This window comes from Vipera berus (genome assembly GCF_964194415.1).
Source record: "Vipera berus genome assembly, chromosome: 1".
Taxonomy (NCBI): Eukaryota; Metazoa; Chordata; class Lepidosauria; order Squamata; family Viperidae; genus Vipera; species Vipera berus.
The window spans coordinates 306,987,968-307,276,325 of NC_138202.1; the positions used below are offsets into that span (position 1 = coordinate 306,987,968).

The 288,358-nt window shown below is 39.4% G+C and overlaps 3 protein-coding genes across 5 annotated transcripts; 1 reads left to right on the forward strand and 2 right to left on the reverse strand.

Annotated features, from left to right (window-relative positions):
* Window positions 1–10,331: 10,331 nt before the first annotated feature.
* On the reverse strand, window positions 10,332–46,855 carry FBXO28 (F-box protein 28). Its single transcript, XM_081332915.1, has 5 exons — window positions 46,617–46,855; window positions 28,845–28,954; window positions 20,676–20,814; window positions 20,014–20,209; window positions 10,332–12,506 (listed from the first exon to the last, which is right to left on the reverse strand). The coding sequence occupies exons 1-5, from the start codon at window positions 46,833–46,835 to the stop codon at window positions 12,112–12,114; spliced, it is 1,059 nt and encodes a 352-aa protein (XP_081189041.1). The 5' UTR covers window positions 46,836–46,855; the 3' UTR covers window positions 10,332–12,111.
* An 18,412-nt stretch (window positions 46,856–65,267) lies between these two features.
* TP53BP2 (tumor protein p53 binding protein 2) lies at window positions 65,268–118,130 on the forward strand. 3 transcript variants are annotated; one of them, XM_081312700.1, is made up of 19 exons: window positions 65,268–65,553; window positions 84,546–84,614; window positions 88,844–88,991; window positions 92,611–92,724; window positions 93,765–93,844; window positions 95,189–95,290; window positions 96,561–96,735; window positions 100,157–100,338; window positions 100,644–100,808; window positions 101,108–101,345; window positions 102,754–102,882; window positions 104,567–104,721; window positions 106,849–107,332; window positions 109,056–109,834; window positions 112,601–112,738; window positions 112,947–113,080; window positions 113,909–114,075; window positions 115,620–115,819; window positions 116,840–118,130. In XM_081312700.1, the coding sequence occupies exons 3-19, from the start codon at window positions 88,844–88,846 to the stop codon at window positions 116,879–116,881; spliced, it is 3,432 nt and encodes a 1,143-aa protein (XP_081168826.1). In that variant the 5' UTR covers window positions 65,268–65,553; window positions 84,546–84,614; the 3' UTR covers window positions 116,882–118,130. The 3 variants fall into 3 exon arrangements, 2 of the variants coding, with proteins under 2 accessions (XP_081168826.1, XP_081168825.1); XM_081312699.1 differs by lacking the exon at window positions 84,546–84,614; XR_014024491.1 differs by lacking the exons at window positions 84,546–84,614; window positions 115,620–115,819; window positions 116,840–118,130 and adding an exon at window positions 114,531–114,699 and having other exon boundaries at window positions 113,909–114,171.
* A 961-nt stretch (window positions 118,131–119,091) lies between these two features.
* CAPN2 (calpain 2) lies at window positions 119,092–166,744 on the reverse strand. The gene is made up of 21 exons (XM_081332925.1): window positions 166,448–166,744; window positions 159,732–159,801; window positions 144,573–144,691; window positions 143,659–143,792; window positions 141,055–141,223; window positions 138,592–138,675; window positions 137,503–137,588; window positions 134,875–134,949; window positions 134,152–134,312; window positions 133,004–133,173; window positions 132,180–132,191; window positions 131,272–131,483; window positions 129,326–129,362; window positions 128,194–128,259; window positions 127,967–128,024; window positions 124,692–124,756; window positions 122,679–122,747; window positions 122,133–122,211; window positions 121,571–121,687; window positions 121,109–121,167; window positions 119,092–119,717 (listed from the first exon to the last, which is right to left on the reverse strand). The coding sequence occupies exons 1-21, from the start codon at window positions 166,682–166,684 to the stop codon at window positions 119,694–119,696; spliced, it is 2,103 nt and encodes a 700-aa protein (XP_081189051.1). The 5' UTR covers window positions 166,685–166,744; the 3' UTR covers window positions 119,092–119,693.
* Between the last annotated feature and the right edge of the window lie 121,614 nt (window positions 166,745–288,358).

Consider the following 288,358-nt stretch of genomic DNA (forward strand, 5'->3'; position numbering starts at 1 on the left):
GTTGGGAGCCGCCCAGACTTCGAATTCAAGATGTAAATGTTTTAAATGTTTCCAGGAGCCTTCGAGAGTCTAACTCGGAGCCAAACTACCGTACAGAACTGCAGTGCTCGCCTTTCCTCTTCGCTTCGGCGCGGCGAGCCTCGTTCTCCGCTGAGGCAGCCGTATTTGGGCTGCCTCAGCGTAACTGACTGCAGAGAACCCGCAACCCGAGGCTCTGTTCGGGCCTTCTGCCGGACATGCCCCCCCTTTCCCCCCCCCCCCAGGAACAGCAGCATTTTGGCAACAGGAGCCTGGCCTAAGCGGCGGTTTAACCTTGCCCGCAACCCATGCGGTCCACTTCTAGGATGTTAATACTGACATCGACCCCACTGATATCAACTGGACTCAAAGGATACGCAGGACTCGAAGACGAGGCGTGGATGCTAACTTTACAGATCCTAGATTGTGAACTGGGGAAGTGGGCGGGGAGGAAGGAATGACGAATGTGTGGACGGATATCAAATTCCAACTTCGTGTCTACCTGGAAGCCACTTTTGGACTTCTTGCTAGAAACCGAAGGAAATGTTACATTGAATTTTGAGGTTGGACGATTAGAAATGTTTATGATTAAGTATTAGGTTTTATAAAATTTCTGATCAAAAGGTTAATGTATTTTATATTTATAACTATCGAAGAAAGTTGGAAACTATTTTTCAGTATTCTTTATTCCTTTACACCTTCCCTTGATCTTTTTCCTACATGATTTTTGTTTTCTATATCTTATTTTTTGTAAAAAAACCAAACAAACACATTTGTACAGAGAGCAAAAGGAGATTAGCAACACATCTTTTAACCTTTTTTCCCCCTGCAGGCTTCAGAAATAGCTGCCACAGAGAGGAACAGTATTTTCAGTAACAAATCAAGGGTACTAGTGAATATCTTTCTGCCTGTTAGTAACAAGTAAACATAAAGGAGGGAGAAGAAACAACTAAACAAATTACAGTATAGGAAAGGGGGGGAAGAATAAAATATAAAACAACTGACATAACCAAAACCTTTATTACTTTGTTTTATATAACAAGTGGAAGATGAGGGGGGAAAATGAGATACAGAATATGGTTGTTTGTTAAAAACCTATGACAATCAATGCATATTACAAATATATATTTTAGAAAATAAAATTGCTCTTTCACCTAAGGGTTTGTATGCAGTAGAGCCAGGGAAAAAAAATAACATTGAGCCAAGTCGATCAAAGGAGGAGGATCCATACTAAGTTCAAAAGTGATTATTCCTGGAAGAAATATAGTTATAATCATAGTAGCCTTACATCGTTATTTACTTTCTCTAAAGTAGTCTTAATACTGAATTTGATCAGCATTTTAAAAAAATACCTTGTCAGCCCCCATCAGTAGATTTGTCTGCAGATGCACAAATAACAGGCAATCTGTTTCTTAATAAGTTGACAAAAGCTACATTGAGGAGATGTTAGTAGGCAAAGGAGAATTGGTGATCCCAAGGACCAAGCTACTTCTAGGTTGTAAAAACTAATCATGATGCTTTTTAAAATAAAAAGTAAGAATACATGACAGTAACAAGTTTATTTGAATAAAAAGAATGTTTGCATGTTTCAAAAATTATTTGGAAGAAATGATAATACAAACAAGCATAACTGCTAGCTAAGCAGGATGAATACTGGACAGACTACTAGAAAACCCAAAGATGTAAGGCTTAAATTGTAAGCCGCCCTGAGTCTTCGGAGAAGGGTGGGATATAAATGGGATTAAAAAAACAAAACAAAAAAACTGAAGCCAAAAAAATATCCTGGAAGAGGGCAACAGCAAGATATAGATGGACTGTATGAGTATGGAGGCTTAAAGTTGGGCAGCGTACAAGTTTCATAAATAACGTGTGTGAATATTACAGTATTGCAATGCTATATTATACTATCATATTATGGCATAATCCTGCATAATATAATTGCATAATTTAGAATACAATACAAGAGAGCCAATTTGGTCTAGTACAGCAGCTCCCAACCTTTTCTATACTCTGCACCCCTAGAATGCTTCTGATAAGATTCTCGCACCCCTCACTAAAGTTTGAAATAATGGCAATGAATTATGCATATACACTATAATTTTGAAAACCCACATTTTTGCACCCCCTGGAATATCGTCTCGCACCCCTAGGGGGTGTGAGCACTCCCGGTTGGGAACCCCTGGTCTAGTAGTTAAGGCACCAGGCTAGAAAGCGGAAGCCCATGATTTCAAGTCCCACCTTAGCCATGAAAACCAGCTGAACCAGTCAGTCACAGCCCAGTCCACAGGCTTGTAGTGAGGAAAATAGGAGGAAGGGTATGTTCACTGCCTTGAGTTATTTAATAAATAATAAAGGGATATGAATTAAAATATCGTCACACAGCCAAATTTTCAAACTGGATTATATTTATTTTTGTTACTACAGTACTATTCCTGTATGCCCCTAACGTCACTTGGTGTTGAGCTCTAATAACTTTTATATACTGTAAATAGTATAATTTTATTGCTAGCACAAATGACCCTTTAGGCCAGACATGTCAAACACAAGGCCCGGGGGCCGGATCCGGCCCGTGAAGTGGTTTCGTGTGGCCCGCGAAGCCATCCTGGAAACAGTGAGGGAACGGCCCCCACTGCCTTGGCTCTGGCCCAGAGACCCTCCTTCTGCCAGAGACCCTCAGATCTGTCCCACTCCTGCCCAGGCCCCCATAGGCACCCTTCATGCGAACGATGTAGAGCTGGCCACGCCCACCCAGTAGGCCATACGCACTCTAGCCACGCCCACCCAGTAGGCCACACCCACCCTGGCCATACCCACTAGGCCCGCTGAGGCCAACCGCAATGCTGATGCGGCCCTCAATGAAATTGAGTTTGACACCCCTGCTTTAGGCCATCCTCTCTGATTGGCCAGGGAACTACTAACTTCTTTCTTATTGTCTTAATCCAGTGGTACACGACCTCTAGCCAAGTGTAGCGGGGGAGGGAACGAACTAAAGCACCGCCGCACAGATCAGCTGGACTACAGGGCTTCACAGTAGCCCAGGATCTTTGCGCGCAGCTACATGCTGATTGGTGCTTCCAAGCAAAGGGTGAGTAAGAGAGAGAGCAAGAGGTTTTTGAGAACAAAGGATGAGAGAGAGAGAGAGAGAGAGAGAGAGAGAGAGCGGCCTTTGCGAGCAAAGGGTGAGTGAGTGAAAGAGCGAACGAGAGGCTTTTGTGAGCAAAGCGTGAGCGAGTGAAAGAGCAAGCAAGGGCCTTTTGCAAGTGGAGTGAGCGTGAGTGAGGGGCTTTTGCGAGCAAAGGGTGAGAGAAAAAGGGAAAAGTGAGGGGAAGAAGGGAAAAAGAAAAGTCATTGACTTCTGACTTCCGCTGTTGCAGTAGAAGGAAGCGTTAACATTGATCCTCAACTTTTTACTTTTCCATAATATAAACTAGCCATTTCTATAACCACAAATGAATCTAAATAATAAAATCCCAAATCCCCCCCCTTTTTTTTAGTCATCAAGTTTTTGACACTTTGCTAAGCATTGGTGGTACTCGAATATTGTCATGTCCTAAAAGTGGTACAATCTGTGAAAAGGTTGAAAAGCCCTGTCTTAATCTATGGAGAAAAAATGCAACTTTTTTTCTACACAAGTACAAGCCAATTATCGACACAGGAAAAAACGGTTTGTTATCAGTGCTGCAATTCAAATTAAATCACACTGAAAGTATTGTGAACATATGGAACTCTGTTGACAGAGCTCATGATCAGTAAGAAAAGGCAAACAGAGAACAAAGCAACAAATGACTAGGCAGCACTCATGAAGGGAAGCAAAATCAGATCACCCTTGATTCTTATCTCTCTGCACAACTGGGCCTAGGAGTGAATGATTAAACATACAGAGGCAGGGGTAGATGTCTCATGCTAGTCTAAGTACGGTGAAAACAACTGTCAAAACAAACCAATTTAACATGTCAAAATTTATGCTGAGTTCTTAGAGCAGGAATGCCAAACTGCCGGCCTGTGGGCTGGATGCGTCTTGCCAAAACTCTGCCCACTCCATTGCTGGCAATGGGGAAAAAGTTGCAATACGTTGCACAATCTCACATGATGTCGCGCGTTTGACATGCCTGTCTTAGAGTGTATATTTGATAATGTTCTAAAATAGAAACTCATTGGATTATAAGATTCTAAGGTTATTCTAAGTTACTTCCTAGTTTCCATTTAATTTCTGATTTAAGATAATCCGTGAGACAGCATCTGCAAATGTTTAAGCAAGCTAGTAAGTAGGCTCACTTGAGTTCAGGAGCCTTGCAAGTTTGGAGGTTTTGGTTCAAGAATTTGTTTTACTCCTTCAATATCAGGGACCCAAAGATGGAGAAAAGATTTTCAATGTTTCATGTTTCATGCAGTGATAACTATTCAGTCAAGAAAAATACATTGCACGTAATACCGAAATACTTTTTGTACTACTTTGTAAGCTTTCTGCAGGGAGGTTGCTTTTGACTTTGATTTGACAGTCAATATGGTAGCAGGACTCATACAACTGGAGCCTTCCCCCCCCCTTTTCCCCCCACACAATGCATTAAAGAAATGGGCAAGCTGATAGGTTGATGATAGCTTAAGAATATAAATTGACGAATATAAAATAATTGAATCCTTCAAACAAGGAATGTCCCTTTTAAAACCTAGAGGGAGCAAAAATGGTAACTTCTATAGGAAAGGAATCCCATTCATAAGAAAAGGTCACAAATATTTTTTTTTCAACACCAAGTCAGCCAGGAGTTGATCAGGTTATGTAGAAACAAGCTACCCAAAGTTAAAAGTGATTAAATTACCCATGGGGCTTCCCTTCTCTTTTTACAGCTTCCTTGTGAAACTGACAAAGTACAGACATGCGGCAGGAAACTCCTTACAATGATAGGATTAGGAAGATACTGCTGTTTTGTACTAAAGTAACTTTGTAACAAAAAGGACAAATGTAATAAACCAAATGTAAACACTTATGAAAGAAACCATATAGATTGGCATGCTGTAAACAAAGAAAAGTTTTGTATAAAGGTCCGAGTTAACACTTAATTAGGGGCATTTGATTTGGATCTCTGTCCCAAGCCTGAGGTTCTGTCTTTCTGCAGAAAGAAACAAGAGTTCCAGCGTGACTTATTGGCTGCTCCCACGAGGAAAACAGCACCCAGCTGATGCTCAGGCCAACAAGGCTTTCAGAGCATGGTCACAATCACCATCCATGACTTTTTTCTTCTTCCCACCAGTGCCTCTGACTGCCTATTAACACAGTAACTACCAGACATCTAACTTTTCTCCAAGCTAAGGGGGGAAATTTCTTGAGGCTATACCCGAGCGATATTAGAGGGAGCAAATCCTGATGCAATATTGGTATATCTACTAATTATTTAGGGCCAACTCGTCTTGAGATGGAAATGACATAGACAATATTCTATAGACAAGGAACAAAATTAGTCTTGCCAGGAAATCATTGTGCTGTGACTAGGGGAAGCTGTCAATATATTCTTTCCAGTCTGAAATGTTCTTTATCTGAAAAACTATACTGCATGAAATTGACATTTCTATAGGAAACGTGTACAACTTGTCCTTTGGAACCACGTACAGCTCATACCAATAGCAAACCAACCTGTTTCTTTTTTTTCCTTGGGACAACAGGATAAAATACTCTGCGGAAATAAGTAGACAATTAAGCTTTGCAGAGTGGGATTCATTTAATAAGAATTAGACAGGAATAATATTTAGTTAGGAATAATGTAAAAGAATTTGTAATAAAAGGGGAGAACTTAACATTAGCCTACACCACAAAGCTCTCAAGAGACTCCCTAGCCATATCTTTCTTTCCTGTTTTTCCCTTCTTTTTCTCAGAAGGCTGAATTTTGTTATCAGTTACCAAATTTTGGGTGTAATTCTGTAATCACCAGCCAAACATCAGTTAATCAGTTTAGAAATGTTTTAATTAGTTTTACAATTGGCTATTATAGAGAAATAGCATGGGCTGTAAATTCCCTGATTCTTAACTACACCGTATACTCAAAAAACTGAAACAGATGTAACTTGAAAATGTATGGCAAGGCCACACTTGAAAAAGTAGAATGTGTGACTAAGTATAAGAATTTAGAAAATGTACTGTTATAATAGAGGAAATGGGGAACACGTGCATATCACTGCATTTCCCCACCCCGTTTGCTCAACAAGCAAAATCCTCGGTAGTAAGCCTGGCCAATTGCAATTTGTTGTTTGGCTGAAATAGAGAGGTGCTGTTGTCTTCCTGTGCTTTACTGGCATCCCCCAAGATATGGCACCCGTGTGCAGTGTATACCTGCACAACCTGAACACATCGGATTCTCAGAGACTGCCTGGGTAAGTGGCTGCAGTTTTCTTGGCAAAGTTTTTCAAAAGTGGTTTGCCATTGCTTCCTTTCTAGGACCAAGGTCACTCATCTGGCTTTGTGCCCAAGACAGGACCAGAACACACAGGTTCCTGGCCTGATCCCTTAACCACTATACCAGATTGCCTCTCTTCTTAAAATGTATATAAAATATAAAATGCTAAACTGGTAGATATATCTTTGGGCCAGATTGAGTAGAAATCCCTCTGAAGAGTAGGGCATTAGGGGTTCAATACATTGTCAGCAGTTTGGCTAAGCGTTGGCCTAAACAACATAGTTTTAATATAAAAGAAGATTTTAAGGTCATAAGTGGGCTGATAGTCCTATTATGAACCCACAAAGTACTGTATGATTACAGATCACAGACCACAAATTGGACACAATGTCATTCCCTTTTTCTACTTTTCCCAAAAACTCCGAGAGGGAAGTTGGGCTGAATAATTTGCACAAAATCACTGAGTAAGCATCCTGGTTGAGGATGGACTTTAGCCAGAGTCCAGCATTTTAACTACTACATTATACTAGTTCTGTCACCAATTCTTACTTGTTTGATGGACCATAGAATGCTATGGATATAGTGTACTTAAATCTCAGGAAAATATTTGATGGCTAGGATGGATAAATGTGAGTTGTATTTAGGTATCTAGTGGATTGGCAGTTGGCTGAAAAACTGCATCTAAAGGGCATTCATAAACATTTCTGCCTCATCTTGTAATATAAGTGGCGTTGCTCAGAAATCAACTCTCTCCCCAATACCGTTCAACCTATTTCTAAATGATATAGGGGATGGAACGGAAGGAGGGCTATCACACAGTACCAAGTTGGAGAAATTAAATAGAAAGTAAAATCACAATTCAAAATTACCTTGACAAACTGGAATGTTAGCTCAAATCCAACAGTGTGATGTTCAGTTATAACAACTCAAGCTCCTGTATCTGGGCAGGAAAAATCAAATAGTACAGATAGTCCTTGAGTTACGACCACAATTGAGCCCAACATTTATGTTGCTGAGTTAAACATTTAAGTGAATTTGCCCCATTTTATGACTTTTCTTACCACAGTTAAGTGAATCATTGCATTTGTTAAGTTAGAAACATGGTTGTTAAGTGAATCTGGCTTCCCCATTGACTTTGCTTGTCAGACGTTTGCAAAAGCTGATCGCATGACCCCAGGACACTGCAACCATCATAAATGTGAACCACTTGCCAAGTACCTGAATTTTGATCGTGTGATCATGGGGATCCTGCAATGGTCATGTGAAAAATGGTAATAAGTCAATTTTTTCAGTACCACTGTAACTTTGAATGGTCACTAAGTGAACTGTTGTAAGTCGAGGACTACTTGTACTATCCCAGGTCTTGGAAAAGACTCAATAGGTGGATAAAAACACCAAATCCAGTCTAAACACTTAACTGTGTGATGCATCATAACAATAATAATTTAAGAACAAATGCATACAAAATCAGAATTGAGAAGATAGCAATTGATAGCAAGTGCCACCTCTGCAAAGAAGAAACAGTGGATCACCTAGTTTGTTGCTGCAAGAAGATCACACAAACTAACCAAAAATAATGACAAAAATAGCAACAATGGTTCTTTGGAAGATCTGCAAGAAATACCATTTGGCTGCAAGCAAGAAGTGGTGGGACCATAAAATAGAGAAAGTAATAGAAAATGAAGAAGCTAAAGTGCTCTGGGACTTCAAAATTAAAACAGACTGGCACCTGCCACATAACACCCCAGACCTAACAATTGTCAATAAGAAAAACAAAAAAAGTCTGGATACTGGCAGTACCTGGAGGAGAAGGTAACAAAATACAAAGATCTGCAAGTAGCAAAAGAAAGCAAAGGTGGTACCAATAGTACCAATAGTAATGGTACCAATAGTAATAGGTCCTTTGGGTGCAATGGTACCAATAGTAATAGGTGCTTTGGGTGCAATCCCAGAACAACTAGTGCACCACTTGAATGCCATTGGCATCGACAAATTCACCATGAGTCAATTGCAAAAGGCAGCTTTACTTGGAACAGCTTACATTCTGTAATGATACCTCTATCACCATCAAACATCTGCACTGGTCTATCCAAGTCCTTGGAAAGGATTCAATAAGTGGATAAAAATGCCAAATCCAGTGTGAACTTCTGGCTGTGCAACAAACTATAATAATTAGTTATGTTTTGTGATTATCATATTGGGAGGAAAATTGGATAATAAATACATGTTTTCCTGACCTCAAATATTAATGCAACTTGATCCACTCTAAGGTCTTCTCCATAACCAATAAATAAATGTCTGGTATCTTTTTTACAATATGTGAGAGCACATAATGTTTCAATGGCCACATTGTGATAACACTAAGGTTTGCTCAAAGGCAGAAGGAAATGCCCCTCCTAGGAAACAGGAGGAGGAAAATTCACTCTCTGGACAGCTTATTCATGAACAGAAACCTCTTAAATTCTTGACAAATTGCACTGCTACAAATATATTTCACAATATATAGTGCTAAAGCAAAAGAATCCCAACACTACAGGAAATGATAATATAACTTCCAATCATTGTTTATTTTAGAAAGAGTCAGCATAGTCATAGTCCACTCTGTATCAAGGCTGCAGCCATGGAGGTGGTCAATAGTATTAAGTACCTGGAGGTGCAGATAACTAACAATCTGACTTGGTCTATTCATATGTTATCTTTAGTGAAGCGTGCAAACCAGCACTTGCATTTCTTGCGTCGGATGAGGAGAGCACATTTTTCTCCTGTTCTGGCCACTTTTTACAGAGGTATGATTGAGAGCATTTTAACGAACTGCATCGCTGTTCGGTTTGGTTTGGTGGTAGCAGTGCCTCAGATAGAAGGTCCATACAGTGATAAGGACAGCTGAGAAGATAATAGGAAGCTTGTTTCCTGTTATTCAGTATACTGCTTATAAGAGCTATGTGCTTAGAATGTGAAGCATTGTTAGAGACTCCACACACCCACTTCACGGTCTGTTTCTGTTGCTCCTCTCTGGGAAGAGGTTTCAAAGTATTTATAGCAGAACTATTAGATTCTGTAAATAACTTTGTTCCTTATGCCATCCTTCTTGTAAATTTGCAGGATTCTTTTTTTGTCATGCATATATATACATTCGAACTAAACTGTGATGTTTCTGTGTCATTTATGTGCGTGTATGGGGTATATAAAGGGACGCGGTGGCTCAGTGGGTTAGGACGCTGAGCTTGTCGATCAGAAGGTCGGCAGTTTGGCGGGTCGAATCCCGAGTGCCGCGTAACAGAGTGAGCGCCTGTTACTCGTCCCAGTTTCTGCCAACCTAGCAGTTCTAAAGCACGTAAAAATGCAAGTAGAAAAATAGGGACCACTACGGTGGGAAGGTAACAGCGTTCCATGCGCCTTTGGCGTCTAGTCATGCCGGCCACATGACCACGGAGACGTCCTTGGACAAGCGCTGGCTCTTTGGCTTTGAAATGGAGATGAGCACCGGCCCCTAGAGTCAGAAACGACTAGCACGCATGTGCGGGGGAACCTTTACCTTTACGGGGTATATGCATAATGGTATTTTTTTGAGAGCTGAATGCAATGAAATTCCATTTTAATGTATGCTGATTAGTGTGCATTTAAAGTGACAGTATCCTATCCTATCCTATCCTATTCTTTAATCATTATACTAAATTTATTACTGATGACTCCCTCCTCAATGAATATGACTCTTAAAATATCCAGTTTGAAGGCCATCACTGTATCTTGTGAGATGTAATTAGATTGTGAAACAAAAATAAATAGCAAAACGCACAAACAGTTGATCTATAGAGCAACATTGAAAAATACTGTATCCATATTGTTTTTTATAAATTAAATTAAAAATTAAATATACCAATGCTGATTTGAGATATACTGAGATATATTAATTAAGAAATGCTCAAGTGAATGTTTCAAAATTATTATATTATCTGAAATAATTCAGTGTATGCTCACTGGTAAGATACATAGCCTGCTCCCATTAAAATTAAACAAATACACATTGTTAAAAGGCCTTAAGGTAGCAAAACAATATAATTTTTTTAAAAAATTAAACACTCCAAACTCTTGACATCAATTTGCAGTACTTTGTTTTAGGGAATACATATTCCAAATTAAGAATTAACAGATTTTTTTAAAAGAAAAAGCCAAGAAAAATCCTTGGCAAAGCTTTTTTCATCAAACTGACAAAAATGAGTAATCCATCTGTTTTAAACCCAGGTACTTTAAGAATATTATCGTGTAAGAAGAGCTTTTTGAATAACCAATCAGACCCATTTTTCCATTCCCATTTCAAATTTCAACATTACCAAAAAGCTGAATTAATCATAGCAGGTTGAGGGAAAAATGTAACAGTCAAGCAATAGAATTACATTACTTAGTAATATCAAATTAAAACATGGATAACAATATTTGTTGCAGGATTAGAAAGAAACATAATTGGGAAACACTGTACTTTATAACTTGAAAGCTGTTAAAGGTGACAAATCCAGAGACTGTACAGTGCAAAACATGCTTTTCCAGTTCAATTTCAAAACAGAAGGGGTGCAAAAACATCTGAACAATGTATTTCTTAGGTTAATGACAGCTAGAACACAGGATTAGAGAGAGTTTTTTCCACACAACAGTAAGATCTTTTTTTCAACATACATAAAACTTGGATGATAACTGAGCAAGCCTGTGTACTCTATCAACAAATAAATTCTGACCAGTTGAATGGTCTTTCAATCACTGAATCAGGATCAGTAGTGTATAATCAGAAACCTACAAGCAAAAGGAGCCAAACCGTGCAATCTGCTTAAAGTCAACAAGCAAGCAGAAGCAGCAAAACAGCTTGGCTTATATATTCCCTTGTAGCATTTAGGCAAACTAGCTCCAAAGATAAGAAAAGCTGTGCTCAAAAGATGTGCAGAATCATGGGTGAGAAACCAACAGATGTTCTTTCAAAAGATGGGAGAGGCCAACTACTCAACAGTGATTCAAGGCAAATGCTTCTACCAAGCTGACTAAGCAATGCATGCATCTGTCTGTCCATGCAAGATAAAAAATATGGCTCCTAATGCTTAGAAGTAGAGTGTGCATTTGTGGAAATCAGACCGAGTAACCCTTGGATTATTAAATTTACAAAAATATATATAGCCAATACTGTAAGCTTACTTGTTATGTACTCTCAGACATATAAACTACTTTTCAGATGTTCTAAACAAGGTCACTTGCAACAAAAAGTCAGCCTCCCCCACCCCCATACACATTTTTTTTTAAAGTGGATATTTTCAAGACAGCAGGACATCTGTTGTTTAACCATTTCTAACTTTTTCAATGACTAAGCCTGAATTTATTTTGAAATACTAACTGATGGAAAAACTTAAGGTTCATTTGAATACTCATTTTCTGCATAGAAAATGAAAGCAAACTTTTTAGGACATGATATACTAGGTCTAGTGGGTACAAATTTGTGACAAATTATAATTGTCCTGTGCAACAGACCCACTCAAACCGAAATGGGGTTGTTGGGATGGGTTGTGAAGTAATGTCTCAGCAATGAGAGAAAGTTGTTCAAGGCTATGATATTCTGAAGAACCAGCAGCCTAGATGATACATGCTGTACTCTGCAGCATCCAGACCAGACAACCCGCTTCAGCTATTAAAGCAGTGTGTTCTCCTGGAAGTGCCGTTTATCCCAAAGTTATTTATTATTTCGAAGGCGTTTTGACTTTCTAGGTGAACCTATTGATTCAGTAGCCTTCTTCCGTTTCCTAGGGGCCTCCTCAGTTGGTGTTGACCCGGAGGAATTTCCTACTGCACTTTCCATAACTTCTCGCAATTTGCGTTCAAGCTCTGCCAGTCGGGCATTCTGCTCACCTATGATTTGGGTTTGCTCAAGAAGTTTCTGATCTTGGTCTTGGAGTTGTTTCTGCTGCTCTTGCACTTTGGTGCGAAGCTCTGAAATTTCACGTCGTAATACAGTCACACCTGCACTATTAGTTTTAATTTGTTGTTGAAGTTTGGTGACCTCTTGCCTTGATGGGTTTTGCTTGGAGAAGAGCTGCATTGTAGTTAAAGCTGCAGAAGGACCTGGAACTAAGGAAAAGAGAGAATGTTTTCTGTCTAATATCTGTTTTCAATCCCATAAGTCAAAAACTGTACATCAAATTTACAAAGTGAATACATCATCACCATCAACATCACATTCTGGTGACAGAGAAGTTCCCTGAAGATGGGCTTCTCTGCTCCTCGTGACTGACCCAGATTGGATCCTGCAACATTATTTGGCTTTATTCATGAATACATAATCCTATAGGGTTTCATAAACATTTATGTGCTGGTGATGACCTATAAAGCCCTAAATGGCTTGGGTCCGGGATATTTGAGGGAACACCTTCTGCCAGCATCAAGTTCCCTTCGTCCAGTGCGCTCACACAGGGAGGGTCTTCTCAGGGTGCCGCCGGTAAAAGACTGCCGGCAGATAACACCCAGGGGGAGGGCCTTCTCTGTGGGTGCGCCTGCCCTCTGGAACCAGCTGCCCTTGGAGCTTAGGACTGCCCCTGACCTTCGTTCATTCCGCCGGGACCTGAAGACCTGGCTCTTTGAGCTCTCCGGCCCAGGCTAAGAATTTTTAACTGGGGTTTTTATTTTAAGGGATAATTTAATCTTTTTAAATTGTTTTTTAACTTTTGTATTTTGTATTGTTGATTTTAAATTCCCTGTAAACCGCCCTGAGTCCTTCGGGAAAGGGCGGTATATAAATCTAATAAAATAAAATAAAATTTATGGTGGCCAAATAAGTGAGGTTATATCTCTCTTCTACAAAAATAAGTACAACCCTATATTGCTGATGAAATCCTGATTTTCGTAGCATTAGTACTAATCAATCAACATCCCTAGAGTTCTGTGCTTAAATGTTATTCCAACTGCAGAGAAACTATTTGGAGTAACAAGGAGGTAATGAAGTGCAAAAGTGTACAGTATTAATGTTCTGCTACTGGAAATGTGTTTGGAATTGTGATAACTGGAAGCTTTTTATTTAGCTCACATTCCTTTCTCTTTGATTGGTTTCCTTCTACTGTAAACATACTAAACATTTAATCTCTCAATGTCCACAACTCCAAACTTTTCTGTTGCTACCCCACATCATATCAACCAGTGGAGATCTAGAGTGTGTCTATCTTGAATCAAAAGTAATAGTGCTGCATTAATTGGAGTCACATATTCACTGAGTTGCAAACACTTTCCTAATTTATCAAACTTTCTGTGGCATTAATATATCTTAAAATTTTCTATTAGAACTAATATATTAGCTATGCTGAATTCTGATTTTATAATATTTAATAACTGATTGCTGTGTATTTTGAAAAGATTACTCAGAAGTTCATTAAATTGTTTTTGATTTGTCATGGAAACAGGCAAAAGGAGACAAGTAAGAATACTTAATTCATTAGAGTTCCCACCCTCAATAAAAATAGATAGCAGACATATTAGAGTGGGATATATTAAATGATATATTGCCAGCTGAAAATACCATCTTTCTGGGTCAAAATTGGAACAATTTACCCACTGTACCCTTTGTCTGGAAAATAATCGGACTCCATTCACAACAACTTTTTCAACTCTTTGGACTTCTCTTCATGGACTGAAACTAATCTGCGTTTCACCTAATCCCTGAAATTCTTTTCACAGAACTTTTCAGAAAAACAAAAAGGAGTAAGAAATTTTAGGTAAAGGTAAAGGTTCCCCCGCACATGCGTGCTAGTAGTTTCCGACTCTAGGGGCCAGTGCTCATCTCCGTTTCAAAGCCGAAGAGCCAGCGCTTGTCCGAGGACGTCTCCATGGTCATGTGGCCGGCATGACTAGACGCCAAAGGCGCACGGAATGCTGTTACCTTCCCACCGTAGTGGTCCCTTATTTTTTACTTGCATTTTTACATGCTTTCGAACTACTAGGTTGGCAGAAGCTGGGACGAGTAACAGGGGCTCACTCTGTTACGCGGCACTCGGGATTCAACCCGCCAAACTGCCGACCTTCTGATCGACAAGCTCAGCGTCCTAACCCACTGAGCCACAGCGTCCCTTGTAAGAAATTTTACCTGGAGAAAATACAACTATAAAGAGCCCTTGTCCCAGAAAAGCAGGAACTATGATCACAAGGAAACATTTTCAGGTGACTGAGTCAGATATAGTATTTATGTAGTCTAAATGCACTTTGTGGACTAGCCAAGCTAATGCACCTCTTGCTTAAGGCAAACAGGAAATAAAAAGTAAGAGAGCAGAACCTGCCAAATATTATGAGGAAAGTTTCCCAATACATAAGATTCTAAAGTCTTGTCTTGGCCATTAAAGAGACAATGGGCACAGTGTATTTTTGCTATGGCTGATGTGACATTGCTCCCTTGGTTTCAAAAATCACTTTTTATTGCTCATATATGTCATTGTAGGGCTCTACCTTTTCTTAACCCTACATTTTAATAGCTCTAAAGAGAAGATGGAGTCTCTATATTTTTCAGGAGGATTTTTATCTCATTTTATCTTATTTTCATCTCTAATACTTTTCTTAAGGCATGTGCTTTGGCATTTTTATTGTGTTTGATTTTGAATAAAGTGAAATCAGCCATGGAATGCAGCCTTATCCTGGCCAAATATTAATTTCATTTTTAAAAATAATTTGTACCATGCATATACAGATGGGAAAAAAAGATTAAAAAGAGAGACTACGGGAAAGAAAAGAAAAAGGAGAAAAGTGAAGAAAGAAAAAAGAAATATATAAAGAATAACTTCTTCCTTAATCACAAGTGTAAACAATTTAAACAACTTATTACCTTCTCTTAAAAGACAACAAATTCTTCATTCTATACATCATCTTTTATCTATAAGCAAATTTAAAATCTTTTTTTTTCCCAAGATGGCGGCGACCACGGGCGGCGTTTTGTGAGCTCCGTGACGAGCTTTCGCAATGGAAGGCCAGGAGCTCACTTGAGACCCTACCAAGGCTGCATCTGGTTGGGGGTGAACATCGGGCGAGCGTCGCTTCGGCGGCATGGAGCCTTTCCCCCTGGAGCCTCTCCCCCTTGGAGAATAGCAGCGGCAGCGGCAATTTCCTCCTGGAGAGTAGCGGCAGCGGCAGCGGCAATCAAGCGGCTGCTGATCTTCTCGGCGCCCGAGATCAGCTGCCGGGCGCTGTTTCTGACTGCTCTGCAGGGCAGCGGGAAGACAGTTTTTCTCAAGGCAGCGGCGGCTTGGGCGGCCCCCAAGCCGGCTGCGGACCATCTGGCGCCCGTTTTCATCTGGTGGGTGCCTTTCCCAGCTGCCTGGACTGTTTTCTGCATGCTGTTGGCGTTTTGGCCTGTAAAATGGCCACGGATTATCTGGCGCCGGAATCATCTGGTGGGCGCCATTTCCAACATGCTGGCTTTGCGGAGGCTTCTTACTCTGAACATGGCAGAGACCTGGCGGCCTGGAAACCGGCTGCGGAATTTCTGAGGATTAACTGGGTTAGTCTCTGGCAGCATGTTTGTAGCCTTTTATCTTACTTAATTGCTGCTGCTGCTTATGGGGTTGGCAGCTTGAAGATCAGCCATGCCTGTGATTATGATTGCATTAGGACTACATCGGATGATGGCTTGAGACCGATGCAGGGTTTGGATGGATTGAGACTTTCTTCTCTTGTGACTTCCTTTGATGGTCTGGAACAAACCCGGGATTGGACCGCGGTGAGAGGGCGGCCCCGAACTGGTCATCAACCTCCCCGCTGGTGTGAGAGGCCAGTGGGGGAGGTTCCACCCGGCAATGACGTTTACCTAATCCAGACTGAATCTCACAGCCTTGGTGAGAGGTCAGCTGTGAGTTCATCATCTGGACCGGCTCAGGTGAGAGCAGAGCCGGATTGGTGGACGAAGACATGTTCCGGTTTTAACATATTAACATCTTTAATATCCTATAACATCTGATAACATCTGACTTCCATTGTGAATGATGGCTCACACGGATTTTTGCTCTGTATGGTCCGATTACAATACTCTGGGCCGGACTTGTACGCCCTCAGGGGGGCTCCTCCCTCCTGGTCACGACCAGCCCGTTCGCTTACCATCTCCCTTGATGACGGGCCTAATTGTTGGGATCCCGAGAGGTGGTTGGGTTTACCTAGGGGCCTCTGGGGAAGACGCATCAAGAGGCCCCTGATGCGTTTTCTAGCCGGTTATTTTAAAGGGTTAGGGAGGGTGAGGAACAGTGGGGAGGGGAGGGAATTACTAACCGGCACTCAGTCTGGGCCTGTTATGGCCTCTGGCGGGATGGGGTTGGGGGTGGAGGCTGCTGGCTCCGTGTGTGCTGGGGTGGGGTGTCAAATCCCCACGACGATAGGGAATGGCAGCAGGTGGTTGCACGGAGGGCCACATCAATATCCGGGATCACGCCCTCGCTATCTTCGAGGGGTGGCGCGCTCCGACCCTCCAGTTAGCACCCTTTTGCCTGGGGATGAGGGTGATCAGGTCCCTGAGCTTAGGCTGGTGTATTTCAATGCCAGATCCGTTGTTAACAAGGATCTGATCGTGATCTGATCGAGGAGGAACGCGCGGATCTGGCATGCATTACCGAAACCTGGTTGGGCTCGAAGGGAGGGGTCCCTCTGACTGAGCTATGCCCCCCAGGTTTCTGTGTGCTACACCAGCCACGGGCTCAGGGTAGGGGCGGTGGGGTGGCGGTGGTGATTCGGGAGACTTTATGTCCGCGGGAGGCCACCATTGTCCAGATAGGCGGGAGTGAGTCCCTCCTCCTGAGATTCGGTCCTCGGGTCCAGATGGGCTTGTTGCTCACATACCTTGCACCCAGCTGTGTGGCAACAGCCCTGCCTGGGCTGCTTGACACCCTCTCAGGGTTGGCGGTGGAGTTTCCCAGGCTCATAGTGCTGGGTGACTTCAACCTGCCTTCCCTGGGAGGGTTGTCAGAGGTAGCTCGGGAGTTCATGGCTTCCATGACGGCCATGGACCTGACTCAAGTAATTCAGGGCCCGACTCATGTGGGGGGTCACACTCTCGACCTGGTGTTTTTATCTGGGCAATGGCTGGATGATCTGGGAGGGGGTTTGCCAGACATCTTCCCCCTGTCATGGTCCGATCATTATCTCCTGCGGCTAGTCTTCCGCTATGCCACCCCCCGCCGCTGGGCTGCGGAACCGACCAGGTGTTCCGCCCCAGGCGCCTAATGGACCCAGAACGGTTCCAGACGGCGCTTGGGTCTATACCTATTGCCCTCATTCACAGCCCGGCCGATGCCTTGGTGGATGCCTGGGAAAGGGCGGCCACTGAGGCACTCGACCGGGTTGTACCCTTGCGACCCCTGACCCGGCGCAGATCCCGTTGGGCTCCATGGTTTTCTGCGGAGCTCCGGGAGATGAAGCGTCGGTGACGGGGTCTGGAGAGCGGTTGGAGATCCAGCCATTCCGAATCTGACCGATTGCAGTTAAGAACTTTTATTAGGTCTTATCTTGCGGCGATGAGGACAGCGAAGGCTAATTATTTCGCTGCCCTCATCGCATCCGCAGATAATCGCCCGGCCGCCCTGTTTAGGGTGACTCGCTCCCTTCTTAACCAGGAGGTGAGGGAGGATCCCTTGCAGGGTCGGGCCGAGGAGTTTAGTCATCATCTGACGGATAAAATCGCTCAGATCCGGGCCGGTTTGGACTCTGACTGGGCAGAGTCTGATGTGGAGGAATCGGACTGTCTTGAGCATGTTATCTGGACTGAGTTTGATCCTGTTTCCCCTGATGATGTGGACAGGATTATGGGGAGGCTGAGCTCCACCACCTGTTTATTGGACCCGTGCCCCTCCTGGCTGGTTTTTGCGGCCCGGGAGGAGACACGAGGATGGTTCCAGGCAGTAATAACTGCTTCCTTGAAGGAGGGTGTCTTCCCTGCCGCCTTGAAGGAGGCGGTGGTGAGACCCCTCCTCAAGAAGCCTGCTCTGGACCCGGCTGTCTTAAACAACTATCGTCCGGTCTCCAACCTTCGCTTTCTGGCGAAGGTTGTTAAGAGTGTGGTGGCGCATCAGCTTCCTCTGTTCCTGGAGGAAACTGATTATCTGGACCCGTACCAATCGTGTTTCAGGCCCGGTCACAGCACGGAGACGGCATTGGTCGCGCTGGTGAATGATCTCTGGCGGGCTCGGGACAGGGGTTGTTCCTCTGTCCTAGTCCTATTAGATCTCTCAGCGGCTTTTGATACCATCGACCATGGTATCCTACTGCGGCATCTCAGGGGGTTGGGAGTGGGAGGCACCGTTTTACGGTGGTTCTCCTCCTATCTCCTGGGCCGCTCGCAGTCGGTGTTGACAGGAGGGCAGAGATCTGCCCCGAGGCCTCTCGCTTGTGGAGTTCCTCAGGGGTCGGTTCTCTCGCCCCTCCTGTTCAACATCTATATGAAGCCGCTGGGCGAGATCATTCGTGGTTTTGGGGTGGGGTATCATCAGTACGCTGATGATACCCAACTTTTTTTCTCCACCCCGAACCAACCCAGTGATGCCCTCACCGTGATGTCCCGTTGCCTGGAGGCGGTCCGGGTTTGGATGGGGAGAAACAGGCTTCGTCTCAATCCTGCCAAGACTGAGTGGCTGTGCATACCGGCATCTCGGGTTGACCAAGTTATTCCATCGTTAACAATGGGGGGTGAGGTGTTAGTGCTTCTACAGTATGATCCCTTCAATTTTATTTGGTCATAAGGATACATAATAGTATAGCTATCTGGATTTTCTCTCAGCAGTGCTCAGAACAAGGTCATAACTATTTTACATATTTGCAAAAGTCTATATAAATTAAACTCTACTAATCATCCACTCTCCTATTCTCCCTCCCTGTCACTGCAAATATAATTTAGCTTCTTTTCAACTGAAACACTTCTAGCAGCAGGAAATTATCTTTTATGGAATTTCCCAAAATCTCTTTTCTCAAACTACTTCCCAGAATGGATTCTTCACTCTACTCCAATTTACAAATATACTGAGTTTCCAATTTGACTAAAGCAGCATTTTTGAAACCTGGCAATTTTAGATGTATTTCAGTTCCCAGAATTCTGGGAATCTAAACCCCATCTGTGTTACTAATTCTAAGTGGAAGCCTAGTCAGGTTAAATTAATTAAAAGCCCTGAACAATTCTTAATCCAAGCAAACCCCTTTAAATCAAGACAAGCCATATTTCTAAAGCTCTTTTTGGATACTTGCATTTATTCTTCAGCCTCGTTTAATGAACTCTCTGTATGGAGAACTTATTTTCGCATATGAACTCACTAATTAATTAAAATTGGATATATTTTTGTTTCCCCCCCTCCCAAAAAAAAAATTATTAGATTATTTTTGTATGCTGGACAGATTCTTATTAAAGTAATTGGAAAATACTAGTATAGGCATATTCTCCATAAATTCATTAAAAAGTGCTTCTGTCATTTTTAAAGAACACTTGAGTATACGCAAGAAGAAACCATCTTAAGAACATTTGAAAATATATTTCATTCTTACCATAAATTCTCTGCAGTAAGCCAAATCATACAACAGTGAAACTAATATACTTTCCTACTGGCTGAACAGAATAAGACACTCAAAGCAGTACCTGGAGCTGCTGCCATAAGACGTCCTGATACATCTGAACCAGGCAATTTTCTTTTTAGAATTGGAACAATCTTCTCATCAAAATATTCCATTGCCATAGATGAAATGTCCCTTAACTCCTGAAGGACTTCATGGGCTCTTTGGGGAGCTTTAGTGGAGTTTACATACCTTAACACACGATAAATTTCATCTATTACCTAGTAATAAATGGAAAAATAGAGACTTGGCTACAGCAAGATCAAATGAACATATTTTCCAACTAGGATATAGTTTTCTATAATAACTTTTTAGTTATTTAAAAACAAATTAAAAAGTACTAGAAATAGTCTGTAAAACAATTTAAGGGTCTGCATGTTTAATCTGACTTACAGGCATAGTAAATCTGAGGACAGTAAATCATAGTAAACCTAGAAAACAAACCAATTGTAATCAATATTTTATATATGTCTTTATTTTATACACCATATGATTGAAGACTTTTCAGCCAGGTAAGCCAATTTGTTATAGGAAAGGAAAAACCAGTCTTATACAAGAATAGATAATAAATAACAAAAGCCGCAACATTTGTACAGGAGATCCTTACTGATGTCCTCAAAATAATTTAGTGCTAACATATATATTAAGCATTTCCTTAACTTTAATATAGCCCTTTTTAAACATTACCTTTCCAGGTATGAAGCAGCAGAGGTTGGAATCCACATATTTCATAAATGTCATGTTTAGCAGTGATAACCTTGTTTCTACTGCAGCAAGAATATCTGCATGGCGAGCTAGTGAATGATTTCTCCTTTCTGATTCCCGTCTAAAAAAGAAATTCAGGTCTGTCATTAAGTGACACTGCAAGTAATAGCTATGAACAAAAAATTACAGAATTAGAAGATGTGAAAGAAAATGTGACATCAGAATTCATATATTATTAGACCTGTCCAAAATTCCTAATTCTATTTAGTTTATTTTGTTAAAAATTGAAAGTTGAATTAAAAGCAGCTTCCATTTTGATCAAACTGTTTCTTTTTTGAAATATGTTTTGGGAACAGATAAAAATTTATACGCATATCAACTGGTTAGAATTATTATTTACAGACATCATATTCCTATAGACCAAGGGTCAGCAACCTGAAACAGTGAAAGAGCCACTCAGAACCGGTTCCCTCACAAAAGGAAAAACTGGGAGCCGCAAAAAAATGTGTGCACATGCACATACATGCGCACATGCGCAGAACAGGGTTTGACTGAAGAGTGGAGCCAAGGTGAGATATGCACCCACCCTGCATATTTGAATTGATTGGTTGAACCTTTTTAGTCCCTTTTTTTTTTTTTTGGACTGCACATGGCAGAGGACTGGGAGCCGCAGGAGACGGCTGAAAGAGCCGCATGCGGCTCCGGAGCCGCGGGTTGCAGACCTGTGCTATAGACCATATCAGCAATCAAATTCTTATATTCTTGTCCGTTCCCATATTCCATCTAGGGAAGATTTTAGGGTTTATTGTTTAATGCCTCCAGTAAGGTACAAAAATACGCTTTAGGTCCATAAAAGTACTCCTTCTCCTTTTAAAAAGATGAGAAAGGGCAGGCGCATTACTAAAAATTAGTGAATTAATTAATTAATTAATTAATTAATTAATTAATTATAATTTAATTTATATACCGCCCTTCTCCCGTAGGACTCAGGGCGGTTCACAAGGTATTTTAAAAAACAGATACAATTACAAAAATCTTAAAATCAATTAAAAAAATTATATAAACCTTGCAATAAAACCCCAGTTAAAAACAGTTAAAATCCCAATTAATATGCTCAGACCAGGCCAGAGAGCTCAAAGAGCCAGGTCTTCAGGTCCCGGCGGAATGAACGAAGGTCAGGGGCAGTCCTAAGCTCTACAGGCAGCTGATTCCAAAGGGCAGGTGCACCCACAGAGAAGGCCCTCCCCCTGGGTATTGTCCACCGGCAATCTTTTACCGGCAGTACCCTGAAAAGACCCTCCCTGTGGGAGCGCACAGGACGAAGGGAGCTTGATGCCGGCAGCAGGTGTTCCCTCAGATATCCCTGACCCAAGCCATTTAGGGCTTTATAGGTCATCACCAGCACCTTGAATCTCACCCGGAGGGCAACCGGAAGCTAATGCAGTTCGCAGAGCAGAGGTGTTACATGGGAGTATCAGGAAACCCCCATCACAACCCGCGTGGCTGCATTCTGCACCAGCTGAAGCCTCCGGGTGGTCCCCAAGGGCAGCCCCATGTAGAGAGCATTGCAGTAGTCCAATCGGGAGGTCACGAGCACATGAATTATTGTTGTTTCTGAATGCATGTACTAATTTTCTTCTTAACCTAGCATAATTTATTACTATTTTGTAGTTCTGAAATTAATAAGAGGATGCAATAATGAAAACCAATTCACATATTTTCACTGGGGAAAACTGTCTCTTAATACAGGGGTCCCCAAGCCCCATCCGTGGGATGCAGGTAGCACACAAAACCATGCCCCTCTGGTCCATGGAAAAACCTCTCTCCATGGAACTGATCCCTGGTGTCCAAAAGGTTGGGGACCTCTGCCTTAATACACAGGACAGATTATACTTCAAAATCTAACAATCTTCACATTGAATTCCAATGTGTTTTTAAAATTAACCCCTTTTCATATGTCCTGCATATGTCAAAGTACAGCAAAGAATAACAGGTTAACTCTTTTATTTCTTTTAAAAAGTATTTGCATTGTGTTTTACTGAACACAATGCTCCAATTAGTAGAAGTTTCAAGTTTTGTCCAAATATATATCACAAACTAGTCATTGTTAGCTAATCAAAATTATCAAACTAAATCAAGTATTTGGAAACCAGCAATTATATTTACAAATCATATTGTGAGCTCCAAATTTTATTTAACTATACACAAATGAGAAGAGAAATGATAGGGGAACATGTAATTCAAGGCTAGGATGACACATACCATGCTACTTCCACAATAGCATAGCATGCTATATGAACCCTGAGTAAGATCAATACTTTTTGTTCTAATTTTCAAACAATAAATGTCAACTCAGAAAAATAATTCTTATATGAAAAAGATAACATATTACTGCACCAATTATTTTTCCCCAAATAGGATTTACTTCATTATGCATTTGCATATAAAGAATCAGTTGAGATTCATGATCAACTAATTCTTTCTTGAAGCCCCTAAATATTAACTATGATCAATAGCACTTCATAAATAATGAAACATACTGCTAAATATAATGCATTAAAAGTTATATATAGTTAATACAATAAATAATTTAAATGTGCCAACCCGAAAGCTCTTAAAAATAAGAAGACATTACTTACTTAATATAATGAATGCTTAGAAATACTGAACATCTCTTTTTTATGTGTGGACCTTAACTTTAAATTTCAGATGCTGCTGATTAGGTTTATGTAAATAATTCAGGGTGCTTTTCTCATGAAGGAACTGTTCAGTACTTTTGCTCCTGAGTACAACGAAGCAATAAAACTCCCCCAAGATTTGGTACAGTTGCTTCCATAAATGGGTCCAGAGAAGAGATTTAAGCAAAGTGCTTTGTTGAATTACTGACACAATTTAAAATTTCCTAATTTTCTGTTACAAATATTACAAATTGTTTTATTTCTTGCTAAACACATAGCTAAAACCTAGAGAATGATAGTTTATAACAAATTATAAATTCTGGATCTAAATACAGACACCGAGAATTCTAGAGCAGATTTAGGTGGCGTAAACGTGAAAGAAAAATTGGTAACCACTATGCGTGCACTTTTTGTACGTATGAAGTTTGTTTATTTAAGTTTTCTTTTTCCAAGAACTCAATGCAGTTAATATCTAAAACTGTTTTTTATAATTATAATGCATATATTGCACAGTTACAGAAAATATTGCTTGCTCCTAAAATCCACACATTAATTCTGCCCTGTATTGCTAAAACTTACATTCTGTCCCTCAATACCTGACTATCACATATCAATAAGCCTCTATTAACGTGCCTAGCATTCTTTTCATTATATATACACATATACACATGTTCATATGAAAAATGTTCTAAATATTTTAAGATGCAACCCTGATGCTTTTTTAGGTGCCATGTACAGGTAGTCTTTGACTTACAATCGAAGAGTAGACCCATGCTTGGGTAGGAAACCCTATACCATTTCAGACAAATGATTCAGACAAATCATTTGTTTAGTTGCAGGATCCAATCTGGCTCAGACACCGGAGCCCAGAGATTTCAGTCTTGTGCTGGAGCCCATCTTCAGGGAACTTCTCTTTAGCAGAGTGTGTGCTGTTCTGTGTGTGGTATTTATTGTGCCTTTTGTAAGTAGCTTTTTAGATGTTGATTGGGGTGTGTTGATGGCTGGCTTTTAAGTCATTAACTGTCGTTTGCTTCTGCTGCCCAGCCCTCACCTTCTAAATACTTGATAGGCTGGTGGTAAATCAGCTCTCCTGTTGACTGATGAGGGGCCTATTTCTCAGACTTCAATCACTTCCCTGGCTGTTTTTATGCCTGCTCGTGATCTTAGTTGCTGCAAAGTTGAATGTGTGTCCTTGTTCGTTGCATTGTGAAGCTACCAATGACTTTGGGTCTCCTCGTCTGATTGCTCGCTTGTGTTTTTACAGTCTGGTGGTTAGCTTCCTCCCCTTCTGTCCTACATAAACACAGGGGAAAATCCATGCAGGGCATTCTGTAGATTACATTGGAAATATCTCCCACTTCCAAGCAATCTTTATAATGCATAATTTGTCCTCGTATGGTAGCCTCTGGGTGGTGTGTGATGCCCACCTGCAGATCTCGGAAGCTGCGTTTCCAAAATGTTTTTGGTATATGGCAGGGTGTGCCATGTGGTTGGTCTTGTACCTTGTTTCTTCCTTTCTCTTCCCACTGTGTTGCGCAGACATCTTGTAACTAATAATTGTGGATACCCATTCTGCTTGAATTCTTCACCTAGTACCTGCTCTCCAGCTGTTTGGTTTGCTGAGTACTACAGTGGATTCTCACCCTGCCATAGTGTTCTGATGCAACTCTTTTTGTGTAACAATGGATGGTTGCTGTTGAAATTCTGAATGCGTGTGGTGTTGGTGGCTTTGTGATAAAACTGTGGTTTCTAGGCTTCCATCCTCTTGTCTGTTAACAAGTACCTCTAAAAATGGTAATTGCTGGCTGTTTCTTCCTCCATTGTGAACTGTATGTCAGGAAAAATGGAGATCAGTATGGTATGGAAGTCTTTAAGTATGTTTCTCTTGATGATGATAAATGTGTCATCCACGTAGTGGCATCCGAATTTAGCTGTGTAGTTTCGAAATGCATGGTGTTCTAGTTCACACAGGACAGTTTCTGCAATCATTCCCATAGGTGTCCCTTTTACTTGTTCATACATTTTGCTTTTGAGTGTGAAGAAGGTGCATTGTCAGTATTAAAGTAGCTTCATGATTTGTGTCTTGGTTAGGTTGTCCTGATCTGTGTTGTACTCTTCTTCTAGTTTTCCATCTATTAACAGATAGATGTAAATAGGGATACTACATCAAAGGAGACCATGATTTCATCAGGGAGCCACATTTAAGTCTTGTAATTTTGTCAGAAATTGTATGTTCGAGGGTTGGGTCAGGAAGCTTAAGTGCTGTGACAGCCATTTAGCCAGGTTATTTGTAAGGGTGTCTCGTAACATTACAGTAGGTCTGAGAGGGACTCGTATTTTGTGTATCTTGGGGAGTCCATAGAATCTTGTTGGGGCTGCATCTGTTCCTCTCATTTTCCATTATTCCTTCTCTGTTATACAGTTGTTTTGTTTGAGTTGGCTGAGCATTCAATTGGGTGACCATTGTTCTCATCTCTGATGTCTTGGCTGGTCTGTATGCTGAGGAATCATTGAGCAAGGCTAATGCCTTTGTTTCATAATCTGTGTGGTTCATCAAAACCGTTGAGCAGCCTTTGTCTGCCGGTAAAATTCGTTTAATGATCGTTCAAAGTTACAGTGGCACTGAAAAAAGTGATTTAGGCTGAGTTTTCACATTTACAACTGTTGCAACATCCCCATGGTATCTGATCAAAATTTGGGTGTTTCGCAACTGGCATGTATTTATGGCAGTTGCAACTGAGCTGGGATCTTGTGATCACCATTTGTAATTTTCACAACCAGCTTTCAACAAGCAAAGTCAATGGAGGAAGCCAGATTTGCTTAACAACATGATTCACTTAACAACTGCAATGATTTGCATAATAACTGTGGCAAAAAAAGTCGTAAAATGAGGCTCAACTCATTTAACTGCCTTGCTTAACAACCAAAAATGTTGGGCTCAATTGTGGTGGTAAGTCAAAAATTATCTGCATTTCTAGAGTTAGGCTATATTAATGATGCTATTTAAAATTCATTTTAAATTTGTCACATCATACATTGCTTTGTGGAAACTCTGAGTAGAATATGGATAATTACATGCAAATGAACAAGACAGACATTGGAAGAGCTTTGACAGATCCTGGCAACAATAAACCAAGAGCAGAAAACTGAAAAAGCAAACAGGAGACTGGGAACTAGACACCCAAGCAAAACATTGCAACATCAGGCCTCTAAAAACAAATTAATCAGCACATTCCAAAAGGAAATACTGTGGCATAGCGGAAGTTTCTTATACTGAAAGGAAGCTATTATTATATAAAGTTGTTTAATCTAACTGTACTTCAGGATCAGATTCCCACTAGTAAGTAGTTATAAACTATCAGCTATAGAGCCCTATGGGCACAGGCCTGGTCACTTGAGTGCCTGTCGCCCATAGCAACTGCCAGCCTGGTTTGATCCTGCAGGGTTGGCACACTTTGGATGCTTTTGAGGAAACATCATCCATCGGGACAATAGAAGTATGCCTTTTCTGTAGCAGACCTTGTCCTCTGGAACAAGGTTCCTCCCAAGATGTGGATGTGGTTTAGAAGAGCCATAAAGATCTGGCTGTTCACCCAAGTGTTTGGAGAGAGCGAGACCCCTTGCTTCATTCAAGGCTCCCATTTGCCTTCTTTAATGATTTTATTATAATTTCTTGTTTGTTTGTTGTGAGCCACCCAAAGTCATTGTGAGTCAGGTGGCATACAAGTTTTCAAATTCTAAGTAGGAATACAAACAACTGATTTATAAATATGCATCAGCCACCACAGAATCAAAGGGCTGGAAAAGATCTTGCAGGTCTTCCAGTCCAGCCTCCTGACCAGGGCAAGAATGTTCAGGCCACTTTGAGAAATATTTATCCAGTGCTCATGAACACTCACACCTTCAGGAAGCAAGCGATTCTATTGCCTAATTACTTTCAGAGTAAAAAAATTCTTCCTTGCTTTGAAGTTAGATCTCTATCAGTAAGGTTACTCCTATTCTTAGGCAACACAGGTTAAACATCAATAATATTAAATTAATAACAACTTTAGGTAAAGGTAAAGGTTCCCTCGCACATGCGTGCTAGTCGTTTCCGACTCTAGGGGCCGGTGCTCATCTCCGTTTCAAAGCCAAAGAGCCAGCGCTTGTCCAAGGACGTCTCCGTGGTCATGTGGCTAGACACCAAAGGCTCACGGAACGCTGTTACCTTCCCACCGTGGTGATCCCTATTTTTCTACTTGCATTTTTACATGCTTTCGAACTGCTAGGTTGGCAGAAGCTGGGACGAGTAACAGGGGCTCAATCTGTTACGCGGCACTCGGGATTCGACCCGCCAAACTGCCGACCTTCTGATCGACAAGCTCAGCGTCCTAACCCACTGAGCCACCGCATCCCTGATAATAACAACTTTAGTTCCCTTTAATTGATGTAATTGATGACTTGTGCTGATGCCTAAGCATAGTAATGGAGAGAATGAGCACATTATCATAGTTAAAACCTGATCAAGGCAAAATCGAAATAGTTTGCCTGAACTAATGATCCTCAATCTGCTCGGGGGAGGGGGGATTGCCCTTTGTTTTGAAATGCATCATTTGATTATTCTCCTCGAACCAATCATGTTACTGGAGACACGGAAAGCAATTGTTGTTAGGAGCACCTTTCATCAGCTCGGTATGATCTCCCTTTCTAAGCAAAGATAGCATGGTACCATTATTCTTCTGGGTGGCAAGCCTGGTACCCATACTAACAACCTTTTGGCACTAGAGGTTACATTGGCTTCTCCCTGGCATTGCTATAATTTAGGCTTAGTTTAAAAGTCTATTCTATTCTGGGATGTGTTAAGTTTACATTTTATATCTTTCCTGCACTATTTATTTAACGGTACATTTACACTGCTTATCTTTTTTTCAAAATGTTTGTCATTTTCTTTTCTCAGAAAGCCTTCGTTAATGAAATAATGAACAAATAACCCAGAGAATGATGAGATATGGATCTATATAGACATTCAAAATCATGACCACCTACAATAGTGTTATAGCTTATCATCTGCATGTCATCACTGCAGAACTGACTCTGAAATAGAATGCAGCAATCTCAGCTGAAACAGGGAGAAAATTTTATTTATTTATTTATTTTAATTCCATTTATATCCCGCCCTTCTCCGAAGACTCAGGGCGGCTTACAAGCTTGGCAGTATGATGTTCACTTTCAAATGATGTTCACTTTCAAAACATTCCAAGCTCACAATGCCAAGCATCAAATCACTCGGCACACACAAAGGAGGCAAGTGGTAGTCTCCCTGCTATTCTGCTTACATGTGATAAAACAATGGTTCCCCCACAAGATGGGAATAATTTCATATGTTAAATATTTGTCTATATGATTGCGTATGGAAGTTTTTCTTGAATCTCATCTCCACATACAGTTTTTTAGACTGCCTTATCTCTGACCTTCAGTTTTGTTGATCACATACCTTGGAAGTTGTGCTTTAACCTGTTTCTGACACAAGTTATGGTATCTTTCCACTTTCAGAAATCCCTGGTTTAGCATTCTCTGACAAACTAAATCCATTCTCTTACAAACCTAGATGGGAAATACAAAGACAAAATTTAAGACATCTGAGGTAGTGAATATATCACAGGCTTCTTTATTATTATTAGACTTTTTTATCCTTGTGTGTGTAATAAACAAAGCAGTAAGATACTTAATACTCCTGCCTTATTTTCCCCACAATAGCAACTTTGAGGGAAGTTGGACTAAGCGAGAAAAACTGGCCTAAAGTCACCAAGCTGGTTTTCATGTTAAGGTGGAACTTGAACTAGATAATTCCCATACAGTCTTTCCCAGGGCTCTTTTAATACAGCCCTCATCCCATAATTAATATTTAATGTTCTATTTTAAAATTGTTATTTTTCCATAAAATGACATTTTAAAAATTGATATTTTTGATGTGATTCTTCTTAGCATTAACAGAAAATGGGAATTTGAAGCTCTGAAGAAACAGATCACATACAAAGAATTTTTTAAAAAAACCAAATCATACATACAGCTTTTTTAATGCAATTAATAATCTTTATTGTAATCATCATCCCAACTGCCTAGTAAATAAAGCGTTCTTTCCATATTCATCATTTTGAACAGGGTTTCTGTAGTTCCAGCAATCTTTTATGCCAATTTACAATACTCAATGTATATCTAATGTCTCTATTTTCTTTTTTTTTTCTAGCGGAGACAGGCATAATACAAAAGCTGGAAATAACTAATAAAGGAGAATATTTGGAGCTCTGAGCTTACTTGTTTTCTTGCAGACGTTTCATTACCCAAACTAGGTAACATCATCAGTGCAAGCTTAGAAATAACTAAGCAACAGATAAATGGATGCAGAGGAGATGATCAGTTCTATTTTGTTTATCAATCGAATATTCTTTTTTGCTTCCTTAAAAGCAGTTTAAGCAGAAGTAACAATCTAAAAGGTTCTTACATAATGCTATGGCTTCTTTGCAAAATAAAAAAGAGGTAATCCAATTCATTTATTTCTATCCTTCTGTAGCTAATCCCACCCCTATTTGTCAGTTGATTATTTATTTATTTATTTATTTTAATTCCATTTATATCCCGCCCTTCTCCGAAGACTCAGGGCGGCTTACAAGCTTAGCAGTAATTATCATGGAAAAGACTTGGCGTCTTGAAATACTATGTTTGTTTTTAACCACTAGCTATTAAGCCATAACCCAAAATTGGGCATTGTTCATAGATAAAATGCTTTGGCTACAAATAGTTTTCAAAAGCTATGTTTATGGCATGGAATCTGAATGCATCCTCACATTTGTTTCTGTTAACACTTTAAATTTCAATTACAGCAGCAAACCATTGTTTTCTCTTACTAAACTAGATGTGGCAAAAGTTGGCGCTTGGGTTCTCAGTATCTTCCTTCTCTTCCTCCATCCTATTTACCTACCGTACTTTTTTTACCTCACTGCAGTCTGAAAAGATATGAAGAGGGAATCAATTTCTATGTTTCATACCATAAAAATCTATTTCTTCCAAATACTTTACTGCTTCCTTGTAGATGATGATGATGATGATGATGATGATGATGATGATGATAATAATAATAATAATAATAATAATAATAATAATAATAATAATAATAATAATAATAATTTGGATGAGACCTTGGAGGTCATCTAGTCCAACCCCCTGCTCAGGCAGGAAACCCTATACCATTTCAGACAAATGGCTGTCCAATATCTTCTTAAAAACTTCCAGTGTTGGAGCATTCACCCCTTCTGGAGGCAGGTTGTTCCACTGGTTAATTGTTCTAACTGTCAGGAAGTTTCTCCTTAGTTCTAGGTTGCTTCTCTCCTTGACTAGTTTCCATCTGTTGCTTCTTGTCCTGCTTTCAGGTACCTTGGAGAATAGCTTGACTCCCTCTTCTTTGTGGCAGCCCCTGAGAGATTGGAACACTGCTATCATGTCACCCCTCACCCTTCTCTTTATTAAACTACACATACCCAATTCCAGCAACCGTTCCCTATATGTTTTAGCCTCCAGTCCCCCAATCATCTTTGTTGATTTTCAGAACTACTAAAAGCAAACAAATAAAAAAATGAGTTTGTAAATAAGAATTTATATATGGAAGAAAGAAACAGGATTTGATTTCTTTGAGAGAAGTAAAAATAATTTTTGGGGTTTTTAAATCCTGATTCTGATCTCCCACCATTTATTTTTATATTTAATTTTCAGAAAGAAGCCTAGAAGTTCAGGTTTATGGGGATAAATACTATTTATGCTATCTATGCTATTACACCTTGGCTGAATTTGAAAAGCTAAGTAGGGTTTAACTTGATAAGTACAGGAAATACCATGCTTATACAGTAGACTGGAAAGTTGGAAAAATATCCTAGAAGAAAACAATGGCAACACATTTCCATATTGTTGCCAAGAAAATTAAATAGATGTTTTATGAAGTTACTAGGAATGAAACCTGATGATGATTTTTTTTATGAGGGGGGCAAGCTGCCACTCTGCGTTTCCAATCCTGTTTCAACATGCTTCCTATTTTTTAGTTACTGAACTTGGATATGATTTGTGGGTCCCCAAAGATAGTCCTGGGTGTATTGAAGATTTCCAGAAACAAAACCCTTAAAATAGCTTTTCTTAGTATAGAAACACATTTTAGATTCTAGCACCTTTAATAATTATTTCTGATCCTTTACTTCATAAATTTCAATCTTAATATTTGGCCAGGATAAGGCTGTATTCCATTCATGATTTAATTTATTCAAAATCAAAGACAGATAAGAAAATTGCTCAAACACATTCCTTACGAAAATCATTAAGAGATGAAAACAGGGGGGGGTGAGACAAAAATCCCAAAAAATAGAAAGAGGATTCCATCTTCCATTTAGAGATGTTGAAATGTAAGGCAAAGAAGAGGTAGTGCTATGACAATGACATTTTTGAGCAACAGAAAGAGATTTTTAAATTAGAATGAGCAATGCCACATCAACCATAGTAAAAATGGCAAATTCTGTTCTCTTGATTTTTATTTACTGCTTGGACTTCAGCAAGATGCATTAGCTTGGCCAATCCACAAAGTGCAATTGGACCAAATAAATAGGTAAAACATAACCACTGTGTAGGATTTCATAAAGAAATCATAAAGAAATCTTTCATAAAGAAATCTTTATGAAACTATAAAGAGATTCTGCTTTATATTTTAAGTTTGATTTGACCAGCACATTCCTCAAAAGTGAAAAGGAAGTCATTGAGCATGAAAGATCAAGATGAAAAGATTGCCTGTACTGATGCTAAACAGTAAAAAAATAAATCATTTTAAAAATAATTTACTGTTTTACATCATTTAGAAGGATAGATATTTTTTAACCTTGCATTTTTATCACTTTCTGGCACTTGAGAATTTGTAACTGGTTTAATGTTCCTTTAAAATAATTATTTTTTATTATATTCACTCCAATTCCATTTATTGTTACCACATTTTTCCCAGAAAAGATTGTGCCAAAAAGTTTACCATCTACAAAAAGGTAGGACAAGCTCTGCTCTAAAGCTTTCAGTTTAAATGCAAACCTAACATGCAAAGAAAGAGAAACGGGAAAAAAACATCTAGAGAAAAGATGTTAAAGTTGCCTCACAACATACTTTTAAGAAATTCAAGATGACATTTCTGTATTAGTAATGGCTCTGGTTGCCAATTGTTTGCAAGGCAAAGTTAAGTATGTTTGATTTATATCCTGCCTTTTATTCAAGAGCTCAAGATGGCATATAAGGTAACAGACTAAGGTGCTGGCAATGGCATCTCTCTGTGTCACAACAATATTCCCAAATCCCACACCCCACCCCTCTGGGCAAACAGTTTAGCCCAGGAACATCGAACTTAAAATAACTATGAGTGTTGTGTATCACTAGTTATACAGAAGGCAGCAATGTTTGACTCTTTTCATACACTGGCAGGAAAGTCTCTATAGAGTCAAAAATAATGCAAGTATTATGGTTTGTCACTAAACAACCTTGTTTAATAATTTAATAATCAACAAAGAAACATTAGTGCAAAACAATGTTTCACGAGAAACATCTGGGAAACCGAAGGATTTTGGCTGCTTAGATAGCAGTGCTACTCATTAATCAGAATACCAATATTTAGTTATATTGGGGTAATAAGTTGTAATATTTGTTTAAGCTCATATCTAGGATAATGTGCTCTAGGGATAGCGCTGACTTCTCCCATTTTCCCATTCACAACAACCCTATGAGGTAGGCTGAGTTGAGAGAGACTGATTGGTCTGTCACCCAGTGAGTTTTCAAGGGGGGGGGGATGGGGATGGGAATGGGCTTGAGCCTGAATCTTTCCAGTTTACCACAAATCACTACACTGCAGTAGTTTGGTCGAGGTTTTTGGCAATAAAGGAGGGATAGCAGTTCCTGCAGTTACGCTATTCGTAGCAGGTATCTGGAGCTCTGCTGGTCTTTGGTGAGAAAATAGAACCCATCATTTCACAAAACAACCAAGTATGCTTCAACTTGAAAGCTGTACACATTAGCATTCAAGCTATTCCTTAAGAATCAAATAAGTTCAGAATCCGCAAGATCAATTCCACATGGCTATTAATGAGTATTTTTACAGTAAAAGCAGGGAAAAGGGAAAATCAGAGGAGCTTGTTTGCAGTGGACATTTAGAAGAATGCAAACATCCGTTAAGAGATTACAATGAAAGCAGAGATGCTAAAAGGTTTATAATACCATACACAGGAGGCAATACTAAAACAACTGGTTTTAATGTAAACAATAACTGAAAGCAAACAAAAGTCATGGGGGATTTAAGAAAACAAGCAAGGATTTTGTAATGAGAAAACAAAAGGAGAGCAAAGTCCTTGGCTCTGATCTTAGTCATGTTCTACTAAGCTAGGGGTAGGCAACCTCGGCTCTTTTATGACTCATGGACTTCAACTCCCAGAATTCCTGAGTCAGCTGACTCAGGAATTCTGGGAGTTGAAGTCCATGAGTCATAAAAGAGCCGAGGTTGCCTACCCCTGCACTAAGCAGAAGATCAAAAGATCGGATAGCCGGCCTTCCAAAGCAAATAAAGTGGCTTTTAAAATTGCAATCAGCTTGTAGTGTCCTCAAATCAGGTATGAAAAATTGGTTAACATTAATAGCAAGTTTTTAGTTGTACAATCAAATCAGTCTCAAAGCAAAGCAAGATTCTGGAAAAGTATACAACTAGTGGCTAGCTGTTCTGTCCCTCTTGAGCAGCACCGAGACACCTCACTAAATACAGTTCAAATATTGGAGGAAATCCTGAAGTAAAAAAATGTATTCTTTGGTAGTCCTTTCCTCACTTTGCTGTAACACACGGCTTCTGATTTACAACTATAAAACAGTTTTCTAATATTATTTTTCTGAAACCTAGAAACTGGGATTCAAACTATTGAGATTTCAAGATATCTGAAATATATGCTCAAGTACAAATACACAGTATTGTGCTTTCTTCTTCATCATCATCATCATCATCATCATCATTATTATTATTATTATTATTATTATTATTATTATTATTATTATTATTATTATTATTATTATTATTTTCAATAACAACAGAGGTAACTGGAAAGTAAAAGGGAGCCAGTTTGGACTAGTGGGATCAGACTACAAAGTGGGAGACTCAAGTCCCACCTTAGCTATGAAAGCCAGCAGGATGACTTTGAGCCAGTCATTTAGTCTCAACTCAACCCACCTCACAAGGTTGCAGTTGTAGGGAAAATAGGAGGAAGAAAGTGTATTGGATATGTTCATCGCTTTATTTGTAAAAATAATGGTGGAATACAGATAAATATATATAAAAATAAATATAAGGCAGCTACGGTATTATAAATAGAATCTTGCTTCTTCCTTGGAATTCTACTTTAATGATGCTCTGAATCAACTTAGAATTATTAAAATACAACGATGTGATTGATCCTACAAACATGTAGCGTATTTTTTTTATATCAGTACCTAAATGCAGTGTACAAACTTCTCCAAGTTTGATTTTAATATCCAGGAATGTAAAACACTTTCCAGTACTGCTACACTTACAAATACAGTTATTAATACAGACAGAAGAAAATGCAATCATCTACTATTCACAATCATTTTAGAAGTAACAATGCAACTACCAGTAGTTCAAGATATACCCAAGGAAATTAAATATAAAAACTTCCAGATGAATGTATTTTAACAAACATAACAGAGGATAGCCATCTTTTTATGGCAATATTGAATATAGAGTAACAAGATATTATATTGAAGAGTCTTTTGACACGAATGCACAAAATTATAGTGTTACACTGACATCTAGTGGTAAAGCAGAACCAGGCAGCCATAGCTCAACATCAGCTGGAGGTTGGATAGAAACAAAATGGGTTGAGAAAGAAGATCAATGCTACTTAATTCACACGCTAAAATCACTAAAATCATTCAAAATGCATAAAATGGTTCTTTGAAGGAAGGCAAAAGGAGATTATTAGCAAAGTAGTGCAACAGACTATATGCAAGACTCAACCAAAATTAAATTCTAGCCATAATTCCACTCCAGAAAAATACTCTATATAAAATATCCGAAGTCTGGAAGCAGTGAAGTGGATCTACAAAAATTACCTCTTCTTAATATCAAATAAATGGTTTATATTATATTTTATGCTTTATATCTAAATATCAGATATATAAATGGTTAGTGAATGTAATCAACTGTTAGAGGATGAGAAGAGAGGTTAGATTTGTTGATGTTAAACTATTCAGAATAGTAAATACTGTCACAAAATTTCTACTCTTTGCTGTAGAATTACATGGTATTACTCATAATGTCAGTGCAGTAAAATACTTTAAATATAGCTTTATTTTTCATTATGATAGACATTTTCTATATGTTTCATGTTGACCAGAACTTTGCACATCAGATAAAGAGAACTGTAATGTTGCAAAAACTGAAGAATTTTGCTGCAGTCTTTTGTTATCAGATATGCCATAGCGTTACCATCCCACTTCTTATAATTCCTATCAAAATGCTTAATGCATGAACCAATTTAATACATGCTGAGTGAATTACAATCCATAAAGTTTAATTGCTTTCTGTTATGTTCCCACACATCAAACATTCCTTGGCTTTTTGTTAAATTCACGAGCACTTCTGCCTATATGTCACTATATTCTACCCACATCATCTGCAACTTTAATACAGAATTGTTTTACTGGAATGTCTTATCTACTTTGATATTTACATTTCAGAATTCAAAAATAATATAACAGAATAAAGACAAAGGCTATAACTATTCTTTCAGAAAGCTACTTCAAAAAGCATACTAACATATTCAAAGAAATTCTTTTTGGATCAATTAAAGCAGCTGCAACATTTTCAAGGCTTTTTGGGGTGCTTCACTGTCTGTGCAATGTGTTTGCATAGGCACATCCCTTCATTGACACAGATAGTCCTTGACTTACAACCAGAATCGAGCCCAAAATTTCTGTTGCTATGCAAGGCAGTTAAGTGATTTTTGCTCCATTTTATGACCTGTTTTACCTCATCTGTTAAGTGAATTGCAGTTGTTAAATGAATCATGCCACCATTAAGCAAATTTGGTTTCCCCCACTGACTTTGCTTGTTGGAAGCTGGCTGGGAAGGTTAAAAATGGTGATCACATGACCCGGGACAGTACAACTGTCATAAATACATGCCAGTTGCCAAGAGCTCAAATTTTGATCACATGACCCTGGGGATGCAGCAACAGTCATAAGTGTGAAAATTGGCTATTAAGTCACTTTGTAACTTTGAAAGTAACTAAATGAATGGTTGTAAGTTGAGGACTGCCTGTACACATCCCAATGTGTTCCAGAGGACCTCTTTTAAAGAATTTGCATAGACCTAATAAAGATTATCAAACAATGGCCTTTGTTTACAATTTTTTAAAAAAAGACTTTGATGGAATTATTTTATTTATTTATTTTATTTATTTTAATTCCATTTATATCCCGCCCTTCTCCGAAGACTCAGGGCGGCTTACAAGCTTAGCAGTAGCCTTCATTCTATGTATATGCCTGCTTATTAGGGCTTTCACACACACACCCCAAGCGGCATTATTACAAAGTCAGCTTAATTGCCCCCAACAATCTGGGTCCTCATTTTACCTACCTCGGAAGGATGGAAGGCTGAGTCAACCTTGAGCCTGGTGGGATGCGAACCTGCACTAATTGCAGGCAGCTGGTGTTACTTAAGGAGGCATTAGCCCACTGCTCCACCAAGGCTCTTTATTGCTCACCAATTACTTTATTGCTAGCATTTACTGGCCTAAAGAAGTATATATCAGAACAAATTACCAAACTATCTGAAGCTAAGGTGTATCATTCATTAGCGGAAATATAATGAAATAAATAGCGGCAGAAAAATACAATAAGTACAGTATTTATAAAATAATAAAATTTAGCAGAACTTAAGTTATTACTGCCTGATATTATAGTGGCACACATGCAAAGATCACCTTTTAAGGACTGAATTTATTAGGAACAGACACTGGTTATCTATAAATGGAAGTTAAATGGCAGTTGTCTTCTGATTAATATATGAATATCTCCAGGCTACGGCCAAATAAAGACAAACCGTGGATTTGATGTTCCAGAAATTTTTTTTATATTATTATGGAACTTGGATCTTTCTTTCCATTATATATAATTATCTTTTTATTTTAACTTTCACAAACAATCTTCCTCCTGACCTCCCATCTTCCTTCCTTGTACGCCTAAACTGATAATACTGTAATTTCAAGGAAATTTTGCTTTTCTTAGATTTTTGGATAATATCTAATGTATTATTTTTGTTCCTTTGTCGGTTTTTATTCCTGGCATCTGTCCAGACAAATCCCTGCAATTTCCTTGGCAAGATTTTTCAGAAGTGGTTTACCATTGCTACTTTCTTTTTTTAAAATAATATTTTTGTTAATTTTCTAATTTTACATTTAGGTATTTAAAAAGCAACGTGGTGGCTGGGTTAATCAATAGTTCAGTAACATACAAAAACCTTTAGTACAAATCTCAAACTACAACCTCAAATATTTCCTCTCTTTTTCCCCTTAATATCTACTACCTCATATTTAAGCTAATACAGTTCTTATTATATCAACTAAATAAAAATATCATTATTACATTTATCAATAAATTTTTAGCTTATACGTATCTTAATTATTTTTACATTCAATTTTTACATTCAATCAATGTCCTGTTATTGGTTTTTCCCAATTTTTAGTTTCCCATCAATATTCAAATTTAACATTTGATATTTATAATTTCCAGGTTTTAGGTAAGCAAAGTTTCCTTTATCTCAATTCATAACAGAATCTAATATTCAAAATACACATCTTATCTATTTGGGTATAATCTTGTTCTATTTCCTAAAAGTTATCTATTTCCCCCCATCTTACATCATCTAATTAATAATACAGTATCCTCTTTAATAAATCAAAGCCCATTGTATATATTATCTGAGTTAATCAATAAATCAGATATATTTATAATTTTTTTCTTTTGGGTCTAATTTTTAAGTATTAAACAAATAGCATCCTTATTTTCAACTAATTTCCAAATGTTTTAAATTTAATGACCAAAATTTCCCTTGTCTCAACTTCTCCCTTTGGCCCTCTAATTAGTAATATGAAATCCCCTCTGATAAATCAAACCCCCAATTTTCTTCAGTCTTATTCTGGCTTGCTTTCTTTGCCAACTAGCTTTCCATGTCAACACTTTTAAATAATCAAATAGATCTCCCTCTATTATTATATATATATTATTTGGAATAAGAGAGACCATTTAGTTGCCATTTTTTTGGAAGGGCTAGCCCAGTGATGGCAAACCTTTTAGAAACTGAGTGCCCAAACTGCAACCCAAAACCCACTTATTTATTGTTGGGTGCCGGGTGGGCATGGACAATTGGGTGGGTGTGGCTGCGGTGGTAACGGCAGACTTGGTGGGACTAAAAAGTTGAATCAATCAATTTGCGACATCTTTTTTTTCCCCGCGAGAAGTTGAAATTGATTGAACCTTTTTTTTTCTTTTTTTGCACATGGCAGCAGAGGCCTAAAGCGAAAAGGGTTTATAAAACCCAGCTGGAGGCCTAGGACTGGGGTGAGGGCACGCATGCCATAGGTTCACCACCACAGGTCTAGTCTAACGAAGGGTAGCACTAGGGGTGACATGACAGCAGCCTTCCAATATTTGATGGGCTGTCACAGAGAAGAGGGAGTCAACCTATTCTCTAAAGCAGGGCTTTTCAACCGGTGGTATGCATACCACCTGTGGTACATTAGCATGTGGTAGGTGGTACGCAGCCCTGCCCAACCAAGTGTAGTGGGGGAGGGAACGAGCCATCGCAGGCAAGGACTTACTGTGAGAGAGTCCTCCAGAGCTGCAGAGTGGCTGGGGCGAGGCAAAGGCCCCAGGCTCACTTCCAGCTCATCCCCGGAAGAGAAAGGAGGAGGGGCGGAGACAGGAGAGGCTATAAAAGGAAGAAGTTTGGGCGGCAGAGGAAGAGAGAGAAAAAAGAAACAGCTTTGGGAGGAGGCAGAGTCAACTCTAGCTGCACCAAAGGGAAAGAAGAAGAAGGAAGGTGGGGGGAGAGGAGAGGAGATCAAGCAGGCCAGCCATGAGCCGATCTACAACTTCTGTGACAACCATGCGTGCTGGCAGCAACAAAGAGGCAAGAAACGCAGTGGGGGAGGGCTCACCCTCCACGAGGAATAAAGAAAGGCAGCAATGAAGAAAGGCAGCATTGGCTTGAGGTGAGGGAGGGAGGGAGATGGAGAGTGGAAGGATTCTTATGTCCTTTTGTGACTTTGAAGTTCTGGGATTTGTGCAATGTGGGCTTTGTGTTCTTAAGGAGTGTTTGGCAATTTCTATTTGGCTGGTGGCTGATGTCTCATGTTAGCTTCTATTGCTCTGCTATTGTTAGCTGTAAGTTTTGCTGCAAGGGATTTTGAAGTATTTTTCTCCTGAATGGATTTTGCCTGTAGCATTCCTTTACTTATGAATGGAGCCATTTGGGGAGGCTGCCTTAACCAGCAGCCAATACTTACTACATTTTTTTTCCTTCCTTAAGTGCCGGCTGTGCTCCTTAACTTTCCTTTCTAGCCAGTAGCTAATTCTTAAAAGGGAATGTGCCTTTTTAAGCTAGTTCCCTCAATGGCTTGTCTTTTCTGTCTCTGGAGGCTTTTCCTTGTTTGATGAATATATGGAATAGGGGAAATATGGTATGTGTGTGTGTTTCAAATTCTTCCTTCAGAAGAAGATGGGAATAAGAAAGAGGGAGGGAGGGAAGTCCCGCCTTAGCACTTGGCCCCCAACAGCCCTGCCATTGACTTTGCTTGTCAAAAGATTGCAAAAGGGGATCACATGACCCTGGGACACTGTGACCATCATAAATATGAATCAGTTGCCAAGCATCCAAATATAAATCACATGACCCTAGGCATGCTGCAATGGTCATAAGTGTGGAAAATGGTCATAAGTCATTTCAGTGCAATTGCAACTTTGAACAGGGTTTTTTTTTTTGGTCATCAGGTTTCTGACACCTTGCTAGGTGATACTCAAATACTGCCATATCCTAAAAGTGGTACAATTGGTGAAAAGGTTGAAAAGCCCTGCTCTAAAGCACCTGAGGGCAAGACAAGAAGTAACCGATGGAAACTTATCAAGGAGAGAAACAATCTAGAATTAAGGAGAAATTTTCTGTCAGTGAGAACAACTATCCACTGGCTTTGCTCTTGAAGTGGAGGTTTTTAAGAAGAGATTGGACAGCCATTTGTCTGAAATGCTATAGGGTCTCCTGATTGAGCAGAAAGATGGACTAGAAGACCTTCAAAGTCCCTTCCAACTCAGTTATTTTGTATTCTGTAAATTTTATGTATGTAACTCTTTTAACTATTAAAATGTCAGCCAGTTTCATTTGTAGGCTCTGCTTAACATCTTTGCCAATATCATTTTTGTAACCTATCAATTTTAAATTAATTTCTGAAACAGCATCATTTTGTTACATTCTCTTCTATTTCTTGTTTTAAGCCCATTTTTATTGTGTCAGACAGTCTAAAGCAGGGGTCTCAAACTGCTGGCCGCATCACAAGGAAACCGCACCCACCCCGTTGCCAGCAATGGGAAAAAAGTTCTGATACGTCACACGACGTCACATGACGTCGCAAGTTTGACATGTCTGGTCTAAAGACAAGTTCTGGGTACAATGTTGCCAAATATCCTTAAATTCCTCCAGAACTAAAATATATTTCTCCATTCTCTATTAATGGGAATTTTCCTTTAATTATTTTCTTTAATTATTTCTGGCTGCTTCTAGTAACCAGCCTTCAAGGTCTCCTCCTCTCATCCAGAATATTTTCTGAAGAAGAGATGTCTTACACTTACACTCAATTGTCATATATATTTAATAAAATTTTAAATAAATTACAGGAAATACTCTTATAACTTTTCCAAAGTCTTGTTTTCAGTCAATCTGGCCTTTCTGTCCATTTAAAAACTTTACAAAATCACCCTTTTGTAACTTACTTCCAAGTAATAAAAAGAGGTTTTAAGTTTTTTTTTTAAATTTAAACTTACATAAATCTCCTTTCACTGCAGGTTGGAGGAAAATCACCCAGTATAATAAAACCTGTCCTTATAGACATTCTTAATGTCCAAAATGCAATTTATAAGCTGTTTCCAAAAAAAGTGATTAAGAAGGGAAGTGAGCAAACTCAGTGACCTTCTGAAAGGCTCCAAACCATGGCTTGGGCATTCCTGTCCCTCCCAACTCCCAGAGCTCTAAAACCTGTTTGAGATCACTGTTTATGATCCTACTATCTGTAAGGACACCCTCGGTGATGCCAAGTCCTCTCCTTCATTCAGAGAAGAATCTGGGAAGCTACTTCCTCCACCGGTTTCACTTTCTACCATGATCATTGCTTATGTTAAAAGTGAAGTTGTCTTAGTCCCCAATTGCTTCCCCAGAAATGGAACCCTTTTTTTCTTTCAATATCATTCTAGTGCTGATGATGCTACCTAGTTTGGGTAATGAAATGTCGGCAGGAGAACAAAGGTCAGAGAGCACTAAGAACCCCTTCTTTCAATATTGAGCAGACCACGTTACTTGGAGAATTAAAAGAAATACATGGACACCAATTTAAGATACCCAATCTTTCCTAGACATTTGGTTAGATTAAATTCACTCTTAATCGTAGTGTGTGATTATTCTAGTGAGGGACAAGACTCAATAGTTACCGTGAGTACCACTAAGTAATTTGCTGCTTTTTCGTAACTATTCAGAAACATTCTGCCCAAAATCAAATTCATGTGGTAGATAGTAATTCTGTTTGCTTCCATGTTCTCACTGAAACTATTAAGGCTAATAAAGAGTATGGTATCTGGAATTGCTCTCTTTTGTGCTTTACTTACATTTCTGTAAATTGTCAGACACTTTGTTCATCTTATGTGCTTATATTCTGTCTTTCTTCAGAAAAACTGAAGAAATTATCGTCTTCTTCTATTCCTACAGTCAGAAAACTTACAGCTGGACCTTCACTAAGACTGGATCTATATTTACAATAATCAAAGCCATTTTAACAAAAAATCATATAATTACCAAGAACTGCTTTATGCCAGCTTACTTTTGGAAACATATATCAGGGATTTTAAAAAATATTTAGAAATGAAAGGTTGTTATAACTTATTATCTTTTATGTGTGTCACTGGAGCCCAGCAAAACTGTTAAGAGTAAAACAAAAGACTGCAATTAACAAAGCATGTTCAAAATACACTCCCTTCATTCAAGGCATTATTTGCTCAATTCATGATTTGCTGAAGAAAACCCATGACTGGTGCTTTACAGAGTATGCAAGCAATAAAGTATGATTTATACACTATAGAGCAGGGGTGTCAAACTGCCAGCCCACGGGCCGGATGTGTCACCAGCAAACCACGCCCACCCCATTGCCGGCAATGGGAGGAAAGCTCCCTTAAGTTGTGCAACATCATGTGACGTCAAAAGTTTGACAGGTCTGCTATAGAGGCATATAATTAGGCTGCAAAATATTTATAAAATTGGATAATTAATTACATAGTTAATAGACATTGTGGGCTGTTCCCTGACACCACTGGATGACATCCCCAGGGCTCGTTGCCTTGGAAGAGTGAGGAAGATTCTCAGGGATGACTCACACCCTGGACGGTATCTCTTTACTCTCCTACCATCCGGTAGGAGATATAGCAATATAGCCAGCCGTACCAACAGGCTGAAAAATAGCTTTTATCCGTGGGCTGTTAGGCTTTTAAATGGGACATAATCTTATGCAGAATTGACTTGGGAGGCCGGTGTGTGGTGTAGTTGGTTCACATGGTGTGGTAAGATGGAGGGTTTGTTGTCACTGTGTGTTGGGGGGAGAGAGCACGGGGGGAGGCTTAGCTAATCTCAATGTACACATGTTGTACTTTGACAATAAAGGTTTATTATTATTATTATTATTATTATTATTATTATTATTATTATTATTATTATTATTATTATTATTATTGTTACCTAAATTTCTTTTTTTAGTTGCATGACTACTTGCACATCCATGGCTATCAAGTGTTCTTCAAACACCATTCAGCTACAATATGTACTTTTAATGATAATATAAACTTAATGTTTCATTTTCATTTTCATTTAAGAAGTGCATCAACCGTTAAATTTAGAAAAATAACTATACTCAAGCAAATGTTAGAAAGGGAAAAGTAAATTCTTAAAGAGGATCTCAAGAACATTTGTTTTCTTAAGGAGAGATATAAAATTTTAAACACTTTATTCAATAGATCTGTTTTAAAGTATGATAGAAGATAGGATACCAAAATAATTTATCTCAGTATCTTCTAGCCCACGGGTGTCAAACTCGTCACGTGACGTGTTGCGACGTATCACAACTTTTATTGCATTGCCGGAGCTGGTGTGGGCGCGGCCTCCGCATGATGTAACCGGCCCATGGGCCAGCAGTTTGACACCCCTTTTCTAGCCAAAGTATTAGTCAGGTTCAGGTATACTACTAAACTATGATTTTAATCATGCTTTGGCTACATTGTAATAGCTGTTTGTAGATTATATATTAAACCATACATCATGATTTATAAACCAAAGACTCAGTTCAGACATTATCTTAGTCAAAACCAAGCAAACCACAGTAAGGCTTAGTGTAAATTATACTTCTAGCCACCATTATCATAAATCAAATTATGGTCTACTCTGAAAATGTATTTCACATATTATACGTCTTGTACTGCATTAAACATTTATCATGCTAAATTATTACTGTGTATGATTACTTTCTCTTCCAGATACTGATGTTGGAAAAATACCTAACCCAGAATTTTCATGCAAATTGCTAGGTACAATGAAAATAGGTTGAGTGTGTTTGGTTGCTTAGCTACATCTGTTTGATGTCTGCAACACATAAATACTTTGGCAAATCAAAAGGATTGACTTTTTATTTTACAGAGACCCAATGTAACTTTCTTATACTGTAATGCTTTCACAGTGTACACAGCCTAATTTTAAATATCATAATGATCAATGGAACACAATATTTTGTTAGTTTTTTCAAAGCAAGGATCAAGCTACATCGATTCTAATAATATCAAGTCTGCAATCCCAAAGTAAATTACCGGAAAGGAAACCTCAATAAATGCAGCTAAACTTGCTTCTGAAAGAAAAATGCATAAGACTGGGCTGCAATAAGTCTCGACTTCAATACTGATCAGACAGATGCAGCACAAAAGCAGTGCTGCACATTTTCTTTTATAAGCCATTGTTCTAACCAGGAGACATTTTGTGTGGTTCCTAAGATATCTAAACATGTGTCTATTTTTAAAGAGCTGCAGTCTGCTTGATGCAGAGGTAAGAGACAATGAAACCTGCAAGGTGGAAATAGAATTTATAACTGGATAAATTTTCTCAGCTCTAACACTGGTTAACTCCTTATTCTTCTGAGCACATGCCACACATGTTCTAACAAAACAGACAAAATTCTGTGGTTAATAATAAACTGTCACAAAATACTGAATAGCCTTGGCAGCAAAAGCAAGAATAATTTATTTTTAAAACTGAACTATGTGATTCTCCACACAGAAGTATCTTGCATGCATTTCCTACTCTCAGATAAGTCAGCACTGATCTGTTTGCATATTTGACTTTTAACATAAATTGCACACAGGATTAGACAGTTGGTCCTTTGGTTGTAAGAACAAATCCATATTCGTTACAGTAATATCAAGAAAAAATGTTCTGTACTTTCTGCTTGTGTTGGTGCATACAATAAGGAAATTGTCTCTAGAATCTTTCCCATATAGAGGCCTGCAAGTTTTAGACAATAACCTCCACCAATCCTGGCCACATTCTATAGGATGATAGAGGCTGCAGCCCCTTGTATTGAAAGTTTTATGACCATCTTAAACTAGTCATCAGATTCCATTTTTTTCAGAAAACATTTACAGGAAGAGCAAACTACAATCATTTTCAGCAGTGCTATTTTTTCACTTTTTGTTGCCCTATTTATAAAAATAAAAAATATAAAAAATAATAGATATAACTAATGATAAAGCCATATATATAATATGCCCTGTAATAAGACATACAAGCACAGTAATTTAACAAGAAATTTATATATGACTATTAGATTATGTTCCCACTTAAATTATATTCAAGCATATTTTATCTTAATTCTTGTTCTTGTATCAAAACACTTAAAATATACAACAAAGACATTTCTACTTTTCTACACATTTCTCTCCCTTTTCATTAATCCCATACATCTTCTGCATCTGGAGAATGTGAGTTCTTCAGAATATGGATCTTTATCATGTTTCTAATGGTTGTAAAGCATATGCTTATTACTTAAAAAGTAATACGAGTCCCAAATATATAGCATATTACCCATACATTTCCTGTAGACAGCTAGAGAAAATAAAATTCTGAATGAGGAAATCTAATCCGGGCAGAGAGAAGCAGTTTTGAAACTGCTACATGGTAAAGACCTGAGAAAGTAGCATTTTTAAAGCAAGTCAAAAGAAGTGGGCGGAGAAGAGGATGGATGCCAGTGCGACAGGAACCCAAAATAAGATGGGAGAATCTGAGGGGTACCTTTCCGTCATAAAGGGGTTGCATCATGTGATCCTCAAATCGGGGGTCCCTTCTCCTAAAAAGCACACTAGACCAGGGGTCTTCGAACTTGGCCCTTTTATGACTTGTGGACTTCAACTCCCAGAATTCCTCAGCCAGCTTTGCTGGCTGAGGAATTCTGGGAGTTGAAGTCCACAAGTCATAAAAGGGCCAAGTTTGAAGACCCCTGCACTAGACCTTTTCATTCCAAGCAAGGCTTCAATAAAGAAGCCCTAAAGGTCATCCACTCCCGACTCCAACTTCGGCATTTCTCCCCTCTTGTATTGATCCCAGGGCATTTCCAATTAAAACAAAAACAGCCAAGAAGCTAATCTTTGAGAGTTTAGGGAAAAGCAAGCTTTTACACCTCGATTCGGTTTTGCCTTAAGAGGAAATACTTGCGATCCGCAATCGGGGTCGGGAAGGTGGGAGACAGAAAGGCGCTTGTCTACGTCCTCCCCAAATCTCTACCCAGCCAAGACCGAGCGTCTCCTCTTCGCCGGCCCTCCTTCGAGCCCCACCGCAACTCAGCCCCCTCACCAAACGGAGCTGGCTGGTCTCGTCGTAGGAAAGGAAGCCGAGGATGCTCTCGATGGCCACAATGGGCAGCCCCACCAGCGTGTTGCTCTGCGGGAGCTGCTCCAGGGACGGTGCTTCCCCCCGGGGCTGTGGCAGAGGAGGTGGGGAGAGCCGCGCCGAATCCATGGCGCCTCCTTCCCCTTCCGACAGGAGCCGCTCAGCCGCTACAACTGCCGCCATCTTGGGGCCTATTTCCTTCCTCGGCTCCGGGAGGGGGCACTTCCTGTGGCAAACGTTACCGCCTCCTTCTTCGGCGAGACGCTTAAAGAGACAGAGTGCTGCAGCTTCTGGGCCGAATTTGTTCAGTCTTTGGAATTCCGCAGTCTCCGCTTTAAACTGCTAGACTTCTCCGCAAGCCCGTTCCAGGCACCTTTCGGCTACGGGTGGTTGTCGAAGTATTCCAACTTGCAGGAATATGCCAGCACAATTTCTCTTCTGTTTCACTTGTTGACTGGCACAGGGATGCCGGCGGTTGAAAGCTTGGGAGAAGAAGTCAGCGGAATGAGCGCTCGGACGACCCGCAAAATGCACTGCAACGCGGGTTCTAAAAGATCTGACCCCTGACGTAAAGAACTTGCTACAGTAGCATCAGGGAAGCTGCATTAGGTTTGGGAATGAACTCCTTTTACGGTTACCAAGAATCAGACCTTGCAAACCATATACAGGTTCCCATAGACTCCCTGACGTAAGTGAGCACGAGAAATGTAGGACAGTAACGAAGCAGTACAGTCCCAAGCTGAAAATTAAAGCCTCTTCACCGATGCCTTCCCCATTCTAGTGAATAATCTTTGCTTACGAAACGTTGGTTGTCACTAAGCTGGCTTTAACTTTTTCTGGTTGAACTGGTTTGTAAGTTGAATTACAAGATTGTCAAAGTAGAATGCCTAGGTATGTCGTAGTAGACATAGTTCCTATCAAAGCTATGTGTGATAGACACTCGTGAATGACTGCATTCTTTGGATATATAATCACTGTGTGGCTAATACAGTACTATATCGTTTAGAAAAGTGGCTGCGTAGCTCTGTCTGTAAAGTAAAACACGCTATTAAACTGCCAGGAAGATAAAATCAATATGAAAAAGTATTTTTACCTATTAATTAAAGCTAGTTTACAGGTTTGGTAAGCCTTAATACATTAAAGGGGGCATTATAAATTTGCATTAATTTGGGATATTCCTTCTGTTAATAAGCTATTTCTTCTGCTTCATTATATCCACAAATGTAAAATCCTTTACATTTAAAACCTTTGGATTATTCTCTTTTTCATTTAGGAAGAATCTATACAAGCAGATTTTGTTTTTAGATTCTTCTTGTAAATTGTCAAATGTTTAGTTAATGTGTTTACAGTTCTTGAAAACACAATGGATGATTTGATAACGCACAAAAACAAAAATGAGAAGAGAGCTTCTTTACTCCTGATTAATAGCTACAATGGGAAATCATCTATTGCATCCAATTAAAATCAGAAATAGTGTCTGATTTATTTAGAAAATATATAAAGCACATAACTCTGTGTGGTTAACAATACAACAATGTAACCCCCTCAATCATGCTGTTCTTAACCCTTTTACCCTGGAAGGAACCCTTGAAATAATTGTCACATCTCGGGAAAGCTCTGAATAAAAAATAATCATATTTGCAGCTGGCACAGCAGTGTTCAATTTTATTTTATTTTATTTTAAAAATCTATCATGGAACCCTTAGTGAAGCAGCAGGTCAGCAACTGAGCTACAGCATGTAAACATTCCAATATTGCAAGTGCTAGCATTGTGGGGTGAGTGTAGTTCAAAAAACTATATATAGTATGAATCAAATAACTGAGACACCACATAACAATCCCATAAAAACCCATACATACTGCATATTGATTGTGGTAGAGGAGACACCTTTAAGTATCAATGTACCGGTATATGTGTTTTTTATTTAATGCTCTTAAACTGTACTAGCACCTTGGAAGATTGTTCTATTTGACTCACTGTTAAAATTTCTTGAGATGTAAAGTCTATTCATCAGTTATCTATACCCTCTTCAAGAAGTGATATGGAAACTTTTGTATCCTTCTCCCTTAAAATTCTCTAACTCAGGACATGGGTAAAATTAATTCAGTTCTAAGTTATTTGGTATTGTACATGAAATGATTGATACTTTCCCTTTCTTTCAGATTTAGATATCTGGAGCTTGAGGGCTATATTAGCACTCTTTAAATAACCTGTTCATCATCACTGTAATGTACTGAACCCTGATAAAGTTAATGTGCTCCCATTAGTTTTGCCATACTGTATGTACATTCTCTCATTGTCCTATTGATTGGTAGAAGGTACTTTATGGGAATTTAATATAACTCCTTACACTTGGGTTGGATTCACACACATCCCACTAAAGCAGTGGGTTTGTTTGATTTTATTTAATGTGAGTAAAAAAAAGTTATTTTAAATCATGTTTATGTCATAGTGCAATGACAATCAAATCAGTTGTGGCTTGTTCAGTAAACTAATGTTATCAAACTGTGATTTATCTTATAAGCCTAATTTTGGAGGAAACAGAGAGCAAACTCAAATATCCTGCTCACCAATACTGGCTTGTCCAGATGAATCCTTTTTCTGACATGGCAGTTCTGTCAAATATGTACTTATTCAAATTCTTTTCTGCCCTTGTATCTCTAATTATCCTTCCCTTTAATTTTTAGTTAAAACAGGTGTTTATTCCATTCTTCCCTCTCTGAATTTATGTCTGGAATTTAGATAGGTTGCAATGAGAGGGATAAACTGTAGCCTGATTGGTGAAGCAGCAACAAGAACAATGGTAATGCTGGTTGAGAAGTGTTACTAATTTACATTAGCAATTATGGTAGAAATTCTCACCAACACTAGGCATCAATAAATTAAAAACAACAGAGTGTCTCTGTAGGCTTCCATTTCAAAAGCAAGTATCACTTTAAATTAGTCACATGTAATTTACAACAGGGGTCCCCAACCCCCGGTCCGTGGACCAGTACCAGGCCACAGCATGCCAGCAACCGGTCCACACAAACAAGCAAAGCCCGATCAGTGGGATGCAGGCAGCATACAAAACCACTCACCCTTCGGTCCACAGAAAAACCTTTCCCCACAGAACCGGTCCTTGGTGCCCAAAAGGTTGGGGATTTACAGTACAATGTATAGTTACCCAGTTTTTTGTCCTGCCAAGTTCTCAAGACAGTTCACATTAAAAAATAAGGAACACATTCAAATCAAACTCTTTAAATTTCAGTTGATATTATTTTACAGCTCTCTGCATAATGAAAGATAAATCTGATAGAACATTTCAGTTCTTGAATCATATTAGATTAAAATTATGATTTTTACTTCTCATAATGGGCAGACATTTCTGCTTTCATTTGTACACCATGATTTCTTTCTTGGGTATGTATGTTAAATTCTAAATATGTGACATTATTGCTTAGTATATATCAGGCAGAAGTTGAAAAGAACCAGGTTTTAAAATCAGCAAAGTGCATACTGCCAACATAATAATACACACACAATAATACAAATTACATAAGCAGCCATTACATAGTTGCATCATAATAAGTGATGCAAGTAAGAAAATTATATTTGCATCACCTAACTGATGATGTCAGATGCATAGGTGGCATTTGCAATCCTGTTGTTGCCTAGAGACCTAGAGTGCTAACATGTTTGTGAATTCAATTGTTTATCATTACTTCTTAGTATCTGGAAATGAGTTGTTATCTGTAACTGATCCCAAAAAACTAAACAGGATTAGTAGTTGGATAGGAAACCACTAGGAAATACTAGGGCTGTGTTTTTTTTTAAAGAAACTGTTATTTTTATTACTTCAATTCAAATAGCTGCCTGCTTGGAATATTACTCAGGCCAGCATAACCAGTAAATAACCACAATTGATTCCAACACAATCAACTTTAAAAAAAGGATATAAAGTAATTAAAATAAATCATGGGATATTAAATTCTAATCCAGGGTTCCCCAACTCCTGGTCCATGGATCAGTACTAGGCCATGGCATGCCAGCAACTGGTCCACACAAACAAGCAAAGCCCCATCCGCAGGATGCAGGCAGAACACAAAACCACGCCCCCTGTGATCCGTAGAAAAACCTCTCTCCACGTAACCAGTCCCTGGTGCCCCAAAGGTTGGAGATCTCTGTTCTAATCCATTGTCCACACTATTCAGATGTGCTGCATCTGACTTATATACAGTAGTCTCTTTAGGTTAAAAGAGGACAAGAGCCTCAGTAAAGTGACCTCCAGTATTCATTACCATCTCCTTCAATAGATACAGACAACAGTTCTACCCGGATAATATAGCTGCAATTATGATTCCCCACAATGCTCTGAGACAGTGTTTCTCAAGTTTGGCAGGTTAAGTGTGGGTGAACTTCAACTTCTAGAATTCCCCATCCACACATCTTCAAGCTGCCAAGGTTGAGGAACAATGATCTAAGGCAGGGGTGTCAAACTCAATTTCATTGAGGGCCGCATCAGCATTGTGGTTGCCCTCAAGGGGCCGGGTGGGTATGGCCAGAGTGGGTGTGGCCTATTGGGTAGGTGTGGCTAGAGTGCATATGGCCTACTGGGTGGGCATGGCCAGCTCTACATCGTTCATATCAAGGATGCCTATGGGGGCCTGGGCAGGAGTGGGACAGATCTGAGGGTCTCTGGTAGAAGGAGAGTCTCTGGGCTAGGGCCAAGGCAGTGGGGGCCGCTCCCTCACTGTTTCCAGGATGGCTTCGCGGGCCACATGAAACCACTTCGCGGGCCTGATCTGGCCCCCGGGCCTTGTGTTTGACATGTCTGATCTAAGGCATTGTGGAAAATTTTAAGTAAGGGCTGAACACAGAACCTGCCATTGCTTGAAGCAGTAGATTAATAGGACATCCCTGAAAGCTTGGCAGAGATACTAGGTGTTGATCCCTATCTCAAACATTTATCTGCTAAGGCAGTCCTGAGGTAATTTGTGGTTTTGATAGTCTGCAGTTTAAAATAATTATTTTAGAGCCTTTTAAACCACACGAAGAGCATGTAGGGTGTCACACAAGAAAAATCATGGTATACAAGAAAAAATCTGGGTGGAAGGGAAGAGGAAGAAGAAGATATCTAAAGGCTAATGTGCAAAGATTCATGAATGGGTCTCTTGAGTCTTTATTAGTTCTTGCTATGGGTACATTTATCCTGTACTCTTGTAATCAGCCCCAAAGAGAGTTGTAATTAATTCAACTGCAAGTATTTCGTAAGTTAATTAGTTAATTCTAATTAAACTGAGGGTCATCACTGTCAGAGATGTATCTGAGAAATCACTGTAGCTATACTAATGAATGCAAATCCTTGACTGGACCTATGACTTTGATCCTTTTTTATTCTTTCCTTCAAGTTAACTGCTAGCTTACTCAACCCCATGACAACTGAATGTTTAGATTTTCATGCAAATTCTGAGGATGATTAATTAAACTATAGAATCTCTTCAGGCAAGCTTTAGCCTACTAACCTCTTTCTCTAATATAAGCAGGAAAAACATGAGCAGGAAAGAGATAAAACCTTTGTGCACCCCATATGCACTTCAGGTACTTCAGCATGCTTCTGAAGCTTATGTAAATCCAGAGTCACAGTTTTCCAAATAAGATCCGATATCACCAATAACTGATTTTCTTTATTTTTCCTTCCCAGTATATTGATTTGCCTTTTAAAATCCTAAATGGCCTATGATGAGGATATTTCAAGGATGTTATCAGTCTCTTAGGATTTACATAAGCTTCAGAAGCACACTATAAGCTCCCAGTATCTGAAGTGTATATGGGTGCATGAAGGTTATATCTCTTTCCTGCTTACTTTTTGACAGATATCAGGCTGAAAAATGCACATACCTTTGTTTATATTGATAAGTTACCTATTGTAAATCTGTGCTGTGGTTTTATTATGATTTCAAAGTCATAACTGAATACCAGAACACAAATATTTTAAAATCCTGTTATTAAAAAACAGTAAACAGAAGCAAAATATCACTATGTAATGTGTTCACTTTAGAAGTGCACTTTAGAAGTGCACTCTAAATAATTTCTAAAATCCATTAGGAAGCAATCTGTGTGGTTGTATGAAGACAGTGTGGATTGTGTAAATGTATAAAATCAGAAAGAATGAGCCAAAAAAGGATAAAGTATGATAAAGCATACTTCCTTTTAAAAGAAGTTATATACCATACTAAACCAAACTTTTAGCTTGATGCAATGTATAAATAGAGTGTATGTGGACATCCATCTGAAAAAGGTAGTGAAACTCTTAATGTATTGTAATTTAGTTCATTTGAATATTTTGGATAACTTCATGGAAATGGAGTGGAAAGGGGAAATACAAAAATATTAATAAGCATTATGTAGCACAGTATATATCTCCCCTGTCAACCATCCGGCTGGTGAATTCAATATTGAAGAAACTCTATGGTCTTGAGGTACCATAAGAGATAATCTTTATTGAATACACAGCCTGGCACTGAAGAAGCAAAATCAACTCTAGTTAACAATGGCTTTTCATAACCCCCACCCACCAAGTGTTCACGTTGTCAAATCAAATCCCTTCAGTTTGTTATGGGAACGATCCACTTCTCTGTCAGACACCTGGTTTTGATGACCTTGGATCTCACAGTCCGTGGACGGCTTCTTGAAACTCATGTTTCTTTCCCAGGTTCTCCCCCCCCCCCCCCGTTTCTATGGAAAGTTGAATAGCAACAGAGGTTAGTAAGCATCTTAGCAATTCAGTCTTGACACCCCCAACCTTCTTTTTCTTTTTTACTCTTCTGATGAGGCTGTTGTTGAGAATGGTTTGGATGGTCATAACTGGAATTTTGAGGCAGGATTTAGAAATGTTAGTCAATAGGACTTATCCTGTTTATTGTAAATTTTTCATCATAAAAAGACTGATAAAACAAAGCCTAAATCTCTGTGATTTTAGTTGTGGTTTTCCTATGTTGGATTTTTATGTTGCTGGTGGTATGAATTGATTAAGTGCCAAGTTTCATAATATACTATATTCTGTTATGGCACTATCTTTAACCTTGGATATAGTACAACTTCCCCTTTCAAGAGTGGAATGCAATCTTGGTGACTTCCTGCACTCACAGCTCCTACTTGATAAGCAGATTGCAGCTGTGGCCAAGGCCTTTGCAGAACTTTATTTTGGGTGCCAATTGTGGCCTTTCCTAGTTTGGGAGGCTCTTCAGATAGTCATTCATGCCTTGGTGATCTTGCAACTTAATTATTGCACTGTGTTCCACATGGGGTTGTCCTTGAAGACTCATGAAAAGTTCAACTGGTTCAGAATATGACAACGTGAGCAGTGAACCTAGTACAGCTTATGCAGTACCTCTCTTCTGAGAGCTGCACTGATTGCCAGTTTGCTTCCAACAGTGATTCAAGGTGCTGGTCACTACCCATAAAGCCCCACATGGCATAGGATCCAGCTGCTTGTTGGACAGCCTGTTTCCCTTAGTACCTGCCCACCACTTTGATCTGACAGGTTTGGCATGCTGTGGGCCTTCAACTAAACAATGTTTTCTACCAGGAGCCCAGAAGCACACACCTTCTTTGTTGTAGAAGTGGAATGAGGTCCACCCAAGATCTGGGTAGCCTACATCCTTAGGGCATTTTGGAAGACTTAGTTGTTTGCCCAGGCCTTTAGCTAGGATGGGTGTAGTCTCCTTCTAAGGAGCAGGTGTGTTTGTTGCTGCCTGGTTTTGCCATTCTTTGCTGGGATTTTTTATAGCTATAACAAATATACAGTTATGTTGTTCTGTAATACTTATAGCTTTTTGTGAACTGCCCAAAGATGTTGGGCATTGAGTGGTATACACACTGAATTATTATGGATGGTCAGTCAGCCAGATGTTTATACTGGATTTGGCATTTTTATAAACCAATCAAGTCCTTCCAAGGACCTCATATAGAATATGTTGCTGTTTCATGGTGTTAAAGGTATTGTCACACTGGATGTAAGCTGTTCTGCGTAAAGCTGCCTTTAACAATTGACTGATGGTGATTTTGTCAATGCCAATGATATTTAAGTGGTGCTCCAGCTGTTTTAGGATTCCATCCAAGGCACCTATTGCTATTGGTACTACTTTTGTTTTATTTTGCCGCAGCCATTCTATTTCTATTTGCAAGTCTTTCTATTTCTATTTGCAAGTCTTTATATTTTGTTACCCCTTCATGGATTACTGCCTTGTCGTGGAAAAGGGGCTTGCGTAATTCAATGAAGCTATGAGCTATGCCGTGCAGGGCCACCCAAGACGGAAAGGACATAGCAGAGAGTTCTGACAAAACGTGATCCACTGGAGAAGGAAATGGCAACCCACTCCAGTATCTTTGCCATGAAAACCCTATGGACAGTACTAAAAGGCAAAACAATATGACGCTGGAAGATGAGCCCCTCAGGTTGGAAGGTATCCAATATGCTACTGGGGAAGAGCAGAGGGCTAGTACTAGTAGCGCCAGAAAGAATGAAGCGACTGGGCCTGTGGATGTATCTGGTGGTAAAAGGAAAGTCTGATGCTGTAAAGATTTTTTCTCCATAGGAACCTGGAATGTAAGATCCATGAATCAAGGAAAGCTGGATGTGGTCAAACAAGAGATGACAAGACTGAACATCGACATCTTAGGTATCAGCGAATTAAAATGGACAGGAATGGGTGAATTTAATTCAGATGACCATCAGGTATACTACTGCGGGCAAGAATCCCTCAGAAGAAATGGAGTAGCCTTCATAGTCAATAAAAGAGTAGGAAAAGCAATACTGGGATACAATCCTCAAAATGACAGAATGATCTCAGTTCGAATCCAAGGCAAACCATTCAATATCACAGTAGTCCAAGTCTATGCTCCAACCACCAGTGCTGAAGAGGATGAAATTGACCGGTTCTATGAAGCCCTACAGCACCTTATAGAACTAACACCAAAAATGATGTCCTTATCATCATGGGGGATTGGAATGCTAAAGTAGGAAGCCAAAAGATAACCGGAATAACAGGCAAGTTTGGCCATGGAGTACAAAATGAAGCAGGGCACAGGCTCATAGAATTTTGTCAAGAGAATACCATGGTCATAGCAAACACTCTTTTCCAACAACCCAAGAGATGGCTCTACACATGGTCATCACCAGACGGTCAACACAGAAATCAGATTGACTATATGCTTTGCAGCCAAAGATGGAGAAGCTCTATACAGTCAGTAAAAACAAGACCAGGAGCTGACTGTGGCTCAGACCATGAGCTTCTCATTGCAAAGTTTAGGCTTAAACTGAAGAAAGTAGGGAAAAGCACTAGGCCACTCAGGTATAAATTAAATCATATCCCTGTTGAATATACAGTAGAGGTTACAAATAGATTTAAGGAATTAGATCTGATAGAGTGCCTGAAGAACTATGGACAGAGGTTCGCAACATTGTACAAGAGGTAGCAACTAAAACCATCCCAAAGAAAAAGAAATGCAAGAAAGCAAAATGGCTGTCTGAGGAAGCTTTGCAAATAGCTGAGGAAAGGAGGGAAGCGAAAGGCAAGGGAGAAAAAGAAAGATACGCCCAATTGAATGCAGAATTCCAGAGAATAGCTAGAAGAGATAAGAATGCCTTCTTAAATGAACAGTGCAAAGAAATAGAAGAAAACAATAGAATAGGGAGGACCAGAGATCTTTTCAAGAAAATTGGAGAGATGAAGGGAACATTTCATGCAAAAATGGGCATGATAAAAGACCAAAATGGCAGGGACCTAACAGAGGCAGAAGAGATTAACAAGAGGTGGCAAAATTACACAGAACTATACAAGAATGAGCTTAACATCGCTGATAATCACAATGAGGTGGTCACTGACCTCGAGCCAGACATCCTAGAATGTGAAGTGAAGTGGGCCTTAGAAAAACTGAGCAACAACAAAGCTAGTGGAGGTGACAGTATTCCAGCTGAGCTATTCAAAATCTTAAAAGATGATGCAGTAAAAGTGCTACACTCAATTTGCCAGCAAATTTGGAAAACTCAACAGTGGCCACAGGATTGGAAAAGATCAGTTTACATTCCAATTCCAAAGAAAGACAGTGCCAAAGAATGTTCAAACTATTGCACCATTGCACTCATTTCACATGCTAGTAAAGTTATGCTTAAAATCCTACAAGCTAGACTCCAGCAGTATGTGGATCGAGAACTACCAGAACTACAGGCAGGATTTCGAAGAGGCAGAGGAACTAGAGATCAAATTGCCAACATACGCTGGATCATGGCGAAAGCTAGAGAGTTCCAGAAAAACATCTACTTTTGCTTCATTGACTATGCTAAAGCCTTTGATTGTGTGGATCATAACAAACTGTGACAAGTTCTTAAAGAGATGGGCATACCAGACCATCTCATTTGTCTCTTGAGAAACCTACATGTGGGCCAAGAAGCAACAGTGAGAACTGGACACGGAACCACTGATTAGTTCAAAATTGGGAAAGGAGTCTGGCAAGGCTTTATACTGTCGCCCTGCCTATTTAACTTATATGCAGAGCACATCGTGAGAAAGGCAGGGCTAGATGAATCAAACGTTGGAATTAAGATTGCCGGAAGAAATATCAACAACCTAAGATATGCAGATGATACCACTCTAATGGCAGAAAGTGTAGAAGAACTAAAGAGCCTCGTGTTGCAGGTGAAGAAGGAGAGTGCAAAACTTGGGTTGAAACTTACCATTAAGAAAATCAAGATCATGGCATCCGGCCCTCTCAATTCCTGGCAAATAGATGGGGAAGAAATGGAGGTAGTGACGTATTTTATTTTCCTGGGCTCCAAGATCACTGCAGATGGGGACTGTAGCCAAGAAATTAAAAGACGCTTGCTCCTCGGGAGGAAAGCCATGGCAAATCTAAACAGCACACTAAAAAGCAGAGATATCTCCCTGTCAACAAAAGTGCGTATAGTCAAGGCTATGGTCTTCCCAGTTGCAATGTATGGCAGTGAAAGTTGGACCATAAGAAAGGCTGAGCGCCAAAGAATTGAGGCCTTTGAACTATGGTGCTGGAGAAGACTCCTGCGAGTCCCTTGGACTGCAAGGCGATCAAACCAGTCAGTCCTAGAGGAGATCAACCCTGACTGCTCTTTAGAAGGCCAGATCCTGAAGTTGAAACTCAAATACTTTGGCCACCTAATGAGAAGGAAGGACTCACTGGAGAAGAGCCTAATGCTGGGAAAGATTGAGGGCAAGAGAAGAAGGGGACGACAGAGAATGAGGTGGCTGGATGGAGTCACTGAAGCAGTAGGCGTGAGCTTAAATGGACTCCAGAAGATGGTAGAGAAGGCCTGGAGGAACGTTGTCCATGGGGTCGCGATGGGTCAGACACGACTTTGCAACAACAAACAACAACAACAACAACAATCAAGTTTCTCTCTTAGCAGCTGTAGCCTTAGTATGTGGTGATACTTTCCTGTAGATTTTTTTAAAATAAAGATATACACAAATGTGATTGCTGGAGAAAATTATACAAAAAGAAAAACAATTTAATGAAAAGAAAAGTGAGAATAGAAGGTCAGTTTTGACAGAAAGGCTTGTCATCAGTTTTATTCTTTTTGTCAGTTGCTTGTTCTATCAGCTGTATCCTTTTTTAAAAAAAAGATTAAATAAACAGTGTCTGCTCTTATCAGGATTCAGAAGTTAAGAGTCAGTACTTTGATGGGAGATCTAGGGAATCTCACGGGTTTAGATAAAATGGGAAGTCAAGATATCTTGAGAGAATGGCAAATCATTTCCATGCTGTTGATGAGAAAACTGTACAAATTTATTCATGTCAATACAAGGCATCATGCTTCACCTAGGACCTGGCTTCTAACTGACAAGAAAATAATATAAACATGTGAATAGACTGATTTAAAAATAATTATTTTAAAACTGCACACGCTATTGAGGAAAAGTGTAATTAGTTATTACTAATAGTTTTGGAACTCAGCCAGATAAAATACAGTTGCAAGAAGTGGACTTCTTCAGAAAAGCTTGAGCAGAGTTACTGCTATTATTGAGTAGGTCATTTCATATTATTATTATTTTACTACTACTATTTATTATTTATTAAATTTATATGCTGCACATCTCATGGTTTGAGGAAACTTTGAGTGACTTACAGTGTAGTAGAACATAAAGATATAAATCATTAATAAGTGCAAAAACAGATTAAAATGACAAATGATTAAGGACAGAGTTTGGAGTGGAGCAGTGTCACTTTGTCACTGCACCACCCATCTCCATCTATAGCCTACAGCAGGAGTGTCAAACTCAGTTTCATTGAGGGCCACATCAGCATTGCTGTTGCCCTCAAGGGGCCGGGTGGGTATGGCCTGGGTGGGCGTGGCCTACTGGGTGGGCGTGGCTAGAGTGTGTATGGCCTACTGGGTGGGCATGGCCAGCTCTACATCGTTCGCATCAAGGGTGCCTATGGGGGCCTGGGCAGGAGTGGGACAGATTTATTTATTTATTTATTTATTTATTTATTTATTTTATTATATTTGTATACCGCCCTTCTCCCGAAGGACTCAGGGCGGTGAACAGGGCACATATAAAAATACAGAGTACAAAAATTAAAAAAGAATTAAATAGGAGCCCGAGCTAAAACAATAGAATAATATAAAAATCCACAATAAAAACCCCAACACATCCCCCATCAGGCCAGGCCGGCTTGTTCAAATAGATAGGTCTTCAGACCGCGTCGGAAGGAGCGAAGGTCAGGTGCCATCCGGAGCTCAACCGGCAGCTGATTCCATAAAGCCAGGGTGCCCACAGAGGGTCTCTGGCAGAAGGAGGGTCTCTGGGCCAGGACCAAGGCAGTGGGGGCCGTTCCCTCACTGTCTTCAGGATGGCTTCATGGGCTGCATGAAACCACTTTGCGGGCTGCATCCGGCCCCCGGGCCTTGTGTTTGACATGTCTTCATGTCACATACAGCTTCTCCTTCAAGGTTCCATTCCAACCAGCATAGCCGGATTTAAAGACTCTTCCTGAAAGCCAGAAGGCTGGGTGGAATTCATCTCCAGAAGCAAAATGTCTCAATAATGCCTGCCATGGCAGATAATGCTCCTCTCCTGGATCTTACCAGCCAAAAATTTTTGGTTGATGAGATCCTCTTATGCCAGCACAAATGGGATGGACTGATCCCACTGGGGAAAAATAGATTACTCAGGTATCTTGGACCCATGCAATAAAGGGCTTTAAAGGCAATAACCAACATATTGAATTGCACCCAGAAGCAAATTGACAAGCACTGCAGTAACCAATGCACCACATAACAGTAGTGCAACATGTGCCACTCTTGGGGCATCCAGAATTGTCTGCACTGCCACATTCTGTACCAGTTGTAGCTTCTGAATACTCTTCAAGGGTAGCCCTATGTACAGTGCATTGCAGTAATACAAACAGGAGATGATCAGGGCATGAGTGACTGAGTGCAAGGCCTCAAAATTCAGAAAAGGCAAAGTTGTGCAAATGCTCTCCTAACCATTACTGCCACCTGCTCTTCGAGCATGTCTCATGAGTCTAGGGCCCCCATACCCAGGTTGCACACCAGGTCTATCTGGAGTAGTGCAACACCATCCAGAACTAAAGATGATAAACCTCCAGATAGTGAGGCTCCACATACTCACAGCCACTCTGTCTTACCAGGGTTCAATTGACATCTCTTGTCCCCTATCCAGGCTCCTACAGCCTCCAGTCACTGTGAAAGGGCAACCACAGCATAACTTGGATCACCAGGGATGGAGATGTAAAGGTGAGTATCACTGGTGCTATCTCATTCCATGGTGTTGGATGATCTCATTAAGCAACATCATCTAGATCAGGGGTCTTCAAACTTGGCCCTTTTATGACTTGTGGACTTCAATTCCCAGAATTCTTCAGCCAGTGTGCCTGGCTGAGGAATTCTGGGAGTTGAAGTCCATAACTCATAAAAGGGCCAAGTTTGAAGATCCCTGATCTAGATGTTAAAAAAGGAGTTGAGAGAACACTGAGCTCTGTGGTATCCTACAAAAGAGCAGCTGTGGGCTAGGCCTCTCATCCCTATCAACCTATTGGAATCAGCTGTGGAAAAATGAACCAAAGCAGTGCAATACTGCACCACTCAGTCCCAAATCCCACAGTTGGTCCAGAAGGATACCATGGTTGATGGTATCAAAAGCCAAGATCAAGGAGGGTAAGGATGAATACACTACCCCATCCCACTCTTGCCAGAGATTATTGACAAGTGTGACCAATATCATTTCTGTCCCATAACCAGGCCTGAAACTTGACTTAAAGGCATCTAGTTAATCTGTTTCATTCAGAACCCTCTGGAGCTATAATACAATTACTTTTTCCATGACCTTCCCTAAAAAGGGGAAGGTAAGAGATTGGACAAATGCTGTACGCTAGGGATGGATCTAATGCATGCTTCTCAAGGAGGGGCTGGATTATGGCCTCCTTAAAGGGTGTCAGGAACACCCCCTCCTGCAATGATGTATTTAATCACCCACCCAGAAGTCCAACATTATTGGAAGCTTTCACTAACCAGAGAGAGAGGGATCTATTAAGCAAGTAATAGTGCTGACAGCCCCAAGGACCCTGCTCCCAATTAACAGATAAATGTGTTCCCTGGGCATCTCTAATAGACTTGCTTGATACATGGACTCCAGCCAAGAGCAAATTTGAGTGATTTTATCCATCAGGTATTGTAGAAACTCTTCCACGCAGCCCTGAAGATAATCATCTGAGCCCTCCTTTATGTAGCCTAAGTATCCCTAAGACAGCATGATATCACCCTTTTAAGTCAATAATGATAATCAAAATTTCAATACTTTAAATTGAGACAAGAAATTAATTGGCAACCAATGCATCTGGTGTAACTTAGGGCTATAATGTATATTACCTATACGTGTGCATCTAAAGGGGAGCAAGAACATCAAATGAAGTAAACTCTGTATTTTGTGTCAATCATATGTTCTGCACTAATTACATAATTTGTGTTATTTATATGATGATGCACACGAAAACCCTGTGGCTTGAACAATGTGATACTGTAATACTGCATCTGTGGTACTACTGAACTCCTACCATACTCCTAATGACCACATAATGACCACATCTATAGTACTACCAGACTGCTATTGACCACATTCTAAATCAAGTGCAATCACCCAACTTTGAAAAGGCAATTTAATTTATACTATATATATTATTTCAAGCAGTATTCACAGCTAGAATGGAAGTGGAAGCTACAGAGAAAATGTAGTTTGCCTATAACCATTACTGGTAATTTAAATCTGAGTGAATGGAAAATGGCTTTCTTAATCCAAATGATATCTGCAGAAAAGTATTTTCAACACTCCTGAATGGATCATGTGATTTGAAGGAATGTTATTTGGATCCTTTGCAGCCACTTGTGTAATGATTTCACAATAACACATGGGTTTGAAAATGGACCATTGAGACTGTTAAGAACCATATAAATGTAACATAATGCTTAGTGTCCTAAAAAGTAAATCTGCAATTTTCTTTCTCTCAATAACCAAACAATAATTCTTGCAACACCAAAACTTAAGACAATTAACCATTATTATTCAGAAGTATTAATAAGATGTTGCAAAATAATAATAGGATTATAATTAGAATTATAAAAGTCTAAGTTAAAATTCATTGGTAGTAATCTTTTAAAGAATACTATAAAGTTTATATATTATTATAAAACTAATAATCCCTTTCCATAGCAATTTTAGTGTACATTGCACAGAAAAGGAAATGGTTGGTTTTAACATTTCAGATCTGCTGGTTTTAAGTTCCCAGCAAGTAAAATATTATTTGATTCTTCTCCAGCCTGAAACAATTTTGGCAACATAAAAAAGCAATCAAGAGTACATGGCTGAACTGACACTCATAATGAGATTTATATTTGCTATTGCTCCTAAACAGTGAGATTTCTAGTGGAAAGCAGAATTTTTTTAAAAAGGACACATCTCAGTTTTTATTGGCAATGAAAATTTAGTTTTCCCAATTAATGTAATCTATCAAATTCTTACAGAATTTTTGATGAGCAAGACTGTTAAAAGTATAGCAACACTATTATGTAATCACTGATGTTTTTCATTGGCTAACTAAGCTCAACAGTGTCTCTTAGCAACATGTTGGAACAGCAAACAGTACAATTAACTCTTTCATACTTATTATATAAGCTTCAGATTTATTTTTGAATTACAAATATATTTTTCCTCTTCTCAGTCATGGCAATGACCAAAGAAAATACTTCAAAACAGCACCTTGAGTATTAAGATATGATTACTAGAGAGCGATTACTAGTACAACTAATTCAAAATCCACAGCTGGCAATTCCAAATTAACTTGAAAAGGTGGGACAAGCTGTGACCTGTTATTTTAAATAATTTTCCCATGGACCAACTAGCCTAAGATTGCTTTTTAATACACTTGTTAACATTTCTCAGGCAAATAGATTTTTTATGAAAAGTTCTAAATTTTAGTGCATTACAGCTATCTTACACAGTTCACAGTTCACAGTTCGCTTTTTAATAAAATGTATTAGCCTGAAAAGATGCTACCAGGCTTCTCCTGATTTTTGACTACCATAAATCTAACTCTCGTCCTGCAATAGAACTATCTCATTTGTAGTTAATAAAAATTAAAAAGTTCTATTAAACCCCCAGAATATTAGGGGCTTGGGGGAGAAAGATAAAGAGGAACAAATATTATAGCTTTTGTAGATTCTCTGATCCCCAAAATAACCTATATATTTTTTAAAAAAATAAAATATTCATCACACATGCTCTTATCCATTTTGGATTTACATATCCTAAATGCAATATTCACTAACATTTAAGTCAGAGGTGTCAAACTGCCGGCCCGCAGGCTGGATATGTCATCTGGAAGCCATGCCCATCCCATTGCCGGCAATGGTAAAACCGTCCCGATACGTTGTGTGATGTCACGTGACATCGCGAGTTTGACATGTCTGATTTAGGTGATATAGTTTTAGTATGACTTGGACAGTGTGCTATATGCTAAAAGTATGCAAGCTAAGGCTCCAATTCTTCAAATGGTCCCTGAAATCTCTTATAACAGTACACAGATTTCTTCTCAAAATCTTCACATTTTCAATTTGATGGAAGTAAAATAAACATATGGGCAACCGTAATATCAACAGCACTTAACATGTTAACTAAGCTTAATGTTTAATTAAATCAACTTCCATTTTGTCTTTGCCCCACTTAGTCCTAGCTTGGCTACTTTCTGGAGCGTGGGGGCATCATATCTTTTAAATGCTATAAATTGTCTTCAGCCTTCCCCAACATCCTCATTTGCTCATTCCTGCTTTATGTATTTATAGTTTGTAAGTTGTTGATTTAGACAAGCACTTCATATTTTAAACAAATTTTAAATTTTCCAATAAGATTTTGTTTCTCTAAAAATTCTGTGAGAGATTATGTCAGTTGAATATGAATAAGATACAGATTCTAAATGGCTCAATGCTTAATATCTCAATGGATTTTTGGAAAACAAGTAAAGGTGCAGTCTTATACTCAGTCTTTTGAAAGAAAATGAGTTGAATTCAATATAACCAACTCTTAGTAGATAAACTGAATATGAAAAGATATCCAGAAATAATATACAGTAGTGAAAATAAATGAGAATGTGCTCTCTGATCTGAGAAACTTCTACTTGTTACTCGTGCTTAATTTAACCGGTTTCATACTTCTTTCATATATTATGAGTCACTTAATCTTAGTATGCTAGTGATTCAGTTTCAGTGCCTTGTTATGAGGTAATTGCATTTACTAAGTTTAGAGGACACTGAAAACAAAGAAAGCATCCTGTAGTCTAGCAGGGTTCATTACATAATCAAAAAGGGTGAAAACATAAAAGGAAAAAATCAATTCATATTAGCAAATCCCACTTGAACCATGTTCATTTAAGAGCAATGATAATTTAATAGTGATGGGAGGTTGTATGTCAATGTTGTTGAAACTTTTCAAGTGTTGGAAAAATAGGATTCTTTTAATGGAATCTCAGTCTAACATCTTTTAATACATAGCAAATATTTACCAACTATGGTATTATAATGACAAACTTCCTTTTGCGATGTGAAATTGTTTTAAAACTTTAGCTGGCTTGGGGAAATACATAGCTATTTGCTTGGAATGCAAGGGTCGATTCTTTAGAATGTAACAAATCTCAGTCTCGAAAAATAAACTGCTACACTAGCCAAAACAAAAAAAAAATTGCTGTATTTAATGCAAAAGAAAGGGTGGAATTGCCCGCACAAGGATCAAACAAAGATAAAGGGCCGAATACTTCAGCCGCGATAGATAACTGGTGAGCTTCACCTTCGTGCAACCCTAAAGAGCCAGGTAGAGTATTCCTTGAACCTACCCCAGGCCACGCTTCAGAAAAGGTGGAAAGCGATGCTGTTCCCAAACTAATGGCGGGAATTTCGCTTTAGGCCCCAGGGCACTAATTCTCCTCCACCCTGAGCGAGCAGAGGAGAGGAGAGCGGAGCTTTCCGAAGCTCTGCCCAGCCCAATTTGGGGGTGGGACTCAGGCGGGGCTCCACTCCTCAGCCTCGCCGAGCCAGCGGGGAATAGTTTCGGAGTGGGCTCGAGGGCCGCGGCCGCCTGAGCCGAAGCAGACCGCGGACGGGCTTCGAAGAGACAAAGCCCGGAGCTGCGAGAGCGGCGGGGCTTTGCGGGAATCACAGGCCAGGAAGCGCGCGGCCATTTGGAAAGCGTCGCGATCAGCAACAGGTTCCTAGGGAAAGACGGCAGGCCGCTCCGCCTCCCCAGGCCCCAGTCATTGGTCCCGGTCCCGGAACCTGCACCACCCGCCTCAATGCGTTTCGGAGCCAAGATGATGCCGGTAAGTGTACGTGAACGTGTGTGTGTTTGTGTGTGTGTGTTGGAGGCGGGGGGGGGGGGGAAGGTGGAAGAAGTCACCCTTTTCCTGATCCAAAGTGGAGGGGTTAGGTCCGCTCCCAGGTCGCCGTCGTTTCGGCTCGAGGTGGAACGCGGATCGGGGCTTACGGCTGCCGCTCTTCCTCTTCCTTTTCTTCAGCAACTTCGTATAGTGGGAATATTGGGGGCAAAAGTTCGAAAACGAGAGATTTAGTATGGGAACGCGCATTAGGGACGCCGAATTGTTTCTGAGTGCCTTATGGGCAGCAGTTGCTGCTTAGGGAGAGGGTCGATTGTCCTCAGATGATTTAATATGGGGAGGCTCAGGAGAACGAGAGCTTCGGGAAATGGAGCTGCTGTTCCTGCTTCTCGCAACCTTGAGAAAATGGAGAGAGAGAGAGCCATTCTGGCTTCGAAGACTCTCAAGAACACTTTTGCTAATCTGCCGACTCCAAAGTATTCCGATTTCTACAAGTCTTGTACCAAAGAGATAGCTTCCTAGCATTTAAAGAGAAAGACGTTTCTCGTAAGCAAGATTTATAATGACTGGTTTAGAGCTGTTGAATCAGCAGCTGATGTAGCTACAGAAGAGGCAAGTGCAATTTCAGGTAACATTAGCAAAAGCGATGTTTTTCCACATCATGGGAAGTAATAGTTGTATTTTTCAGACCACATCTTGTTTATTGTGTTCAGTTCTGGGCACATTTAAGGATGATTCAGACACACTTAGAACAAGTTCAAAGAAAGGTAATTTGGAGGATGAAAGGCCTAGAAGCTATAGCTTGTTAAAAGAGATTAAGGGAATGGCGGAAGTTTAACTTTGAGAAAAGACAATTCAAGGGGTTTATATAGAAAGTATATAAACACTGACAAAAATAAGGCTGGCACACATTCTTTATCTTTCAGAGTAAGGGACATGAAATAAAACTACAGGAATGAATATTCAAACATATTAGAAAACACCTTGTAACAGTAAAAATATTTAGCAGTAAGAGGTGGGCAGTTGTCATTGGCTGGGTTCAGGTAGAACCTAGATAATCATTAATTATGTTTAAATTTAAAATCCTGTTACTAAGCAGACAGTTGAACTAGTGACCTAATTTTTTTATCTGTATGCTTCCATAGTATGTGCCTGCTATAATATGAACGATTACATAATTTGTTTTCTAAAAGTTTTGCTGTGTTTCTTGGTTTTGTCTTTGTGTTGTTCAAATATAAGAGTAAAAAGAATCACCATGATAATTTTAGGTTTACAAGAATAATGAACTGTTCAGGGTTGTATTTACGTTATACACTGAACTACTAATGAATCATTTTAGTCTTGTTTGTTTTCAGAGGTGTGTATGAAATGCATTTTAGAGGTTCTATTGAACAATTTTGGAATTGGCTACAGTTCAGCAGAAGTCAAACATGGAATGCTGTGGTACTTCTGAATTTATGGCAGACCATGAATCCTTTGTCCGGCAGCTCACCTGTCTCCCAACTTTCCTATGCATTTCCTCCTCCTGTTTAGCTCCTGCTTCTGCTGGTGTCCCAGCGTGACACTTCCCCCTGCCTTCCAGGGCTTGGTTCACCATAATTATATCTAACTTGAGAATGGTATCCTGATTTTAAGCTATGCTGTCAATCACACCCTAGTGCTTTATAAACTATGATTTGAAGTTAACTTTTTTTATAAATTTGTTGTAGCAATGTTATTTATTCAGTAAAACAAATACCGTATTTTCCGGTGTATAAGACGACTGGGCGTATAAGACGACCCCCTACATTTCCTGTTAAATTATAGGGTTTGGGCTATACTCGCCGTATAAGACTACCCCTCTTCCAACGCACACCAAATAAAAATTAAAAAACATCAGATTTGATTTTAATATGGTAAATTCAAATGCTTATGACATGCAGGTGCTTAGTAGGAAAACTGTCACTTATAAACATAAGGCTGTTTGTCATCAAACATGTAAACATAAAACAGTGCAAGTGGATTAAATAATAATAATAATAATAATAATAATAATAATAATAATAATAATAATAATAATAAAAATAATAATAATAATAAGAAGTTGTTGTTGGAGGGGACCTTGGAGGTCATCTAGTCCAACCCCCTGCTAAGGCAGGAAACCCTATACCATTTCAGACAAATGGCTGTCCAGTCTCTTCTTAAAAACTTCCAGTGTTGGAGCATTCACCACTTCTGGAGTCAAGTAGTTCCACTGATTAATTGTTCTAACTGTCAGGAAGTTTCTCCTTAGTTCTAGGTTGCTTCTCTCCTTGATTAGTTTCCATCCATTACTTCTTGTCCTGCTTTCAGGTGCTTTGGAGAATAGCTTGACTCCCTCTTCTTTGTGGCAGCCCCTGATTCCAGCAACCATTCCCTATTTTCCTAATTCACTTTTTCACTTTTCCTAATTCACTCTAAAGCTTTCCCTGCGCAGAGCCTTAAGTAACACAAGCTGCCTGCAATTAGTGCAGGTTCTCATCCCACCAGGCTCAAGTTTGAGTCAGCTTTCCATCCTTCCAAGGTAGGTAAAATGAGGACCCAGATTGTTGGGGGCAATAAGCTGACTTTGTAATAATGCTGCTTGGGGTGGTGGTGAAAGCCCTAATAAACAGGCATATACACAGAATGAAGGCTATTGCTAAGCACATTGATTTGTGCTTTAAATTGTAAGCCACCCTGAGTCTTCGGAGAAGGGCAGGATATAAATGGGATTTAAAAAAAAAAAAGACCAAATGGGAGATCCGCTCCAGGTTGTCCAGCCAGCCCGCCCAGTTCCTGAGTCAAATGTGTCCTTAGAGCTAAGCCGCTGCTCTGGCTGCTGCCTTCCCCACCTGCCTTTCAAGTTGGGATATACTACAGCTGCTCTTCAACTTTAGAAGGAAAGACGCCCAGACCCCAGCCTGTAAAAAATCACAGACTGCAGCTTCTTCTCCAATTGGTCCCGCTTTCCCTGCACAGACTAAATGGGAGATCCGCTCCAGGTTTTCCAGCCAGCCCTGTCCCTAAATTTTCAGCACCCGGCGTATAAGACGACCCCTGACTTTTGAGAAGATTTTCATGGGTTAAAAAGTAGTCTTATACGGCGGAAACTACGGTAATAGCTCAGCAGAATATATGAACCCCACTGGAAAAGTCTGTAAATGGCTTGTCATTGCTTTCCTCAGAGAAAAGTTTTGTTTTACCTTTTGACATAAAGCCCTCAAATTCCTTGGAGGTCTGTCCAAATTGTAACCAAGGTTAATCCTGCATGTCTCTTAACTGTAAACTCCGGCAAAGCTGCTTTCCTGTCTTGTATTTTTTACACTCTGCTTCCTTAGGCCTAGAGTTCTACATTTTTTTAAAAAAGAAAAAAGTGGTTTCTTCAAATGCTATCAACTGTTCCATTGAGTGGAATACATATAATGTGTTGGGCTAGTCACTAGTGCATCATCTGATTTCTCTCAGCAAACTGTATTACAATGCTATTGAAAACTTTGCATTAATGAAATAACCGAATTACCGGTAGGTAACTTTCAGTATTCAGTAGGTTTTGTGAAACAGAATTTCATACTCCATTAATAGATCAATATTGTAATTGGAAACAGATTTTAAGTGATCTTGGTTATTATTTATTTATATTTCATATTTCTAAACTTCCTGAATATTTACAGTAACTATTGAAAGGAAATAAATGCTTCCTTTGATGATGATGGTGTTATAATTAATGGTTTAGCAGAAATCATCCAGAAGAATATATATTATTGAAGTATATAATAATAGAGTAATATTGGAAAAATGAATAAACATAATAGTGTGTTTCTTTTAAAAGAGTACAGTATCATAATTAAAGGAAGCAAGTGGTTCGGTTGCCTTTAAAGGCCTTTCTTATTAAATAGCCTTTTGTTTTTTAGGGAGATTTCTTCACATAATTTTACAGTTCATATTAACATATATTTGTTTATGAAACTATAATTATTAAAATCTAGAATTTCCTCATTTTTAAATAAGTTGGATCCAGAGTTTGCCCTCAGGAGTGGACCCCATTGTTTTTAATCTGATATCATTTACTGTTATCATTTACTGATAACAATCTAATGCCATATAAATTTGCTGTGAATGATAGAGATTGGTTACAATATTGTACGGTTTGTTTCAGATAATATTTTTGTTTTTACTTTATTATCAGATTTCACCTTGTGTCTTGTAAGCTCCAAAAGAGTACAAGAAAACATCTCTAATAATCTGTATTGATATTGTAATGTTTTCTCCATGTCTTTATCCTTGGCATTCTATGTAGGTGAAATTGTACAAGAATTTTTCAGCTGTTGTAATGTTCCCATTGCTATTCTCTTTCCTATTAAATGGTTTAGAGTGTTTATAATTATAAATATATTTTGAAAAAGAAATTGATCTGATCATGCCCCCCACTCTAGGTACCTAATTGTTGCGATTTGTCGAGAGTACGCCACAATTTATTTTCCATGGGTTGTCTCTCGACCAATGTATCTTCTGATACTATTCTGTCACACTTTTTACACTTGTTAATGCTTTGCACACTGGTTAAATTAACACTTTTGCTGGTATTTTATTAGCTTTGGCATCTAATTGCATAATTGTTGTCAGATAGTAAAAAATACCGTAATACATTTTAAGAAGGATATGTTTATAGCATTATTGTTATATCTTGAACTTTTCAGATGGTTAGAGTAGAACATTGATTTGCTAACTGGTAAATAAGAAAGTAAGAATATAATAACTAATTTAGTCTTAATTAAGATTAGAGGTAATATATTTGGACAAATTATATTTTAATTTTTAAAGAAATTATAATAGTCTTACATTTCCAGAGTGTGTTTTTGTAATTGGTTGGGGCAATTGCTATAAAACTGTTAATAAAAGGGGGTTGCTAAACTATTAATTACTGGATAATCAATTTTGTAATTACTTATTTATATGCCATCCTCCAAGGGGCTCTTATGCAGTGTGTGTGTGTTTATGTGTGTACTCTGTGTGTGTGTGCGCATTTCTTCACAATGATCTTTGGCTATTGGAACTATTTTCTATTAGGACTATTTTTTTCACCAGAATAAGATAATGGTTAGTCCAAGGTCACTTATTGCCTTTATAGCTTAGGAGTTATTTGATCCTAAATCTCTCTGGATAAGTCAGACATTCTGTGACACTGTCTTCTAAATACAAAAGATGTTTTTCTGTGACAAACTTATGGAAATGTATGCAATTAAAAAAATAGGAATTCGTACATGGAGGGTCAAACAGGCAGTCAAATACTTAGTTAAATAGAATTATATAGAACTGACATTTAAAGTATTTGTGTGGAAATATTTTCTGATTAATGATGTTAAGGAGACATTTTCAAACTTAAGTGATTTTTAACTCCATTGCAACAAAAGCAAACACAGAAAGGTTAAACAAGTATTGTCTAGTAGTAGAAACCAAACAAGTCCTACAATCCTGCTCCAACAAACATATGATATATAATATAGTAGGGTGTAGTGTAATACAGCCTATGAAGATAAAACTAGCAAATGGAGTGATCAAAAATTCTCACTGTTTCACATGTGCATTAGATGTAGCATAATGCCATTGATGGCTAAAACACATTAAAACAATCTAGTCTTAGCTCTACCTCTAAATATTTTTGTCTTGCCAGCAGAAATACAGTATTAGATTTTAACATCTGATAACGTACCAAAGTATATAATTATAAAAGGAAAAATTATGTGAACAGACAATGCATTTCCAGATATGATGTGACTATTTCAGCAACTAAATTTTGCATGTTTATTCTTTAATGTTATAAATCTTGGATAAGCTTACAGAAATATAACTTGGTGTTTTATAACTGAAACATAATCAAGTTGTGGGCTTTGAATGATGATGTTATGCTATCAAGTCTCTCCCAAATCTTTAGATGGGATTTGGAGTTGTGTGAATTTTTGCAAAGGGTAGCAGGGATCCATTTTGCTAGCAGATGCCATTCCACTTATGGATCAGATTATTGGAGGTAACTTCCAATATGCAGCGTAAAGTGTCTATAATTTAAATCAGGGGGAGTTCATTTCGATTGCCTAATCCATGATCTTTAGTTATCTTGGCTTAGGTTTATGAGAATTGGAACTAAAAACTTCTAGATTGCCCCAGGTTTTTGAAACCTGTGATAGAAATATTAGAAGGTTTATTGTCAAGACATTTCAAGATTGCCAAAGCTAACATTTTTCTCAAATACTATGAAATTTTTCCATTATTCACTATCTATACTCATTAATGAAACTTCTTCCAGATATAAACCAATGGCAAGGTAGAAGCCAGTTCACAGCTTGTTAGTTGATTTGTTGGGCATTTGTAGTTTTGTTTGTCTATATTTTTACTGCAGACAGTTCAAATTGCTTCATGAAATTAAAACTGTGATCCTATTTCAAAATGTCCAGCTGATGTAAAAGCATTTTAGTGGTAAACCACTTGTGTAATATAGCTTGGATAACTTCGTGTATGCAATCTCCTGAAACCAAGCCCAAAGATTTCTTTACTTATAAATAACATTGGGATTTAAATAGTTATCTGCCACCCAATTTATTTATCCATCAATTATGGTACATGGTTCATTAAAGTTGATAAATTATATTGGTTGGTGATAGTAAATGCTCTTTCACTATCATCTGTGTTATATCTCATACAATGCAGGAAATATCCCCAACCTTCAGAAGAAACCTTGGGTGGGTGGGGGTCAGTGGGAAGGAGATAATTATGGAGTCAGGTGCCTTATCTTGTGTAGATATAATAGTATGTGAGAATGACATTGGGAGACAGGAGGAAGAGCCTCACCCTAGATAATGGTACTTTCAGATTCACAAGATTCTCTTAATGTACCTTTTCAATAATGATAGAGCTAGAATTCCTTATTGTGCTTCTTGTATGAACTACAACACAAGGCTAACATCAATCTTGTAAGTCTCAGTGTACCCCTCCTGTTCCTCACTTTTACTTTCCCCAAAACTAAAGAGGGTCCATTCTGAGAGACTTTCACAGCCTTCTTCTTTCCACTCAAATTTCATTTATCACACTGTTGTCTAGACTGTAGCTGTTCCTTCTGTCTCCTAAGGTCATTCCTACATACCAGCAGGGTATGTGAATGGCCAACAGTGGATTTAACCCTATAGTTTTAGACTGAGAATTAGTAGAATAGCCACATTTGTCAAATAGTTATTTAAAAGAAGTAATAGAATAAAAGTGAAGACTCCATCAGGTTGAGCTTGACATTTACTGATAACATGGATATGTAATTTTCTTAAAAGCAATTCAAAGGTTATTTGCCCTTGTCCTCTGTTGCTTTGCTTTTGACTTTTCAGTCTAGCCTATTGCCCTGAGATTTTTTTTGATAGTTCTCATTGTACTAATCATACTGATGATTGTTTAGCTTATTTAACATGTCAAGACTTCTTAGGTACTGCCACCATGTTAGACAATGGATGATGAATATCTTGAACATTAAATAGGACACTTGATTCTCTACAGAACTGGACTTTCTAATTCCCTTCTGTAATTTGTATCTCATGAAAAAGTGCCTGGAAATTTGGAGGACCCTCTTCAGTATTGCTGATATTTATGTTTTCAGTTGGAGGGTATAACTGCCAAAGCTGGATCAAGGCAGCTTCTGTTAATCTTTTCCTTGCTGTTGCTTTTATCCTTGTTTTGACAATATCTCTGTGTCCCATTGTAGGCTTTGGTACTGCAGCCTCATGTGCTCTCTGAAAATGGGACCCTCAGGAAAAAGCAGTATTGTATATATATTCTGCTGCTGAATGGAAGCCCTGCTTATTACTGCAGTTTGTAGATTGTGATGTGTTGGTGATAAAAGTTCTGGCAGATCTGCTCTAAATGCATCTGTTTGGAAGTAAGTTGTGTTGAAAATGGCTACTGTCCAAATCTGTACCATAGAGAGTGTTTGGTTTATGCTTCTTGAACTGTATTCTCTCTCACAGATGCACAAAAAATGTTATTTAAATTAAGAGTAGTCTAAAGCAGTGTTTTGTATGGCAACTATTGGAAGTAATTTAAAGAAATAAAAAACTATTAAATTAAACCATCTCTTGACTATCCATAAAAAATGTTGTGGGGACCCAGTTAATATATTTGCAGTACAGTTGCCAACCTTGTTTAAGTAACTTGTTGTAAAATTCATTTTTTTCTGTTGGATTTATTCTAAACTAAGATTTGTGGAATTGATAACTGCAAGAGGCTTCATGTAGTACACCTTACTATTTAAAATGTAAAAAAATATTCCTGTTTAGAGAGGCAAGTAAATAAACTTTAAAAGATTGATACTACTTGACCAGCTTAAGCTTACATACTTACTCTTTATCCTGTCTAAAATCTTTTAAAAATGAATAGTACCTCAATAGGGTATGATAATTTGTTGTTTAACAGTTTCTGGTGTAGAGGAAATTATAAGAATCTTTTAGACACAAATTCACCAATAAATTAATGTTAAATTGTTCATGAAGGCATTGTTGAAGGCAGTGTTGAGCATGACTTACAATTTTCTGTAAGGTAAGATTGTTGCTTTCTTTAGCCTTATATTAATTGGTGGAAGGCCTATTACTAACCTCAATATTGCTGCTGGTGTACACGAGGAAGAGGCTAAAAATGATCTCATGAATTTATTCTGAACCTCTTCTAATTCTTCTAGTTTACTGATAACTCAAATTGGGGTTCTCTATATTAATGGTGAGATTGTTTTGCCCTGGAAGATTTTGAGTGTAGGCTGTACTAATCTCATAGCCATTGTTCTTGCTGATGCTATATTTTTTTCATGATAATGTTTCAGTAAATTGCTTACCCAAATACTTGCTAGTTCTATCTCATCATCTAGTGCCCATCTAGTCTTTAAGATCTTTTAGCAAATACTATCATCTTGTTTTTTACCTGTAAGTACTCATTTCTAGAATGAGTGGCAAATACTGTCAGAATTGTCATTCCAAATAATGTAGACATAAGTACTATGTTGTATTTGTATGGTAATATGAGGACCTTTCTACTTCCGGTTGACAGAATATAAAGGGAAAGATTATTAACCTCTACTACAATGCTGTTTATATCAAAATGAAAAGGAAGGGAGCTAGTATGCAGCTGTGGGTGGACACTTTTTGTGGTTTCAATCTACTTTGTTAATCTAACTAGTTTAGAAGAAAAAAGTGTATTTCCTGCTGACTGATATAAATGAACATGATGTAACAAAACAAGTTGTATTGTTTGCTGTGGCCACAAGGAAGATATCAGAGCAGATCTTGACACAGGGTGTTGTTTATATTATAGGGGATGTATCACGGTGGTATGGATTGTTGCAACTTTATATGAAATAAATGTATTTATTTGGTATTTTAGAGAACTGGATATAGTCAAGCTTTTATCTGGACTTCACAAAATTGGATTTTAAAAATAGGCAATGATGAACCTTTCAGGATGTGTGGAAATTCTTAATAAAAGGAATTATTAACAATTTCAAGAAGGAAAAGGAATATAAAGCAGCAATAGAAGCCAATGTAGTTGCACAAAAAAATCCTCATTGAAATGCCAAAAATAAAAAATTATATGTAAAAGTAGAAAGAAAGCTAAATCAACAATTAAGAACATAATTAGTTTGGAACTCTGGAGATAGTGTCTGGAAAGCAAAAGTTCAAAATGAGCGTTTATTGTTGAGAGATGCTGCTAAGATCCATACTTATTTAGAAACATTCACAGCAAAAAGAGAAGAGTCAATAGGTTATGTGTTCAGTGAAGGTAACAAAACAGTAACAGTTATAAAGAGAAAATAGGATTACTTAGGTGTTACAGGTTTTATTCTTCTCCAACCAAGAAGATATGTATTCCATCTAGCAATTGTGAAAAGCAGAATGCAGAATTTATTTCCAGTTGGGCAGGCAGTGGTTTTTCTTTTAACACTATAAAAGTGAAAGTTGGAGTATAAAGAAACAGAATTTAAAAAAAAGACTAATGACACTTTGAACTTAAGTGTTGGAAAAGACTCTTGAGAATATCATGAAGCAAGAAAAGAAACAGATTATAGAACATATACAGTAAATCCAGAGTTATCACTTGAGACGCAAATGACCAGGCTCAAACTGTCACATTTGAATATGTTATACAAAGACCCAGTTCTCTAGAGAAACCATAATAGTGGAAAAGATGGGAAGAAAATATTAAGATTGGGATGATAAGTAGCATGGTTGATGGAGTTAATAACAGTAGCAGCCCTCATGGGAGACTTGATAGAGCAGATTAGGAACAGATCATCCTAGTCACTTAAGAGTTGACACCTATTTGAAGGCATGTAATCAAACCAATTGACATAAATTAGTTAAACTGTAGAAATAGGATATGTTGATAATGGCTATTTATTTATTCAATTGATATAGCCACCCATCTCAAATATATGGCTCTGGGTAGCTTAGGTTCAACACAAAAGTGCACAATATAAAATTATTATATAAAATATTAAAAATCATACAATTGGCAGCCAAGCTATAAAAGCAATCAACATTTCACAAAGGCACTGCACAGGTTGTACTGTACACCTGGATCCCCAAGCTCAGTGGCAAAGCCATTTTGTTTACAAAAAGCCAGTAGGTTAGGGCCAGTTTAACCAGTTTGAGATTATATTCCGAAGGTAGGGTGCCACAACAGAACAGGCGCTCTTTCTAAGGCCTACAAATGGCCTTAGAATGTGATAATGAGAACAATTTCCCAGTCAGGTAGTAGTTTGCTGTTGACTGAATGTGTTAACGCAGAGGCTATGCAGCAGTGTTTGGAAAATGCTTTAGCTTTAAATTTTTGTACTGTGGAAAAGATCGGATTTGATAATATGTCTTCTGTAATTTTGTGCTATGATTTGACGTTGATTTAGGGGAAGTGAACTTTGGAGTAATGATTCCACCTGGTTCAGTAGATATAGGATCCCAGCCTTAAATGCATTTTTATTATGAAATTATTTCATTATTTTTTTATCCATTTATTGTCGAGCATCTGTGAACAGAAAAGCAATTCTGAAAAAAACTTTAAAGAAATAAATGTTAATTAGGAGCTACTCCATATCATTGTGATATCTTGAATATACTTTAGTGTATAAGTAGATGCATATTGCAGTGTTGTCTTAAACAGCTTTAAATTTGCAAGGCTGGTAACTTAGTAAATAGCATCTAAATTTAGATCACTGTTCTTTTTTGCAGCATAGGTGCAGACCTTAAGTGTTACTTTTATTGTTACTTTGAGACAGCTTTAACAGGTTGAAATTTTGAGTTTTCATGTTTTTTAATTTGTTGAATACAGGTGTTGAATGTAAGAATTATTCCTGCATTTATACTTAACAGGCTTGAGAGCGGTTAGTTTTTTTCGTTTCCCATAAAAGAATGCTTCCATTAATATTAAGAAATGAATAAAACTGTGTATCTTAAACTGTGGCTTCCAGTTTTGAAAAACCTGTTTGGTAGGTAAGAAAGCTGAAAATATTTAGAATAGTAATATTGGAAAATGATTGCCATGGATTTGCAGGATGGTGGACTAAATTGAGTTAGGCCTGAACCAACAGGAATCTTGAATGTACAGTACTGGGCATCCTAGGATAGGTATAATCACAAGATTATATCTCCTTGAACATGGAAAAGCACATTTCTAATGCTATATATCTAAAGCACTATTACTCCAACAAAAAAGTTTTAAATCAAGCTCATAATTTATACTAAGGCATGCTTTGCTAATGCTTATTGACTTTATCAAGAATAACTTATTACAGTCTGTGCATTTAGTCATTGATCTTGAACATGAACATTCCCTATAGCTATTATTGTTAGGTATACCTTTTTTTGGTGGTCTAATTTCCAGAAGCCATTTAAGTTGCTTGTAGCTGCCATAATTTAAGAGCAAATTCACCAGTCTTAATGCACTATTTTCTATATGCCCATAATCTACAGAATTTAATTGCAAGAAGTACACATTGTACTTACTATTTGCTACTTTATATATACAAGTTATAATTTTATAACTCTACAACCTTCCCTTGCCATAATTTTCATTTTAGAAATCTTTGATCTTTTGACATTTAACCTGTAGAATTGGCAATCTTTTACAGTTTTCGCAGTACTATAGTATCCCCATCTTTAAATGGAGATGCTATTCTTTTCATTCTGATCTATAAATAAAGCAGTATTAAAATATTATGTTAATGATCATTTTACCTCATTTCCCTGACATGAAATTTTCATAAATTGAGTTTTCTAAGCATAATTTGTAAAAACAAGATGATGATTAGATTTATTACTACTGCTTAAAAAATACATTGCAAAAGCTTCAGAATTTAACTGGTTTATGCTAACCTGTAAAGAGATCAAATTGCCAACATACGCTGGATCATGGAGAAAGCTAGGGAGTTCCAGAAAAACATCTACTTCTGCTTCATTGACTATGCTAAAGCCTTTGATTGTGTGGATCATAACAAACTGTGGCAAGTTCTTAAAGAGATGGGAGTACCAGACCATATTATTTGTCTCTTGAGAAACCTATATGCGGGTCAAGAAGCAACAGTGAGAACTGGACACGGAACCACTGATTGGTTCAAAATTGGGAAAGGAGTCCGGCAAGGCTGTATACTGTCGCCCTGCCTATTTAACTTATATGCAGAGCACATCATGAGAAAGGCAGGGCTAGATGAATCAAAAGTTGGAATTAAGATTGCCGGAAGAAATATCAACAACCTAAGATACGCAGATGATACCACTCTAATGGCAGAAAGTGAAGAAGAACTAAAGAGCCTCTTGTTGCAGGTGAAGAAGGAGAGTGCAAAACTTGGGTTGAAACTTAACATTAAGAAAACCAAGATCATGGCATCTGGCCCTCTCAATTCCTGGCAAATAGATGGGGAAGAAATGGAGGTAGTGACAGATTTTATTTTCCTGGGCTCCAAGATCACTGCAGATGGGGACTGTAGCCAAGAAATTAAAAGACGCTTGCTCCTTGGGAGGAAAGCCATGGCAAATCTAGACAGCACACTAAAAAGCAGAGACATCACCCTGTCAACAAAAGTGCGTATAGTCAAGGCTATGGTCTTCCCAGTTGCAATGTATGGCTGTGAAAGCTGGACCATAAGAAAGGCTGAGCGCCAAAGAATTGAGGCCTTTGAACTATGGTGCTGGAGAAGACTCCTGCGAGTCCCTTGGACTGCAAGGCGATCAAACCGGTCAGTCCTAGAGGAGATCAATCCTGACTGCTCTTTAGAAGGCCAGATCCTGAAGCTAAAACTCAAATACTTTGGCCACCTAATGAGAAGGAAGGACTCACTGGAGAAGAGCCTAATGCTGGGAAAGATCGAGGGCAATAGAAGAAGGGGACGACAGAGAATGAGGTGGCTGGATGGAGTCACTGAAGCAGTAGGCGTGAGCTTAAATGGACTCCAGAAGATGGTAGAGGACAGGAAGGCCTGGAGGAATGTTGTCCATAGGGTCGCGATGGGTCGGACACGACTTCGCAGCTAACAACAACAACAACAACAACAAAAGAATTTTAATCAATCATAATAAATGGACACCAGCCATCTTGTAGAACTTATTTAAAAATTATGAGTTATGGCAGGGGTTTCAAACTGCCAGCCCATGGGCCGGATGTGTCAGAGCGAAACCTCATTGCCGGCAATGGCAAAAAAGTTGCGATACATCGCAACACGTCATTAGATGCATCAAGAGATGTGGAAATTCTCTTTTCTTGAAATAGTAAGAAAAACAGTTCATATTTCTCTCTCTCTCTCTCTCTCTCTCTCTCTCTCTCTCTCTCTCTGTATATATATACATGCATACATACTTACACATGTCACACACACACACTCTGTGTGCTTTCCTATCCTTAGTTAACTCCATTCTCCCTTGCTTTGACACTGCAGGATGAAAGATAAAATAGTATTGGTCTTATTGTTGTTTTTTTAAAAACTGACATTTTTTCCTTTACTGGGAAAGAAGGATAAATTTACTATAATGTCCAAGTGAAGTAGTACTCCTTCTTTTAGTGGTCTGACTAATAAATTGAAGATAATAAAACTGACATCATGTGACTGCCTTGCTTAACAACACTCCCTATTGCTGTCATTAACTGAATCCTACTGGTTGTTATGGGGAGGACCCATTCCGATCCAAGCTATTCCTGGTTTGGTGTCTCCTAAATCCAAACCCCAGTGAAAGTAAGGGACTACCTCCTCTTATGCTCCTCCACACCCTCCACACCTCCTCCCATCGCTGTTCTTTTGGCAGCTCTGCATTCTGTTGTCTCTGCAGAATATGGGCTCTGCTTGCCCTGCTTGTGAGGCTCTGGAAGGGCAGCAGGAACAGTGGAGTGCAAGGCAGCTAAAAGGGCAATAGATGGGGGAGAGATAAGCAGTGTGGGGAGTTGAAGTACCCCTGTGATGCTAAGTGCAAGTGGGCTGCTAAGTGCCCTCATTTTGATCATGTGGCCGTGGAGGCGCTGCAACAGCCTTAATTTTAAGGACCAGGCATAACTAAAATTTATTCAGTGTTACTGTAACTTTGAACAATCGCTGAATGAACGGTCATTAAGCAAGGATTACCTGTGCTAGCATTGACCGACTCACTTAGGATATTAGCAAATAGCGGTTTCTATAGCGAGAATCTCCACTTGGGAGATTTTATAATACCTGCTGGAATAATAACATTTGAACCAACCCCGTTTTTTCTTGTTATAGGATTGAATATAGTATATCAAACAATTGAGCGTCTCTTAATAGCATGCATTAGGCCCTCTATGAATATAGCTTTACTGGACTTAAGCCACTGATTTGCCCCGAAAGCGACCATGTCCTGCTTTCAGAGGGGCAGTGCAATGGAATGTGGAACCTCTATAAAGGAAAATTGTAGTAGAAAGCTTGTTGGTAATCAAAATATAATTTTGATTGACTGACAAACCATTTTTAACATTTGGGCATTATCCCCCCCCCCCCAGTATTGTAGAGTGACTTTTGTCTCCTTCACCATATTGATGACTCTTCAGAAATTTATATTTATTGCAAAATTTTGCTTATTTGACATTCTGTTTGAAAGCAGTATTGATTTTTTAAAAAAATGCTGACTGTGTTTTTAACCACATTTCAGATATGAAGCTAGTCATCTGAACTATAGTTTTATTATTTAAATAATCGGACAACTGTTTAAAGAATTAAATTGCAATATATTTACCAGTCAAAAATATCTTATTATCCATGTTTTTATTGAAAGTACATTGTTCTTGTTTAATCTTGTGTATTAATCAGTACTCAGAGGTATAGATTGCATTTTTCAGAAGGTAAATATGACCCTTCTATAAGATGGAGTATTGGATGCCTCTTGAAATGAAAGACTGGATTGGAAGCTCTCCGGCATTAGATTGCTTCCCAGGACCTTGCCCTTACTTACTTTTTTTCCTCTCCCAAAAATAGATCTAAAGATGAGTATTTCACTCTATGGCATTTATGTGGCAGAATCAAGTTCCAGTGTATGTGCTCAACATATGCTATTTAGAGGTCTACTGTTGAGTCTTTTGAGGGAGGTTATATGCACATCTGTTCTAAGATGTCATACATTTGCTTTCTCCTTTTTCATTGAAAGATGAAATTCTGGATGTTTCAAATAGATCATTAAGTCAATATTAGGCTAGATGAAGGCCAAGTTGATTTATGATTTTCTGCAAACAATATATAGAGGTGGTTTAAAATTTGTGGTTATGGTCAGTGGCTATAGTGAGCAGGACAGTAATGTAATTTATATTGCCATTTGGGTTGAGATTTAGAATTGCTCTTTCCGGGGATGGTAAACTTACACCATTTTCATGCCACTCATTAAGATTTCCTGCAAAAGAAATTCAATTACCTTACATGGAACTTCTGAAGAAGGCAATATGATTATACCAGAAAATGTGACATGGCATCTCTATGACAATTTTTCGGTTTTAAAACCTGTAATTGTTGTGTAAGGCTGTACTTGTAAATTATGTGTTTTAAGAACCTTCGAAGAGGTGCTATTAATGCTGTTCCAAACTTTGATCTGGAGCATGAGACACGTTAATAAATTATTTATAATTAATCAAGAGCAGAGTAATAATTTACTGTTAATAATAATTATTAATCGCCTTCACATTTGATCACAGTGACTCTTAGTTTTATTCAGTGCTTTTGTTGTCAGTGGAATTTATTTTTCCCCTCCCACCCCACTCAACTGGATGAATTTGAGGCATAGTTGGTGGAGGAGAGTAGCAATAGCAAATCCTATTCATATAAAGCAGTACTCTTGCTTAATGCTAAAGGTTGCTCACTTTCTAAAATCACGTTTGTCTTAGTCTTTGGCTGATTAATTATGTGCCATCAAGTTAGTGTTAACCCTTAATGACTATATAGAAAACCCTTGTGGCGCAATGGGTAGGTGCAGTATTGCAGGCCAACTTTGCCCCCAACCTGGAGTTCAATCCTGATAGAGCTCAAAGTTGATTCAGCCTTCCATTCTTCTGAAAATGGTAAAAAAAAACCACCCAGGGAATGCTGTAAAGCAGGGGTCCTCAACCTTGGTCACTTTATGACTTGTCGACTTCAACTCCCAGAATTCCTCAGCCAGCCATGCTGACTGAGGAATTCTGGGAGTTGAAGTCCACAAATCATAAAGTGACCAAGGTTGGGGACCCCTGCCGTAAAGCACTATGGGGCAGTGTGTAACTCTAAATGCTATTGCTGTAACTATATAGATAGACTTTCTTCAAGTTGTTCAGTTACCACTATGGCCCTTGAGGTCTCCCAGTGGCGCTGTCACTGCAGCTGTAATTAAGTTCATCTGCTTTCTTGCCAAGTGTCCCCTTTTATTTTCTTCTACCTTTTCCACCGTTAGGGACTTCTCAAGGGACTGGGTTCTTTGCATAATGTGTATAAAATATGGTAGTTTGAATTTGTGCGTCAAGTGAGAAATCTGGATCAGTTTGTTCTGTGTTCATTTTTTTTTCTTGTCTCTTCATGGTATTCTCAAGAGTCATCTCTGGCAGCAAAGTTTAAAAGTGCCAGTATTCTTCCTGTCCTTTAAAGTCCAGCTTTCAGTTCCATAGATTATCTCAGTGAAAATCATTGCTTGCACAATTCTGACCTTTGTATGTATCTCAATATGTGTCCAGGACTTCATTGTTCCTCTACCAAGTGTGGATCTGTAGAGTATTTCTTGACTTCTTTATTGTTGATTGTCCTGAAAGACAAAAATTAGTTACCACTTCAGTGTTTTCATTGTCAGTTCTAGACTTGGTTACTATACCTGTTGCCATTCTTTATATTAAATTGTAGTCTTGTGCTTTCCCCCCCCCCATTGTGCTCCTTGACTTTTATTACTCATACTTAAAAATCATTTTCATTTTCAGCTAAATCAGAGTAGTGTTCCCAGAACAATGCAGATTATTGTGTTTCTTCTTCTAGTTTTAAAGCTATGCTCATCTTTTCCCAGTCCAGCTTTCCTCAATATCTATATTCTGCATATATTTTGAATAAATGAGAAGGTATAGCCTTGCCTCACTTTGCTGACCTGGATCCTCCCTGTTTTATCATATTCTGTGGGGCCATGGCTTCCTGATTTCTCTCTACATTTTGCATGAGGACAGTGAAATTCTGGCATTCTCATTTTACTAAAGTTATTACATAGCCCTATATTATTGGCACAATTGAACATTTTTCTATAATCAGTAAAGTACATATTGACTTATTTTTGGCATCAGCTTTTTCATTTATCTAGAAGAGGGGTCCCCAACCTATGGTCTGGGACTGGGCCGTGGGCTCTTGGCCAGCGGGCTGCGGAAATGGCTGGCTGGTGGGCGTGCATTCCCCCCACTCGTACTAGCGCCTGTGGCCCTGTTTGCACATGCGCACAGGCACGAACAGGAATGCTAGCACGGGGCGGGTGTCTGCAGCCCGTTTGTGCATGCACCGCTAGCCTGGGCAGTTTGTGCGGCCCGTTTGCGCATATGTGAATGGGCTACTAGCTGCCGTGGGAGGTACGTGGCCATTCATGCATGTACACAACGCCAGCGCTTGCCGCATGCATAAATGGGGCTGCTAGTGCCAAGCCAGTGTGCGTGGCCCCATGCGCGAGCACACGTGCACACCAATTTTGAAGCTGCTCTCCTTCCCTCCAGTCCTCAAGCCCAGAAAGATTGGAGACCTCTGATCTAGAATATAAAGACCCTTGTTCTTCAACCTTTTTTAAAAACAAGCTTTAACATCTGACATCAATTCCTTAAGTTATCTGAGGATAATTTTGTTTTGTCCTGAAAGCTGTGATTGTGAAGTGTGATAAATGTTAATGTTTTGTCATCTCACTTTGAATGGAGATTGCTTGGAAGATAATATAAATATAATTTGTGCTTTGATAAATTAACACTTTTTTATTTTCTAGAAGCAAGGCTCAACATGAGCATCTTAAGTGCAATTCTAAATGTGTACTGTGAAATGAACTCTATTGATGTAGTAATACGTCTTTATAGATGACATAGACAGGATTATGTTATAAAATAACGACAATCAGAATGTTGATAAATCTTAATTGTCTGTGGAATATCAAAAATATTCCTTCTGTTCTTGAACAGCAGAAAACTTTAATTACAATTTGTATGTAAATTATGTAGGTCATGGAGATTACTGTGAATGGCAGAGGGTAAGAGTTAAGGGCTTTATGCTTACTTAAGGAATGAATAAAGGGGGGAAAAATCCCTCATCTTACTCAATAGCAGAATAATTTAAACAATTATACTGAATTTCCTCTGGTGCTCCACCTAATTTGCATCACTGTTTCCTTTCTTACAATCGTGGCTGAATGCCAAATCAACATCAACTGTTTGTAGTAACTGAGCAAACAAAAATGTATGTTGACCATCAGATGTTGACAGAATACTAAGTTTGTCTTTCTCTTAAGGTTTACTTTAATGCAGGGAAATAAAGAGCTGTGCAACATTACAGAATGTGAAGATGCATTTTCTTTTTGGTAGGTTAGTTTTAGTATTTGATCTTTAAGCAAATTACAAACATTGCAAAAATAATTTAACAAGTAGTACTAAAAGATATAGAAAAACATTTTACAAAGAAATATTTCTGACAAAAATATCTGTAGTATTAAGTTCTTTGCGGTTCCTGTAAGATGTTATATCTGTATTTTCCAGGATTAGGTAAGTTGAACAATATTGAGAAATATTTAAATGGTTTCTTGTTTTGTGAACAGTTTGACTGTTTTATGTATAACTGTATAATCCTGTATAATAACATACTTATTGATCTTGTATTGCTTTCCCCAATTTAACTTAAAATATTTTTTTGTTTTTGTTAAAAAATATAAATGAAACTTTTTGTAGCTTCTCACTTGTTAGTTATCCTATAAAGAAGAACAGCTACAAAATGTTGGTGGTAATGTAGAACATATTATTTTGTGCAATATTTACTGTTTTTACATATCTTGCTATAACAATACACAAGCTATTAAATCCACTGCTGAAAGGAAGAGAAATGACCAGTTATTAATATAGAGACCACAGTAGGAGCATAGTGGGTGGTTTCCCTCTGGGTGACCAATATTTTCATTTGATAGGTTATGGATTACAGTTGTCATAAATTTTGTTGGGAAGCTCCAAATAACATATTCCCTGGTGTGGGTAATGATTGCAATCATAAGCCATCATAGCTTATGGGCTGGGCATGCCTATATGGAGAGACATCTTGATATTGGCAGGTGCAGTTTCCATTCTTCTTGTGGCATAATTTCTTATAATTCAGCCTGGGGCTTATCTATATATGCTATTTGTGATGACACACAGTGCTGTGATCTATTCCACATATTAGGAACAGTATAACTATGTCAGTCCTTCAAGTCGGGCAGCATATGAGTTGAAATGATAATTATTTAAATTATTATAATTATATGTAATTGAAATTGTAATTATTATAATAATATAACCTGGTGAAACCTGGTGAGGAAACACAATACAAAGATCTAGGAATAGTGCTTTATTGTTCTAGAGTATAATAATACAATCTTGAGAGTTGACAGATTTTGTCTCTGCCCCATCTTATATCGAACAGAGGAGTCAAGTGGATCTATTTTGATTGTCCTTCTCATGCTTTCCATTTCCAAAAATGAGAGGTTGGAGAACAGGCAAAAGTTATCCAAGGCAACAAGCCTAAGAGATGGTCTCTTCAGCAAGGGATGCATGTGGCATCCTTTAAGACAGCAGGAAGCTGTACTTTACATAAGATATTGACATGGATCCACATGGTCATACCTCCACCATTTCCAACAACAACCAGGATGGGCAGGGGTTGAACATACATGCGACAGAGGATGGTCTAACGAGCAGCCTGTCCACTTCCTCAGAGTGTGTAGGCCAGAAAAATCCCAAATCACAGGATAAGATATTCCTCTGGTTATCACTACAGAATGTTCATTCAGAGTCAAGACTGGCAAATCTAAATGATGTTGGCAAAGTGCTATATAAATTGCTCATGTAACTGTGCAGAAGATCACTCTTATGGCTTCCCCCTAAAAGAAAATTAAGAGGACCCCTGGATGACTGGTCCATCAAGATAAAGAGGGAAAATCAATAATTTCATTTAGCTTCCTTCATGGTCATGGTGTAGGCGCCAACAAGGCCACATAACATGTTGGTAGAATTTGCTTTCATCTTTCTCTGCTGGTGCTTCAGGAATGATTTCTAGTATTTTTTTCTTGGAGGGTCTCAGTAAATGAAGGCATTAACCAGGAACAGTGCCTAGAAATAGACTGCTCACAGACTATAGATTCACTTTCTGATGCCAGTGGCCCATCAGGCAGTGGTCCTTGAAGTACTGAACCAACTCACATTTCAGAATTTTCTTCCATCTAGATCAGGGGTGTCAAACTCAATTTTATTGAGGGCCGCATCAGCACTGCGGTTGCCCTCAAGGGGCCGGGTGGGCATGGCCTGGGTGGGTGTGGCCTACTGGGTGGGCGTGGCTAAAGTGTGTATGGCCTACTGGGTGGGCGTGGCCAGGTCTACATCGTTGGCATCAAGGGTGCCTATGGGGGCCTGGGCAGGAGTGGGAGAGATCTGGGGGTCTCTGGCAAGAGGAGGGTCTCTGGGCCAGGGCCAAGGCAGAGGGGGCCGTTCCCTCCTTGTTTCCAGGATGGCTTCGCGGGCCGCATGAAACCACTTCGCGGGCCGGATCCGGCCCCCGGGCCTTGTGTTTGACATGTCTGATCTAGATCCTAATATTCAGAATCAACTTCCTCTTGAAATACATTACAATCCATTCTTTTCAGGTTTTAAAAAGACCTTTCTTCAGGACTTTTATTAAGCAGGAAGAACTTACTTTGTAATTATTTGACATTAGATAAAAGTTATGGTTGTGCTGAGATTAGGAAATATTTTAAATAAGTTTTAGACAAAAATTACACAAAATTGAAGAACTTGCAATTAAAGAGTTTCAATTTAAGAATTTAGAAGGACATTCATTTCTATAGGACAATGCAGTAATCTACCAAAACAACACATCAGGGAAACTGGCAATACAATATTTGCATTGAATAGCACATTTAGTCTCAACATATGTTAACACTTGACTGATTTTTTTTCTTGATTTGGAAACTTCAGCAGGGTTGGCCTGGTTAGTAGATAGAAGTAGTGAGACCTCCAACAAATATCAAGGTTGTAATGTAAACCACGAAACTGAAAAAAAAAATCCCAGAAGAAAGTGCTTGCAAACTAATTTTACTGCTGGCAGGAAAATCACATGGGCATGTCTGTGAGGTCAGCAAGAGTTGACCACAATTTGAAAGAAGTTACCTTTTTAGTTCACATGCATACCCTTAACGTGGATGTCTCCCATTTTAATTGTACTTTCTTATGGCCACCTGTTTTTCCTATTATACTCTTTAATCCAGTCCTAGAGGCTCCTCTTTACTGAGGTCTGTATTCAGCAGTGATGTAATTAGCACATGGACAGGCAGTTACCGTATTTAGGCAATGTGAGGGCAAGCATTTTTAATAATGTGGATTCAAGTAAGGAAGATAAATGCCAAACTAAATATGATCAAACCTAATAAAATGGTGGTTTCATAATGTTGAAGCTTATACTTAAGAGAACCTTACAAGCAGAACATGAATACAGCATCTCTGCCTTGTGTTCCCAACAATTGATGTGTGCTACCTCTGATATTGAAGTCAATAGTTAAGCATTGTGACTAGAATTGGTCTTAACTTTTTAAAATATCAAAATAAGCTGTAGTTTTTATTCATTAGCTGTTTTCAAATATAAAAATTTACTGTTCATCTAGACCCTAAATATTATTGATCAGTTCCAAATCTAATAAAGTAGAAGATATAAGACTTGGCATAAGTTAATAAACAGTTGGATTATTATTGCCATATATAGAGATGCAGCTGTAAAAATCCATAATTCTATAGCTAACCCATGATATGCTGATAGGTTTATAGGAAGATGATTATAAGATGGATAGATACTCACTTAATATGCCCCATAGTTTAACAAGCTACTCTGAAGGAGAACTCAACATAATTATTTAAAAGACTCTTAGGTCTAGATACCAAGAATATAGTAGCTTGTTTAAAAAGAAACATTTTAACTCACTCTTTTTTGAATTAATTAATTCTAATGGAATAAACTGTGAATGCATCTGTTACTTAGAGTAGTCTTCCCTAACCAGGTACTCTGTAGATCAGGGCTATTGGGTATAGGCAGCATCAAACTGAATGAACACAAGGTGATAGAAGAGACATATATTGCATACAAACACTTTTCTGATGTTCTAATGGTCATCTGAATTTTTGTAGGCTAGAACCAGTATCCATATTCCTTATATATTGCAGAACTTCTGAAATTCTTGGTCAGCATCCCACAAGGATACCTTATATACATTTCAAAGTCTAAAACATGTATTTAAATTTAAACTACTATGCAGAATTTGTGTTTTGTACTCTGACTTGAAAATGCAGTAAGAGGAGTGAAATCAAGTGGCTGCATTTACCTAACATTTGTATTTTTTTCCTAAACCTTTGGTAGAGGAATTAATATTTAGTAAAATGAGGTGACTGATGGTTTTTCCAACATCATCAACGTGCAGCAAGATATATATTTAATGGGAAATATTTTATATATGAGCAAAACATTAGAACCTGTAATTTAGGTCATGAATGTTACTGATAGAACATAACTATTCTCTTCCAGATGTTTCTTACAGTGTACCTCACTAACAATGAACAACACTTCACAGAAGTACCAGTGACTTCAGAAACTACTTGCAAAGATGTAGTAGATTTATGCAAAGAGCCTGGTGAGACTGAATGTCATCTGGCTGAAGTATGGTGTGGATCAGGTATGTATATCACGATCCTTTTACTTACTTGCATGGCCATGTATAGAATTGTCTGTATTATGAAATCAAGTTTAATTAAATATAGTTAATTACAGGATCATGTAAAGGATCATAAACTATTCAATATTTGTGACACTTTTAGAAAAAGTGCTTTCTAAATTGTGAATAATCTGTTTCGATATTAAGGGAGTCTGGCTCCATTAGCAATCTGAGTTGAAATCCTATTTTAGCTGGCAGTTCTAGATTCTTCTCCAGATAAGGTTTTCTATGCATCTTTAATACAAATATTAAGCACTCTACTGTTTTCTGTTTCCCATTGGCAGCATTTATCCTTATTCACAAACAGAGCTAGAGAAACTACTGTACACATAGCACATCACCCTCAAGTTCTATAATATCGGGGAACTTTTCTTTTCTAGAAATAAATAAATGCTACATGTCTTAAAATGCCAGAATAGGTAGGTTTTTTTGCCTAATAACTCTAAGATAGTAAAACGGATGTAAAATGCATCAACCTTCCTAAGAAGAGCACTCCATAACTATGAAACAAGCTTCCTTCTCTACCCATAAAGCTCATGTCCAATAAAGGTTATTAGGGTGCTGCGATGCAAATGCGAGCATGAAAAGCTCACCTTTAATCTAGATGAATGCTAAACCAAATTAAAAATAAAATTCAATTTATATATGCAGAGTAATACCTATTTGGACAAAAAAAAGCCTACTCCTCTAACTTCATATACTGTACGCACCGATGGGCTTAGGTTTTCTGTACTCAGTGGATAGGTTTATAAAGGAGGGGGAAAGATTCAAAGTAAATCTGAACATTGTAAACATTTGTACTTTATGCAAATCTGTAATTCCACATCTAGAATACTAAGTACAGTTTTGGTCACAGATTTGAAAAAGCTATAATAGATCTGGAAAAGTTGCACAAGAGAACAACCAGAATGATCTTTAGCATGTATTTGATGAGAAAAGATTAGATTATTTGGGAGTTTCTAGTTTAAAAAGAGAGCCAGCTGGTGGAAGGTAGGTTTCAACCATCTATGACATGGAAAAAGTGGACGGGGATATTTCCCTCCACCACCACCACCTTTCAAAACGCTGGGACTAGGGATCAGAAATAACTGTAAAATGTAATGATGGCCACTAATTTGGGTAGCTTTAAAAATTGATTGGACAAATTCATGGAGAACAAATATTTCAAGGACTATTAAAAACTCAGTGACACCCCAGAAACATGCGATTTGGAAAAGGGTGCCCTTCTGCGAGATCACATGAAAGGCACCCACCTCCAGAATGGCATGAGGTGGCCTCTGTGGAAGATCACATGTTGCATTGGCTGGGTGCTCTTTTGGAAAGTAATCTTTGAAAGAGGTAAGCAGAGCAAGGCATGACATGGTGGGGACGAGACCCAAGACCCAGTGGGGTGGGAAGCTGTGCAAGGGGTGCCTCAGGGAGTGGGGCAGAGCAGGCCACAGGTGAGCTGGGGATGTGTTGCATTGCAGGCATGGGCCTGAGCCCGCCCTTTAAGGCACCCTGTGCTTTGCTTAACAACCTTAACAGAGGAGCTGGGATTGTGGTTGTTAAGCGAGGTGATCACAGGGGCACCTCACTTAATGACAGCAACAATTTACAATAACAGTTCTGGGCTCAATTGTTATAGTTCGAGGACTACCTATGTATCTTCTTATATGAAGTACTTCGTATTGTTTGTATCTGTTGCAAATCTTTAAAAATAACTCATAAGTAAAATATCTGGCTTAATAACTATGTTGCAGTGTGGTAATGAATGAAGACTATTTGAGCATATTGTATTATTGTGTTGTGCTGGTGTGCTGAATTATTCAACTTGTCACAGAAGAACAGATTAGTTTGTCTTGTCAAAACAACAATTTCATTGTACAATAATTGATAGGAGCAGGCTTAGGTGTTATGAAACTTTAAATTAGTAGTATCAGCAGCAGAGCCTTCAGTTCTTTAATAAGCCTGACCTTGTATCTTGATTGTCATTTGTAGTCATGTTAAGCCAGTAGTTCTTGATAGTAGAAGGCTATGATTGTGACCAAGACTGTTAAGTAGAATGAATCTTAGAATGTAGGCATTCTTTAACTTCAGTTAATTTTACTGCAGTATATTAAAATTTAATGTCTGATAAGCTAAACCCTCACTTTACCAAAGAACTATAACTCCCAATTGAAAATATATATTCCTGTTTGAGCTATAGACATAACACTATGTCTCAAGATTTACAGTAGCCATTTTTCTTTCCAGTTACAATGTCTAAATAAATATCTAGTAAAATTAACATTCCAGGAATGCAGTTGCCTTGACAAATATGGAAACACCTGAATAGAATCAGAACACGCCATGTCAGAAAGGCAAAGCTCTTTAAGTGTGGAATGGTCGAGAGCCCACAATGTGACTGTGGCGCTCTGGAACAAACTATAACACACATAGTTCAAGAATGTCTCCTCAGGAAATTTTCAAGGCAGCTGGGATGATCTTGTCACACCCACACTACCAGGAGCACTCGTCAAACTCGTGATGTCACGTGACGTCACGAGACATATAGGACTGTTTTGCCATTGCCGGCAATGGGGTGGATGTGGCTTCTAGATGACGCATCTGGTCTGTGGGCTGGCAGTTTGACACCCCTGACTTAGATGGTTAACTTCCTCAGATATTGAATTATAACATCTCTACAGTATTACATTTCAATTCTGTGGCTCTATATTATGGTGATTTTATTATGGTTTTATCTTAATTTAATATTTTATTTCTTATATTGTGTATACACACACACACACATCAGTGATTGCATGACCTCTGTAGATGCCCTATGCTAAATAAATAAATTCAGAAAATATTATTTGATGAGGCAGTACTATAGCTTTTGGGACATTTTTTGGAATTTTACAAAAGTTAATGGGGACAGATGAAAGTATTAAAAGAAGACAGTAGATCCCCATAGATGTGTTTATAAAGTTACATTAGTCTTTCCAATTGGGATATATCTTGCTTTGGTTTCAGTAATAGAAAGACTTCTGTTGTGCCTTTGACAGGCTGAAATAGAGTGTCTCTTTTCATTTGCAGATTACTCATAAAATGTTGGATTTTCCTAATAATGCTGTTAATGTTTGTATTAGAGAAATATGTCATGGCTGTTAGATGTCTCCATGTTTCCTATTTCTTTGGCTTTAGAAAAACAATTTGGTTTTATAGAACTTTCTGTAGAACTCAATTTGTGTATGGCCCAGGTTTGTTCCCCATATTTTTTTTACTGTTTTTTGAGGGACATCCTTCTGGTATCTGTATTTGCAGGATGAAGCTACAACATTTAAACATAAAAATATTATTTGCAATGGGATTCAGCCAGTTCACACCACTTCGGCAGAACCGGTAGCTAATTTTTTGTTACTTCCGGAAACGGTATCCACACAGAGAACCGGTTGTTCACATATTTGAATCCCACCACTGATTATTTGTCAAAATGCATTTTGATAAATCAGATAAATAATTCATGGTGACTGAACACGTGTTGATGAAACAGGAAACACATGCTTAGCATGGAAAGCGCAATTGGGAAAATATGTCAAAATTGCTTTCTATTTTTCAGAACGCCCTGTAGCTAATAATGAGCGTATGTTGGATCTTCTGCAGCGCTATGGAGTCCAAAGAAATGAGGTTCGTTTTTTTCTTCGCCATGAACGACCTCCTACTCGAGAAACTGGTAAGAGCTAAAATGATGGAGACTATCCTATCCTAAAAGATTGAGCGGAATGAGTACACTCCAGGTATTTTTGACCAAAAAGTGCCTTCTATCTGGAGCTAGGAAGTGTAACTTCTCTGTTGCAGTCCCTGCCCTTTGGAGCAGTATTGCCCCAGAGAACCATGCACTCCCACCCTGATGATCTTCAAAAAATGCATTGGCTACACTCATAGGCCTTGGATAAAGTGATTTATTTTTAAATAAATTTATTTTAAAACAAAGAGTAAAATAAATGATTACACAAAAGAGAAAAGAAAATGAGAAAAGATATAATGGATGGGAAGTAACATATTAGTAAATGAACAAAATGTATAGTTGTCAACATTTTAAATTCGTTGTTCATTCTTTTATTTCTCAAGTAACCAGAATGGTGTTCAGCCCTTGTAGAATGTGACTCAGTTAAGTGTTTTTTCTTCTGGATGTATATAACCTTCATTCTCACTGCTTTATTGTTTTCTTGGTTTTAATGTTATGAGCTGTACAGAGTCTTGTTGAGTTGAATGGCCTCTAAATTGACTGACTGAATAAATGAATGAATCAGTGAGAGATGTTTTTTTTCCTGGAATTTGGTTTTGAATTCTTGTCACAACCCCAAAGTAGTTATGTTATAATGGCATAAGTGTCACTATTTTTTTATAAGCCAGTCCTTTTGTTTTTATTTTACATAATTGCTGGGTTGTTTGTTCTGTGGTTTGTGTACTTTAATTTTCATGAAAAAAACTTTTCTTATTTATTTATCTCTATATAGTGTATCAGAGAAATCTAATGAATTTATTGCATAATCAGCCATTCAACAAACTTGACAAGGCATTCTTCACTGATTTAGAGATGTGAATTTTGAATTTATTTTTGTATTTATTTACTATTTAAGCATTGATTTAAAATTGTAAAACAATTCGATTCTTTTACCACTTTAATTTTCCAGTTGTATAAAAGGAAAGCTATACTTAAGCAAATTCTGTTCTTTAAAAGTGGTGTTTTCTGTGTTTTACTTAATAAAGGGAGTGGGCCACGAATGCAAGATCCAAGTTTAAAGAGAAATGGCATTAAAATGCCAGGTGAAAGGAGAATGGAGAATGGAGTAAGTATTTTCAGTCAGCACTCTCAAATAAATCTAAGCACATAATTTATTCTAGTAAGTTTACAGAGGTCTTATTTTCAGAACATTTCACAGTGTTTTAAGGCAATCAAACAGGTGGTAACATCTGGCCAACCTTGTCAATCTAGGACCGTAATCTAGATTGACATTTTGAAAATGAAAGAAAAGAAAATGGCAAATAATACCCATATTATTACCCCCCAAAAATTCATGGCAATATCTATGTTGTCACCCTGGAGTTTTGTTGTAAAGGGAGTCTAGTTTTGCTCAGACTAAGCAATGGCAAATTGCTTACAACAAAGAGACTTATCTTTCAGTTAGAACTATGTAATCAGTTCCTTCTACAGACAAGTGGGCCGTAACCTTTAGGAATTAGGAAATTGTGCTGTGCAGCGTTTGGGAGATTCAAGGACAAAAAATATTTTGAAACTTTGTTTTTATGTTTTAGGCCACCCATAATTTTTCGTTCTTTGGATTTTTTTTTTTTTTGATTTTTTGTTTTAATATTTCTCTTTTTAATTATAAGCCGTCCAGAGTCAGGCAACCTTTAAATTTTAATAAATAAAGTGAAGGTTACAAATATAAAGAAAAATGATAATTAAGCATAATAAAATAAAACATACTATGCCAGAGACAAGATTCAGGGTCTGTAAGAAAAAACAGGTCTTCAGTATCTTTGTAAAGACTGGCAGTTGCTATAAGCACCTTCATACTTGATCTAGATAAACAAGTACTAGTATAGTAAGATGAAGTACAGTATGAGGTATTATTTTTCTCTAATTTGGAGAGTTGAGGAAAATAATTTTAAGAAAAGTTTAAAAAAAATCTGGCTTCCTTAAACTTTGGGGATGAAGATAAAATCTCTGTGTGAAATGTTCTTCATGGAAACTTCCTGGTTTTGTTTTCTACTGTACTTGCTATATTTGGGATGAGAGAATAATTATTTTTTAGCCTCTAGTCAAATTGGCAAGCAGCCTGCATTTGCATCGTGCACTTGAATTCTCCCATAATTTGCATGTTGGGTGGTTCATTTACTCTTGGCTTCTGGTATTTAGTCACTCAAGAAAGTTGATAGCTGGATGCTAGTAGACATGGCCATTTCTGGAGAGTTTCTCTTTCATTATTTTATTTTGTGTCCATTGGATAAAAGATCTACCAGTAACTTAATGGTCTTTTTAATCAGGAAACTATCATTCCACATTCAATTCCTTCTTTAAAACAACCCCCAAATACTAAGGCAGCCTTTTATATTTGAAACCGAGTGGCAAATTTATTGTGTGAGCTTCAACAAAGTATCATTTACGTATCATTTTTTTAAAAATGAAGGTCATTGTTCCTCGGATGGACATGACCCTGGCAGAGCTGCAGGAAATGGCAGCACGACAACAGCAGCAAATAGAAGCACAGCAGCAACTGCTGGCTAACAAGGTTTGTTGAAATATGTTTTGTGTCTGTAGTGTGTGTGCGTGTGTGTGTGTTTTATGTGTATGTGTATAATTTATGAATTTTGTTCAGAAAAGAATGACAAAGTAACTTTCTTAAAGATGAGTTTTATGAAGTATGTATTTCTTCATCAAAAGTGGGTTGGAATTCTTTAGATACGTGGAGCTTAGGACTGCCCCCGACCTTCGGTCATTCCGCCGGGACCTGAAGACCTGGCTCTTTGAGCTTTCCGGCCCAGGCTGAGAGTTTTTTTTCCCCCCTCAGGGATCAAATTTAATTATTTTAACTGTTTTTAACTCTTGTATTGTATTGATGTTTTTAAATACTTTGTTAACCGCCCTGAGTCCTACAGGAAAAGGGCGGTATATAAATTCAATAAACTTAAACTTAAACTGTGTTAAGGCAAATTGAGACTCCTCCAAGGACACCCATTAAATTGATGGCAAAGCTGAGATATGAAATCAGGCACCATCAATGTCAAATATGTTATCCATTTAAATTAATTGAACATATGTATTGAATATCAGTGGATAGAATATGTTTCCCTTGCTTATTATCCAAGGATCAGTCTTGTCCTGTTGGAATACTCTAGGATTCTTCAGTTGGGAAGATTAATAAGAGAGTGAAATCTTCCCGCACATGTGTAAGGGTTACAAAAGTATGTCTGTGCATACTTGAACCCTTTCCTTGAAGGTAATTTTGATTATTAAAATTGACAAACCCCTTCTCCAGGTGTGTTGACAATTGGGAGATTTGGGTAACTTAAACCATAGGTTTAATTTAATAGGATTGTCTTTCTTTGGTGAGTCACGTGCTGCTGCTGGCTTGTGTTTAGTAACCAAAGTGATCAAATGAATTGTGCTCACTGGATGTATTGCAGAGAGTTTATTTTAGGAATAATTGGGACTAGAATTTCCATTGCTAAGCAAAGCAGTTGTTAAGTGAGTCATGCCCAATTTTATGACCTTTCTTGTCATGGTTAAGCAAATCACTGCGGTTTTTAAGTGAAGTATGTGGTCATTAAGCAAATCTGCTTTCCCACATTGACTTTGCTTGTCAAAAGCCAGCTGAGAGGTCACAAATAGCGATCATGTGACCCTGGGATGCTGCGACATTGTAAGTGCAAGGACCAGTCATAGGTTACTTTTTTCAGGGCTACTGTAACTTTGAATGGTTACTAAACAAATGTTTGTAAGTGGAGGATTATCTTTAATGTATTTAAAGTTGGCTTAATGCTTACATTGTATACCTGTAGGAGCAGCGTTTAAAATTTCTGAAACAGCAGGATCAGCGGCAGCAGCAACAAGCTGCAGAGCAGGAGAAGCTGAAAAGATTAAAAGAAATTGCTGAGAATCAGGAAGCCAAGCTGAAAAAAGTGAGAGCGCTTAAAGGCCATGTAGAGCAGAAACGGCTCAGTAATGGGAAATTAGGTGAGCTATAATTCAGTTTTGAAATTCTGATTCTAAAGTTAATATTTAGATATTTATAATTAGTGATGTGCTGGAATATTTTTCAGGGTTCCATTTCATAAAGGTTTTCTGCTCCTTCGAGAAAAATATGCTCTAAAGCCATCTTTTTACTTATTATATTGTTGTTGTTGTTGTTGTTAGCTGCGAAGTCGTGTCCGACCCATCGCGACCCTATGGACAACATTCCTCCAGGCCTTCCTGTCCTCTACCATCTTCTGGAGTCCATTTAAGCTCACGCCTACTGCTTCAGTGACTCCATCCAGCCACCTCATTCTCTGTCGTCCCCTTCTTCTATTGCCCTCGATCTTTCCCAGCATTAGGCTCTTCTCCAGTGAGTCCTTCCTTCTCATTAGGTGGCCAAAGTACTTGAGTTTTAGCTTCAGGATCTGGCCTTCTAAAGAGCAGTCAGGATTGATCTCCTCTAGGACTGACCGGTTTGATCGCCTTGCGGTCCAAGGGACTCGCAGGAGTCTTCTCCAGCACCACAGTTCAAAGGCCTCAATTCTTTGGCGCTCAGCCTTTCTTATGGTCCAACTTTCACTGCCATATGTTGCAACTGGGAAGACCATAGCCTTGACTATACGCACTTTTGTTGACAGGGTGATGTCTCTGCTTTTTAGTGTGCTGTCTAGATTTGCCATGGCTTTCCTCCCCAGGAGCAAGCGTCTTTTAATTTCTTGGCTACAGTCCCCATCTGCAGTGATCTTGGAGCCCAGGAAAATAAAATCTGTCACTACCTCCATTTCTTCCCCATCTATTTGCCAGGAATTGAGAGGGCCAGATGCCATGATCTTGGTTTTCTTAATGTTAAGTTTCAACCCAAGTTTTGCACTCTCCTTCTTCACCTGCAACAAGAGGCTCTTTAGTTCTTCTTCACTTTCTGCCATTAGAGTGGTATCATCTGCGTATCTTAGGTTGTTGATATTTCTTCCGGCAATCTTAATTCCAACTTTTGATTCATCTAGCCCTGCCTTTCTCATGATGTGCTCTGCATATAAGTTAAATAGGCAGGGCGACAGTATACAGCCTTGCCGGACTCCTTTCCCAATTTTGAACCAATCAGTGGTTCCGTGTCCAGTTCTCACTGTTGCTTCTTGGCCCGCATATAGGTTTCTCAAGAGACAAATAAGATGGTCTGGTACTCCCATCTCTTTAAGAACTTGCCACAGTTTGTTATGATCCACACAATCAAAGGCTTTAGCATAGTCAATGAAGCAGAAGTAGATGTTTTTCTGGAACTCCCTAGCTTTCTCCATGATCCAGCGTATGTTGGCAATTTGATCTCTAGTTCCTCTGCCTCTTCGAAATCCTGCCTGCACTTCTGGTAGTTCTCGATCCACATACTGCTGAAGTCTAGCTTGTAGGATTTTAAGCATGACTTTACTAGCATGAGAAATGAGTGCAATGGTGCGATAGTTTGAACATTCTTTGGCACTGCCTTTCTTTGGAATTGGAATGTAAACTGATCTTTTCCAATCCTGTGGCCATTGTTGAGTTTTCCAAATTTGCTGGCAAATTGAGTGTAGCACTTTTACTGCATTGTCTTTTAAGATTTTGAATAGCTCAGCTGGAATACTGTCACTTCCACTAGCTTTGTTGTTGCTCAGCTTTTCTAAGGCCCACTTCACTTCACATTCTAGGATGTCTGGCTCGAGGTCAGTGACCACCTCATTGTGATTATCAGGGACGTTAAGCTCATTCTTGTATAGTTCTTCTGTGTAATTTTGCCACCTCTTCTTAATCTCTTCTGCCTCTGTTAGGTCCCTGCCATTTTGGTCCTTTATCATGCCCATTTTTGCATTAAACGTTCCCTTCATTTCTCCAATTTTCTTGAAAAGATCTCTGGTCCTCCCTATTCTATTATTTTCTTCTATTTCTTTGCACTGTTCATTTAAGAAGGCATTCTTATCTCTTCTAGCTATTCTCTGGAATTCTGCATTCAATTGGGTGTATCTTTCTTTTTCTCCCTTGCCTTTCGCTTCCCTCCTTTCCTCAGCTATTTGCAAAGCTTCCTCAGACAGCCATTTTGCTTTCTTGCATTATATTGTAGACCACTTTAATACAGAAAGTTTGGAGTCTGATTAGAGAAAATGATTGATATGGACACTTCGCTTACAGATTTAGTTTTAAAGGTTTAGTAGCGTTATATTAGGATTAAACCCTTTTTTCAGATTGTGAACTATTTGTGGATAAAGCTCTCTTGATGAAAAGGCAATTTGGAAGTAATTTTACGTATTTGTATGTAGTACTTTTTCCTGTCCCATCTGCATTTTGCTTCCCTGTGATTGTATTTTTACATTTATTATCTACCAAGTAGGATAAAATGCATAGAATTTAACATCTTCACATAGGAATGGCCATATACATCATAACTGAACAGAATTATTATAGAAAATAGAATAGAATTGTATAGAAAATAGAACTAAAACCATGGGAAGTGTGTAATTGGCATTGTGTGCATTATTATATTTGAATAAAGAAATATATATTAGCTTTGGAAGTAAATAAAAATTAAGTGTTAGTAGTAGTATTCTAATTTCAAATCCCTCCTGATTTGCTTTACTTCTGTAAAGCAATATTTGAATAGCATTTTAACTATTAGGAAGGTAGAAGACGATACCCTTGAATATTACAGAATAAGAGCAGTTAATCGAGGGATACTAAGTTGGACTCCTTTCATTTATGAAATGATCTGAATGTGGAGACAATGGTGCATTTATTTCATAGTTGACATGCAGACTATAAAATTTCTCACAAACACATTCCTTCAAGTTTTTTTTAATCTCTTTATTTTATGAGACTTGGTTTACTAATCAAGCAGACCAACATAAGCAGACCAATACAGACACTATTCTGAAGGCTAGTGGTTGATGATTATCCATGCTGGTTTTGCAAATAGGAGATAAAAAGTTTCCAATATCTTTAGATAGGCAAAGTTTTTAAAATTGCTATATTTTGAAATTGTTGCATTTTTGTTTCATTATACATTCATGTTGAAAGCAAAATATCATACAGAGTGCAAATATGTGACTGTTCGGGTAGGGCTTGCCATTTATCTTGCTTACCACTGCACATAAACTCAAGAAAGTTTCCCATGATGAAACATGGCTTTGTGGCTAAAAATGTTCCACATTCTGATTGTAATTGTTTTCAAGTAATATTTCTCATCAGGTGGGGCATTTTGAAATTATAACTCCCCAGCTTCAGTTTTGCTTAGGATTGATAAAATGTGTTTTTTCCTTTAAAACTTTATGCTTAGCTTTTTTCCGGCTCTGTGCTGGAGAGCAATATGGGGTTTTTGTCCCTTTAAGAGCCAACTTGGGAGCAGCCAACATTTGGTCATTTCTCCACTACTGCTATTGTATTCTGTCTTCCTCTTTAGTGGAGGAGATTGAGCAGATGAACAGTTTGTTCCAGCAAAAACAACGAGAACTGGTACTGGCTGTGTCAAAGGTAGAAGAACTTACTAGGCAATTGGAGATGCTGAAGAATGGCCGGGTTGACGGTTACCATGACAACCAGTCTTCTGTAGCTGAGCTTGACCGCCTGTATAAAGAGCTTCAGGTAACTGGAATTCTACCCTGCAGACAACAAGAAGGGCTAAATGCGTTGTATCGCCATCTGTCTTGGGGGGGGGGAAACCCTTAGTAAACCAGAATTATATAATCCCCAACAATGTACAGAGGTTATGCTATCTTCTAGGTTATTTTGTGCATATAATTATAATTACCGGCCATTTTGTGGAAAGAAATAAAATCTAGTCAGAGCTACTTTTCCAGACTTCTTTCTCCCAAACTTTTGCATCATATTCTATTAATTGTCAGATGCATTCCAGCATCATCCTGAAAAGTTGCTTCTTTTGCATTCAGCTGAGGAACAAACTGAACCAGGAGCAGAATGCCAAGCTGCAACAACAGAGGGACTCTTTAAACAAGCGCAACTTGGAGGTGGCACTTATGGATAAGCGTGTTAATGAGCTGAGGGAACGGCTGTGGAAAAAGAAAGCTGCGCTGCAGCAGAAAGAGAATGTACCAGTGAGTGCCAGAAAATAAAACAAAAATCCCATTCTGCTATGGAAGCTTATTTAGCTGGATGAGTGGACATGTGATATTTGCTGAGGGTCTCTATGCTGTATTCCTTGCGTTTTTCTTATATCTGAAATAACACATCAGCATTAATCTACCTAGTTTTTAAATAAGGAGAAATGCTTTTGCCCCTTCATGCTCTCTGTAGAATGAATGCTTGATTTTTTTTATACTGAGTTTGTCCTGGACTAGTTTTGAGTCAACACTATTTAATTTCTTTTTTAATCTGCAATTTTAATCTTGCCTAGGTGTCTTCAGATGGGAACCAGCCACAACCAGTTGTATCTGCCCCAAGCCGAGTGGCAGCTGTTGGTCCTTATATCCAGTCTTCCACCATGCCACGTATTGCCTCAAGAAACGAACTATTAGTCAAACCAGCCTTTCCAGATGGGACTCCAAACTTACAAGTTGCTGATGGTCCATTAAAAACTCAGACATTGCCAAACATGAGATCTGGTGTTCTTTCACAGACAAAAGCTCCTAGTGGTAAATGCTATTTCCCCCCTTTTTGCTTTCTACTTGTATGAAGTGTTTTGACATTTCCTCCCTGTCAGCTTATGTTCTATCAGTTTGTCATGCAGATTGCTAAGTAGGGCAATTAGCCTAATTAATTCCACAGGATGTCTAAAAATTATGTATGTATATGCTTTCTTCAATTAGTTGAATTAGTTGAAATTCTGCTTCTAAATGCAGAATTCTTTCAGACCATACAGTAGGATATACTGGTTATATATTGGATCTATATCAAAAGCTAAATATATAATATAAATGCAAAACATTGATATTTGTTTCTAGGTAATTATTTAGAATTCTCATTGTGTAAAAACTGATGATCTAATTTTTGTTTTTGCTTGTATTATATACCATTAACAGTATTAGGAAATATTCTATGTTATGTTGACATTATTGTGGACATAAAATCTTGGAAGTAAAAGTATTACAATTATAGTTTTATTTGGAAACATAAAAGATCCTAATAATTGCAAAACTAATTGTGCTTTCAGTGAACAAAAACATTTATGGACTTCAGCTTTTGATACTGATAACAAACATTTTGGATGAAAGAAAGATGTAGTATAGGATTCATACTATATCACTATATTTTTAGAAGGGTTTATAACATTGCTTAAAATGCTCATACTTTATTTTTGTTGATAGTTTTGTGAAATTATTTAGTATTTGCTCTGCCTGGGAAATTTCATTGTCAAAAAAACCATTAAGTAAAGGCTTCTTTAAGGAACTGGATGAATGTTAGAAAAAATAATTCATCTCCCTGTTTATATGTGAACTAATGCTAATAGCTCTGAATGAGTGAATTTATCTCCAAATTGACATTTCTTGCAGCTGCTACAAAGAAGATATTTTCATAAGAATGTAAAATATTTTCTTACAAAGTTATATCTTTGCTTCAGAAACAAAGATTGAGCAGAGATTTGTTATGGGGTTTGTACATCATTCATTCATGATCTTTATTAATTTGTACAGATTTTTTTTAAAAGCTGTCTGTTGCCATTATCAATATGTAAAGCAAGTAGCAGTGTTTAATTTGCTGTGTCTGAATATTTATACTGGTATATTTGTGGATAACATTCATGTACTATACTAAATGAACCCCATAATCAGGAGTATAGTTAGGAAATTTGTGTTCTGCATTTTTCTAGTGTGAAAATTGGAAATACTCAGCTATTTGATAAACACAAGAACATGTCTAATTTGTTTTCATGATTTATAACAGCCAGACTTAACTTTTAGTTATGAGTTGACCATAACAAATTGGTTAAAAGTAGTATGTGAAAATTAATATGTTATACAGGGCCTTTTATTATGTATGCATCTATCAAAATAAAGTTTTGTAAGTTTAAAATTAATTTCTCTGTTCTTCACCCCTCTACAGGAACTACAACTGCTGCTTCAAAACCCCCACTTGCTATCAGTGATTGGAATAACTTAAGTGCTGATAACTTTATCAATCAAGGCTCAACTTCCTCAGTGATAAATGTCAGTAGCAACGTTGAAGGGAAAGGTAAACTCCCTCCTGTGGGGATTTCAGTAAATTATTTCATTGACGGTTTTTTAAGCTAAGCGTTTTTAGTTAGTATTACAAAATCTTTCCAGAATAAGGATGAAAGACACACATTTAGACATGTGCCAGACTGTGATTTTAAAAAGTGTAGCAAGTGTCATGAGGCATATGTGATTTTTTTTTTACAGACTAATGTACGTAGAAAGACCTAAAGTACCGGGTAGGCCTCATTTCTGTTGTCAGTGAGGTCTGGTGCTTCCTTTAGATACTGGAATGGCCAATATAAGAGAGATCCTTAATGCTCTCTGAGCTTGGTTGTTTTATTTTATTTATTTAATTAGATTTGTATACCGTTTTCTTGCAGACATTTCATTACCCAAATTAGGTAACATCATCAGTGAATTTCAACCCTGAGCTACAAATATTCTCCTTTATTGGTACCACATATGAATGTTAAATGCTTCAGAAAGCATGCAAATTGGAAAAACATGCCTGTAGGCACACTTCCACTAGCACTGATGATGTTACCTAGTTTGGGTAATGAAACATCTACAAGAAAACAATCAAATTCAGAAAGCACCAAGGACCCCACATTTCATCCCTGAGCTACAAATATTTTCCTTTTTTGGCTAGTAGAATTTCTCAACTTGGTTAGCAATGCCTGCTTTGTTTATATCTGCTTAGTTTCATGGTCCTGCTGACATTTGTCAGATCTCTTCAGCAAGAAGCCTTCACAAGTTCTTTCATATCCAATGCTTGCTTCTTCATAAAGGATCTTATGGCTATGTTGTAATACAAGTATGTTCTATATTTCATATTTGCAAGAGTTTTCTGAAAATATTATAGATAATAATGAAGAATGACTTCATTGTGTCTTGTTCTTGAAATACAAGCTTAATACAGATTTTCTTATTTAAATTAAATTGTGTTTATTTAGCTGAAATCAACTTTATATCTAACTTAAAAGCTCTCTACATGGGGCTTCCCTTGAAGACCACTCGGAGGCTCCAACTGGTACAGAATGCGGCCGCGAGAGTTGTCTTGGGAGTTTCCCGGTACTCCCATGTTACACCTTTGCTCCGCGAGCTGCATTGGCTACCAGTTGTCTTCCGTGTGAGGTTCAAGGTCCTGGTTATGATCTTTAAGTCCTTACATGGCATGGGTCCGGGTTACCTCGGGGACCACCTGCTGCCGGCGTCAACTTCCCTCCGCCCAGTACGTGCCCACAGAGAGGGCCTCCTCAGGGTGCCTCCGGTCAGGGAATGTCGACTGGTGGCCCCCAGGGGGAGGGCCTTCTCTGTGGGCGCTCCGGCATTATGGAACCAGCTGCCGGTTGAGCTCCGGACGGCATCAGACCTCCGATCCTTCCGCCGCGGGCTGAAGACCCATTTATTTGAATTAGCTGGTCTGGCCTGATGGGGGAATATGGGTTTTTAAATTGATTTTCTAGTATTTTATTATTGTTGTTTTTAACTGGGCACTGGTTTAATTTCCTTTTAACTTTTGTATCGTTATTTATATATGCCCTGTGAACCGCCCTGAGTCCCTAGGGAGAAGGGCGGTATAGAAATCAAATAAAACTAAACTAAACTAAACTAAAGAATCCTGATAATTTCTTAGTTTGTGTTTGTGATATAGATATCAAATACCTATTTAATTTAACTCCAAGCCTGTTTTTTTATAGTTGGTGAAGGAGATGTTCCTTTTAGAGAAAAAGAAAAGAAAGTGCGTCCCCTTTCCATGTTTGATTCTGTTGAATCAAACGGAAGTACGTCTGTGCCTACAACAACTACACTAAGGAAAAATCAGAGTAGCGAAGACCTCCTGCGCGATGGCCAGGTATTTTAAAGTGTTTTTTTTATCTTGACTTCTATACATGCCAGGAGAAATATTTCAGTCAATTTGATACTGATAAAAAATTCCTATTGATTTTTAATTAATATTTGAGATCACCATAAAGGGAAATTGCTCCATTTCCTAGAACAATTCAGCAAACAACGGGTTACTCTGAGGTGTGCACCGAAATTCAAGTAGCAAATTTTCAGCATCACAGAAGAAAGGGACCCTCCATCAGTAGGGGAGCTGTTATATACATTCTATGCTTTATCTTATTCTTCCTTCTCTTCTTAATCACATTTCTTAGTGGTAGAGGAAAAATAAAGAACACTGGAATTGTAGCCTCACTTTCCTCTTCACAAATATTTATGTTCCAAGTTTAGGATTAATTTATCCAAATGTGCAAATGCTTTACCTGATGACAAGCTGGCTCTACCTGTCATATATTCTTGGCTGTCAGTTCAGGATGTTCAAGACACTCAGCACAATCTTCTATCATATATTCTTACAAGATTAAGTGGGCAATTTTCATAACCAGTCTTCTGTCCCATTCAGCTTACTCTGCAATTTCTTTTATCTTGACCAAATTTTTGTTTCTTTATGGAGTGTATATTTACTTATTATTTCTGTGTTCTGTATTGCTGTGAATGTCAGTTGAAGGTTTCTGGCTGGTTTATAATTATTTCTTCTTGTTCCTGTGATGGCCCCACAGAAGCCTGGTAGCTTAAATAGCTCTTTCCTATTCTGTTGGTTGTATTCCATTATCCTGTATAACCAACACACCTTTCCTTGGTGCAGGTCCAAACATTGGGGATTCTTGACAGCTCAATGCTACACAGATAGAAAGAGGGCTGAGTTTGTGTTGAAAGAGCTCAGTACATAATATTCTGAGATGTTGGACTACTTAGGGCCAGACAATTCCTCTTGACCTAACTTACTTCTTTATTTTGTATGGTGGAACTTCTTTGTATGCTATGTAATGAATAATAATAATATGTAATTTCCTAAGCAAGGGATCAGCAATATTTTCAAGCAATGGGAGCCATGATTTTGCAAGATATTGTAGATGCCAAAAGCATAAATATGTGAGGGGAACCTTTTTTTTTGTTTCTCTTCCTGATTAAAAATGTTCCAAATATCATGAGGATTCTTGTGAGAACACTGAGATTTTGCAATATTTGGCTGTCTTGTGAGATTTCAGCCTTTAATATTTATGTATTTATGTTTTGGAGATCAGTGACTACATCTAACCCCAACCAGGGTAATATAGATAGTATCAGTGGTGGGATTCAAATACCTGAACAGCCGGTTCTCTGTGTGGACACCACTTCTGGAAGTGATCTGCCCAGATATTAGTTTCTATCTCTATTTCTTGTATCATCACGCTAAGTTCCAAGGATGTCCATATCATATCAATTCTAGACCAGAATTTATGTCTATTTGAATAAAATGTATATTGCAGGTTTTTTGGATTTTTTCCCCTCTCCATATGTCTTGAATACAGAGTTCTTCTGCCATTTTAAAGACTGCTTTAGGTAATACCTTTCTTCCTTTCTTCCCTTGTTTAGTCCTTTTATAGTCCAAAGTTCCATCTATTATTGCATTAAAGTCTCCCATTGTACAAAAATTCCAATAGTCCAATTCTAACATTTTTTAATATAGTTTTTGGTAAAATTGTTCTTGTTTATCATTTGGTGCATATATTGCTACCATCAGTATCTGTTTTTGGTCCATCATTATTTCCGTGCTTCTGGAAGTGGTGTCCGTGCACTTCCGATGGGCCATTCTGGGCCTGAGGAACCTCCCCAGCTCAGAACAGACTTCCGGAAGTGGTGCCCACGCACTTCCGGTGGGCCATTCTGGGCCTGGGAGGCCTCCCTGGCTCAGAACAGACTTCTGGAAGTGGCATCCACGCACGTTCTGGGCCTTGCGAAAAAGGGCTAGGCTAGGGCATCAGTCGGTTCACTGAAATCGACCAAAATTACCTACCTGTTCTACTGAACTGGTGCGAATCGGCTCAATCTCATCACTGGATAGCATTATCTTGTGTACTATTTATCTTTTGCTTTTATCCTTGTAAAATAATATTTCTTTTGAATGTCTTATTTTCTTGGCTGTTTTGACTTACAGATGGGCACTAAAAGTGTCGCAAAAATACCACCACCTGTTCCTACCAAGCCAAAACAGATCAACTTACCTTATTTTGGCCAGACTGGTCAGGTTCCTTCATCAGATGTTAAGCCTGAATGTAACATCCAGAAGCTGCCTCTGACAATTACCAGTGCAGGAAGTAAGCAGAAGCCAGCAGCCACGCTGACACCATCAGCATCTCAATATGCTCAACAGAAAATATGTGTTTCCCCAAGTGGTCCTCCTCCTAGTCTGGATCTAGCTCTTCCCAAACAAGAGAGTCCTCCTGCAGCAGCTGTGAGACCTTTCACTCCTCAGCCAACCAAAGAAGCCCCTCCACCACCTTTTCGAAAGCCACAGACTGTGACCACAAGTTCCATCTACAGCATGTATACAAAGCAACAAACTCCTGGGAAGAACTTTCAACAGGCAGTGCAGAGTGCTCTGACACGAGCCCACACTAGAGGACCTCACTTCCCAAGTGGTAAGCATTTAAGGATATGTTTGCTTTGCTATGTCATGTTCTGTTTTGTTTTTTTTACTAAAGGCCACTTCTAAAGAGGACAGCAGCTTGAACTGTGGTGAGAATTCAAGGAGTCACTCTATTTAAAGCAAGGGCTAATAATTTGCAAGTTGGTTGCAGTCCTCCCATCTTGTCCTCCCTAGAGCAGTTGGAGCAGGAAAGACTGGTCCTTTTTTGCAGGTCTTTTAAGGAGAAAAATTAAGCCAGTGGTTTGCAGCAACATGAGTCCTAAAATTACAAATGCATTTGTGTCAGCTGTTATTAAAAAAAACAACTAGTTATTTTGTTAGTTTTGGGGATTAGGGCTGCTCAAGAAATAAAAATGCCAGTTACATTTAATAATTATATGTTAATCTATATTTCATATGGATTCCCCGATTTAACAATATCACAGCTGCTCACAGCAGGTTTCATAGGCAAAATCTGGGGTAGATTTTGTCTATACTCCTGCTTTGCTTTTGATGAAGTTAAAAAATATATAAGCCACACTCCCCTCTTCCAAGCTGCTTATGATTTCTCCGTTTGAGAGTAGCTGCCTTAAATATTGAAGATAAAAAAAATCCTCCAAACATTCTGGGCTTGCCGCAATAACTAAAAGAAATTGTGGACTCCAGTCCCAAATTTATCTACCCTATTTTAAGATACCCCATTTTTTATATATGATTACTTACATATTGAGTTGAATCCAAATAGGTTCTATTTAGATACAATGAAATTTATGAAGTATGAAGAAATAGCTAACCACTAAATGAAGAGGGGGGAGGGTTGAAGAGCTAGATGTGCTATCAAATACACGTACTTCAGACTCCTTCAGAATGACAATGAAAGAATAGGAAGCCTGCAATTTGTATTTACTCCTTTTCTGAGTTAAGGCAGATTAGAAAAATATGTATTCTCTTCTAACCTGGAACTGATCAAGCTGTTTTTTTGTGGAAGACATGCTTGTTAATCATCATTTTTTTTTGAAATTTTTAATTGAAGTTCATTCAGATTTTGATTTGGATCTTCAGATGTTGAATTGTAATACTATAATTTAAGTTACAACAGTTTCCCTTTTTACTAGAGAAATGTGTACCTTTTCTTAAGTGCAGGATATTACATACAGTATTATGGCTCTGGATTTAATTGTACTTAGGTACCCATTGTAATCAGTGGGATATGTTAGTCATAGTATGTTCCAGAGGTTACAGTGGATCTGCACTAAGCATGAATAATTTTGGCCCAACCCAATGTTGAAGACTATTAATTCTGATTGACTATTGCTTCAGGGTTTGTTTTCTCTCTAAACCATGTGTTTAATGTGTTGACATTTCCAGTGCGCAAGTACTTACATTGCTTAAGAGAGGAGTTGCTTTTTATTGGCAACATTAAAATGTAAGTCAAGTTGTAGTGGAATTGTCAAAAAAAAAAACTTCCAATACTTCGTTTTTCTCTCTATTTCTGTTGTGGTCTACACTGCCAGTGCTTAAACTTAAAAAAGAAAGATAGAAAGAATTGTAAAAAAAAAGACACCTCCCTTACATTTCCTAAGGATATAATGAATAAGATTTCTGCATAGCTGATTGGAGTAATCAGCCATGTTATCAATTTTGATATAAATTGAATTAGTTGACTGTATGCATAGTGCATTTGTTTGGGGTTTTTTGCCAAGTGTTTATGATTTTCTTTCTGAATTGCTTCTTAGTATATGGAAAGCCAGTTATTGCTGCAGCTGGTGTCCCAAACCAACAGCAGCAGATGGACAATAATTATTCAAATACACAAGGCAAGCCAGCTAGTCCAGAGCCTGAAATGGAATCTACAACTTCAGCCAGTGAAAATAATGAAACAGAACGTATTCCTCGCCCACTCAGCCCAACCAAGCTTTTGCCTTTCTTGTCAAATCCGTACCGAAATCAAAGTGATGCTGATCTGGAGGCACTTCGGAAGAAGCTGTCTAATGCACCAAGGCCACTGAAGAAACGTAGTTCTATTACTGAGCCAGAAGGTCCTAATGGGCCCAACATTCAGAAATTATTGTACCAGAGGACAACACTGGCTGCTATGGAGACCATTTCAGCCCCATCATACCCCCCAAAGCAAACTTCAGCTACAGTTACCGAAATCTCAGCAGAAATCCCAAATCCTTACCTAAACCCAGAAGTGGTAAAAGAAGTGATTCCTACTCCACCTGAGCCAACTATTTCAGAGGAAGCAGAAAGCCCAAATTCTGATTCCAATACTAATTCTCTGCCTTCATCAGGACTAGACAGTGTCCTTGAGGGGACCTCTGACATCACTTCCCTTATCCAGCCTGATATGGAAGAACCAAGTTTAGATGTGCCTTTGCCTATTGACCTATACATGGAAGAGTATCCTCCCTACCCACCACCCCCGTATCCTTCAGGAGAACCAGAGAACTTGGGAGAGGACTCATTCAATATGCAACCTCCTGAAGTCACTGGACAATTTTCTTTGCCCCCTGTAAGTAAAAAAACACTGCTTCAATAATTTTGACACTTATCAAGTGAGATGATTTATTGTGCCACTTCTGCAGTGTATAATTCTTTCTAAGGTAATTCAGCTGTATTGATTGCTAGACATAATTTGCTGCTGTGCAATATCTTCAGACTTCATTTATTGAAAGCCCTGTTCAAACTGAAATGACGGATGGATGTCTTTGGTAAAGTAATGGATAGTGGCTATTATCCATTTCAGTTAAATATCTCTGTTATAAAAAGTAGCGTGGTCAGCACCTCATTTTCAAATGTTATGAAGTTTGTGATGATCAGATGCCTTCATTGATAAACTGTGTTGTACTGTAAGAAGTGGGGAGCCAGTTTGGTGTAATAGTTAAGACATTAGGCTAGAAACCAGGAGACTGTAGCCCCAGCTTAGGCATAAAACCCACTGGTGACTTTGGGCCAGTCACACACACTCACTGATCTTCACTGCCAGTGTTTAAACTTAAAAAGAAAGATAGAAAGGATTGGTGTTTTTTTTAAAAAAAAGACTTCCTCAGCCTAGGAAGCAGGCAATGGGAAACTGTTTCTGAAAACTTGCCAAGAATGCTACGGGGACTTCTCCAGGAGTCAACATTGACTCAAAAGCACACAAACATAGTAAGAAGTACAAGTTGGCTTGAGAATACTGATATGTCTAGAGTCTGCCAATTTGGGGAGACCATTGTAGCATTTCAAAATCAATCAGTTTCCTAAATTTTCCTCCTCTCTGATAGTATCTTGCTCTCCATTCTGTTGCTCTCTCTTCACTGATGCTTCAATTTGCCATCATCTTAAAATGTTTAAAAATTCACTGTGGAATAGTTTTGAAAATGTAGAGTACAATATGTGCTATAACATACACTACACTTTAGAAAAACGATGAAGACTTTTCAAATCTCAGCTTATCATACAAGTTGTGTAGCTTGCTGAGTTACTGTCAGCATCAGGATATATTTATCTGTCAGAATGCTTTAGTTTAATTATTTGCATACTTTTGCAAATCCTGTTAGGATATTCCAAATCTTAATATTCTATTGGTTCTAGAACAAAACAAAGTGAAGGAGACAAGACTATTTGTGTTATATTCTACCTTTTCAATGTATTCTGATATCAGTGGTGTTTATATAGTTATAAATTATTGTTATTTGCTCAGTGGCAGCTATTCACTCCTTTTATCTAGGTGATACACTTTGTTTGTGTTCCAGGCTCAAATATTTGAATTTTTAAAACTGTGCTGAGCCTCTCCCTCATGTTAACATTCTTCAGTCTTTACTTTTATCAGATTAGTCATTTAAAGTATTAATTTAAACCCCACTTTCTTTCCTGGTGATTACTTTATGAAGAAGACGTTGGTTGCCTGCTTCCATTCTTAAATGTTAGTTTCTAGTTTATGATGATGCTTTAGCAACAAATATTTGAGCATAATCATGTATTGGGGTGAAATCTTTACCACTTGGGGAATAACTAATGCATGTTATGTTAATAATTGTGTTACTTGCTTCTGATGTATAACACCATACTATTTCTAACGCCAGACACTATTTGGTTTTTGGGGGAATTTTACGTACACTAAGGTGCTATTTAGATGGCTATTGGGACAGTCCAGGATTTGCTGTTTCTTAGCTTCTTTATTTCTGGCTCTTGGTTGCCATCCTGCATCATCTTGAAGAACTTTTCACTGACTGCACTGTTGTGTTCTAATTATTTACAAACATGCTTCAAAGAAGTAGCCTCTCTTTAACTCCTCTTAAGCTGTTCCTTAAAAAAGCTGCCGTGGTTCCTTGGCCCATGTGTAGCCATATAGGCTCAGGAAAATGCTTGAATCAGTTAAAGAAATGTAATGAAGGTAATGCCTGATACTTTCATGAAGTTAATCACGTCTAAGACAACAGGGGGCAGATTTGGGGATGATCTATTTTTAGGGCTTACTAGAATTAAATATAGTGACAGATTTTATTCTCCTGGGCTCCAAGATCACTGCAGATGGGGACTGTAGCCAAGAAATTAAAAGACGCTTGCTCCTCGGGAGGAAAGCCATGACAAATCTAGACAGCACATTAAAAAGCAGAGACATCACCCTGTCAACAAAAATGCGTATAGTCAAGGCTATGGTCTTCCCAGTTGCAATGTATGGCAGTAAAAGTTGGACCATAAAAAAGGTTGAGCGCCAAATAATTGAGGCCTTTGAACTCTGGTGCTGGAGAAGACTCCTGCGAGTCCCTTGGACTGCAAGGCGATCAAACCGGTCAGTCCTAGAGGAGATCAACCCTGAATGCTCTTTAGAAGGCCAGATCCTGAAGCTGAAACTCAAATACTTTGGCCACCTAATGAGAAGGAAGGACTCACTGGAGAAGAGCCTAATGCTGGGAAAGATTGAGGGCAATAGAAGATGGGGACGACAGAGAATGAGGTGGCTGGATGGAGTCACTGAAGCAGTAGGCGTGAGCTTAAATGGACTCCAGAAGATGGTAGAGGGCAGGAAGGCCTGGAGGAATGTTGTCCATAGGGTCGTGATGGGTCGGACACGACTTCGCAGCTAACAACAAAGAATTAAATATATATTGCTTAGTCTATTAAAAAAATTTTTTTTTACTTGAGTATATCAATTAAGAAATTGTAACTTTTAATATAATGCAATAATTGGTCACATTAAATTATTTATTATTTCTATAATATTGAAATTAACTAAAATTGTTTTTATTTTCAGTGAAAAAGCTCCTATATACCATTGTTTTCTTTCCTCTAGGGTAAGCGGACAAACCTGCGCAAAATTGGCTCAGACAGGATTAGTCACGGAATGCGAGTAAAATTCAATCCACTTGCTTTGCTTCTAGATTCATCCCTTGAGGGGGAATTTGACCTTGTACAGCGGATTATTTATGAGGTACAAATTCCATATTCCCTTATTAAGAACTTAGACTTGACCTACATTTAGTACTGCATGTGTTATAGCAACTTGCAGGGATGAAATATGAGATCAGTACTTCTAAAGAGTTTCAGATGTTATTCAATCTAAGAAATTGTAGAATATAAAATGATAGGTGGCATAATGGAAAGCATATTTAGCATTACCTTTTCTTTTTGCTGCACAGGTTGAAGATCCCAGTTTGCCCAATGATGAAGGCATTACAGCACTTCACAATGCTGTCTGTGCTGGTCACTCAGAGATTGTGAAATTTTTGGTACAGTTTGGTGTAAACGTAAATGCTGCAGATAGTGATGGATGGTAAGGATGCTGTTTGGCATTTTGAATTAGCATAAGTAAGTTACCTTAATGGAGCCTTCCACCATGCTGTGATATCTAGTAAATACATGATAGTCTATATCCATTTCAATATCTCTGACTGAGAAAAGAAATAATCATCTTCCTGTTTCTTAGGGATGGGGGCAGGTGGGAATTGCCCTTGGTTCATTAGAATAGTTGGTGATTTCAATAGGTCCAAAATACAAAGCATTAGGATAAGAACAGCAGTACTGTCATCAGCAAAAGAGGAATTTGGGTAAGATCAGGGGTCTTCAAACTTGGCCTTTTATGACTTGTGCTGGCTGAGGAATTCTGGGAGTTGAAGTCCAGAAGTCATAAAAGGGCCAAGTTTGAAGACCCCTGAGTAAGATGAAAAAATATGGCGCTCAGAAAGCAACTTTGGGGAAATGCTGTTGTTAGAAATAAAGCTGTCAGAAGCCATAACAACCATTAATACTTATTACAGTAGATTTATTTATATATAGCAGCCATTTTAACCTTGTGACTTATGAAAAGTGAGCAGCAGTAAAAACCTACTACTACTACTACTACTACAATCACAATGGACACCACTTTGCATTCAAGGTGAAAAAAAAAACTTTCAGCCATCAGTACAACCTTCTCATGGATTCTCAAATATTCTAGTTTTCATATCTAGTGGCATAACCTTATAGAAAAGGACTCTGGGTTGAGGCTAACCTAATCTCCAGGAAGAGGATGTTCCAAAGAGCAATCACCATCAATCTGGGTATTTGTAGAAAGTGATTGAAAACATTCTGTTACTTTTTTCTTTTCTTTTGCAATGTATAGGACTCCACTGCATTGTGCAGCATCTTGCAATAATGTCCAGGTGTGCAAATTTCTAGTGGAATCAGGTGCTGCTGTATTTGCCACAACATATAGTGACATGCAGACTGCAGCAGACAAGTGTGAAGAAATGGAAGAAGGCTATACTCAGTGTTCTCAGTTTCTTTATGGTATGTGCCCAAAATGGGGTTCCTTAGAGTTGTAGTCCCCCCCCCCCAGATTTCCTCTTTTATGTCTACAAGATTCTTTCAAGCTCTAGAACAGGGGTGTCAAACTCAATTTCATTGAGGGCCACATCAGCATTGCTGTTGCCCTCAAGGGGCCGGGTGGGTATGGCCAGGGTGGGCGTGTCCTACTGGGTGGGCGTGGCTAGAGTGCGTATGGCCTACTGGGCGGGCATGGCCAGCTCTACATCGTTTGCATCAAGGGTGCCTATGGGGGCCTGGCCAGGAGTGGGACAGATCTGAGGGTCTCTGGCAGAAGGAGGGTCTCTGGGCCAGGACCAAGGCAGTGGGGGCCGTTCCCTCACTGTTTCCAGGATGGCTTCACGGGCCACATGAAACCACTTTGCGGGCCGGATCCGGCCCCTGGGCCTTGTGTTTGACATGTCTGCTCTAGAAAATAGCACGTCTATACATCTGAGGTTCTGCGAAAGTTTTATGCCTGTTCCTAGCTGTGGCATCAAATGAAAAACATTATTTGGTTCTACTTCTGTAATCCCAAATTTCAGAAAGCAAAGCATTGAAACTCTTATGCATTCTAAGTAGGATTTTCATGTATAACAGAGATAATAAGTTGGAAGGCACCTTGGAGGTCATCTAGTCCAACCCCCTGCTCAGGCAGGAAAACTTATACCATTTCAGACAAATGGCTGTCCAGTCTCTTCTTAAAAACTTCCAGTGTTGGAGCATTCACCACTTCTGGATGCAGGTTGTTCCACTGGTTAATTGTTCTAACTGTCAGGAAGTTTCTCCTTAGTTCTAGGTTGCTTCTCTCCTTGACTAGTTTCCATCCGTTGCTTCTTGTCCTGCTTTCAGGTGCTTTGGAGAATAGCTTGACTCCCTCTTCTTTGTGGCAGCCCCTGAGAGATTGGAACACTGCTATCATGTCACCCCTCACTCTTCTCTTCGTTAAACTACACATACCCAATTCCAGCAACCGTTCCCTATATGTTTTAGCCTCCAGTCCCCCAATGGGGATATTGGACATGCTGTGTTTTGTTACTACTTCAGATAGTATCTCCACATGCACACTGGAAAACATTTTTTGCTGAAAGAAAAAATGCTATGAAACTTGCATCGAAAAAGAAGACCTAGGGGTTATAGAGAATTATATAATAAGGAGGATTATAAAATTATAATTATTGAATAGAAGGTTAAAATCATACTATATGTCATAACTTTAGTTTCTTTTTCTTTGGATTTTAGTTTACTGTATGTAAAATTCTCAATTTTTTTTTTAAAAATGCATCTTCACATGCATTGCAGGTATAATTTCCCACTTTGTGTCACTTTTATACCCACCCATACAGATTGTATTTATGTTAATGCTGCTCCTATAATGGCTTGAACATTCCTAGACAAACTATGTTTGCTGTAATTCTGTGACTTTTGGCTTTTTTACTTAGTTAAGAATTTATATGGTAGTCAGCATTATTATGGAATAATTTTTCGTTAAGACCACTTGGTCTGATTTTTTGGTGCGTGTGTTGCAGGAGTGCAAGAAAAAATGGGCATAATGAACAAAGGAGTAGTTTATGCTCTCTGGGATTACGAGGCTCAGAATGAGGATGAGCTATCCATTAAAGGAGGGGATTGCATGACAGTCCTTCGCCGGGAAGATGAAGAAGAAATAGAATGGTGGTGGGCTCAGCTAAGTGACAGAGAAGGCTACGTGCCACGGAACTTGCTTGGGGTAGGTTGAAATAGTTGCAAATGTTTCTTAGTATAGGTTGATAGCCATATATCCTTTACACAAATGATTTGGCTGCATTAATGGTCTCCCTCATCTTCCAAATTGTCACGGTTTCTTACAAGTTAAATTAGGATGATTTATTCTAAATTCCTGGATGTTCAATATTTAGTGATGTGATAAAATCAGTAATCTCTATCTTATGGCAGCTCCTTTTCTGTAGATGAAATTGATTTCATAAAGATCTATTTCATAAAGAAGTTTGCTTGTTGCAAGTTGGCTTCTTGGACTATAGGTAGGATGAATTCCAGAAATACATTATAGTGTTTTAGAGAACTGGGGAACCTACAAGAGGAACAAACAGTGTATATTAATTTTAAATTTAATAAACCTTAACCTTAAAAAGAATCCTGGTGCAGAAATGCAGCACTTGAATCAAATCTACTCACTGAGATCTTAATTAATCCACAAAATGAACCCAATAGATACTGCAGAGTGTCTCTACTTCCCTCTTCCCTCTGTAGTCTTGACTTCTGGCAATTGCCACATGATTTTGGTGGTCTATATGATAGCTTAGTGATTAAAGACATTGAGCTTGTCAGTGTAAAGCTGGGTTTGAAACCTGAGCACCACACAATGGTGTGAGCTCCTGTTACTTGCCCGAGTTCCTCTCAACAAAGCAACTTCAAAGCATGTAAGTGCAAGTAGATAAATAAATACTACTTAGGTGGGAAGGTAACAGTGTTTTGTTCACCTTGGCATATAGGCATGCTGGCCATATAACCACGGAAAGGTCTTTAGACAGTGCTGGCTCCCTTGGCTAAGAAACAATTGAGCACTATCCCCTAGAGTTGGATACAACTGGACAGGGGAAACCTTTACCTTTATGTGTCTCTGTATATACAGTACATATTCCTCTTAAGAAAGCTTCAAGGAGAGCAGCTCAGGTGTTTTTTAAAGTAATTACTGTGTGTATTGACTTGTGGACTTGAGACAACAACCTCTCTTTTTTCTTTTTTCCAGCTATATCCAAGGATTAAGCCAAGGCAAAGAAGCTTGGCATGAAAATGTTAGAAGCAATTTTATGAAGTATTAACTGCAGTATGTTTTCCTTTTCATCTGCAGAAATGCATCTGTGAGACTTCTTTTGGTAATAATGTGATGTAAAAGCAAGGTGGAATATACCTTGAAAATATATGAAGGATAAAAATTATAGAAGAAATTCTACAATGCTATTTTCAAGCAATGAATTAGTTTCTCCTTTAGGCAAATTAGGCCTGATGGTCAATCACTGCCTTATCTTCTTCTACAGTAGCTTTCTTTCCACCCCCTTTTGTAACTTACTAGTAAGATAGAATCCAACAATTGCCCCACCCAGTCTCTTAAATCTTTTCATTCCATTCTGTAGAAACAGAGCAATGTTAAGTCAGGTAACCTTTTCATATAGAAACTAGTAACGTTGTGTTTTTAAAATGTCTTAGTAGCAGAGCTAATGGGATGAAATGACATGAAATCTGTTGAATTAAGGAATCTAAAGCAGTTCTTTGAGCAATAATTTTAAGTGCAGTAGCATTTTAGGATTCCAAAGTATTTGAAATATGGCACATGTGATGTAGCTTACTGTATGTGGGGTGTATTTTTTCCCTTACAAACAATACATTTGTAACTTCGGTATTAAATGTAGAAAAGCCAGTTTTTGCATCTCACAGATTTTGCTACAACTATCTTTTCCTTAAATGTGATTAAACATTTGCTTTAGAAAATACGTTTGTTTGTTTGTACTCTTTGAATACACAGTGCTCCTGTCATTGAGCTGTTCTCATGTGCTGATGTGAGCACAATAAAGATTAAAATTTGTGACTCCCAATGTTGTCAGCATTTCTTGGTTATCAGGGATATTTTTATGTGATCTGTAACTACTATAAAAATGACATTGCACTTGACCTTTAAGTTATATTACTTTATCCTGATCAATTAGATTGTATGGAGGGTTGGGTGGGGATTTAAGAGAAGAAAGATATCTGAAAAGGAAACAGTTTGTTTTAAAATTGCTTTATATCTATTATTGGCAAGATCATATCTTCTTGAATTATGGTAATCTCCCCACCTGCATCAAGCATCCTGTGGCCCCCTTACTACTTTGGACATTCATTAAGCTTTTGAGACAAAAATATGTGTTGGCAATGACAAAGATGAAGTCTGATAAGTTTGTGCAACAAGTGGGTATACACACACATGTATACAATAAGCCTCTTTATGGGAACATTCACACCCAGTAAATGCATTCTTACCTTTGCTGATGAATCTTTCTGTTAACTAAATAAACATTGTGTGTTACAGTTGTCCTCGTTTAACAATCATTTGAAGTTAGTGGCAATGAATGAATGGTATTTACATCCAGAACCCAAAGTTACAGCCATTGCAGCACCCCTAGGGTCACATGAGCAAAATTTGGGCACTTACGAAAGCAGGGGTGCTTCACAGCAGCATACTCCCACCTCGCGAGTAGTGTGCACAGGCTCAGAAAGAAGGCCTAGCACAGCCAGCTGTTTTCTTGCATAGGTTCAGCCTGGGCATACCTCATCAGCGGCAGGAGGAAGATGGCCAAAGATCAACAGGGCCTGCAGAGCACAAGGCCACAGGCCAGCTGGGGCTCTGTACTTTGGCAGCTGGCTACAGCTTGAGGCAGCACTCCCCAGCAATGGTACTGGGGCTGAAGTAGAGATGGGGGCAGTGGTGCCTAACTAAGACTGCTGAAGGCACCAAGCCTATACTTCAGCCCCATCACTGCTGCCAAGGAATGCTGCTGTGCAGAGTGGTCAAAAGGGCACAGATGGTGTGTGTGGGGGGGGAATTCAAGAGGAAGCAGTCCCTTGCCTTACCAAAACTCAGGGCTGGGAGGGACACTAAGCTGGGCATGACTTGGATCAGGGCAATTCTCCTAATGGCTGGTGGAATTCAGTTAACAATATCGATAGGAATTGTGGGTGTTAAGTGATGTGGTCACATAATGTCGCACTTTAAAACCATGTTGCTTAACAATGGAAATTCCAGTCCCAATTATTGTCGTTAACTGAGGACTACCTACACTTTAGAGGCAGGATAACACAACAGCAAATAAATGTTGAGACTTCATAATTCCAAGCGATTTATTCCATTTTACTGGTTAAAAACATCAGTGGTAGACTAAAAATCTTTAAAAACAAAAAAACAAAACCCTACTGGTATTGTTAAGTAATTAGTGAAAACTCTCATTACACCGCAAATAAGTGAAACAGATTTTATGAGATTTGCTGCATTGCAAATAAGCATTTGCTAAGTTTTACTGTAGATTTGCTCTATGATGAATGCAATCTTTCTAACTTATATTCAAGTTACACTGCTAGATTTTTTTTTAAAAAAAAACCTTTTCCTGAAAAAGCTCAAAACAAGGAATTTATTTGAACAGTAAAGAAGAGAGAAAAGGAAATCTGACCGAGAGCATTATGAATTGACTAGCTTTTATTTGAATGGCAAAAGCATTCTTTATTGATGAATCAGATTTCAGATGGTTAAAATAATCTGTAATACAAAGCTAATTTCTAATAGAAAATGCAGCCATTCCCAATATACTTAGAAATAATAGAATGGCAACTCCAGGAAATTTACTTTACGGCAAACCTGGAAGAGTTTAAGCAAATATTATAGTATTATATAAACAGTTACAGCTAATATATTGAGATTGTTTGGCAGTTGCTTCGGGTTTTTTTAGTACTCTCTTTAGCAGCTTCACCATAAGTACATGTATAAGTACACCATAAGATGTATAATAAGCCCTTTTAAAAAATGTTCCAGGTTGATTCCCAAGAGAGCTTTTTGCCATTTGTGCATTGCTTTTTCATATGGTAGTAAAGCACAACCACTGTGGAAGAGAAGGAAAAACATGTGATAAGCAACCTTAAATAAAACTATGGCAATTTAGATAAAAATTTATCTGAATTATATTTTTTTTCAAAACTAAAATTCTCTGTAGAAAAATGCTCGAGTCACAAAGCAAACCTGACACTTAAAAATTCTAGAGAAATTTGACTGGCAGTCAGAAAATCTCTACATTTCGTAAAAGCCCCAAATCCTACATATGAATTCTTCTTATATTTACAAATGCTGATATTTTGCAGATGGTTAATTTTATACCATAGGTTAGCAATCTCTCATAACGCTTTCTGACTGGCTAGACTAGAAAGAATGATGGGGTTGAAGCTTTAAACTTTATAGAGGATGCCAGGTTGCTTCCCCTTGCTTGAGGAAGTGTTAGTTTCTTAATCCATGAAAACTCTAAACATGGCCCAGAGGGGAGCCTGAGTACATTTATTGACAGCGGTAACTTTCTAGTACAAAATGTTTTGAGGAATGCAGCTAATATCTGCACAATTAAGTTGCTCTTGAGCTGATAATATCTGCTTCATTCTTTGTCATCTACTCCTTTGTATTCAAGTAGAATATATTTCTTGATACAGCATAATGAATTACAGCATTTTAAGAGATTTGTGATGTTCAGGGTATGATATGTATTGGGTTATGCATAGTTTCAAGTTAAATTAAGAATACACAAGATACATCCGTGGCATCTAATAGTGTCGTTCCCTCTCTGAGTCTGCTGAAATGCTGCATTGTCTCTGGTGCATTTATGAACAAGACTGTGCTTAAATAAGCAGCCACAAAAACAAATTCATGCTTCTGCGTTTAGGGATGCAGAGGGGCTGAGGGATTTCTGTATCTGCCAAAACATTGTTTTTAATCAAGAAGAAAAGTATGTGAAATATTAGTGAACAAGTTTGACTTATGGAGGATGGAGTGTAGTCCAGAATTATTTTAATTCACACAATGAGTTGTCTATTAATGTTTCATCGCTTAAAACCTGTAAGCGTTATCTGTTTATGGAATCTGTCTAGGCAAGCACAGAAAAAACATGAGCTTTTATGAGTTTCTCCTGGTTTCAAAGCTTAATTATGGCAGCTTGCTCTCCTGAGGCATAGCCTGTCATATGTCAGCCACATCTGCATAGAAACTGCAATCTTAGTGTTTTGCAAAATTTCTTACCCTGTCTTTTTTCGTCCCTAGCAACTTTAATGAGGAAATAAAGAAACGTTGCACATCTATGAACTAGATATTTAGTTAATAGAAGATTTCCAGTGCCTGATATAAAAACAGAATATGTATACTCAGGGTTGTTTTAAAGTTGAAAACACAAAAAGGAGCTTTTCCTCCAAAGTGACTTTGTTCCATTAGATTTTGACAGGCTTGCTAACTTACAGTGCCAAGATTCATCTGTACTGTTCCTGTTTTCTCAGTATCCAGTTTCTTAAATATCTCTACAAGGGGATAAAAAAATGAATTAATAAAGTTCATCAGTTTCTCCCAAGAAAGAAAAAAGCAGCAAAAACTTTTTCATCAAGAGAAACAAGGAAGAAAATTACCACTCTTAGCTATTAGACCTGCCCCTAAAAGTCTGTAATTAATCTAAGATGTGTAATTATGGGGATGTAAAGCATTGTTCCATTTGGTAAATAATTACAATCCGTTAGTTAAAGCTAGAAGATCAGTTTGTTTATTTTCACTAAGTGCCCTTTATATTTTAAGAATTGTGCATAATCCTCACATGTACAAATTTTGATATGAGGAAACAGTTCATATTGCCTATCTGGAACTCAGTAAAGTTAAAAACTAAACAAAAGCATTATTTTAAGACCACCAGCCTAAATTAAAGATACTCACTGAACAAAGTCTCCAGTCGAATCAAGCACCTAACAAAATTATCAAAATCAATGATCAGCTGCTCATCAGCAAAACGGGCCACAATGACTTGATGCAATTGGCAATCCAACTTAAATCCTGAAATACAAGTAAAATTCTAATTGCTACAGATGCATCCTTGGTGCAGCTGAATACAAAGCAAGAAGGAGCTGCTCTAAAAATGTTTTAAATTGTTTTAATATATTAAGGTAAACATTCTGATCACATAAGCAGAAGCTTGGAAATTGCTACAAACCTTACCGAAGTGTTGGAATTGGTTTTTCCAGCCTTACCCAACTAATGTCCTTCAACTCCGTAGTTTATGCTTCCTGTGATTCTTAGAAAGGGCACCCACTGGCATAGTGGTAGGTGTGGAGGTGATTAAAAGAACAATCTGGAGGACATCCAGTTGTGGGAGGTAACTATGGGGTATTGCAACTTTTCAGGACCACATCTGGAAGCAGCTACAATAAGGGAAGCTATATGTATTGGGCCTTAATCATTACAATGTCTTTGGTGATCTCCACTTTTGATCGACAAGTACCTGCTTGCTCCAAAGCTTTCCTCATCTCATAGGAGTTCATGGTGCCAGAACAATCTACATCTATATCCCGATAAATTTTCTAGAGAATGTAGAAAAAAGGACATTTTTCTCTATTAAAAATACTGAATTATCTGAAGGGAAAAAAAGCATATACATATAGTCCCTTTTATTTCCTTATTATTCATGCACATTTCTTCTCTTGATAAAATAAGTGTTCTTTTTCTTCTGGAAAATTTATCTCGGGCCCTATAAGTTTAATGGAATAATATTTAAGTCAGTATTTCTTAACCCTGGCAGCTTGAAAATGTGTGGACTTCAACTCCCAAAATTCCCCAGCAAGCAAGAACAAATGGACAAGTTGCACTTTCTACTATAAAAGCCAAGGCTACTTACGTTTTATGCACTCAGAGCAACAATGTAGGTATCTTGCTTGGTATCAATGATACTTCGTACCAGGAAACCCATCCAAACCTACACAATCCAAGTTGCTAGAGTATATTTTAAACAATCAAAATTTCCCACAATTTATTTAAAGGTCACTTTTACCTGGTATTTCTGAATCTTTGTCCAAAGTACGTGGAATTCTTTCAGCCCTAGCTTACCACTTCCATCAGTCTGCTTGGTTAAAGAAACTTCCAATTTAAACAGAAATTTTTTTTTCTTTCACTGTAGTTTTCTTTGGCTACATTTCTCCCACATCAGCCTACAGGGTAGAATCTTAGTTCCTACTAACTTGCTACCTTCTACTAAACACTTGCTACTTTTGTAGAAAGAAACCTATACTTAGGCATATGATAGACACCTGTTCTTTATAAATAACCATTTTGTTACTTCCTATATTTGAGGGGTGGGCATCTTTGGAGGAGGTAGGAGTGGAGAGTGCAAAGTGGATATGGATATATCAAATGTGTAGCCATAGTTGGGGGTGTTCTTTGTATTTATGCATTGGCATTTTTGTATTTTTATTTTTGCATCAAAACATCAGATTCAAAGTTACAACTATTTTTTACAATGGTCATTAAGCAAATCCATTTTCCCCAACTAGCATTTCTTTTACCAGAAACAGAAGTAAATGCTAGAAACCAGGAAAAATTGTAAATTATAGTCATATTACTATGAGAGGCTGCAAGCGGACGTTTGCTGGGGAGCTAACTGCCAAGGGCCCAAAATGCAATCCTATGGCTGTGGGGGATGTGGGCAACTGTTATTAAGTCTGAAAACAGAGTTTTCTAAATAGGTCTGGGCAGATCCATTGTAACTTCAAACAATTGTTAAGCAATCAGTTGTAAGTCACAGACTACCTATATAATGTAGTAGTTGATCTGTTTTGTCTTATATTATTGTTTCATTGCATGTTCATCTAACACCATATACATTCATACACTGTTACAAAATGTCAATAGTTAAAAAAAATCCTTCTTCAAGGAACATTAATCTAACATTTGATATTGGAGAAGGATGGGGAGGGGAAAAGACAATTATAGTAGAGTAAGAATGCAAAAAAAAGGAGCCGTATGAATTTATGCTTGGAAAAGAAAAATTAAGTCAGCTTTTCCTAACTTGATACCTCCAGATTTGTTGAGATGGCAGATTCAAGAATTTCCAACCAAGACAGCCAAATCCTTCATAGATACATAAGCCCGGGAGCTAAGAAGGCTTATACATTTGTTTCAGGAAGATGTTCCAAACATGTCATGAAGCAAGTGACATTCTGCATTAGAGGCAGGAGATCTTGGGTAGCTGAGGTAGAATTATAGCACAGAAACTCTGCAGGACGGTGTGTGTGGGAGAACAATACAATGGAACTCCAGGAAGAACTTTGATTTTATTAGGCATGCCAAATTTGGGCTTCTAAAGTCCAGACCACTGGTAGATGGTGGCATGTTACCATTTTCTATATTTTGTTACTGCCATCTAGTGACAATTTTTCAGCTCAGGTAGGGTTTGCCTGATTTAAGGTTTATATGTGGTATAGGCAAAAATATTCTTTGCACATGTGAATAAAGGCAGAGGTATAATAACTAGCTGCATCCTTCTTTGTTTATGAATATACAAAGAATGAATGAGGATCATACTCAAGTTACATATAGCTTAGCACTACTGTTTGGTTTATTTGGTAGCCTGAGATCTTCTATCGTTGCTACCAAACATATTTTTAATGTACATGCTAGCTATAGATATGTCACCATTCAATTTAAATATTTATTACATTTACATCCTGCCACAATCTGAACTGAATCTTGGCAGTTCAATATGGAATATCCTGCTACTGGGTGTGCCTTCCTCAGACAAACACTATCTGGTAAAATAAAGAAACTATGATCAGCATGTTTCTGTCCATTGACCCAAGGGATGAGATGCAGCATACATCTATTAAATACAGAAGAAATTAACTATGAGAAGGATTTCATTAACTAGAACACTAAAAAAGCACACTATAAACGTTTGACCAAGTTCATCTTCCTCATTCTGTTTTAATGACCATCCATAATTCTGCTGCCCCCACTTTTTCCCACTAGAGCCTTAAACAGAAAATATACAACACACACTGAAGGATACATCTAATAGATCAACCATAATTTTGCAAGTTTCAATACTAAAGCCATCAGATTTAATATCTTGACCTGCAAAGAAAAACAGCAAATTTGTTACACATAGAAATCTTTTACTAAGCCTTTAAAATCTTTCGCTACTCTTGCAATTATTCTATTCATCTAGCTCTATATCATTTTTTTAAAAGCTAATTTTAAGCACTGATATCTTTCCTCCCTTGCCCACACTGCAAGTTCTCTTGGTCTTTTATTGCACTAATAAATTCACAGCCATTAAAGAATAAGGCTTTTTCAAGCCCAAAGTCATCTCCTTTGCTTGCAAAAATTTTAAAGGTTTTCTTTCATAAAGTTTAATGGATGTGCTTTATTTATGTTGCTTTTTTCTACATGTGATGAAACTGGCTTAGATTGAATATACAATTCAATTAATAGCAAAGAAAAAAATGAATAAAGTTGCCACACCAAGAGAAGATAATGTTTTAACAATATCACTTAAAATGCCTGAAAAAGGAGCTTTTGCCTACAATGAAACAACAATAAAGTGTTAGATTATCTTCCTGTAAGAAGTACTTCACAATCATTAACATGACTGAGAGATTCTAAAATCTACTATTATCTGAGCTGCAAAAAAATGGACAATGACAAGATGGCAGCAAAAAACCAGAGGTATCTTTCACTCTACTCTTACATTTAAAGATTATCCAGATTTTTTTTTGCTTCTTAGACATGGTAACCCTAAGAAGTCTCATTTCTGATTTTCAGTCCTTACAATTATGACAATGAGCCAAAAAAGTCACACACTCAGCAAAAAGGGCAGGATCAGCTATAACTACTTCTGTATAAAGCCGTACCAACAAATTCAGACATATGAGGCTCAAATAACACAGTAAATTTGACAATTCATCCAGTATTAAAAATCAAAGGGGAAAAGAAATAAGTGCAGAACTTTGGAGATGCTTTAGTGCTTCAAGAAATGCACAAATAAATGTTGAGTTTATTCAGAAGGGTCAAACATGGGTTAAAATGCATTGTTTTTCAGTAGCAAAGTTGTGTCCAACTTTTAGTGACCCCATGGACTGCCATGGCATGCCAGGCCCCGGACTTCTGGTTTGCCAATGTAGTCGCCATGGACGTCTGGGAGGCGAGCTCCATCTTCGGCATCCAGTTTCACTTTGCTGGGGGACCCAGGAAAGGGTCAAAAGATGCCCTGTAGGGGCAACCAGCAAGGAGGGGATCGCGGGAGGGCAATAGCCCTTTCGCTTGATTCAGGGCAGCCCTCCAAACTGGCGGACAAAAGACCAGCCATAGCAATCTGGGTCATCACTAGGCTGCAGATAGCCAGTCACACTTACCACCAGGGAATTTTAAAGCACAGCGCAGATGAGACTGGGTAAGATCTACCTCTCTTAAATCCTTTTTTTTTACTTGCATAAGCTGCTTAAAGTACTACTGTGGAGAGGGAAGGGAGATTTTATCCCTCTCTCTCGAAACAGTGGTGGACTTTAAAACGTTGAAAGAATAACTTGATCCTCATTGGAATTTTATTTTTTAAAGTTTGTGGACTAAAAGATTTTCTATGCTTACTGAAGATGGGGGTTTTTACTTATAAAAAAGAAACAAAACTGAAAAGATTATAAAAACTTTGGATTTAAAAGAAAACTTTAAATAGTAGGGGCGACATCCTGTGGCTCAACCTTATACTACAATTTGTTATTGTTTAAAAGAGACTTGGCCAGCAGCCCAGACAATAGATAAGACTTATGTAACCTTGAGATATCAGCTCTGAGAAGCCCAGCTGTGTTCCCTATTCAGTGACAAAATCTTTTTTTGTATTCTCTGATTGCAAAGCCTACACAGAATATAACAGAAAAAGTGGAACAATTAAAGATTATGACAGAAGATTCAACTGATCAACAAATACAGTCAATGGAAAACCCAGAAAAGGGATTGACAAGATGGAAAAAGGAAAAGACTTTCTACATAAATCAGAAGGAACCTGAGGATCAAGAAGAAGAACAGACTGAAGAGAAGATAAACAGGACAACTACATTGAGATGGAAAAATATAGAGACAATTTGTTAGTCCTCTCAAAAAAATGGTGACCGGATGGTCTTTTCAACCATCTTACTGAAATCTAAAACAGAATGTACTTAAATAGATAAGATGTGTATGTTGAATACAAGACATTGTTATGAACTGAGATAAAGAAAAAATTTTGGTCATTAAAATTTAGCAGTATAAATACTAATAGCTAATTTGAATATTGATTTGTGCATAAAGGTCATGTAAAGGTGAATAATGTAGATAAGCTAAAAACCTATTCTTGAAAGTAATAAATAGGTCTATATTGAACGTTAAAAATGAAAATTATTAGTTTAAGCAAGAGATAGCAGATACAAAGAGGAAGAGAGGAAGTATTAAATAAAAAGAAATAAATGAAATGAAATAAATGAAATAAAAAGTAATTTTGATTACTAAAAAAAACAAAAACTGAAAACTAGCAAAAAGGAAGGATATCATATTGTATCCTTAATTTGTTGACATAGAGGGTGAGAAGTTAAGTAGACGGGATGTTTATTTTGAATATTAGATTTTGTAAGGAATGGTGATAGATGAATTGGGAGTATATTAAAAATCTTGGGAATAATAAATATCAAATGTTAAATCTAAATGTTAGTGGAAATTGAAACTGAAAAATCTATTAGGTCATTGATTGTCTAAAAGATTGTATGTTAAAATAACTAGAATATGTGTAAACTAAAAACTATGGATATATGTAAGAAAGTTATTTTCTATGTGATTGATAGAATAAAACTTGTCTTTTAATTTACAAATAGACAGTATATATGAAGTGAAAAAGAGAGGAAATGTTTATGGTAGCAATCTGAAATCTGTACTAATGATTTCTGTATGTAATTGAATTACTACTACTCAGCCACCACGTTGCTTTTCAAATATGTGAATGTAATATTAGAAAATAAATAAAATTTGTAAAAAGAAAAGGAATTGGATATCTAATCAGGCCCCTATTCACATTTTGGGATGCTCTGGATCTCCTTTGCTCTTAAGCATCTAAGTAGAAGCTGTTTCTGGCCTTGTGAACTCATTCATAACCACTGACAGCATGTTTTCAAACTAATTTTTCTCCAGCTTATTCATCCCCCAGAATTCTGGGGTTTCAGTCAAATAATACAGGGGTTAATGGGAATTACAGTACAGATTCTGTGGAGAACACTCAGCCAGGCAAGGCTAAATTAAGAAAGGGAAGAAGGAAATGCTTACGTTTTGCTAAGATTTTTTTCAGAATATTACACAGTTCAAAGGCTGAGATCTCAGCATCCTGGTAAAGGTGAGATAAAGATAGCATTAAGGACACATGTATTAAATATTGTTTCTGAAACTAATTGTTTTTATCAAGCCATATTCTGTTGTGGCATTTTAGAATCTTACTTCAGTCATAGATTGCCCAAAGTTGTCTATTTTTCCCCATGGAACATTCATTCACTCACCTCTCCAGCTAATTGCCTAAATAATTTCTTAAAATTGGGTTCAATTTCATCTTCAGTGAGTTCTTTCTAGAAAAGAAAAGAATTGCCAAGGCAAGTGAAATAAAATTTTAAAAGCTTCTGCTATAGTATTTGCTATTTCATAAAGAAGAAAATATGCTTTAAATGTATTCAGCATATCTTTTGTTTTGCCTCTGAGCATGCCTGTCCTTTAACATTGCTGCTTCTATGTCTTCATGAAGGGTGAAAGTTTTTGTTGTGATTCAGGGTCAGCCTGTGGGTTCGGCATTTGGGTCGGACGATTCAGAGGAGGAGGAGGGGGGTGTTGGTGAGGTTGCTGAGGGTGTTGGAGAGCTTGCTGATGAGAGCCCTCAGCCAGGCCCCTCCCATCTGGTCACGACGCAGACCCAGCTGTGTGAGCCTGACAGCGTGGATGAAGATGACCCACAGCTGGCCCTGTTCAAGGATGCCCAACGCAGGAGGCAGTCAATCAGGAGTAAACAGAGGAAGGCAATGGGGCACCTCGGAAGGAGGCAGAGAGAAGCCACGCCCTGAACTGTTTAAAAGGGGAATGTGTGGGAGGGCTGGTTTGCTGAAGGCAACCGTTTGAATAGTTCCTGTTTCATGGTTCGTGTTTGCTCTCTTTGCTCTCTTTGCTCTGTTTATGTTTTTAAGTTAATAAATTTGGCAGGCTTAGTTCCAGCCTCTTGCCTTCTTGTAAAAGGGGTTGTCCCTGCCTTTTCTGCAGGGCCGGTAGTAGGCTGGTACAGAACAGTTTTATGAGTCAGCTTTCACAGTGTAACACTCAGAATTAGATTTTATAAGCCAGACTAATATGGAGTGCTACTTGGTCTTCCTCCTGATTCCATCAACATTTGGCTACTCTATCAGAAGCAAGCGTTTCTGCCGTTTGATCAGTGTTCAGAGGTACAACAAACTTTAACACAAAATGTTCACAAAGCTGCCCATCCCACCTGATATACTGATATACCAAATATACTGAGATACGGTATAAATAGACAAGACAAGAGACATAAGACAACTCTTAGAACTTCCAGCAAGTATGACCAACTGGGAATCCTGGCTTATGCAGCCGAAGTGCAGTCAAAACAAATATTCCTATTAGCTAACATACCTCTTCAATATTGGCCTCAATTTCATCATCAACAACTCTACAAATAAACATAGTTAGATGAGTTAACACAAAAAAGATTATGATTGACTTTCAGACAGGAAGAGGACACAACTGGGACAGGGTGAATCTATGCATGCACTGAGCCATCTGTGGAAAAGTATTTTGAGAGCTATCCACAGAAAAGGAACATACTGTAACATTGCCATTTTTAGTTATCTAATTACGAAAAAATCCAAAAACAGTTTGTTTTTTTAAAAAAAGAAAAAGATGACAAAATAAAGAAATGGATGGACAAATATTCTCATACATAGCAATGGGATTTGTGGCTTTCAGTGGACACAAGAATTTGTACACAGATGATGTTGAAGAATCTACAGTATACAGAAATGATTTCAAAAACAAAAGCATCTCTTAAGCTTGGGGACCAGAGAAAGCACTAGAAAGAGGTTCAGTGCAACAGTCAGGCCTTCAAGACTCTGTATGCTCCGCCCCTTTCAACAAACTACACTTCCATTCAAACTTCTTGGCTTGGTCTACTTTAAAAGGCTAATGTATACACTCTGAAGAAGGGTGTCCCTAAATTTTGGGTGGAGGTAGTAATGAATATATTTTGAATTTTGAAAGTATATTCCAGAGATGCCCTCAAATCTGGGCATGCCAAGTCCCAGAAGTTGAACTAGTGAGGTTGACTACCTCCATACCTCCTCCCTAGCTTCCCAGGATGCTTTCTACCATCTTTGCTTTTTTTTTCAGGACACTGAATTGTAGCCATCCAATGTTTGGCTACTTCTAGGATCTTTGCGAGACCAATGACATTACTGGAATACAGATCAAACTCAATGCTAATATTTTGCCTCAAGCACAGTAGCTTCTTTAATTTTGAATCTAAAGAATAAATAAAACTATATATATATTTGTTTATTCCGGCTGTTTAGGCAGACTCCCAGATCTCCTACTCTTGCTCTGACGACGTCAGCAGTTTAGCTGATGAAAGCTAAGTGTTTTGTATATTAAACAGTTTGTTTACTTTTGTATCCTGGTGTTTGATTTTTTCTTTCTAACACCTAAGATTTGCATTTTTAGTCTTATTAAAGATATATATGTTTGTGTGTGTGTGTGTGTGTGTGTAATGTTAAATAGAATTAGGTGAAGCAGAGAGCATTGAGAATGTTGATGGGGATCCAGGCTTCAGGTAAATATCAAATACTATTAAAAATTGGAAAGGCAGTCCATCATTTCTTATTATTAAAAAATAAATGATAGCAGAAGATGGTGTTTTAATTTTGGAATGCCTGCCTTTCAGAAATCCATCAAGTGCCCATTTCATTGGCATTTTGGCACCAGTTTTTATATCTAGTCTTTAGAATCTATTATATTGAACATAGCTGTACCTGATGTTGCTTGTGGATGAATTGCTTTGTCTCTTAAAAGACCTTTAATTAATCTTATAGTATTTTACTACTGTGGTATCTCTCACTCAGGGATTTTCATGAATGGGAAGGGCAAAATAATACTTAGCATTTAAAATATATATTTCAATGGTTTATTTCAAATATATAGTGGATCTTGGTTCAGCTTTTTTACTTTGTTTTTTTCACTTATCTTCTCCAGCAAATTATAGTTACATTGTTTTGGATTTGAGATCTCTGGTGATATTCCCCCTACTTTCCAATTCACAACCAATATAAAAACAGGATATTGTAAGAAATTATAAAAAAAAATCTGAGCCCTACAGAAGTAAAGTTAAATACAGGCTCATTGTTAGCTTCATGACCATGGCTCAGTTCTGACAATGGCCTTGAGAATAGTTCTCTTTCCTTTAAGCTTCCCCTATAGACCTTCAGCTATCACAATACCCCTCTATGGTTGTCTTATTTCACAGTACTTTCATATCTATGGATTCCACTTATAGACAGAGAAGGTAGATTAGCGAATGCCTGACATACTGTGAGTCAGCTTTTTTTTCGGAGAAAACCCTGAGGCAGAAGTCCCCATTCTTGTTGGGTTCAAAGGTGGATGGTACAATAATATATTCTCCTGGGGGAAGCTTGAATCGATTTAACACCTCCCGAAGATTGATGAATGTGTTGGATCGTTCCCTTGCTCGGTTTGTGAGAAAGTAGTTTTTGTTCAGGTGGACCTTTTTTTCGCCAGAAGACTTCATGAAAGGAAAGGACAAAACAGAAATTATTACTCTTAAGCTACCAGAATCCTATTCAGATGACTATGCTAGTAGAGCAATGTAACATTAGCCCATCAGAAGATGAAGCCACATTCTGTCAATCTTCATGACAGGAGAGTTATCCAGAATCCAGAATATCTACATCCAGGGCTTTTTTTCTCATAGAACGCTCAGAACGGAGTTCCGGCACCTTTTTTGGATGGAACCTTGTAGGGTAGGCAAGGTGGTTTGTATGACATGTGTGAGTTCCGGCACCTTTTTCTTTTACAAAAAAAGCACTGTCTACATCTACAAAAAATCAAAAGCCAAGATAGCAGTCTCTATGGCTCTGTGTGCGGGAGGAATAATGGTGGTAATAAATTTACAGACACTCCCAAAATTGCACTACAAACCAAAATTGGTGTTTTAAATATCTGATTCTTACTTTAACCACAGATTGTTTTTGAACAATGCAAAAGTTTTCAAAAATGAAAAATGTTTTTTTTTGTTCCTAAAGTAAGAAAACTGAACTTGCTCAGGTTGAATTTCTGTTATGGATCATTGTTCGTAAAAGATCATGAAGAACAACACTTCCACAATTAAAACAGTAGTTTTAACATTGAGAGGCCTTTTTTAATACAATGTTTAGTTAAAATATGTTTTCTGTTTTACAAAAACATATACACCACATACCTGTTCCGGCACCTGTGGAAAAGCAAAAAGAAAAACAAATTATACACTTTTTATTAATAACATTGAACAATGATCCTTCCCAGGAAGTATTTTCTTAGCCACTGCTCTAACCTTAGGGAATAGCCTCCCTGTAGAATTAAAATACTTCTCACATTTCTAGAAGCTACTTCAGATAGAACTCCTCCACACAGCATTTGGTGACTAATTACTTGTTGCCATTTCTTAATTTCAATTGAACTGTTGTATTTTCATGGTCTAATACTGATTATAATTTTGATTTTAATTACACTCACTATAGATGTTTTTATTGGTTGTGAGGTTTTTTTTTACTAAATAATAGTAAATTGTTCTATTTACTGATTTGGAGGCACATAGTTTGAAGGAAGGAAGGAATTAACATCATGGTTCTAATTTTACTAGAACTGTTTGGACTTATTTATTTTTTACCAGGCTCTATTCTATAGGGATCCCCAAATCCTTTGAGCAAGCCCCCAACAGGCCCAAGATGAGGTTTCAGAGAAAAAGAAGCCCACCCAATCTCGTTTGTTTAGATCCTGTGAGATTTCCCAAGTAGCAATCTGTTTCTTAGAATGGAAAAGATTCTCCACCCTTGTATAAATCACCATTTCATGCAACTGTTTTAATGAACATACACTTATGGTAAAAAGGAGGAGCCATGTAATTAATTTGTGAGGAATACATGAATCTTTAACATTGCAATTCATTAATAAGATATTCCTGAATGTGTCAGTTCTGTAGCTAGAAAATAGTGATCTATTATCTTTATCTCAAAATTCGGTTTAACACAAAAAAAGAGAGCCTGCCTCATAGATTGCAAAGCCAATTGTGTGCATATCCTCTCCCATCTTCCTCTGCTTCCGACGGTGTTTCTGAATCAAACCAACCAATAAGGTACAACCTCTTTCTGGGTCATCTGGATCCTCATCTTCTTCCTCAAGTTTAATCAAATATTGTGGGTTCATCCAAAATGTATCTAATTAAAAGAAAGGAAGTCATTAAAATTATGCCCAGGCTCTACTGATTTTCATAAGGAATTGTGGCTTGGAAAGATACAGCCCTGCACATTTTAGAGTGGTGTGCCCATTTTAAGAGTATTTATAAAAGTATACCTACAATCAAGCTTTAGAATGATTTTCTCGCAGATAAGGGGTGTGGGTATCTTCTTTTAAATAATTAAATTCCAGTGCAAGTTATAAATGAATGTCATTTAGTCCAATACCAAACCATTTAGTTCAATATAGTCCAATACCAAACGTCCTTTGGTATTGGACTATAAATATTCACTGATTGAATGGAAGTAATTATAAACTAAATTCCTGTAAATAGATCAAGGAGAGAAGCAACCTGGAATTAAGGAGAAAGTTCCTAACAGTGAGGACAACTAACCAGTGGAACAGCTTACCTTCAGAAATCGTGGACGCTCCATCACTGGAGGTTGTTAAGAAGAGACTGGACAGTCACTTGTCTGAGATGGTATAGGTTCTCCTGCTTGAACCAGGGGCTGGACTAGAAGACTTCTATTCTATTCTATTCTATTCTATTCTATTCTATTCTATTCTATTCTATTCTATTCTATTCTATTCTATTCTATTCTATTCTATTCTATTCTATTCTATTCTATTCTATTCTATTCTATTCTATTCTATTCTATTCTATTCTATATCCCAGAGCTTGTTTTCCGTTTATCAAAGCAATTTCAGCAAAAAAAATAATTTAACTGATAGACCTTTGCCCATATGTGACATCATATTTAAACTACCCACAATTAGGGAGGGATTTATTGACCATAAAAGCACTCATTCTGGGTCTGTCATTATTTTGAACAGTAGTTAGGCAACCAGTTATAAGTCAAAGACTACTCGTAGGGAACTTTATTATTCACCGATTATTAGGAAGATACAACAGAACAGATATGGATATGAAGGCAAGCACAGGCTGAAAAATGATTTACCAGGATAATTTCGGCATCCACCAGCTGTGGAACCTTTTCTCCAGTTTCCATCCATCAAGTTCAACCTCCATTTTTTATACATGTCAGTGGTCAGAGTGTCTGGAGTCAAATTACAGATCTCAAGACGAGAGTAATGCCTCAGGAAATCACTCAATGACATCCTATGGAGTAATGCCATAAATACCATACTTAGAAAAGGCATTTCAGACACGTTTCCTCCCTTCTGCTGTTGCAGCTTCAAAGAAAACCAAGAACAATTATTGGTCGCTATGACAGCAAGCCTCCTTGACAAGTTAACTTGCCACAGTGTCTTGCCTCAAGATATGTTATAATTCAATTCCCATCTTTCTTTCTATCCACATTGACTGAGAATTCTAAGAACTGAAATCCAAAGTTATCTAAAGGGCAAAAGATTGAGGAAAATTGAACTATTGTTTAGCAATAGAACCTCAACATAATGAACAGCTATTTCCCACCCACCCACCCCTCCAGCATTGAAATGAAACATTTCTTCTACAAATTTTCTTCTATATATTCTGATCCTCTATGGTCCCCATATAGCGATATGGACCAGAATTTAATATGCTTATTTCCATCTGAATCTATGTAATATATCCCTATTATAGTTTGATGAAATATAGTGATGTGACAACTTATTTAAGCATTATAGATAGATTATATACTGTCCTTCTTTCCCAATTCCCAGGAAGTCACCAGCCATACCAAAATTCTCCATCTTCATGCTGTCTGGTCAGTCTCTCTCTCACTTTTGGATCAATACCATTCCAGTTTGGACACCTAAATACAGGAAGCCAACATTATTTGAAATGGTAGACTCAGAATTATGGATAATAACTGTATTATCCTGGAGGGCCCAAACAACATGGCTCAAGAGAATCCAATCTCATAATGTTTGCATTTGCTGGTATAGTCTGCTTCTATCTCAAGATACATATTTACCCTGTCAACCTGTGACAGATGGCCAGGGTGGAATGGGACAACTCGTCACGGACAACTTGTCATGGTCAATTCACTACGGCCAACTCACCATGACCAACTCACTGCAGGACAACTTGTTATGTCCAACTTGCCAGGGGACAACTCATTGCAGGACAATTCAACAATTCAATTTAATTATTTAAAATAATTAAAAAATATTTTTGGCATTCACATTTTATTTTGGCATCCTTTCTTTAATGATTCTATTTGACTATTTCTTCAATATTAGTGTAACTCTTTTCCCACAGTAAGTTATTTTGTAAGTTCATGCAAAATAACTCAGGGATACTTTACTTAAAAATTGCCCTCTGCAACAGTTGACTGGGTTTTCATGACATATTAACTCCACATGTGCCCAGTTATGTTTATCATAGGAAACATTTTGGATGATCATAAAGGATCATTATAGCTTTTGTTTTGTTTTGTTTTGAAAAATACAACTAAAATTGACTTGTTAAATTAATCTTAGAGGTCAGTAACAAGACATAAGTGCAAATAAACCTGAAATATTATATATGCAGTAAAATGCACCCTGTCCATAGTACAGTTCTACAAGTATATTATTCACAATCTAGAAAAATACAAAAGCTATATCAATACATAAAAGGATTAGAAATAGAAAATGAAAATATAGAAAAGATGTGTGTTTAGCAGTAAAACAAAGGTGCATGTTGTCCAAAGGAGAACAGAAGTATTTAATTCACCCCCTTTACTGAAAAAGGGGAATTTATTTTAAATTATAAGTCAATGATTTGAAAAAAAAAACACCTTAGCTAAATAGGGAAATAGAAACAGGAAGCTATCATAGAGCCATCTTGAACAAGGAAAACTAAAAGTTAAGTTTTTAAGTTATGTATTATATGAATGAATGAATGAATGAACCTTTATTGTCAAAGTATACATTGAGATTGGCTGAGCCAATACAGTATATGTCAGTGGGAGAATAATTTGTCCACAATGAAAAAGTTAGATTTGATGTCCTTCTGTTTGGCAATCTTTCCTTGAAGTGAATAATACTAATACGAAAATGGAAAAAGCAGCAGGCTTGAAAATTGACCTGACACAGTTTATTTTTGTAAAAACAAGGTAGAGATTTATTAAAGAATATTGTTTCCCTCAGTCTAGTGAACTGTAGACAGTACATCTAATGAAGACCACATCACTGAACTCATCTAAGTGTTTCCTTCTATTTGACATCTCAGATGTCCTGCCATTGTCTATCTTCAGAAAGCTGAATATTCACATTTGAGTTTTGCATAATACAGATAGTCCCCAACTTACAACAGTACATTTAGTGACTGTTCAAAGTTACAACAGCCCTGAAAAAAGTAACATATGACCCTTTTACAACCACTGCAGCCTCCCCATGGTCGTGTGATCAAAATTCAGACAGTTAGCAATTAACAATCATATTTATGAAAGTTGCAATCCTGGGATCATGTGCTCAGTTTTTGCGACTTTCTGACAAGCCAGATTCACTTAACAACCTTGTTACTAACAACTGCAGTGATTCACAACAATTGTGGCAAGAAAGGTTGTAAAATGGGGCAAAACTCACTTAACAAGCATCTTGCTTAGCAACATAAATTTTGGGCTCAGTTGTGGTTGTAAGTCGAGGACTAGCTGTAAAATACTTGATTTAAGGTACCTGCTGATGCACAAAATTAACTATATTCCATTCCCTCCCCCCACCCTTCATTAAAGCCAACAGAACTTTCCTATAACTTTGGCAGGTGATGGAAGGAGCAACTAGACAGACAATTCAGAATGTAAAAATGCATCCATGCTTGGGGCAAAAGCTGAAAGAGCAGCAGCTGTGATGGGAAAGTAAAGGAGCATCTTTTCCCCATTGCTAGTCGGAGGGGGCTTATAATGTATTGGGCTTGCTTTGTTAAGGGAACACCACGTGGTAATTGCTGGAAGGCTGTTTGGGCAGGAAAGCTAGCTAACGGCTCCCAGCACCTCAGACAACCCGTCTCCAGCGCTGCTATTGGCTATTGGCATCTGCAGCCCTGTTCCCCAGTTCAGATCCTGCAAGCAATAAACCATGATCTTTGCTGAACTCACTCGCCTCGTCTTCATTCCTGCACAACGAACCCAGTACACAACAGGGCTGATATTAAAAGCTGAAAAAATCCATATTTTTTTTATGAACGAGGGTTATGTACCTCACCAAAAGAGAAGATATCCCAGTAAGTGCTATAGAAAACCCATGGAATTTGGGTCAATAGTTTCCAGCAAGCTTTCAAGGAAGTTTAAAGTTTTTTTAATAATTCATGATGCAAAACATCATGTGAAACATTTGCTCACACTGGGCAGCAAATAGCTCTGGCCTGCGCATGTAACACTCACTTATCATTCCATTTTCCAGTCCATTCAACTTCTCCCCAGGGATTTCGGATCCGGATCAGTTTCTGCATGCTGCCTCTGAAATTCACCTGGTAGGATCAGAAGGAAAAAAAAAATCAAGCTAAATAGACAGGGTAACTGAAAAAGGAAACAAAGTATAATAATAATAATAATAATAATAATAATAATAATAATAATAATAATAATAATAATAATAATAATAACAACAACAACAACAACAACAACAACAACAACAACAACAATAACAATAATAATAAAGTTGGAAGGGACCTTGGAGGTCATCTAGTCCAACCCCCTGCTCAGGCAGGAAACCTTATACCATTTCAGGCAAATGGCTGTCCAGTCTCTTCTTAAAAACCTCCAGTGTTGGAGCATTCACCACCTCTGGAGGCAGGTTGTTCCACTGGTTAATTGTTCTAACTGTCAGGAAGTTTCTCCTTAGTTCTAGGTTGCTTCTCTCCTTGACTAGTTTCCATCCGTTGCTTCTTGTCCTGCTTTCAAGTACTTTAAAATTTTTGGCTACGAACACACACATACATGCACATAGATGCACCTATTTATACAGTATATATGTCTCTATGATAATGAAATAAATTGCTCTCTAGTGGGAGAGGGGCCAATTACAGCTTCTCGTGCAATTCTTGGCAAAAAAGCTAAATGTAAAGTGGTTTGTTTATTGGTATCGTGTGCATGGGAAAGTGAGGAGAGGCAAAGAGAGGCAAGGATGATACATGAATCACAGTGTCATTACACAAATAACACGAGATTGTGTGAGACATCATGATGCAAATTACATAAACCATACAAAAATCTCTTCAGGTTAAATGAACCAACTGACTGATAAGAAACCACGCAGCCACAAGAGGGAAGAACACTCAACCATCTCATAGAACAACCATTTGAGCAAAGGAAACATCAGAGCACTGGACACAAAACTGGTTCATGGGAATATCTTATCATGTTCGTGTAGCCACCATATTCTTTGGAACAGCCGCCACCCTGAGATTCAAGTATGAGTCAAGTATGTAATACTAACACTCCTTTTCCCTTTTTCCAAAATGAAGACCTTACCTCTTCAGCTCCTGTGACAGAGTATGCATGACCTTTGACCAGCTTCTGGGTTGTGACTGCCTCAGTTTCGGCAGCATTTGTGATCTAGAAACATGAAGAAATTAAGTTCTAGAAAACTAAGGCAGCAATAGGACAGATCTTAACTGGGGAATGCTACGGGTACAGTATCCACTAGAAAGAGGTTTAACTTTACAATAGCTAGTAGTCCTGATGAGTAATGGAAATGTCTGGGTCAGAAGCAGAAATTGGTTGCCATACCATGCTAACCCATAATGTGACTTGTTGGTTGGATAGTTGGTTGGTTGGTTTGGTTGATTGGATTAAGATACTGTAAGAACTCACTATTTGGTTTTATAAATCATCATAGTGCATGCCTTATATAGTCAATCTGCTGTGATTTATTTGGTAAATCATGATTAAAGTGGTTTAGCACAACAACAGACTGAGGCTGGTGGTACAGATAGTCTTCACTTAACACCCATTCATTAAGTTACAGCAGCACTGAACAAATGGTAGTTATGCCAGGTCCCCTAAGTTAGGGCTGTTGCAGCACTCCTGCAATCATGTGAACAAAATTCAAAACTTTGGCAGCCCACCTGCACTTATGACTTCAGGAGCATTTCAACTCCCCCCACCCAGCCATTTCCCACCACCCACCCGTCTCTGCCTTTTTTGCCATCTGCCACCTTGAATGTTTGTCATTTGTTTGAAAAAAGTCCCCTATGAGGACTAGAGCCATCTGTATCTTTCATTAAAACTTTAGTGGAGAGGGGCCAGCCTGAAACTCATGCAACTAGCATTAATTTTGGCAGCAAGAAAACAATCTTCCTATTTTCTTTCCTATTTGTTGAGACAAAATATCAGGATGTTTTAATTGGGGCGAGGGAAATTTCCAGCTCAATTTCCTATTTGGAATGAAACTGCATGTGATGATAGCACCCAAGAGGTTTTCAACATATATCTGCCCTAATCACATGGACAGCCAGAACGGCCACAACAATCGAGCAAAGACAAGCTCTCATCAGCCAATTTTTTCCCTGTGTCACAGTTGGCTCATGCCCTAGGTCGTTTTCCCCAACTGGGTTTCAGTTCTAAAAATCATCTTTGCTGGTAGGAAAGTTGCTGTGAATAGTATGTAGGTAGAAAATGTGTCCCAAAATTGGGGGGGATTCAGCATTGTTCTCATTTTTTTGTGTTCCTCCTACCATTTAAAATGAAACTCTGGTAAAGTTTACATGTGATGGGTTAACTCCCTATTTAGAGACCAGTTTTCAGATCTGACATTATCACAGCTGTAAAGGTTGGCAGCTGAATTAAAGCAGTCATTGGTTGGGTTCATACATAATCTAGCTAGCAATTGTGGTTTATAAACCATGATTTAGAGCTTAGCATACTGTATGAATTCTCTTGGCTTAATTTACAGTTGTGATAAAACTTAGAGAGTAGAGAAGCTCATTGGATAATATCAGCAACAACTTTAGAGAAATATACATAGACAATAAATAATTCCTTGGCATTTGCCCTTAATATTGAGAAAGTCTGCTTAATAGTCGAAGCTTTACTGTTTGGTCTAGTTCTGCAGACAATTACAGTATACTGAGAAATATAAGTGAAGAGTCATCATTGCCACTTTAGTACAAAAGAAAACCTTACAGAGAATATCTGCATTTGCTTCACAGCTAACAAAGAGCCAGGATTGACAGGAGAGACCACAGTTATATGTGGAACTCATCAAAAGACCTCTTTTGCATTATCTCAGATAATTTTCTGCCACACTGTGAGGGTTTTCTATTCTGTTTGGATTCAGAGTGCTTTCAAAAGGGCAAAAGAAAATCTGAATGCTCATGCCAGCAAGATTTAATACTGGCAGAGGAACAGTTTAACAATATTCACTATTAATGATTTGCTCAGAATCTGCTACTGAGTCAGTTGCTTTACTTTACTATCTACTTCTTATCAACTAAGCTGGTTAGCCAGAAATTAAAATGGCTCACTTTTTACTTTCAAGTTTTTCAGTGAAGATTTCCAGGAATGTTGCCTAGTTCTGGTCAATCGCTGTAGCTATTAGAAGGTTTGAGGCTTAGCGTTTATTTATCCAAATGTAGAAAGATGCCTAGACAGTAAGAGCAGCAGCTGATTCCACATCTATAGCCTTTTTCAATCCATATATTTGCTGCAAGACAGGCTAAGCAGCATAGGAATATAGGGGAAGATACAGTGCTTTCATCCTTCTAGCACAACTCATTTGGCCTTTTTTTGCTCTTTGGCAGACAAAGAAGGCCCACTTCAAAGCTGTACCTCCATTCTTAAAGAAGGGAAGACTTATGGATTCTCCAGCTTTTGGGTATGATTTCTGTTCTAGCAAGAAAGTTGAAATTCTGCACTATCATGCCATTATCAATTACCTCAGTCAAACAATTCCTTTGCACCTAAAAGAACTTTGAGAATATAGTATTAACTTACATCAATAGAACACCCAAGGAGAGAACCTTTCTGAAGAGCTTTCTGGATTATTTTGAACAGGTTTGGTGGTGCTTTCTGCAGCTCATACCACTCTGCAATTCCACCAGTGAAGTCTTCAAAGCCCTCAGTAGTGCTTCCCCCTGAAAGACCTTCATAGGAACCATTCACCCTGTGAAAGATACAACCCAAACTTTTAATGTTTAATAACTTTGTCTTTGAAATCCCTTCTTAACAGAGATGAAACTCGATTCTTAGATGTCTACACTGTCTCTTTTTTTCATTCTTGAGAAATCAAACATCAACATTTGATAAAGTAGACCACAACCTATTCCTTGGTAAGTTAGAAAAAGGTGGAATAGACAACATCACCACCAGATGGATCTGTAGCTGGCTAGCAAACCGTACTCAACGAGTAGTCCTCAATGGCACCACATCCACATGGAGAGAAGTAAGCAGTGGGGTACCACAAGGTTACATCTTAGGCCCAGTACTCCTCAAAATATTCATCAATGACTTATGAGGGAATTGAAGGCCCAGTACTCTTCAATATCTTCATCAATGACTTATGAGGGAATTGAAGGGGAACTCATCAAATTTGCAAATGACACCAAACTGGCAGGAGTAGCCAACACCCCAGAAGACAAAGCAAAGCTTTACATTTAGGCAGGAAAAATCAAAGGTACAAGTACAGATTGGGTGCGACCTGGCTCAAAAACAGTAACTGTGAGAGGGGCCTCGCAGTCCTAGTGGATGATCACTTGACTATGAGCCAGCAGTGTGCAGCAGCAGCCAAAAAAGCTAATACAATACTGGGTTGTATAAACAGAGGCAAAGAATCAAGATCAAGCGAAGTATTAGTACTGCTTTATGAATCCCTAGTAAGACCAAACCTGTAATACTGCAGCCAATTTTGATCACCATATCACAAAAAAGATGTTGAGAGTTTGGAAAAAATTCAGAGAAGATCAACTAAGATGATCAAAGGCCTGGAGACTAAAACATATGAAGAATGGCTGCGGGACTTGAGTTTGGCTAATCTAAAGAAAAGAAGAAATAGGGGAGACATGATAGCAGTATGCCAGTATTTGAGGGGCTCCACAAAAAAGAGGGGGTCATGTTATTCACCAAAGAGGGAAGGATGAGAAACAATGGTTTGAGAAACTGATCAAGGAGAAAAGCAACCTGGAATTAAGGAGAAACTTCCTGACAGTGAGGACAATTAATCAGTGGAACACCTTGCCTCCAGAAATCGTGGGCATTCCATCACTGGAGATTTTTAAGAAGACACTAGACAAGTTACTTGTCTGAGATGATATAGATTCTGCTGCTTGAGCAGGGGGCTGGACTAGAAGACCTCCAACGTCCCTTCCAGCTCTATTCTATTCACGTGACTCTATCACAAAGAGTTATTTCTCCCTTAGCCTGTTATCCACTATTATGCCGTATTAAACTATGTATATATAGTTTATGCATATGTAAACTATGTCTTGATGTTATGGGTATGGCTTTATGTTACTCTTGTTTTGGCTCCAAACAAATGTCATGGGTTGTGAAAGTTAGAAATGAATGTTTTATGAGGAATATGGGCAAAGCTTAACTAAAGAAGCTTTCCCCCGAAGTACAATATGGAATATGGATGCTGAAATCAGTATTTTTTCTACTTGGCATAATATTAATCAATATTAAATCACAAAGCTGTTCTGTTCAGTGCCTCCAAAATTATGCAGTTTTTTTTTCAAATATCTGTTTTTAAAATTTTCCTCAACATAAGCCCTTTAAAAATATTTCTGAGCTGATAATTGTCTTACAAATGATAGAAAAGAGGGAACCATATTTTGGTTCAAATATTAATCCAGAAAATACAAATTAACAGGGAGATAATTCTTCCTTCCTTCCTTCCTTCCTTCCTTCCTTCCTTCCTTCCTTCCTTCCTTCCTTTCTTCTTCCTTCCTTCCTTCCTTCCTTTCTAGCTCACAGAAACGAAGAAGCAAAATGCAAAATAAAATTTCCAACTTAATCCTCTTCCTGCAGATATTATTTAAAAAAAACCCAGAAAAACACATTTTGGAAAAGGATTGCACCCATAATGCATTTAATTTTCTTTTTTCTTTTTCTTTTATCCAGCCATGATTACCTACCTGTATCTATAAGTTAAGGGAAAAGATTAATGGATATTGAATACATTGCTTTTATTACTATCTTAAAAATGTGTTATTAAAATGTACTATCAGTATTATTCATAGGATATTTGCAAAATGTTAGTAGGAAAAGCAATAGAAAGTTACCAAAACATTAAAGGTATGGGAGAGGAGAAATTAGAAATACAATTGTGTGTGCAAGGATTATGAACTCTGTTTAGTAGTTCTGTTAGAACAAATTTCTAGCCTCTGAATTCTTTCATTCTAAGTTTGTTCTTTTCAGCCAGGTTCAAGCTACCAGACTTGGGGTTCAAACATGTTAAGTAGTGCTTTCAGAGTCATAAACCTGTCCACAATATCATCCCTTAGCTTTGCGTTTCACTTATGGGAAACAAATCTAGTATAAAATAAGAGAAGATTTCTGAAGCTGGCATAAAGCAGCAGAATGTTCTTAATCTTTACTTACTTGGCATAGGCCTTCTCCAGTAGGGCACTCCAGAATTCATTTCTCTCTGCTGAGTGAACAAAAAGTAGTTCTCCATTTTTGGTCGGCAATTGATCATCAACAACAACATCTGTCCACTCTCCATACTGCCAGAACTGAAAGGAGAAAGAAAACAATTCAATCAAAGCCCAATGACATGAACTACAGCCATGTTTTTCTCGATCAACAATGCTGGTTGGAAATTATGGAGGCTGGGAAGACTGCTCTGGCAAAGAATATGGTTTTATTCAAGAACAATTGAAATATATAACTATAGAACTGTGGAGTTGGAAAGGACTACAAGCATCATCTAGTTAAGCTGTTCATGAGATGCGGCTGTCCATGCTTTCTTAAAACCTCCAGACGGAGAACCCACATCATCTCGTAACTATTCTACTGTTGACAGATTTTACCACATATGATTTCTTTATGCTTGCTGTTCCTATTGTTACCATTTATATACTAAGATAATGATTTTTGTATCAAATCTAAATGACTTTCATTTATGTTACATTACTCCAAAACTTCAAACCAGTGTTGCTGATCAACACCATGGCACCAGTTCATGTCATTAGCCTTGACTAAATATCTATACATACTTATTTATTATGCTAGTTCTATTTAGGCTACATTTTGCAAAACTCTATATTAATGTATACTTTTCTAACATTTTTTAGAATTTTATCCTCCCCTTTCATTTTGTGTCTTCAACATTTCCAGAAAATTTATATTTCATCAGTATCTGTAAGTGGAGAATTACTTGAAAAGTACTGCTAAGAAAGTGCCTTGAAAGCACCATGACCTTCCTGGGGACAAATTATATCTAGAAGGGCCCCTTCTGTTCTTCCAGTAAACTTTGCCCCAGTGAGACAGCAGAAAAGCAGACTCCTTGATACCTGGAAATGGAAGATTCCTGCATAACTGTCTTGGAAACTTTGATTACTGGGAACCACACGAGCCAAAATTTCTTCATTCAAAGTGAGAGAAGCAATGGCTGCTAGAAGCCAACAGTCTCCTGAAAAAACAAAATAAAATCAAATGCTACTTAAAGGCAGAGAACAAAAATTAACAAATTGGTCCCACTGACCAATTCAGAGCAACCATTTTATTAGGATAAGAAGAAACCAGAATAGAATCTATTGGTTGATTTGCAGATCAACAGGGTGTGACATCAACTGCCCAAATTGTACAGCAGAAATGTACAATCTGGGATGATTCTGAACAGATTTTTGTTCAGAGGGAAAATGAGCCCCATTCGGTTCTGGTAATCAAAACAAAGAATGCTTCAGTTCTACGTCTTTTGCCCTTGGCTCCACTGGTATACATTGGGGTTTCCAGATGACTCTTGTTCTATCAATGCCAGATAAAAACTGCCACTGCTATGCGTGTGAGAACAATCACTATATCCAAAATATGTTCTATCAGGAAAAGCTTCAGAAATATCCCCCAAATTATTGAAAACAGCAGATGCCGCACTCCCACCCACACTCCTAGAATTACCTATCAAGGATTGTGCAGGCAACAACAGTTTCAAAGGGAACCAAGAACCTCATAGCTAAACCAGCAACATTCTAGTTACCCATCCCATTCAAGGCAGTTCTGCTTTCATCTTACGCATGCCACTCCTACACATGCGTTCATCTCCCATAAGAATTTTTGGGACTGGACAGTTCACTTTGCCTTCTTCAGCTCAACCAGTCATACATAACAGGCTTCTTTGATTTTATGTTTAATGCAAGCTGATCATTATGGCAGGCACTGAATGTTGTTGGTTGTGCTTCAGAGGTCGGAACAGTCTGTATCCAGAGATAAATAACTAACAATGTTGATTTGATTTCACAACATTTTCCTTTTGTAAAGATATCTTTAAGAATAAGTAACAATTTTGCCTAGAATAACTAACAATTTTCAAGTTCCAGTTGGGATAGTATTTTGCCTCACACATGGGGCACAGGCAATAAGCAGTGAGTTAAAATGAATATAATATTACTTTGAGATCATAGAATAAATCAAGTCTGTTTTTACACAAGCACAAATGTCCTTATTAAAATTTGGACATGTTATGCAAAGAGCCTGAGAAAGGTGTAAACAGAAAAACTAAATAGAAAAAGAGGGCAATGTAGGAAAAGGACTGGCAGAACCTGGGAGTGGAGTCAAAAGAGGAATTGGCTTAGAATCTCTATGTAGACACAAGCAGACTAAGTCCAACCCCCCTTGAATTCCATTAACTCTTATCTAGTGCCAAAAATAGTGAGTAGATCCCTGTGCATAGACATGAGCAATAAAGCAATTTAATTGGAACTTCATGTGCAGTCCTGGTCTTTTATGCCTAACAGATAATCAGCAATAAGATAGATGGATATAATTACAACTGGAATGAGTTCACAGTTAGAAGATGTAAAGGACTAGGCTAGGGGCTGATCATCCTGGAGAAAGTATATCTAAGTGGTTGCTAAGAGTCAACATTGACTTGATGGCACATAATTAATCAGCTGTACTTTAATATAGGTTCTGTCCTCAAAAACAGTTTGTATAAGTTTCATCTCCTTGCTCACATTTGATGATGATGATGTTATTCATTCAGTTGAGTTTGATCCTGGCAATTCTATGGACCTGGTCTCTCCACATCTTCTGATTTTGCACTGTTTCTTTGAGTTTTTTCTATACTCTGCCTTTTGTCAGCTTTTATTTATTTATTTATTTATTTTTGGGACTTATATGCCGCCCTATCTCCCGAAGGACTCAGGGCGGCTAACAACAATAAAAACAACAATACAAAAATTAAAAAAAAGAATTAAATAAACAGCCCCAAAATAAATTAACTACACAGTTAAAAATTAAAACATTTTAAAAACCCATCGTCAATCCAGGTCAGCCTGATGGAAAAGGAAAGTTTTGAGGTTGCGGCGAAAGGACCGGAGGTCCGGGGCCATCCAAAGCTCAAGGGGGAGTTGGTTCCAAAGGGCTGGTGCTCCCACAGAGAAGGCTTTGATAGTGTCCAGCCATGTTCTATGATGGCCTGGCTTCCTTTTACCACTAACTTTTCCAAACATAATTGCTTTCGCCAGTGAATTCCCCCATATTACATGGCCAAAGTAAATGAGACACAGTTTTGTGATTTTGCCTTCTAGTGTTATGCACCCCAATACTTGCTTGTTAGTCACTGCTCACATTTAGGTGTAGGAAATCAAGACTTGATTCCAGAAACAGGAGGGAACAGTATACCTAAAGAGATATCCTGAATCTATCACCATGGAGAACAGCCACTTAAAACAAAGCTGTGGGGTCAGGGAATTAAATGTCCTCAATTGGATTTACACCTTATTAGAATCCCAGAACTAGAGATAGTAGCAAGAACAAATGAGGACCAAATGAGAAGCTGCATCACACAATTGTTAGCTGACAAGCTCCAATAGCTGGCTAACTCAAAATCCAAGAAAGATACAGATTTCAGAAAGGTATCTTTAATACTAGCCAGGGATGAAAACAACCTTGATGGTTGTTCAAGATTTGGTAGGTTCCAAGGCAAGCAAGACAATTAAGGCAGAGGCTCTTTGAAACATTTCCTTCCCATTACCTCACCTCCTAAACCCACTGAAATCCTCCTTCATCTGATTCCCAGTCTTTCACAGTAGCACAAACTTCCTATTGCTTAGCTCTCCTTAAAAAGAGAAATAAGAATCAGCTTGTGTTCTGGCTCAGGATCCTGCTGATTCTCCAGGAACATTTGGAGAATGAGGGAGCTAAATAAATGGCTAAGTTGTTGTTGGTGCAATATTTCTATTTATCCATAGCCCCTTGTGTTCTCATTTGATTTCTTGGCTGGAAACTCTTGATTTGGATTAGCAGAGTTTATCTTAGATGTGCTTCTGCTTTGTCTTCTTATGATCAGCTATTCAGTTTCTCTGGCAAGATATAACAGGGAATTTGGTGAAAATGTTCACAGATATTTGGAAATGGGAAATACGTGAATACATTAACTCGATAATATAGATTATTAGTACTATTTATTTATTTGGTTTCTCTTCTGCTGCAAAAATGACATTTGTATCAATATTTTTGGCAAGGTCCATATATTTCTCATATGAAATACGAAAAGAAAAAAAAGAAAAAGGTAAATTAACCTAATTTATTTATTTATTATTTTCTTGATGATATTTCTTTGAAAAAGAACTAGGCCTTTTAGTCCATCTACAAGATTCTCTTTCCAACCATTATCGTAGCAACAAACACTCTGTAGCAATGGGTTGTATCTCCCAGGCTGCCATAATATCACATGAATCAGTGTGGGTAATCAAAACAACCTTATAGGTCTGGAGAGACAGAGTCCCAGTGAGATTAATCAGTAGCTTTTGAGCTTTTCCAATGTAGAAGAAGCATCTTCTCACCTACAATTCAGCTTTGTTAAACTCTTCTTTACATTAGAAAAAAAGGTAAAGGTTTCCAGTCATGTTCAACTCTAGGGCGAGGTGCTCATCTCTGTTTCTTGGCCAAGGGAGTCAGTGTTGTCCGAAGACATCGTCTGTGGTCATGTGACCAGAATGGCTAGACACCAAAGGTGCATGGAATACTATTACCTTCTCACCACAGCAGTACCAATTAATCTACTTGCATTTGCATGCTTTTGAACTGCTAGGTGGGCAGGAGCTGGGGCAGGAATGGGAGCTCACCCCTTCACATGGTGCTCAGGTCTTGAAATTGGACTGTCAGCTTTCCAGTTGACAATTTTAGCGTCTTTAACTGCTGAGCCATCACGCCTCCTACATTACCACAATCTTGACATTAAAAAGAAAAAGAAAGATTGCCTGTGATAGGATTGGCATAATATTTTCCATTTTTAGTTGTGAGTCAGCAGAGTTCTGGTTCCTCTGGATTAAAGGCCTCCTGAGTCCTCCACTGATATTCCATACCACCAGAGCAAACTGGTGGTCTCTGGTGGTAGACCTTTACTTTCCAAAGAGCTCTCTCTCTCTGTATCCAGTGGTGGGATTCAGCCAGTTCGCAACACTTCGGCAGAACCGGTAGCTAATTTTTTGTTGCCCAGGCCCAGAATGGACTTCCGGAAGCGGCATCCACACAGAGAAGCAGTTGTTCACATATTTGGATCCCACCACTGTCTGTATCTCTCTCTACCTGCAAAGAGGAACGTCTCAAAACCTTAGTCTCCTCCCGCTTTGCCTCCCATAGGATTGCTATCTTAAAGCCCAATCCTACCTGGGGGAGAACATTGAAGCCTAAACAAGTATGCTATCTGGGTACAGTGGGGCTGTAATAGCTGCCAATATTTCATCATGATATTATATGAGGAAACCAGGTATTTCCAGAACCAAACACTTTTTTTATACAATGTGTTCAGTAAAATAGTTACTATTAATGATCTTTTACCACATTTATGGCTCACAGTAACTTTGTAGCACAAGCCAAATCAATTTTATAATTTCCACATGAAAGATTTCACAAATTTCTTGCCAAGTAGGATTCATACAGCTTGGATTTAAAGAATTCTCTCTGGGTATTCATTAGTATACTTGAGGAGTGTTTTGTCTTAAAGCTCTAATATAGCTAAATGTCTATGTTATTGGTGCATAGTTGCATATAATCATGAAGTTTAGTTCATTGGATATAATGAATCACTGAAGCAAAAGGAAGGAAGTAATGATGTCTTCATAGAGAAAACATGTTTAATATTTATACATTTTTCCAAAGATGTTGCCATGGTATTACAGCAATGACCTTTAAACAGTTTCCCTCTAAGTGGGAGGGGGCAGATGTATCCTACGTTAAAAAGCATATTTGCATAAGAAAAAGAAATATTTTTCTATAATGATGTCATGCCACCATACTGTGAAGATTCTGTTTTATTCACTAAAACTGTCTGTAGAGGGAGCAGGATTTTTGGAGCGGGGAACAACTTGATAGCATCATGACAGTATGCAATGAACACATTTGTTTCTTTCCCTCTCTTTCTTTTTCTGCTATAACCTTTGAAATTGAACAGTTTGAAGCAGTAAAAACTTTCTTTTTTTTTATTGAAAAGTTTTAAAATACAGTTTTCCTTTAAAAAACCCCCCTTCCCCCTCCCTGCTCCCCCCCCTACCTCCCCCCAACCTCCCTCCCTCCTCCCCTCCCTCCATCCCCCCCTCCCCCCCCGACTTCCCAGAGCTAAATACAAGGTATATATCTATAAAAAGGCAATCATAAACAACCATATACTACCCACTATAAAATCTAAAATCCATTACTCTCTAGCTTATATAGGATAAGACACACCTTAACAATATTAACTATATATAAAAAACTAGGAAAAAAAAACGAAAGAAGACTTATTCGAATGCTACATAAAACTTCTTAACCCTATACTTGTTCTGGATAAACTCAATCCATTTTCTCCATTCCATAATATAGCGTTCTTGCGAATGATCTTTCAAATAGGCCGAAATCTTCGCCATCTCTGCCAGGTCGGAAACCTTTAAAGTCCACTCTTCTATGGTCGGCAATTCCTCTTTCTTCCAATATTGGCCTATCAAAAGTCTTGCTGCCGTAATTAAGTTCAACATCAACTTAGTGTCCACAACTGTAGCGTCTGCAATTATTCCCAACAAAAAAAGTTGCGGACAAAACTTTATCCTCTGTTTAAAAATCTTCTGCATATTCCACCAGACTTTTATCCAAAAAGCCTTAACCTTCTTACATGTCCACCATATGTGAAAATATGTTGCATCTTCATCACCACACCTCCAACATTTAGGCTGGTAATTCGGATACATACTTGCAAGCTTTTTAGGATCTAAATGCCATCTATAAAACATTTTGTAAACGTTCTCTCTTAGATTTTGAGCTTGAGTAAATTTTACGTTCCTCACCCAAATCTTTTCCCACATGTCCATTGTGATAACTTCCTGAATGTTTTGGGCCCATTTTATCATACAATCCTTAACAAGCTCTGTCTCTGAGTCAATCTCTATCAATGCAAGATATATCCGTTTAATATGTGCTGGTCCCTGATTTCTAACTTGCTTTATCAAATTTTCATCAGTCATTGTAAAACCATTTTTCTGGTCTTCTTTCCACCTGGCCCGTAGCTGAGTATATTGAAACCAGTTTTGAACAACCTTCTCTTCTCGCAAGAGGCTATATGACTTCAAACACCAGACATTTCTTTCCAAACTTAGGATCTCCTTGTATGTAGTCACATCATGTTTGAAGCCAGCATGTATATTTTCTATTGCGTGTTTTGGAGTTGCCCACAATGGTATCTTGCAACTCAACTTATGTCTATACTTCTTCCAAACTCTCAGCAATGCCTGTCTTAAAATATGCACCCTAAACACATTGTCTACCTTCTTATCATACAACAAATATGCATGCCAGCCAAACCACAAATCATGGCCCTCAAGATTTAATAACCTCCCTTGCGTCAAATTAATCCAATCACTTATTCCTACTAATGCAGCAGCTTCATAATATAATTTAAAATTAGGCAATTTAAGACCACCTCTCTCACGAGTATCCTGCATAATCTTAAGTTTAACTCGTGGTTTTTTCCCTGCCCACACAAATTTATTGATACCACGCTGCCATTCCTCCAAATTAGAATCTTTCTTAAGAATCGGTATCATTTGAAACAAAAATAAAAATTTGGGCAGGACATTCATTTGCACTGCTGCAATCCGTCCCAACAAAGACAATTGCAATTTTTGCCAACTCTCCAATTCTTTTTGAATTTTCCCCCATAGTTTTTCATAATTATTTTTATATAGCTTTGTATTAGAGGGCGACAAAATCACCCCCAGATATTTAACCCTCTTAACAATCTCAAATCCAGTTAATCCTTCTAAGAGAGCCTTCTGTGAAACTGTCATATTTCTAGCCAAAATTTTAGTTTTCTGTGTATTTACCTTAAATCCAGAAACCTTCCCATATTTGTGTTATTATCTCCATCAGGTCCACAACAGAGTTCTCTGGCTGGGTCACTGTAACAACCAGATCATCTGCAAATGCTCTCAATCTATAGTCCTGATCTCCAACTTGTATCCCCTTAATTTTTTCCGAACTCCGAATCTTAACCAATAGTATCTCTAATGTTAACACAAATAACAAGGGCGATAACGGACACCCTTGCCTTGTGCCCTTCTCAATGTTACATGCTGCTGTCAGGCTATTGTTAACTATAATTCGGGCAGTTTGTTTTTGATATAATGCCCTAATCGGCTGTAAAAAATTTTCCCCAAAATCCATTTTATCTAAAACTTTCAACAAAAATTGCCAATTCAATTGGTCAAAGGCCTTTTCAGCATCTAAAAAAATTAGCGCTGCAGAGATCTGGTTGTGCCTTTCCAAAAACTCTAAAACATCAACTATATGTCTCACATTATTTTTCATTTGTCTACCACTAATAAACCCCGTTTGATCCCCATGAATCACCTGTTGCAGAACCCTCATCAGTCTATTAGCCAAAACCTTAGCAAATATCTTATAATCTGTGTTCAAAAGCGATATCGGTCTGTAATTTTTAACTTGAGTAGCATCCTGGTCTTCCTTCGGAATCAAAGAGATAAAAGCTGTTCTCCAAGACGGTGGCACCTTTCCCCCCCTCTGAATTGTCTGAAACAGTTCCTTTAACGGCTTTATCATCTCAAATTGTAAATTTTTATAATAGGCTGCAGTCAAGCCATCCGTACCTGGCGCTTTATCCAACTTCAATTCCTTAATTGCTGTAAGAATTTCTTCTTCTGTAATCAGTTGATTAATCCCCTCTTTTTGTACTTGCGTAAGAACTGGGATGCTAGCATTCTCCAAGTATATGTCAATATCTTTTACATTAATTTCCTCTTTAGTATATAATTTTGAATAAAAATCCACAAAAGCATCCTTAATAAAATTCTGTTGAAACACAACCCTTCCTTTATACTCAATCTTATCTATATTAGAGGCCCTTTGTTTTTTCCTCAGTCTATAAGCTAACCATCTGCCTGGCTTATTAGCGTTGCAAAAAGTATTGTGCTTAGCAAACCGCAGATTGGTTGCCACTTGATCTGCCATTAATTTATCAAATTGTCCTCTTAGCAGTCTAATAGCCTCCTTGACCTTCACATCCTCTGGATTCAGAATCAAAGCCTTTTCTTTTTCCTTTATTTCATTCTCCAGTTCTTTCCTTCTAGTTTCCACTGCACGTCTATGTCTATTATTCATATATATCAACACCCCTCTCATATAGGCCTTGCTAGCATCCCAAACCATATCCATAGAGGTACCCTTATTCATATTAATCTCAAAAAAGTCCTTCATCCGCTGTTTGCATTCTTCCACATTTCTCTGATTTCTAAACAAATTCTCATTTACACGCCATGAGCGCCTGTCTCTTTTCTCCTTATCAATCTCCAACCAAACTGGACTGTGGTCAGAAATAGTTCTTGCACAAATCTTCACCTTTTAGTTCTCAAAAAAAAATCATTAGTCAACAAAATAAAATCAATCCTCGAAAAAGATTGGTGTCTATCAGAATAAAAAGTATAATCCTTCTCCTGCAAATGCCTCTCACGCCAAATATCTCGCAATTCCAGGTCATCCTTCATTTCAAAAAAAGATTTAGGCAGTCTAGCATGACTTGGAATGCACTTAAAAGCTCCAGCCTTGTCCAACTGTACATCCAAAACACCATTCCAGTCTCCCATAAAAATAAAAGATTTATAATCCAACTGGGTAAGCTTTGTGTGGAGTAAGCTAAAAAAATCAGCTTGTTGTTGGTTAGGTGCATATAATCCAACTAGAAGCGTCTTTTTACCTTCTAACAACAGCTCAATCATAACATATCTTCCATGCTTATCTGCTTCAATTAAGTCTGCTGTTAAGGCACTTTTAACATAAACAACCACTCCATTTTTCTTATTCTCTGCAGAGGCAACAAATTGCGTACCCAGTCTCGAGTTCAATAAATGCTTTTGATCCAAAACTCTAATATGCGTTTCTTGCAAAAATATAACATCTATCTTAAATTGTTTTAAATATTGAAAAACTTTCTTCCTCTTCTGCGGTGAATTTAGTCCATTAACATTCCAGGTTAGAAATTTAGTTGCCATGCATATCCTCCCAAAGCTCTTGGAGCACAGCTTTGATAGGGCTAATTTCTTTAGGCCGTGCTCCTCCCACAGCTTGCGTACGTTGTGAAGAATCTGAAGACTTTTGCTGATCTTGTTCTTTTATTTTCTTTGCTCGCTTTAAAGCAGCACGCGTTACTCTTTGCTCTCTAGGATCATCCAAAGAAGTTGTATCTTGATCTGCTCCAGGACCACTTTCCTCTGTTTCATCCTCTTGATGTTCTCCTTCTCCCGATCCCTTTCCAGCTTCCAGAAGTGTTGATGGGGTTGCTTTTAAGACATTATTGTAGAAATCACGCGCTTGCTTCACAGTAATCAGCCGATACCTTTTGCCTTCATGCATCACCATCAGCCCATCTGGAATCTCTCATCTGAACCTTATATCTCTTTGCTTAAGCTCATGCACGAGAAATGTATAGTCCTTCCTTCCCCTTAAAATCCTTGGAGGAATTTCTTTTAAAACCAAAACTTCTTGTTCAGCAAATCACCACTTTAGCATCATAGGCAGCTTGTATAACTTGATCTCTAATCTCTCTTTTTGCAAAATAAACCACCACATCTCTAGGCAACTTTCTCTGTCTGGCAATCCATGAGTTCACCCGAAACACTTTATCCATAGCTGCTCTTATTTCAGATGCTGGCTGGTTTAATACCACTTCAAGAGCCTCAGAGATCAGCTGCTTTAAATCTTCTTTAATATTCTCTTTTAACCCTCTGATTCTAACAGCAAACTGCATCTGGTAATATTGGGCTAGGCTTAACTCCCTTTCCATTTTGTCTCTTGCATTTTCATTCTCCCGTGCTTTTACTTCTAATATAGCGTTCCTTTGAGCCAGATCATCCATTTTTTCATCTAATTCTTCCACACATCCCGCCACTTTATGCACTGAAGACAAAATGTCTACCTTCATCACGCTGAACTTCTGTTCCATCCTCTCTTCCATTCTCTCCTCCAATTTCTCCAATTTCTCCTCCATCTGTGCAAATTTATCACCCATTGATTGATTGATTGATTCCAAAAGTTTATCCAGAGCATCTCGTAAGTCCTTCGGTGTCAGCACTTCAGGAGGGTGCAACGCCTGTAGTGATGATTGTTGCACCGGCGAGGATCCACCGCTCCGAAGAGTTTTAGGGGGAGGTTTCGCCGCCATCTTTTAGTCCTCAATTATGACGCACTTTCACTTAAAGTTTAAAAAGTCCAACAAGCTAGAAAGTATAGTAAAATAATCCTCTTCACCTTTCCCTCTTGTACCGCTCTGCCTGCTCCTTTAAATCATAGTTCTTTCTTCAGGCAGGGATGGTTCGCAGACGCCTGGCTCTGCTCCAAGAAGTTCGGAGCAGAGACGCCGGCCAGCTGGGAGCAACCCAGGCTTCGGGGGAGTTCAATCCTTCAGCCGCCCAAGCTCCAAGCTCAGGCGGCCCCGGAGAACTCTACCCCTACCTGAGACCTCACCCCCTCCTCTTCTCCCGAGGAGGGGGCTTCAATTTCGCCCGAACAGCTGATCGACGCTGTTTCGGGCGAAAAAACAAACAGCTGAGCCGCGGGCAGCCCGGGAAGGCTGTCTTCGGCGCCGCGCCGCCACCGGAAGTCGAAGCAGTAAAAACTTTCTAAACTGCCTCTGCTGATTTATCTACTTTCATGGTTTAGTCTCCCATTGCCAAAATGTCTGGCACTGTCCTTAATATTAGTAGGAAATGCTGAATAAGTCACAGGAACAAGTAAGACTATTAACCTGGACTATATACCTTTCTCCATCTTACTTAAAAGCATCACTTAAAGCCTTTATTGACCAAAACCATGATGGGCAGTCTCTTTCTCTCAGCCTAACATACCTCATTATTTAAAAATTCAAATTTAATAAACAATAAATAAATATTATGGAATGCCACAGAAGTGCATGTAGCTAAGCTAACAGAATGTTTTAAAATGGATGCTTGACAGAATAACAAAGTGAAAGAGACTGTGGATAAGATGAAATCATGTACAAGAATTATTACTTCAAAAATGGCGAAAGATATTAAAATCATAGAGTTAAATCTCTGAGTTATCTCAGAGAACATGCCGTACAACCTCTTGAGCACTACAGGATCCATTAGAACATCTCTGACAGATGAATTGGTTTGAAGACTGTTAGAGAAGTTATCACGGATTGCAGTAACTGTCAGATGAATTGTATGATGTAATGAGAAGTATGTATCTGAAAACTGATATAGCAAATCCCAAAATACTGGTATTTGACAGGGAAAATGGAGTGAATGATTGCAAATTATATATAAATGGTAAAAAATGCAGTAAATAGAACAATTTGTGCACAATGTATAAATGCTGAGAGACAGGTAGTAAGTACTATATGGTCTGTTGCTGTTCTGTACCAGCCTGCTACCAGCCCTGCAGAAAAAGCAGGGACAACCCCTTTACAAACGGCAAGAGGCTGGAATAAAGCCTGCCAAATTTATTAACATAAAACAGAGCAAAACAAGACACCAACCATGAAACAGGAGCTATGAAACAGGAATTATTCAAGCGGTTGCCTTCAGCAAACCAGCCCTCCCACACATTCCCCTTTTATACAGTTCAGGGCGTGGCTTCTCTCTGCCTCCTTCCGAGGTGCCCCATTGCCTTCCTCTGTTTACTCCTGATTGACTGCCTCCTGCGTCGGGCGTCCTTGAACAGGGTCATCTTCATCCACGCTGTCAGGCTCACACAGCTGGGTCTCCGTCGTGACCAGGTGGGAGGGGCCTGGCTGAGGGCTCTCATCAGCAAGCTCTCCAATCCCCTCAGCAAGCTCTTCAACACCCCCCTCCTCCTCTGAGTCGTCCGACCCAACTGCCGAATCCACAGGCTGACCCTGAATCACAACACTTGCCAGGACTGACTGCTAGAAGAAGCAAAAATGGCTGTGTATAAGAGCATGCTTCTGCCTACTTTGTTATATGGGACAAGTGAAGGGCATATCAGGACAGGTCTAAATGTAAATTCAGATATAAATAAAAGTGAAAATGAGCTACTAAAGCATATGTGGTAAATCAGGAAGAAATCACGACAAGAATGAATGTGTGCTGGATGAATGTGGACTGAGTAAAAAAAATGATCAGTACAAAAGAAGTACATTGAAACTGTTTCATTATGCACAGAATAAATGAGGATCGAATTGTAAAACAAACATAAGAAGAGTGAATTGGTAGAGAGAAAGGGGAAGACCAAAGAGCTCATGGTTGGATGGTGAAGATGCAGTCTTGACAAAGAATGAAGTAAGAAGTTAAAAGAATAAAAGGCAATGTATGAAGTGGTATATGATTGTGGTAGAAACAAGGACTAATTTGCAAAAATTCACGGAGAGGAATTGTGAATGTATTGTTATAAACTAGGCTTCAGCTATGATTCTTTTTCTTTTACATATCTCATACTTTTAATTTCTTTGCCTCAGTATTCCTTATTCCTTTTCTGCACTTGCATAACATAGCTAGTTCTTGAAAGGAAATGTCTGAACAATTACCATTTTTAGAAAACAAGTTTGGGCAGAATTGTGGTTCACATCACAATTCCCACTGGTCAAAGTAACCAAAGGACTAGAAAGTGATTATCAAGCCTTCCATCCCCTTATTTAAGTTGTCTGAAATCTGGAACTGTCTTAATGTACTGGAACTATAACTTCCAAGATTCCCAACCAGTATAACTAGTGGCCAAGATGGCAGACACTTCTTACCATTGTTTGGTAGCAATGTGGGAGTGCAACACTGGATTTCTCTGTGAGCCACTATTCAACTTCTATAGACTTTTCTAGAAAGAGAAATTCTACTGGTTCAATTTAAAAGTGTATGGATAGGGATCCTGCGGTTACTGAATACTAACTGGCCAATGTAAAGAACACTGGTAATTGTAGATCAATATTTGGAGGTCACTGTTGGAATTCATGAGTACCTTTTGTCAGAGTTGAGTTTATGGATTCAAAATGGCCAATTTTATTTTTCCATGGTCTTTCTGATTCTACAAATTGAGACTGTGCGTGTTTATTTCTGCAACATAATAAAGTGCTTCATATCCAGCATCCCTATATAATAGCTAAGCACATGGGGTCTTGAAAACAGAATTGATCTTCATAATTTCCACTTGTAGGAGTACAGCCAGTTAAATGATGTTATTCAAAAATCAAAAGGAATCTGATAGCACCTTTTCAGAATAACTGTTTTATTAAAGGTACAATCTTTTGTGAACCGCAGCTCACTTCATCAGATGACTCACAAGTGGCAGAACTGCAAACTTGGGAAACTTGACTGGAACAGAAGGAAGCTAGTGAATTTCCACACTTCAACAAGAAGCTATTGAGATGATGGATCTTTAAGGAATTTCTTAATTTATAAATTAACTAAAAGCAGATTTTCAGCCATCAAAATCATTATTACTTTTTAATTCTAACATATGGAAATATATATTGAAATGCCTATAATTTTCATGGGTTCTAAGACAGAGAATCCTTATGTTACATTTCTTAAGCTATCTTACATGTGAACAGGTAAAACAATTATATCTCATAATGTTTATAAGACAAATCTTATCTTAACTAAACACATTGCAGTCTACAGAAGCCAAATTAAGTGATTTTAATATTGGTAATCACCACCAGCTCTAACTCTATCTATTCAAGCAAATGCAAGGAGCGAGAATATATTGGATAACATGATTTTTATATGCTCAGTTAAACTAAAATGAAATGGGTAGTTTGCAGACCAGCTTTTGGAAGTCCAGCTACATTTGTTAAAACTATCTCTCTCTCTAAAAAAAAGGGAAAACAAGCAACAGTCATCCCTGAAGCTGGCTTAACTGAATTTTCCCCATTCACAAATATTACTCTCAGCAACTGCCCTGTGGGAAGATCTTTATTTTTTAAAAAAAATGTTTTATTGCCCTGTGGGAAGATCTTTAATTGTAGATTAAGTATTATGCAGATGTAATGCATACATACATACCCATCAAACTATTCATTTGCATGGTAAATAATGTTATGCAAAGTATGGAAAAATAGAAAAAATAGCAAGCAAAATAAATTAAAGACAGGAGATAAGAGGTAAGAGAAAGAAATCTAAGTGTGGTTTCCAACTTCTAGCATGTTCATATAAAGATTTATAAATTGCCTTTTGTCTTTTTAAATTCTCATCTCTATTTCTAATTATCATATATAAGAGATGATTGTATATATTACAAATCTTTCCAAATAATTAACATAAGACAGAAACTACTTTTAGTATAACTAAATGCTTCTCATCCTTCAAAAACAAAGAGGTTGTAAGGACCTGCCCCAGCTGGCCCTCTCAGGAAAGTGACTCTTGACACCATGTGGTTAATCAAAAGAACTTTTACTGAGAAACAGTGGTTGCAGTAAAGTCAAGCGGAATCTAACATTCCCGCGGAAAGCACCAAGCTATTCTTCCCACTTTGAAACCCAATCCCGCTAATTGCTCTACAGTGCCGCAGGGTTGTTTTGAGAACTCTGAGGTACAGGAGAGATAATGAGTCATCCTTAGGGCACAGTGGCCTTGGAGTCAGGCTGGAACCAGCAGGGAGGGAGTCCTTTCCATCTCTAAAGACAATCCCCCTCCCTAATTCCCATGCTGTTACAGCAGAAGCAAAAGCATGCAAAGAATGCTCCTCCAGCGCCTCCTCCTCCCCCCTCCCCCAGAATGGCAGGCCACCCTGAAAATAGGGGCCCTGAGAGAAGTTAAGCAATTCTTTAATTCCAAGAATTGAGCTATAACAGAACCCTCCAATTTCAGCTCTCTGTTCACCATCAACAACAATACAATATACAAGATAAGATATGCATTAAAAGCCGTGAAGAACGTGGATTGAATGCAGCCCAGAAAAGAACACATCAGTTTCTGAAAGGGCATTTTCAGCAATGTAGACATAATGTTAAGGATGCTTCAAGAAGAAAGTAAACCATATGAATCATACCTTACCTAAAGCCCCTTGGCAGATATCAGTCCGGGTGGCACCTCCAATAATAAACTGAGGTTTGGAACACAATTCCTGGGAAAATAAAGAATAAAACAAAACTTTTAGAGTTATTGTTTTAAGGATATGATTAATATTTAGATGGAGGATTTCTTCTGGGAATTGCAGGGTTGTTGCTAGACTGGAAAGTTGAAAAAAACATCTCAAAGAAGGCATAACTTCCATAACATGGTCAATAATCTTATCTGGATCTACTCACCAGAAGTCAGTCTTCAACTGAAAGGTGAGTTTGTGTTTTATTTATAGACCCCCTGAGCTGTGGAATCAATGTCTATGAGATGCTGAGATTATATTTCTCAACATAAATCATAAATGTTTCAATCAGATTACTTAGCTAAATCTCACAGAAGACAAAGTACTCTGTTTAAACAAATGAAATTGAACAGCAAGTGAAGCTCTTCATACCACTGAGATAAACATAATTCACTTTTATTTCCAATGTTTAGGGTATGACTGCCATTGTTTATATAACCTAAACAGGACCATTCAAGCATTACCCAAAAGCATTATCATCATTCACTGCATAGTCAGTTAAATTTAGACTAGATTTGACGTTTTTATCCACCTATAAAGTCCTTCACAATGACCTGGAATAGGGAGATGTTGTTGTCTGATGGTATTAAACATATAGTTTAATATAGTTCTCCATGGAACTACATCTATATGGAGGAAAGCTCTTTAACATCTTCATAAACAATTTAAATGAGAGGATAGAAGGGGAACTCATTAAATTTTCAGATGACACCAAGCTAGGGGGAATAACCAACACTTTAGAACATGGGTGTCAAACTCGCCACATCACGTGATGTGTCACGATATACCACGACTCTTTTTGCATTGCCGGCAATGGGGTGGGCACAGCTTCGGTATGATGCATCCGGCCCACAGGCTGGCAGTTTGATACCCCTGCTTTAGAAGATAGGGTCAAAATCCAGAAGGCCCTATCCAACAAAATGCAATTTAGTGATGAGGAAAGTAAAATTTTACACAGGTAAAGAAAAACCATAGGGATAGAATAGAGGATGCCTGGCTCAACACCAATAACTGTGAGAAGGATCTTAGAGTCCTAGTGGACAACGACTTAAGCATGAGCCAGCAGTGCGCTGCAGCTGCCAAAAGACCCAATGCAGACCTAGGTTGCATCAACAGAGGGATAATATCATCATGTGAACTGTTAGTACCATGTTGTACTGCACTGGTAAGACACTTGGAATACTGTGTCCAGTTTTGACCACAATACAAAAAAGATGTTGAGACTCTAGAAACTGCAGAGAAGAGAAACAAAGACAATTAGGGATTGGAGGCTAAAACATATGTTGAATGGTTGCAGGAACTGGCCATGTCTAGTCTAATGAAGAGAAAGACTAGGAATGACTTGATAGCAGTCTTCCAATATTTGGGGATTTGTCACAGAGAAGAGGGGTTGATCTATTCTCCAAAACACTTCAGGGCAGGACAAGAAGTAACGGATGCAAACTTATCAAAGAAAGACCCAACCAAGAACTAAGGAGAAATTACCTAACAGTGAGAACAATTAATCAATGGAACCACTTGCTTCCAGAGATTGTGGGAACTCTGTCACTGGAGGTTTTTAAGAAGACATTGGACAGCCATTTGTCTGGAATAGCATAGAATCTCCAGGAGGTTGGACTAGAAGACCTCCAAGGTCCCTTCCAACTCTATTACACTGTTATTGTATCATTACAGGATGCAAGCTGTTCCAAGTAAAGCTGCCCTTTGTAACTGACTGGTGGTGATTTTGTCAGTGTTGATGGTGTTCAAGTGGTGCTCCAGTTATTTTGGGATTTGGGGTTCAAGGTACTTATCACTAATAATAATATCTTTGCTTTGTTTTCACACAGTTATTCTATTTCTATTTGCAGGTCTTCGTATTTTGTGATTCCCCCCCCCCCCCAGTTCTCTTCTATTCCACTGTCTCTAGGTAATTCTGTCTGTCTGTTTGAATTCTAAAGTCCCAGAGCATTCTGGCTTCTTTATTTTCAATTACTTTGTCTATTTTATGGTTCCACCAGTTCTTGCTTGCAGGCAAATAGCATTTCATGCAGATCTTCCAATGCACCATTGTTGGTATTTTGTCATGCCAGTTTATAATCAGTCTGTGCAATCTTTTTTGAGCAAGTAAGTAGGTGGTCCATTGTTTCTTCAGCTTCTTTGCAGAGGCAGTATTTGCTGTCTATTGTTGTCTTCTCAGTTCTGGCTTTGCATAAATGTGTTCTTAAGGCTTGGTTTTGTGATACCCAGAATTAGCCCCTCTGTATCTGTCTTCAACTTTCTCGCTATTAGCCATTGCCAGGTCTTGTTATCTGCTTTGCCTATTTTTTTAATGTACTGGACATACAATACTTTTCCCTGCTATGTCCTTTTCTAGTCTTCATTTGGTCTTTCTTGTACACCAGTTTAGTCTTGCCAGTATTCAGTAAGTGTTCATAGTATATTAGCCTCATGCATCTTCTCCAACGTCCTTTCTTCTCTGTCTGATTACTTGCAACATTCCACACCCACCTCTTTTCATTAATAAGTAGAGTCTATCAACATTGCTGCATATTCATGCATATCATCCGAATGGCATGATTTACTGTTTTTATTTCTCTGGAATTCCTATCTACAGTATGGCTTTTAGTTTTGCTTGAGTCCAGTCTACTATTCCAACTTGTAACTATTATACCAGTTAGCAATTTGAAAGTTGTTGGTAAGCAGGTAATTGGTCTGTAGTGGCTTGGTGCATCCCTGTTGGTTGGATTTTTCATTATTAGGTAAGATTTTGCAGATGTTACCCAAACAATTTTATCTCCTTGCTGGATGTTATCAACGAGTGGGTGCAGACTAGTCAGATGTTTCAACTAAATACCATGCAGTTCAGCTTCACCTGGTGGTGACCAATTCTGGACCTCCCTTGCCCTTTTCTCCTCCATTTCTGCTGTTCTTATGAGTTCTTTCATTTCAGCTTCTTTTTTATTCTTAACCACATTCTTTATCCAAGTTGCATTTTATTGTATTTTTTTGGTTATCCCGTAACTGCATTCAAAACCGCTCTCTTCCTTCTCTGATGTTGACTGATTCATTTCAACCTCTCCATCAATGAATTGGTAGAAACATTTCTGATTTGACTGAAATTGGAGATTATGCCTATAGTGAGCAATTCAAGCTTCATATCTGCTGCTTGTTTTGGCTATAGCTGTTATTTGCTGCTTTATTATTTCCAGGGTTCTTTAATTTTCCTTGTTTCTAGGTGATATTTCTTAATCCACTATTCTTTTGGTTTTCTTTTCTTCAGCTTCTTTTTTCCCAACTGTTTTAGCTTGCTTGTATCTGATCTGAGGGACGCGGTGGCTCAGTGGGTTAGGACACTGAGCTTGTCGATCAGAAGGTCGGCAGTTTGGCGGGTCGAATCCCGAGTGCCGCGTAGCAGAGTGAGCGCCTGTTACTCGTCCCAGCTTCTGCCAACCTAGCAGTTCGAAAGCACGTAAAAATGCAAGTAGAAAAATAGGGACCACTCCGGTGGGAAGGTAACAGCGTTCCGTGTGCCTTTGACATCTAGTCATGCCGGCCACATGACCATGGAGATGTCCTCGGACAAGCACTGGCTCTTCGGCTTTGAAACGGAGATGAGCACCGGCCCCTAGAGTCGGAAACGACTAGCACGCATGTGTGTGGGAACCTTTACCTTAACCTTTACCTTTACCTTATCTGATCTTAGCATGCGGATCTTATTTTCCAGCCTGATCTTCCATTTTGGTGGTGCACTGTTTGGCTTTTTTCCTTTGTTTGTTGATTTTGTATTCCAGTTATTCTGTTTTAACTGCCAAATTAAAAAGATGCACCTTATGCTCCTTTTCTAAAAAGAACCAAGACATAGAGACCATTGGCAATTGTGCACACAGGTAGTCCTCAACTAACAACCACAACTGAGCCCAAACTTTCTGCTGTTATCTGAGACATTTGTTAAGGGAATTTTGCCCCATTTTTTACTTTTCTTGCTACAGTTGTTAAATGAATCACTGCAGTTGTTAGTTATATGGTTGTTAAAGTAAATCCAGCTTCCCCATTGACTTTGCTTGTCAGGTCATAAAAGTGATCACATAACCCTGGGACACAAACATCATAAATATGAACCAGTTGCCAAGCATCTGAATTTTGATCATGTGACCATGGAGATGCTGCAATGTTGTAAATATGAAAATGGTCATAAGTCAATTTTTTTCAGTGCTGTTGTATCTTTGAACAGACACTAAATGAAGTGCTGTAAATTGCACTAGTTTGGAAGTGACATACATTGCTATGTTTTTCTAGAAGAGGCTTTGGCTAATGTCAATGTTCTCAGATGAGTCTCTTCTGCAGATACAACAGGTTTGTAACAAGAGAGAGCTAGAATATTTAAATGTTTGGGTAATTAAAACCAGTATCTTGAGATCCCAAAGTTCTTGAAAGGGAGCATGGACAGGCACGGTCCAATTTTAATTTTATTATTGCTTTAACATAATCTGTGTAGTTTTCTTCTCATTTTGCTGGCTCTTAGAAAACCACATTCTTCTGGATTAACTGAAATTTGAACACCTTATAAACTGATGTAAAACCTGCAGCAAACTTTACCAACTCTTGTACAGTAAATCCAGCTCTTTGAATAAATAGCTTCTGTTTTCTTCAACTGACCTTTCATCCTCAGAGAGTGAATTGAGTGGGATCTGGAGTTATGGCTGGCATCCACTCAGGAATGTTTATATAATGCAGGTCTGTGTATATGTAGTTGCATATACCAACATGTTCCCATGTATCCCTGGCAATGGGAAACATACTGAGATTTCTAAACCAAATATTCCATTTATATCAAAAAGACTTCTGTCACAAAGGAAACAAGCCCCTTCTGCTTGGTAACTAAAGGATGCAAATATGCAACCAGCTGCTTCTACAAAGTAAAGTGATGTAAAGTTAACTGACGTCATGAGATGCATCAATGAATTTATCTAAAGGAGATTAAGAAATCAAGGTTGGTGAAAAAGAGCAGGCAAGGAAACGAAGAAGTGCAGTGAAGTGCAGCCTGTCAAATATTTTTGGACTATTGTTCTTATAACTACAATGTGTAAATGGAATATGATGAGTTTCATATTTATGATAAATAAAAGAAAGAAGTAGAATGTGAAACATCAGGACAGAACATCAGGAGAGGTTTGTCTAACTGGATACACTCTTAAGTGTGTTGGACTACCCACTTAATTAGCATTCACAATTTGAATGAGCATCGGATCTATAGTAATTCCAGTCCAACACAACTGGAGAGCACCACATTAAGCAATGATGACATATCTTCACTCCTGAAGGCCCAAGAAGGAATAGGTGACAGCATGAATGTAGGGTGAAATCTAATGTACGAGGAGTACAATCTCTGAATTGTAAAATATGGAAGACGGAATGCTTGAAACCATTCAGTAAAGGCACAGACACTCTTAATATAGGCATATTTATTCCCAAGGTGATTTCACCATGAAAAAAATATTAATGACAGTATCCGTGTGCTGGTAAATATGGCATGCAAATCATTCTTCCCCAATCTAGTATTCTCCAGATCTCAGATTCTCATAATTCTCTCTCAGCATAGTCTCTAACAAAATTTGGGAATGGCTTAGCCTTACACAAAGTCCACTATAAACAGGACTTTGAGTTTTAGTTTTACATCATTTTTTCAGATAATACAATAAAGGTCTGTTGGTTTCTTGCTGAAGGCATTAGAAATGTTTCTGTGCGGAAGGGCATTGAGGCAGACTGAGTCATACTGAAAGAATTTTGTAAGAGGAGAGTTGTATTTGTCTATGCTGGCAAAAACAAAATATATCAACAATCTAATAAATAGCACTTTTTCCTAACACATTTTATTAAAAGCATATGCCTTTTTTTTTAAAAAAAATGATTAGTTGAAAAAAATACTGGAAAGATAGTTTTAACTCTAGAACATCCAAGAAACAACTGGATATCCTTCCTTACAATTTACCTAAAACCTGAATAATCATCATCCCACATTCCAAATAATCTGGAATATAATACCAATCCTACATCAACAGGAATAGGCGGTGGGGCGACTGAAAAGCACAAAACTTTTAGCAGACTCCTCAACCTTCTGAATCCATGACATATATTACTTGCTCGTTTTGATGGCATTTTAAACTATTTGTAGAATTACTGTAAGCCTCTCAAAGAGATTGACTATTGGGCACCAAATAAATATTGTTAATAAATAAAAAAGTGGTGTCGAATTTGCCAGGGCAGTCTTGGCTGATGGGGTTTTTTTTTTGGCTGGGTTTCCTTCTATCTAACCGGCGGAAGCATTGAAGCCAACGCAGATATTGGAGCACAACTCGACCCCGACCTGATCTGCAAGGCATCAGTGGTGACCTTCGACACACCCTCGCGTACGCGTTCGGGGATCATCTGGATGAAAGAAACAGAAAGGTTCCTTCCCAGTACCGTAATTAACCACCCATTGTCGTTCAGGCCCCTTTGTCGTTCTCCTTCCCTCCCGAACAGGAGAGAAACGCGACGTTAAAATGGTACTGGGCTTCCTTTCCTTTCCTCCCCTCCCCCTTCTCCGGGGGACTCCCTCCTCCCTCCCTCCCTCCCTCCCGCCAGCATCTGCGAGATGGTCGCCTACCGTCGGCCTCTTCCAGACGATGCCTTTTGTTTTGTACGAGTTTGGCCCTAGTTCTTTGTAGCCCAGAGAAGCCGCTGCGGCGGGGAAAGAGGGGTCGTGAAAGAGCTTGCCCGCCTCGAGGCACTCGTCCCTCAGCGTGTGAAAGTCCTGGTTCAAGTATTTCACGGCTTTGGAGTTGGAGCCCAGCCCTTGCGCGACCTGTCTGTCTTTGGCTAATTTAGCGGCAATCCCAGCCATGGTGCCGCTTCCCCGCTCAGCTCTCCTCCCGCCTTCCTCTCTGCAAGGAAGCCCCGGCCAGCCGACGGGATTCAGAGCCAAGCTGGCCGAGGGTGATTCATTTCCAGGAGAGGAAAATAACAGCGTCTCTGTACCCTGGGTGTGGCTGGTCCGGCCTTCACGGGACCAGGCTGGAGAAAAAGGGCCGCGAGCCTCCTCCTGCGGCTCCTTACGAGCTCACTGGACGAGGGAGACTGGTGCGCCTGCATTTTTTAAGAATATCAACATACGATTGGGATCGAAGGTTAACCCAATATCTCTCTGTTTTCTAAGGTGGAAAAGCGCCCACAACCCCGTCCTCCTGGGATTTTACACATAAGGGGAGAGAACATTCAGGTCCTTCCCGTATCTGTCTGTCTGTCTATCTATCTATCTATCTATCTATCTATCTATCTATCTATCTATCTATCTATCTATCTATCTATCTATCTATCTATCTATCTAGATGACCTCCAAGGTCCCAACTTTTTATTATTATTATTATTATTATTATTATTATTATTATTATTATTATTATTATTATTATTATTATTATTATTATTATTATTATTATTATTATTATTATTATTATTATTTATTCCACTCAAAATGACTGGGCAGCATACAAATAAAGCCAATTTCACAAATGATTTATTCTTCAGTATCCTGCTCTGCATAAAGTTTGCATGGTATTAAAGCAACCTTTTAAAGACCACAGCTGCAAAAATCAGTAGCAGCTGTAATAATGGCAATAAAAATATAATAAGCAAGGCAATAGAAAATAGAAATACTGGTAGAAGTTATAAAAATGCTAAAAATGAAACAAAAAATCCTGAGAAAATAAGAACTTGTTCTCAAAGTACTATTGTATAAAACTATAAATGGTTCAGTTACTCTATGGGGCAGGAGTACCATCCCTGAAAAGGCCCCTTTTCCTGCCTTGCACCACTCTTTTAGAAGCTCCTTTTCTGTTACAGATCGCAACCTCTGATCGCTTGCTTCTGAAATCACTGCTATGAGATCCTGTGCATTTCAACTCAGATGTGAGTCTTGGCTTGTGTTGGTACAACATGATTGTCCTTTAAAAGCTTGGTTTTCAGACTTTAAAATAATGTTCTAGTTTGGAGAACATCCTGAAGTAAAAAGTAAACCACATCAGCTGGATTCGCTCAACACGCTAGGCTAAAAAGTGATTGGGTTGTTTGTGGTTCAGTTGTGCGGTGTCTATTGCAGTTGATGCTGAAGAAAATTTGTCAAAAGTTGAAAAATGAGGAAGAGGACAGTCAGTGGTAAAATGATAGATTCAATTACAAGTTAGATGAACGCACCACTGGGAGACCTAAAAGACTGCGGAGAGATCATTCTGGAGAGAAAGTATTCATAGGGTCACTAAGCTGACACCAAATTTGATGTCAATTAACTAATCACAGTGTAGTATGGAGTGTCTATAAAATTGTAACCTAGCCAAAGGCTAAGCCTCCCATCCTACTAAATGATACATAAAGATGCCTCACTGCCTTTAGAGGGCACATTTTCATTACACAAACATTTGCGTGATATCACCTTTGTCTCTTTCCCAGACAGCTACAGAGGCTGCCTGATTGGGCATTATTACACAGTCTTATACATGCAGGTTTAATGCTTTTCTGGAAGAATTTAGACTTATTTTAAAAAAGCATATTTAATACTTGTTTGAAAGACTGCTATATCTATATATTTTAAAAGTACTGATGTTCTGGTATAGAGACGGCTGCAGAGAATTTTTTTAAAAAAATCAACAGACCTTAAAGAAGCAGAGCTTTGATCATATGGTCATAAGTACCAGTTTTGACTTCTTTGATTTCTGCAGATTCCCTTTCTTTGCTTGATTTAGACCAGAAAAGAGAACTATAAGCAATGTTCACTGCTACCAACAGGGTGGCTTTGTGTGGCCATTCTTTTTACCATTTTACCACTTTGCCTATTCAGCTTCTACTTTGTGTAATCTCTGGGCTACTGAGATCTGTTCGCTATAGCCACCTACTGTCAGCATTGAATTCTTCTGGGCAAGATTTTGGAATATATAGAACTTTTTTTTTGGGGGGGGGTCTTGTTTACGCAGTGTATATTGGAGGTGATTACCCTTTGCTGTATGCAACGTAATCTCATTTTAATGTATGCTGATTAGTGTACTTTTAAGGGGACAATAAAGTTATTCTAAGTCTAAGGCTAAACCAACTATCCTTTTGTCTGTTATCTCTTTTAGCCTAAATGCCAGGCCACAAGCAAACAGTTGGTCCAAGATTGCTCGGTACTCCTTGCAGCCCCTTCAGCACAATAGTGATCTGACTTTCCTGCTATTTCTAAAAAGGCAACTACGTAAGTGATTAACCATTAAAGCCAAGTTCAAAAATATCCAGGCTGATAGGATGGGGAAATGGAAGAGAAGCATAGGATGAGTTGAACTCAGGTTTGCTGATTTTTTAGAAGGTTGCTAGATTTCTGTTCAGACATAGAACATAACCTGAGTTACAGGTTATAGGCATGAATAAGTTCCATGCTGGCAATCTGTCACTTAGGCAGCTTCAGAGCTATTGAAAGGTTCTGTCCCCGGCACCTGTCACTTTTACTCAAACCTGCCTTTCCATACATTAATGACAGCAATTGATGACTGTTTTTCTAGCCTGCAGGTGACACTACATGGCAGGGAGAACACAGCCAGGGGAATCCACCATTCTTTGCCTTTGACATATATCTCAAGAAAACTATAAGGACAGAACCAGCCACCAGCCTCATTACTGAGGTAGAATAGAACTTAGCCTTGCGTCCACGCAATTATGCCAGCATACCTTTTTGGCAGCTGAAAAATGAGAGGAATGCACATTAACATACTGATGAGGAACAGCCCTGTACAACATTTTTCAGGACAAAGAGGAAGCTCTATGCTAGAAAGTTAAGTTGAGTTAAGTTAAGGTGAGATCATTCGTGGTTTTGGAGTTGGGTATCATCAGTACGCCGATGATACCCAGCTTTTTATTTCGACCCCAAACCACCCCAGTGATGCCCTCGACGTGATGTCCCGTTGCCTGGAGGCGGTTCGGGTCTGGATGGGGAGGAACAGACTTCAGCTCAACCCTGACAAGACTGAGTGGCTGTGCATTCCGGCATCCCGGGACATTCAAAATATTCCATCTCTTTCTATGGGGGGGGTGAGCTTTTACCCCCCATAGATAGGGCTCGCAACTTGGGAGTCCTCCTAGATTCACGGCTTACTCTGGAAGACCATATAGTGGCCGTGAGTAGGGGGGCTTTCGCCCAGGTTCGCCTGGTGCGCCAGTTGCGGCCCTATCTAGACCGGGATGCCCTGTGTACGGTCACTCATGCGCTCGTGACCTCTCGTCTGGACTACTGCAATGCTCTTTACATGGGGCTTCCCTTGAAGACCACTCGGAGGCTCCAACTGGTACAGAATGCGGCCGCGAGAGTTGTCTTGGGAGTTTCCCGGTACTCCCATGTCACACCTTTGCTCCGTGAGCTACATTGGTTACCAGTTGTCTTCCGGGTGAGGTTCAAGGTTCTAGTTATGGTCTTTAAGTCCCTACATGGCATGGGTCCGGAGTACCTTGGGGACCACCTGCTGCCGGCGTCAACTTCCCTCTGCCCTGTGCGTTCCCACAGAGAGGGCCTCCTCAGGGTGCCTCTGGTCAGAGAATGTCGGCTGGCGGCCCCCAGGGGGAGGGCCTTCTCTGTGGGCGCTTTATGGAACCAGCTGCCGGTCGAGCTCCGGACAGCACCGGACCTTCGCTCCTTCCGACGCGGTCTGAAGACCCACTTATTCAAACAAGCTGGCCTGGCCTGATGGGGGGATTTTAGGGTTTTTAATGGGTTTTTATACTGTATTGTTTTATTGGGCGATTATTTAATTCTCTTTTTAATTTTTGTATTTGTTATTTATATGTGCCCTGTTCACCGCCCTGAGTCCCTCGGGAGAAGGGCGGTATATAAATTTAATAAATAATAATAATAATAATAATAATAATAATAATAATAATAATAATAATAATAATAATAATAAAAATAATGTAAAGTCAGTTATTTCAGTAAAAAGGTGTAAAAATCAGAACATAATTTTTTCACCCTCCCTTTTTTTTGCAAAGATAGATTGAAAACACATTTATTTGTTTTACCTTTGCTTATATTCCATCCTCAAAAAAATTCTCACAGCAGTTAAAAAAGAAAGGAACAGCTAAAACCACCACCCACCACAATTCTAAACTAAAACAGGAAAAAGCAATGCAATTAAGAATTTTTTTTTAAAAAAAGTAATCCCTCAAGCAACCATTCTACCCTATCATTTTTAGTCCTTCACTAGCTTTAGAAACAGTCAAAAATAACAATAGTTTTTAAAATAAACACCCGGCTTCAGTTCTATACATGTTAACTCACTAAATTCAAAAGGTTATAATAGATGAAAAGAGATACATAGGGTTGTACAGGAAATGGATCCTGGTTTTTTCAAAAGCAAATTTGCTGTATCTTCTGATTTCTCTCACATCCCTAGCGAAGCTTGTTTTTCAAAATATTTGGATTTTTTTGATAGTATTTCTTTTTATTATCTTATTATTTTTAATCAATTTATATGTCTGCCTATCTTACATGGGATGTGGTGGCTCAGTGGGTTAGGATGCTGAGCTTGTCGATCAGATGGTCGGCAGTTTGACGGGTCGAATCCTGAGTGCCGTGTAACAGAGTGAGCGCCTGTTACTCATCCCAGCTTCTGCCAACCTAGCAGTTTGAAAGCACGTAAAAATGCAAGTAGAAAAATAGGGACCACTACGGTGGGAAGGTAACAGCGTTCCGTGCGCCTTTGGTGTCTAGTCATGCCAGCCACATGACCACGGAGACGTCCTTGGACAAGCGCTGGCTCTTTGGCTTTGAAATGGAGATGAGTTGGAAACGACTAGCACGCATGTGCGGGGGAACCTTTACCTTTACCTTTACTATCTTACAAATATTCTGGTTGGCTAACAAAGTTGACTGATTATATTGATTCTGGGATTTATTTGCAGTGTTGCAATGCAATCAGGCTTTAAACCTCAAGACAAAGGGACCTGTGTAGTCAACGGCAGCACATTCATACATACCATGTGTCACCTCTAAGCTTGCATCTCCTCTGTGAAAATGCCACTGAAATTTTCATGGAGAGAAAAAAAAGACATTATTTTCCCTACCATAAAAAACAATACAGAAATAAAAAACCCTAGAAGAAATGTGCGTGTTAAATGAAATAAGAAATGTGTGGAAGGTAGCAAATTTATCATAGGAAAAATAATAACACCTTCTGGCTTTCAATGCAATTATAGGTGAAAGAGAACCATCTTTCCTCAACGGGATTGCCCCCCTACCCCACTTGTCCTGGCAAAAAAGGCCTACTGTGAATCCCATCAGCTAAGGAATTTCGGCTAGTAGGATCCAGAACAGCCTTTTTTGCCAAATTGCAGTCAGCCTGCAGTCAGCAGAAGTAGCCTGCAGTACTGCATTTTAACCACTGCACTACAGGCGCAGGTAATAGTAATAGTAAATGATTGCAACTAGAAAATCAGACATGAACTTCCTTCCCATAATTTTTTCTTCATTATGAATTGAGATTGTTAGATTGCAACTAGGATGACACATCCTGTTAAACCAAAATATGGATTGTTTGGCTTGTAGAAAAACAACCATTCTGGCTTTTAAAGCAAGGTGTATAAATGGGTGCATTGGGCACACCAAGTTATATCTGATCACATTCATTCAGAATGTAGCTAACTTGGAAGGGCTGTTGTTACTGATGATAAATAATGCCATTATAAATGCTTTACACAAATAAAAAAATTGCTTTACACAAATAAATAAAATTGCCACAAAATTTCAAAAAAAGTGAGAGTGTTGGATGTACTGCTGCAGATTTTGCTGGGATAGGGAAGGACTGGAGTGTTTTAAAAGATATCAAGAATTTCTACTACAAGCACCTTGTTCATTGTGATTGCATAATTCACAGCTGCCTATTAGCATTACTAGCACAAGACCTCGTAAATCTGTTACAGTGAAGGGACTGTAGTAACATGCAAAAGAAATTCACCAAATTCCAGTCTTTTTTTGTATAATTTTTTCATGCAACTGCAACATTCCTGGCATTTTCAAATGCCAGATTTCTTTTTCTAACACAGAGAGCTTAGCGGTTTTGAGGTAGGTAAGGCAGAAGTCCCAGAATGACAATGCAGGCAGATAAGAAGTTAGAATTTATATTTTTTTAGGGAAAAAATAGTGGCCATTTATTTCAGCAATGTCAGAATGACTTTTTAATGTCTGAAAATTATAAGTAAATTGCACAGGTTGTGAAATGTCAAAACCATCAAGGTTGGGATTTTTCCTGTGCATTTGGAGAGAATTGCAGAAAGATTGTCAACCTGGCAGCTACAGGAGGGACTGGGAAACAAGGCTTTGAGATTATCAAGAAAGTAGCCTTACAGTGCTTAGTGATAAAGCCAGTGGTTCTGGATCACATGTTTTGTAAGATGAAGGCTGTAGTTTCTGGAATCTCCAGAAAGGCTGAGGAGCCTTATCTGAAAGATAACAGAGTTAATAACCTAGTCTGCACATTGTGAGATAATGCAAGTCATGTAGTCCTCACCTTACCATCTGCAATTGGTATCAGCACTCACTAGGTGACAACTGTGGCAAGTTGTCCCATGGTAAGTTGGCCAGGATGAGTTGGCTACGGTGACTTGTTTTAGACCCCTCTGAGAAACTTTGTATCTGAATTACCTTCTTTCAGCTTCTTTCTACAAATTTGCCTTTCTTCCTGACTATCCATTCAGATGAAAAGGAAGCAATTAGTAAGGAAACAAGTGCAATTTTAGTCAAGTCCACTTCCTTTTGTGTTCTGGGTCTTGTTTCTTGCACAAGGCTATCCTTATTTTGATCAATCCTGCAGCATCATTTCTGGTTGCCCTTGACATGTCACAAGTCAGGGTTTTGACTGCTATGAGACACCAAGGATGCTTTAAAGCGTGGACAAATCTGTTCAGTATAAACAAATCTCTTTGTTTGACATAAATGGCAACTTGCTAATTTTCTGCCATCTTACTTTTCAGTCTGCCTTCCTGAAGAAGTTCTGTGGCAGTGTGCTGCCAAAAACTGCTGAAGCGCAACTGCTGCCAATTTAATATTATTCTGTTCCAATGGGAAATTTAAACCAATTGTTTTCATCGTTTGTTGCTGAGTTATGAAGTTCTTGGAGCTAACCTTCGTTGATTCTTTTGCAAAGAGTGGTTTTTAACATTCTGTACTGCATACATGAATAACATTTTAAGCACTTTCTTCCTTTTATCTATTGTGTGTATGTGTAACAACAGTAGTGTGTGGATGAATATTTGTCTGATGTGATTCATGCCATTTTCTGACCGATTATGCACTAGCCATTCTTCTACAATCTAGGGCAATGTTTTTTAACCTCAGCAACTTTAAGATGTGTGGACTTTAACTCCCAGTGTGCTGACTGGTGAATTCTAGGAACTGAAATCCACATATCTTAAAATTGGCAAGTTTGAAAAATCTGACCTAAGTCACTGCAGTAGAAAAAAAGCATATGCATTACTACCATTTTTTAATTTTTATTGCACAAATGGAAGTTAGCCCTAGTGTTGGTTGAAAGACTGGTGTATTATCTTCTTTTTTTGCAAGAATATTTACTTATTTATTAAGACACTTGTCACAGAGCAGATTTTATAAATAGTCTAAGCCTCCTAGGGTCGGCCCAAATATGGGAAGAAGAAGGATGTGGCTGGCTAAAAAGCTCGAAATAGCTATACCAGTCTCCTTTGAAAACGTAGATTGAAAAAAGAAAAAGAGAAATAACTGATAAATAAGCTGCAAGACTCAAAAGGTGAACTACAGTTTCAAACTGACACAATTAAAAAAATTATTAAAGACTATTAGAAGATACTTTATAATACAGAGGAAATTTCAAAAGAAAAAATACAGTAGTATTTAAAAAAAGCAGACTTACCAAAAATCCCAGAGAATATTCAACACATATTAAATGGAAAATATCAATGATGGAGATTACAGAGGCTATAAAAAGGCAAAAAAATGATAAGACTTTGGGTCCAGATGGATTACCTGTAGAGCTTTATAAATCATTACAAGATATACTAAGCCCAATACTGAAAGAACTGTGCAATGAAATACTTTTGGAGGCTAAATTCCAAATACATGGACTGAAGCCAATATTACCTTAATATCCAAAGAAGACTCTGATTTAACATTAAATGTAGATTATAATATTTTTACCTCAATAATAGCAGAAAGACTAAAGAAATTTTTGTCCGAATTTATACATACAGACCAAAATGGCTTTCTACCTAAAACACAGATAAAAAATAATTTAAGGATGATTTGAGATGTATTAGAGTACTATGAAATTCATCCAGGGAAACAGATGGCTTTAATATTTCTTGATGCACAGAAGGCGTTTGACAACATAAACTGGCAACTTACTGTATGTTTCAGCAATTAGAGGAAATGGATTTTGGAGAAAACTTTATAAATGTAATGAAAACAATTTATTATAAACAAATAGCCAACATAATTGTAAATGGAGATTTTACAGAAAACTTTGACATTAAAAAAGGCACAAGACAGGGATGTCCACTATCTTCATTATTATTTATACTAACACTGGAAGTATTGAATAGAAACATCAGACAAGATATAGAAATTAAAGGCCTGGAGATAAAAGATGAAAAATATAAATTACAAGCATTTGCAGATGACTTGGTTTTTATAGTGGAACAACCGCTTGAAACAAGCACTAAACTTATGGAGAAAATAGAAAAATTTGGAGAAGCGGCAGGGTTGAAAATAAACAGAGAAAAGACTAAAGTGCTAACAAAATATCTAACAAAAAACAAAAAAACCAACTAGCAAAAAAAATATCTCCAAATAGTTAAAAAAGTTAAATATTTGGGAATTTATTTAACAGCAAGATGTGCAACAATAAAAGAAGATAATTATGTAATATTGCTAAAACAAAATTGGATTTGGAAAAGTGGAAAAACTTACAACTTTCAATGTTGGGGAGAATAGCAATAGTGAAAATGAATAACTTAGTGAAAATAGTCTTTCTATTCCAAACGATACTGTAAGATTGGGAAAAGCCTTTTTGGATGAACTAAATACAGTAATACTGAAATTTATCTGGCAAGGAAAAAAAGCTAGAACCAGACTGAAAATGTTTACAAGAAGCAAAAGAAAGTGGAGGATTTGGACTGCCAGATTGGATGTTATACTATCAAGCAACTATATTAACATGGCTTAAAGAATGGATAATACTTAGAGATAAAAGGCTATTATACCTAGAGGGGCATGACCTACAAATTGGTTGGCATGCCTTTCTGTGGTATGGGAAGAATAAAATTCATAGATACTTTATAAGAAATGCACTTCTTTTAGAATGGGAAAAAAATAAAAGCAAAAAATTATATCAAGATATCTGGATGGCTTTCAAAAATGTAAGCATTTGCTTACCCAAATTTAATTAATTACGAAAGACTGGTATATTATCTTGAAGAAAATAAGGTAATAAGAGATACACCTTTATTAGAAGATCGAGATTGAATTAAGGCCCAAACTGAAATTGAGTTAGAGGATCACTTCTGTGCTATATATATATCTCGAAGGTCTTGCTGAAGGAAAACCTGTAATTGCTGATAAATTAATAAGTTAGTATGAGTTGGCGCATAAGGAATTGACCAGAGACTCCTAAACAGCCATTGGTAAAACCACTCTTTATACTTTCTGTACTGCTCAGTCTAGTTTGTCTGTCTTCCCTAACCTTGTGTTCTGTAGATATATTGCCTTACTGACTGGAGAATATATGAGAATATATGTGTGTGGTTGGGGAAAGCTGGTTTGGTGCCTGGATGGGATGAAGTTTATGAAAAACAAGAGATTTCAGAATCCTGAGCCATCTTGAAAATTATCATTGAAACGTTAAATATGGCATTAATTAGTTGTAGTGAAATTCTCCTGACAACTCTTAATGGATACTGAAAGGTCCATTCTTTGTCAGATGTGACCCAACAGAGCTGCCATCCTTCCTTGATAATAAATGCATTCTCTCTTACTACCCTATTGTATTGCCTCTAGATGGTGCTTGTGCATCATTTCATTTTACTTTTAGTTGTTACTACTATCAACAGCTAGATGAGAGAAGCAGCAAAAGCCAAGATTTGTTGCACATAAAGAAATCTTCATGTAATGGAAAAACATAAACACCTCTACTTATGAAGTGAAGTCTGCAATGTTTAGTTTGATGGGTACATCTTCTAGAACATTGATGACGAATCTTTTAGAAACCGAGTGCCCAAACTGCAACCCAAACCCCACTTATTTATTGTTGGGTGCCGGGTGGGCGTGGCCCACTGGGTGGGTGGGCAGCACTGCAGTGGTCATGGCAGACTGGGTTGGTATGGCTGGGGTGGGCATGGCCACCTCGATGTTGCTCATGGGGAGGAATGCCTGCGGGGCCGGGCATGGTTGGGGGAGATCCAGGGGATTTCTGGCAGGTAGCATGGTGGGCAGGAGGCTCATCTTGTGGGGTGAGGCAAGGCAGGGGGCAGGGCAGGGGTGCCATTTCCATTCAGCATATCTTGTAGACGTCTCATGACCCAAACTAGGTAACACCAGCAGTGCCAGAACAGAATGGGGTTTGGGGAGTGGAAGAGAAGAAAAGAAGAGGAGGAGGAGGGCGGTTGTGGGTTCCTTGATCCTCTCTGAGCTTTGTGGCTTTCTTGTAAACATCTCATGACCCAAACTAGGTAACATAATTAGTTCACTTATTATCCCACTTTGGGTCCTGAAACGTCTGCAAGAAAATCACCATCCTCAGAGACCCTTCATTTTAACTCTGAGCCAGAAATATTCTCCTTGACTGGCATTCCAGACCATCTCAGGGCAAAAGAACCTGTCTGGCAGGACCTCATTCCTCTTTCCCATGGGGCACATCTCAATGCCCCCATCCTTCCTCCACCATGTCCTGGACCCTAAAGGCCAATGAAGTTTATCTCAACCACCAGCACTGGCTCCGGTTCATCTGAGCTGCTCCACCACCTCCAGCTTTGCCTACCTCTTGGGGCTTCACCTGGATGCAGCATCACCACCCCCATTCGTGGATCAGGATGCTCCTCTAAAGGCTGACTGCATCCTCCCTCCTGGTGGCTCCCCCGACCTTTCATTGCCTCAGCTCCACACAACCCCTCACAACCCTGAAATAACCTTCCAGGAGCAAATTCTCTTTTTTTATTGCTCACCCCAGCTGCCCCTCACAAATACCTCGCCCTTTGCCTGCTCCCCTCAGACCCATAACTAGCGCTTTTGCCACCATCTGTGGCAAACCTGTGTCAGCCTCTTAGCCAGGCTTCCTACTAAAATAGTTGTCTCTTTTAAAAAGAGTATCCCTGCTTCCCAAGGATATGAACTAAACCTAGCTAATAAACCATTCAGGAAAAGCTGGATCCAATGTCCAGACAATGAAATACAAATGTGTTATTCAAAGACTAAACTGCAGCTGCCATATTGGAGTTAAGTATATTGTGTCTTTATGTGCATAAAATGTGTCTTTCCATAATGACTGAATGAAAAGGCAGATGTTCCCTTTTAAAACTGACATCACTAAGATTAGACCTCAGGAACATATTCTGGAGAGCTCTATCTTGTCCATCCAGAAACTAGACATATAAGGGGACTGAGAAACAAATATATATAATTGTCTGTAGGGCATCCCAGGATAGGACTGGTCAAAATTGAGAGACTCCCTCAGAGTCTTTTATTTTTTATTTTAAAAAGCATTAAGTGACCATCAGCTATTAGCTGAGTACAGTTACAAGTTGAATGTTTGCAATCAGAAGCATTAACCCTAAAAGTAGCAGTAGGTTTTAATGTTTTTTTTGCTTATTTGTTTTGTCTATTACAGACATGTCAAACACAAGGCCCGGGGGCCAGATCCGGCCCGCGAAGTGGTTTCATGTGGCCCGCAAAGCCATCCTGGAAACAGTGAGGGAACAGCCCCCACTGCCTTGGCCCTGGCCCAGAGACCCTCCTTCTGCCAGAGACCCTCAGATCTGTCCCACTCCTGCCCACGCCCCCATAGGCACCCTTGAGGCGAACGATGTAGAGCTGGCCACACCCACCCAGTAGGCCATAAGCACTTTAGCCACGCCCACCCCATAGGCCACGCCCACCCCATAGGCCACACCCACCCAGTCCCCTGAGGGCAACCACAATGCTGATGCGGCCCTCAATGAAATTGAGTTTGACACCCCTGGTCTATTATTTCTCTGTATTAGTTTTTTTGGCACTGAGCCTTTTAGATTTAGGAACCACAGGTTGTCTTTGGCCTTTGATTATTGCACTGAGCACTCAGAATTGTGAACCTGGGACAAAAATTAAATTTCATTTTATTGACATTTGACTTAATATTATTACTCTCTAGTCATATACTTAATCTCTTCATCCCCTACATTAAAAATAACTACTTAGTAACAATTTTGGGAGGACTATGGAGCCTGAATTTGTGTGGGAATGACTATTAAAAGACAGAAGGAGGAAAAGAAAGGCAATATTTAACTTACCAGGGGAACAATGCGGAGTGGATTGACTATCATATTCTTTTCATTTCCTGATCTGTTCCATTAGCATTATGTACCTATTTACCTTAGTATGTTCCTTTTTTCTTTGGAAGCATTGGACTGTGTCAGATATTTGTTTGATCCACCTCTCTGTGGCCACTCATTTATACAGTACTTTCCTCCTTGCTGTTAACCTTTAAAGCCTTTGTGCCCTAACATTTCACAGGGAGCCACGTACTATATTAGCCGTAGCCTTCAAACTAGCCAGGGAAAAGTCCATCCTAGATGGCTTAGGATCCAGTGGAAATATTGTAAAATACCTAAAGCAGGATTTTGAGGCCCTGAAAAGGCAATGTTTGCACTTTGGGACTCTCTTCAAAGATGAAGAATTCCCTGCCTGTCCCTTCTCTGTTGGCTATAAAGAATTGTGACCTTATTCTTCCAAAACTGAGGATATTATTTGGAAATGACCCCAGGTAAGAATATTGTTTATGTTGATAATTTGCTGATTTGAAATGACATTCTGTTTGCTTCAAAGAGTCACTTTCAAACTCAAAACAGCTGTACTGTTTAAGGAAATCTCTGAACCTTGGGAAAAGGCTTGTTTTAATATTTCTACAATGACTTTAACTTTGATCAAATAGGTTTAATTTAGGCTGAACATGAGAAAGCTTGTTTATGCAGACTTTGTTCTTGGAAGGTTGCTTAGGGTGTCAATCAAAACATTTGAAAATCTTTGGAAAGGTAGTACATTTGAATTAAGGGATGATTTAATTTAATTTTAATTTATTAATATTTCTATACCGCCCTTCTCCCGAAGGACTCAGGGCGGTGAACAGGGCAAGAATAAAAAACACAGAATTACAAAAGTTAAAAAATGATTAAATACATGCCCACTAAAAAACAATTAATACATAGTAAAAACCCAATAAAATACAATAAAAACCCCACCAATCCCCCATCAGGCCAGGCCGGCTTGTTCGAACAAGTATGTTTTTAGATCGCGGCGAAAGGAGCGAAGATCGGGCGCCTTCCGGAGCTCAACCGGTAACTGATTCCATAGTTCCGGGGCGCCCACAGAGAAGGATCTCCCCCTGGGGGCCACCAATCGACATTCTCTGACCGGTGGCACCCTGAGGAGGCCCTCTCTGTGGGAACGCACAGGGCGGAGGGAGGTTGATGCCGGCAGCAGGTGTTCCCTAAGGTACTCTGGACCCCTGCCATGTAGGGCTTTAAACACCATTACTAGTACCTTGAATCTCACCCGGAAGACAACTGGCAACCAATGCAGCTCACGGAGCAGAGGTGTAACATGGGAGTATCGGGAGACTCCCAACACAACTCTCGCGGCTGCATTCTGTACCAGTTGGAGCCTCCGGGTGGTCCTCAAGGGAAGCCCCATGTAGAGAGCGTTGCAGTAGTCTAGACGAGAGGTCACGAGCGCGTGAGTGACTGTGCATAAATCATCCCGGTCTAGATAGGGCCGCAACTGGCGCACCAGGCGAACCTGGGTGAAAGCCCCCCTAGTCACAGCCACTATGTGATCTTCCAAGGTGAGCCGTGAGTCTAGGAGGACTCCCAAGTTGCGAGCCCTATCTACGGGGGGTAATAGTTCACCCCCCATAGAAAGAGATGGAATATCCGAATAGACCCAGGATGAAGGTATGCAAAGCCACTCAGTCTTGTCGGGGTTGAGTTGAAGTCTGTTCCTCCCCATCCAGACCCGAACCGCCTCCAGGCAGCGGGACATCACGTTGAGGGCATCACTGGGGTGGTTTGGGGTCGAAATAAAAAGCTGGGTATCATCAGCGTACTGATGATACCCAACTCCAAAACCATGAATGATCTCACCCAGCGGTTTCATATAGATGTTGAACAGGAGAGGCGAGAGGACCGACCCCTGAGGAACTCCACAAATGAGAGACCTCGCAGTCGACCTCTGCCCTCCTGTCAACACCGACTGCGAACGTCCCTGGAGATAGGAGGAGAACCACTGTAAGACTGTGCCTCCCACTCCCAATCCCCTGAGACGCCGCAGCAAGATACCATGGTCGATGGTATCGAAAGCCGCTGAGAGGTCTAATAGGACTAGAACAGAGGAATGTCCCCTGTCCCGAGCCCTCCAGAGATCATTCACCAGCGTGACCAATGCCGTCTCCGTGCTGTACCCGGGCCTGAAACCCGATTGGTACGGGTCTAGATAATCCGCTTCATCCAGGACCAGAGGGAGCTGATGCGCCACCACACTCTCAACAACCTTCACAAGGAAGCGAAGGTTGGAGACCGGACGAAAGTTGTTCAATACAGCTGGGTCCAAGGCAGGCTTCTTGAGGAGAGGCCTCACCACCGCCTCTTTCAAGACGGCAGGGAAGCTACCCTCACTCAGAGAAGCCGATATAACTGCCTGGAACCAGCTGCGTGTCCTCTCCCGGGCTGCATAGACCAGCCAGGAAGGGCACGGGTCCAATAAACATGTGGTGGAGCTCAGCCTCCCCATAATCCTGTCCACTTCCTCCGGAGTCACAGAATCAAACTCCTCCCAGGTAATATCGACAAGACCGCCCGTGTCCTGATCTCCAGACTCTGCCCAGTCAGAGTCCAGACCGGTCCGAATCCGAGCGATTTTGTCCGACAGATGTTGGTTAAACTCGTCGGCACGACCCTGCAAGGGTTCCTCCCTCACCTCTTGATTAAGGAGGGAGCGAGTCACCCTAAACAGGGCGGCCGGGCGATTATCTGCGGACGCGATAAGGGTAGCGAAGTGATTAGACCTCGCCACCCTTATCGCAGCGAGATAAGACCTAATATAGGCTCTTAGTCGCAATCGGTCGGATTCGGATCGGCTGGATCTCCAACCGCTCTCTAGGCCCCGTCTCCGACGCTTCATCTCCCGGAGCTCCGCGGAAAACCATGGAGCTCGACGGGATCTGCACCGGGTCAGGGGCCGCAAGGGTACAACCCGGTCAAGAGCCTCAGTGGCTGCCCTTTCCCAGGCTTCCACTAAGGCATCTGTCGAGCTGTGAGCAAAGGAGGCAGGTGGGGACCCCAGCGCTGCCTGGAACCTCTCAGGATCCATTAAGCGTCTGGGGCGGTACCATCTAATTGGTTCCACACACCCACGGCGGGGCGTGGCAAAACGGAAGACCAGCCGCAGGAGATGATGATCGGTCCATGACAGGGGCATAACAATTGGGGAGCCCCCACCAAGATCATCTAACCACCGTCCAGATAAGAAAATCAGGTCACGGGTGTGGCCTCCCACATGAGTCGGTCCTGAAATTACTTGCGTCAGGTCCATGGCCGTCATGGAAGCCATGAACTCCCGAGCTAACTCAGATGATCCTCCCAGGGATGGTAGATTGAACTCCCCCAAAACTATAAGTTTGGGAAACTCAATCACCAACCCAGAGAGGATATCGAGAAGCTCAGGCAGGGCTGCTGCTGCATGACTAGGCGAAAGGTACACCAGCAGCAAGCCCAACTGCGCACCAGGGCCACATCTCAGGAAGAGAGACTCACACCCGACTATCTGGGGAACGGTGGCCTCCCGCGGACACAAGGTCTCCCTCATAACAACCGCCACTCCCCCACCCCTACCCTGAGCCCGAGGCCGGTGTAGCACCCGGAAACCTGGTGGGCAGAGATCAACCAGAGGAATACCACCCTCTGGGCCCAACCAAGTCTCCGTGATGCAAGCCAGGTCCGCCTGCTCACCCTCGACCAGGTCCCGGACAAGAGGAGCTTTATTAACAACGGACCTGGCATTCAAGTACACCAGCCGGAGCTCAGGAGGCTGCACATCCTCGCTCCCGGGACCTCGGGGCGGAGACAGAGGGTCAGAGTGCCTCACCGCTTGCAAACAGTGGAGAGGCCTTCCCTGAGATCGATACGGCCCTCTGTACCTACACCTGCTGCCATTCCCTAACGTCGTGGGAATGGGTAATCCCACGACTGGTCCTGGAGCCCCGGGGGCAACCGACCCCCGCTCCTCCCCCTGTGATCAATCCCGAACCTGGCCTGAACAACGGTTGTTAGACTACCCCCCATATCCAAACAACCAAAAGAAGTTCCCACCCCCCTCCCTAACCCCCCAAAAAATTTAGACAAAAAACTAACCAGGGGCCTCTTAATTGATCATTTTTTTGTTTGAAATTATAACTGTGTTAATAATTAAAGTTTATTTTGTTCCATGGACTATCTGGAATAAAGGACATCTGACAAAATTAACCACTGAAAATGACTGGAAATTTATTCTTTTAGTATTTCTTTCTGTGCTCTGGGCATTTCTGAGGCAATTCTACTCAAATAACAGTTGAAGTATTTTAGAGGTAATAATAGCTTCAGTGTGCCTTCACTGAATGAGAATGGGTTAACATGTCTATTATGGGTCCTTGCCATTTTCATATATTTTGTAATATAATCCCATCGTGTCTTTCTCCATTAATATTAGATTTACAATAACCTCCCCACTTTTAAACAATTATTGTTGTAATTTTCTCTTAAATGAATATTTTCCTTGCAATAAATATTAAATGACTACTTTCCATTAAAGCAGGGCTCTTCAAACTTGGCCCTTTTATGACTTGTGGACTTCAATTCCCAGAATTCCTCAGCCAGGCATGAGTTCAAATGCATATTTCCTCTCCAGAGATCTTCATCATTAATAGTCAGAATTTGGAAAGCTGTTTGAGAACTGCATTTAGATTGCTCTAGATTAGTTACAGAGTTTCAGAGTAGTTCATGTTTATGGACTTCTCACTTGTCCCATTTTCAAAGCCACCAGAAATGGAAAATAGCTTTTTAAAAAGTTATTTATTATTAAGAATGATGAAAACATTACAAATGCTTTTTTTTTAAAAAAATAACATTTTCTTCTTTTTAATCTATAGCTACACTATTCAAAATTTGATTTCATTTTCTTTCCTTTTTACAATCCACTGAAACAATGTTGCAGGTATCTGTAACAATTCAGAACAGGAGCCTTAAGTGCCTGCATTATATTGGATATTATATATTTTTTCTTCTGCTATTTATTAATACATAATGTCAGCAGCTGCTTTCAAACTTGTGCACAATCATTGTGTGCCTTTTTTCCTCCAGCTTTAGTGCTCTGAATTGTATAACTGATGTTTCTTAAACCTTTCTATAATTTTTAATACATTTTCAGATATACAGAGGGTATTGCCAAAAGCAAAATGAAAGGTGAAGGCTTCAAAGTCTTACTCATGCATAAGCAGTAAGCCTCTATAAGTAATACAATTTTATTTATTACTAAACGATCATTTGAAAGTCACATACTCTCCATTCACTTGACAGTAGTTCAAAAACAATGATAATGAAAATATGGAGTCCTTGGTGCTTCCCATTTTTCTGATGTTTCTTAAATCTCTCTGTAATTTTGAATACATTTTCAGAGTTATAGAGTGCATTGCCAAATGCCAAAATGAAGGGAGAAAGCTTCAAAGCCTTACTCATGGATAAGCAGTGAACCTTAATAAACAATGCATATTTTATTTATTATTAAGCAATCATTTGAAAGTCACATATTCTCCATTTACTTGGTAACATTTCAGAAACTGGGAACATTAAAATGTGGAGTCGTGGGTGCTCTTCGTGGTTTGTTTCTTTGTTTGCAGACATTTCATTACCTGACTAGGTAACATCATTAGTGCTAGTAAGTGTGGAGCTTGCTCTGTGTTTATCTACAGTAGTTAATGAAGTTATAAACAGTAGATAATGAAAATACATGATAATAACAATCATGCAATTGTTTTCCAAGGGGGGAGGAAATGCAAGGTAGTGAGATTCTATTTTTAGTATTAAAATAATTGCTAGAAAGAACAATCTGTTGTTTGATTTCTGAATTAATTTTCTCCATTTTCTAAGTGCAGTAATAATGAAGGGTGTCATAACATTTGCAATTGTGGAATAATTTGTGTAGACATGAAAAACTAAACTGAGTGTATATTGTGGCTAAGGTTGCTAGAGTAGCCTTGCTGGGTGGGGGAGAATTATTTGGAGTAGTACTCTGAATAATAAATGCCTGACTGGCTTAGGTCTCTCTTGAACGTACATTGATTCCCTTCAAGATCTGATAACGTGTGGATCTAATCTTTCTGTTCTCTACAATTGGAGACTTCAGCCTTTCTCTTGAAATTATTCCATCTGGGCTTTCTTTTGTTCTCAACAGTCTACTACATCGGAAAGTATGCTTTTCAACTGAAATGGTAGACAATATGCTCAGAGAAAGAGAAATTTTTTCTGGTTTTCCTTCTGATCCTTAGTGGAGAATCTGTGTAGATAAGATTAAAAATTTAGCAGACTTTTTGTATGTGATTTTTTTAAATCCCATTTATATCCCGCCCTTCTCTGAAGACTCAGGGCGGCTTACAATTTAAAGCACAAATCAATGTGCTTAGCAATAGCCTTCATTCTATGTATATGCCTGCTTATTAGGGCTTTCGCCCCCCCCCCCAAGCGGCATTATTACAAAGTCAGCTTATTGCCCCCAACAATCTGGGTCCTCATTTTACCTACCTCGGAAGGATGGAAGGCTGAGTCAACCTTGAGCCTGATGGGACTCGAACCTGCACTAATTGCAGGCAGCTGGTGTTACTTAAGGAGGCATTAGCCCACTGCTCCACCAAGGCTCTATTTTAAACATTAAAATTAGGAATCTTGTATGTATATATGTATGCATGTATAGCAGAAAGTGTATATATGTTGTTAAATTGATGCTTGTTGTACTGATAGAAAATTCAACTGAATAGTAATTCAATTTCAATTGTGTTGTCCTGTATGTTTAACTTGGGGTATTCCTTTCAATTATTTCTTACAAAAGAATGAATAATAATACTATCAGTTTTGTTAATTGTAGCAAGAGCTGTATTACTCTTCAAATATGAAGAAGAATAATTATTATGCAGTTTTACTGTCACCACACTCAGGGCAGAACTTTGGGGCATACAAAAGGAGGAGAAGACAGGGCTGGTCAGAATGGTCACTTTGCTTAGTAAGCACATCATTATTTGACAAACACTTCTCATGTCACAGGTTGTATAGTACTTTTGTATTCTTAAATGTTTTAAAATATTTTTCACCATTTGTATGAGCTGATCCGGAGATAAATCACTGTTCTAACATTTTGGAATACACAGCATCCTATAAAAGCCTACTGTAATTTAAAAAGTCTTTGATATCATGTCCATTTTGGCTACTGGACTACAGGAAGTCCCCTTTGTCCAATCGTTTGCACTCTCAGCGAGGTCCACAGTTTTCAGAAATCACTGTATCATCCTGTCTCACTGTACAGTAGATAAGAATGAAGAGTCCTCTTTTCAAGGTTGAAATAAATGTTTGGTGAATCATTGGATTTGTAGGAAGAACTCAAACTTGGGGAACAACCACAGGTGAGGAAGGCTAAAACTTTTTAATTAAGTTTTTCTTCTGTGAAAGAAATGTGAGTGGCAAAATCCAGTTGTAATATTCATCCATTCTTTTCAGGAAGTGGTCCCAAACACCCAGTTCATTGAGAAAGGAGCCATTCGTATAGATATTTGTCAGGGGAAACTGAGTGAGTAAAGAAAATCCACTTTTTTCTCTCTTTTCAGGGAAGAGCGAATTGCTGCATACTCTGAACTGTGGGTTGCAGTCAAAACACAAACGTGCAAATAATAAATGTTGTTATTTTGTTTGATGACTCAACACTATAAACATGGAATAACAATGTGAAATAAGTTGTTTAAATTCTGACCTTATTGCTTGTTTTGTATGTGTCCCACTGATTAGTGACTGAAACAAAAAGCAATCCTTTCTCACCTTAGTTTTCAGTAAAATATTCTTTCAAACTTAAGAGAGAAAAGACAGAATACAGTACTTAAAGCAGAGAAATACCGTCAGACTGTCTCTAGATCTCAATCCATTAAACATTATTACTTTATCAGGAGGAAGAAACATTGAATTTGGCAAGCTTTCAAGGGGGCTTTAAAATGTAGAACACTTTCTACTTTTGTAAAAGAGCACATATACAATAGGTTATGACTGGCTGATATATATCAGGTGATGGGGATCGACTTATGTGTTCTAACTGTTGTTTTATCATTCTTATGGCCTCTTAACAAAAATATTTTTCCATATTGGCATTTACACAGTGCATTCAAAAGCAACAGACAATCTGTAATAGAGGCCAAATTTCTAGGTAATATACACTAGATGTTTATTTCTTTTTCATGATGTACACCATTGGCCCTCAGATGTCAAAGCAATTTAGCTTGGTCTTGATATTAGGTTACATGGCTTTGAGGGAGGAATTGCTCAGTTAATCTACATTTATCTCTTTCATAAACTTTGATGTTTCCAGGAGACTGTTGGCTTTTGGTAGCTGTTGCAAGTCTCACATTAAATGAAGCCATTTTAGAATGGGTTGTTCCCAATGATCAGAGTTTCCAGAAGGACTATGCTGGGATATTTCATTTCAAGGTATTACTTCTGTTTTAAGCTATATACATCTGGGGATTGTTGTTGTTGTTAGTTGCGAAGTCGTGTCCGACCCATCGCGACCCCATGGACAATGTTCTTCCAGGCCTTCCTGCCCTCTACCATCTTCTGGAGTCCATTTGAGCTCCCGCCTACTGCTTCAGTGACTCCATCCAGCCACCTCATTCTCTGTCGTCCCCTTCTTCTATTGCCCTCAATCTTTCCCAGCATTAGGCTCTTCTCCAGTGAGTCCTTCCTTCTCATTAGGTGGCCAAAGTATTTGAGTTTTAGCTTCAGGATCTGGCCTTCTAAAGAGCAGTCAGGGTTGATCTCCTCTAGGACTGACCGGTTTGATCGCCACATCTGGGGACAATACTAAGTTAAAAAGGCAGAAACAGAAAGTAGGAGAAAGTCTGGATGAATCTAGTAACATGTCACAGAAAAGACGGAATACTGCCCACCAAATAACTCCATCTTTCTGTTGATATAGTTTATATTTTATCTCATTGACAAGTTTCCTTTTCTATAGCAAGATTGCAGTATTGTATGCAAAAAGGTGGAAAAAAATAATGAAATACCTAGAGTGGAAGATTGGATTATAAGATTAACTGTACTTGCAGAAATGGTGAAGCTGACTGGTCTTTTTAGGGAAATATCCCCATCAATGATTTTGAAAGTCTGGAAAACTTGTATGGAGTTTTTAACTGAAAGGAAAAAAGACTGAATTGATGATTTCTGGATCTGGGAACTAAAAAGGGCCAAAGAAGATGAGGAAAAAGAAGATGATAATTACTTAATAAAAAGGAGGGCTGAAAGGATAACAGTTTCTTCTTCTTTTGTCTGTTAGTCATACCGTGTTTTCCCGAAAATAAGACCTGGTCTTATATTTCTTTTTTGGCACCAAAAGATGCATTAGGACTTATTTTGGGGGGAAACATGGTATCAGGGTGATCAGCCTGGCCGTGCACCCCATCCCTGGCAGGTGCACAAGAGGCGGTGAGCATGTGGGGACTGATGGTGTCTGGCAGCATCTGCAGCCCACCGGCCCCCTGGTGTGGCACAGGTAAATCTGAACGTGGAGGCAGAGGCTGGGGGGAGGCAGGCAATTTGGATGTGCTGTGTGGCCGCTGGCTCGCTGGAGGCTTGCATGGAAGCACCAGCAGCAGGCAGAAGCAGAGGCACGGGGGGAGGCAGGCGATCCCGACATGCCACAATTCCATCCCACCATCTTTCAGCTTGCCCACGGCTATGCCGGGACAGGTAGCCACACAACGAGTCAGGATTGCCTCTGCTTCTGCTTGCCACTTGTGCCGCCGCGCGAGCCTCCCGTGAGCTTTCTGCAAGTTAGATGGCCACACAGCGTCTCTGGATTACCTGCCTCCCCCCACCTCTGCCTCCGAGCTCGGACTTACCTGTGCTGTGCAGGCTGCAGCTTTTGCTAGACACCATCGCTGCCTCCTGTGTTCACCACCCTCACCCTCCTGGGCTTATTTTTGGGGTAGGGCTTATATCAGGTGCACCCTAAAAAATCGGGTAGGGGTTATTTTTGGGTGGGTCTTATTTTTGGGGAATGGCAACTCCTTCGATGACTTCACGTTGTAAACCTAGCAGGTATTTGCCCAGAAGGACAAAGCTCTGTAAAAAGATGGCCCATTAATTCCAGAGGTTTTATCAAATGAACTCTTCTTGAAACATTTTCCTTTGGTGTTTTCACTGCATGGGTCTTTTTATCTTTGTGGCCAATTTTGATAGTATGGAGAATGGGGGGAGGGAATGGAGGGAAACATTTTATTCAGTTCTTGTTGAGATAAGAATTACCAAATTAATATGCAAAGAGGTATTCCACCTTCTCAGAAATTTCTGATGCAGCTCTCCATGTACAGACATGCATATATTAAGGGAAATAAACATAAAATGCATTTATTAGTGGGAGGAATATAAAATTGCAATGTATTAAGGGCTTTCACATTACTTTGGCATTCACCGAAATGGATAATATCAAAATATTAATGTATTAACCCCTAAATCATCTCCCCTAGTCATCTCATAGATCTGAATGCATATGCTGCTTCTTTCCCTAAACTGGATTGGACTAGTTTGAAATGGATTGGACTATTGCAGTTTGAAACAGATGCAGAAAGTTAAATAATATTTCAAAATTAATCATGTTATAGTATAGGATCCATACTTCCTACTCTAGAACCATTCTCAAAAATGCAAGTTTGAGACTGGCTAGCAATTATTCAGAATGGCAGTAACCAAAGAAGATATTTTGAAATTAAAAACATGTCCTTGCCTATTTCTCTTGCTCTCTCTTTCTCACATCTTTCCTTCCCTCCCTCTCTTTTAATTTACAGAGAAACCATAATTCAGCCTGTCCTCCTTTAACTAATATGGATATGTCCTTGGTACTAATTTGTTCACATTCTCAAGGAGTACACATTGAAAATATCAAATATGGGAATAATTATTTGCCAGCATTTTCACTGTCTTCTTAACTTCTTCTCCCTACATCCTGGGGTCAAATGTAATCAGCAATTCAACTAATCAACAGTGTTAATGCAATGATGGCAGAGAAGAAAGATTTGTTTGCTCTATTTATTGTCACAGGATAAACTCTAGATAGAGAGTTGACATGTGTTGGCCAGGTCAGCCCAATTTGTCTTCTACTAGCACTCTAATTATCAACTAAACCACTTTATTGCTCTTAGCTCCTTAGAAATCAAAAGGACCTGAAGTATACGTTCCTGTAGAACATATTTAAGACAATCACCCCAGCTAACTAGCTTCTCTCCCTATTTTGTAGGTGTTTTCACAAGATTACAACTCTTAATTTTCACAATATTCAGGATTCCTTTAACTTAATCAGAATTCAGGAACAGAGATTTTATATATCAAGTTGGAAGAGACCTTGGAGATCCCCTAGTTCAGGGTTCAGCAACCTGAAACAGTGAAAGAGCCACTCGGAACCGGTTCCCTCACAAAAGGAAAAACTGGGAGCCGCAAAAATGTGTGCGCATGCGCGTACATGCGCAGAACAGGGTTTGACTGAAGAGTGGAGCCAAGGCGAGATATGCACCTACCCTGCATATTTGAATTGATTGGTTGAACTTTTTTAGTCCCACTTTTTTGGGGGGGGACTACACATAGCAGAGGACTGGGAGCCGCAGGAGACGGCTGAAAGAGCCACATGCGGCTCCGGAGCCGCGGGTTGCAGACCTGTGCCCTAGTTCAACCCTCTGCTTAAGCAGGAAACACTATACCAGGGGTGTCAAACTGAGGGCCGCATCAGCAAATCCAAAGAGAAGCGCAATGCCGCCCAGCCCCCAGCCTGCCCAGTTTCGGCAGGTAGCGGGCTGCTCTCCTCACAGCACTGAGAGGCTCAGCCGGGTGGCACAAATCTGAAGAGAAGCGCAACGCTGCCCAGCCCCTACCCTGCCCAAAGTAGGCAGGGCCATGTGCTGGCCACTTCCAGGCAATGGTGCATTCCTTCATTCCTCACAAAGGGTGATACCTCCCCAGCATGCACTCAGGGGGTAGTGCCGACGCGGCAGGGGCCGGCCCCTCACTATTTCCAGATGGCCTTATGGAGCTAAGACTGAATGTATTTCAGCATAGATGACCACCACAAAATTGTACATTGGCTCCTGGCCGGCTGGGACCAAGGCAGTGGGGGCCGTTCCCTCACTGTTTCCAGGATGGCTTCGCGGGCCACATGAAACCACTTCATGGGCCAGATCTGGCCCCCGGGCCTTGTGTTTGACATGTCTGCCCTATACCATTTTAGACAAATGGTTTTCCAATCTCTTCTAAAAAAAACCCTCCAGTGTTGGAGCACCCACAGCTTCTGGAAGCAAGTCATTCCACTGATTAATTGTTGTAGCTGTCGGGAAATTTCTCCTTAGTTCTAGGTTGGTTATCTCCTGGATTAGTTTTCATCCATTCCTTCTTATCCTGCCTTCAGGTGCTTTGGAGAATAGGTTGACCCCCTCTTCTTTGTGGCAGCCCATTAGATATTGGGATACTGCTATCATATCATCCCTAGCTGTGATAGTGCAGTGGTTAGAATGCAGTATTGCAGCTAATTCACCTCACTGCCACGAGTTCGATCCTTACTGGTTCAAGGTTGACTCAGTCTTCCATCCTTTTGAAGTCAGTAAAATGAAGATCCACATTATTGGGGGCAACATGCTGACTTTGTAAATCGCTTAGAGAGGGCTGTAAAGCACTGTGAAACAGTATATACCGTATATACTTGAGTATAAGCCGAATTTTTCAGCCCACTTTTTGGGCTGAAAAATTCCACTTCGGCTTATACTCCAGTCAACAAAAAAAACTTACCGAGGACTTGTGCGCGGCCGAGGCTTTGGTGCTTCCGGGATCGCCCGCACCTCTCCCAAGCCACCGCCGTCCGAGACCTGCCGAAGTTTGGGGAGGTTTGGGGAGGTGCGCGCGCACCTCCCCAAACTCCGCGCCTTGCCTGCCTGCTTCTTTCCGCAGCGGAAAGAAGCAGGCAGGCAGGGCGCGGAGGAACGGAGACTTGCCGACGTTTGGGGAGGTTTGGGCGCCTCCCCAAACCTCGGCAGGTCTCCGTTCCTCCGCGCAGACCTGCCGACGTTTGGGGAGGTTTGGGCGCCTCCCCAAACCTCCCCAAACCTCGGCAGGTCTCCGTTCCTCCTGCCGACCTTTGGGGAGGTTTGGGCGCCTCCCCAAACCTCCCCAAACCTCGGCAGGTCTCCGTTCCTCCTGCCGACCTTTGGGGAGGTTTGGGCGCCTCCCCAAACCTCGGCAGGTCTCCGTTCCTCCTGCCGACCTTTGGGGAGGTTTGGGCGCCTCCCCAAACCTCGGCAGGTCTCCGTTCCTCCGCGCAGACCTGCCGACCTTTGGGGAGGTTTGGGCGCCTCCCCAAACCTCCCCAAACCTCGGCAGGTCTCCGTTCCTGTTTGGGGAGGTTTGGGCGCCTCCCCAAACCTCCCCAAACCTCGGCAGGTCTCCGTTCCTCCGCGCAGACCTGCCGACCTTTGGGGAGGTTTGGGCGCCTCCCCAAACGTCCCCAAACCTCGGCAGGTCTCCGTTCCTGTTTGGGGAGGTTTGGGCGCCTCCCCAAACCTCCCCAAACCTCGGCAGGTCTCCGTTCCTCCGCGCAGACCTGCCGACCTTTGGGGAGGTTTGGGCGCCTCCCCAAACGTCCCCAAACCTCGGCAGGTCTCCGTTCCTGTTTGGGGAGGTTTGGGCGCCTCCCCAAACCTCCCCAAACGTCGGCAGGTCTGCGCGGAGGAACGGAGACCTGCCGAGGTTTGGGGAGGTTTGGGGAGGCGCCCAAACCTCCCCAAACAGGAACGGAGACCTGCCGAGGTTTGGGGAGGTTTGGGGAGGCGCCCAAACCTCCCCAAAGGTCGGCAGGTCTGCGCGGAGGAACGGAGACCTGCCGAGGTTTGGGGAGGTTTGGGGAGGCGCCCAAACCTCCCCAAACAGGAACGGAGACCTGCCGAGGTTTGGGGACGTTTGGGGAGGCGCCCAAACCTCCCCAAAGGTCGGCAGGTCTGCGCGGAGGAACGGAGACCTGCCGAGGTTTGGGGAGGCGCCCAAACCTCCCCAAAGGTCGGCAGGAGGAACGGAGACTTGCCGAGGTTTGGGGAGGTTTGGGGAGGCGCCCAAACCTCCCCAAAGGTCGGCAGGAGGAACGGAGACCTGCCGAGGTTTGGGGAGGTTTGGGGAGGCGCCCAAACCTCCCCAAAGGTCGGCAGGAGGAACGGAGACCTGCCGAGGTTTGGGGAGGTTTGGGGAGGCGCCCAAACCTCCCCAAAGGTCGGCAGGAGGAACGGAGACCTGCCGACGAGCCGCGGCCACACAGGGTATTCCTGTGTATTCAGGCTTGCAGAACGGCGGATCGGCTTATACTCGAGTCAATAACTTTTTCCAGTTTTGGGGGGTGAAATTGGGGGTCTCGGCTTATACTCGAGTCGGCTTATACTCAAGTATATACGGTAAGTCTAAATGGTATTGCTATTCCTTTCATTAAACTAGACATATCCAATTCCTGCAACTGTTTTTCCTATGGTTTAATCTCCAGTCCTCTAATCATCTTTGTTGCTCTTCTCTGCACTTTTTCTAGAATCTCAGTATCTATTTTATATATGTATGTATGTGTGTGTGTGTGTATCTATATCTACAGTGCACAGAAAGTATTCAGACCCCCTTCACTTTTGTCAATTTTGTTATGCTGCAGTTTCTACAGTTGTTGAAATTCATTTTTTTCTCATCAATCTAAACTCAGTAACCCCAATAACAAAGTGAAAACAGAATTTTAGAAATGTCTGCAAATTTATTAAAAATAAAAAACTGAAATATCACATTGGCATAACTATTCAGACCCTTTGCAACAATACTTGAAATTTAACCCAGGTGGCTCCCATTGCTCTTGATTGTTGCTGACATGTTTCTATACCTTGATTGGAGTCGACCTCTGGTATATTAAATTGATTGGACATGATCTATATTCATTCCAGAAAAGCTACTTTCTAATCTGATTTCTTTTAGTTCCAGCAGATTCATATAATTGTAGAACCGTGCAGTTTAAAGTAGCCATTTAGGCTGCAGACTTCAGCTTATTGCTGAGTTCAAGATTGCAAATTAAGCTTGTTAGGAGCATACATACTCACAGATAACTTCCATCCTGACTTACTGATTTGTACTCATATGAGGTGAGATAGGAATTTATGTAGGCCTGTTATTGGTATAAATCCATAAAATACTGAGCTGCACTAAATGAAGGTATGTTGGTGTGAATGTTAACATCCTTTCAGAGGGCAAATCAAGAGAAGCTTTGAGAAAAATTCTAGTAGGTTAGGTAAGAGAATAGTTATATAGCAGAAATATTAAAAATATCTATCCTGTGCATGCATGCTTTCTTTTTCTCTCTCTGATAGATATAAATAATCTATTAAAATGTTAAATGAATACACACACACACACATTATATACATACATAGATAGATACATACGCATATACATATATACATATATATATTAAATAAATTTGGATTGCTGACAAAGAATTAAAGGGAGACTGTTATCGCTGTTTCAAGCAAGCTTCTTTACTCTCATCAGTCATGTTAGGCAGCTGTTTTAACCTCTAGGCCACAGGCTCTTTCTCACTTTGTCAGCTGCATTAGGGAAGGAAGAGACAAGGGGAGGAGATATGTCTTGAGTGTTTTGAGCATTGACCCATATATATATATATATATATGGATCCTTGGTCATTCGGGTTTTTTCCCCGCGTAGAATTGAAGGTGTAGGAGCAACGTTTCGACGGAATCCCATCCGTCATCCTCAGGCTGGTGGCTTCAGCTTCCTTCTTTTGGGAGAAGCATGTGGTAGATATATATAAATGTATGGCAGTGAAAGTTGGACCATAAGAAAGGCTGAGCACCAAAGAATTGAGGCCTTTGAACTATGGTGCTGGAGAAGACTCCTGCGAGTCCCTTGGACTGCAAGGCGTTCAAACCGGTCAGTCCTAGAGGAGATCAACCCTGACTGCTCTTTAGAAGGCCAGATCCTGAAGCTAAAACTCAAATACTTTGGCCACCTAATGAGAAGGAAGGACTCACTGGAGAAGAGCCTAATGCTGGGAAAGATTGAGGGCAATAGAAGAAGGGGACGACAGAGAATGAGGTGGCTGGATAGAGTCACTGAAGCAGTAGGAATGAGCTTAAATGGACTCCAGAAGATGGTAGAGGACAGGAAGGCCTGGAGGAACGTTGTCCATAGGGTCGTGATGGGTCGGACACGACTTCGCAGCTAACAACAACAACAATATATATATATATATATATATATATATATATATATATATATATATATATATATATATATATATATATATATATATATATATATATATATATATATATATATATATATAATACGGGACGCGGTGGCTCAGTGGGTTAGGACGCTGAGCTTGTCATTCAGAAGGTCGGCAGTTTGCCAGGTCGAATCCCGCTTCTGCCAACCTAGCAGTTCAAAAGTGTAAAAATGCAAATTGGACAAGCGCTGGCTCTTCGGCTTTGAAACGGAGATGAGCACCGGCCCCTAGAGTTGGAAACGACTAGCACGCATGTGCGGGGGAACCTTTACCTTATATATATATATGTGTGTGTGTGTGTGTGTGTGTAAATTTTTTTTGGATTGCTAACAAAAAATTAAAGGGAAACTGATTTGATCATTTCAAACTTATTTGTTCTCATCAGTCAGCCATACCCTTCTGAGATTCGAACCTGGGCCGATTTCACCCATATTTGGGTTGATGAGGTGCTCAAGACACACACACACACACACACACACACACACACATGGATATGGTATAAACATATATATTAGAATATAGAGAGATTGAATCTTGGGGCATGTTGGACAAGAGTACTCAATAAGGGAAGAATCATAAATGATTATGTAATTGTACTTATCAGCCATTTGTCTGAGTTACTACCATGTTGGGAAACAGCTGATTTTTGGAAAAATATTAACTCATTGGTTTTACTAAAGAGACTTAATTGTTCATGCACTTGTTCAATTCATAGTATTGATGCTTGCGAAAAGTAACAAATCACTGTTTTATTTTTTTCTTAAGTGTAGATTGAATGGTTCTTATGAGGCTTTGAGTGATGGAACTTTGGCAGAAGCTTTTGAAGATTTTACTGGTGGTATCTGTGAATCGTATAACTGAATTGTATCAAATAATTGTATCAAATAATTGTATCAAATAATTTGATACTGAATTGTATCAAATAATCCAAAAAGCCTTGCAAGCTGGTTCATTATTGGGCTGCTTCATTGTAAGATGGTTACTTTTCTTGTTTTATGTCTTTGTTTGTGTTCTTATTAAGAGAGCTTTATGTAGTCTATTATAGTTTGATCTTGAGAATGTAATGGGTAAGTTGATTTGATGTCTAGTATCCAACTTGGTGTCACAGCAATGCAGAAAACATGACTTATATGTTGTTGTGCCAATTTCACCATTGTAATTGGTGAGGCCATTAACAAAATATCATGTGTTGTGCTGCTTTCTCCAGAGTGCTGCAGAATGCTGGTAGTTGCCATTAGATGAAACATTAATTTAGCAACTATTTAATGCCTGATAAATTAGAGAGTTTGCATGGACCTGAGTGAACTGTGAATCAGATTAATAGGAATACAATTGTTCTCTGTAAGAGGAAGCAATACGCTCTTCCACAGATGAAGAATTTTGCTTTTTGATAAAGATTGATTCCTCAGTAACTATTTACTGTAGTCTGGCATTGCTGCCCTTTGTTTACTCACTATTTGCAGACAATTCAGAAGATGTTGTCAGCTTGTGGGAGTCATTTATTGAGTGTGTCACCTAATGCAGATATTTTAAATGACAAGTTTATTTTCACAAACATACTTTGAAAACCTGAGAAAATTGATACATGTGTAGGAGTTTCAATATACAAACTGCATTTCCCCTGGTGTTTTCTGGTATAAATTGCTGGTTTTGGAAGTGCTTTCTTTTATAAGAAATTGCTAGCTATGTCTAATTGTATATGTGCCTGTATGAAAAAAAATATAAGAGGATGTTATCTCTGTTACTATTTACTTTAGTCCTGCTCTGAAAAAAACCACTGTGTGATGGAATCCAATGCCTCAGTCCTTTGGAGCAGAGTTTGAATGATACAGAAACATGGATGTCAGGGAAGAATCCTCCTTTTCCATCAGTACAGGAAGAGAGTTCAGTTACTTGCTATCATGTTAGAGTTTTGAGCATCTCTTAGCTGAAATTTCTGGCTGACCCAGTTGATGGATTGCTTGAATCAACATATTCTGCTCGTACTATGAAACTGTTTAGAATAACAAAAATATAAATACAACCACCAGCAAAATTACAGTAAAAAAAGCATATCTACCTTTTACAATCATCCAGGCAATTCATGCATTTTTACCCTTGTGAAACTGAACCCTTTCCAAATCCAAATGTTTTTCCTCTTCAATCAGCGTAAAAGCTATTGTACTACTACCTTTTAGATGTGCCCTATTGGCCATCAGCTTAGTTCAAGGAAATACACCCCTTACAGGTAGTTTTGAGTTACCGTATATACTTGAGTATAAGCCGACTCGAGTATAAGCCGAGACCCCCAATTTCACCCCCCAAAACTGGAAAAAGTTATTGACTCGAGTATAAGCCGATCCGCCGTTCTGCAAGCCTGAATACACAGGAATACCCTGTGTGGCCGCGGCTCGTCGGCAGGTCTCCGTTCCTCCTGCCGACCTTTGGGGAGGTTTGGGCGCCTCCCCAAACCTCCCCAAACGTCGGCAGGTCTCCGTTCCTCCTGCCGACCTTTGGGGAGGTTTGGGCGCCTCCCCAAACCTCCCCAAACCTCGGCAGGTCTCCGTTCCTCCTGCCGACCTTTGGGGAGGTTTGGGCGCCTCCCCAAACCTCCCCAAACCTCGGCAAGTCTCCGTTCCTCCTGCCGACCTTTGGGGAGGTTTGGGCGCCTCCCCAAACCTCGGCAGGTCTCCGTTCCTCCGCGCAGACCTGCCGACCTTTGGGGAGGTTTGGGCGCCTCCCCAAACGTCCCCAAACCTCGGCAGGTCTCCGTTCCTGTTTGGGGAGGTTTGGGCGCCTCCCCAAACCTCCCCAAACCTCGGCAGGTCTCCGTTCCTCCGCGCAGACCTGCCGACGTTTGGGGAGGTTTGGGCGCCTCCCCAAACCTCCCCAAACCTCGGCAGGTCTCCGTTCCTGTTTGGGGAGGTTTGGGCGCCTCCCCAAACCTCCCCAAACCTCGGCAGGTCTCCGTTCCTCCGCGCAGACCTGCCGACCTTTGGGGAGGTTTGGGCGCCTCCCCAAACGTCCCCAAACCTCGGCAGGTCTCCGTTCCTGTTTGGGGAGGTTTGGGCGCCTCCCCAAACCTCCCCAAACCTCGGCAGGTCTCCGTTCCTCCGCGCAGACCTGCCGACCTTTGGGGAGGTTTGGGCGCCTCCCCAAACGTCCCCAAACCTCGGCAGGTCTCCGTTCCTGTTTGGGGAGGTTTGGGCGCCTCCCCAAACCTCCCCAAACCTCGGCAGGTCTCCGTTCCTCCGCGCAGACCTGCCGACCTTTGGGGAGGTTTGGGCGCCTCCCCAAACCTCCCCAAACCTCGGCAGGTCTCCGTTCCTGTTTGGGGAGGTTTGGGCGCCTCCCCAAACCTCCCCAAACCTCGGCAGGTCTCCGTTCCTCCGCGCAGACCTGCCGACCTTTGGGGAGGTTTGGGCGCCTCCCCAAACGTCCCCAAACCTCGGCAGGTCTCCGTTCCTGTTTGGGGAGGTTTGGGCGCCTCCCCAAACCTCCCCAAACCTCGGCAGGTCTCCGTTCCTCCGCGCAGACCTGCCGACCTTTGGGGAGGTTTGGGCGCCTCCCCAAACCTCCCCAAACCTCGGCAGGTCTCCGTTCCTCCGCGCAGACCTGCCGACGTTTGGGGAGGTTTGGGGAGGCGCCCAAACCTCCCCAAAGGTCGGCAGGAAGAACGGAGACCTGCCGAGGTTTGGGGAGGTTTGGGGAGGCGCCCAAACCTCCCCAAAGGTCGGCAGGTCTGCGCGGAGGAACGGAGACCTGCCGAGGTTTGGGGACGTTTGGGGAGGCGCCCAAACCTCCCCAAACAGGAACGGAGACCTGCCGAGGTTTGGGGACGTTTGGGGAGGCGCCCAAACCTCCCCAAAGGTCGGCAGGTCTGCGCGGAGGAACGGAGACCTGCCGAGGTTTGGGGAGGTTTGGGGAGGCGCCCAAACCTCCCCAAACAGGAACGGAGACCTGCCGAGGTTTGGGGACGTTTGGGGAGGCGCCCAAACCTCCCCAAAGGTCGGCAGGTCTGCGCGGAGGAACGGAGACCTGCCGAGGTTTGGGGAGGTTTGGGGAGGCGCCCAAACCTCCCCAAACAGGAACGGAGACCTGCCGAGGTTTGGGGACGTTTGGGGAGGCGCCCAAACCTCCCCAAAGGTCGGCAGGTCTGCGCGGAGGAACGGAGACCTGCCGAGGTTTGGGGAGGTTTGGGGAGGCGCCCAAACCTCCCCAAACAGGAACGGAGACCTGCCGAGGTTTGGGGACGTTTGGGGAGGCGCCCAAACCTCCCCAAAGGTCGGCAGGTCTGCGCGGAGGAACGGAGACCTGCCGAGGTTTGGGGAGGTTTGGGGAGGCGCCCAAACCTCCCCAAACAGGAACGGAGACCTGCCGAGGTTTGGGGAGGTTTGGGGAGGCGCCCAAACCTCCCCAAAGGTCGGCAGGTCTGCGCGGAGGAACGGAGACCTGCCGAGGTTTGGGGACGTTTGGGGAGGCGCCCAAACCTCCCCAAACAGGAACGGAGACCTGCCGAGCTTTGGGGACGTTTGGGGAGGCGCCCAAACCTCCCCAAAGGTCGGCAGGTCTGCGCGGAGGAACGGAGACCTGCCGAGGTTTGGGGAGGTTTGGGGAGGCGCCCAAACCTCCCCAAACAGGAACGGAGACCTGCCGAGGTTTGGGGACGTTTGGGGAGGCGCCCAAACCTCCCCAAAGGTCGGCAGGTCTGCGCGGAGGAACGGAGACCTGCCGAGGTTTGGGGAGGCGCCCAAACCTCCCCAAACAGGAACGGAGACCTGCCGAGGTTTGGGGAGGCGCCCAAACCTCCCCAAAGGTCGGCAGGTCTGCGCGGAGGAACGGAGACCTGCCGAGGTTTGGGGAGGTTTGGGGAGGCGCCCAAACCTCCCCAAACAGGAACGGAGACCTGCCGAGGTTTGGGGACGTTTGGGGAGGCGCCCAAACCTCCCCAAAGGTCGGCAGGTCTGCGCGGAGGAACGGAGACCTGCCGAGGTTTGGGGAGGTTTGGGGAGGCGCCCAAACCTCCCCAAACAGGAACGGAGACCTGCCGAGGTTTGGGGAGGCGCCCAAACCTCCCCAAAGGTCGGCAGGAGGAACGGAGACCTGCCGAGGTTTGGGGAGGCGCCCAAACCTCCCCAAAGGTCGGCAGGAGGAACGGAGACCTGGGGAGGTTTGGGGAGGCGCCCAAACCTCCCCAAAGGTCGGCAGGAGGAACGGAGACCTGCCGAGGTTTGGGGAGGCGCCCAAACCTCCCCAAAGGTCGGCAGGAGGAACGGAGACCTGCCGAGGTTTGGGGAGGCGCCCAAACCTCCCCAAAGGTCGGCAGGAGGAACGGAGACCTGCCGAGGTTTGGGGAGGCGCCCAAACCTCCCCAAAGGTCGGCAGGAGGAACGGAGACCTGCCGAGGTTTGGGGAGGTTTGGGGAGGCGCCCAAACCTCCCCAAAGGTCGGCAGGAGGAACGGAGACCTGCCGACGTTTGGGGAGGTTTGGGGAGGCGCCCAAACCTCCCCAAACGTCGGCAGGTCTGCGCGGAGGAACGGAGACCTGCCGAGGTTTGGGGAGGCGCCCAAACCTCCCCAAACGTCGGCAAGTCTCCGTTCCTCCGCGCCCTGCCTGCCTGCTTCTTTCCGCTGCGGAAAGAAGCAGGCAGGCAAGGCGCGGAGTTTGGGGAGGTGCGCGCGCACCTCCCCAAACCTCCCCAAACTTCGGCAGGTCTCGGACGGCGGTGGCTTGGGAGAGGTGCGGGCGATCCCGGAAGCACCAAAGCCTCGGCCGCGCACAAGTCCTCGGTAAGTTTTTTTTGTTGACTGGAGTATAAGCCGAAGTGGAATTTTTCAGCCCAAAAAGTGGGCTGAAAAATTCGGCTTATACTCAAGTATATACGGTACATCTATTCATTCAATGATCATTGAAAGCTAAGATGGCATTGAAAAAATGGACTTACAAGAGGGCCTCAATGTTGCAGCCTTCACAGTTCTCATAGTCAAGTGATCAAAATTTGAAAACTTAGTGACCAGCTCACATTTCCAACTGTTGCAGTGTCTCATGATCACATTCTCCTGCCCTGCATGAATTATCTCCATTTCAACTCCCCTCACCCACCTATCTCCCTCTTTCTCTGCCCTTTTGGCTGCCCCTGCATAGAATGGACTCTGTATTCCATCTCTGTCACCTTCCTGGCCTTTGCCCCCAACTGGCCTATGTTGTTGTCTTTGGTTTGCTTCTTCTCCCCTTGGCTACCTCCGCTGCTGGCTCCCTAGCCTTTAGGCTCCTGGAGAGCCTGCCCTGCTTCAGCAGTCTTGCTGCTGTTGGCTATGGGTTCATGCTGACAAGCTTGCCTTGCAGGGAGGATTTCAAGTGTCCCATCCTGGACCTACCTGGCATCCAGGTGCAAAAATCCTGGCACAATCTGCAGCCTGCATCAACTTCTGCTTTTGCTTCTCTGTAATGTATTGAGCCCTTTTACTTGAACTGTTTCCACGGGTCTTTGAATGCTGCTTGAGATTGCTTAATCAGGGAGTCTGTGTAACGGTCTCAGGCTGCCCAGACATGCAGTCTCCAGGATGACCATTGGTTGGCTCTGGGGCCACACAAAAGATAATCTGGAGTCTCCAAACACTTACAATTCAAGGAAGTTTCGCTGTTTCTCTTTCCAGTGTTGAGATTGGGACATGTGTTTAATCTTTACCATTGTTTTAATGAAAAACAATCAGTGCAGTATAACTGAAGGCAATGGGAGGGAACAGGCAATGTGTACAGTCATTCAATCCAATGACTGTATTTGTGGGGTTTAATACACGTTACCTACCATGGCTGGCTGGTGGAATTAATCAGGATCAGAAATCCATGAGGTAATCATGAATGGACAGGAGCCTGGAGTGATAAGTACATTCCTTTTACTGATTTTCTCCCCTTTGTCCTGGGTTATCACTATAACATCATTTTCTTTATTAATACTTGTGATTCTGTGTAAAATATTACACAATCGTAAATTTATTTTGATTATAGACTTCCCATTTCTTCTTGAGTGTCTTCAACAAAGTGTATTGGGATACCATGTGAATCTACAACTGACTTGTGCTAGAGGTTAAATAGACCTCTGAAGTCTGCATTGACTAAAAAAGGATTTAAATTTATGTTTCCTTACTTCAGTTCCATATCAACTATGGTTACACACTGCACTACCATCATGTATGGGATCTTTGGTTTTGGGAGTATTTGGAAATTGTAGACCATGGTTTAAGAAATAGAGTGTTATATGAATGCAATGGTTTTCAATTATTCAACAAATCATGGTGTGAACTCAGCAGTGGTGGGATTCAAATATGTGAACAACCAGTTCTTTGTGTGGATGCCGCTTCTATTCTGGGCCTGGGCAACAAAAAATTAGCTACTGGGCCTGGGCAACAAAAAATTAGCTACTGGTTCTGCCGAACTGGTGCAAACCAGCTGAATCCCACCACTGGAACTCAGTTGGTGGGCTACTCAGCTGTCAGGTAAAAAGGTAAAGAAAGCTATGCATCTCCCTGTAGGGAAAATATTCATGTAATTTTGTTGAACATTGTGCTGAACGTGAGGACAAATCTTTTAAGAAGGTTCTTCCCAAGCTCAAATAAACAGAGGGCCAAATTAGACATGACATTAAGGATATATTTGCATTTAATATGCTCATAAAAAATCAAATTAGCAGCTGCCGGGATAATTACTAGAATTGCATCAGTCAGAGAGGGAGCATTTAACCCTTTCTTTCATGTGGCTGCTCTGACAAATATTGCTAATCTAAAGCTGTTTTTTCTGTAGGGGAAATCAGTCAAGTTTGCATTTTTAAGATTTTCCGCACATTAATGCAAACGATTTTGCTCACAGTATAAAGACTGGCTTACAGGCCACAGAAACATTTCTTCCTCAGTAGCTAAAGAATTGACTGTATATAAAACCATCTCTGGAAATTCTGGAACAGAATGATTGATGGTTGGTGACTATTTTAGGGCATTGTTATTTTCCCAAGCATTCATATGTTCTTGTATTATTATATTTCTGTTTTTAATCCTGCTTTTCTTACACAATGTCTAGAGTTTTTTCAATGATTGAGGCAGCTAAAAAAATAAATGAATCAACAAACAAGTGGAGAATGAGTTTCAGAGTTATATCAACTGGCTGTCCATGCAATCAGCTCTATGGGATAAAAGAAGTATTTCCAATAAGCTGTTGGACTGTTTTCTCTTTAAATCTGATTGATGGAATTTTCACTCTGTGTGATTGGGTGATTGCATCCTGCTAAATAAATAAAACCTGCATACAAAGATTTAGTAGGTATATTAAGATATGTGATTCCCCAGAAGTGAACACAGGGAATGAACAAATGAAGAAACAGAAGTTTATTACCCCAACTTGAAGTGGGAACTTTCCTTACAAGATAACAGTTTTTTCCTTATTAAAAAAAAAGATGTTGAGACTCTATAAAGAATGTGAAGTAGAGCAACACAAATGATTAGGTGGCAGGAGGCTAAAACATGATGAACATTTGTGGGAATTGGGTATGTCTAGTCTAATGAGCAGAAGGACTAGAGGTGACATGAAAGCAGTCTTCCAATATTTGAGGGGTTATCACAGAGAGGAAGGGGTGGACCTATTATCCATAACATGTGAGAGGGCAGGACAAGAAGTAATGGATGGAAATTTATTAAAGAGAGATCCAATCTAAAACTAAGGAGAAATTCCAGAAGTTGTGAGTGCTCAATCATCTGAGGTTTTTAAGAGATTGGGCAGCCATTTGTCTCAAATGGTTGAGCAGGGGGTGGATTAAAAGGCCTCCAAGGTCCCTTTCAACTCTGTTATTCTGTTATTGTGTTATAAATGAACATCGAGGGCTAGAAAGTGCCCAATGGCCAATCCTTATTATTTAGACTTGAGTAGCCTCTTGTATATAGTACTATTTAAATTTTGTGGTATATGATAGATACACTTACAACTTTTCTTCCACAAAATGCTTGACCCTCTAAGCTCTGCCAAATTACAAAATGTTTATTTACCTCAAGATGGACTAGCATCCAGCATTCCGTTAGATGCTCTCTACGCAAGGCAATCTTGCCAATAGATATGATGCTCGAGACACATGCCTTGTTTTGCAGTAGGTCCCTATTTACTGTTTCTTAAAGAAAATTAGTTTATAAAAGTCAGATGGGGTACCCATAGAGTTTTTAGAAATACTTTGGTACCCATAGACACCACATTGCTTACTCTTGAAATAAGAGGAAAGAAGGACCAGATCATTAGCAATGAAGAAAAAGTATTCACAGAAATAAAAGAAATCTCCATGTATTGGTGACCTGCAATGTATATAGAATTGTTCTATTTGTTTTCCTGCCTAAAGATAAGCCTGTGTTTCCAGGAAGTGCAAACTGACAAGGTTGCTAGAAGAAAAATTAAACCCCTAAAACAGGAGTATCAAACTCGCCATGTCACATGACGTGTCGCAACGTATTGTGACTTTTCCTCCATTACCGGAGCTGGGGTGGGCACGGTTTCAGCATGACACATCCAGCCCACAAGCTCGCAGTTTGATACCCCTGCCTGAGAACGCTGAATAGCTACATGTATCAAAAAAGATGAAGAGTTTCTGGTCAACTCTTGGAGGCAAAAGATTTAGAAGGCATTCTATAATGCTGAAAGTAAAAGCTGCTTTTAGGCTCTGGTAAAATAAAGTTTTGACCCTTCTTGGTAAAGACTATAGTAGATATTGTTGGGCAGGAGATCCAGAAGTTGAAGTCTTGAATAAATGAGAGAAAATATAGTATGACTGATATTTTTTTTTATTGAAAAGTTTTACAGTACATTTTAACTTTAACAATCCCCCCTCCCCCCACCCCTACCTAACCCTCCCTATCCCTCCCACCCATTCCCCCTCCCCCCCCCCGACTTCCCAGAGCTAAATACAGGGTATAAGAACAAAGAACAATCATAAGCATCCATATGCTAACAACAATAAACTATTAATTCTATCACCCTCTAGCTCATATAAAATAATTACAAGCAATATTAATATTACATATAAAAAGAAAAGAAAACAGAAAAGAAAAGGAAACTCACTCAAATGCTAAATGAAATTTCTTAGTCCCATATTTGTTCTGAATATAATCAATCCACTTTTTCCACTCCATAATATAACGTTCTTGCGAATGATCTTTCAGGTAAGCCGAAATCTTTGCCATTTCCGCCAGGTCAGAAACTTTTAGAGTCCATTCTTCTATAGTCGGCAGTTCCTCCTTTTTCCAATATTGACCTATTAAAAGTCTTGCTGCTGTGATTAAGTTCAGCATCAACTTAACGTCCACCACAGTAGCTTCTGTAATTATGCCCAACAAAAACAGTTGCGGACAAAACTTTATCCTTTGCTTAAAGATCTTCTGCATATTCCACCAAATTTTTATCCAAAAAGCCTTAACCTTTTTGCAGGTCCACCATATATGAAAATACGTTGCGTCTTTGCCTCCACACCTCCAACATTTAGGCTGATAATTCGGATACATACTTGCAAGCTTTTTAGGGTCTAAATGCCATCTGTAAAACATTTTATAAAAGTTCTCTCTTAGGTTTTGGGCTTGCGTGAATTTTACGTTCCTCACCCAGATCTTTTCCCACGTGTCCATTGTAATAACTTCTTGAATATTCTGAGCCCATTTTATCATACAGTCTTTAACAAGTTCTGTTTCTGAATCAATTTCTATCAATGCAAGATATATCCGTTTAATATGTGCTGGACCCTGGTTTCTAATTTGCTTTATCAAATTTTCATCAGTCATTGCAAAACCAATTTTCTGATCTTCTTTCCACCTGGCCCGTAGCTGAGTATATTGAAACCAAGTTTGAACAATCTTCTCATCTCGCAAGAGATTGTACGGCTTCAAACACCAGACATTTCTTTCCAAACTTAAAATCTCCTTATACGTAGTCACATCATGTTTGAAGCCAACATTTATGTTTTCTATTGCGTGTTTTGGGATTGCCCACAACGGCATCTTGTAATCTAGCTTATGTCTATACTTCTTCCAAACTCTCAACAATGCCTGTCTTAAAATATGCACTTTAAACACATTATCTACCTTCTTATCATACAACAAATATGCATGCCAGCCAAATAACAAGTCATGGCCCTCAAGATTTAATAATCTCTCTTGTGTCAAATTAATCCAATCACTTATTCCTGATAACGCAGCAGCTTCGTAATATAATTTAAGATTAGGCATTTTAAGACCACCTCTTTCACAAGTATCCTGCATAATCTTAAGTTTAACTCGTGGCCTTTTCCCTGCCCAGACAAATTTATTGATACCCCGTTGCCATTCTTCCAAATTAGAATCTTTTTTAAGGACCGGTATCATTTGAAATAAAAATAAAAATTTATTTATTTTTTATTTAAAAAGTTTTACAATACAATACAATTTAAGCAGGACATTCATTTTCACTGCTGCAATTCTTCCCAACAAAGACAATTGCAGTTTTTCCCAGCTCTCCAATTCTTTTTGAATTTTTCCCCATAACTTTTCATAGTTATATTTATATAACTTTGTATTAGAGGGTGACAAATACACCCCCAAATATTTGACCCTTTTAACAATCTCAAATCCAGTTAATCCTTCTAAAAGGGCCTTTTGCGTTACTGTCATATTTTTGGCCAAAATTTTTGTTTTTTGTGCATTAACCTTAAATCCAGAAACCTTCCCATATTGCATTATTATCTCCATCAGGTCCACAACAGAATTTTCTGGCTGAGTCACCGTAACAACCAGATCGTCTGCAAACGCCCTCAGTCTATAATCCTGATCTCTAATTTGAATACCCTTAATTTTTTCCGAATTCCGTATTTTTACCAATAATATCTCCAATGTTAAAACAAATAATAAAGGTGATAACGGACACCCTTGTCTTGTGCCCTTTTCAATATTGCATACTTCAGTCAAACTATTGTTAACTATTATTCGGGCAGTTTGTTTTTGATATAATGCCCTAATTGGTTGCAAAAATTTATCCCCAAAATTCATTTTATCTAAAACTTTCATCAAAAATTGCCAATTCAATTGATCAAAAGCTTTTTCAGCATCTAGAAAAATTAGCGCCGCAGGGATCTGGTTGTTCCTTTCCAAAAACTCCACCACATCAACTATATGCCTCACATTATTTTTCATTTGTCTACCACTAATAAACCCGGTTTGATCCCCATGAATCACCTGTTGCAGAACCCTCATCAGTCTATTAGCTAACACCTTAGCAAATATCTTATAGTCTGTATTTAAAAGTGATATCGGTCTATAGTTTTTTACTTGAGTAGCATCTTGATCTTCCTTCGGAATCAAAGAAATAAAAGCAGTTCTCCAAGACGGAGGCACCTTTCCCCCCCTCTGAATTGTCTGAAACAATTCCTTTAACGGCTTTATCAGCTCCAATTGTAGATTTTTGTAATAAGCCGCAGTCAGACCATCCGTACCTGGCGCTTTATCCACCTTCAGTTCCTTAATTGCTATAAGAATTTCTTCTTCTGTTATCAATTGATTAATCTCCTCCTTTTGTTCTTGCGTAAGAACCGGGATGCTAGCATTCTTCAAATATACATCAATGTCTGTTTCATTAATCTTTTCCTTAGCATATAGTTTAGAATAAAAATCCACAAAGGCTTCCTTAATAAGATCCTGTTGAAACACAACCTTTCCCTTATATTCAATTTTATCTATATTAGAAGCCCTTTGCTTTTTCCTTAACCTGTAGGCTAGCCATCTGCCTGGCTTATTAGCATTGCAAAAAGTATTATGCCTAGCAAACCGTAAATTAGTTGCCACTTGGTCAGCCATCAACTTATCAAATTGTCCTCTTAATAGGTTAATGACCTCCTTAATCTTCCCATCCAATGGATTCAAAATTAGGGCCTTTTCTTTTTCCCTAATTTCATTCTCCAGTTCTTTCCTTCTGACTTCCAAAGTACGTCTATATTTATTGTTCATATATATCAACACCCCTCTCATGTAGGCCTTGCTAGCATCCCAAACCATGTCCATAGAGGTATCCTTATTCATATTAATTTCAAAGAAATCCTTCATCTGCTGTTTACATTCTTCCACATTTCTCTGATTTCTAAACAAGTTCTCATTTACGCGCCAAGAGCGCCTATCCCTATTATCCTTGTTGATCTCTAACCAAACTGGACTATGGTCAGAAATAGTTCTTGCACAGATCTTTACCTTCTTAATCCTAGAAAAAAAGTCATTGGTCAATAAAATAAAGTCAATCCTAGAAAAAGATTGATGTCTATCAGAAAAAAAAGTATAATCCTTTTCATGTAGATGTGTATCGCGCCAAATGTCTCGCAATTCCAAATCATCCTTCATTTCAAAAAAAGATTTAGGCAATCTAGCATGACTCGGGACACGCTTAAAAAAACCAGCTTTGTCCATCTGTACGTCTAGGACACCATTCCAATCTCCCATAAAAATAAAAGATTTCTAATCCAATTGGGTAACCTTTGTGTGTAGTAAGTTAAAAAAGTCATCTTGTTGTTGATTAGGAGCATACAATCCAACTAAAAGGGTTTTTTTACCTTCTAGCAGCAAATCTATCATAACATATCTTCCTTGCTTATCTACTTCAATTAATTCCGCTGTTAGAGTACTTTTAACGTAGACAACCACTCCATTTTTCTTGTTCATCGCAGAAGCAACAAATTGCGTACCCAACCTTGAGTTCGATAAGTACTTTTGGTCCATAACCCTAATATGCGTTTCTTGCAAACAAATAACATCAGTCTTAAATTGTTTTAAATATTGAAAAACTTTCTTTCTCTTCTGTGGTGAATTTAATCCATTAACATTCCAAGTTAGAAATTTAGTCGCCATTCTTGGCGTCCCGAAGCTTTTGGAGCACGTCTGCAATGACCCCTGTAACTTCTTTGGGCCGCGCCCCTCCCACAGCTTCACTGTAAGTACGCTTTGGAGGTTCCATAACTTTCTGCTGGTCTTGCTCTTGCTCTTGTCTCGCTCGTCTTAAGGCGGCACGCGTCATCCTCTGCTCTCCAGCAGCAGCCGATGAAACTGTAACTTGATCCCCTCCAGCACCATTCTCCTCTGTCTGTCTACCTTCAGCATCTTGAGGCTTTCCCTCGCCATATCCCTTTGCAGCTTCCAGAAGTGATAGGGGGGTTGCTTTTAACACATTGCTGTAAAAATCACGTGCCTGAGTCACAGTAGCCAGACGATGTCTTTTACCTTCGTGCATCACCACCATTCCGACTGGAATCTCCCATCTAAACTTGATATCACATTTCTTAAGTTCCTGTGCAAGGAATGCAAAATCTTTCCTTCTCCTTAAAATCTTTGGAGGAATCTCTTTTAAAACCAGGACTTCTTGCTCAGCAACCACAAATTTAGTATCGTAAGCAGCTTGAATAACTTCATCTCTAATTGCTCTCTTTGTAAAGTAGACCACCACGTCTCTAGGTAGCTTCCTCTGTCTTGCAATCCATGAATTTACACGAAAGATTTTATCCATACTTCCCTCAATTTCAGATGCTGGCTGGCCCAATACCGCTTCCAAAGCCTCAGAGATCAGCTGCTTTAAATCTTCTTTAGGATTCTCTTTTAAGCCCCTGATTCTGATAGCATACTGCATCTGATGGTACTGAACAAGGCTCAATTCTCCATCCATTTTGTCCCTTATATTTTCATTCTCTAATACCTTTACTTCTAATATAGAGTTCTTTTGACTAAGATCCTCCACTTTTTCATCCAAACGTTGCACACATTCAGCCACACTTTCAATTGTAGACAAAATGTCTACCCTCATTGCACTAAACTTCTCTTCCATCTTCTCCTCCAATTTCTCCAATTTCTCCTCCAGCTTTTCCTCCAGCTTTTCCATCTTTTCATCCATCATATCTGACATTAATTGCGAATGCTTTTCAAAGGCATCTTGTAAATCCTTAAGCGTCAATGCCGGAGGAGGTGCAGGAGGAGGCAAAGCTTGCAACGAAGTCTGTTGCACCGGGGAAGCCCCCGCACTCCGAAGAGCTTTGGAAGTTTTAGCCGCCATCTTTTCCCACTTTCACTTGTTGCGCACTTTCACTTTAAAGCTATAAAATCCATTGAGCTAGAGAGTAAAGATAAAAGTCCACTTCACCTCGACCTCCTGTACCGCTCTGCCTGCACCTTGATACTCAAGAGTCTTTCCTTCTGGCAGGGGTGGTTGCTAACGCCTGGCTCTGCTCCAAAAATCACGGAGCAGAGACGCTGCGCAGCTCGGAGCTAACCCAGGCTTCGGGGGGGCTCGATCCTTCAGCTGCCCAAACTTTCAGCTCAGGCGGCCCCGGAGAGCTCAACCCCTACCTGGGGCCTCACCCCCTCCTCTTCTCCCGAGGAGGGGGCTTCAGATCCACCTAAACAGCTGATCGGCGCTGTTTTCGATGGAATAAACACAGCTGCGGACAGCCCGGAGACGGCTGTCTTCGGCGTCGCGTCGCCACCAGAAGTCAGTATGACTGATATTTTTGTCCTGCGGGGAAGAGAAGCGGATATACATGAAATACATTTTTTTTAGAGAAGGGATTGGTAAATGTAATCCTAAATGTTCCCATCATTGTGACAGCTGTTCGTTCTCATGGTGACAAGCACAGCTATTTAGCTCTAGAAGGAAACTCTAGGAAGTAAACTTTAATAACTTAAAACTAAGGTGGGGGCCTTAGTTATCCCCTTATCACTGGAAGGTGATTGAAAAGGAATGAAAGCATTCTTACAATAAGTGAATAGGGGAGGGCTGCAATAATTATGCTTGTAAAAGGGATGTCATTTCTACAACTACTGGTGACAGGTTTTGGATGAGAAGTGCTATAAGGAGATGGGTTGTGCTTCAGAAATTTGGAAGAATAAGTTCTCCATTGAAGCTGGAAGTGAGAAAAATGGTTAGGAGGATTGTGTGAACCATTTGGAAGGGTGCTTTACAAAGTAATGGAAGGATCTCCCCCAACTCTCTCTGTTTGAAGCATAAGATTAGTCTTAGCAATGATACATCTGAAAAAGTTGTAATTGTGTGTATGCTGAATATGAATCAGTTATATGAAGCTTCCAAAAAGACAAAAGTAATTAAAAGTGGCATTAACTGAAGAACAGTTTTTAAATCATGAGAATTAAGAATTCTACTCTACACTGCAGATTAATCCCACTTCAATAAATTTTTGATTACCATATTTAAAAAAGGGATTCAGATAAAATATGAATTCACAAAAAGGCAATAAAAATAATAAAGGTGTTAAATAGCGGTTCTTTGGTGCAGGAATGAAGACGCGGAACAGAGTACAGGATAACTCAATGTTTATTTCGTGCTGGAACTGTACTGGGGAAATGTCTGCAACTAGCCGCAATATATAGTCTAGCCCCTAGGCGGCAGCCAATAGGTTTGAATCAACCATTGCCACCTGGAGATAGCCAATTGCAGCACAGGAGAATTAAAGTCTGGGTTGCTGGAGAGCCGTTAGCTGCTCCAGCAACCCACGTGGTGTATAACAAGAGCCCAGTACATAACAAAAGGCATGCTTCAGACTAGGCTCAGGTATTGCACAGAAGATTCCACTTGATATCCTAAATGGTTGCTTCCACTCATGGGATTCTTGGTCTCCCTTCAAAGCATTTGCAAGAAGAAGACTGTACATTTCCTGAAAAGAAAAATCTGAGATCTAAATATGTTCACATTTTTAACCTGATATACAACTCTAGGAACAACAAAATTGTGACTAGTTATTTTTGGTATCCCCAGTAACAAAATCAGCAAATGTGGTTTGTTGATTCTCATATCAGCCAGCAACATCAGACATGCAAAATTAAAAGGAAATAAACCAATTGTGTGACTGATGTCTGATTCATGACGATATCACACAGAATTAAATAGCATCATTCACCTGTGCTTTTAACTAAGTAACTCTGTTCTTGTCACATATGCTTCTTTCATGGCTCCTTCTGGGCCAATTGAACATCTCAGGAAAAATGCAACACTCTAAATACCTTATTTGTATATCCCATGTTGCTAAGTTGATTATCTGCCTGTCAGAACTAATCTGTGTTAAGAAGGTACTGCTTTCGGGGATGTGCTTTAAAACACAAATACACAGATTCATATCTTACTACGTGCTCTTCTTGTTTCATTACAGTGCCCCAGAATGGAAGTATATTCATCCTATGCAAAAGAATACTCTCAATAGGCAAGAAATTGATGGAGAATTTTGGTGAGAAATACTGTTTTTAGCAGTCGATAGATGAATGTGCTTTAAAATATATGTAGTGATGAGAAGAGATGAAACTAAAATGGAGTTAAATATACCATCTGCAGTTGCATCTTCCATTTTAAAACTGCTATTACTGTAATAAACATGGGGATGCCTGATAGTTATCAAGCCTAGATTGAGAGGCAGATACCATTCTTTTCTACCACGCTAAGGTGGTACCTTGCACAATAGTAGCAACTGTGAGAGGGATCTCGGAGTCCTAGTGAGCAATCACTTAAATATGAGCCAGCAGGGTGCATTAGGCTGCATTAACAGATGGATACAATCAAGATCACGTGAAGTGTTAATACCACTTTACAATGCCTTGGTAAGGCCACACTTGGAATACTGCATCCAGTTTTGGTCACCACAATGTAAAAAAGATGTTGAGACTCTAGAAAGAGTGCAGAGAAGAGCAACCAAGATGATTAGGGGACTGGAGGCTAAAACATATAAGGAACAGCTGCTGGAATTGGGTATGTCTAGTTTAATGAAGAGAAGGACGAGGGGGGACATGATAGCAATGTTCCAATATCTCAGGGGCTGCCACAAAGAAGAGGGAGTCAAGCTATTCTCCAAAGCACCTGAAGGCAGGAGAAGAAGCAACGGACGGAAACTAATCAAGGAGAGAAGCAACCTGGACCTAAGGAACTAAGTTAGAACAATTAACCAGTGGAACAACCTACCTCCAGAAGTTGTGAATGCTCCAACACTGGAAGTTTTTAAGAAGAGACTGGACAGCCATTTGTCTGAAATGGTATAGGATTTCCTGCCTGAGCAGGGGGTTGGACTAGAAGACCTCCAAGGTCCCTTCCAACATTATTCCAATTATTATTATTATTATTATTATTATTATTATTATTATTATTATTATTATTATTATTATTATTATTATTATTATTATTATTACTATTATTATTATTAATAAAACATGAAACTCAGTAACTGAACACTCAAAACTGACTGGCACTAATGGTTGACACGGGTTGCTGCCAGCGTCCTAGGTATCAACCAGGTATCTCCTTAAAATGTAAGATGTTCCAAGTAGCGCAGTTTTTTGTAGCTTTGCTGGAGTTATTGCAGGAAGCTGCAATTTCTTGATGTATTTTGCAAAGTTTTTGGACATAGTTCCCAGTGCCCCCGATGGCAATGGGTATCACTGTTACACGTTTCATCCATAATTGCGCCATTTCAATAGCCAGGTCGCGGTATTTCGTAATTTTTCCCAGTTCTTTTTCTTCAACTCTGGCATCTCCTGGTACAGCAATATCAATCAGCTGTATGCTTCGGTTCTCTACAACTGTGATATCTAGTGTGTTGTGTTCTAAATGGCCATCTGTCTGTATTCGGAAGTCCCACAAGATCTTCACCCTCTCATTCTCAACAAATTTTTCCACCCTATGTTCCCACGACTTTTCGGACACAGGCAAGTCGTATTTTTTACACAATGTCCAGTGGATTAGTTTAGCAACTCGGTCATGTCTAGCTTTGTAATCAGTTTGTGTGATTTTGCTGCACTCACATATTAAATGTGAAATAGTTTCAACTTTGCCGTTGCAAAGTTGGCTATTTGGATTGTCAGTAGATTTTTGTATCTTCGCTTTCATGGCATTAGTTTGTAGCGCTTGTTCTTGAGCAGCCAGTATTAAGCCTTCTGTTTCTTTCTTGATGGTTCCCATCTTAAGCCATGCCCATGTCAAGTTGTTATCACATTTTCCTTCAATATTTTTCAAATGCTGTCCATGCAAAGCTTTGGTTTTCCATCTATTTAATCTGTCATCCAGCCATTTTTCCTTATATTCTGCCTTTGTTTCTGTTATTTTTATAATGCTCTCTGTTTTCACAGCCTGCAGCAATTTTTCTGTACTTTGATTCACATAGTCATTCAATCTTCGTTTTTCTTCTTCTACAGTTTGGTGGATTTGCAGTAGCCTTCTGCCCCCTATTCTTCTTGGCAGATACAACCTGTTGATGTCATTTCGTGGATGTAGAGCGTGGTGCATATTCAAAAGTGTACGTGTTTTCCGGTCTAGGTGTTCCAATTCAGCCAAAGTCCAGTTGATAATTCCAGCTGGGTAGCATATCATTGGGACTGCCCATGTATTAATGCAGGGGTGTCAAACTCAATTTCATTGAGGGCCGCATCATCAAGGGGCTGGGTGGGTATGGCCAGGATGGGTATGGCCTACTGGGTGGGCATGGCTAGAGTGCGTATGGCCTACTGGGTGGGCGTGGCTAGAGTGTGTATGGCCTACTGGGTGGGCATGGCCAGCTCTACAATGCTCGCATGAAGGGTGCCTATGGGGGCCTGGGCAGGAATGGGACAGATCTGAGGGTCTTTGGCAGGAGGAGGGTCTCTGGGCCAGGGCCAAGGCAGTGGGGGCCATTCCCTCACTGTTTCCAGGATGGCTTCACTGGCCACATGAAAGCACTTTGCGGGCCAGATCCGGCCCCCGGGCCTTGTGTTTGACATGTTGTTGGTAGACAAGTAATTGGGCGGTAGTTGCTTGGTTCTGTGTTTTCCAAAACACACATTAATCCAACTGTGGGATAATGAGTCAAATGCTTTCTTGTAATCAATCCACGCCATATTTAAATTTGTTTTTTGTCATTTTGCATTTTTAAGTACCATTTTGTCAATGAGCAACTGATCTTTTGTTTCTCTTGATTTTTTATAATTTCATTTTTGTTCTGCTGGATACAAATTATTTTCCATCAGATGATTGAATACTGAATTTGTCAGTATTCTTGTAAAAAGTTTGAATGTTGTTGGTAGACAAGTAATTGGGCGGTAGTTGCTTGGTTCTGTGCTCTTTTCAGGGTCTTTCATTATCAAGTATGTTCGACCAGCTGTTACCCATTCTTCACTTGTGGCATTTTGAAGCATTTCATCAAACTGGGTGGCCATGTGGTGATGGAGGCTGGTGAGGTGTTTCAACCAGTATCCATGCAGCTCATCCAGGCCAGGTGCACTCCAGTTCTTTACCTTCTTTACTTGTTTTGCAACCATATCAGTGGTTATTACAATATTCTCCATTTTGTTTTGTTTTGCTTGTGTTTGGATATCTTTGATCCAGGAGGCAGTTTTATTATGTTCCACTGGGTTTTCCCACAGTTCTTTCCAAATGTTTAAGGTTTTTTCTTTACATGGTAGAACAGTAGTTTGGACTTTATTTTCATCAAGTGACCGATAGAAGAGGTGCTGGTTTCTTCTGAACTGAATGTTTTCACGATATTGTTTTATTCGTCCTTCATATCTTTCAATTTTCTTTGCTGTTGCTATTACACGCTAGGTTTTCCATGATTTCCGTTATTGTTTTTTCCTCCAGGTTATATTTTTTGTATAAACTATTTTTCAGCTTTTCGTTCTTTAGTTTTCCTTCTTTCAAGTATTTCAATTTGCTGACATCTCCTCGTAGTATTTTTGTTTTATTTTCAAGTCGAATTTTCCACTTTGGTGTTCCAGTGGGTTTCTTTTTTGGCATTTTATAACCCAATTCTGCAGTTATAACAGTGGCTGTACTGTACGTTAGTTGGTTTGTTTTATACAGTGTGCTGGATGGGATGGAAGTTAAAATGTTGTTCACAGCATTTAGTAAATCTGTCACTCGTTTGCTATGCACTTCATGGATGGCCCCTGAATCTACTTCCATTTTGCATGGTATTCCTTGCAATTGGACTACAATTTTTAACTTAGGCCTCAGTATATGATTAATGTTTTGTTTCCCTATGTGGTTGACTCTCGCCGCCTCCCCGCGGTTGGATTGTAGTGCCTTAGGTCTAGGGGTCTCTATGCCACGACAACTGGGGGTTACCTTACCTTCGGCCCAAACGTCGATTTCATGGATGCGGTTGTCTCGCGGCCGGCTGCGGCAAATGGCCTGGATGTGGCCCGTTTTTCCGCACATTCTGCATTTTGCTGAGCGGAATCTGCATGTTGATCTGGGGTGGTTACCCCCACAGCTACCACATCTGGTATCCGGGTCTCTCGGTCTGGACTGGTTGTCCCTTGGTGGTCTTTGCAGTGCTTGCGGCTGTTGTCTCCGTCTCAGGTCAGGACCCTCGATGCGTGATGGTCTTGCCGCCATTTTTCCGAATCTTCTGGCAATCTCGGCTATGTCGGCCTCCCATTGTTGATCCACCTCCCCGCTGTCCACATGGCTTTCGAGATTTATTTCAGCTGAAGTGCCCATGCTGTTGCGGGGGGGTGTCCCGGTTTCCCGTTGATTCGTACGTCAGTAATTCATCGAGGACTTCCTGCAGATCTCCCGTGGGCTTAGCAATTATGCGATTTTGAAGATGTTCATCTCGCAAGCCTAGCACCACTCGATCTCGAATTCTAATTTTGAGATTGTCATATTTGCATCGCAAAGCCGCTTCTCTCACCGCTGCCACGAACTGCGTAATTGATTCGCCGGGTCTTTGATTTCATTTTTCGAAAATCCGCCTCCAAAATAATTCAGACCTCTTTGGCGTGAAATGAACTTTCAATTTGGCCAATAAGTCTGCGTAGGAGACACTGGACACTGGCAGCGGTTGACACAGGCCGACGGCGATCCGGTACACGGGCGTGCCGCTGATGGTCAAAAGAGCTGCGGCTTTCTTTCGGTCGTCCGTAATGCCGTTAACTAACAGAAACCCTTCAACCTGGCCCACATATTCTTCCCAGTCCTCTGGGTAATGTGGATCGAACTCTTTCAGAGAGCCGACTTGCGCCATTATTAGTTTTATTTATTCGGCAGCGTTTATCTAGTGGTTGACTGTGTTTTAAAATTTTTACGCCTTGCGCACAGCTGACTTTCGCCGTTCCTTCACTGATCCGCCGTTATCCCATCCTCGTCGCCAATTGTTGGGTTCGAATAGACGAGCGACACAGCGAGGTTTTATGCAAGAACGTTTATTAACACACATAAGTCAACTGGCTATTAACGGTTGAACTCCCTCTTAAATACTCAGATACGTTTGAACAGTAACCAATCCCCAGCCCAGAAACTCCCGCCGAAAAGGCACTAACCAATAATTGCACCCGGGGTTTCCCGCTTCAAGGAAAACCCATTTAATTAATCTACTGACACAACACTTTTCCTTCCATAGTTGCATCATTTTTTAAAAAAATCCTGTGGCTGTTGGTTCTGCCTGGTAGTAGCATTGGATGATTTCTTGATTTTCTTCGGTTGTCCAGGTTTTGTGCTTTTGTTCCAGTTGCTTTACAGTTGTACGCTCTGGTTCCCCAGCAGTAACAACTGAGCCCTGTGGCCCATTTTTTTTTATTAAAGAGTTTTACCAAAACAAAATTTTACAATATATCCCCAAATCCCTCCCACCCCAAACCCACCCACTTCCCCCCCCACTTCCCAGAGCTAAATACAGGATTATAGTTACAATAATCATATTCTAAATAAAAATTATGCATAATATACAATTAACCAAATTCATAATGTGCTTTAACTCCCCTTTGACATAACTACAAACCAAGTACCAATAACAATATCCCACTAAAATCTACTCATAAGCTAAATGGAACTTTTTAGTCCCATATTTGTTCTGAATATAATTTATCCATCTCCTCCAAACTGAAATATATCTTTCCTGTGAATGATCTTTCAAATAAGCAGAAATCTTAGACATTTCTGCAAGATTCGAAACTTTAAACACCCATTCTTCTATAGTGGGCAAACTATCCTTCTTCCAATATTGTCCCACCAGTAACCGTGCTGCTGTTATCATATTCAACATCAAATTAGTTTCTTTAACATCACAATCTACAACAATACCCAATAAAAATAATTGTGGAGAAAACTTTATCTTTCTCTTAAAAATCTTTTGAATGTTCCACCAAATTTTGATCCAAAAAGCTTTTATGTTTCTACAAGTCCACCACATGTGAAAATAGGTAGCTTCTGAACTACCACATCTCCAACATATAGACTGTAAATTAGGATACATGTTGGACAACTTCTTGGGATCCAGATGCCATCTATAAAACATTTTATAAAAATTTTCTCTTAAGTTTTGAGCCTGAGTGAATTTAACATTTCTGACCCAAATTATCTCCCAGGTGTCCAACGAGATTGGTTCCTGAATATTTTGTGCCCACTTTATCATACAGTCTTTAACCAATTCCGTTTCCGAATCCAATTCAATTAAAGCATTATATATCCTCTTTATATGTGCACAATTTAAATCTCTAATTTGTTTTACTAAATTTTGATCTGTAATTGTGATGCCAACCTTTTGATCTAACTTCCACCTAGCTTTCAATTGGGTATATTGAAACCAAGAGTAACTTATATTTTCTTGTCTTAACTCCTCTAATGATTTAAGTTGCCAATCATTCCCTTGCAATCTAAGTAATTCCTTGTAGGGAACCATATCCATACTCACTCCCATAGATACGCCCTCTATCGCGTGTCCAGGAATTCCCCAAATCGGTATTTTATAATTTAACTTATAATAATATTTTTTCCAGACATGCAATAAAGCACTTCTAAGAATGTGGGATTTAAAAGCCCTGTCCACCTTCTTATCGTAAAGCAAATATGCATGCCATCCATATACCAAATCCCATCCCTCAAGATGAAGTATTCTCTTGTTGGTTAAATTAAGCCAATCACTAATCCAGGTCAAGGCAACCGCATCATAGTACAATTTCAAATTCGGCGCCTTGAGTCCCCCTCTTTCCCTAGCATCTTGTAAAATCTTAAATTTAACTTGGTTTTTTCCCCGCCCAAATAAATTTGTTAATACCCTTCTGCCATTGATCAAGGTTGGCATCCTTTTTCAATATAGGTATCATTTGAAACAAAAAGTTAAAATGTTGTTCACAGCATTTAGTAAATCTGTCACTCGTTTGCTATGCACTTCATGGATGGCAGGCAGTCTTTTTCTTTCTGTTTTCTTTGATGTGGTTTTCAATCTTTTCTTTCAGCATTTTCGCTAGATTACTTAGCTGTACACTTTCGAGTTGTTGCACAGGGGAATCTTCATCCTGTGTGGCGGCTTCTGCTTGTTGGTCAGTTTGTTGGTCAGTCTGTTCAGATATTGAAACAATTTCTTCAGCCTGTCCTTCATCATTGCTTGTTGTTTTCTTTTTAGCCAATGTTCCTAGATGTTGAATTTCCACATCTGTAAAAACTTTATTACGGATGATGAAACGTCTTTGATCCATTAATCGTTGTTCGGTTCCATCACTTTCTGGGTGCTTTTCCTTCCATAGTTGCATCATTTTTTTAAAAAATCCTGTGGCTGTTGGTTCTGCCTGGTAGTAGCATTGGATGATTTCTTGATTTTCTTCGGTTGTCCAGGTTTTGCGCTTTTGTTCCAGTTGCTTTACAGTTGTACGCTCTGGTTCCCCAGCAGTAACAACTGAGCCCTGTGGCCCATTTTTTGACAAATGTCCAGGAGCCATAGCATCTGATGCGGTCCTTGTTGACCCGGGCAACGACCGATCCGGTATGGAATTTTTTTTATTTCTTCTCATCATTGGTGATTGGAGGTGCCTGGGTTGGTTGACGGTGGCTGAACCACTACCAGTCTGAAGAACGATAATCCCATAACCATAAGGACCGCACCAGATAACCATCCAGGCCCAGACACGGGTTGTTGTTGTTATTATTATTATTATTATTATTATTATTATTATTATTATTATTATTATTATTATTGTTGTTGTTGTTGTTGTTGTTGTTGTTATTGTTGTTGTTGTTGTTGTCATGCTCCATATAATGGCTTTTATTAACTCCAGGAGAAAATGCACAGTGGTACCAATAGGAACCTGAAGCTAATAATATCTGTCCTAGTAGTGGAGCATGGAAAAAAAAATTAACAGACTTCCTCATGTATCACAATCCTGACAAAAATGGGTGCTCTCCACTCATGCTTGGTAGTGAACAATTTTAAAATGAAACATCCAATAATGAGTAGTTCCTTTAGGAACACATTAAATTATTGGCATTTCCAAGTTTTGACAGGCAGCAGAGCAATGAGAGTTGCTGTGTGCAAGTTGCTTTCCAAAGCTGGCAGGCTGCTTTCACCAGAGCAGGCCACAAATTCCACAGGGTTTCGAGTCAAGTTAATATCCACTGGGGTCTTTTTTGTTCATTATTTCTTTATTGTTGCTTCACTGTGGTGAATAGGTAGTCCATCCACTCTTTAGCAATACTATGAAGAGAAAGTCGATTTGAACAATCCATGCTCAGAGATGCCCAACAATTTGGAATCTGAAAAATCACATGGGAAGCATGGTTGTGGGGAATGGGAAGAGGATAATATTGATGCTAAGGACAGCCAGATGACCAGATTTATGAAGATGGGTGATTGGGAATTTATGTGGTGAGCATGATGTCTACGAGTTTCAGAACTTTGGAACCTTTATTTCTCGGCTATCTGCTGTTTCTGTATAGCCATAAGAATTGTCAGGGGGGTAATATTTCAGATCAGCAATTCTCAACTTTCATATATTAAATCTTATCAATCACTGTATTAAATAGCATGAGACTCACTACAACAGAAAGTCCATTTGTCCTGGGAAAAATGCATATATTATTATATTCATTATTTAGAGGAAGTTTTATTAAAATGTAAAATTTCAGTGACTTTCCTTTGTTATCTAGACCAGGGGTCCCCAACCACAGAGCCACGGCCTGGTACCGGGCTGTGGCCCATTTAGAACTGAGCTGCGAAAGCTGCCTGCACAGAACCATCTTCTTTCCTCTCCACCCCCCTGCCCCCCCACCTCTGCTGCTGGTCTGCAAAGCTGGAATGTTTGGGGACCACTGATCTAGACTACTTCTGAATCCCAATTTGGTATACAAATCACTAGCTGAGGACCACAGTTTTAAAGTCACAGTGCATTCTTTTATGCTTTTCTGGTGGCAGGATGTCCTTCTCAGATTTTCCAATGCAATTTACAGATCTTGAGATCTGCAACTTGTCTCCGGATCCTCTGACCTGTAATCAAGCTCATAAATGGAACATGAAACTATTCCATGGAACCTGGCAAAATGGTTCTACAGCTGGTGGCTCCCCAAATAATTCAGGTACATTTTTTATTGCAGAAATCAATGCAGATTGCATTGTGATCTCCCTAGGAGAGTCACTGTAATCATTTAAATCGGCTGAATGAGGTATTGCTTTAATGGTTTTACCATATTACAAGAGATAAGAACATTGGTTTCAAGGAGACCTAATTCTCTGCTGTTGCCTTGGAAAATTCCCATCCATAAATGGCTATTCCAGAGTTGCTGTTTTCCTGAAATGAATACAAATTGTTTTTATTCCATGGGGAATTCACTGTTTTTTTGGCCCAGCTGCATAACTTTGGCCAAGTTATAGTTCTTTGTAGTCCAGTGAAGAGCAGGCAGTTTGACATCCAAAGGGGAAGAGGCAGATGATATGGTTGCTGAGTTGGCAAGAAATATGGTTACAGATAGACTGATGACCCTATTTTTTTGAGTCCAGCAAGCAAGGGGGAGAGCGTGAGTTGTTGCTAACCAAATACCATAAGAGTCTCTAACATCTCTGAAGTTTACTGGATTTGGCTGAGCTGATGTGCTGCACAATGTCCTCTGGTCATTATAAGAATAATGGAGGAGCATACAAAGGCTAAGCCAGTAATTCCTTAAGCTTGCAACCAGGTCTGGTGACACAGAGAATAGGGTATTAAATCCTGCTGCCTGGATCTTTAGAATGAATTCCCCAAGTGCTTTATATATCTGCCTCTTTTGGCTTGATGAAACCAGCCTGCCGTCATGGTTCATGCAGCCTTTGTGTCATTGATAAGAAAACTCTTTGGGGAGGTATGGCAATACACAATGATGTACAATAACTACTGAGAGCTCAAATTGCGACCTAAATTTTGGCTGTGATTAGGTAATATAAAAGGTTCACAATATAAAAAGTTCACAATATATATGTATCCTGACTCACTCCTGATTACTCAGGGATTTTATACATCCTGACATTTAAGAATTTCCATACTGTTCATGTCTGCTATTTTTATGCTTTCCATATTTGTTCTCATCTGTCAAAGTGTTTTAAGTTTTATTTCTATGCCCCATTCAGTTTTTGATACAATTATAATTGCGGTCAAAAATTACCAGTCCATCAACATGTAACATTATAGCCGCATATTTCAACCATCTAGCAAAACAGTTTCATTTTTATTTATATAATGCTAAATTTATCTCTGAATCATTTGCTGTTTGGGACTCTAGCTCAAATATATAATTAAAACAAATAGCAACATGGTGTGTTAATTAAACATTTAAAATGATTTCAAAATGGATTATAAAAAATATGATCTCAGTTGTAAACAGCCAATCCTTGGTTAAGTCTGCTACTATAAATAAATAGTTTTAGAAAGCTTTATGGCTTTCATCATGGTTTAATGATCAAATCCTTCAACCTCTGATATATGCATATTTGGTAGAGTTCGTAAACTATTTAATGTATGAAAACGATAATATGGCACTTGGAAAGGAGAAGTCAATGGTAGAAAAATGCCCATAACTTTAATAATGATGTTCCCATCTACAGATATTAAAGGTTTGGATACATTGGCTGTGTTTGCATAATATATTGGGCTAACATGGAGTTATCTAATTTATGATGTGTTGTGTAAACTAGCTGGTATGATTATGATCCATTGTGTTGTGCAAACCCAGGTAACTGAATTAATTTGTTAAGCTATACAACAATAAGGTAGGGGCTTTGCTAAACTGTCTTTCTCACTTCATTATTGACCAAATGCTCCCACTGAGCCAGCAGGGGTAGGCAACGTTGGCTCTTTTATGACTCGTGGACTTCAACTCCCAGAATTCCTGAGCCAGCTGACTCCAGTTGAAGGAGTTGAAGTCCACGAGTCATAAAAGAGCCAAGGTTGCCTACCCCTGGCCTAGCCTCTGGACAACAAATTGAGGGATCAGGTGTTTTGCCTTACCCTTCAACCTTCTACCATCCAGCCAAGTCCTGGATGATTTCTTTTTTGACTGAATCCAGCAAAGAAAGCATCAGTAGCCATGGGTGATCTTTAATTTTCACTGGGATGGGACTGTGGGTACTTGAGGAAAGGACACATGCAGAGATGCCTCCCTAAATCTTTTCTAAACTTTCATGATACTGCCATATATTTTTTTGCCTTGATGAGATGGATGTCATAGAAGTTTAATAAATAAAATAAAAGCTCTTTTGATGCTTCACAAATGAATTTTATAAAGACCCTGATAGACTCAGGTGAGATTTCAGGCATGACTTGCGGCCGGCAGATACCTAAGAAAAATCTTTATTTAAAATCTAGTTCTCCATATTTCACCCAACTCTGTCAAGTTCTTCATACCCTGGAACAGAAGTGGGCAAACACAAACAAGGTAATCTGACCAAAATCATGGTGCAAAAATTGCAGCATTGTTCCTGGAGACATTATTGATGGAAACGTAACAGTGCTTTCAGACTTTAAATTCTACGTAGGCTGATCCTCAACCTGATCTCATGAAGTAAACGAAGGTGTAATGCACACAGTGACCGCTGGAGATCTACCACAATAGAGAAGCCCTCCCTGCATATACAGTACATGTCATCTCTTACATTATTGGACACTAATATCTGGGTACTAAATGATAACAATATTCCTTTCCAGATCCCTGATAAGTCATGTTGTACTTTTGTATGTAATGTGGAGACACAAAGCCACAACTATATATATGGAATGTATATGTATATATATTAGGCCCTACAGTGTTTGCCAATAATAATCTTTAGTGGATAAATAACTGGCTGAGGTTAATAACCATAGCTGTTCTCAGTTACTTATTGCTCCCTTAGGAAACATCTCTCAGTAGTTCAGTTGGCTTTTGCTTATTGCAATAAATATATAGCACAGCATGTGCAGAGGTGGAAGAAAGGAACATTAACTGTATAAATGTAATGGTAAGGCCAAGCTGGAAATCACAATTAGGTTCACACCTAAAAGCTATTCTTGCAGTTCGAGCAAGAGTAAGCTTTGGTAGTTCGGCACAGTTCATTTTCCAAATCTGACAATTTTATTTGTATTTATATTTTGGTTTATATTTGATACATATTGGACCAACCCCCAGTTTAAAATCAAATTGGAAGAGCTGGATGATGACCGGGAAGCAAGTGCCTGTCAGCCTTGTTGCACAATGTTAGTGGGTTTCATGCAGAAAAATTGAGACGACTGAAGAGGAAGGGGGAAGGGCTGCTCAAGATTGGCTATGCTATTTATCAGGTTCTTGGTTATTTTACTTCCTAGGATATTATTTTTGCCCCCAGAGCAATAGTGTACAGGATTCTGGCCAGCATGCCAATTAGGGCGGCTTGGGATGGCAATGGGACTAGGTCTGGACTGCTGGTGTGTAGATCAGTGCATTCTTGCTCATTTTCACAACGGAAGATACAAATACATCCCTTTTCCACCAAACACACTTTTTATTTGCTGTGTCTCCTTTCATTCAAGATAGATTTTTTTTTAAAAAAAAGATTTGGGGAAAAGGAAGTACAATATTCACCTTCTCAGATACTGTCCCTCAGATTGTATTGATTTTGCTGTCCCCCAGATGTATTGATTTTGAGTTCTGATAGTCCATGGTTATGCTTTGGGAGATTATAGAAATTGAAATCCAGTACATTTGGAGAACAGCAGATTAGAAAATGCTGCATTATATAGGGTGGCTTGTTGTATTTTATTGTCTGGCTATTTGTGGTAAAGGCAATTGTCAACGCTGCTAACATCAAATGTTCTTGCTTTGACAAAAGATGAAGAAGCAGCTATTTCATATTTAAACTTATGTGTTACTTTAAGAGCTATAATCAGTTATTGCTGGGGGAGAGGGGAAGAAGAATGTGTCAAGGCTGTCTTGAAATATGAGAAGAAAAGAATTTGGCGGGTTGTCTAACAGAAGGAAAGACTGACCCTTCAAACTAATTGGAGAATGTGATTTATGACAGCAATGAAAAGAAGGAGAATTGGGTTTAACATATTGTGCTAAGGGGAAGAGAATTCAGATTCCAGCTTCTCTTAGCAAGGCTGGCCGATGTTATAGGGCTCTAATAAAAGACTTTTAAGGTAAACAACACCTCAGAGTCATTTGAAGAGCTCATCTGTCGGAAACTTTACAGCAATACTGCTATCTTTCAACTGATCACTTTTATGTCTTTTAGGTGCCCAAAGAGGTAACACTATTTTGGAAATTTGAATCATGAAAAATAGCTACACCTTGCCAGGTCTATTTTAATCTTCTTCTTAAATGTTGATTCTTCTAGATTGATACCGTAATTGACTGGGTGATATATGAAGACAATTCATATTTCTTGGGAAAATATGAAATATGGTTTGTAAGGTTGTTCAGATGCATATCCAACAGTGCAGAAAGTACAACATAAAGTTATGCAGGCAACCATTTCCCTAACCTTTCTCTCTTAAGCATATTTATTTTTGACTAAGCAGAGGAAATGGGAAAAGGCCTGATATGCTCTAGAAGCAAAAGTTAAAACTTTGCTTTATACCAATTATGGACTAGCTCTCTATACTGAAGCATGCCACGAGATCATAGTAGCTATATTCTGTATTATGATTATGGCAAAAAGTGTAATGCATAAACTAGTATTGAATGTTGTGTCTAATTTAAATGCCTAATGCAGTACTATCTGCAGGGATGGGAGAAGGGGAACCATAATAACATAAGTACCTTACCCTCATGTAATTGACCCTCCTGATCTAATTTATCAAATGGGGTAATTATGTGGCCCTGGTTAGTAGATAATAGAAAATACTTTGTTTTTAAACAAGTTCCATCTGGTATGCTTGGCTGCCTTTATGAGTCCTTCCTTAGAAAGCAAGCTTACATAGTAATTTTTAAACATTGTTTATTTTACATTAATGTCTTTGTTCAATGTGAGGAAGCTATTTTGTTTTATAACATACATACTGTTGTGTAGCTGGTTCTTTGCAGGCATTGAGTGAGATGGAAGGTTCAAAACAGCAACATACTTTATTGAAGGTCAGAATAAACAGAAGCAACAAGGGAGCTGCAGCTCAGTTCTTTATACAGTTGGCCGATAGGCGTGACCAATAGGTTTGAGTATAGGTTTCCCACCCAAAGACCTACTAAGCCAGCTGGAGACAACCAGTCTGGGCTGGCTAGCAACCGTTACAACATACACATGAACTAGCACTTAGCAATTGAATGCAAGCAATTAGCAAGCAGTGCAACAAGAGTAAACACTTACAACATATACAAAAGGCCAATACATTACACATACTGTTGGAATAGATTTATATAATTAGTTACACAAAAACTCATAAAGCACATAATCTCATAATAAAGTCAGTGATTGGATGAGATTTAAGTCAAGGGAAAGGGTAAAAAAAAACCAGCTTTGAAAATGGCTGATTTGGCATTTTCACAAGAGAAAGTATTTCTACAGTCTGTAAAAATCATCTCACATTTTCTATAAACTTGCAATTTGTTCCGATTCATCATTCTGTAAGAAGAAAATGATTGGACGATGGTAAAGAAAAATGGTGTAGAAACAAACATTGCAGAATATTATGAGACAAATTATATGCTATTACAGCTGGCCAAAACAACACAGCCAAATACCAAAATATTTGATTTCAGTATTGTTATTACCAATAATGATAATAAACAATCACTTTGTTTTCTAAAATGAGCTCAAAATGGTATGCAAGACAATAGATGTACAGAACTAAGATATAACCATCAAGAGCCTGAAAGAAAAACACATTTACCAACCAGTAACACTGTCAACTGAAAGAACAATAGCACTCAAAATCCAAGTAGACAGATATGTAGATACATTTTTATTTGTAGCCTAAATCTTGAAAATATGGAAGTCATCTTAGAGCTACCAGAACCAGGGTATAAAAATCTAGATAACTTCTAGATGACTGCAAACAGACACAAAAAAGTGTATCAATACTCCAGTGTTCATATAGATTACAATAGCCCGGCTTTAGTACTCCTACCATCCAGACTTTCTCTAGAGAGATTTCTATAATATGATGTTGGCTATATTTGATTAAAATAAGACTTAAGTTACATGTTGAATTCAGTTTTCCAACCAAAAAAAAGAGGCAACATCATCAACTTAAATATGTAAGATGAAGCAAAGGTCTGCCCGGTGTGCCAGTATATGTAAGTAGGACAAGTTATACAATGAAGTCCCAGCATGATCACTTATCTACCTGCTTGAAAGGAATATTTGTCATGCTCTCTATTTTGATTCTTGTGTGCAATTAATGTTTTCACTCTTATTGTTCTCTTTAGTTAGAAAGTGAAGCTGATGCTCATCTAAGCAGAGAGTTCTTCTCAATAAATAAACCTGTAGCTCATTTAGTCGTCAAATTGCGTGAAGCATCAAGTCACTTCCACCTATCACAGGGCGGTTATCTTATTGTGCCCTACACCTATGATGGACAGTTCTGCCTTAGGATCGTCTCTGTGAAACAGATTAAAGCTCTTGTATGTATCTTCTACCACCACATGCCAAAAAATGTCATGCCATTTTGCATGGAAATTGTTTAATATATGTGCATTTGGAAGGGAGTGCTTCATCTGTGGTCTCCAGATATAACTGGATTCTAATTCCTATGAAGTCCAGCCAGTATGGCCAGCAGTCTTAATAGCGGGGTTTGTTGTGTGAGTAATCTAGAAGACCATGGGGTCCCAATTCTTGCAGTTGAGAATGAAGTCTACTTAATCAAGTTCTTCCATCAGAGATTACAGTTATAAAATAAAAAGTTAGTGGGGTGAACCTGAGAGCTGGGCAATGATCGTTCTCAATCTATTAATACACACAAAGCTAAAAGGAATTTACAAGGAATTTTATGTTGCTAAAACATCCCTTTCTATCATTCTTCATTATCCTTTTCCCATCTCTTCTATAATGAACTGAGAGATGCATCCTCACAGGTAGAACAGTTTGGGATAGAAAGATGATAAAAGAAGCACACTGAACTACAAGATAACGGGAGAGCGAGCACAAAAATGCTGAGAACCAGAAGAGGAGAGAGCAAAGTCATTCTGATCCATAGGAAAGGAGATGTAAATTGAATTGGAAAGGAAGAGTGAAAGCAGAGAGCAATAAAGAGCACCCTGGCCCCCCTTGAATTAAGATAACAGTTTTAGTTTCCAACTTATTTAAAAATTAAGAAAAAATATCACAATTTCCTTTATCTGAACCTGTTCAGACTCTTCCTTCTGACTATAGTCAAAGATACAATTACTGGAGAAAAGTTATTTTTTTGGACTAGAGTAAAAAGTTAAGTCTATATTTAGATGGAAATTATAGGTAGCAAGAAAGGCAAACTGGCAGTTGAGCACATTAGTATTAAGAAGGAATAATAAAATTTGACAATGGCTATTATTTTTATTTTTTTCATGGTATTTATATACATAGTTTTCAGGATGACTCACAAAAATAAAATGAACAAAATACAACAGCAAAAAATGTAGTTAAAACAATTATAGATTTGAAGAAAAATCTAATGGAGACCTTAAACCAAATACACTGTACTAAACATACACTTTGCTAACAATGCACTTTTCAAGATCGCAAACAAAATGAGAGTTAGTTTACTAAAACAACCCTGTAGGAAATGCCAGGTAATTCTTGCTTAGAAGGTTTAACCTCCATTATGTTGTGATCACTGAGAAAATCCTTTTCTTGAGAGCCTCACGAAGGGCATCAGAAACGAAACTTAACTTCAGGCAAATATATACAGAGAAGATGTCAGGACCCACCTCAATCCACATCTTAGGAAATAAGAACTCTTGGATGCAAGTTTAGTCCAAAAGGAAAATGTTTACTAGGAAGGAATCGATTGTGGGAATACAAGACGGAATCTGAGAAATTCCCATTCCCATTCCAGTCCCTCCCCTCATCCATTTGGTCAGGCTGTCGTCAGTTGCTAGGTGTCAGGTCCTTCCATGGGAAAGGGAACTCTCCTTGGTTTTATGGTTATTGCTTTCCTTTTCAGTTGTAAATGAAGACACAAACCAGATCTGTCTGTCCCCCTCCCTTCCCCCGTTAAAACATCCCCTGTTGTTTGAAAATCGCTTTAGTAACCATCCTCACCCCCCCCCCTCGGAGAGATGGCAGAATCCCCAGTAATAGCACGTTGTTCTACCTATACAATTATGAAATGTGATATAAATGGATTCTGACATTCGGCTCTCCTTTCAGAAAAAAGATGAGTCCATCTGTGGGGAAAGAAAACATATAAATGTTAGCCTGGTTTGTTTGGATATTCTGTATGAAACCTCTTAAGCAACTTAGGTGCTTTAACATGGAGTTTGTTAACCCACTCGTTTTCTGAGGAGGGGAGGTGTTTCCATGCCACTAAATATTGTATCGTTCCATGGTGTTTTCTGGAATCTAAGATTTCTTTCACTTCAAAATGTTGTTCTCCTTCCACCATGATGGGGGTGGTGGTGGTGGGATTTTTTCTCATAGTGGAGATTGTTGTTCTCTCTTTAATAGACTGCAGTGGAAGGTTTGGTCTATTTGTCTAAGATTTTTGGGTAGTTCTAATTCAACTGTTACTGGGTTTATGATTCTTTTAATTGGAAAGGGTCCAATATATTTTGGTCCTAGTTTTTTACAGGGTTGGAGTGATTTCAGGTATTTTGTGGATAAATATACCATCTCTCCTACCCTAAATGGTGTGAGATCGGTTCTTTTTTTGTCTGCCTGTGTCTTGTATGCTTTTCTGGCATCTTCCAACGCTTTCCTAACGATTGGCCATGTATTTTGTAATTGAGCAATCCATTCCTTCAGATCAGGGATAACCGGTTCTTTTGGGGTTAGTTCTGGTATTGGGTTGAAACTCTGGCCTGTAGCTACTTGAAAAGGAGTGTAACCTGTGCTTGAGTGGACTGCATTATTATATGCTACTTCTGCAAAAGGCAGTAGGTCCGTCCAGTCGGACTGCTGAAAATTAATATAGCATCTCAGATATTGTTCAAGTATATTATTAAGTCTTTCAGAAGCTCCGTCTGTCTGAGGATGGTGACTAGATGACAGTCCTTGGGTGGTTCCTAAGAGGGATAAAAATTCTTTCCAAAATGCCGATGTAAATTGCACCCCTCTGTCAGATATGATGCGTTGTGGTACCCCGTGCAATCTGTAAATATGCTGTACAAAAAGTTTTGCTAATGCTTTTGCAGTCGGGATTTTTTGGCAAGGTATGAAGTGTACTTGCTTAGAGAACAGATCTGTGACAGTCCAGACTACGGTGTTTCCATTACTTTCTGGCAGTTCTACGATAAAATCCATGGCTATTTCTTTCCATGGGGCTGAGGGGTTTGCCACCGGTTGTAACAGACCTGGCGGTTTCCCTTGCAGTCTTTTGGCCATCGCGCAAATTTGACAGCTACCCACATAGCTTTCTATGTCCTTTTTCATAGATGGCCACCAAAATTGCCTTTTAGTTAAGTGTAAGGTTTTTACAAAGCCAAAGTGTCCTGCTGATTTTGTATCATGGCACAGTTGCATGAAATTGATTCTCTGTGTGGCAGGTATATATAGCTTCTCCCCCACCCACGGCAGTCCATCTTTAATTGTGCACACATGTTTATTTTTCTGGAACCATTCATCACTTTCCAAAGATTTCCTGAATTCTATTCCAGTTTGGCTATCTACCTTCGGCTTCATTTTTTCTTGTGCCCTGGTGGTGACTGGTGCTGCCAGTTGTTGTTCCGGTACAAGTGGTTTAAAGTCAGTAACTCTTGTGCTGTTATATTGGGGCATGCGGGATAATGCATCTGCAAGGAAGTTCTTTCCCCCGGTAAGTGTTTGAGAGTGAAATTGAATCGGTGAAAATGTTGGGACCAGCGGGCTTGCTTAGGAGTGAGCTTCCTGGGCGTTTTTAGAGCTTCCAAATTTTTGTGGTCTGTCCAGACCTGGAAAGGTATTTTATTTCCTTCTAAAAATTGGCGCCATGTTAGTAATGCCCACCTCAACGAGAATGCCTCTTTTTCCCATATTGGCCAGCGTTGTTCTGTTTCTGTGAGTTTTCTGGATGTGTATGCGCATGGTTGCAATGTCCCCCCATCATTTTCTTGTAATAGTACGGCTCCTACCGCTACATCACTCGCATCTGCCTGTATTACAAAAGGTTTGTCGGGATCTGGGTGTTTTAGGACAGGTTCAGCAGAAAAAAGTCTCTTTAGCATCTCAAATGCTGCTTGACATTCCATTGACCATTTCAGAGGCTGGCTGGGTTTCACGGGTGACCCCCCCTTCGTTTTCAACAAATTTGTGAGGGGCATGGCTATTTGGCCAAATGCGGGGATGAATTGGCAGTAGAAGTTTGCAAACCCCAGGAAACTTTGCAATTGCTTCCGTGTGCGGGGGGGTGCCCACTCTAGTACTGCCCTGACCTTCTCAGGGTCCATTTCGATGCCCTCTGGAGATATGCGATATCCCAGGTAGTCGATTTTTTCCTGATGGAATTCACACTTCGATAATTTAGCATATAAGTGGGCAGCTCGCAACTTCTTCAGGACTGCTCTGACTAGTTTGATATGTTCCTCTTTGGTTTCTGTGAAGATAAGGATGTCATCGAGGTAAACCAGGACCCCCTTATATAGGTGCTCTCTCAGCACGTCATTAATTAATTGCATAAAGACTGCGGGGGCCCCTTGCAGTCCGAATGGCAATACTTTGAATTGATAGCACCCCATTGGGCAGTTGAATGCAGTCTTCCATTCGTCTCCTTCCTTAATCCTAATACGGTAGTATGCTTCCCTCAGGTCTAGTTTGGTAAAAATCTTTCCTTTCGATAGGTGGGATAACATATCCTTCATTAGGGGAAGGGGGTACAGATTACATTCACTAATTGTGTTCAAATTTCTATAGTCCACAACCAAACGAAAGGACCCATCCTTCTTCTCCCTGAACAGAACCAGGGTGGCCACTTTGGGTTTGGCAGGCTCAATAAATCCTCTTTCTAAGTTTTTCTTTATGAATCTCTCCATTTCTGCCATTTCCCTTGGGCTCATGGCATACATCCTGGGTTTTGGGAGTTTTGCCCCAGGTTTGAATTCTATGGTGCAGTCTGTGGGGCGGTGGGGGGGAAGCTCATCTGCTCTTTCCTCACTGAAAACCTCAGCCAGGTCCCTGTATCTCTGGTAATCCCTTCTCTTTCCCCACTGCTGCTGTCTCCTCCCTCTGGGTTGGGTGGGGTGCTTTTGGAGTCTACGTTCTTCTGCCCCCCCCTTTGGGAAGTTGAGTTCTGCTGTCCTCCAGTTTATCCCGGGGTTCCATTTCTTCAGCCATTCCAGTCCTAGGATCATTGGGCATTCCATGCCTGGGGCCACTATAAACGTTATGTCCTCCTCATGGGGCCCCAGTGATAGGTGGATTGGTAAAGTGGCTAGGGTGGCTGGTCCTCCCCCTGCTATTGTCCCATCTAATTGACTAAAAGAGATTGGATGTTTTAGCCTCCTCACTGGGATGCTCAATCTCTCCACCAGCGTTGGGCTGATAAGGCAGCGGATGCACCCAGAGTCTATCAGAGCTTTTATTTTGGCTGCTTCAGGCATAGGGGAAGCTAATATAGTCACTGTCTTAAGTATGGGTGGAAGGGGTCCACTTACCAATGGTTCTCCCTCTGAGCTGTCTTCCGAGTTGTCCACCGTCCCTGCGGTGCAGGCCGGAGTCCAGTCCCAGTTCCTGGCAGGAATTGTGGACTCTACAGCCTCTGTCCCCTTCATGGAAGATTCTTTTGTGTTGCCTTGGGGCTTCCCCGGCTTCTTGGAGGATGATGCCTCTGGTTTTCGTGGGGGGGCTTTTGAACGACATTCTGCAGCACGGTGGCCCTCTCTCCCGCAGTTGAAGCAACTTGTTGATTTTTTGGCTGTGGCTGGTGGGTTTTCCCCCTCGCGTGTTTGCTCGGGTGGCAGGCGGCCCCATGGTTTTCCTCTGCGGTGTCTCTTCAGTAGGTCTATTTCCACTTCCTCCGCCAGGATGTACCAGTCGTCGAGGTGGGGTGGGTCTCCTCGAGGCAGGCAAGCATCATACAGGTCGTAGTTCAGACCGTCTTTGAAATGGCTAAGGAGGATGTCTTCTGGCCAGTTCAGCTGGCTCGGAATTCTTGGGTATAATCAGCCACTGCTCGCCTGCCCTGCCTCACCGTTTTGATTCTCTCCTGGGCCTTACGGTCAGCCAAAGGATCCTCGAACCGTCGCCTCAAAGATGACATGAATCGGTTGAAGTCGTTGAGTTCTGGGGCGTTGGAGTCATGCAAGTTCACCACCCAGTCTGCAGCCATCCCGTCCAGGGCAGATTGCACAATTCGGATGCGTGTTTTGTCACTGGGGATGTCCCGTCCATACTCTTCCATGTAGCTGAGGACTTGGGTTAGGAAAAATCCCAGTCGTGATGGCTCCCCCTTGAATTGGACTTCCAGGGCCGGGAGTCTTTGGCTGGAGCGTTGTCTGCGCCGTGGCCGGTATCGCTCCTCATCCTGGTCCCCATCTGTGGTTCTGGGGGGGGGGTGGGTACTGCTGAGGCAGCAATTCCTGTTCCATTGGATGGCCCCGGGGTTTCAGGTGTTGGATCCCCTCCGTTACCTTTCCAGTTGCGTCCCCAGGCGCTGCCTCGGTTGCGATTTTCAGCTCTCTCCTCCCTCAGTGAACTCAGGGTTGCTTTCTTTTTTTTTTTTTTTTTTTATTGAAAAGTTTTAAAAATACAGTTTTCCTTTAAAAAACCCCCTTCCCCCTCCCTCCTCCCCTCCCTACCTCCCCCCTTCCCCCCCCCTCCCCCCCTCCCTCCTCCCCCCCACCTCCCCCTAACCCCCCTCCCCCCCCGGACTTCCCAGAGCTAAATACAAGGTATATATATATAAAAAAACAATCATAAACAACCATATACTAACAACCATAAATTCTAAAATCCATCACTCTCTAACTTATATAGGATCAAACAAAACTTAGCATTATTAAATATATATAGAAGACAAAATAAAAAAAGAAAAAAGAAAACGAAAGAAGACTTATTCAAATGCTAGATAAAACTTCTTGACCCTATACTTATTCTGGATAAACTCAATCCATTTTCTCCATTCCATAATATAATGTTCTTGCGAGTAATCTTTCAAATAGGCCGAAATCTTCGCCATCTCTGCCAAGTCGGAAACCTTTAAAATCCACTCTTGTATAGTCGGCAGTTCCTCTTTCTTCCAATATTGACCTATCAAAAGTCTTGCTGCCGTAACTAAATTCAACATCAACTTAGAGTCCACAACTGTAGCGTCAACAATTATTCCCAACAAAAAAAATTGCGGACAAAACTTTATCCTCCGTTTAAAAATCTTCTGCATATTCCACCAGACTTTTATCCAAAAAGCCTTGACCTTTTTACATGTCCACCATATGTGAAAATATGTTGCCTCTTCATCACCACACCTCCAACATTTAGGCTGATAATTCGGATACATACTTGCAAGCTTTTTAGGATCTAGATGCCATCTATAAAACATTTTGTAAAAGTTCTCTCTTAAACTTTGAGCTTGAGTGAATTTTACATTCCTCACCCAGATCTTTTCCCACGTGTCCATTGTAATAACTTCCTGAATGTTTTGGGCCCATTTTATCATACAATCCTTAACAAGCTCTGTTTCTGAATCGATCTCTATCAATGCAAAACTCAGGGTTGCTTTCATCAGATCAATGGCCTTTTCCAGGATCCGCTCCTCCTCGCTGGCGTGCAGGGAACTCTCCATCTCTTGCCTCCATTCCGGTTGGTGGTTACTACGCCTCAGGGTCCTTTCTCCCGAAGCCTTTTCCCACTCACTTTTCCTTCCAACGCCCATCGACCATCGGGGTTTTCGGTCGTACTGCTCCACCGCTTCTTCCCCGGGGGAATATGCTGCTTCAGTTTCCCATTGTCTCTGGGATTCCATTTGGGGGGAAGACTCCCCCTCCATGGGGCTTCCCTCCTCTCTTGCTTCGTCGCCAGACATTTGTATTTGTTGCAAAGTCCCCTGGTAAGGTTTTCCCTTCCAGGTTGACTCTTAAAGCAGATTCCGTCTACTGTCAGGACCCACCTCAATCCACATCTTAGGAAATAAGAACTCTTGGATGCAAGTTTAGTCCAAAAGGAAAATGTTTACTAGGAAGGAATCGATTGTGGGAATACAAGACGGAATCTGAGAAAAGTTACATTTCAATCCTATATAAACCATTCCCATTCCAGTCCCTCCCCTCATCCATTTGGTCAGGCTGTCGTCAGTTGCTAGGTGTCAGGTCCTTCCATGGGAAAGGGAACTCTCCTTGGTTTTATGGTTATTGCTTTCCTTTTCAGTTGTAAATGAAGACACAAACCAGATCTGTCTGTCCCCCTCCCTTCCCCCGTTAAAACATCCCCTGTTGTTTGAAAATCGCTTTAGTAACCATCCTCACCCCCCCCCTCGGAGAGATGGCAGAATCCCCAGTAATAGCACGTTGTTCTACCTATACAATTATGAAATGTGATATAAATGGATTCTGACAGAAGACAACATTGCAAGAATCTTTGGCAGTCTTCCTTACCCTGCTGCCTTCTTTCAGGAAGGGATGGGGTGTTTTCAGATCCTATTTTTTTCTCATTCAGCTTTGAAGTCAGGCAACGTAGATGGCATAGGTGGCACAACAGATCTAGAATATGTTCAGGGCTTTCTGATGCATTTTAGATGGTGACTTCAGCTTGTTTGTTGAACTAGATTTATATGCTAGTTATATGACTCTCATATCGTATCATTTAAGAACTAGAAACACCAACAATTCCAAATATCTTGGCCAGTGTTTCTCAGCCTTAGCAACATGAAGATATGTGGGCTTGCTAAATTTCTGAGGTTGAGAAACACTGATTTAGACAAATCAATATAAACATTCAGCTACCAGAAAGGAAACAAATACAGCCTTGTTCAAAGGCCCATTGAACAAAAAGGTCTTAAATGCTTTCTGAAAGGCTAACCAAGTTAGACCTTGTCTGATATCAGGAGAATAATGTTCTAGAAAAGGAGGTAATGATGGGAAAAAACCTTCTGTGTGGTGCGTGTAGATGACATTCCCCGAGGGTCAGGACAGAAGGGGCCCACTCTTAGAGATCATAACTAATGGGCAGGCATCTCTAGGAGAAGACAGTCCCATGGATGCCAATGTCCTGAAATGAAGGGTTTTAAAAGTACCAACAGCCCTTTGATTTGAACCAGGCAACAAACTGGCAACTAGTGCAGTTCTCAGTCAGAACAGAGGTTCACAGGACCAAATCAAACGGTGGACATAATTTCACGAACTACTACATTCTGGATTACCTAAGCAGTCCCATGAAGTGCAAGCTGTAATAATTCAGTAAGCAATGCCAACCCAGGAAAAGCCCATAAATGGCACAAAGTCCCTCTTTGCTGAGGCTGTCACCTGCTCCTTAAGCAAGAGCTGTGAAGCCAGGAGTACCCCCAGATTACAGACCAGCTTTGCTTGGGGAATCCCATCCAGAGCCAAAGATCGAATATTTTAATAGTCATTCTCACATGACATTGAAATTCATGGATTATATTTCAAGTTTGTAGCTTGTTTTTATTTTATTTTATTTCTTTTTGAAACTATAAGTCACCATAATTGCAACATTTTTCTTAATTACAGAGAAATTGGGCACACTGCCACTGCTAATCCATATGAGGTAAATAAATTAAGCAGAATCAAATTAACATGTTTACTTTGAAAGCCATATAAAAGAAATCACTTTATCAAGCCAAATCTAAGAACCCTTTATTAAAAAAAGGAAACTGGCAGATTAAAAGGCTGGCATAGAAACATGTCAGCCTTAGTTTTGTTTTTAATGGACTATGAGAGATATATCCAGACTTGCATTTCTCGAAGGTAAAGAAATTGTGTTAAATTGCAACAAGTGCTATTTTCAAAACTTTCTGGTGGGTCCTGCATCTGGGTGGATGGGATGAACAAATAAAGGGAGGAGTCTCCTTAAATTTTTTGGTGTCCATAAGTGCTGAAAGGCAGGTGGATAGAGACTGCAGCATGTCAGTCAAGGGAATATAGGAACTAGTGGCTATGCATGTAAATGGCTGACAGGGAAGAGGGGGGGTCATGCCTGGTTGGAAGTGCTTCAGAGCCAGGAAGAGGGGATGGTGCCAAGCTCACCACTCTGGGAAGCGATTGATAAAAATAGCATGCTTGCATGGCTGCTGCCATCTATATTTATATAGGTCGGTTTTCACAAAAATCAAATTGATACCACAAATTTTGAGATACCCTGTTTTATGGGATTTCGTAGCAAATACTTTTTGGAATTATAATTCACTTTTCTCAGTCAAAATTGTTTTCCTCCTTATTGAAATACCCTAAAGGATAGAAAATAGAAGAGATATCAGCTAAGCAGCCTAGAAATTAACAAAGCTAGGTATAAGCTAACATGTACTATATAAAATACGTCATTAAAATCAAATTGGGCTGTTTTAGCTAGTGTTGTTATGGCATATACTCTCTGAGAATGTTTCCTACAAGCTATATACCTGGTAAGTCAAAATGCCTCAGGGTTCTTCAGTAGAACTGTCACCTTCCTTAGTAAAAATATTCTGTTTATAATATCTTCTCTTTTAGCCTCAAGTTATAGACAAGGATACAGATGAGTTCAAAAGGGTGTTCCAAAAGCTTTCTAGGGAGGTAAGAGACAAAGATATAAATGTATATTAAGATTAGATAAATAGTATATTTTTGAACTTTGAATTAATAGATCTGTATCAGTAATTCATATCAATCAGTTTTTATATTGGTATCATAAAATCATCCTTCATTTGCTTTGCTTAATAGGATAACAGAGTGCTTTGGATGTGAAAGCAACTTTGGGGGGGGGGGAATTCATGTAGCAACTTTCTGACACTTCTTAAAGCAACTGCACCATTTTCTGGATGTCCATTGCAGCTACAGCACAATCCAGGGGCAATGTGTGTCCAAGGAGTTGCAGGCAACCTCTGCACACCTTCACATCCAAAGGGCTATGTGGCCAGAACATTTATTTATTGAATGATAAGATTTATCAACTGCCTCACTCCTAGAAAATCTAAATACCATGCAATACAAATAATCACAATAAAATACAAAAGAAACCACAAAACAGTGTCCACCAATGATGCTATTCCTATTTCAGCAACTCATCTCCAAAGGCTATTCTTTCCTTGGGGCCATTCTTTCTTTGGGGGATAAGTTGTTCCAAAGGAGGGGAACAATCACTGAGAATGCCCCCCTCTTGTCATACCCCACTGTTTGGAAGAGACTGTTAGCAGGCCTCCTCTATTAATCTGATTTGATGATCAGAATGTATTTGGGGAAATAAGACAGCCACCCCCTGAGCATTGATAGCATTGACAATCAGCAGCCTGAACTGCACTTGGAAATAAATGATAGCCAATACACTTTCTATGTGGATACTACCTCACGGCACAATAACTTCAAATCTCTAATCTCATTAGTACAGCGGCCAATTGCCCTCAGCACTGCCCCTTTAGTCATCCACTAGGGCAGCAGCTCCCACCCTTTTGGGCACCGGGGACCAGTTCTTTTTTTAAAAAAACAAGTTTTATTGATTTTTTAATATTTACAAATACATGTATTTGTGAAACAATATGGTGGTTGGGTAGTTAAAATAAGAAATAACCAGTTGTAAATAGTTCAGGTTACATCAACAGAGATGCCCTCTCTACTTCCCTTAGTTATTATATAGTCAAAATAGGCAAGTTAGTACATTTCTAGTTGTAACCTAGTCAATCAACAAAATTTAAAATACATTTTCAGTAATACATATCAATATCCTGTTTTTAAATTTTATCTAATTGCAATAGGATATTCTAGAGTGGCCTATAGTATATACGAAAAAGCTTAATTTTGGGGTAACCCACAATTCCCTATTTCAATAAAGAATAATGCTTTTGTCTACAAAACGTATATTGTTCATTACAAAGCATTCTTATGTTTTACCATTAAAGTCTAATTTTCACCTTAAGAAATCACCAGTTATTAGAAATATGTTTTTTGCCTTAACCATTCAACAATTATTAAAATACTATCTTTTATATATAAAATTCTAGATTCTATACTATGGTTCAAAAGTAACCACTGAATATTCTATAAGTCATCTTGACCATACATCAATTATTAAAATACTATCTTTTGATATGTCATTCCAAGTTCTAAAATATAGTTCGGAGTTATATTCTAAAAGCTTACATTTGTTTTCCTTTACCGATCTAAAAGCTAAATGTAAAATCAGTTATATTTTTTTGGGATTCCCCTTAATCCATAAAAAAGATATTTTTATAGTCTATCTTTAGGAATCCCAAAAGAGAAACAAGTTCAGTTTTTTTTAAAAAATCTAACTCTTGCCTTCCTTTTGTGCCAATCATGCTTCCCTCTTGGCTTCTTTAAAATCTCAAATGTATCCTCGTTTCTTCCTATACCCCTTATTTGAATCCAGGGAGCGTATCCAAATGTCAGTTTTGCAAGGATGATGTCCCCTTTGTAACCATTGTATTTTTGCTTTGATAATTCAGTTTTTGATGGTTGATATAATATAGTTGTCATTAAATCAATCAAATCTTTTTGTTCTTCTAATTCTATCTGGGTTAGGTAGAAAGTAGTAGCTGGTATTATGATTGTCCTTTGATTAATTGAATTCTCAATATATTGTATTTGAAGGCCTTTGCTGTCTTCACTCTTGGTGTTGTTTTCCTTTTGGGTTGTAAGTTTTGTAGTTGCCATTAACATTTGGACTTTAAGGTCTTCTGTAGGTTGCTTTTGTTGTTCTTTGAAATCTCCTATTTTAGTGTTAGTTTCCACTTCTTCTGTTTGATTTTGTGTTATCTTTTCCTCATTTAAAGTCAAAATTTGATTTGGTGGCTTTAAGTTGTCAGATTTTTCTTGCAATTTGGTTTTAATTTGCTCTGTCATTGCCAAAATCGTGCCTAGTATCAGGTTATAATCAAGTGGTGGGATGTATTCATCCATTTCATTGTTGTTTACAGTTAAATCTTCCATGGAGGCTGTTTTAATAGTAGTCAAAGATTTTCCACCTCCTGAAGAGTTGTATTCAGTGCCAGGTATTCCCACCCTTATCTTAGTGTCAAGGACAGCTGTGTTATTCAGTCAGCTCTCACAACAAAAAAAGGAAATTTACTTGCTGTACTAGGTTTTGCCACAAGATGTCACCAGTAACATATAACATGCAATGTAGGAATTTTCTTTTCTTTTCTTTTTCCAAATTCATATAGAACTTTTGTAGGATTAGTCCAATTTTTTTTCCTTAATTCACAGCTTAGAGAAAAGATATGGTAGTGGATTCCCAGAAACAAATAGAAGCTTTTTAATAAATACAGATGAAATTACTTAATTTCTTTGCTGAATTAATTAAAGTTCTTTTGTAGCTTTGAGGCTTTAAGATTTGTTCCCAAAGTAGATATTCACTGTTTTCTAAAAAAATGGAGAAAGAGATTTTCAGGAAAGTCCCACAGGAAGATGGTTAGGGAATAAGAAAGGTAAAAGCTCACCCAGGTCCTCCTGATTGCTTCTTAGTGCTAGGTAGTGCTTTGGCTTTCGGCAGGGAGTGGCTTAATGATCGGCCATCTTTATGGCCGGTCTCTTCTTTTACGGGCCAAAGGAGATGATTCCGGATTCCAGCAGAGGCCTGCTGCCCTTCTGCAATCGCAGGAAAGTCTTCCTCTTGGTAATCGCCCCTCCAGGGCGTTTTTTGACCCTTTTCAGGGTCCTCCAAAAAAGAAAGAAACTGACGGCAGGAAGCAGGCTGTTCCTGCACGTCCAGAAGTGCCACGTGCGCAAACCAGAAGCCTGGCACCAGGGACCAGTTCTGTGGAGAAAGGTTTTTCTGTGGACTGAAGGGGATGTGGATTTGTATGCTGCCTGGATCCCACAGATAGGGCCTTGTTTGTGCAGACTGGTTGCTGGCATACCACAGACTAGTGCCAGTCCACAGACTAGGGGTTGGGGACCCCTTACTAGGGTCTTCCCCACATTTATTCATCTAGTGGTAGTCCTTTATCAACCAGCCTGAGCAGAATTCTGACAAATTTTTACATGACCAATTAGCCTAACTAGTATAATTTTTAGAGAGAGAATTAACTTCAGGGGAGAGCAAATGGAGCAGGGAAATTATGGTTAAGAAGGATTGATTAACCTTTTCTCTGATTATGATTTTGTAAATCCAGTTTCTTCTGTAAATATTCTTTCTGTCATTAATCAATATTTGCACTGCTTCTGCTTTTCTTTCAAACTTCCAGGTAGGAAAAAAGGTAAGGGTGAGGGAGAAATTTGGAAAAAATATTCTGAAGGATATCACATCTTATGTGGCATATTGATGGATGCGTGTATGTTTGCATGCATGTTGTGTGAAACATTATGGAAAGGAAGCAGCTTCGTTCAGGAAGCTGCTTGCCTGGACTGAATTATGAACAGTATATTTATCTGTTGGACTGGACTGGAAAAAAAGCCTATTATGATGTCCAGTTGACTAGTTTTTAATTGACATATTCATTCAGCCCAACAGTCTATGAGTCAAAGACAAAGCAATGTAGCATTGTAATACCAATCTCCAGTAAGCCAAGGGCTGTTAAAGCAGCCTTGCCTTGCAAATATTGTATGTATATATACATATCCTTGGCAAATACGAATATAAAGCTGTTCCCATAAGTAACATGAGTGTGACATCTTCATGGCAAAAGGTCTGAATACATTCATCCAACCTACAGAAATAAAACATTCCTTGGTTTCTGAAATCTCCAGCTTTTCTGACTAGAAGGATCTACCAATATTTGTGCAAAGCTCATTTAATTAATGGATCCTAGCTGCAAGGAAATGGATTTGGGAGTATTAAATAAAACTTGATTCTGGCTGACTACAGAATTTTCCTGTAGTGCTGTTTCAGATTGAAATTTAGCCAAAGGGTAAGGGTTTGATGGCCACAGCTCAAGCACCCTTTTTGATTTTAAAGACTCTAAAATGACTCTGACCTTCTAAAACATGACATAGTATTTTAAATGAACCTTCTGAACAGATTATAGTATAACATCCTACTAGTCACTCCAGGCTAATATAAAATTAACTTGTTCTTGTCTATGTTGTTGTTAGTTGCGAAGTCGTGTCTGACCCATCCCGACCCCATGGACAATGTTCCTCCAGTCCTTCCTGTCCTCTGCCATCTTCTGGAGTCCATTTAAGCTCACGCCTACTGCTTCAGTTACTCCAGCGAGTCACCTCATTCTCTGTTGTCCCCTTCTTCTCTTGCCCTCAACCTTTCCCAGCATTAGGCTCTTCTCCAATGAGTCCTTCCTTCTCATTAGGTGGCCAAAGTATTTGAGTTTCAACTTCAGGATCTGGCCTTGTAAAACCAAGAAGGCAGATAGCCTTGAAAGTGGATGTATTAGTCGTCATCTAATACAAATTCCCAGTTACCAATTTCCTTCAAAAGTAATGCTCCTCAAAACATCTGTTCTTCTAATTCACCTTTGCTGGACTTCTTGGTTTCTGGGATTCCAGTGAGTTATTTCTGACAGAACTTTTTTCCAGATTCAGCACACAGCTTCTGTTTGGCAAGACAAAAAGGTAGCTATTTTACACACACACACAAACACACGCACGCACAATCAATCAAGGTAATTTTTTTCTAGGTCACCTTTTCAAATTCCTTTTGTTTTTGTTAAAGTTACTGAAAACAATGTTAAAAACTTTTTGCAATGAAATGGGAAATTGCTAGGTAACTGTCTTGACACCAGTACTCATGTGATCTTTCTTCTGAAAGGTATTTTTCTTCAAAATGAGCTAATAAAAATAAAGGCTTTTTTGCTTCAGCTGGAGAGATTGACATACCTGAAAATCTTGTGTTACCATGGGATGCAGAAAAATATTTGAATAACATTTTTTGTCTCTTTTATTGTATAGGAATAGACATTAAAAGTGATGGATTCAACATAAACGCAGGGAGATGATCAGTCTCTTAGATGTATCTTTTAAATGTCACCCTTCTCCACTGGATTTCCCTTGTGAACTTTTGCCTAGATAAATCAAGGTTTACACATCTCATTTCTGGTGCATTTGTCTTCACTTGCTATTGGCATAAAATGTAGAGTAGAATACTGATTTAAACAGCCTGTTAGCAAGGATAGTAAAAATTTACTATCAGCTCCATGATTGTTTTCTTGCTCTGCCTGAATTCTGCAATAATCTCTTGTGCACTAACTTCAGTTACCTGTGTTATTGTGCATAATCTAAATGTTCATGGCATATATACTCTTTTTTGTGTACATAATAAAAATATACAGAGAGGTCTGAAAAATCATAAGCTGTTCTAGTAGTTCACTTGTTATTTTGGACATCAATATAGTAATAGAATGTAACCATACAGCCTTGGTGGAGCAGTGGGCTAATGCCTCCTTAAGTAACACCAGCTGCCTGCAATTAGTGCAGGTTCGAGTCCCAACAGGCTCAAGGTTGACTCAGCCTTCCATCCTTCCGAGGTAGGTAAAATGAAGACCCAGATTGTTGGGGGCAATAAGCTGACTTTGTAATAATGCCGCTTGGGGTGTGTGTGAAAGCCCTAATAAGCAGGCATATACATAGAATGAAGGCTACTGCTAAGCTTGTAAGCTGCCCTGAGTCTTCGGACAAGGGCGGGATATAAATGGAATTATATATATATATATATATATATATATATATATATATATATATATATACACAAATTATTCAAATTGCTAATAAAGAATTTGGGAGGCTAAGATGATCATTTCGAACTCTTTATGTTCTCATCAGTTAGTCATACCCTTTATCTGAGATTCGAACCTGGGCTGATTATATATCAGGCAGTGTTTTTAACTTCCTGAGCCACGGGTTCTTTCTCTCTTTTATTAGCTGGAAGGCAAGGCAAATGTATGTTTAAGTATTTGTCAAGGCTTTTTGAATGGACCTTGCTAATTAACTCTTTCATTCCTGTTTTGGCCCGACTCAGGGCTTATCCACAGGACATAGTCAACTTATGACAGCTCATTATTTGTGCAAATTATTCAAATTGCTAATAAAGAATTTGGGAGGCTAAGATGATCATTTCGAACTCTTTATGTTCTCATCAGTTAGTCATACCCTTTATCTGAGATTCGAACCTGGGCTGATTATATATCAGGCAGTGTTTTTAACTTCCTGAGCCACGGGTTCTTTCTCTCTTTTATTAGCTGGAAGGCAAGGCAAATGTATGTTTAAGTATTTGTCAAGGCTTTTTGAATGGACCTTGCTAATTAACTCTTTCATTCCTGTTTTGGCCCGACTCAGGGCTTATCCACAGGACATAGTCAACTTATGACAGCTCATTATTTGTGCAAATTATTCAAATTGCTAATAAAGAATTTGGGAGGCTAAGATGATCATTTCGAACTCTTTATGTTCTCATCAGTTAGTCATACCCTTTATCTGAGATTCGAACCTGGGCTGATTATATATCAGGCAGTGTTTTTAACTTCCTGAGCCACGGGTTCTTTCTCTCTTTTATTAGCTGGAAGGCAAGGCAAATGTATGTTTAAGTATTTGTCAAGGCTTTTTGAATGGACCTTGCTAATTAACTCTTTCATTCCTGTTTTGGCCCGACTCAGGGCTTATCCACAGGACATAGTCAACTTATGACAGCTCATTATTTGTGCAAATTATTCAAATTGCTAATAAAGAATTTGGGAGGCTAAGATGATCATTTCGAACTCTTTATGTTCTCATCAGTTAGTCATACCCTTTATCTGAGATTCGAACCTGGGCTGATTATATATCAGGCAGTGTTTTTAACTTCCTGAGCCACGGGTTCTTTCTCTCTTTTATTAGCTGGAAGGCAAGGCAAATGTATGTTTAAGTATTTGTCAAGGCTTTTTGAATGGACCTTGCTAATTAACTCTTTCATTCCTGTTTTGGCCCGACTCAGGGCTTATCCACAGGACATAGTCAACTTATGACAGCTCATTATTTGTGCAAATTATTCAAATTGCTAATAAAGAATTTGGGAGGCTAAGATGATCATTTCGAACTCTTTATGTTCTCATCAGTTAGTCATACCCTTTATCTGAGATTCGAACCTGGGCTGATTATATATCAGGCAGTGTTTTTAACTTCCTGAGCCACGGGTTCTTTCTCTCTTTTATTAGCTGGAAGGCAAGGCAAATGTCATAAGTTGACTATGTCCTGTGGATAAGCCCTGAGTCGGGCCAAAACAGGAATGAAAGAGTTAATTAGCAAGGTCCATTCAAAAAGCCTTGACAAATACTTAAACATACATTTGCCTTGCCTTCCAGCTAATAAAAGAGAGAAAGAACCCGTGGCTCAGGAAGTTAAAAACACTGCCTGATATATAATCAGCCCAGGTTCGAATCTCAGATAAAGGGTATGACTAACTGATGAGAACATAAAGAGTTCGAAATGATCATCTTAGCCTCCCAAATTCTTTATTAGCAATTTGAATAATTTGCACAAATAATGAGCTGTCATAAGTTGACTAAGTCCTGTGGATAAGCCCTGAGTCGGGCCAAAACAGGAATGAAAGAGTTAATTAGCAAGGTCCATTCAAAAAGCCTTGACAAATACTTAAACATATATATATATATATATATATATATATATATATATATATATATATATATATATATATATATATATATATATATATATATATATATATATATATATATATATATATATATATATATATATATATATATATATATATATATATATATATATATATATATATATATATATATATATATATATATATATATATATATATATATATATATATATATATATATATATATATATATATATATATATATATATATATATATATATATGCAAATTATTCAAATTGCTAATAAAGAATTTGGGAGGCTAAGATGCTCATTTCGAACTTTTTATGTTCTCATCAGTTAGTCATACCCTTTATCTGAGATTCGAACCCGGGCTGATTATATATCAGGCAGTGTTTTAACCTCCTGAGCCACAGGTTCTGTCTCTCTTATATTAGCTGGAAGGCAAGGCAAATGTATGTTTAAGTATTTGTCAAGGCTTTTTGAATGGACCTTGCTAATTAACTCTTTCATTCCTGTTTTGGCCCGGCTCAGGGCTTATCCACAGGAACTAGTCAAACTTATGACAGCTCATTATTTGTGCAAATTATTCAAATTGCTAATAAAGAATTTGGGAGGCTAAGATGCTCATTTCGAACTTTTTATGTTCTCATCAGTTAGTCATACCCTTTATCTGAGATTCGAACCCGGGCTGATTATATATCAGGCAGTGTTTTAACCTCCTGAGCCACAGGTTCTGTCTCTCTTCTCAGGAGGTTAAAACACTGCCTGATATATAATCAGCCCGGGTTCGAATCTCAGATAAAGGGTATGACTAACTGATGAGAACATAAAAAGTTCGAAATGAGCATCTTAGCCTCCCAAATTCTTTATTAGCAATTTGAATAATTTGCACAAATAATGAGCTGTCATAAGTTAAGAGAGACAGAACCTGTGGCTCAGGAGGTTAAAACACTGCCTGATATATAATCAGCCCGGGTTCGAATCTCAGATAAAGGGTATGACTAACTGATGAGAACATAAAAAGTTCGAAATGAGCATCTTAGCCTCCCAAATTCTTTATTAGCAATTTGAATAATTTGCACAAATAATGAGCTGTCATAAGTTTGACTAGTTCCTGTGGATAAGCCCTGAGCCGGGCCAAAACAGGAATGAAAGAGTTAATTAGCAAGGTCCATTCAAAAAGCCTTGACAAATACTTAAACATATATATATATATATATATATATATATATATATATATATATATATATATATATATATATATATATATATATATATATATATATATATATATATATATATATATATATATATATATATATATATATATATATATATATATATATATATATATATATATATATATATATATATATATATATATAAAATGTTTTCGTAGATTCTCGCGGGTGTCTGTATGTGTAGATCTAGAGTCTCGGGTTTCTTCCCGCGTTCCTTTCATCTTCAGAAAGTTGTGGCGACGTTTCGACGAAATCCCATCCGTCATCATCAGGCCGGAGTGTTCCTCCTGCTGCTTCCAGGAGCAATGCGTGGTCTGGCTGTTCCTTTCCTTCCAACTTCCTTCCTTTCCTTCCCCACCGGCAGTTGGAAGGAAAGGAACAGCCAGACCACGCATTGCTCCTGGAAGCAGCAGGAGGAACACTCCGGCCTGATGATGACGGATGGGATTTCGTCGAAACGTCGCCACAACTTTCTGAAGATGAAAGGAACACGGGAAGAAACCCGAGACTCTAGATCTACATATATATATATATATATATATATATATATATATATATATATATATATATATATATATATATATATATATATATATATATATATATATATATATATATATATATATATATATATATATATATATATATATATATATATATATATATATATATATATATATATATATATATATATATATATATACATATATATATATATGTTTTCTGAGGTTTTCGCGGGTGTTCATATGTGGATCTTTGGTTATTCGGGTTTTTCCCCGCGTAGAACTAAAGGTGTAGGGGCGACGTTTCGACGGAATCCCATCCGTCATCATCAGGCTGGTGGCTTCTGCTTTCTTCTTCTGGGAGAAGCATGTGGCTGTTAGTTCCTCTTTTTTAAACTGCCAGAGGGGGTGTGTTCTGTGGGTGGAGGTGTGCTCTGATTGGGTGGGGGAGTAAGTGTGTTCTGATTGGGTGGGGGTGTGTTTTGAGTGGATCCAACAACCGACAAAATCAGTAAAGTACTACGCAAACATAACATCAAAACCGCATTTAACACTGACAGAAAGATATCAACCATCCTGAGAAATCCCAAAGACAAAATAGAACTGGAAAACCAGGGCATATACCAAATCCCATGCGCCTCCTGTCCAGCAACATACATCGGACAGACTAACAGAAGAATAGAGGTACGTGTAGAAGAACATAAGAACTCAGTACAGAAGAAAGATCACACATCTTCACTAGTACAACACATAAACACTACGGGACACAACATCAATTTTGAAGGTACAAAAACAATCGCCAAAATAGAACATCTCAATAGCAGAATAATCAGAGAAGCCATTGAAATAGAAAAACACCCAGACAGTATGAACAAGCGAGACGACACCTCCCGCCTACATGCCATTTGGAAACTGCCCCACCGGCAGTTGGAAGGAAAGGAACAGCCAGACCACGCATTGCTCCTGGTAGCAGCAGGAGGAACACTCCGGCCTGATGATGATGGATGGGATTTCGTCGAAACGTCGCCACAACTTTCTGAAGATGAAAGGAACGCGGGAAGAAACCCGAGACTCTAGATCTACATATATATATATATATATATATATATATATATATATATATATATATATATATATATATATATATATATATATATATATATATATATATATATATATATATATATATATATGAGATGTGGATTTTATTCACACTATGAAAAAAATCTTATTAGCTTTGTTTCCAATTCCAGTAGAGTTGTCTTACATCTGACACTCAGTTCAGCAAGAGAGGGTAGGGAATTATCTGTGTTGCTAATTTTTGCAGATCAGCTGACAACTTGGTTAAATCCTATGAAATTTTGGCAGGATAACTAATCACACATTTTCATCAGTGATTTAGTATACCAATGCAAAAATACCCTATTAAGTTAACAGGTCAGAATAGCTTTTAAATATCTATTTGGAGAAGAAACCTGGGGAAACAAGAGTTGTCTATTGTTCCTCAGTTCCACATCACAGTCTTTGGCAGGGAAAGGGGTTATTTCTCAAAGGCTTACTTCGTACAAGTCATCATCTGACTTGTAAGCAACTTGAGTTATGGGAATTACTTCCCAGGACACACAGCTTGTCATGAGGTAATTGAATCCTCTTTCCACCATTCAGTCTTAACAGAAACAACTATCTCTCTTGCCTGGTTGGCCCAGCCATTAATATTTTAGTTGACCTGAGATATCTACAATTAGATTGAAAGAGCTAACAGTAGCTTCTTTCCCTCTCTCTCTCTCTCTCTTGGTCTAGGAAATCTATAAAAAAGTAGCTACAAATTATTCTGGAACCATAGATGCACATGAAATGAGAAATGCTCTCAAGGAAGCAGGTCAGTTCCCCCCCTCCTTTTCTCTCAAGAAAATATTTTCTCATTGATTCATCTAGAAAAGATGGCTGTGGATCTGCAGCAAAATGCAACTGATTTGGAAATAATTCTGGAATGTATATTTATTGTAATGACTTTAGATCATAATAACCTAGCACATCTTCATCATTATCTCCTTATCCTATGATTTGACAGGTGGATAAAAATGCCAGATCCGGTCTAAATATCTGGCTGACTATGCAACCAACCACAGTAATACTAAAAAGAAATGCAACATTTAAAGAAGTTAAGCTAAATTAAAACCAATACTACAATTTGGAACATACACATTTTTTGAGGTTAAAAAAGGGCAAATTGACTGCTAATAAATGGCATCATGTCCATGAAAAGGTAATTCGTTCATTCTGCATATGATCCTTTAAGTTTGCCTATCACCAGTGTTTTTTCCTAATGTAATCATAGATAGGACAGTAGGGGACATACTTATTTGCATCAAGAATATTTTCCCTAGACTTTCCTATAAAGTTGACCTTTTTCTGCTGTTCTCCAACTGCTCTCCTCTTCGGCAGATGTGCTGTTTTGTTATTTAAGCAGCTTGGAAGATACAACCCACACTTGCACAAAACTGTATATGTGTATCTCTGAATCAGGGCCTTTCATATACAAAGGAACTCCATGTAGTTATCAAAATGTATGGTCAGTCATTTCCCACATGCATTTTATTGCTTGCCTCTCTCTGCAGAAGCCTGTGTGTCTCCTTATGAGTACAGAACCTGTCATTGTCACCCATCAGCCTCATTCTGAAGTTCATCATAAGAGAGTTTAGTAATTAGGAGCTTTTTTAAAAGATATGATACTTTATTAAACTTTTTATTGCACTTGGTTTTCATATGCAACAAATGCTGAAAGCAATAACCATGCATTGGTTCTGCTTACTTTTCTTGTGCACTTTCTTCTGTATAGTGGCAATAAACCAGCACCTCATATTTAAATTCAGCTCAGCAAATCAGTGCACATTGGGATGCAGGGCCAGCCTGAGTGGCCCAGTTCCACTTATCCTTGAATTAATGCCTGGAACAGAATGACAGAATGGAAATATATTGTAACTTTATATATCATAACCATTGGGTCAATTAGAAGTATATATTTCTGCCAACTGAGACGAACAATTCTTGCTAGGCCCTAATAGCTAATGGTATTTTATCTTCAAAGTGCCTCAGAACTCTTTGTACAGGGGAAAAAGTATCCATTCAGGGTAAAAAAAATACTCCAGAGGGAAAATGCTGATTTTCAGTATGTACATATATCCATCTAGACCAGGTGTAGGCAACCTTGGCTCTTTTATGACTCGTGGACTTCAACTCCCAGAATTCCTAACCAGCATGGCTGGCTTAGGAATTTTGGGAGTTGAAGTCCACGAGTCATAAAAGAGCCAAGGTTGCCTACCCCTGATCTAGGCCAACAAATGATAGCTGCAGCTGGCACTTAAATCAAGCTTCAAACGCTGGAAAAAGTATGTTTGTATGAAACTGACTCCCTGCAGAGGTCTCATTTCAGTGGACTAAATATATTAAAGCTACTCTAATTAGGTACTTATCCTTCATACAGAAGAACAGGGAAAATCCTGTGAAGTAGCTTATGATTCATTCCCTTCGAGACTTGATGAGGGAGTATAAGGTCCATGACTGAACAAAAATCAATGGAGGGGAAAAAACCTGGGGGATAAGAATCAAATTTAAGTAAACATTCTGTTCACAAGCTTCCAAGTCTTACCAAACCACAGTAAGCAACTGATCTATTTTTAAAATCAACGTATTTTCCTCAATCAGGGGTGTTAAATTGCCGGCCCGCGGGCCAGTTTCATCATACTGAAGCCGCACCCACCCCATTGCCGGCAATGCAAAAAGAGTCATGATACGTCGTGACACATCATGTGATGTGGCGAGTTTGAGACTAGATGCATTATACCTCAGTACTTGTAAAAACCAATCAACAAGGTCAGTGGCCGGCTGGCTGAAAGTCCTAATAATTGCAGTCCCAAATTACTAGAAGAGCTTCCTATTGGGGATAATTTTGTCAAGAATATACATACCTATCAGGAGGAATAACCAAAATCCAGTAATATCTGTTTAAATTCTGGGTGCAGAATTATGGGAGTTGAGGTTCACACATCTTAAAGTGGTCGACTTTGAAAAACATTGTTCTAAACTATACTGAACTGACCGAATTAAATTATGGAGGATCAGCATAATCACATGCTCATGGTTTAATTATGGGCTTTTCTTCTCCACAGGTTTCACTCTCAGCAACAAAATCCAGCAAAGTATAATTATTCGTTATGCCTGCAGCGAGATGGCCATTGACTTTGATGGCTTTGTGGCCTGTATGATTTGGCTAGAATGCTTGTTCAGTAAGCATTCTTGAAAGAAGAAAGAAAAAAACTGCTACTGTTTTACATCTCCCAGCAAGATTTTTTACCTGTCCGTGATTGAAAACTATTGTAAAATGTCTTTATTTTAATAATAATAATAATAATAATAATAATAATAATAATAATAATAATAATAATAATAATGATGATGATGATGATGATGATGATGATGATGATGATGATGATGATGTTGGAAGGGACCTTGGAGGTCATCTAGTCCAACCCCCTGCTCAGGCAGGAAACCCTATACCATTTCAGACAAATGGCTGTCCAGTCTCTTCTTAAAAACTTCCAGTGTTGGAGCATTCACCACTTCTGGAGGCAGGTTGTTCCACTGGTTAATTGTTCTAACTGTCAGGAAGTTTGTCCTTAGTTCTAGGTTGATTCTCTCCTTGACTAGTTTCCATCCGTGGCTTCTTGTCCTGCCTTCCAGCACTTTGGAGATTAGCTTGACTCCCTCTTCTTTGTGGCAGCCCCTGAGATATTGGAACACTGCTATCATGTCACCCCTCACCCTTCTCTTCATTAAACTACACATACCCAATTCCAGCAACCGTTCCCTATATGCTTTCCTGCCTATCAAAGCTGCATTGGCAGAGCCTCTTCACAGGTTCTTAGATAAAAAAGCTCCGTGGGAATGGACGGGCACTCATGAGAAAAGTTTCCAGGACTTAAAAGCACTGTTGTTAGCCAAATCCACTATAACTCATTTTAAAGAGTCTAAACCAGTCTGTTTAGCATGTGATGCATCTCCTTATAGGGTGGGGGCAGTCTTGAGTCATTTAGAAAAGAATGGAATACAAGTCCCCATTGCATTTTATTCAAGGACACTGTCCTCTGCTGAGCGTAACTATGCTCAAATTGACAAAGAGGCCCTAGCCCAGGGGTCAGCAACCTGAAACAGCAAAAGAGCCACTTGGAACCGGTTCCGTCACACACACAAAAAAAGTGGGAGCCACAAAATGTACATGTGCATGCGTGCATGCACACGCATGTGCAGAACAAGGCAAAATGTGCACCAGCCCTGCCCCCGTCCACCTCTAGTATGGACGGCTCTGCCGTCCTGGCTTTTCCTCCCTCAGAAAAAACTGCTCTCCCCCCGTCCTGCGATTTTTCTCTCTGGGACTTTTTTCTTTCCGACTTCGGGATCAGCTCCTGCCCTGGATTGCTTGCACTGCACCGATCCTCGGCAGCCCCAACGCCCGCGCCGCATTCTGAGCCGCACGCACCTGTCACCGCCCGGTGCCACCAGCTTACCGGGGGGGGGGGAACTCGCAGGCTGAGCCATGTGAAGACGAGGAAGGAAACGGCCTTTCAGAGGATCCTGCCCAGGCCTCCCTCGGAGGTAACGGGCCCTTCCCCAGCCGAAGGAAGCCTCGCGAGCATCTCCCGCAGCGCAGCTCCCCCGAGCCAGGAGGCACCTGCATGGTGGTGGCAACGGGTCTCCCTGGCGACGGGCGCTGGGTAGCGGCACCGTCTTCAGCCCGGGCGCTGCTGGAGCCACCCGAGCTCCCTGCCCCTCCCCCGGGGCCTTCCAACCTCCTCTGCCCCATTCTCCTAATGGGAATGGGGCGGTGGAGGTTCGGAGAGCTGCTGCCTTCCTCCGCATTTCTTTCGGCCCCGAAAGAAAGGCGGATGAAGGCAGCAGCTCTCCAAACCTCCGCCGCCCCATTTGGAGAGCTGCTGCCTTCGTCAAACACAGACGAAGGCAGCAGCTCTCCAAACGGGGCGGCGGAGGTTTGGAGAGCTGCACGGAAGGCAGCAGCTCTCCAAACCTCCACCGCCCCATTCTCTCAATGGGACTTTTTTACTCCCACTTTTTTTTCAGAACTGCACATGGCGGAGGAGGACTGGGAGCTGCAGGAGACGGCTTAAAGAGCCGCATGCGGCTCTGGAGCCGTGGGTTGCCAACCCGTGCCCTAGCCATTGTAGCTGGAATAAAAAAATCCCGTGACATATGGCAGAGACTTCATGGTCTTTACAGGTCACAAACCACTGTTGGGATTTTTCACAACAGACAAACAAACCCCCCACATACTTTCACCAAGAATGTTGAGATGGTCTATTTTCTTATCTGCATACACATTTAAATTGATTCACAAACCTGGTAAAGAAATGGGCCATGCTGATGGCCACAGCAGACTCCCACTGCCACTAACAAAACCAGACCAGACCCGGCCCCTGTGGCCAGAATTCTGTCCATTCAGGACCTGCCAGAATTTCTCCTCCATGCTGGGGACATAGCTGCAGAAACAGCTACAGATAGAACACTGAGTAGAGTGCTCTCATGGGTACACACGGGGTGGTTGGATAAAAGCCCAGGCTCTGAGTTTCAGAGTTACTTTGTCAGAAGACACGAGCTATCAGCCCACAAGGGGTGCATGCTGTGGGGAAACAGAGTCATAATCCCCTTGTCACTAAGAGAGAGGGTCTTACAGTCATTACATGAGGGCCATCCAGGCAATGCCAGCTGGCGACCCCTAGGGGGAGAGCCTTCTCTGTGGGTGCGCCGACCCTCTGGAATGAGCTGCCTCCGGAGCTGCGGATGGTCCCCGACCTTCGGTCCTTTCGCCGTGACCTGAAGACATGGATGTTTCAACAATCGGGCCTGGACTGACTATGGTTTTAAATTTGGTTTTATGGGGTTAAATTACTATGTATTGAACATATCTACTGTTTAATTCTTTTTTAAATTTTGTATTTTCATGTTCTTTTTTAGTTTTTATTGTTGTGAGCTGCCCTGAGTCCTTAGGGAGAAGGGCGGCATATAAATATAATCAATCAATCAATTGTCAGAATGAAAGCCTTAGCAAGAAGCTACCTATGGTGGCCTGGCCTTGACAAGGACATTGACGCACAGGTACATGGTTGTTATACATGCCAGCAATCTAGGCCTGAGATGCCACATGCCCCAGTTCACAGGTGGGAGGAAACACACACTCCCTGGTCTAGAATTCACATAGACTATGCTGGGCCCTTTCAGGGACAGCTCTTCCTCATAGTGTTGGACAGTCACTCCAAATGGCTGGAAGTAATTCCAGTTGCAAACATGACTACTGCAAGGACCATCCAGGTGCTGAGAAAACTCTTTGCAACACATGGGTTGCCAGATGTCTTAGTTTCAGACAATGGGGCTCAATTCACTGCTGCTGAATTTCAGGCCTTCCTAAGAGCAAATCTTATCAGACGTGCAATGTCTGCCCCTTTTCACCCATCTTCTAATGGTCAAGCTGAACGTATGGTGAGGACCACGAAGGAATCACTTAAACGAATTGTAACAGGTGACTGGCATCACAGACTGGCAGATTTTTTACTCTGTCAGCATTCTACGCCCTGCACTGCTACAGGCAAAAGTCCTGCAGAACTTCGTTGGGGGAGGCGACTGATCACTAAACTGGACAGGTTTCATCCAGATAGAGTGGCAGCAGAAGCCTCTCAACCAAAACCCCTGAGGGGGCTACAAGTGGGTGATTGGGTTTGGGTAAGGAACTATGGACATGGAAATTTGTGGGTCCTTGGTAAAATTACCAAATCATCTGGTCCCCTTTCTTACGAAGTGGGGCTGGAGGGAGGGCGAGTCATCAGACGCCACATTGATCAACTCAGGAAATGGTTTCCAGAACGGCCACTAAGTGAGGACTGTGTCGTAAGTCCCTCCCAAAGTCCCCAAACTTACAGCCAAGCCAGCCCATACATGGACTCTCAAGACTCTTCCTTCTTAAGCAATGAGGAACTGGGCGTAGAGGAGGGGAGTCCAGCAGTGCAACATGGATCCCCTGAAAGAGCAAGCCAACCAGACTTTAACAACCGCTGTGCCAACTCTGCTGATCAGTATGACTCTGGGGTGGGCCAACCTGGAGAGGCCAGCCAGAGAGCATCTAATTCCTTTGACTCAAGTGCATCAAGGGACATTGGTCTACCTGGCTCGATGGGTAAGCTGGTACACCAGAAAGTGACTGGAACCCCAAGGCATTCCACAAGGGCACGCAAGTCTCCTTCTTATCTAGCTGATTATGTTGTAAAATAAAGGAACTATAAGTTGTCTGTACTGAAACTTGTCACTGTACTGAAACAGTATTGGAGCTATGATGTTAACTGTCTTGTGTACTATAATGGAAGTCTATTCATTCTGGCTAACTGATACTCTAATGTAACTTGTGCTGTTTTACAAAAGCTGCTATGATGTTAAGTATTATAACTTGTACTATTTGCCAATTATTGATATGATGTCTGATCTAAGAGGGGAGGGGTGTTATGTATTGGGCTCAATGGTAACACCATGTGGTAAGCTGGAGCAGCTAACGGCTCTCCAGCAACCCAGACTTCAGGTCTCCAGTGCTGCTATTGGCTGCCCTAGGTGGCAAATGGTTGCTTTAAACCTACTGGCTACCGCTTAGGGGCCAGGCTATAAATTGCTGCAAGCTGCAGCCCAATTCTCAGTTCAGATCCTGCAAGCAATAAACCATGAGCTTTGTTAAACTCACTTGCCTTGTCTTCTTTCCTGCGCGAAGAACTCACTACACAACAGTCTATTCCACCTTTTTCTAGCTTACCAAGGAGTAGGTTGTGGTCTACTTTATCAAATGCCTTTAATGATACAACTTTTTAAGTTAACCCTGAACTGAAAGGAAGATCTTTAGAGGTTTTAGGTAATACTGGTCTTCGACAAAAAAACAGTTAAATGAAGTTCACATTGCCTTCTTAATTCTAAAACTTACATAAGGAGAAAAGAGTTTTGTGCACATTGTAGAGGAAACCTTCCAGTTTGTTTTTCCCCATACAAACATCTATGACTATCATATAAAACGTTATCTAGAAGTAATCGAACCTCAGATTCTGAAGGTCAGGTTTTAATTACCTCCATTTATCCTTAGTTTTTAATTTTTGGCTTATCATGCATTTTTTACTTATCACGCATTAAATCTAACATCTGCTATTGTTTCTCTACTCAGAAATATTTCAGATACTAGATAAGGATAAGGATGGAACAATTCAGCTTTCTTTGACAGAGGTAAGTTTGCTTTAGTAAACTCTTCATACTGTATGGCTAAAACATTACAGAGTGATAATAAGATATTACTATCAAATCACTATAACTGCTATGTTATTCCAATTATGCTTACCAGAAATATGGGAAAACTGCTAAAAACAATTCAGAATATAGAGAACTCTTCTATCAGCTGATTATAACTCACATGTTATAATCAGCTGATAGATATACACTTATGTATTTTGGAGGCAGCACCAAAAATTAGGTTTAACTTTTAGAGGGTGTGTTCCTTCCTTTACAGTCAATTCTGGCTGAAGTACTCCATCCAAGGAAACCAAAGACATCAAGTTTGAAATTTTGATCACTGTTTCTCTCTCGCATACCCATATCAGAAACAACCTTTATTTAAATTAATAATCAGTAGTAAGAACAAGAAAAATTAACAAATTAAAACCTTCACATGTATCTAGATATGCTAATGAAAGTCAATATTCTTTTACTTTATGTACATCTAAATGAAAGTATTAATTGGCTACTTCTACTTGCTCTGCTCATATTAAAAAAGTTTAGCAAAGAAGATCAACACTATATTGTACCTTTCATAAATCTATTAAAGTATCTTTTTTTTTTCAAATAAGGTTAGCAGAAACACAATTCCAAATGACAAGCTCCTATGAGTAAAGTCAGAGTAATGATCTGAAAGCAACTGGGTTAAATTAGAGGTATTTATCAGAGTTTCAAACCAGTAGAAGGCAATCATCTATAGGGACGCGGTGGCTCAGTGGGTTAGGATGCTGAGCTTGTCAATCAGATGGTCGGCAGTTTGGCGGGTCAAATCCCGAGTGCCGCATAACAGAGTTGAGCGCCTGTTACTCGTCCCAGCTTCTGCCAACCTAGCAGTTCTAAAGCACGTAAAAATGCAAGTAGAAAAATAGGGACCACTACGGTGGGAAGGTAACAGCGTTCCGTGCGCCTTTGGCGTCTAGTCATGCTGGCCACATGACCACGGAGTCATCCTCGGACAAGCGCTGGCTCTTCGGCTTTGAAACGGAGATGAGCACCGGCCCCTAGAGTCGGAAACGACTAGCATGCATGTGCGGGGGAACCTTTACCTTTACCTTTATCAGAGTTTCAAACCAGTAGAAGGCAATCATCTAACAGAGGGGTGTCGAACTGCTGGCCCATGGGCCGGATGCATCACACGGAAGCCATGCCCACCCCATTGCAGGCAATGGAAAAACAGTCCCGATACGTTGTGCAACATCACGTGACATTGTGAGTTTGACATGTCTGATCTAACACAATAGAAACCAATAGTAAAACAAGGGTCATATGTGATGTAGTACCTTTATGACAAAAATACCAATTAAGTTAGACCAGTTGACCAGTCTGAAAATAAAATTAAAATAGTTAAATATATTGGATTTAATCCAAAGAGTTTCCCCCCCTAGCAGATATAAGAAAGACACTGTATAGTAAACTCAAGCTGTTGCATCTGTGCATCAGCCCTCTATGGATTTGGATGCCAGAGTTTGTTTATCATATTTGTATAGCTGCCCATTTTATATGAAAGTGAGTCTGGGTGGCATACAGCACTTAATAAATACATAAAAGCAATCCCAATTTTAAAAAACACTATCAAAATGCACACAAAATAAGAGAGAAGGATGTTTACCACAATACAGAGGCCATCACAAGATCTCCCTGGCCTGTATGATAACATAGCCAGGTCTCGAGCAGCTTGTGAATGTTGAGAGGGATGGAGCTAATCTCATGTAAGGCAGGGGAAGAAGATTCTACAAGTCAGGAAACACAGCAGAAAAGGCCTGCTTCCTAAGACCTAATCTAATTCCCTAGCACAGAGTTCCCCAACCTTTCCTGCTTTGTGGACCTGGGAATGGGGAGTGGGGGGGGGGGAAAGAGGGGATGGTTCTGTATGTTGAAGGAAAAGTCTTCATCATGGTTCAGTCCAAGCTGGGAATAAACAACATGGCGATTGCTTTAGAAAGAAAGTTGCAGTTTATTGAAGAGGAGAGCCAGACAGAAAAATGGCTCTGGAAGAAAAGAGAGAGAGCACGTGTAGGGAGTGGGTTTTTATACCCTCTGGGGCTTTTGTTTGGAGTTGTTTCCTGTTCCTGTCTGAGGCTTTGTATTTCCTGTGTCATGTATTCTGACCTGAGTCTGGACGTGCCCTTTGGCATCTGTGGGTTAATCCTATTATGTCCTGTCTTAGAGTTTGAGTGGGGTATGTAGATTTTAGGCAACTTTCCTGGATTATTTACATCTGCATTTCTACAGAGCTGGTTTCTGCTTGGGGGTGAGAGACTTGGGGCTATTAAGAAAAACTGGGCATGCTTTTTTGCCTCTTTGATATTTCCTTTTCAGGTGGGGGCTGACTTCCCATATGTACAAGTGGATGGCAAGTGCTGCTGATGCAAATGGAGCATGCATGCACGCGTTCTCCTGCTACTCATGCATGGGGATGCGCATGTGGGCCTGTGCACTCACCTGCCATTTCTGCAGCCCAGTTGCAAACACCTCACAGTCCACTGGTGAGCTGCTGCCCAGAGGTTGGGGACCCCTGCCCTAGCAGACTGATCTAATTCCCTAGCAAGCAGAATCCACAGTATGCCTCCTTTGCCAGACCTGATGGAGTGGACAGATGTAATTGGGGAGAGTTTATTGCAAATAGCACTGGGAAGGGCAGGACTCAGACAGAATTAAGAAAATAATCATGAAAAATACAGAAAGAGCTGCCTTCACCAAAGAGGTATTACAGCAGTTGATGATCAGAAGAAAAAAGACGCACAATTCATAAAAAAAGACCTCAAATTCTGGCACTGCAATCAAAAGGAGCCCTGGAGACTGTAAAATTATAAATTTGGTTGGATGTTCAAAAAGGTCTCTATCAGTAAGGGGGAAATATTGCAATAGTAAATTCTGTGAAACTTTAAATAAGTAACTGTGTATTATCCTAATTCTTATATTCTCTCTCTCTTCCTTAGTGGCTGTGTTGTGCATTGATCTAAAGCAGACATGTCAAACTCGCGACATCATGTGACGTCGCGTGACGTATCGTAACTTTTCCCCCATTGCCGGCAATTGGGTAGGCGTGGTTTCTTCGTGATGCGTCCGGCCCGCGGGCCGGCAGTTTGAAACCCCTGATCTAAAGCATTATTTTTGGCAATCATTTGGAAACAGGACAAACTTACAATTCCACATGATTCCATGACCTTCTAAAAACATGAGGAATATAAATAATTTCTATGCCAGGCTCTAGCATATAATTTAAAATGATTATAAAATAAACAGTTATGCATAGAAACAAATATTGTATAGCAAGCATAGCCACGTTAGCAGCTTTGAATAATATGTGTCATGAAATCTAAGTTTCAAAACTGTGGTTAAAATTGAATTCATCTCTAATTTTATTTCTATATAAAAATAATTTATCTGCCTACATTTTGAACCTACCAAAAAGCTGTACATCTTGCCTAAGAATAGAAACTGATTTATAAAGTATCTAATATTTCTATTTTCCAAAATGGGAGATCATCCATCCTGGAGGAGAAGGAAGATGAAAATTAAATGAGTTGAAGAATATAATGGGCTTAGGGCCAGATAGCCTTACTCCAATAATTGGCAAAAATCTAATGTGAAGTTTAGTTAAAAGTACTAAAATGTATGAAACAAAATGGAAGAGACCTGAATAGAGTCAGGAGATTAGAATAACTCCCAGACTGTGACTGACCTTCCTAACACCAAGAACAACAATAATATAGCACAATGGTGTTAGAAATGAAACGAAGGATAATAAGAATTAAGAGGGATTGTTAAAAAAAATCTACTACAGCTACTACTTTTTGGCTAATCAAAAATCAAAATAATCCCAATAAGTTGTTGAAGGAAAGCAAATTAAATTATCCCATTAGGTCTCCTCACAGGAAGAACCAAGGGATTGTGCAAAGGAAAACTTAATTTAAAAACCTGATTAAGGCCACAGGTTAAGACAGCTACCAGTAAATCACAGATACAAATAACTCTTTTTCGAAGGAGAATCTGCTGAAACTGAACAAAGCCACATAGAACAAATCAAATATTTATTATGATCAAAGAGCAGCATAAGGAGAGTGGGGCATCATAAATTAAAAAGCGTATAAAATAAAGTACAACAGATCAAAATAATGTTAATTATACATAAAGCAAAATCACAATAAAAAAGTCATTGAGAAGTTATTAATGATGTTGGAAATGATTCATCTCAGCTTGTCTTATTATAGGGGCATTTTGATTTGAATGAATGTTTACAATCACCATATGAAATTAAATATAATACCCTTCTCATTGCTCCCATCTTCACTGTACTCCATCAGCATTTGAGAAAGCACTTTAAAAAGTCTATGGTTCCAAAGGCTTGGAAATCCAGAATAGAATTCAGCAGAAATCCAGATGTGGACTGGGCTTAAGAGCTGGGCTGTGCCATTTTGCTTTAGGCTGTTGAAAGATATATCTTAAGCATTCATTCATTCAGTATAATGTGAGAAAGAAAATGAAATTTGCATCTTGCAGAGCTGCTGATTCTTTCTGTACAGTGTTGTTGGTTCTGATACTTTTAAACATGTCTCTCATTGTGCCGTCAATAGAGAAGGTAGGAGAAGCAATTTCTCATGCAGTAGCTCTGCAACAAAGAGACAAAAATGAAGATAGAAATATGAGTGGCACAAGAGATTATTTACAGATTACTTTTTTTTGATAAAGCTCAGAAATGGGTTTGAAGAAAATAGTTTTACAGAGAGATGTGAAGGGAGTGGCCAAAATTAGATGGTCTCAGGAATAACTCCAGCACAGCTTTGAATAGTTAATACACAAACAGAACTCACACAGCATCTAGGAAAAGCAGTTTTGCTCCTTTCAGAATGCTCTATTCTAAAATAATCTATAGATTATTTTATTCCAGAAGTAAAAAAAAATGGAATGGTTTAGTATAATGGTGCCTAATCCTACCTCCATCCCAAATGGCCAACAATTTACTAAAGGTTGTATGATACTGAAGTTCTTATCTGAAAGTTTATGCAATTTCAAGCAACAATAATCTTAAAAGATCTGATGATGCCCCAATATTAGGACCAGTTTTCTAATCCTTTTTTAAAAAAAAACAATTTTTTTTATTTAAAATGCCATGGACCTCATCTTCCTGGTTTTCATGAAAGCAAAAGGGGAGGGTGCATTCAGATTTGCAAGATTCTATTACTATAACCTTATACTAAAAGTAGTATTCTAGTTTCCTTTTATGGTATACCTTGAAGGGCTGAAAATAATATGCAGCTATCAACAAATGGATTCCCTCTTTCATATACATCTACCGTACAAACTAAATGATACCAGTTCAAACTTTCTGTCGTACATTTTAGCTTTTTCATTCATAAGTAAACTTAGTCCTTCACTTCCCTGCATTTATTCATGAACTTCATTACACAAAATCAGATCACCTTCAGATCCTTCCGCTTTCTCTAAATTTCACAGACACTATTTGCCACTCTTTTGTCACTTACTCTTCTTACATTCCATGTCACAATCTTCCATATGACATTGTCATCATCGAATGGACTCACAGAAATTGACTTCAGCGGTCATGATTTTGGTTAATCATAGCTCTCAAATAATGCTTTCTTATAAGATAGATAAGTTACATTAACAGCTTTACTCATACTCACCACACAGGGGTGTCAAACTGCTGGCCTGCGGGCCGTATGCATCATCCGAAAGCCCCCCCCCCATTACTGGCAATGGAAAAACCGTCTCGATACGTTACACGACGTCATGTGATGTCGCAAGCTTGACATGTGTGGATTTCTTTGCAGTCATCTCTCTGAGAACTTCTAATGACCAGATAACTGCAAAGAAATATAATCCTTCCATCCCACACATCATTCAGTCTCAAATGTATCTATCCTTACACACACACACACACACACACACACACACACACACACATCAGAACTGAGGAAGTTTCTTGGATGAGAAATGAAAAGTTTTCTTTTTCTTCCTCAAAGAAAAAAACAAAACAAAAATCCAGTTGCCTTCTAAAGAAAAATAAAATAAAAAGCACCTTGGAGACAGCTGTGACCTGGATGACTGGAGAATCTCCACAGACACTCTCACCCTAACCCACCTCACAGGATTGTTGTTGCGACAAAAATAAAAGGAGGAAGGAGTATTAGGTGTGTTAGCCACCTTAAGTTATTCGTAAAAATAATAAAGAGGGGGGCGGGTTTAAAAATAAATAAATGGCAAAATTAGTTCTCTGGTCAGTTGCAGAAAGTTGGAGAGAAAGCAGCTTGTTTTTGCTGTCACATTAGAGAATTTCTTTAAAAAGGATAGGACAACCTGAGGCCAGAACCCACAGGGAGGGTCTTGTCAGGGTGCCGCCGGTGAGAGATTGCCGGCGGGTGACACCCAGGGATAGGGCCTTCTCAGTGGGAGCGCCTGCCCTCTGGAACCAGCTGCCGGTGGAGCTGAGGACTGCCCCCGACCTCCGATCATTCCGCCGGGGCCTGAAGACCTGGCTCTTCGAGCTCTCGGGCCCAGGCTGAGGAGAAAATTTTAACTGGGGTTTTTAAGTGTACAGGGTGAATTTAATATTTTTTAACTGGTTTTAACTTTTGTATGTTTTGATTTTTAATTCCCTGTAAACCGCCCTGAGTCCTCAGGGAAAGGGCGGTATATAAATATAAATAAATAAATATTACAGTGCACAGATATGTGTGCCATCTTCATAATTACCCTACTGTTGGGACCTAAGCTAACTTGGTGTCTTCCTGATGTGGTGGACTGCAACTCCCATTATCTCTAATCCTCATAGCTTTGGGGAAGGCACTTTAAATTAGGTAAAGATTAGGGCTGCAGTAGGTTGAAGTATGAAATAAAGTGGATGGGTTGCTTTGTAAATGAGTCGCGATAGAATTTTCTTCTCATTCTTGAATTGGGTTTGAATGAGGCATTAACGTTATTCAAAGTCAGTTTTCAGCTCTACTGTATGTCAAAATTGTAATTTATTTCCCATATCAAAATGTTATTGATTTTCATTAATTGAAATAAGGCTACTTTGAGAAGGAGTCAAGCCAGGCACAAAAGTGCATAATCCATTCCTAAGAGCACTTTGTGTTAGGCCTAGATTCCCATAATTCAAGGATATGATTGAGTAAGTAGTGGAGGTTGCCCATAACTCCCCCATTAAGCACTGCCTAAATGGGGAACATAGCTAACAAACATTATTCAGCATTGTTCAGGACCAAGGGATCTATTTCCTCTGTATTCCTTTCCAGTTTTGCAACACAAGAAACAGTCTAAAATTAATCTCCTGCTCCCTCTTCTAGAGACACTTTTTGGCAGATATGAGTAGAATCAAACATACAAAATAGATGTTCTTCTTGCTTCTCAGCCTCCCTAGGCAGGTTATCTTAATTGCATGATTCTCTACATCCATCTCTAGGCTCCCCCCTCATGCCCACCTGGATGAGCAGCACAGAGTGTAGCACTCCATCCGCCCTTATCTCTGGAAGGCAGGAAGCATTGCTTCTTCTGTGGTGTTTTGATCACTGGTGTCAACACAACTGCTGAAAACCAAGTGTTTTTCACTGCACCTCCTTTCTCTTTCCTCTTGTGGCTGCATCCAGGAGAAACTGATTGAGGCTGCGTGTGTCTTTTTATCACAAGACAAACTCAACTGTGCTTATCACTCTCTTTTCTGACTTAGCTTTTAAAAGGTGCTTCCCCCAAAATGCATACACAGCAGCAGAATGGAGTGAGCTGAAGGATAAAGCACAGCAACTTCCACATACTCTCTGTTAAGATTAGGAAAACATAATTGGAAACTAAATTCTATACCTCACCCTTCCTCTCAAGTCTTATCGTATATATGGAAACACACTGCACAGCTTCTCAATAGAAAGAAAATAGATTCTGGTGAATTAGAAAGAATTTCCTAATGGTATGAGGAGCAGACTGTTTTGAGAAAGTAATGACCTCTCAAGCAGAGGCTGTATTAGCTGCACATTTTGCTTCTGGGTTTTCTGCATTAGAAAATTAGAACTGATTCTGAACTGCATGCATATATTATGAGGCCCAGGGTTCTCTAGACTCTTTCAAAAAGCTTTGAATCTTTCATCACAGGAAAAAAAAATATAATTGTTGCTAACTATTTAATTGTTTTAATTAATACTGACATGGAATTAAATACATTTTTGGTCTAGCCTTGGATTGTCCCCTTCTGCACATTCTTCAGATTTAAGTCTGTTCCTTAAATCAAGCACTGTTCCATACCAGTGCACTAAGATATAGACAGAAACTATTTAATTTACTCTTTCATAGTATCAAAAACCAAGACTTTGGCAGATTTCTCCTTTAATGACACTCAAGTTGTTCTCTTTTTCTTCTTCTTTTTACTGCGCTCAGGCATGAAATACAGGGAGGTTTCAGTTCTTACTAGTGCTATCCAACAGCCTGATAGCTGTACAAATAACTTATAAAAGAACAGATCAATAGTGTAATGTATTGGAATTTTACTTGAACTGTTCACATGTCTATTTGAATGCTGCTTAAGGTTGCTCAATTGGTGTGTCTGTGTAACGGTCACTAACTAGCCAGACTTGCTGTCTCCAAGAAGATCATTGGATGATTTGGGGCGGGAATGGTTCCTTTAAACCTATTGGCCGCCGCCTAGTGGCCAACCAGATAAGTAGCTGTGCAGAAGCCTCTGTTTTGGTTCTGTTCCTGTTTGCCTCAATAAAGCAATGTTCCTATTTGCAACCTCTCATCTCGCTTATTGCCAGCAAAGAACTCACTACATAACAAATAGGTAGAGTCCATTTTGTAGGATTTCCCTTCATTCTTTGTTTTTTCAATGGTTTGATTCCAGGTCCAATTCAAGCTGTTTGTTGTTATCTTTAAAGCACTTCATGGCATAAGACCAGGTTACCTGAGGAACAGCTTCCAATTACATTGATCCATCCTACCCAGTGAGCCAAAGAGGGTATTTTACAGTATTTATGTATGAAATCCTACAAAGTATTTCAACTTGTGGGATCTAGGAAGAGAATGTTGCCTCCATCCCATGGAAACTCTTGCTTCAGATGTGAGGCTGATCCCCTCTCTTCTGGCTTTCTGGAAGAATGTGAAGACCAGGCTTTGCCAATTGGCATGATGATCTATGAGTGGTATACAACCTTAGGCAAGTTTAAAAGGCTTGAGAGTGATTCCTCTGCCTTTTAAACTTTGTTTTTCACTCTGTCAACTCTGTCTTTTTATATGGTTTCATGACTTTTTTGTGTAAACCACCCAGGATCACTCTGATAGTAAGATGGGGAATGTATAAATTTGATAAAAATAAATAAATATCCAGTGTATGGTTGTGAAAAGTATAGTGAATTACATATTTCTTCATGTTAGATATGCCTGTATTCACTTTGCTTGTAGTGGTCATTATGGCACATTAACTACACAAACTAGAGTCTCAAGGTTGGATTGTGTACAAATTGAAACTATGTACGGGTGTGTATGATTTCCAGTTACAAAAATTGAAAACTGTGCCTTTTTTGAATGGGGTTGCATTATCTCAGAAAGAACATTCAGTAAGCTGCCCAACTCCATTGCAACGATCATGTACACAACATGTACATAATACAGGAGTACACTTAAATTCCTCTCTTTCACCTGAGCCCGAGTAATCTCTGTGACTAGTAGGGCCCATTAACACCTTTGGTTGGGATACCAGTTCTGCCCATAATTATTCATAGATAGTCTAGTTACAGCAGCTCAGACCACAGAGATCTCCTGCTTAAACCACTGCAATGCACTTTCTAGATCTGCCCTTGAACATAATTCATAATCTGCAACTGCTGCAGAATGCAGAGATCAGATTATGAGTGTGACCTTCATGGGCCTTCTAATATCTTCTAACTGTCTTCTAATGAATGACTGAACCAAGTTCCGAGTTTTGCTTTTGACATGTAAGCTCCAAACAGCTTGGAACCTAAATATCTGACAGATTGCCAAAATCACCTGAAGAAGCTTTGTGTATGCCAAGTATAATAGAGTATGATTTTCTAGCTTCTTTACTTCCTTCTCAATGGCAGCATCTTCCTTCTGATTTCTGAGTCAACCTACAGCAATAGATCTTAAGCGAGTATTAAAAATTGATATATAGATTGTGTTTACCTATGAACCCAACTATTGTCATTGGTAAATTTTGATTTATGGCACAGTTATTGTGACTTACTCCACAAACAAACCGCTGAATGACACAAAGTGATCTAATCACTGAATCATCAGGTATTGCATTGTTCATTTGGTGTCACATTCTGGGTGCTCAGTTAAGTGCCAGTAGAAATGGAGGAAATGAATGGAAAAACATGGCTTTCAGAAGGAATATGGACAAGAATAAATTAAGGTAAGGAAAGGAAATGAGCTGAAGAAATAATCAGGCATTACTTTTCACTTTAATTTATAAATAGCACCAATCAAAGAATCTTACAGCAGACAGCCCAGGAACCTGTCCTTAAGGAGAAGCACAAATGCATACCATTAGAATTATTAGCAAAAATATGAAGATCTGAACAGCTAACTTTAAATTAATAATTACTTGCCTAAAGAGTAAGTGCTATGCAATAGATTTTAAGTGCACATTTCATTCCTAATTATGAATTTCCCTTGAGGCATGGGTAAGTTGTATTTGTTCATTTTTGTTTCTCTACTTATTTATTAGAGCCAACTGGGTAAGTATTCATAATAACTTACTTTAGAATAATATCATAAAATAAATCAGAATAAACAAAAGTTGGTTTTATCCAAGTCTACAGCATGTTCCTGAGCACATGAAGTTCAGACAAAATGGTGGAACATTCAAAAGATTTTTAAGAGAAAGATAAAGTTTTCTCCACAATTGTTTTTATTGGGTATTGTTGTAGATTGTGATACTAAAGAAATCAATCTGATGTTGAACTTGATAACAGCAGCACGGTTACTGGTGGGACAATATTGGAAGAAGGATAGTTTGCCTACTATAGAAGAATGGGTATTTAAGGTATCGAATCTTGCAGAAATGTCTAAGATTTCTGCTTATTTGAAGGATCACTTGCAAGAAAGATATATTTCAGTTTGGAGGAGATGGATAGATTATATTCAGAATAAATATGGGACTAAAAAGTTCCATTTAGCTTATGAGTAGATTTTAGATTGTTATTAATTTTAGTATTAGTATTGATTATATTTTTGTTTACGTTATTATTATGTTTTTAATAATTTGAATGTATCTATGTTAAAGGGGAGTTAAAGCACATTATAATGGATAATCTTAGTTAGAATATGATTATTATATCTATAACCCTGTATTCAGCTCTGGGAAGTGGGGGGGGGAAAGGGGGTGGTTTGGGGCGGGTGGGTTTTGGGGATATGTATTGTAAAAATATTTTTGTAAAACTCTTTAATTAAAAAAAAGACCTGAATGCATACACAGATGCCGTACTCTCTTATAGTAGAACATGCACTGATAGTGTAACAACAGAAGAGTGCATTAGAGTTTATGGGAACTGTAAACCCTGGATGACTGCAGAGATACGAACATTCCTGAGAGCCCGGGATTCTGCCTTTAAGGCAGGGGACAGGGACACATACAGAGTGGCCAGGGCAAATCTTAGAAGAGGCATTAGGATGGCGAAACAGCAATATAAACTCAAGGTGGAGAACCACTTAGCAGACAACAATCCGAGTCAAGTGTGGCAGGGACTGCAGCACTTAACCAACTACAAGGGCAGTATGAGGAGCATGGTTAACACCGTTGCCTCATTGGCTGAGGAGCTGAATATCTTTTTTACTCGCTACGAGGTAAAAAGACCAGACCCCGTAGCCTCTTCCAATATTGTCCCACCAGTAACCGTGCTGCTGTTATCAAGTTCAACATCAAATTGATTTCTTTAGTATCACAATCTACAACAATACCCAATAAAAACAATTGTGGAGAAAACTTTATCTTTCTCTTAAAAATCTTTTGAATGTTCCACCAAATTTTAATCCAAAAAGCTTTTATATTTCTACAAGTCCCCCACATATGAAAATAAGTAGCATCTAAACTACCACATCTCCAGCATTTAGACTGTAGGTTAGGATACATGTTAGACAACTTTTTGGGATCCAAATGCCATCTATAAAACATTTTATAAAAATTTTCTCTTAAATTTTTAGCCTGAGTAAATTTAACATTTCTGACCCAGATTACCTCTCAAGTATCCAACGGAATTGGTTCCTGTATGTTTTGTGCCCACTTTATCATACAATCTTTAACTAATTCCGTTTCTGAGTCCAATTCAATTAAAACATTATATATCCTCTTTATATGTGCACAATTTAAATCTCTAATTTGTTTTACTAAGTTTTCATCTGTAATTGTGATGCCAACCTTCTGATCCAGCTTCCACCTAGCTTTCAGTTGGGTGTATTGGAACCAAGAGTAACTTATGTTTTCTTGTTTTAACTCATCTAATGATTTAAGTTGCCAATTATTCCCTTCCAATCTAAGTAATTCCTTATAGGAAAACATATCCAAACTCACTCCCATAGATACACCTTCTATCACGTGTCTGGGAATTCCCCAAGTCGGTATTTTATAATTTAACTTATAATAAGCCTGCAACTGGCTGAGAGTACCCACTGGCCAGGTTTTGACCCTTTTCATGACTGTCTAGGTTCTTTTCCTGAGAGGGACATACTTTGGGCACAACAGGAGTGAAAAATGGTCGGATGTACCCAGGTGGGGGAGAGGGAAAGCTCTGTATGCTTGTTTCAGATTAGAATACACGTGGTCTAAAGTGTTCTTCCCAAGAAATGGCTTCAGATTGCAGTTGTAATTGCAATGTTAAATATGTTTGCTTGAGAATTAATCCAATCAATTACCATAATTATTTCTGAATAAAAACACAAATGATGTGCTGTTAAATCTATTAGCAAAGGTTACTGCTTAATGACTATTACCACCAAGTCATATTGGTTCTTATACAGTCTAAATGCAACCTAAACCTTCCCTCTACAGCTATATCAGTCTCACCTTTCCATTCATCCCTCTTCTTACAGTAACTTACTCCCCACTCACCTGGTAATGGACATATTATAAGACTAGAGATCTCTCTCAGGTCTGGTTCACAAATAACTCTTTAAACATGGTTTGTTGAGAAAGCCCTAGCAGCCCATGTTACATATTAAGCCATAAAGAATGGACTCATTGAGACAAAAGCAAACAGACTTCATAATGGCTTAGTGTTCTACATGAATCCAGCCTCTATTTCGCAGATGAATAAATATGGTTTATGTGACCAATTTTTAGTTTATGTTCTCTCCCATTATTGCTATTCATCCATTAAAACTCAAACTTCTGGGGACTAAGTCTGGGAATAAAAAAACCAAACCAGGAATAAACATGGAAAGCAAAAATAGATATTTTATTCTAATGTGCATATTCCCTAGCTCACAGGTCTGCAACCCGTGGCTCCGGAGCCGCATGCGGCTCTTTCAGCCATCTCCTGCGGCTCCCAGTCCTCTGCTATGTGCAGTCCCCCCCAAAAAAAAGTGGGACTAAAAAATTTCAACCAATCAATTCAAATATGCAGGGTAGGTGCATATCTCGCCTTGGCTCCACTCTTCAGTCAAACCCTGTTCTGCGCATGTGCGCATGTACGCGCATGCACACACATTTTTTGCGGCTCCCAGTTTTTCCTTTTGTGAGGGAACTGGTTTCGAGTGGCTCTTTCACTGTTTCAGGTTGCTGACCCCTGCCCTAGCCATAGCTGCATCTGGTAAGCCAAAAATCAACCTTGAATAAAACATTGTAAGTGGAATAAATGGCACGTGTCAAACTTCAGAAACAATAACACTATTTTTTTATAAAAATGAGGACAACACTCCATTCTCCTTAAGACATTGTCCACGTCTTACATCCAATCAGATTGTGAAACAGAGCTGAAATTCATTCAAAGATTCAACACCATTTCTCATAGATTAAAAATAGTTCAAGACTTTTTATCACACTGCATAAATTAACCATCTGAAGCAGAAATGTCTGTGTCACAGTTAAGCGCTATCTCATTTCGGTCACTAAAGTGGTTCATTTCTCCACCTTTTCTTCTCCCATCTTTCTCCTCTCTCAGAACATTAACATCTTGTGATAATAGATTTATTGGTCAGGGAAGCCATAGCACACTCTGTTATTTTTACTGCAAAAAGATTAAAGGCTCCTCTTTAAGAAGTTATTTATGGTCATTATTTAAAACAATTCTGTCCCTCCAGTGTCTTCATTTACCATTCCCTTTCCCTTTCTTTTCATCAGCACTGACAGGCAACCCCAATTTTACCCCCATTCTTGAACCTCTGACTTAATTGTCTGCCCTCCGGCCATGATTTAAGTGCTGTTAAACAGCTCTTTCCCATACCCTCCCAAAGTTATTCAATAACAAGACTCAGAGGAGAATGAAGAGACTCAAGCCAAGAAAATATTTTATGACAAAAAAAAATTCTGAGACTATAGTAAGGGCTGGGTTCCACCAAGAGTCACTAATGAGGAATGAAATTGAGACTTATTATCTTCTAGCTATTCTCCAGGATGTCAGTACCATTATAAAGACTTGGATTTGTTCTTCTGAACATATAAATATAGACTTGAATGTTAAGACTGCAATGTTATAGCTGCCCATAGTGAAGCAAATCCCTCAGCATCTGATAGTATGTACAAGATCACAATATAACACCTTTCTCTTTATTAATAAATAGAATTGCTATTCTCAAAAACAGCAATCTGGCCATGCATCCTTTCAGATTGTCATACATTTTGTCCTAATTCAAATGTTCCAGCCTAATCTAGTAAAAATAAATGGTCAGGCAGGAATGTAATTTTCATGTCATGCAAGATGTGTATACTGTATTCTCAAGTATTTTATGCATCTAAATATCAAACATGAGAAAAAAACTAGTTAAAAGGAAAAATTGCATAGATTTTAATTGGAAAGCATCAATAGCAGAGGTGATGAAGGGCAAAACTCTGCTAATGCTGAGCTTCAATTTGCATTCACACCCCTATAACGGTCATATAAACTTATTTCTTTAATGGTGCCATAGAATCCTTGTTCATTATCCAGAGAAATCATTCTAATCAGTTAAAATGTGTATTATTTTAATCAATTAAAATGTGTATTATTGCTACTTTTTAGCAATAGATATTGTTAGCTCTGTTTTAAGCAGATTCAAATTATTTTTAAAAATCTTGGCTGCTGGGGTATTAGGATAGAAAAATTTATGGGAGCAGTGTTGTACTAATAGTTATAATAATAAATGACTGCCTTTCATTTGTTTTCAACTAGCTGCCACCGCCTCCTCCTCCTCCTCCTCCTCCTCCTCCTCCTCCTCCTCCTCCTCCTCCTCCTCCTCCTCCTCCTCCTGCTTTGGGTATAAAGGAGATACAAAGTTTTGGCTCTTGATCTTCTGACAGACTCAACCATTGTTAATTGATACTGCTGTAGTGTGTCTTTGATGTTTGCTCTCCATCTTCTTCGAGGTCTGCCTCTTTTTCTTTGACCTTCCTCCTCTTTTTGTATATGCCTTATGCAGTATGGAATCCACAACATCCTCTCCAGGTGAGCAAACCACTTTATGTGCTGTTTTTGTATGTAATTTAAGATTGCCTCTATGCCAATTCTTTATCTTATGGTCTCGATTCTGATTTTATCTCTTCTGGTCACTCCAGCAGCTTTCCTCAAACATCTCATTTCCGTGGTGACTAATTCTTTTATGTTGTGTTCTAAGTGTCCATTTTAGGCACTAGTAACACAGGGTGGAGACAAAATATGCTTTGTATGAGATGCTTCTTTGTGCTGATCGGTATTGCCTTATGTTGTGGAGTGGAGCAAGCTGTCCCAATACTTGGTTTGACCTACTGCATTGTATGTTAAGCTCTTCATCCATTTTACCATTTTCAGTGAATGTTGTTCCTAGATATTTGACCTTTGATACTTGTTTTATGCTTGTTCCTTCTATTACTATGTTTAGAGTATGCTTTTTCTTCCAGTTGCCATTACTTCTCTTCTAGCCACAACCAGCCCATGCTATTGCTGGTCCAAGATTCATTTCAATTTATATCTTGTAGACTTCTTATATACTGCATAAGGCCTGAAACAATTAGATAGAAGCACATTCCAAAAGAGTTTTAGCAATGTGCTTTAAAGATTAACCATGTTTGTGTCATGTAGTGGGTCCGATGCAAGGAAGAGACGCCAGCCAGAGTACAGGTTCAGCTCTTTATTGAGGGGGGTTCCGTACTGGAGAACAAGGGCTACCTGGCCTCCTTATATACCTAGCCAGGTAGGTGGCTAGCCAGTGGGGTTGGCCCTAGGTTTCCCGCCGAAACTAGGTTTTCCCGCCAAACCGTCCAGGCCAATGCCCCCTAGTGGCTGCTGCTATAACAGTTTGTGTCACCAAATTTGGCTCTATATATCAAGTCTGTCCATTACTGTTTGAATTGTAGCATTTTTCCTCCCTGGTATTGCTCAGGCTCACTGCCCTTTTGTGGATGGTATAATTTGCATTCATTTAATTGCACAGATAAATTTATTCACACAAGCAGAAGAGAAAATTGGTTAATCAGATCTAACTTTTCAGCTAATTATTTTGAGTTATTTACATATGATAAAGCTTTCTTCCTGACCTCACCCAATGGATTAAACAAGAAAGCAAATGTATCAATATTTATAAAAGCTCTGCAAACAAGCAAACAAACAAACAAACAGGACTTGTTAAGATTATGGGCAGCTTAAATGATAGAAATTTTGCAGGTTATCCTCTCCTTTATAATGTCCACTGTGCTTCATGTTCTAATATTCTATCTGTTTCTTGCCCAATAACAGCATTTATACTGGAAGGAAAGTGTGGTGATTTAAGAATTTCATCCTTTCATCTTCTTGCACTCAGACACAAGCTTAGATAGTTTTGGCAGCACAAATCCATTCTTGTTTCCCTCCCTAAATTTCTTCATTTGAGTGCTTTAATTTAAGGTAGGGGTTGTTTTGTATAATTGCTATTCTTTGTCTACACCCATACTGATTTGCTGAAAATCATCTATGGGGTAAGGAGTGTGTGGATGTCCCAGAATTAGCAGCGCAACAGACTTCTATTCTCCATTAAATCTTATGCAGATTCTTTATCATCAGAGAATTTCTTGAAGATAAGCAAAATAGTGATACTGTATATCTACCACTTCAGTCCAAGATCAGACAGACATGTCATTACGAGTATCTCAGTTCCTATCGAAAATAGGCAATCAGCTCCCTTTTCAGGCCATTGAAAACCAGGTATCTTTAGGATACCAAACATTTTATTTTATATTATTAAAAGGGTATCAATTATGGTATAAATATTTAGTGAAATCCTAGGCTCAACATTTTCCATTAAAATTTCTAGGAACAATGAGATCACCTAGATCAATCCACCAAAGTTGTCCTTCCCACTTAAAAATAAAACAATTAGAACATACAACTGTTACATTTAACTCCCTCTGTCTCCTTTTCTAATCTCAGCAGGTTTTGTGGTTGTTATTCTTTCTGTTACTAATAATACTGCAAAGAGCTCCCTTTCCAGGCAATTTGCATTGCATGGAATGTAATGTTATGTGGCATACATGGCTTGGTAACAAGGGAAGGACAAACACTGTTTATTCTTTGTATTGAACAATGGCTGATGAAATTAAATCCTGATTAATACTATACCCAGTTAAGAATGAATAACCATGTGCTGACCTTTCATCACCAAGTGTGTGTTTGTTTGTGTGTGTGTGTGAGAGAGAGAGACTATGTGATTATTGCTTTATGTGCGAGAGAGAGAGAGAGAGAGAGAGAGAGAGAGAGAGAGAGAGAGAGAGAGAGAGAGAGAGAGAGAGAGAGAGAGAGTATGTGATTATTGCTTTATGTGCTTGAAATATGTGCTGGCTATAGAATGTGAGGATACAATTAATACATTACCCATGGAGTACACAGGGCTGCAATTTAACTATAGCCTTTTTTGAATCATCCCTCCAGACAGTATAAAATTAATGGACCTGTCAAGTAAGATAACACAACCCTAATCATTTACAGAAACTCAAATACTTTGGCTACCTAATGAGAAGTAAGGACTCACTGGAGAAGAGCCTAATGCTGGGAAAGATTGAGGGCAAGAGAAGAAGGGGACGACAGAGAATGAGGTGGCTGGATGGAGTCACTGAAGCAGTAGGCGTGAGCCTAAATGGACTCCAGAAGATGGTAGAGGACAGGAAGGCCTGGAGGAATGTTGTCCATGGGGTTGCGATGGGTCGGACATGACTTCGCAGCTAACAACAACAACAAATCATTTACAATTCCATTAAGTAAGCCATTTTAAAATTAATTATAGAAGTTCCTAGTAAGATTGGAACAGGTTGTTTTTTTTAAAAAAAAGGATCATCATATCAGGTAGGACAACAGGAGGTGTTTTATTTAATAACTGTTTTTATTTGTCTAATTTTTGTCTTTCCTAGTTTATGTCCCTTCCAGTTGGCATGCAATAAAAATAGTCTTGCAGTAACATTTCTGTATACATTTACAAGTGGTTAAACAATTGCTATTAGTCTTCAACTAATCTAAGCAAATGATTGACTAAATAAGATACACAACACACACTTCAGTCACATCATAATAACTGCTAACTTTTTGATCCCCCTCAATGTTCCTGCTGCTTCCTTGGTCATAATAGAAACCAACACTTATGAAAACAAACTAAGATGCACATACAGAACAAGTGAGACTGATTTTGAACATCTTTTAATATGAAGTTTCTTTTGAAATTGAGGCCTAGTTTAAATGGGCCTCCTGCTCCCCATCAGATTAGCCCTAATCCTAGTCAAGTTTCCAGAGATGAAAACTGGGATGCAGATGCTCATAAATTCAACACAAAATTATCATAGCTGAGGCACCGGCTGGCAAATAAGGTTCCTTGTTTAATTCAGTTGTGCTCCTGAGGCTGCAAGGCCAACCATCTATTTACAGCATATCTTTAATTTCACACACAAACTTTCTTTCTTGTAAGTGACTGCTTTGCTGTCTTTCCACCTTTCTTAGAGTGAGAAGGTCCCACATTAATGAGAACTGTTTCTGTGCTCAGTCCTGGTTCAGCTGGTTCAAAAGACTCAGTGGAAACCTGTCCTCTTCAGCTGAGGCTATGAAACAACTGCAATTGTACCTGGCTCCCCTTTCTTTGCATCTTTCCTTCTTTGTGCAAATTGCAACAGAAAAACAACCCTGCAACACATTGTTCACAGCTATGGATCAACCTACTGAACATGTGTGTGAATTCTAGAAAGGTTTAGATCAGTGTTTCTTGACCTTGACAAATTTAAGGTATGCGGACTTTCACCCCCAGAATTCCCTTACTGGCTGGGGAAATTGGGGAGGTGAAGTCCACACATCTTAAAGTTGCAAAGGTTGAGAAATTTTTAGATGATTCATTTAGATTTAGATTCATTTAGATTCATTATTACTTTTTTCTATTTCCCCATCCTTAGTTAAACTATATTTTAGGTAGCAATGGAGATGTCAACTGACTGAAGAGGCTTTCTCTTATAAGAGTCATTACAGTATTTTAACAGAGAAGGATGCTTGAACAACGTCAGCAGCTACTTTGTTGACTTTGCTGTGCTCTGCTGTTGCAGTCTAAGGAGAGGAATCTCTTTCCCTGGAAACCTGTATTGAATTGATATCTGCTTTTAGAAGAAGCAAGGCTAACAGGGAAATTACATTCCATTTCTTAAAAACCGGAGATGTTAATAGTAATGCTGCCAGATGAAAGGGATGTCTCCTGCAGGCTTCTGACTGGGGAAAGCTGAATTTAGAACAGAAATGGGGCCTTGGGCAGTTCAATAGACATCTGTTAAAGAGATGAAGGGACAGAAGTACATGGCAGTCCAAATCAAGAAGTCAAGTTCCAAAGTAGCAGCTAAACATATGACAGGCCAGAAGGATAGACAACCAGGAGATGACAAGGGAGTGGTGCATGGAGCAGAACATGTGCTTGGTCCTCAGAAGATCCAGGTGTGAAGTCCTACAGGTTCCTTGTTCTTTGTTGTTGAAATACATACTTTAAAATCCCCTATCAGAAAAGGCTGGTTTTATTTCAGATTCTGAGGACTTCTGGTTTCTAATCCAGTAGACTCAGATGAGAGACTGGGTTTCATTCATCTGCCCTTAATGCAGGTGACTGGGGTCTGGCCATAAAAGTTTTTTTAAAAACCAAAGTCCTGTTTGTTTTAATAAATAGGCAACAATCCTCATTAGAGACTAAAACAAAAAAGATGTGAAAAATATATTCAGATTTAAATACCACTGCTCAACATGGAAATTTAATAATTAACTAAGATTGGTACAACTGTATTCATTTCTTAAATTTGGCAGTCCCTGGTACAATGTTAAACAATGTAATGTAAAACAATGTAAAACAAAGTTAAACAAGTTAACTTTATTGTTAAAGGGTGAGCATCTTTAGCTGGAAAAAAATAAAGATGAACTATTTCAATTTAAGATTGCATTTCCCTCACAAATATAATGTACATTTTATGTTTTGTATTGAATATTTTGATTCATGACACTTTGCCAAGTTGGAAGTTAAATATTTCCAACAATCACCTATGGATATACGTAGCTGGTCTATAACACTGAAGCACCTGAAGTCCCATTGCCAGCCACTATAGATCAACCTTTCCCAAACTAAGTCCCCTCCAAATATAAGAGAATTCTATTTTTATTGTAGAATTTTCATAGAACATTACAGTTGGAAGGGATCTTGGTGGTCTTCTAGTCCAACCCTCTGCTCAAGTAGGGAGCCTTATACCATTTCAGATAAATGGCTGTCTTCCATGATGGAGCACCCACAACTTCTGAAGGCAAGCTGTTCCACTGGTTGATTGTTCTCACTGTCAGGAAATTTCTCCTTAGTTCTAGGTTGCTTCTCTCCTTGGTTAGTTTCCATCCATTACTTCTTGTCTTGCCTTCTAGTACTTTAGAAAATAGGTTGACCCCCTTTTTCTTTGCAGCAGCCCCTCAAATATTGGAACACTGTTATCATGTCACTTCTAGTCCTTCTTTTTACTAGACTAGTCATACCCACTTCCTGCAACCGTTCTTCCTATGTTTTAGCCTCCAGCCCCCTGATCATCTTTGTTGCTCTAATCTGCAGTCTTTCCAGAGTCTCAACATCTTTTTTATATTGCGGTGACCAAAACTGGATGCAGTATTCCAAGAGTGGTCTTACCAAGGCATTATAAAGTAGTACTAGCACTTCATGTGATCTTGATTTTGTCACTCTATTAATGCAGCCTAGGATTGCATTGGCTTTTTTGGCGGCTGCAGCACACTACTGGCTCATATGTAAGTGATTGTCTACCAGTCCATATCTTGCTAATTATTATTTAAAGTTGGTATTTTAAAACCCTGATTTCAAGTCTTGTCTCCAATAATTTGCAAACCATAGTTGGCTAAGTAGAGTGTCTTTTGTGTTCACTAGCCTCTTCTAAATAAATAAAAGAAAAACAATTCTGAGGATTCATGGGGGGGGGAAAAGACCTGGAATGGCCCAGGGTCTTTGGTTCCACTTCTGTGCAATATTTTATGAAGCAGATGACACACTACTTTGAGAAAGGATAGGTCTATTAAGATTCTTTGCCAATAGCAGTATGTCAAAGGTAAAAACTTCATTAGACTTTCTTGATTCCACTAAAGTTTTTCAAGAAGCATGAACCAGCTGCCTTTTAATTTCCTGGGAAATGAGAATAGCAGGTCTCAGCTGCTATATAAGCCTGGCAGATTTTATCAATGGACAAGGAGGGTCATTAATATTGCTCCAACCTCAGTCTGGTTTAGCTTTCTGAGATAATCAAATGCCATGAAGTTAGAAAAGGTCCCTTATCTCTATGAAATGTTATACTAATTATTATAGATGTCATGTTTCAGTTTGTAATCTAAAATCCTCCAATTAAGTCAGTACAACAGATTTTAGAGATGAAAGACATTAGCAACTGTATGGGAGAATTTAATACCTGCACCAGCAGCCACAAATGATTCCAACATGAATAATAATCTGGAGATCAAAGTCACAAGAGCCCAGAAAGTTTTGATTTACTCCTATTCACATGTATTTTAAAGTATAAGAATTGCTTTTGTGGATGAAACTAACCCTTATCTAATTCAACAGCCTATTCCATTAGTAGCTCTAGTCAAATGTCTGTAGATGCTCAGAAATGGGGTGCAAAAGTGGTTATTCCTATTTCTTGTCTTTAATGCCAGGATGCATAGAGCTTCAGATTGTGAAAAAACTCCATGCAGCTAATAGCAACTGAGAAACAATACAGTGGAAAAGAACAGGCTTGCTGGACAGGAACAAAGGTCTTCTGACCCAACTTTCTTGAATAGAGCCCAGCAGTGTCTTCAGAAACCCCAGAAATAGGACAAGATAATTAGCCTCCCCTTTCCTTACTGAGCCATCTTCTCATAAATGAGAAAGACTACTTCACATTTTAGTGTTTTATCAGCATAGGGTATTATTTTTTTAGATCTAGTGCATTAATTCATAACATTAAAAACAAGTCCAAAGAGTTTGTCCTAGTGGGGACAAAAGTCTTTTTTGCTGCATAATGGAAAAATCTCGATTCCACAGCTGGATACCCAGTTCCAGGCAGGCAGGCAGGCAGGCTTATTTTGTGTACCCTACAGGCGTTAGCTTAAAATAAAAGGCTCAAGTGATAGAAGGGAGACATTGTGCCCAGAAGGAAGGAACACTGTTGAAATCTCGGAATTATATAATGAATTGAGAAATGTAGGGCAAGTTAAAGCTATTCAGTGAACATATTTAGCTGCTCACTCAGGGTGCAGTGCACTTGGTGCAGGGATTATTTTTTTCCAAATGTTTCTTTGGCACCAAGAAATCTTTGAACCAGTTTAGGGGAATGTAATACCTAACTGGAATATTACTCATTTCCAGAAGATGCAAAATCCACAGAAAGTTGGCTGGTCGGTGTTGTCTCTGGTTGGCTCTGTGGTTGATTTGGATTCTGAGGGCTCTTAGGCTGATTGTAGGTCAATGTGTCTGTTGATGGAATTGCTTGTGGAGTGCCAGGCTTTGATGAACTCATGACCATGGCGGGTGATAGTGTGGCCGATGATTTTTGTGTTGCTCCAATCGAACAGGTGCTGTTTGATGTCAGTGTGGGTAGAGATTAAGGATTTGGATCATGGTCAGAATCTACGAATATCGGCTGGCAGTCAAATGCCATGATACCAGCACCAGTTCAACCAACCCATGCAAGGCCCCTCACCAGCACTTCACCTCCCAACGACCCTCACCTGATGTAACCTCCCCATCACAAGACTCTGTTGACTCAACCTGACCCATCACATGACCCACCACAAGACCATTACTTGACACACCCACACCTGACCCACCTTGTCAGACCTACTGACAAGACAAAGCCCTTATAAATAGAAGAACACTGACACTGACATTCCCTAAACTCCACTGAAGATGTTACCTAGCCTGGTAATGAAATGTTCAGAAACCAGTCCACAAGCTTGGAGAACGAACCTTCATCCTCATATCTGTGTAGTCTAAAAATTATCCTACTGCTAATCCAGAAACTGGAGCTAAAAAAACCCTGTTAATCAGGACTTACTTTAGTTTCCAGCCTCAATTTTCACATTGTGAAAATTCAACAGGGTTGAGGTCATCTGCACCTCTGGAGAGATGCTGTTCCAAAGGGCAGATGCTATGACAGAGAAGTCACCATTTCTAGTACCAGAAGATGTTACTGTCCAATTAAAATAACTTGGAAATGCCAACCCTGCTGATTCTGGTGGAGCAAGCACAGCCCAACAGAAGCAGACAATTTCACAAATAACCTGGTTATGCACCATATAGAGTTTTATAAGTGACAAGACATCCTGGGTCCTGTTGGGTCATTGGTTCAGAGATATTTCCTTACCTGAACAGAGAAACAGAATGACCAAGGATGCCCCAAAAGCAGAGAGAGCAGGAGTGACTTCCAACTTCCTGCTGGCTTCCCCATCAACTTTCTTTGTGGGAATCAGGCATGGAGAATCAGAAATGTCCCTCCTTCCCATGGTTTGAGGGAGAGAGGGTGAGAGTTGTAATTGAAACCAACACAACCGGAGAGACCAAGCTGAGATAAATGTACTCACTTTGTTGGCTCAGATTATGACATTTCAACCAGAGGGATGGCTTATTGAAGAGAAACTCTATGTCTCAATTTACAATCATAAAAGGCAAAACACCAATTAAAAAACTTGGCTGTTTTTACATATGATGGAATGGACATAAAAAAAGGATTGGCAACCTGATGCATGTTTGTACTGATAGCTTGACTTTTTTTTTAACCTCCCTGGACATTTCTGAGAGATACAAAAATGAAAAGAGTGGGGCCAGTGGAACAAACAACAGATAATCCTCAACTTACGACCACAATTGGAACCAGAATTTATATTGCTAAGCAAGGCAGTTGTTAAGTGAGTCACATCCAATTTTATGACCTGTCCTGCTACAGTTGTTAAGTGAATCACTGCATTTGTTCAGTGAATCACATGGTCATTAACCAAGTTGACTTTGCTTATCAGAAGCTGGTTGTGAAATTTGCAAAGGGTTATCACAGCCCAGGATGCTACAACCGTCATAAGTACCTGCCAGTTGCCAAGCATCCAAATTTTGATTATGTGACCAAAGGGATGCTGTGTCATTAGTGTGTGGACTGGTTGGAAATCATGTTTTTCATTGATGTTGTAACTTCAAACGGTTGCTAAATGTATGATTGTAAATTGAGGATTATCCCGTATTCCTGTGAGAAATGTTGATGTTATACAAATACTGCAACAATCCGGTACAATGCCTGTTTTTTCCTCCCCTTTAGCTCTGTTCTCATAGTACCTGGAGAAATGTGATATTTTTTCTTGTGGTTCAGTCACAAATAAAAGTAATTCTGAATAGCTTTCAGACACAGGTGATGGGTTAAAAAAATCAGTAGCAACCAGAACGTTTTTGAATCTTTTGTGCAATCCTTGTGATGAGACAAAGAAAGAACATGAGTGTGTGCGTTGTGTGTGTGAGAGACAGAGAGAAAGAGAGTGAGTGAGTGAGAGAGAGAGAATATGCCACTCTAAAGACAACCCCTTTCTATAACAAATATTTTCCCATGAGCAGACAGGGAAAGGGCAAAGGCGTGCTTTTTAAGATTGTTGGAGCATTAATGGCATTTATCTAGCCTACACATGGAATACTAATTCATATGGCATTCAATGGTTTCTAGGTAAAGGATTCTATTTCTGTTCTATTTCTTGTTCCCTTAGGTGGAAGGATTTTTAAAGCATTTGACAATATATATCCTTGGTCTACATTTATGTTACTTTCTAGAAACTGAGCTTTGACCAATCCCCATAACATCTTGGCCAAGGAAAACCCCAGTCTTTAATATTCTGCTGTTGATGTTGATCACAGTAGGAAAATTGAAAAATTTTAACAATAACTTCTTTCAAGTAAAATTCAACTTACAGTGATTAAATGGAGATAACCAGGTAATTTTCTTGGCAACAATATAAATTATTTTGCTACTTTTTTTGCTGATGTTTCTTTGATTTTTAGGCTGGCGTACAGCTTTAGGCTGGCCAAATGGTTTCTGAATTCAAGTACAACCTAGTTGCATTCCTACTTAAGACTTTTTGAGATCAGCTGACTGTCCTTCCTTCCTTCCTTCCTTCCTTCCTTCCTTCCTTCCTTCCTTCCTTCTTTCCTGAATTATAGAATGATATGGTTGAAGGGACTTCAGAGGCCAGCTAGTCTAGCCTACTGCCCAGGGCAGGAATCCTCAGAAATCCTAAATATTATTTTCTTGAATCTGGGATCCTCAGTGCTCTCTGAGCTTAGTTGTTTTCTTTCATTATTCAAATTAGGTATCATCAGTGTTAGTTGGGAGTGGCGTTTGCTCTTATTTTATATTCTAGTGCAGGGGTCCCCAAGACCCGATCCGTGGACCGGTACCGGGCCGCAGCATGCCAGCAACCGGTCCACACAAACAAGCAAATCTCCATCCATGGGATGCAGGCAGCACACAAAACCATGCACTCTCCGGTCCATGGAAAAACCTTTTCCCATGGAACCGGTCCCTGGTGCCCAAAAGGTTGGGGACCTCTGTTCTAGTGGCTTTCTCTCTCAGTGTTGGTGGGAGTGGTTTTGGTAGTTCTTTGATTGGGTTGTTTGCTGTTAGCTTGTTTGGCAGTTTCTTGACTGGGGTATTATTTATTTCTTGATTGTTAATCTGATGTTAATCTTGTGGCCTTTGGACTTGGAGAACAAAAATTAACTTTATTAAGAGGTCCTTCAGGAAGCTTAGCAGTTTTTAAATGGTGACTCTCCTCCCAAAAGTTTGAAACCTGTTATAAAATCAACAAACTATTTTTAATCTGAGTGGTCAGAGTCCTGCTAGTTTTACTTACTACTAGTTAACAATCATGTCCTGCAAAAATTCCTAGCCCAGCTGATTACCTCCAGTATGTGTTTAAATGTTGTGCTTGTTGCTGTTGGGATGAGGCGTGAAATCCCTATCTTGAGGCTTTGGGTCAACACTCCGGTTGCACTGACATCCACCATTATGAAATGCTTTGAGAAGCTGATAAAGGTCTTTATTGTATCTAGCCTCCTGCCAGCATTTGACCCGCTTAGTTTCCCTACCGACCAAATCGCTCTACAGAGGATGCTATCTCTTCCGTTCTCCATCTGAGCTTGAAGCACTTAGAGGAAAGAAATACTCATGTGTGTTTGTTGTTTGTCGACTTCAGTTTGGCGTTTATCAAAATCATTCCCCAGCATCTAGTAAGTAGACAAACTGGGCCTTTTAGGCTTAAACACCCCTTTGTACAACTGGATTCTTGATTTTCTTACCAGCAGGCCCCAATATGTGTGAGTTGGAACAAATACCTCTAATACCATTTTCTTGAGCACAGGTTCTCCTCAGGGCTGCGTCTTAGGTCCACTGCTGTTCACCCTGTTGACTCATGACTGTTGTGCTACGTTTGCCACCAACCATACTGTGAAGTTTGCAGATGATACAACAGTAGTGGGCCTTATTCATGATGACAATGTGGAAGCTTACCACAAGGAGGTTGAGGGGCTGGTGAACTGTTGTAAAGAAAACAGCCTAGTTTTAAACACTAGAAAAACAAGAGAGATCATTGTTGATTTCAGAAAAGGCAGGCACAGCCCCACTTCTCTGTGCATTAATGATTAAACTGTGGAGATGGTTACCAGCATCAAATTCCTGGGTGTGCAGCTAACAAGTAGGCTGGCTTGGTCGCTCAACAGTGAGAAACTGGTGAAGCGGGCACAGCAGTGCCTGCACTTTCTGCATCACATGAGAAAAGCTCATATTCCTTCCCCTGTTCTGACCACTTTCTACAGGGGGACTATTGAGAGCATCCTGTTATGTAGCATCACAGTCTGGTTTGGAAGCATCAGTGCTTCAGACAGGAAGGCGGTGCAGAGAGTGGTGAAGGTGGCTGAAAAGATCATTGGCAGTTCCCGCCCTCCTATCCAGGACATAGCACAGAAGCGTTGTTTGAACAGGGTCCATAAGATTATCTGGGACACTACTCATCCTCTTCACAACCTGTTTTCCTTGTTACCTTCTGGGAGGAGGCTTCGTGGTATCCATAGCAGAACATCCAGATTCAACCATAGTTTCATTCCATACAGCATTAACCTTGTGAACTCTCAGGCTTTCTTGATTGTTAATCCATTATATATTCAAAATGGACAGTATTTAATATTTTACTGTTATGTATATGTAGGGGTGTGGGTCTATACATATGTTGTATGTAGCATGTTTTAGGTGTGTGTCATGTATATGTTTCACTGAGAGCGGGCAACTAAATTTCATTTTTGATGTGTGCCATTGTGCCCACAGTAAAAAATGACAATAAAGATTATCTTATATCATCTTATCTTATCTTATCTTATCTTATCTTATCTTATCTTATCTTATCTTATCTTATCTTATCTTATCTTATCTTATCCTATCCTATCCTATCCTATCCTATCCTATCCTATCCTATCCTATCCTATCCTATCCTATGCACATGCCAGGGAGACATTGGGCAAAACACTATGGAATCAGATCCTTTGTCCATCGCTTTATATTTAGCATTTAAATACTTACTTTTCTCATTTGGAGACAGGTATCACTAAATATGCTAAACATCTGAGAAGGTAATTCCCACTGAAATCAATTATTTTGCAGTAAACATTGGAAGGACTGAACTGTAAGATTTGCATCCTTTATGGAATGCAAGATAACAAATGAGTATCCATCAGGAATTGCAGAGGAGAAGCCTGTGTTCTCTGAGCCCAACTAAATGCAAGTATTTTAGAAGAATAATATCAGGATGCTTTCCATGGCTCAGGAAAACAGCTTATATAAATTCACAATCAAGCAGTCTTACTCAGATCAAAGGCCTGCATGAAAGATCAAAACAATTAAGTGAAATAAATATCAAATACTGTATGTCTATGGATTTTTAATATTTTCTTACTTAGTATGTAAAGAAAATACAGATAGTGAAATGAGAGCTTTGGGGCAAAGAAACTCCAAAACTGAGCTTCCAAAATTCTGTCTCTAATCACTAATAAGTGTATCTTCCCCATTTATTGCAACCTTTTTTTCATAGCAAAGAGGATAAAAGAAATAAGACAAATTCTTGAAGCAGGCTGGCTCAAGCCATCTGCTCCGAGAATATCCTTTTACCCAAACCATAGAACTCTGCCTTTAAAGAGCTTTAAATGCTGCTCTCTTCCAAGCATTTACCCGTTAAGAAGTTGCATCCTTTTGCTTGATATATATCTGGACCAAGGCAGCATAACAATGCGCTTGCCTATTTTGAGACATACCTATGTAACCTTGTTTCAGCAAATAAACAAATATCAGTGTACAATAGTGATGAGTTTTAACAGTTGGTATAGGGTACTCCAGAGATCAAGACGATGGTAGAAACTGGAAACACCAAAATGCTGTAACATTTTGAAATGTTTATTTAGCCTCTCTGAGGAAACCTTTCCAGGGAAGGGGAAATCACCACTCTGTTAGGCAACCTATTCCACTAGGCAAAAGCTCTTATCAGCAAATTTCTCCTAGTATCTAATCTGAATCAAAGTTTCAGTCCATTGTTTCTGGTCCAGCCTTCTGGAACAAAAGAGCAAAAGTTCATTCTCTCTTCTCCATGACAATCCTTTGGATAAGTGACAGCTGCGGTCACATCTCCCATCAATTGTCTCTTCTGCAGAATAAACAGAACCTTTAATTGTTCCTCATATAATTTATTTTCCAGTCAGCTTGATTATTCTAAACTCACTTAAGTTTTATCAATTTCTTGACAGTATAAACTCATTCTCTCAAGTGCAGGGTTTTGGTTTCAATCTATTAAATTTTATCCAGGTTGTTTCAGCCTATTGTTCAAGATTACCTAGATTTTTAAAATCTTTTTCTTTTTCAAAATGTCAGCAACCTCTCCTAGTTTTTAAAAATTTTAGTCATCTAAAATTTTGATCATCACCCTTCAATTTATATCATTGATAAACAGGTAGACAGCACAAGAACCAGGAGACAGCCCATGGCATTTCCGTCGATCCTACTTGCCAAACTGATGTGGTGCCATTGAAAAACATCCCTTGGGAGTGGTCATTCAGCCATTTATGGAGCTAGTTTTATTATCTAGCTGTTCTTTTACTACTGTATTAATAGGAATACATAGAGAGATGTTATTAAATTATTTGTTGAAGTCTAGGTATACTGTGTCCATAGTATTCCCCCATGCTCTTAGGCTAATAAATCTGTCAATAAAGGAGATTCTGGCATATCCATGCTGTCTCTTGTTAATTGTTGCATTACGGTCCAAGTGTTCACAACAATGGTGTTTAATAATCTGCTCAAGGACCTCACCCAAAACAAAAGACAAGCACACAAACTATTTTTCCTTTATTCAAATATAACTCTTCACTATTTTCTTTAGTATCAGAAACTAAGGATAACAAGATCACTTTCTCACAATGCTCACTATCTTCTTTGGCCAATTTCTCTCTGATAAGGATTAGGTCCTTACTGATACCTTCCTTTCTCTTCCACCTTCTGATAAATTGTATATTCAGCAATACAGAAAAGAAATATGTTGTACCTATGGCTCTTGAAAGATATAGAGTTCCAGCAAATGTCAGCAGGGGTGTCCACAAGGTGTAACAAAAGAATAAAGATGGCAGCCGTAATGGTGCAACTGAAGCTCATCCCATTTTTAATGTGAGTTGCTTGTATCGTGCACATAAGAAATGAATGGAGTTTCAATAGCACCATCTTTTACCATATGCAGTGGACACCCCTGGACTTCAGACTAGCTGGAATCTCCCAGTGTCATTATTGAATGCTTCTTTGAAAGTTGGGTCATCCATATCTTTTGCTTACCCTGAAAGACTATAATAAATTCCACACGTTTTCATTTCCTTTTATTCTAATCTGATTACTCTCAACAGGGTTTCATGAATTGGTGGATTTCTAT

Excerpts from the sequence above, each read along its gene's own strand:
- TP53BP2 (XM_081312699.1), top strand. The coding sequence starts at position 65,527 with ATGCGTTTCGGAGCCAAGATGATGCCG. Across the intron at positions 100,339-100,643 it reads GCCTGTATAAAGAGCTTCAG|CTGAGGAACAAACTGAACCA; the intron begins GTAACTGGAATT and ends TTTTGCATTCAG. Across the intron at positions 109,835-112,600 it reads GACAATTTTCTTTGCCCCCT|GGTAAGCGGACAAACCTGCG; the intron begins GTAAGTAAAAAA and ends TCTTTCCTCTAG.
- CAPN2 (XM_081332925.1), bottom strand. The coding sequence starts at position 166,684 with ATGGCTGGGATTGCCGCTAAATTAGCCAAAGACAGACAGGTCGCGCAA. Across the intron at positions 134,313-134,874 it reads CATGAAGATGGAGAATTTTG|GATGTCATTGAGTGATTTCC; the intron begins GTATGGCTGGTG and ends ATTACTCCATAG. Across the intron at positions 122,748-124,691 it reads TTATGGTTGATCTATTAGAT|ACTGATGGAAGTGGTAAGCT; the intron begins GTATCCTTCAGT and ends TTAACCAAGCAG.
- FBXO28 (XM_081332915.1), bottom strand. The coding sequence starts at position 46,835 with ATGGCGGCAGTTGTAGCGGCTGAGCGGCTCCTGTCGGAAGGGGAAGGA. Across the intron at positions 20,815-28,844 it reads GTTAAAGCACAACTTCCAAG|ACGGGAATCAGAAAGGAGAA; the intron begins GTATGTGATCAA and ends TTTCTTTTTTAG. Across the intron at positions 12,507-20,013 it reads TCTTATGGCAGCAGCTCCAG|TTCCAGGTCCTTCTGCAGCT; the intron begins GTACTGCTTTGA and ends TCTTTTCCTTAG.